The 288,358-nt window shown below is 38.2% G+C and overlaps 1 protein-coding gene, 1 non-coding gene and 1 pseudogene across 3 annotated transcripts; all 3 read right to left on the minus strand.

The window, feature by feature from the left end:
• Nucleotides 1-44,838: 44,838 nt before the first annotated feature.
• On the minus strand, nucleotides 44,839-188,601 carry PIK3C3 (phosphatidylinositol 3-kinase catalytic subunit type 3). Of its 2 annotated transcripts, none has more exons than XM_064577720.1 (25): nucleotides 188,398-188,601; nucleotides 184,807-184,995; nucleotides 180,394-180,537; nucleotides 172,308-172,437; nucleotides 146,959-147,045; nucleotides 145,074-145,169; nucleotides 142,488-142,559; nucleotides 139,852-139,956; nucleotides 139,068-139,160; nucleotides 131,395-131,580; nucleotides 124,265-124,419; nucleotides 122,516-122,606; nucleotides 116,369-116,436; nucleotides 109,747-109,852; nucleotides 107,716-107,832; nucleotides 102,534-102,665; nucleotides 100,260-100,388; nucleotides 99,530-99,599; nucleotides 97,193-97,257; nucleotides 91,271-91,355; nucleotides 83,184-83,258; nucleotides 68,955-69,123; nucleotides 62,332-62,422; nucleotides 54,525-54,650; nucleotides 44,839-45,192 (listed from the first exon to the last, which is right to left on the minus strand). In XM_064577720.1, the coding sequence occupies exons 1-25, from the start codon at nucleotides 188,463-188,465 to the stop codon at nucleotides 45,178-45,180; spliced, it is 2,664 nt and encodes an 887-aa protein (XP_064433790.1). In that variant the 5' UTR covers nucleotides 188,466-188,601; the 3' UTR covers nucleotides 44,839-45,177. The 2 variants fall into 2 exon arrangements, 1 of the variants encoding a protein (XP_064433790.1); XR_010407221.1 differs by lacking the exon at nucleotides 44,839-45,192 and adding an exon at nucleotides 54,789-54,927 and having other exon boundaries at nucleotides 54,526-54,650.
• LOC123853350 (U1 spliceosomal RNA) lies at nucleotides 64,103-64,260 on the minus strand. The gene has a single exon (XR_006793122.1). It is a non-coding gene; the product is annotated as a U1 spliceosomal RNA (small nuclear RNA).
• Nucleotides 188,602-286,995: 98,394 nt separating the features above from the next.
• On the minus strand, nucleotides 286,996-287,660 carry LOC123853241 (cleavage and polyadenylation specificity factor subunit 5-like; annotated as a pseudogene).
• Between the last annotated feature and the right edge of the window lie 698 nt (nucleotides 287,661-288,358).

Below are 288,358 nucleotides of genomic sequence, written 5' to 3' on the forward strand. Positions count from 1 at the left end.
CCGAACCCCACTGAGAAGCAGCCCTGATGCCAGGTACTGGAAATGCAAAGACAAGCACATCCCAGGCCTGTGACATGTCTACAAGGAGTCCTTACGAAGGTGAGCAGCACTTTGCTGACTCCAATGGCTGGTAGAATCTGGAATTCCCTCCGCACTGTTAAGTCTGGAATGCTATTCACAGCATCAGGGCCTACCCCATGCGTTCACTAGGGTTGAAACATAGATGTGAACCTCAGTCTCCCTTGGATGATACCCCTTCAAGCCTGCCTCATCAATTCCTCTCACTGGGACCTAGGCTATGTCCCAGACTGGGATCTGGCTTGCAAGCAAACAGGCAGCCTGCCATGGGTCTGACTTCGAGCATCCGTACTGCACAAAGACACTCACTGCTATTTCACCTGTATCGTAATCTCTTGGATTCTACGTGAATTAAATCTCAATTTGCCATGCATGTGTATCCCCACATTTTCACTACAGATGCCTCCTTGGGGGTCAACTTAGCCAATTCTGTCAGTCCTCATACTGCCTGACCCAAGGTACCCAAGCTACTCCTCTTTACATGCTCCCTACTGCAATCCCCGAAATGCCTCAGAGCAGAACCATCTGGGACAGGACAAAAGCAACAGGTAGGGAAGACAACATTTCCCAGAAAACCCAGAATAAAATGTGGCTTTCCCTAAACACTGGCAGCAAAGTACCAAGAAGTAGAAGAAAAGAAAGGGCAGGCACTCTACAACGTGTTGAGCCCCTGAGGCTAGAGAAACCCAGATATATGGTTGTTTGGAACACGGCTTCATTTTAATCTGGGCTCAGCTGTCCCAATTAAGCTGTTTGGGTTATTTACAGTGGAGTGTTGAGCTGTTGTAGGGATTCTTCACCTACAGCTCCCAGGTTTATTTGTGTTCCAACCGATCACTATGGTTCTCCGAACACAATGAAAAGTAAAACAGAAATAAACCACCCAGAACCATGAAAGGGGGGCTCCTCCCTCTGCTAATGAGCCACCGCAACCAAACCAACGATGCTCTCTGATAATGCACATATATTGCCGTAGCCATGGAAACATACTTAGCAACAAAGAAACCTTGACCTTTCCCCATCTGTTTAGAATCTTCACAATGACACATTAATTTCAACTATGAAAACAAAGAAAGAAGGGCACAAATGTTACATTTTCTGTAATTCCCAGGCAGCACCTAGCCTGTATGGATACATCTTGTAGATGAGGAAGGGATGTCGCTGTTAGTTCTAGCCCAACACTCCCAGGTGGGACCCAGGTGACATTTTACTGGCATTAAGCAAAATGACTCAAAAATGCTCTGCAGCTTACCAAGAGATTCCTGGAAAGGCTCCAAAATTGGGCCAGAGATGGACAGCTATGACAGCAAACACTAGCCAGTGTGAATATTCCCAAGAGACAATAATGGAGATCTCCAGAAACTAATATTCTGTGAAAACTACAGCTCTCTTTCCACGCAAGCTGTTGTTAGCAGCCTAAGGCTGAAGACAACTGAGACAGATTCAGTTCAATTCTATCCAATCCAATAAACATTTCAGGAGGCTGTCTCTATTTTCATTGACAGATAAGAATTGGATATAGAAGTATACAACACAGGTTCTGCCTCTAAAATGGTACACTTTTTGTAAATAAAGAGATTTTAACTCACTCACTTGAATCAGTTACAAAAACTCTATGAAAGGCAAGATGGATGTTGCAGAAAGAATAAGCGAAGGTCCCTGTATGAAGTGTCGCGTGAGCTACACTTGAAGATATCCGAACATTTTTCCATAAGGTAACTGTCATATGCATAGAGAGATGAGTCAAAGATGTATTTAACTCTTTAATAAAGGAACCAGCAGGACGGCAAACTGATACATGTCAGTGGAAAAAAAGAAGATTGCAAACTTAGACTGCAAACCAGTTAATGTCCTATAGGACAATAAAACCATAGCCTCTGGAGGGATCTTTTCCCCCTAATAAAAATCATTTGCAACACATAAATCTTCCACAATTTAGCATCCAATTTTAGAGAATCTAAGCCTTAATCAAATAATAAATAATACACCAAACAAAGTTACCTTCCTCCAGTGTGTGAGATGACCCTTGGGTGAATTTGTTACAAAACGCTCTAGGATGACATTGAAAGGGGCATGCCAGATTCCTTCTGCCTTATTTCCAAGTTTTGGATAATCCTCCTTAACAAAGAATATAAGTAGAGAGCAACAGTGGAAAGGAACATCTTTAAAACTGAAGGAAGAATTGGAATAACAGGGTCATTACTCAACCCTCCACTCAAATGCATTGTTACAAGAAAAACATCACTCTCAGCTATGGACGAAATAAGAACAAACAGAATTCTGAGAAATACAGAACTGAACAGATAATCTTTACAGGATTAGAAAAATGTTGAAAACCTTTTTTTCCCATTTTCTAAAAATCCTTAAGGGTAGGTTTCAAACAGACTAGTAATGGGGTAGGAAATAACTTCTGAGAATTACTGACCCCCTTGAAAAAAAAAAAAAACAAACAAATCGAGAGCTACATACAAAAAGCGTTTTGATTTGGTGCTGTTTCTCTTAGAAAAATACGAAATACTCAACACTTGATATTTTTTTTAAGATTTTATTTATTTAATTGAGAGAGAGTAGGGGGAGGGGCAGAGGGAGAGAAACTCAAGCAGACTCCCTGTTGAGCATGGAGCCTTGACCTTACAACCCTGAGATCTGACCTGAGCTGAAATCAAGATTCGGACACTCAACCGACTGAGCCACCCAGGAGCCCCAACACTTGCTATTTTTTAATTATGAACTAATACTAATGCATTCAATACAAACAATATGTGCTGAAAATACATATCACCCTTCAACTTCATGTTTATGCAATTTGGACAGGAAGAAAGCAGGGGATAGGTAGGAAAAGGCAGAGAAAAGGAAAAGCAGAAAAGAGAACCACGAGCAAACTGTCAGACTGGAATAGAACAGACAAAGATGGAGGCTGGTTGGAACAGGGGATGGGGAAGTGGAGAGAGGGGATATCAGGAAAAGTCACAAATAAGGAGGAACAGATAAAGAAGAAGACATTTAAAAAGAAATGAGATTAAAAGAGCAAAGTGAGAAGGGGCAGGCAGAGAGAGGGCGGTTCAGTAGAGCTGTAAGCAAAGGCAAGTTAAAATGTCCACTTGCCCTCTGATGACTTTGTCATGCTGTTAGAAGCAGGGATCCCTTGACTGACCATTACTGAAGGTTCTCCAGTCACTCTCTTCCTTAACCCCAGAGGGGGGAAACTGTACTCTACTCCACAAGAGAATTTCACACTGCCTGAATGAACTCAAGCTGGAGTCTGAATCCCTGAGGTAAAAGGTTTCTGCTCCCAGTGAAACTGAGCAGCTGAGAAGAGGTGACCCACATCTGTGGCCCCACAGGGCTGTCACCTGACTCTGTGACCTAAGCAAGTCCCCGGGCCCTGGCCATCTTCTTGTGTGGCAATAGGAACAGGGCCCGTATACGGCAAGGATGTAATCAGGTTCAAGTGAAACAACAGAAGACAACACGCTGCCGGGGGGGGGCTTCCAGTCCCCAGGCATGACAGCCCGTCTGGACGGAGCAGGCCGGGGACCACGCTCTCAGGGGACAGGACACACACGATGATTCCATAGCCCCTCTGCGGTCCTGCTTCTCTGACTAAACCTTCTTCCACTTTACCCTTGGGCTCCAGACACAACCGACCCTGCCTTTAAGGGGTTAATACAAGTTAGAGACAGGCTACTTGGAAGTTTTCTGTTTTTGATTTCTGTTTAATGACGTACTGGTCAGGGCGCTACCACATCGTCTTATTTAACAGCCTTTCCTGGACAATAAACTGTGCTTGGCACCACCTCGGCCCACAAACCCTACAATTAAGTGATCATTTGTCCTCGCAAGCCTGACAGAAACAGGAGTCTGAGGCGGGCTGGGAGGAACCCAGATTTATTAAAGTAATAAATAACCTGGAAGCCCCCACCCAGCCGCTGCTTCCCCCCCACTTATTTACTTCCTTTTTGTGGCTTCTGAGATGGGGAGATGGGGGCACTTAATTGCTTGAAAAGAAAGTTGCCTAAAAGCTGCCTAGCACTCTCATCCCAGAAACAATAAAATAAAACTGGGAGGCTTCAGGGCTACAGCTTAATAACGGCTCTGCTGCTGGCTGGGCTGGGATTCTGGGCAAGCACTCACTCATTCTATGTTTCTAGAAGAGCAACACTCACTCCTGCACATAAACGCACTCAGTGAGGCGGACAGCCATGGTGCCGGCCAGAGGGAGGCCCTCCAAGATGAGGTCCTTATTCACCTTGTCATTGTCCCATCCCCTTTATTTTGTTCCTAATGATAAGGCGTTTTTTGGGTTTGGGAGGGTTTTGTTTGTTTGTTTGTTTTCAAAAAATCATTTGGCAAATACTATCTCAGATGTAGAAATTCCTGGCTATTATCTTGTACTTAATATTTTTAAATGTCTTTTTTTTCCTCAGATGTTCTATCTCGTTGAATCACAAATTGTAAAATTATTATCACAAAATGTAAGTGCATGGCCAGAACTCATCTTTCTAGAATATTCTTGTATCCAAAACTTTGTAACATTATATATTTCTCTTTTTTAAATTCAATTTAGTTAACAGGTAGTGTATTATTAGTTTCATGGGTAGAATTTAGTGATTCATCATTTTCATATAATACCTAGTGCTCATTACATATAACATTATATAAAAGCATTAAGTAAACAAAGCAGTTTTCTAGAAAGTCAAAATAGATGTCATATATATAGTTATCTATCTATATATCTACATACACACACACACACACCACTCACTTTTACATAAAATTCTCACAAATATATTTGTATATTTTCTGAGTCCCCAATCTAGAAAGTAATAATCCTTCCTACAGGCTCATTTTTAGAGACACTCCTCTTCCTACCTCCCTTGTCCAAATTGTGAAATTTACATAATGTAAAATTAACCACTTTAAAGTGAACAATTCAGTGGCATCTAGCACATTCACAATGTTGTATAACCACCACCTCTGTCTAGTTCCAAAACATTTTCATTACCCCAATTGTGACAGGAAGAACCTCAACTCAGTGACGTGTGTATCACCCACAAACACGGCCTGAGCCTCTAGTATGTCAATAACACTGAATCAGGCATACAGGGAGTCAATGATTAAATTTCGTGGCCAATGTAAAGCTAGTAAAGAACTCTAAGAAGCGATTCTCAGGAATGTTTTTCTTTGGGATAATACCAAAGGAAGTATCAAACTTTTGAATCCTTGAGCCAAAAACCAGAAATTGACACTAAGATCACTTCATTATTCAGAATTTTTCTTTGCTGTTCTCTCTTTTCCAAACCATTTGCTCGGACGGCATTACACCTGACCTGACCTGGGTAAAATGTTGAGTGTGGTAGCTGCTGTGGAAATTAGGAAACTTCTCAAACACCAGGGATCTGGAAACAAAGCCGGTTTAATTAGTAGTTTTTCTATTTTTTTTTAATCTATTAAACAGAGATATCTAATTATAACCTGCAATTCTTTTCTTTTGGGATGTTTTACTTTCATCTTTGGCCCTCTAATACAGTTGATATAAATTATAAGGTATCATGCCTTTCAATATCTGCCAAGTCTATAGATGCTGCACATGACAAGGAGGCCCCAAGTGCCTATAATTGTACAGAAAGTCTGGAAAGGCCCCACTCCACAATTGTGTTTACGAGGAACCAACCAGTGCAACTATCTGAGTTAAGGTCACACAGTAGAGGTGGTTGTGGTGTATTGAGGGGTTAAAACTGGAAGGGGATGTGAAGAGGTTTTCCTCTTATTGTATAAGCCTTGTTCATAATTTGTATTTCAGAGATAGGATGGAGATGTCCACATCTGGCTTCTGCATCATCATAACATGAATATATGAATCAGAAAGTTCTTTGACTTCTTATAAGTTACTCCAGGGCTACTGCAAAAGGAGTCCTGATTTAAGGATCAAAAAATAGCAGCTCATTTTTAAGGAAGGACTAGAAGTATGGAAACACACACACACACTTTATGCCCAAACAACCAACTTACCACCTTATAAAACACTGATAATTTTTTTTTAAAGATTTTATTTATTTATTTGAGAGAGAATGAGATAGAGAGAGAGAGCATGAGAGGGGGAGGGTCAGAGGGAGAAGCAGACTCCCCGCTGAGCAGGGAGCCCGATGGGGGACTCGATCCCGGGACTCTAGAATCATGACCTGAGCCGAAGGCAGTCGCTTAACCAACTGAGCCACCCAGGCGCCCAAAACACTGATAATTCATCTGGTCTTTATAAATCTGGCTTTCCCAATCTGTGATACATGAAGAGTAATTCCTTCCTTGACTATTTCACTATATTGTATTTAATACTGTCACTTGCACTGAGAAGTTCTCTGTACCTCACTTTCCTTTCTTCACATGTAAAATGAGAGATTTTTTTACTCTTTAAACATCCTTCCAATTGTAACATTCTCTGCATCTATGAAAGTAAAATTAATCATTCTGAGTGTTGGATACACGAGGAGGAAGTTAGTTTAGTTCCAGAGAAATTCGAGGAGCAACTGAATTTGTCCTTGGAAAAGAGGTGGGATTTAGCGGAAATGAGGGAAAGGAGCTGTTTATTTCCATTGGCCCTGGGAGAAAGCGAAGACCAGACATCGGACAGTTATTCTAGTTACATCTTTCAGCACTGTTGGCATTAAGTATTAATTGTAGGATGGAACTAGGTTGCTTGGTAATAAGTATTTCTTGAAGATTACCATGAATACCTCTAACTTCATCTGAACCTAGGCTTTTCCTGACATTTATATTCTAAACTTCATTTTCTTATTTTTCATGATTTTTCCCCCTTTTAAGGATGCCCATTGGGACTTCTGCTTCTAGCCAAGATGGAGTAACAGGAACCAGATTTACCTTCCCCTGAAACCAATTTTAAAAAGGTAATGTATAATTTTCAAGAGATTAGACATCAAGCAATGAGGAAGAGTGATCTCCAAAGGACAGGAAACATATGACTGTCTCAGATTACTCCAAGAGTGTGCCCAGACAAATGGTATTCTGGTCCCACCTAACAAATTTTAAAAATTATGCCCAAAAGGATCAAACTATTTCCAGGTAATTTAACTGTGTATTAAAACAGAGTTTAAAAATATTTATAAGGATACACAAATATTCAGCACCCCAAAAAATAAAATTCACCATGTTTGGCATCTAATTATAGAAGCCAGAGAATACAGCCCCTAATATGGAAAAAAATCAAATAATTTAACTAACCTATAACTAGCACAAATGTTATAATTAGCAAACAAGAATGTAAAATAGTTATTATAGGGGCACTTGGGTGGCACAGTCTGTTAAGCATCTGACTCTTAATTTCAGGTCAGATCATGATCTCAGGGTCATGAGATCAAGTCCCACATCGGGCTCTGTGCTCAGTGTAGAGTCTGCCTGTGATTTTTCTTTCCCTCTCCCTCTGTCCCTCCTGCTTGTGTGCTCTCTCTCTCTAAAATAAATACATAAATTTTTAAAAAATAAAATAGTGATTATAATAAATAGAAAATCCTGACATAATATAAAAAGCAACAACAGGAAGAGTCTGAAAGGTAGCAAGAATACAAGGACTTGAGATACAACATGGCAGTGAGTTCCCTGGGTTTTCTTTTTGTCTTCCATATATCCCAGAGAGGGTGCTAGAGAAGCCTGAAATCTAGAACTCCAAACTGGCACAAAGCTCCAGGAAAAGCTTAACCTCTCTAGCTAAAGAAATGGGAAAAGATCAGCCTCACAAAACAGAAAATATTTTTGACAATACCCTACTCCAGCCAAACACTGATGGAAAACGATGGAAAAATGCACTGTGGTACCTGTGGGGCCAAGCAGGTAGTTAATCATCCAGCCCCCACTCGTAAAAGACAGTGGTACTCCAATTCCCCCACCAGGGTGCTGATGGCATGACCAACTGGGGACCTGGGCTTCCACGCCCATGCATCAGCAACAAGGAGGTACAAGGTCATGCTTCACTTTCTCCAAGGAGACATCAACAGGGCCCAACCAGAAGCTTAACACAGAGCACACTCCTGTGCGGTGAGGCAGTGTGAAGTCAGTACTTCTCTTTTGTCAGGGTTGTGTCAGCAAGGCCTTGCAGGAAACTGAACATTCACTCCCCAACCTGGACCTACCTTCTGTACCTAAACAGGATGAGTGCCAGTTAAAAAAACAGAAGAGGATTAAATAGGATACAAAGCCTCACAATGTAATACCAAAAATGTCTAGGATACAATTGAAACCACTCCTCATGCCAAGACCTAGGACAATCACAAACCAATTGAGAAAAGACAATCCATAGATACCAATACTGAGATGACTCAGATGCTGGAATCATCTGACAGGAATTTTAAAGCTGTCATCATAAAAATTCTTCAATTAGCAATGATGAACACACTTAAAACAAATGAAAAACAGAAAAATCTCAGCAAAGAAATAGAAGATATTAAAAAAAAAAAAAAGGAAAAAAAAATGTAGAGATGAAAAATACGATAACCAAAATAAAAAACTCTTACTGAACAGGCTCAAAAGTAGACTGGAAACAACAGAGAAAAGAATGAGTGAACTTGAAGACAGACTAATAGAAATTCCCCAATAGGAACAACAGAAAGAAAGGAGACTGAAAAAAAAAAAAAAATGAAGAAAGCCTTAGTGATATCTGGGACAATAACAAAAGATCTAACATCTACATCACTGTCTATACAGAAAGAGAAGAAAGAGCTGGAGATGAAAAAAATTCACAGATATAATGGCTGGAAAATTTCCAAGTTTAGTGAAAGGCATAACCCACTAATTCACGAAGATAAGTGAGCCCTAAACAGAATGAAGCCAAAGAAATTCACATCAAGACATATCATAATCAAGCTTCTTATTACCAAAGACAAAGAAAAACTCTTGAAAGAAGTTAGTCTTATCTACAGGGGACAAAAACTTTTCCAAATGACAGCAGATTTCTCACTGAAACCCTGGAAGCCAGGAAAATGGCATAAGAGGCACAACATTTTTCAAACTCTGCAAGAAAGGAACTGTCAACACCGAATTCTGTATCCCGTGAAAATATCCTGCAGCAATGAAGGGAAAAATAGTCATTCTCAGAATAAATAAAACTAAGAGACTTTTTTTGCCAACAAACCTACTCTTAAAGAACGATCAAAGGGGGGGCGCCTCGGTGGCTCAGTTGGTTAAGCGACTGCTTTCGGCTCAGGTCATGGTCCCAGAGTCCTGGGATCGAGTCCCGCATCGGGCTCCCGGCTCAGCAGGGAGCCTGCTTCTCCCTCTGACCCTATCCCCTCTCATGCTGTTTCTCTCTCTCTCTCTCTCTCAAATAAATAAATAAATAAAATCTTTAAAAAAAAAAAAAGAATGATCAAAGGGACTTCTGCAAAGAGAAGGGAAGCGTTAACAGAATAGAAGGAGACATGAACGTTAAAAAAAACAAGAGAATGGGTAAAAATAGGCATAAATAGAGTAGACTCTCCTTTCTTTCCATCATGAGTTTTTTGTATTGTATGTGATGGAGGAAGCAAAAATTGTACCATCCTCTGCTGTGGTACTCAGTGTACACAGAGGAGATACTAAGCAACATTTATGTCTTAAAAGTGGAAAATATAAAGGACCTAAATAAATGGAAGTAAGGTTTTTACATTTAACTCGAAGTAATAAAATGTTGATACAAGTAGACTGTGCTATGCTACCTGTGTATATGTAAGAAAATATACAATGTTATATTTAATAACACTAGAGGGAAGTGGAAATGGAATTCTAAAAATGTTCAAGTAAGTTATAAGAGAGTAAGAAAAGGTAAACAGAGGAACAAGAAAAAGAATGAACAAAAAGATATAATAAAACTGATCTCATTGATATGAGGAATTCTTAATCTCAGGAAACAAACTGAGGGTTGATGGAGTGGTGGGGGGTGGGAGGGATGGGGTGGCTGGGTGATAGATATTGGGGAGGATAGGTGCTATGGTGAGCGCTGTGAATTGTGTAAGACTGTTGAATCAAAGACCTGTACCCCTGGGCGCCTGGGTGGCTCAGTTGGTTAAGCGACTGCCTTCGGCTCAGGTCATGATCCTGGAGTCCCGGGATCGAGTCCTGCAAGGGGCTCCCTGCTGGGCAGGGAGTCTGCTTCTCCCTCTGACCCTCCCCCCTCTCATGTGCTCTCTCTCATTCTCTCTCTCTCAAATAAATAAATAAAATCTTAAAAAAAAAAAAAAAAAAAAGACCTGTACCTCTGAAACAAATAACATGTTAAAAAAAAAAAAAAGAAGAAGAAGATAGCAGGAAGGGAAAAATGAAGGGGGCGGGAATCGGAGGGGGAGACAAACCATGAGAGACTATGGACTCTGAAAAACAAACTGAGGATTCTAGAGGTGAGGAGGGTGGGGGGATGGGTTAGGCTGGTGATGGGTATTAAAGAGGGCACGTACTGAATGGAGCACTGGGTGTTATATGCAAACAATGAATCATGGAACACTACATCAAAAACTAGTGATGTAATGTATGGTGATTAACATAATAAAATAAAAATTAAAAAAAAAAAACAGCAGACACATGAATTAACATTTTAAAAAGTTAAAAAGTTAAAAGTTATAAAGTTAAAAAAAACAAGACCTGTATTCTAGATGTTCAAAAAAGAAAAATAAGTAGCATTCAGGATGATCTGAATGAATAAAGGTCCAACAAACATCTAAAGTTGAAAGTTAATTTTTAAAGATTTTATTTATTTATTTGACACAGAGAGAGAGAGAGAAAGAGACAGAGAGAGAGTGCACAAGCAGGGAGAATGGCAGGCAGGGGAGAAGCAGGCTCCACGCTGAGCAAGGAACCCAACATGGGGCTCAATCCCAGGACCCTGGGATCATGACCTGGGCCAAAGGCAGATGCTTAACAACTGAGCCATCCAGGCGCCCTGAAAATTAAAATGTTTGAGGAGAAAAAAAATACACAATATGTACCTAGTGATAGATTAGACATTGCAGATAGGAGATTAGTGAACTTGAAGACATGGAAATAAAAACTATCCAAAAGGAAACACAGCAAGAAAAAATAAAATAAAATAAAAACTTAAAAAGGGCATCAGTGAGCTGTGGGACAAGCACTCTAATAAATGTGTAATTGGAGTCCTCAGGGAGAGGGGCAAAAAAAATATTTAAAGAAATATGACCAAAACTTTCCAAAACCTGATAAAAACTATACACTAACAGATCCAAGAATCTGAACAAATCCTAAGCACAAGAACATAAAGAAAATTCAACCAAAGATAACATAATCAATTTTCTCAAAAGCAGTGATAAAAAGAAAAATACTTCCCCTGACCTCAGTGGAATTAAATTAGAAGTAAAAGGAGGATATCTAGAAACTCCTCCAATATTTGTGAAATAAATAATACCCTTCTACATAACCCATGAATTAAAGGAGAAATCAAGGAAGAAATTAGAAAATATTTTGACCTGAATGAAAATGAGAAAGTAACATATCAAATTCTGTTTGATATAACTAGGTCAGTACATAAAAATTTATAACAATCACCAATATGGGAAAGAGGGGGGAAAAAACAAATAAGGCCTCAAATTAATGACCTTAGCTTCCATCTTAAAACACTATTAAAAAAAGAAGAATAAATAAAACACAATGTAAGCAGAAGAAGAGAAATATTAAATATTGGAATGAAAATCAATGAAAATTACTAATTTTGATATTTGAGAAGTGCAATGGGTCCCAAGCAAGACAAAATAAAGAAATAAATCCATACTAGCCATCTCCTAGTGAAATTATAAATTACAAAATGTAACCGAGAAAGAGAGATCCCAACTGCTACCAGAAAAAAGTGACTGCTTCTCTAAAAAGGAATGACAGACTAATAATAAAGATTTTTATAAGCAATAACAGATGCCATAAAACCAAAGATTAATATCTTCAAAGTAGTGTGGAAATTAATGTCAGCCTAGATTTTGACAGGGAACTAAAAAATCACTCAAGGGCAAAGTGCAAAATAAAAATATTTTCATAAATAAAAACACTGCAAGTGCTAACTATTTACAAATCCTGAATGAAGTAACTATACAAGAGATACCTGCCCAAGAGAAAAACTGAACTGAGAAGAGAAGTAGAATGCAAGAAGCAAGAAAGAAGATGGCAAACAATGAGAAGCAGAAATGTGTATTGAGGATTAAAAAAGGAAAGGCAAAGATAAGGAGGAAACTTCAGAGGATGTTTGAGAAGAGAAAAGACACTAATTTTAACCTTTTCAGGGTAAGTATACATGTTTAAAATGTAAGGGAAACCACCAGAAGAAAACAAATTATATTGATAACTTGTAAAGCAGTAGAAGTAAAAGGAGAAATTTTAAATCTCGATCATTCTAACAAAAGTCAGAAATGGAGGAGGGGAAGAAGAAAAAAAAGAATAAAGCTGTCTACTTTGGATTGAGGAGTCAGAGAAAGCTTCTCTCCGGGAAGTGATATTTGGTTGAGATCTGAATGACAAGTTAGCAGGCCTGCAAAAATCCGGGAGAGAACAAACCTCGTAGGCTGAATTCAGAGCTATGGTAAAAGCCCTAAGACAAGAGTGAGCTTGATTATCTCTGGGACAAGAGCCTAGTCCATGGCAGGAAAGTGCAGGAAAATATGTCAAAAAAGGCAGGGACACATAAAGTGCATTTAGGATCTTGAGGAAATTAAAACTTTTTTTTTTTCTCCCTAAGATGGAATCAGTAAGGTTTGGTGGAGGAGACGACGCTAGGACCTGATGATGATGCATGGGCTGGGGCTGGGTGCCACCCAGGCAAAGGGAAGAAATGCAAACAAGCTCCGAAGATAAGCTAAGTCTAATTCTGGAGCACAGTCAGTGCCAACTGAGATCAAATACCCTGTCTACACTCTGGTAGGCATCCTTTCTATGACTTGGACTCTCCATTTATTCCGTGTGTTCTTATGAGCAGTACCCATCCCAAGGAAGAATGAGTTCTCCATTTCTGACCTCAGCATATGTGAAGACTCACAGAAGTCCCCAGTAATAACATCCATGTAGAGTAAGTAAGCTTCAGAAAACTCCCTGCCTGCGTGCAATCTGTAGTCATCAAACAGACTCACAGAACATTCAAGCTATGTGCAAACTTAGAAACAATCCAATTCAACTTCTTTGTATTTACATCTGAGAAAATTGATGCTTAGAGAGGGAACTGTCTTTCCTATGTAGAAGCAGAGCCTGCCTTGAAATCCACACGCTTCTTTACATGCAGATGCCCTAAGAAGGAAGAGAAGAAAGAACCTTCCATGTTAGCACATGATAGTTTTAAAATAAGTCCCAAACAGCAAGTCCTTTAAAGAGAATTTAAGACAAAAAACAGACTGGGGGGAAATATTTGCAGAAAGACATATTTGATAAAGGACATATATCTAAAATATACAAACAACTCTTAAAACTCAACAGTAAGAAAACAATCCAATTTAAAAAGTGGGCAAACAATCTGTACAGACAACTCACCAAAGAAAATAACACATGGCAAATAAATACAAAAGATGCCCAGCTGCGGATTAAAACAATGAGATACTACTACACACCCGTGAGAATGGCTAAAAGCCGAAACCCTGACAAAACCAACACCGACCAGGATAGGGAAACATCAGGAGCTCTCATTCATGCCGGTGGGAGTGCCAAGTGGTACAGCCACTCCAGAAGACAGTCTGGCAATTTCTTACCAAAGCTGAACATACATCTTTGTGATCCAGCAATCATGCTCCTAGGTATTTACCAAATGACTGGAAAACATAGGTCCACACAAAAACTTGCACACAAGTGATTATCGTAGCTATATTCATGGTTGCCAAGATTGGAAGCAATCAAGATACCATTCAATAGGTGAATGGGTAAACAAACTGGTACATCGATGTAATGCAATACTATTTGGTAATGGAAAAACAACAACAACAACAACAACAACAACAACAACAAAGAGCTACCGGCCATGAAAAGACATGGAGGAATCATACGTGCATAGTCTAACTGAAAAAAGTCAGTCTGAAAAGGCTAAGTACAATGATTCCAATTACGTGACATTCTGGGAAAGGCAAAATTATAACAACAGTAAAAAAAAAAAAAATTAAAAACCCACCACATATAGATAAAATCAGGGGGGAATCCAGGGTTGGGGGCTGGAGGAAAGAGGAATGAATAGGTGGGGCACAAAGTTGTTCTACAGGGTGGTAAAATTACTTGCATGATGCTATAATGGTGGAAACATGACACTGCACATTTGTGAAAGCCTGTAGAATTGTACAACACAAAGGGCAAACCCTAATTACACTATGGCCTTTAGTTAAGAAAATAACGTGTATCAATAGTTTCCTCAGTTGTAACAAATACATCACCCGAATGCAAGATGTTAATAATAAGGAAAATTGGCAGGAAGAGAGGAATCTGGAAACTCTCTGCATTTTCTGAGCAAGTTTTCTGTAAGCCTAAAGATACTTTAAAAAATAAGTCTATTAATAGAAAAAAAATAAGGTTACTTTTTAAAAAGCAAATCTCAACAGTAACTAGGACAGAAATATTTATCGTGCAAAATATCAACAGAGATTGCACTACAGCAACTAAGACTAAACCCAAGCCCATGGTCACTGTTTTCTTATATTTATAAAGTTAATATTTTTAAAAGAATATTTAGAATAGAGTGTATTAATCAAACAAAAGAAGCTGGAATTCCAACACTATGATGATATATCCCTTGGATATCTGTAATTCAAAGAGAATGAAGTTTCAAGATAGCATTTCTCCTTGTAACTTTTATTCTGTTATTATTACCAAAATCTTATCCAAACGGTATGATTTTCTTTTGGAAGTTCTCTTTTAATTGCTTATCTTTGTTTCTCTCCAGTCCATATTTTGTCTGGGATGTCATATTTATTTTTTCGATACCTATCTCGATTTTAGTCATGTAAACTGAAGTTTGAAAAAGTGATCCAATCTTCAAAAATCTACTTTATAAATGCTGCCTCCCAAACGGACAGCTCTTTCAGGAATACTGTGTTCAGGTCTGCACCTCGATACTAACCACATTAAATGACAGTGGAGCTGAGAGGAGTTAAGAAAGACCCTAGAACATACAAAGAGGCTTTCTTCTTTTAGTTATGTAAGGAGAAAAAGTGCACCAACCCTCTGGTGAGCAGCGCCATCTAGTGGGAAGACTTTGTATCTAGTCTCGGTTTTACCAGCAAAGAGGGGCGGCGTCGGGAAGTCCTTCATTGGCATCGGCTGTCTCCTGCATAAAACTGGAAATGGCAGGGCCTGCTCTGTCCACCTTCTCAGCTACTGGGGTGATAAGTACAAAGGAATGCAAAGCCTCGGGGTCTCTATCATAAGTTCATAGCTTCACTTCAAAGATGAAAGTTAATTTTTGCCCTAATTCTAACAGAAAGCAGGACCCTCAAGGTCTTGTGAATTTATGTAAGCGTGGCTGAAAACCATTTGTTTTCTCTCCTTCCAGGACTGTAGCACACATCAACCCAAGTAGTGCATCTGAAAATTATTGAAGTGACTGTGTAGAGCCCAATAACCTTTACATCGCATGTGGCCCACACAAGCCAATTACGCGGGGAAATCAGGGGCCCAGTTCTGAAGCAATGCCTGGTAAATCTCACAGGAGGCCACGAAGGGGACCTGACAATCATTGAGAAAACAGATGAAACCAGATGTGGACTTCTACCCAGCTTGGCCACAAGGTCATGCCTGGGATCCCAGTAATTTAGGTGCTCAGTCTGAGGCCCTCTAATTGGCTTGGCTTGCCCCTGGGCCTCCTTTGTCACCTCCTCTCTCATTTATATTCAAGACCATGGGCAGAAACCTTGAACAGACATGCAAAGTGTTTCCTAAATGTAGACAACTGAAATATAAATGTTCCTCCCATGCGCTATTAATTATTTTACAGCTTTCCCCAAGCACCCTTTGTAGAGATAGTGACTTCAGTGCTGACCATACAATGTGAGGAGAATTTTTCTCCAGTTTTTCTGCCCGTTTCTCAGAGGCTTGGTCTGTCTACACCCATCCCTCCCCTCTCCCCTCTTCGATCTCAAGGGGGAAGAAATGCATCAAAAACACACTAAGCTTCTCTCTCTCTCTCTTTTAGTGAGACTGTGAAGAGCCAGAAGATCTTGCAGTACAATCCCTGCTACCAATCACCCCTTGTGACCCGAGTTAAGCTGCCGCTCACTTATCTTCATCTGTGGCATGAAAAGAACCGTAGCTAGTTCGTGAAAAGCATCAGCCCTGCCTGGCACATAGTAAGTGCTCATGAACAAATATTTTAAATAGCTGGGGAAGGAAGAATTTTAGAAATATAAAATGTGGCCAGTTTACTGGTAAGGGAGAATGAGTTCAATCTAGAAGATCTATCAGTGCTCTTTAAGGAGAGAAACTCTGGAGGATGCTATGGAAGAACCTTCTACTCTAAGCAATTTACTGACTTTTGTCACTGACCCCAGGGCCAAACATATAGTAAGTTCTTAGTGGATATTATCACATCAATGATGAATGGGCATGCCATTTATGGGGAGACAATCCTCCATGGTTCTTTGTTGTATCTTGTAGAGCAGAGGCACTGACTCTATTCTGAACCATCTTTATAAGGATGTTTGTAAAGCAAATACTCTTAGAAGATCTTTCTCCAAAGCCAAGGGCAGGTCTGTTACCTATACAGTATGATAAATTTGATTTCTGAGGCAAAAGTTGGAGAGTCCATTATAAAATATTAGGGTTTCCTAAATTTGGGGGTTCTCGGGTGTGATACAAGCCACCATGTACACAGCATCTACTTGAGCTGCCCATGTCTTTTCACACTTTAGAGCCAAAGGAAACTGATCTGAGGCTACAGCTCATGCTGTTTACTGTGCCATGAACAACGAAGTCCTTTGTTTCTGACTTGGGAGATGCATGCCTTCCTTCAGTGCCTATGGAACTGGCCAACTGGTTAGCATGTATGTGGGGGAAAAGATCAGACCCTTCAGAGTGCTGACATCATTGCTTCAAGTGTGTTGTCTAGTCCCCAAAATGAGTCCTCCAAATGGGCATCTTAGCCAGGCAAGTGTGAGAACTCAATAAAATGAGACTCCAACTCCACTTAAAAATCAGCTTGGAAATCCCTAACGTGACTGAATCAACTAGTCACTTCATAACAGAAAAGCCATTCCTCATCTAAATTAAACCTGTTTTCTGTGTGTGTAAACACTTGACTTGCATGCGTACCTTGAACTATCCTCGTTTGAGTTTTCCTCATTCCCCAAAAAGGAGAAAGTGACTGTGAGGTATTAATAATCCGAAATATCAAGTCTTGCTTATTCGCTCTAAGCCAGGAACATTATAGGCACGCCTCAAATTCTCATAACACTGTTCAGTGTTTTTCCATTTTATAGAATGTCAAACTGGGTTCAGAGATGTTCAGTACTTTGTAAAGAGCACACAGCTAACAAGCTGCAGAGCTGGATTAAGAACTGTATTCTGTCTGATTCCACATAGGTTTTGCTCTACCATATTATTCATTGGGATGAGGCAGAACAGAGGGCCATCCTCAAGGGTATGAGTAATCTTCTCTATACAAAAAAAATCTCACTTCCTCTTCTATCCTACCACCTGAAACTCCATTATTAGAGAAGACAGGGAGCTGGATGCCTGGGTGGTTCAGTCGGTTAAGTGTCTGTCTTTGGTTCAGGTCATGATCCCATGGTCCTAGGACTGAGTCCTGCATCAGGCTCCCTGCTCAGTGGGGAGCCTGATTCTCCCTCTCCCTCTCCCCCTGCCACTCCCCCGCTAGTATTCTCTCCCTGACAAATAAATTTAAAAATCTTAAAAAAAAGAGAGAGAGAGAGAGAAGACAGGCAGTGCTCTGTCATAGGAGGAAAAAATACTTGTGAGATTCAACGAATTCTCATATCTTTGGGCTGAGGCTTACTGTGGCTTTAAATCCTTTACCTCTCTAAATATCAGTTTTAGCATCTGTGAAATATACATAATAAAATCTGTCCTTTCTATAGAATAGGTCTTCTGTAATTTAGAAAGAAAAGCCAGAACAAGATATATGCAAAAACACTCTTTCAACTAGGTTTGCTTTCATTGTTGAAATTCTTTTTTTTTTTTTTTAAATTTTTATTTATTTGACAGAGAGAGATACAGCGAGAGAGGGAACACAAGCAGGGGGAGTGGGAGAGGGAGATGCAGGCTTCCCACTGAGCAGGGAGCCCGATGAGGGGGTCGATCCCAGGACCCTGGGATCATGACCTGAGCCGAAGGCAGACGCTTAACGACTGAGCCACCCAGGCGCCCCTCATTATTGAAATTCTTAAAGGATTGTTTTTTTAATCTTAGATACTTTAGGTCTTCAAGAATGCCCATTTAAAACTCAATAGAAGTAAAGTGTGTTTTAAATGATAACCAGTGAACATCAGAGCTCAGAAGAAACCTTTCAGGATTAAGACATGCTGTAGGCCTGCAGGTGGGTGGTAACAGAAGACAAGGCTGTGGGAGAGGTCCTAATTTACTCATTTACCCTACACTCAGCCTTAACCCCAAAAAGTCAAACATCCCAAGTGCACGAAGCACCTAAGACTGACAGTGAGTTGGATCCCCTGAGCTTTTCATCTTCATTTCAAATATTAATTCACTTTCCAAATAGAAACTGGAACACTAAATCAACTAAGAGCATCCATCTGATAAAAGATATGCAAATATCTTCATAAATATACAGTATCATCTATAATGTTGACAGGTCAGATAAAGGCACCAACTTTCCCTTAAAACTTTAAATTCCAAACACAGAATGGAAATACAGTTTTTATACATACACACACACAGTCTATTTCACGTTCAGCTCCACAGATGGTTACAAATCTCATATATTATTCATAAACCTCCCAATCCCAACCCACCTTCACATACAACCCAGATTCAAATGTTGGAGGAAACCCCAACACCAAGACTTGAATTTTAAAAACCCATAGATTATCAGAATTGTCAAGAAATGTTCTGGAAATGCAATTAGGGCACATATCATCTCTGGATGCATTCAACAACAACAAAAAACATCCAAACAAAATAAACCTGGTTGAACATTCGCCAAGCGAAGCCCATCCTTACAGCCACAGGCCATGTACTACTCTCCAGTCATGGGTACCAGCAACCATTTCCTTTTTGTCTGCTTAGTAAGTAACTGGGATGTGAAGCTCCCAAAGGCAGTGGGAGGGCCCTCGTGGGGAAGGCAGGGTGACTGCACAGAGGTGGCCCTAGGAAGCGTCTGACAGGTGACTGCCTAACAGCTCTCACTTGGTCCAAGCCAGCCCTGAGCCAGGAGTCTTGGAAGATGATGGATGGTTCCTCACTGACTTTCCTAACGAAGATGGCTGTGAAGAGAGGTCCCAATTTGCAGTTCTTTTGTTCTTGTGTTTTTCTGAGTACTGACCTCCTACTCCCTCTTCCTCCTTGATTTCTTCCTTCCCTCCTCCCCCTGGCTCCCCTTGGCCACATACTTCTATAACGCAAAGAGAGATTCAGAACAAGAAGAAAGAATAATCAGGGTCAAAAGACCAGAGGGCCCATCTCTGATCTGTCCTGTGTGGCTGACAAGGCCAAAGGCTCTTGAGTATCTGACAAGACATCGATGCAATCAATGTGGCTAGATTAAAACACGCAGAACATCCCGTGTTTTACATGCAGCGATTGGGAGAGAAGAGACCCAGGCAGCAGGAGCTGAGGGATGTGTGAAGACTGAATTGGTCAACAAGGCTCCTGAAACTGGCAGACGGGGAGGCCTGGGGGGCTGATGAGAACCGAAGCATGCAGAGACGCAGAAAGAACAATCAAAGCAGGTGGACGTTGATCACAGTGCAGGTTGGAGGGATCTTTGACTGTAAAGAATGTGTCGATTTTATAAAATTTGGAAAGCCCCTAAAGGACCCCTAAAACAAGGTTTTAGGAAGCATGCTGAATGAATGAAGGTCCCTGGGTAGGCCAGTGAATGAGCTCTCACTACCAGGCATTACCTGTCTTCGGTATGTATGTTATACACCTTTCAGTAGCCTAAGAACAGAGAAGACACTAGCAACTCAACATTGAAAATGGACAATAACTCAGCTGCTGACAGGAAGAGAGTGACTGCCCATGGGTGGATGAGTTGGCATCTTAATTCTTATTGGGCTTCACAGTCCCTCTGAAATCTTAGCCAAATCATTCAGACACTGTTTGAGGAATAAACTGGGGTTTTAACATTAACCTAGTTCACGGAGGCACAAATTAATCATTGTATATATTTAACAAGGTAGTATATGTCCCATTAATTGTTTCTTTCAATCCAGCCAAATGCAAAATTTTAATATTTCACTGTCTGGTTATTCAACACTTCCCCTTCTTGAAGCTGAGCTCAAAGAAATTTCAATAATACTGTTTTTTTTTTTTTTTAAGATTTTATTTATTTATTTGACAGAGACAGTGAGAGAGAGAACACAAGCAGGGAGAGTGGGAGAGGGAGAAGCAGGCTTCCCACTGAGCAGGGAGCCCAATGCGGGGCTCGATCCCAGGACCCTGGGACCATGACCTGAGCCGAAGGCAGACGCTTAACGACTGAGCCACCCAGGCGCCCCTCAATAATACTGTTTTTAATTAGCTACTTCTTATTCAGTGAATAAACCTCATGGACCTCAGGTCCCCCACTCCCAGTCCCACATCTCCCGTTCAAGACTAATCCTCTCGCTTCTCCCACCTCTATCTCTACCCCTCTGCCGCAAGCCCACAGAAGGAGAGGGAAGGACTAGATGGTTCATCCACATGGCATTGTAATTATGATAATAGCTGATACTTACATGGCAATTACTATGTGCCAGGATCTGGTGTAAGTGCTTTATACACATTAACTCATTTAACCTTCACACACCCTATGATGTAGGAACTATTATTACCCTCATTTTACACGTCTAGAGGGTCTCTGGAGTGGCCCTGCTCGCCGAGGGAACTGTAGTCTAAGGAAAAGAGGAGAGAAGAAACTTTCAGTTCAAGGACATTTACTCAGGACTGAAAGGAAGAAGAGATTCAGAGCCTAGCCGTATTTCTCACTCAGCTTCCCCTGGGGTCCAGCCCTGTAATGAAGTGTTAAGGAGGGGACTACAAGTAAAAGCTCTGTGGGTCCCCAGCGGTAAGGACAGTACTCAGTGGACTGGGAGCCGACTCCAGTGGAAGAAACTCAGAGAACAAGAGAATGGCTGGTGCACAGCTTTGGAGGGAAAGTAAGAGAGTCGCTTTCTTGGGCCAGAATTGCATAAGTTTCTCCTGGACCAGATGTGGTCCAAACAGGAGACAGAGCTGGCCAGGAGCCATGATCAATCCCACACAAGAGGTGTGCCAGGAAGGATGACAGAAGGATGGATGCCAGGAAGGATGATGGGTTCCAGCAGACAGTGTCTCTGAAGCAAACTGCCAAAAAAGAAGGGCTGAGAGCAAAGCCGCCTGTGGAGGAAGTCACGGGCAGTGCAGTCCCTAAAGGAGCCTCTGAGAAGCCCACTGAAGCCTACGCCTGAGAAAGAGACAGCTGTCAACACTGACTGGCCCGGAACCCCGCACAGCTAGCTCAGGGCAGGGCCAATCAGGCAATGACTTTCCAGGCCCCCTTGCTCCCCTCCTTCCCTATCTCCCTACCTTCAGAGTCAGAAACCTACCTGAGCTAGACGGGATAGCAGAGGTGCAGAGAGAAGATGGATGATGATGCCCCTCACAGCCCCCTTCACTGGCTACGGGGCTCTTGCCCTCATCAGACTACCAGAGGATGACCATCACAGCTGGCTAACAGAGCTGCAGACCACCTGCATTAGAGAGAAAGGGAAGGAAGGATGGAGAGGGATGGGGCGAGAAAGAGTAGGAGGGGGAGAAAGAAATAGGCTACACCCACCACCACAGCCAGCACTCTGCAAACACAGTGGAAGGAGCAAAACCCTCCCAGAGATGAACCGAGAGAATCAGCGCTTAAGCACCGATGTTAGCAAGGGTACGAGTCCCTAAAGCAGCATCTAGTACAACAAAAGTATCCTGGGCTGCAAAGCAAAATCATCCAAGCACAACAAAAACTGCTCCTTCAGCTACACTGGTTAAGGGTTTTCACCCTTTCCACGAAGCTCTCTTTATAATTTCTTATCTATCAACGAGGCACACACAGTAAGGTGTAGACAGACTGCTCTCCAGAGCACGAGCTAAGTTATTCCCAACACATCTCCTGGCTGAACTGGAGAGTTTCTCTAGGTATTGTTATTATACAGGGAGGGCAGCTGTTTGGGCCACACCTCACCTCCAGATCGAAGGTTCTATGCAAAATCCTTACGGAGCATCACGATGGGGCCGCCCTGCCTGAGGGCGCCCCAGACCGGTTACAGGAGGGACGAAGAAGCAGGTGCGAGGTGGGAACCAGGCACCACGGGGAGCGGGCAGATGAAGCCTCAACTGCACAATTTTGTCTCTGGGACGTGACAGGCAGAGGAGAGCTGGAGAAAGGAGTAAGTGCTTCTGTATCCCAGCGAGGACTCGGTAAGGTGATCTGAAACACCACACAGGAGCAACTCCTGATCTACTTTAGAGAAAAGAGAAACAGGAACCGCTGCTACCTGAGCCCTGATGGCCCCTGACAGCCGGCAGACAACAGCGGTTTGACCCGGACTCGGAGCCTGACAGTGGATGTGACAGCAAGAGCGTTCTTGTCAGCAGCGGGCAGGTCTTTTGTCGGAGAGGAAGAGCGAGGACCCAAGTCTCTGGGCAGCCAGCCGAGAACATGGGCTGCTCGCTGGGCTGCACCGAGGGGGCCCTGACGCGCAAACAAGATCTCCCATCACAGGGGCTCCTGGGTGGCTCAGTCGTTAATCGTCTGCCTTCAGCTCAGGTCATGATCCCAGGGTCCTGGGATCGAGTCCCGCGTCAGGCTCCCTGCTCGGCGGGAAGCCTGCTTCTCCCTCTCCCACTCCCCCTGCTTGTGTTCCTGCTCTCGCTGTCTCTCTCCGTCAAATAAATAAATAAAATCTTAAAAAAAAAAAAAAAGATCTCCCATCACAACGTCTGAAAAGGGCAAAGAGTAGGGCATACGGCGTCTCCCAACCAGAGGAACAAAGATGAGGGCCTGGACTCAAATTGGAGTCACGGAAAATGAAGGGGTGGGGAAGCACCCAGGGGAAGAGGGGGGTCCTGGGGTCCCATCAGAGAGCGGCATCGATTCCAACCTTGTGAACTCACTGACTTAGCTTTGTCATGACCGTGTTACTACAAAGAAATATTATATCTTCTCATGTAGTCATCTGATGTCAAGACTCTTCACTAAAAATGGCTGAATCTCAAATTTTGTCTTCTCTTCAACTAAGCACTCCTATGTTACCCTTAACCCAGGATTAGAGAGACATGACCCCAAAGGAAACCCTCTCTGAAACTTTGCCATTTGAATTATTTGCAGATTTTAGAACAAGGTTCACATACTCACCAGTTCTAAAGGAAATTCATCCAAAGCCTGTTCCAACGTTTTAAGCTTTTCGCTTCCTTGGTGTTTTTTTGTTTGGGTTTTTTTTTTTTTAAATCTTCCACAGAGAACTTTATTGCCAAGACTTCAATTCTCCCCATCACTGTTAACTTGTTCTGATTCAGTCTATAGAAAGTTGTCACAGCTAATTTGTCTTTTTTGTGTATTTGAACATTCTAAGAAGCAAGCTCAAAATATCTATCTACGTTTTTCTTCTGTATTCAGCAACATTAAGCAGCTTATTTAGATTCACAAACCTCTGCTAACTCTTGCTTTTTGATTCTTTCCATCAGTCATATTCAAAGAGAAATGCTTCTTCTCCAGTAACCCAACCAATTTTTCAAGTTCCTGGAGACACGCGATTGATCTCTGTTGTCCTAATGAATCCCTGGCCGCTCCTCCTAGCCTTTCATTGCTGCTTCTGGTGTTCACACGCTTTCATTCCAAATGATTTGTTTCACATTGCCACTGTTTTGTATGTCTCTCAAAGTCAACAGCAAAGGGACATAGGCAGTGGCCTCCATCCAAGAGGTAACATCCCCCTCAGCTTATGACCTCTTCTTGCAAACTTATGAAGTCATCATATCTTCCCTGCCACATGCGTGCTAACCCATCATCAACCCATTCGAGGTCCCAAACCACTATACATGTTGAAATAGACTTACAAGTCATACATATTTATGATATATATCTGATATATATATATATATATTTTTTTTTTTTAATTGGGCTCTCCGATATTCTTCCTTTCTAAGCCCAAGGCAGGGCCTTTTTACTGACATCTCCTTATTTAAAATTTCCTCTCAAAACAAATTCACCTTGCTATTTAAAACAATGATGACACAGGGCACCTGGGTGGCTCAGTCGGTTAAGTGTCTGCCTTTGGTTCAGGTCGTGATCTTGGGGTCCTGGGCTAGAGTCCCGCATTAGACTTCCTGCTCAGGGGGGAACCTGCTTCTCCCTCTCCCTCTGCTCCTCCCCCCTGCTCGTGGTCTCTCCTTCACTCCCTCTCTCTCTAATAAATAATCCTTTAAAAAATAAAAATTAAAAAAAAAACTAAAATACTGATGACACAAAGCAGGGACAACAGAAAAAGCCCCCCTCATTCCATTCCCTTTCTCCTAAACCCCCAGTACAAGAGGCCATCCCCCCAGATCTCTGCTTCTGCCACTTCCTGTCAAGATGTCCATTTACCTTCCATTCACCCAGCCCTTCCTACTTGCCGTGTGTTGGCTATGTTCAGGCTTCTTGTATTTTTATATTTTTAATGCTCAAGCTTCTCTTATTATTTTCTTATTACAAAAATTATGCACGCTTACTACAAAAATATTGGAAAATATAGAGAAGCAAAATAATATAAAGAATATTCATGATATTCTCCTACCCAAAGTAACCTGCTGATAATACACTGCTATATATCCCTTCATAAATCTTTCAGGAGGCACATGTGTTATTTTATTCAAAAGTAGGCATATGCCATCTATTATGTTTCCTAACCTACTTTATTTAACAAACCCATCAGTGGTTGGGCAATTAGTATACCAGGTTACTCCATTACAAATAGCACCAAGTAAGAAAGACTTATTTAAAAGCAAAAACAAAGAAAAAAGCTATACAAATTCCAAGCAGAAAGAAAATGCTTGAAAAGTTATTAAATACTCCATGGTACACCACATTTACCAATACTAGAAAATCCTTACTAACGAGATATTTTTTTTTCCCCCACCGAGTCTTCATTTCAGCCAAGTTCTTTTCAGCCCAAATCATTTGGAACCTCAGTGTCCCAGGGGGTCCTGACCTTGTCTCAGGGACCTTCCCCAGATTCTTCAGCCGATCTTGACTCCCTGCTTCCACAAACCATGGGGCTTAAGGCTGGTACGCTGGCTTTCTCATGTTCTGACCTGCTCCCTGGCTTCATTTTTTGCCCTGTCCTCAGTTTCCCTCCCCCTAAGTTAGGGTGCTTTGCATATGGAAAGTGCTCAGTAAATTAATGAGTAAATGAAAATAACTAAAGATCATGTCCAATATCACCCACTATCCTTGGGATTTATTTTGAAACTTTTTCCTGACCCAGTTTCAATTCCCCTATTGGGCATAGGTAATTGCATTCCATCAAGAGTCTTTCAGATAAAGGTGATAGAAAACCAATTCAAATTAGCTTAAGCAAAAAAGGAGTAATTTCCTGCTTCACGTAATTGGGAAGAGCAGGAAGACACTTTGGGCATAGATAAGGCCAGGATTCAAATGACTACCCTTGCCCTTGCCCCTTCCCTGTGCTCACTAGCCCCTTCTCTCTCCTGTCTTACTTCCTTTATAGCAGGAGGCTGGGAGCTATGGTTGGGGTTGGAAGGTTGGGACTACAGACCCACAGAGAGCTCCAGGCTTACATCGTCCCAGCTGCTGACCCCACAGCAAAGACTTCTTCACTGTCTTTCCCAGTGACAGCACATAAAATCCCATTTGTATATAACAAGACACATGGGTACTATGATTAGGGCAGGTGTGAGTCACACAGCCACCTCTGTTGCTGGGGATGCTATGAACCATAACTGGAAGGCCCCCTAGAACTACACAGAATGATACAAAAGTGTAAAGAATTTCTGTATTATTATTTTGAAGAGAAAAACATGACTGAAATTTGGGATGGTGTCAAAAGCCCCACTGAGTATATTCTTCTCCTGCCACTCGCATTCCTTCTCATCTTAATTCAGAGACTACAATCATCTTGTTTTCTAGCCAGGCAGAATCCTAAAGTTTTAATTAAACTCCCTCATTTGATAGATAAGAAAGTGGGATCTCATCCATCTTCAGTGAACCAACTAGCGTAGGGAAGATCATGCAGGTACCTCACCACAGGAAGGAGGAGCTAGTTTGGGAACTGGGAAATCAACCCATGGTCTTAGCCCCACACATATTCACCTATGACTCAGAGCACTCCCTTGACTTTTCTGGGCCTCAGTTTCTTCCATAAAATGAAGAGTTTAAACTCTGTGATTTCTAAGCATTTTACGTTTTTAGGCATTGCAATTATGAGTTATAAAAATTCATTTTTTGCAGTTTTATTATCATTGCCATCTTATAAAATCTCATAAAAAGAAGAGTGCTTTTTAAATATTTCTCATAACAATGAACATTCTACCCTGCATTCAACGGAAAATGGTGGAAACTTCCATTCACGTGTAAAGTTGATTCATAATTATAAGCAACATGAACAAAACTGTTTGCCCTGGTATTTGCATTATTCTCAAGATCTAAGGTACTTGTGAATTTTAAAAATGTAAAATCCCACAAATGCTATATATAAAAATCTGTATGGAAGTGCTTTCATAACATGATATATTTCAACAGCAACATTCATTTTTAGTTCAGCACTAAGTATTCTCAACTAAACAGAAACACGTAGAAGTGGGAATTCCGTGTCAGTTAACTTTAGGAAGACTGAGAATGGGGAGGGTGAGCAGGCTGTCCTTTCTATCATAAGATCCCCACAAAGCACCATATGAACTTTTATTTTGAAGTCCAAAGGGAAATTAAGATGTGGGAACAGGAGCACCATGTGTGCAAACCACATTTACAACTTCTTTCCTTTTTACGAGAATGGGTAGGAATGGGGTTGAAAAATGAGGTCATTAGAGAAGCTGGATAAAGAACAAGTTGGTATTTCCTCCTAAGCTCAATTCTATATGTGCCAAGATGCCCTGGCTGGGCCCGTGAGCAGAACTGCTATCTGACTGACTGAAATGCTGAAGAGGGTCGGCTACCCTGGTTAACATTTGAACAACAGGAGGGCTGAAGTAAGATTAAATAATGTTTGAAAAAGAAGAAGGAATGTTTGATCATCAGAGGCAGCTTTCAGACCATCCCCCATGCCAAGCGGAAAGAACCCATGTCTCCTTTCCTCAGCAAGCCGCATATCCCCAAGAGGAGAGTTTGGGAATTTGCTTAACGGCTCTGATTTGGAATCAGGGAAGGTAGCTTCCAGCAATAAGTTCCTGACACCAGATTTCAGAAATCCTTCAATCCTGAAGACTTCAGTGACACATATCCTAAAACAAGACTACCAAGTGTTTTCACTCCAAGACATTCTTGGTTCATTGTATTCCAGTAAAATGTTAAAGTCTGGAAGGCAAAGAAATCAAACAAATCAAACCAAACAATGATAAGAAAATAACTACAAAAGTAATACGTATAATGAATCTGGGCAGGTCTGGTGGTGTCAACATGACAAAAACATGTGACCTACCTTCAGCTCCTAATGGTGGGTCATAAAGCATTTATAGATGTACACACCACAAATTTAACCAGCACAAGAGAATTATGCATATCATATAAAATAAGTGATCACACAGTACACACTACTCTATAGTCTGTCACACCAGGAGCTCTGGGAGGACCAGCTCTATAGATTATGCACCAGAACTTGCAGTCCCAGCACATTCCTGATACAAAGTATGCAAGGACTAAGAATTTGTCAAACGACTAAATGAACGAATTGGAAAAATACAGAATTAGAGAGGACCACAGAACAATAAAGTGTCCTTTCTTAGGTATGGATTACTGTCCCACAAAGAAAACCTTCAAGATTTTTCTAAGTTTTAAATGAGAGTGCATAACCATCCTTGGTACACACTTAGATATGACCACCAAAAATGATTTCCAACATGCAAATGGGTGACACTGATTCTCTTTCAACAGATGTTCCAAGTTGTTCTCTATTCAAGTCACATTGAGGTATCACCATAAAGCAGATTTTGAGAGCACCCCACCACCACCATGAGTTTAGGAGGCCATCATTTTCACTCTCTTCTATATGCACATAGACAGTCCATCCAATGCCCCAGCCTCTCAACCGAATACATTTTACCTTTCTTTCCCTCATCTCTTTCTTAACCCCATTCTGCATAGACTATGTCAACATGAGAAATTCCATTATCCACAAAATCTCGGCTTCGAATGTCCCACTTGGTGACTATCACTACCTACCTTTCTATCTTACTTGCTCACCCACGCCCACTACATTTTCAGTCTCCTGGAGACCTCCAATGCACTACCTCTACCACTTTCACAATCTACTCCCTCTGCCATCTTCACATCCCTCTGTGTGGAGCATGGATGACATGCCTCATCAGTTCAAGCATTACCTGAAAAAGTCCTGAATTCTCTTACTCTGCTTTATCTTCTTCATATTTGTAGGGCCAAACCCAAGCACTGGATACCTCCAATGATCTGGCTTTTCCACACTTGCAACTGAAGATTGTTAGGCAAAAGAAATTATCCAACTCTCTTCACTTCATTTCATTATCACAATCTTGAAATGGGCCAGAAACACTGTCAATAATTTACTGGGGTAATCATCCTAGCCACAGTGATCAAGCAAGAAAAAGAAATTAAAGGGATCTGAAATAGAAAGGAAGAAGTAAAATTGTCTGTTTATAGATGACATGATCTTATTAACAAAAAATCCTAAAGATGTCACCAAAAAGCCATTAGAGCTAATAAGCAAATTCAGGGAAGCTGCAGGATACAAACTCAACATACAGAAATCAATTGTGTTTCTATATACTAACAACAAATTATCTGAAAAAGAAATAAAGCAATCTAATTTACAATAGCATCCAAAAAAGAAAAAAAACATAAAATGCTTAAAAATAAATTTAACCAAAGAGGTAAAAGATCTGTACACTGAGAACTATAAGACATTCATAAGAAAAATTGAAGAAGACACAAATGGAAAGACATCTGTTTTCAAGAATTGGAAGAGTTAATATTGTTAAACTATCCATACTCTTCCAAAGCCATCTACAGATTCAATGTAATTACTATCAAAAGTCGAATGGCATTTTTCTCAGAAATAGAAAAAAAATCCCAAAATTCATATGGAGGTCACAAAAGACCCTGAATAGCTAAAGCAATCTTGAGAAAGAACAAAGCTGGAGCCGTCACACTTCCTGATTTCAAACTACCGTACAAAACTATGATAATCAAAATAGTATGGTACTTGCATAAGAACACATAAACCAATGAAACAGAATCAGGAGCCCAGAAATAAACCCATGCATATACGCTCAACAAATATTTGCTAAGTGAGTCAAGAATACTCAACGGAGAAAAGGCAGTCTGTTCAATAAATGGTTCTGGGGAAACTGGACATTCACATGCAAAAGAATGAAACTGGATCCCTATCTATACCACTCATAAAAATTAACTTGGAATGGATTAAAGAATTAAACATAAAACCTGAAGCCATAAAACTCCTAGAAGAAAACACAGGGAAAAAGCTCCTTGACATTGGTCTTGGCACTGATTTTTTTTTTGGATATGACCAAAAGTGCAAGCAACACAAGGAAAAATAAACAAGTGGGACTAAAACAAACTGAAAACCTGCATAGAAAAAAAAATGATCAAAAAAATAAAAAGGCAATCTACAGAGTGGGAGGAAATATTGCAAATCAGATATCTGATTAGTCAGATCAATTAATAAAATACTTAATGTATAAATTTATTAATGATTATATTAGGTAAATAATAAGACTAGAAAATAATCTGTTGATTAAGGGATTAATATGCAAAATATATTAAGAGCTCATACAATAGCAAAATAACAAATAATCTGATTTTAAAAAGGACAAAAGACCTGAGCAGACATTTTCCCAAAGACATCCAGATGGCCAACAGACACCTGAAAAGATGCTCAACATCACTCATCATCAGGGAAATGCAAATCAAAGCTACAATGAGATATCGCCTCACACCTGTTACAAAGGTTATTATCCAGAAGATAGTGCTGGCAATGATGTGGAGAAAAGGAAACTCTTGTGCACATGGAAACCCTTATGTTGAGAATGTAAATTGGTGCAGCCACTATGGAAAACAGTATGGAGGTTCCTCAAAAAATTAAAGATAGAACTAATAATATGATCCAGCAATTCCACTTTTGGGTATATATCCAAACCAAATGAGATCACTATCTTGTAGAGATATCTTCACCTCCATGTTCACTGCAGCATAATGTACAACAGCCAAGACATGGAACAACTTACATGACCATGGATGGATAAATGTATAAAGAAAATCTCTCTCCCCCCCCCACACACACACTGGAATAGTATTCAGCCATAAAAAGAAGGAAATATTACCATTTGCAACAACATGGATGGACCTTAAAGGGCATTATGCTAAGTGAAATAAGTCAGAAAAAGACAACTACTGTATGATCTCACTTATATGTGGAATAAAAAAAAAAAAAAATGAACTCCTAGAAATAGGGAGTAGATTTGTGGTTGCCAGAGGTGAGGGAGCCCATGAAGTTAGTCAAAAGATACAAATTTCCAGTTACAAGATGACGAAGTTCTAGCAATGCAGCATGATGACTATAGTTAACAGTATTGTATATTTGAAAGTTGCTGAAAGTAGATGTTAAAAGTTCTCAACACACACACATACAAAACTGTAATTATGTGAGTTGCTGAATATGTTAAGTAACCTTATTGTAGTATTCGTTTCTCAATATAATCTCTCCCATCAAACCTCCTACACTTTCCTCTTCTATCACTCTCAACTAATAACCTTTCCTACTATTGCACTGTACAGTTGAAAATCCAAATTAAAACTCCCTCCTATGTATAAAACTTCTTATATCTCCCCGGCCCCCACCACAGCCTCCCACCCCTTCAGTGGGAAAATCACTCTTGCCATCTAAAATGAATCTCCCCACTTGCTGTGGGATTACATGCATCCTCACTCTCCTGGGAACTACACTCTTTTACTTACAGCCCCCTTTCCAGACTTCCTTCCTCTGATTCATCACCATCTTCTTATGGCTCTATTATCTAGTTCTGTGCTTTATTATTATTATTTTATTATTATTTTTTAATCATCCCTTTGCCAATATCCTCTTCCACCCGTCCCCTCACCTACCTGCTCCGTCAATAGTCCGAAAAGAATTGTCTACAATTTTTGCTTCCGGTCCTTCACCTGCCTTCACTCTACGTCGCACTCCATCTAGCTCAACTCTGCTGTCCCACAGAAATTGATGGTCTCACCAACCTGCCTTCAAGGGACTTACGGTCCAACAGGAGATAAAGATAATGCTACTTGGCCAAATACAGTGGCCATTTCCTCATATTCAACTTGCTAGCCTCTCAGTAACATTTCAGTCCACCGCTGCTTTGTTTCTAAGACACTCTTCTCATTGGCCTGGGTCACTGCATACACGTATTTCTCCTGCTTCTTGGGCCATCCCATCTTGGTCTCCTTGGCCCGTTCCTCCGCCCCTCCCCAATCTCTGAACATGGAAGTTCCTCACAAGTCAGGCTGTGTACTTTGTTACCTTTTTTTTTTTTCCCAACACTTTCTCCCCTAGGTAATCTCACCAATTTTATAGCAGTTTTATTGAAATGTAACTCATATACCATAATACAGAGCTGTACAATCATGACTACCACCTACCTTTGGAGAAGTTTCATCATCCACAAAAGAAATCCCACACTTGCTAGCACTCAATCCCCATTCCCTCCTCTGCCCATCCCTTGGCAACCAGTAATCCATTTTCTGTTTCTATAGATTTGCCTGCATTGAATATTTCATATAAATGGAACCATGCAATATGTGGTGTTCGTGGCTGGCTTCTTTCATCTAGCATGTTCTCAAGGTTTATCCATGTTGTAGCATGTATCAGAATTTCATTCTTTTTGATTTATAGATAATTTCCGCTGTACTATATACCACAATGATTTATCCATTCTTCAGTTCACAGGTTTTGGGGGTGTTCCTACTTTTTGGCTATAATCAATAATGCTGTTATGAACACGTGTTACCAGTGTTTGTGTGGACGTATGTTTTCATTTATCTTGGCTATATCTAGAACTGCTAGGTCTTATTATAACTCTGTGCAACATTTTGAGGAACTGCTAAACTGTTTTCCAAAGCTGCCTGAACTATCTTACAATCCCACCACCAGTGTATGAGGGTTCTGGTCTTTCTGCATCCTCATCCACAATTGTTACTTTCTATCTTTATTATTACAGCTATCCTAGTGGGTTTGAAGTGGCATCTCCTCAGTGACTAATAATGGTGAGCATCTTTTCATGTGCTTACTGGCCATTTGTATATATTCTTTGGAGAAATGTCTATTTGGATCCTTTCCCATTTTTCAATTGAGTTATCTGTCTTTTTATTGCTGAATTTTAAGTGTTCTTTATATTTATATTTATTTATATTCTAGATACAAGGCCATCATCAAATACATGATTTGCAAATATTTTCTGCCAGTAAGTGGGTTACCTTTTCACTTTTTCAATGGTATTTTTATGAGCACAAAAGTTTTTCATTTTTATTTAGTCCAATGTATTTTTTCTTTTGTTGCTTATGGTTTTGGTGTCAGCTAAAAAGCCATGGCCTAACCCAAGGTCACAAAGATTTCCTCCTCTGTTTTTTCCTAAGCATTTTAAGTAGGTTTGGCTCTTACATTAAGGTCTATGATCCATTTTGAGTTGGTTTTTGTGTATAATGTGAGAGACAGCTACAACTTCATCCTTTTGCGCAAGATACCCAATTGTCACAGCAACATCTGTTGAAAAGACTATTCTCTGCAGTCCCCACCATCAACTGGATTTTCTTGTCAAAAATCAATTGACCATAAATTAATGATTAATTTCTGTATTCTCAATTATATTCCATTGATCTGTATGTCTATCCTTATGCCAATACTATATTCTTGATTACTATAGCTTTGTGGTAAGTTTTGAAACCAGGAAGCTTGAGTCCTCTAAATTTGTTCTTTTTCAAGATTGTTCTGGGCATTTTTGGTCACTTGCACTTCATCAATTCTTATCCTTTAAGTACCATTTACTAACAGAAAACTCATGAGATTATATCCCCCAAATCCATTTCTGCAGCTGTGATTCATAAAGAAGCTGTGCCTTTAATGGGAAGCCCTAGCTGACTATCTCACACCTATCTCCAAGTGTCCAAACTAAATTGAAAATTCACCCTCACAACTCCCCCAATATCCCATTTCTTCTTCTGTCCCTTATACTTAATCACTGTAGATGTCCCCATAATTCATCCATTGCTCAGGCCAGAAACCTGGGGCCAGTCTTCATCCCCACTCCCTCTTCCTTCCCAGGCACTCTATCAGTAAGTCCCTCCATTCCTCCTCCAAACCAAACTTCAAATTCATTCACTTGTCTCTATATTCAATTTCAAAACCTTAATCCAAACCACAAGAATTATCTCCTAGATGACCAACTGCTCTCCCTGATTTTTCCCCAAGGTCCATTTTTTATACCAGAAGCAAAGTAATAATTTAATAACTTAAAGCAGATCATTTTGGCCCCCTCACCAAAAGTTTTAAATGATGGACTTTGCGCTTAAAATGAAATTTCGGGACGCCTGGGTGGCTCAGTTGGTTAAGCGTCTGCCTTCAGCTCGGGTCAGGATCCCAGGGTCCTGGGATCAAGTCCCGCATGCGGGGAGCCTGCTTCTCCCTCTGCCTCTGCCTCTGCCTCTCTCTCTCTCATGAATAAATAAATAAAATCTTTAAAAAAAAAAAGGCATCTCAAATCTTCCCCGTGGCTTATAAGGCACTGCAGGATTGGATTCCTCCTGCCCCATCTTTTGATGTCTCCCCTTGCTCACAGGTCCTAGACATACTAGCTTTTAGGGTCTTGCACAAAGCAACCTTTTCTCCTGGTTTGAGCTCTTTGCACATGCTGTTGCCTCTGACTATTATGCTCCTCTTGCCACACTGACCCCATACTCTTCCGTGGACAGTTCCTTTGATCCATCTTTTCTTAGTTTAAGTATCATCTCCTCAGAGAACTCTTCTTTGGTGACTATATCTAAATTAGGTCTCTCTCCCGTATCCTCTTTCACTGCACACAGTTGTTTTTTTTCAAAATATTTATTCAATTTTTAGTTATTCATTTAATTGCTTATATGCTTGCTTATGGTCTGTCTCTAAGATCCATGCAGGTAGGAACCATTATCTGTTCTGTCTAGTACTTTATCTTCAGTGCTAAGCACACAGTAAGTACTGGTGAAATCATCACTTGGATAAATATCTCCTTTTTAGCCATTTTGCAAAAATTAAGAATAGAGAACAGTTTCATAATCCTTAGTATAAGCCAGGCACTATTACACAAACTTCACTTAGGATAATTTATTTAAATCTCGCAACAATTTTATGAGGTAATTCTATTCTTACCCCATTTTCTTTTTTTATTTTAGAAAAGGCAATTGTGGCACAGAGAAGATGAGCAACTTCCTCAGTGTCACCCAGGAAGATATAAGCAACCGTGGAATTAGAACCCGGCTCTGGCACCTATGTTCGTAACCACCACGCTACACTGATGAACGTCAAGAAGGCACGAGTCCTACAGAAAAGGAGAGAGTGGGCTTTTGGTTCGACTTAGGGAAGTTAGCATCTTCTCCCTAGCCCTCACTGTGTGCAGACTTTGGGAGACAGGATGGAACAACTTGCATGACAATCCCAAAGGACTGTGAGGTAGAAAAAAAAGCACCTTGTTGCAACTCTGAAATTCCAAGATTAAGGGAGTATTATGGGATGGAAGTAGGTGGCTCCTAAAAGCCCCATGACAGGGAGAGTAGCAAGGACTTCAGAGTAAAATAGGCTTGAGGGAACCAGAAGTCTAGGCTGGTGACCTAGGATCAGTACACAATACAGGATGGGTGGCTGAAACAGTGAGCTCTTTCAGGCGAAGCTGTTGGGTCTTAGGAGAAAATGAGCCCAGGAGTATGTGAAATTAAGAGCTGCAGGTGAGGGGTGCCTGGGTGGCTCAGTTGTTAAGTGTCTGCCTTAGGCTCAGGTCATGATCCCAGGGTCCTGGGATTGAGCCCCGCATTGGGCTCCCTGCTTGGCGGGAAGCCTGCTTCTCCCTCTCCCACTCCCCCTGCTTGTGTTCCCTCTCTGGCTGTCTCTCTCTGTCAAATAAATAAAATCTTCAAAAAAAAAAAAAGAGCTGCAGGTGATTCGAAACCACAATTTACTTGCCGGATGGCTTTCATCAAAAAGACACAAGATAACAAATGTTGGTGAGGATATGGAGAAACGGGAAACATGGGAATGTAAGTGGGAATGTAAATTGGTGCAGCCGTTACGGAAAACTGTACAACAGTTCCTCAAACAATTATAAACTGAACTACCATATGATTCAATAATCCCATTTCTGGTTAAATGTCCAAAGGAACTGAAATGAGTATCATGAAGGGATACCTGCACATCCATGTTCATCACAGCCAAGATTTTGACAAGATCTAGAAATACGTTATTCACAATAGCCCAGATAGGGAAATAATTTAAGTGTTCGTCAACTGATGAACAGATAAAGAAAACATGGTGTGTATATACACTTACATACAATGGAACACTATTCAGCCTTAAAAAGAAGGAAATCCTGTCATTTGCAACAAGATGGACCAACCTGGAGGGTATTAAGTAAGATAAGTCAAACAAAGAAGGATAAATATTATATCACTTTTTTGTGGAATCTAAAAAAAAAAAAAGAATTTATAAAAAACAGAGTAAAATGGTGATTAGCAGAGGCTTGGGGATGGGGGAATTGGGAAGATGGTGTTTATGGGACAAACCCATAACTGACAGACCAATAAGATCTGGAGAGCTAATGCACAACAGAGTGATTAGAGTCAACAATACTATATTATAAATTTCAAAGTTACTAAGAAACTAAATCTTAACTGTTCTCAACACAAAAAGATTGACGGAGACATGAAAGAAGTGTTAGCTAATGTTACTGTAGGAATCACATTGCAAATATATAAATGTACCAAACTAACACATTGTACACCTTAAACTTACACAGTGTTGTATGTCACTTATATCTCAATTTAAAAATATTTTTTTAAAAAGTTGCAAATGGGGGTGCCTAGGTGGCTCAGTCAGTTAAGCCTCTGACTTGATTTTGACACAGGTGATCTCAGGGTTCTGAGATCAAGCCCCACATTGGGCTGTAGAGCTGCTTAAGGTTCTCTCTCCCTCTACCCCTCTGCCCAACCCCCTTGCATGCGCACTCCGTCTCTCTCTCCAAAAAAAAAAAAAAAAAAAGAGTTATAGATGGAAGCCTTGTAACAGGCACTGCTGTGCAGGGCCTTAACCTTCAAACTATGGTCCTCACCCCAACAGTACACACACACACAAAGTTCCCTGATGTTTCAGGATGTGCCTAGGGTTTCTTGGCTATTTGTGTTCTTAGAACACCACTGTTTTCTTTCTGTTTTCAAAGTAGGTTCTGGTTCAAATGAAAAGCATGGCCTCTTAAAGCTGTCAGTGTCCCCACTTTTGGTCACAGATGTGAACACAATTATCTTGTTCTCTCTTTGAGTTTCCCTGGATCCCCTCTCCCCGTGTCCTGTGGGCCTCCCTGAGTTCTGTGCTCACCCCGCACTGTAAATGCTAATGGAGTAGCAAGGGCAAGGGACAGCAAGAGATACACATATAACCGTATCTCCTCTGCTCCCGTACCAACAGACTTCAGTTAAAAAACACCAGCTCATACTAAGAGTGTTTCTTTGATATTAAAAAAAACAAAAACAAAAACAAAACACCAGCTCAAAGATGAAATTACTAAGGCTCTTAACATGGCAACAGCAGAGCATTAACCTAGCTCGGGGCCCTTCTGAACGTGGAGTTTTGCGCAGCTGCGGAGCTGGCCCACCCACCAAGCTGGCCCCCGGGCATCAGCTCGTCACTGGCATCTAACTCCACGGGACTGGATGGGATGACTTGTGGAAGTGCAGACAGAAAGCCCAAAGGGTCCCAGCCACAAGCACTGTGGTCCTTTCGTATCTAGAGGTTGATCAGAGGAGAAAGAGCCCACAAAAGAGGCTGAGAAAGAGCATCCAGGGGGGTGAGGACATGATAGGAGGAAATATCTGCACTTGATGCTGATAATTGCATTTTCTGGGCCTTTCATCCTGGGACAGACTAAACAGGACGGCACTGATGTCTGAGGGGCTCACTACTGAGTTTCTGGTATAAGGACCAGTACTGTGGGTGGGTGTGGCAGAAGTGAGTCATTCCCTTGCAGTGGGCTGGCATACAAATGCTCTCGTAGGAACGTGTAGTAACATTTGAGAACAAGTTCCAAGCAGTTTTTGGATTCAGAGAGAGGCTCTTAAGGAAATGTGAGTGGTGGTTCATTCTGCAGCTTCAGTGGCAGCAAGGTATATGTGGGGTTTTTTCCTAAGGAAAGACAAGCCAAAACCTCTGGCAGTGGATGTAGCTACTGCAGCAGTAACTCTACCAAATGGATTAGAATCACTGGAAATTCCCAGGATATATTTTGGGGAGGGACAGAAATTCCCTCACCTGAACGGAGAAAAGAGTTACAACAGTCCCAGAATACCAATTTGGATTTCTCCTCTCATTACTTAAGCATCAATTTGCAGGGGCACCTGAGTGGCTCAGTCTGTTAAGTGTCTGACTCTCGGTTTTGGCTCAGGTCATGATCTCAGGGTCGTGAGACTGAGCTCATGACCAGGCTGTCCACTCAGCGAGGAGTCTGCTTGAGATTATCTCCCACTCCCTCTGCCCCTCCTCTCTCCCTCTCAAATAAATCAATCTATTAAAAAAGAAGCAGCAATTTACAGAACTGGTATTATCCACTCACTACCAATTCACCACCCACACTTGTTGTCTATAAAAGGACTAACGGGGTTACCTTTTTGAAGGGAGTGCAGTGCTCAAAGAGAGGTTATCCTCCTCCTTATGGCAAAAGAGGTGGTGCTTCCTCGCTCCAGACCAAGGGAGAAAGGCCCCCAGAGAGCTGCTCAGAAGTTCGGAGGTGTCTGCTTATATCCTGCACTTTGCCTCTTGCTTGATTTCTGCCTCCTAGTCCATTCTCCAGTCTCAAGCATTTTCTTAATTGAAGACTCTACATCTCAAATAACGTATAGACTTAAAGCACCATACTGTCTTTCAAGATCTAAGTCTCCTTAGCAAGCCGAACGTGTTATCTTGCACGGAGTTGGGCCAAATGGTCAGGACATGGCGTCTGTGGGCGTCGTCGACCTTGCACCGAGGCCGCGGGCTCCTCCACCGCTTCGCGGGCTCCTCCACCGCTTCGCGGGCTCCTCCACCGCTTCGCGGGCTCCTCCACCGCTTCGCGGGCTCCTCCACCGCTTCGCGGGCTCCTTCGGCTTCCCCGAGGCGGCCTGGGCTGCTCCACCCTTCCCTCCGGCCATGCTGGAAAGCTGGAAATATGCAACCCTTCCGTTTCTGGGACTCGAAAGCAGAGCTGGAAGAGGCGGCGTCTGCCAGGGTCTTGGAGGCTCAGGACCCGCGACGTCAGCCTGGGCGAAACTGGAGACCCGGGCGAGGCCCGGGCAGACACGTGGTGGGAGCGGCGGCCTGGGGAGTCGCTGCCGAGCCGCCTTTTGCGGCTGCGGGGCCAAGGCGGAGGCGGAGAGCCGGCTGGAGCCTGTCTGTGTCCCCCACCCTCAATCTGGCCCCTCCTGTTAACTAGAAAGCCAGTGTTCCCTTGCCTTAGAACTTGAGTTGCTTCGGATCTCTTTTCTTAACACAGGCTTTACTGAGGTACAATTTACATAGCGCAATTCTGTGGTTTTTAGTAAACAGAGTCGTGCAACCATCGCCGAAATCGTTTTAGAACATTATTATTGCAGGAAGTTTCCCTCAGTCTCCCTTTGTAATCCATTCCCGTTTTTACCCCCAGTGCCTGGAAACCCCTGATCTGCTTTCTGCCTCTGAAGATAGTTTCTGGAAATGGAAGCTTATACTATGTGGTATTTCGTGTCTGGCTTCTTTCACTCAGTGTAACACTTCTGAGGTTCGTCCATATTGTTGCCGTGTAAGCAGGGTTTTTGTTTGTTGCTTAATGGTATCCCCCTCCTTGTATGAATGTATCATGTTCTGTTTAGACATTCACCAGTTGATGGACCTTTGAGCACTTTGGGAGTTCTTATGAATCATACTAGGAACAAATATTTATGTACGAGTCTTTGGGTGGACATGTTTTCAATTCTCTTGTAGATGTCTAAGAGTGGGATTGCAGTTTTGTAAGCTAAGTTTATGTCCAGCTTTTTTTTTTAAATGCCAAAGTCAGTTCTCTTTGTATTAGGTTTAAATGAGAATGTTAGATCAAGAATCCAACTTAGTGAAATTAAAGTTGGTGATGGAAGTTCTATTATCTTAACTGAGAATTAACCATTATTTTGCTCACCTTTGAAACACTGAGCTAGACACTGTACTAACCATCCAGTATTCAGTATAGTTAACCATGATTCTTTTCTTTGATGACTTGTAACTTATAAAAGATCATGATTATGAACATAACAGTCATTGTTCAGTGCTGTGTAAAGAGAATGTGGCTGAAGGTATAGAGACATTAGGATATGCTCTGAGATTTTTTTTACTTTTTACTGAATTCCTGAAACTTGGTTTACATTTTTTTCTTCTAAAAAAAGAAAAAATATATATACATCAGTATCTAGTTATACAGCACAGCCGGTAAACTTTGATGCTCATCGATTCATTCTGTTGATGAGGGCCCATGGAAGTCCAGAGGTTTGGGAGATGGGGGTTGGTTGTATAAAGCTGTATAGACTCGGGTATAAGGAATGACTTTAGGGAGGTCTGAGTCTCTTGTGGTGACTAACATCAACAGAGATAAAGAGCATAATCATAAGACTAGTTCTCATGGTCTCAAGGCAGATGGTGGTGGTGATGATCTAAAGCTGAGAAATGAAGACACAGCTAAATTCAAGTTAAATTCTATGGTTCATTCAGATATGGATTACTCTATTTTCAGCTTATTTATATCCATATTGCCCTATTCAGACTCCAGAGTTTTAGAATGGCAATACTAGGCTGCTAAATTAACTTCTATTTTAGAAAAATCAGATACTTTATTTGGGGAGTTATCTGCTAAGATCAGACCAGGAAAGAACCAGGGCTCCTTGAAGAAGTGGCTGACTTCAGGGCTGAGGCAGAGCAACTAGACGATAAACCTGGAACATCTTGTGCAAAAAGTAAAAAGGGGCTCAAAGAATATTGGTACTATGTCAGAAGACACAGGCACCAGCTTGAAGACAAGTCAGTTCTGGGGGATCAAAATAAACGATACAGGAATGCTCTGTATAATAGGATAAAAATCCATATTAATATAAGCAAATGAATGTGTAACTAAAGGAGAAAGTAGAGTTCTATCTTACAGTAGAACACTAACAATAGTGTAGCAGGATAAGGGAGTTTAAAAAAAAACAAAAACTATTTGGCTTTCACCATAATAAATTCAGGCAAGGATCATCAATCCATGCTGAACTTGGTGGGTAAAAGTGTGGTAAAGAACAGGATATTTACATAGTTTCAAAATGTCTCCTCATAAAACTTATCAATTGCTTATTATTTTATGTGTCAAATACAAATTAACTTCAGAATGGAGAAAGCTGGAAACCATTTTAACCGAGGAATAAAAGTTACCACCACCAGGAATAGGACAAAATTGACATCTTGTGCCTGCTGGTAAGATGCCTTGAGAACACAGTATTATTTAAGAATCCTTACCAAAAATGAATCAACCTTGAGGAAAATTAATACACATCCAAAGTATCTGCTTTGTACTTTTAAAAATGTGAAGGTCAGAAAAGATGAGAGGGTTAAGGAATAATTTCAGGTGGGAGATCGCCTTCTGATGCAGTTCAGTTTAAGTGGTCATCCAGGTGGGACATTCATGACCCTCTGAGGCTACTCATTCCTTTTTTTTTTTTTAACTACTACTTTATTTAGATTCCTTTAGTTGTTAGCTAATGTCCTTTCTCTTTTCCAGGATCCCATCCAGGTAGTATGTCTTCTTTATGGTGAAATGTTAATGTATCAAATTATTTATTTTAGCAAACCAATATATTTTCTGTATTTAATTATAGATAGTCCATTCTGTTTCTGCAATTTATTTTTTTTTAAATCTTTCTAAGTCTCAATCTGGCTTTTTTTCTTTTTAAATTGCAATATTAGGTCTATGTGCAAACGTACAGAGTACATCATGATTGTAGGTTAACAGCTGCGTGGTTAAGATTTATATAATCTATATGTTTTTCCTGAATGATATATGCCAAGGGAAGTATGAATATGTGGTACAATGATACAACTCCATTTCTTATAAATTTTAAATTCACTTCAATTTACTTTCTCAGGAATTTTTAATTTCTTTTATTGATTACTGCCTCTCTTTGGTAATCCTTTTCATGACAGTCAATAAATCAATAAATGAATGAACAAACAAATGTCATTTTGTTTTGGGGGTATCCAAGTCTAATGGACTACATACACACACGTGCACATACTAGAAGGCAGGGCTGTCACCACTGACTCAGTGAGAAATGAAGGCCAGGAGAATCTGATGGTCAAAACTGTGGTCACTGGAATCTGAGTAACTCAACTTTGGATCCCAACTCTGCTCTCACTTGCAACCTAACTTTGGGCAGATGGTTCAATTGTCTTAAAATTCTGGAAAACGGGGACAAAATTCTATCTCATAGGACCGTTATACAGAATAATGAGAAAGCATATGAAGCGATTAGCAGAGTCCTAATATGTAACAGTAAGGCCTTATAAATAATATTGACTGCTATTAGTACAATACATGCTCAACTGAAAACTCTGTAATACAAATGAGCTGGTAACATTTAACCCTAGTGTATAGAGAACAGCAGAAATCAGGTTGTATCAACCCTTTATTTAGGAATGTGAATCACACTTTACTTCTTTCCTCACTTTTGCAGCCCTACTCCCAGCGGCTGCAATCAACATCTTCTCCCCGCTATTCAGAAATCTCACTCTGAATACTTACAGTACATGACCATGGTACCTACACTTTTGAATTAAAGTGCCTTGTCCTCACAAACACATTTCTCAAAGTCAAAACAAACACTGACAGAATGTGAAAGACAATGACAATAAAGAGACATACAGACTACACTGTAAAGAAAGATCTCTGAACAGTTTGGGGAAAACAGCAGAAGCAAAGAGGCTGCTTTGAGCAATAGAAATTGAGACTGATAAATCACTTTTCTTTCTGATGTAGGCTCACCACCCATAGCCAAAATGCTCTCAGCAAAACCATGGCCACTGTCTTCAAAGATGCTCTTTCCTCACCCAATACCCGTCTTCCTTCTTAGAAAGCTTTGTTTTCCGGGCGCCTGGGTGGCTCAGTTGGTTAAGCGACTGCCTTCGGCTCAGGTCATGATCCTGGAGTCCCCGGATCGAGTCCCGCATCAGGCTCCCTGCTCAGCAGGGAGTCTGCTTCTCCCTCTGACCCTCCCCCCGCTCATGCTCTCTCTCTCATTCTCTCTCAAATAAATAAATAAAATCTTTAAAAAAAAAAAAAAAGAAATAATTCCCTTATAATTCTTACCAAGTTTGCACTAAATACAAGGTTATTCATGATCAACTCTCCTTAACAGTTGTCGGTGTTGGCCCTTATAGAATTTTATGTTAGTCCAAAATAATTCATAGAGACCTACTATAAACATACTACTATCTATGCAAAGTGCAGTGGAGTTTATAAAGATGAGTAAGGTGATAGTTTCTGTCTTACACTTAGTTCAAATGGGTCAACAGATTAAGGCCCGAGGGTCAAATCTGGCCAAGCCCATTTGCTTACGTGTTGTCTCTGGCTACTTTTTATCCTCTAAAAGCAGAGTTGAATCGTTGCTGTAATGAAGATTATATGCTTTTCAAAGGTTAACATATTTACTATCTTGTCCCTTTACAGAAAAAGTTTGCCAAACCTCTGAAATGGAAGATGCAAGTATAACAAAAATACCTACCTTTATTAAATGCCAATTAAAAAAACTATAAAGAATTATAAGAGGGGCACCTGGATAGCACAGTTGGTTGGGCATTGGAGTCTTGATTTCAGCTCAGGTTGTGATCTCAGGGTACTGAAATTGAGCCCGAGTCGGGCTCCACGCTCAGCATGAAGTCCGCTTGGAACTCTCTCTCCCTCTGCACCTCCTTCCTCACACGCATGCATGTGTTGTTTCTCTCTCTCAAATAAAAATAAATAAATCTTAAAAAAAAAAAAAAAAGAATTGTAAGAGTTCAGGAGTTTGGCCACTTTCAACAGGGCCATTTCGAGAAAATTTTTCGGAGCCAACAGAAATAGGACTCAAAGAATGAGAATACAGACAGATTCAAAACTTCTCGGCAACAGAAAGTGATATAAACACATCAAGCACAGAAAAAGCAAGATAGAGGATGGAGCTTCCAGCTCATGGGCATCAACTCTCTTACAATGATTTGAAGAGATCTTTTCATCTTTTCTGGTTTTCAAATCAGCATTATGTTTTACACAAACCCACTCCATGTGCCTCTAGGTCGTCTCCTAATTATGTGCTTGCTATCCAGCTGGTAACCCCATTCTAAAGGGGCAAACTCCCAGATACAAGAATGTGGTGACAAACACTGTAATTAATAGCATTCTCTGAAATTGGATATTTAATATTTATTCAGCACTGAAAGAATGAGATACTGTTTTTCTTCCAAAAAAAGTCACATGACTATGCCACACATTAATTTGTAAAGATTATTATTATGTTGCTCTTCTGTTTTCATATGTGCTCTTTTCCCAAAGTTCCATGAGGCAAAAAGGCTAGATGGACTAGCAGGACTAAAAGTCTTAAAAGACAAGAAATCATTTTGCTTAAATCAGAAAGGATATATTACATTAGCAGGTCTAGTAAAGGTATTTCAAAAACCTTTTGAAAAGTAAGTTTGCATCAAAAATGTATTTATTGCAGAAAGACAATTTATGCTTACATGTATATGTAAAAAAATCTTGGGCTCAACACTGAAAGCTGCTGTCATTATGACCTTTTGGCCAGTAATTCAGATGGCTACATATGCATATCCTGCTTTATGTACTTACAAGGTAGGAGAACTGTAAACTAACCATAGTTTTCAAATAAGATATATAATTAAAAGTGAGAGAAAATGACTGTCATATTTGAAGTATATGTAGTAATTGCTGAAGTGTAAAAGAATGAGCCACAATATCTAAAACTTTAAGTATTGCAGCTTAGGCAAAAACAAACATGAATGTGAGGAAAAAGAGAGGGAAAGGGGGGAGGGAGAGACAAACCAAAAAAGCCTTGACTGAGACAATCCAAGTTCATAACTACTGTCCTGATGTGAAGAGATGATTTAAAAAAAAAAAAAAAAGGACATTTCAAACTCAAAGACTAAAATGTTTTACTATTTCAACATAAAATTCTTCCAGAGCTCTCATAATATGTACATGATCCTGGAATAAATTTCTCACTTCTTAGCTTATTAACAATGTGTACATTTGAAAATAAATGTATACAGTATTTCAAAACAAACCCTTCAAGACCGTATTTAAGCAATGACATCCAAAGAAACTGAATTCAGGCACCATGTAACATTTAGGATATATGGTATCTTGAAGATCAAATGTTCTCTTCCTTGTTACTCTGAAGTCTTCCTTATACAGAGGTTGCTTCTAAAGTAGTTTTCTTACAGAGCCAAACATCCTGATGTGCCGAGTCCAGTTTCATTTTCTCCAGTACTACAAAAATCAAAAACAGATAAACAAGTAGAAAGCAATTAACTTCAATTTCACAAAGAAAAATAAACAACAGAGTTTACAGTTTTAAGAAATGGCTTAGTTCTTGGCATGATATTTTTAGTGACTAAAAAGCTGTAGCTTATTCCACAGAGTGCACCCACTTCATTCCAGAACTGATCTGGAATCAAATCAAAGACAGTACTCCTGAAAGAACAAGGAAGCCCAGTCAGGAGTTGTGTGGGGGCCAACACATTAACAGTGTTTGATATTAAAATATCAAGGGGAAAGAAACCCATGTTTTTAGTACCTATTTTGTGCTAGGCACCCTCACAGTTACCTCAGATATTGCTTATAAAGAGATGTGTGACACTGCACCTCTCTTCATTATCTCTCAAAATTTGCATTCAGTGAAATTCAGAGAATGCTACCCATTACTTCTGAGAGCTAGATAATACAAAAATAATCTGCAATTAATGGTTGTCTTTAACATGTACAGATGATGTCAGTCACCACTTTCTCAATACAGACAACTCTTTTTTTTTAAGATTTTATTTATTTATTTGACAGAGAGAGAGAGGAAGAGAGAGTGTGCACAAGCAGGGAGAGTGGCAGGCAGAGGGAGAGGGAGAAGCAGGTGCCCCACAGAGCAGGGGGAGCCCAATGTGGGGCTCGATCCCAGGACCCTGGGATCATGACCTGAGCCAAAGGCAGTCGCTTAACTGACTGAGCCACCCAGGCGCCCAGGATGGACAACTCTTGATTGTTTGGGTGAACATAACTGAGTCATCCATAACTCATGAGCTATATATATATATATATATATATATATATATATATATATATATATATATATAGGCAGTATCTTGGAGGAAATAAAAATGCTGGACATGGGCAACATAATTTTGTTTCCGTGAACTTCACCTCATTATCACTCTAAGAAAAAAACATGAAGGGAAAAAAAAAAAAAAACCTCACTGACAAATACTTGTGGGTGTGTGTGTACATTCACGAATATGTATAAAAATGTGAAAGATGTTGACTGATTTTAATCTGATAAAATTTAAAGTGATGATTCTAGCAAGAATATGGTAAGATTCAGCCTTAATGCTTTTTAGAGGAATGTAATTTCTGATTTAAGAAGCTGTTTAAATATCTTCTAGGTGACAACATCAGAGGAAATAAAAATAAACTTCTCAAATGGTCCCTGGCACTTATATAAAATCAATACGTTTATTTGGCGCCTACTATGTGCCAGAACAGCTCAGGTTCTGTGAGAGTCCCCAGGATACTCGAGATAAAAAAAGCCTGAAGACAAAAACAGGGTCACCACTCATATACACACAAGCACATTCAAAAGTTGGGCAATGGGTAGGGAACTCATTCCAGAAAACAAGCAAAGGTGGACTGTTTGTGGGGGCTTGAGGGAAAATATTCGGTATGAGAAACTGCCATGGGGGTAAATCAGCAGAGCTACAAAGAAGGCTCTTTTTGTAGGCTGGTGGAAGATGATTAAAGTTGAAAATGCGGGTTAGTGCCAAATTGTGGAGGGTCCTCACAGACATGCTAGGAAGTCTAAATATCCTGGAAACGAGGAAAACCACACACGTGGATAAGTATGTTTGTATGTGTGGGAGAAACACTGCTATGGAACAGACGGTCTCTAATAGATCGCCTGAATACTTCTGAGCGTCTGTCTGCGGGGGAAAAAATCAGTAATACTACGTAGCAGAGTCAGTCTCAAAATGTTCAACTCCCTGTACATCTGATGAATTTATATAAAAGGGTCTGATACAACAGAGGGGCAGGAAAACAACAGTATGACAACTAACCTTCCTAAAAGCAGTTAATGAAGCAAACGGACAAATCTTATGGTGGATTATACTTGTGACTGAAAACTTGCCCCACAGAAGACAAGGAAATTAAATTTCTACAGATAAAAAATAAACTGCAGGACATTTTAGCTGAAAATTATGGGGCATTCTGCTGACTGCTGCTATTACAGTAATTACTCTGTAGACTTTAAAACATTTGTAATGTCCCAAGTGCCTGTATGATGTTTTTAAACGTGGCTGGTTCTACCGGCTACTCGCACGGCAGTGTTGGCGGACTGCAGAGGGACCTGAGAGCACGCGGCCGTCAATAAAATTCAAGACTGGCTTGTGGCCAATGTGCAAAATAAATGTTATCCCACATTTATCATATTTATCTGGAATTAACTGTTCCCAATGACTCCTTTTTAGATCACACTCTCTTGGTTGTTTGCACAACTGATTTTTTTTTTTCTTTTTTCTTTTGGGGGTGGATGAAACATTAAGGAGAGAAAAGCTAAAAGATCATTTTTTTCAATTTACAAGTATACTTTTTAAAACTCGCTACTCACACCAAAATCCACTCATCTCTAATAAATTAAAGCTTAAATATATATATCAAGAAAAACATGATTTAGAAACTACTGTCTATTTCTACAACCTAGGATCTGGGTCTGAATCTGGACTTTTGTCCTCTATTAGCTCTGAGACCATGAGTTATTTAATCTCAGCCTTGGTTTGCTCTTCTGTAAAACAGGCCTGGTGATCTACCCACTTCACAGGGGTGAGGATTAAACAAGGTGATGCAGAGAAAGCTCTTTACATAATTTCTGGCACATATAAGTGTTCAATAGGCTGCACTTATTACTATTATTATTGGTTTTTTGTTGTTCTTAATTTTTATTCCTCCTAGGATAATTCAGATAAATTAGGAATAGATCTGGGACACAAAATGATACAAAATACTTTTGTATGATATACTGGTATTGTAATAGTTATTTATTCAAGCCACTGGTCTGGGAATCATCTACATCTTTAGAGAATTATTTACTAAATTAAAAAAAAAAAAACTTGGTTTTTGAGAAAAATTTCTCTTTGGCTAAAGAATCCAATACTTTTTTGTTTTGTTCAATTAAATATTTTACACTGTTTTTTATTCCTAATGGTAAAATAAGATCCATATAACATAAACTCAGAAATGACACTCTATTCTCTTCTCCTAGGGCATCTTTTGCATCTATGAGCTCTCAAAGTAGATCAGAGAGTAGAATAGTTACAGTGCAAACATACTACATGGGGTTGAGGTGTTAGGGTCAGCACATAAAGGTAAAACAGGAACATAAACAAAATTACTCGAAAAAAGGCGTCAGAAGGCAACACATTCTATATAGTCATCTCTCCAAAAGTTCAGAACAGGAAGCTTTTCCCTTAATACTGATGCAAAAAAACTTGGTTTTTTGAGCAGCAGATGGGGCAGATGGATGGCCTGCACTTAGAAGCCTTGTTGTACAAAACAACAAGAATCCTCAATAACTGGAATCACATTCAGCATGGCAAGATGTCATGTCATGGGAGACACCTGGGATCTGAAACATCCCTGAAGGAGCTCCTCTCACATTTATTAGGACATATGCTGTTCAGGAAAAACATCAGGCAGAATAACCACATTGTTTGTCTCCTTTCATTGTTTTTGTTTCTGTTTTTATCTTTTTTAAATCACCACAAGTATATATAGTTGAATTCTCTTCAGTTAAAGGCACATAATATATGACTGCACATTCATGTGCCCCTCTGCTTGGACCTGTGCTTTTCCCCCTTGAACACCACGGGGGCTAATTAAGGATTCTTGCCAAATGTAAAGCAGTAACGTGTTCTCAGTATCTTGAGCTGGAACTTGGGTAAACTTTCTGAACACCATCTGTTCTTATGTTTTAACTCTCAGTCTACAAAAAATATATCTCTAACCCTGGTTAATCTACCAAGATTAGTTAATTAGATTAATATGTACTAAGATGAATGGAAACCACACCTCACTCTCCAGCCCTTTATCATCAATCAGTAGAGAGAGAGAAAGACAGGACAAAGCAGAAACAGGGAAGAAGCGGGCTGTTGCATGAGAGATTACCATCCAAAGGCTAGTTTTAGAGCAGTAAGTGACCCAAACTAAGTGACCTCTACCTTTCTGTGCCTAGAAAGCCCTTTAAAGATCATTTCAGTGGGGACAAGAGTTCTGATGATGCAATCTCAAAGACAATGACCTAAATAAAAGTGTTTTTCTGTGGAAAATTTGTATCACTAATAGGTGGGTGTTGCTAGGCAACGAATATTGCAGTGTTTAATCTCTACCCTTCCTAAGGAATGGTATGATCGAAGAAAATAAGTCTTTTCAGCATTGCAACGTAACAGTTGTATGTGGCAGTTCTGTAGTCTTCTTTTAGACTATACTTTCTTTTTTGCTGAAACAAAACTATAATTTTTGTTAACATGTATCAATCAGTTTACCTCCATTTTTAGAAAACTGTCCTACAATCCACAGTGATTAATAGGAATGCACTAAAATTAGCCTAAATCAATTAGCAGTATACATCCTTATTGTAAATGTTATGAGTGACCAAAAAAACCAGATGTTGGTCATCTGGATTTGCACGTGCATGTCATTTATTCTAAGTATTACTTAGAAAATAAATAGTCACTACTTAGAAAATACACAGCATTTAGAAGTGTGAGTTTCAAAGAGAAAATAAACTTCAGAGATTAGTTAAGAAATAGCTATGCTTCAGGGTGTCTGGATGGCTCAGTCAGTTAATTGTCCAATTCTTGATTTTGACTCAGGTCATGATCTCAGGGTCCTGGGATTGAGCCCCGCATGGGGCTCTGTGCTCAGCACGGAGTCTGCTTGTCCCTCTCCCTCTGTCCCTCCTCCCATGCTCACTTGCTTGCTTGCTATCTCTAAAATAAAATAATAAAATCTTTAAAAAGAAAAATAGCTATGCTGCTATAATTTCATAATTTGAAAAGACTTAGATGAAGTTAAAACTGTACTTAGTATCTTTTGTAACCTTCAATGCCTAAACAAATTCCAATGACATTAAACATCCTTGGGTAACTCTGATTTTGATATTGTTTCAGTTGCACAAGAGTATAGTAACAGGTAAAGAGTATAGGCAGAGGTGACATATTTAAGGAAACCTAAGATAGCATGAGCATTTTCAAGTTCATTTCTTAGGATGTAGAATATCATGGGATGTTCTGGTAAAGACTTGAATTTGATAAGCTAGGAAACAACTTTTTATGTGGCTCAGCCCTCTCATCTCTAAGAGGGGAGAATGTTAAAACTCATTTTTGTGGTTATAGTAAAGATTATATAACGTTAAAAAACAGTGAAGCACTGTATGAAATACAAAGTTCAAATAAATAAGGTTATTGTTGTCCCAGACACGATTATCTCTCATTGTAAAATGGAGCGCTGAGATATGATCTATAAAATTTTGTCTACATAAATATCCATGCTGTATTAAGTCTCTACTATTACCTGTCTAGGATGACGCTGGTGGTCTTTACATTGCTGGAGTCATCCAGATATTTGCTCTTAATTCATATTCATGCTGCTATGGCCTTGATTTTATTTTTTTTTTTAAGATTTTATTTATTTATTTGACAGAGAGAGAGAGAGAGGGCACAAGCAGGAGGAGTGGCAGGCAGAGGGAGAGGCCCAATGTGGGACTCAATCCCAGGACCCTGGGATCATGGCCTGAGCCGAAGGCAGATGATTAACCAACTGAGCCACCCAGGCACCCCTTTATGGCCTTGATTTTAGATAATAATACTATTTTGTTATCAAGAATCTATCCTAGTCCAAAAGAGTTTGTAACAATGAAGCAAAGTAATTTACAGTAACTATTTATCCAGGATTTCTTATCTACCATTTTACTAAAGAACTAAAAAACAGAAACCCAAGAAAGACTTAATATTTCTTTCCAAGAAATATAATCCTCTGTTAGTTCATGCTTATAAAATTATCTTTCCCAAGTCTAAGAGTACATCCACCGCTATTACCAGTTTATTGGCCATATTCATATTTTCTCTGTGAATAGAAAAGGTACATGCATTAACTCTTGGTTCTAAACAACCTTTGTAATTTAACCATCGGTGCTGGGGGTTTCATTTATTTTCAGTCTTTGCAATAGTCAATATAAGCTTTATATATGGAAAGCAATTAACCTTTGTGTATCTCTGACAATAGATTAAATTTATATTAGTTTTTATCTCAATACCAATCACTTTACAGATGTGGAAACTGAGGCCCAGAGGCATTGGTAAAGAAAGGTCCCTCTGTTACTACCTCCCCCAAATAAGAATGTGGTCCCTTTTTTATTTAGCTTTTTCTCTCCTCTATTTTTCATACAGGGAATTAAGAAAAATAGTCCTTCTGGGGCACCAGGGTAGCTCAGTAAGTTAAGCCTCCAACTCTTGATTCCAGCTCAGGTCATGGTCTCGAGGTCATGAGATCCAGCCCCACATCAGGCTCCCTTCTCAGCAGGGAGTCTGCTTAAATTATCTCTCTCTCCCTCTCCCTCTGCCCCTCCCCTCCCAGCCCCAGGCACTCTCTCTCTCTTGCAAATTGACAACACAATTTCAAAACTAAAGTATACTACTAGTTCAGGGGTGCCTGGGTGCCTCAGGCAGTTAAGCATCTGCCTTCAGCTCAGGTCATGACCTCAGGGTCCTGGGATCAAGGTCCACATGGGGATCCCTACTCAGTGGTGAGTCTGTTTCTCCCTCTCCTCCTCCCCCTGCTCCTGCTCTCTCTCTCTCTGGCTCACTCATTTCTCTCTCTCAAATAAGTTAATAAAATCTTTTAAAAAAATAATAATAATAAATAAAGTATACCACAAGTACATTTACAGAACTTGCTTGAAAGCTCAAACTTTAAGCTAGAGTGTATCAGATGTGTGGCAGTTAAGTCTTCAAAGATGCCACACTTAATCCCTCTCCTCCAGAGTACACACTTCTCTTGTCCCTGAGAGTCAGGGCTGGCCTTCTGACCTGCTCTAAGAGGCCTGCTGCCCCCACTTTCACATTCCTTGGGGGGCAGCTGTCGCCATGCAGGAGAACGGCAGCCCTGGGTAGAGTCGGAATAGCAAGAGAAGCAGACACAGGCCGTCTGGAGCAGCACCAAAGTGTAGATGTGTGAAACCTTTTGGACCCTTCAGACAAACCCAATCCCCAGCTGAACACAGCTGAATGAGTGAACCCACCTGACATAACAGGAAACAAAAGAGCCATGTGGCTGGGCTCTGGCTGAAATCCTGACTGGAGAATCAATCATAAGAAGTAATAACTCATTATTGTTTTTTAAGCTAGTGAGTTCAGGTTTGTCAAACAGCTACAGATAATCTGAAATGAGGTGTCAGGCAGCAGCATTGATTTTAAGTGTGGAGTTTTGGCTCTATTATACGGTAAATGCCCAGGAAACTAAAGGAGAAAACTGAGAAACTTGAAGTATGCAGGAAGGAAAACTCCTGAAGGAGAGAAATTTGTTCAGCTATAGATAAGGATAGAGCAAAATGAAATATAAATAGCCAACTCTGAAGGAAATGCAAAGACAGAGAAGTTAAAAGTTTCTAACCTCAAGCATGTTACAACTATTTGAGTTTTTAAAGAAAAAAAGGTGTACATACGAAAGGGAGAGAAAGTCAATCTGATTGCATGCAGGGCAGCTTTCAGCACCTAATTCAAACCATAAATATACGGTATGCAAGACCATGATCAGAAGAACGATATGGAGTCAAAAGATTCTTGGAGTTCAAGTCTGGTTCCGTCCCTTGTAGTCACAATCCCGACCTTAAGCACACTCATTCATACCCAATTTGCTCCAATTTCACCTACAAGCAAAATACTCTACTGAGCTCATGAAACGCTGATCAAACCATTAGCTAGACACATTCATAGCCACACATCCCATCAGTTTATTCTCTTCATAATGACGTGCAAGATTAATAACCTGAAGCAGACCCTCAATGTCCCTAGCAATAAAATGACCAACTGGCAGTACTGGAGAAATACTTTGTTAACCAGAAAACAGACCCAGCTTACCCATATACACAATAAACTCCTTTATCCTGATAAACTTCCATTTAAGCCAAATACGGCACGTGCTAACTTCGGGACTAACCACCATGCACATAAGCCTCGTCTTCAAGTTATTAGGAGTTATAAGACAAGTTATCCATTACATCTATAATAGCAACAATATAAGTGCCAACTCATAATAAATGTAAACTAATACAATAAAATATCCAAGAGATCAATCAATCTAGGCAATAGATCATATCTGAGGACCAGCTTGGATTTGGTAAGCAGAAGTTTACGAAAGATTCATTGTTAAGAAGATGGATGTTCTATGCTGAAGAAATGGCAGCTGCAAAGTAATCACAGAGACAGAAAAGAACAAAATATGCAGAGAGAGTATTAGGGAAACACCTTGGAAAGTAGGTTGGAATACAATATTCTGGAAGGCCTTGGGCTACCAGAGATTGGACTTCACTGTTAGGCAATGGGGAAACATTGTGCACACTGAAATTTAAAAAAATAAAAAGGACAAGGTGAAACATTATTTTGTGAAAATATAACTGACTGGGATATTTAGAAGGATAAAAACTGCTTAGAGGAAAAAAAAAACTAAAACAGAAGAATTATAAAGGGTTTTAGTTATCCAAGATATATTAAAGAACAAAAAATGGATTAAAATATTAGTAGTCAGAAAATGATTGAAAAGGATAATTAAAGAAATGGTTAAACTAAAAAGACTGACAAGGCTTGGTGACAGTGGTATTGGGTGAAGGAGAAGGCAAAGCAGACAGGCTCTGAGCTTGGGTGATTAGTAAAATTATTAACAGGATATGCAAAATCAGGAAGGTGTGTGCAAGGAGAAGAGTGTGAGTGTGTGGGAGGGAAAGAGGTCTAATTTTTCTGTTTGCTCACCATTTTCATAATCATCCTCATTATGAAATTCATAATTAAACCAGGTTTTAAACCTGAGGTTTACCACCATAGGCTAGTGTGAAAAGGTCTCCCTCAGACATTTGCATGCAAGATTCTACTAACAGTAAGTCTACAGATAGACCTTTTCAGTGTGTGGTATGCACAGCTTTTTTCAGCTTCTAAACTCCTTTCCTAGCATTTCACCATTTGTCAAAACCCAGAAAGTGTTCAACTCTCACTCGCCAAGGCCTCCATTAGACCCAAGACCATTCTCAGGAAAGACTTACAATCACCACTAACAACAAAGGACAGATATACCTATGCTGACACTCCACCATTTAGTTTACAACTGAAAATTTAAGTGGGATGTTTTAGAGTTAATAATGTATGCAACACATTCACATCAGCTGGCTGATGTCAAAAAGGCTTGATAAAACGCAGAGAAGACATCATTAGCAGGAGAAAAGCATGGCTCTCTGAGGACTCTGGGGTAGGACATGGAAAAGCTGTGATCAATTGCACTGCCTTCAGAGAACTTACCTGGGCAAACTTGTGAATCTGTTCTACCACTGCAGCAAAGAGAGCATGGACACTTTCATCGATCAGACTCTGCATGTAATGTACTGCCTCTTCATCAGACAGGTCTAGTCGGAATTTATCCTGAACCTACAAGGTCATAGTAGGTTAGTCTTTTGAATGAAAAAAAAAAGGACTCAATTTGAAGAGACAGCATCAGATTGATATAGATGTTGTTACAATATATTATGACCTATTTCTATGACAAAGAAGTAATTCATAACTTACAAGAAGTTCTGAATATTATCATTCTTTTGAGCGAAGTTTATTGTTTTTGCTATATGCTCTTTATCACCCTTTCCTTGTTGCTTGTTAAGTTTCTTTTTTTTTAAGAAAAAATAAACAGTAAAGATGATTCTGCGAGGTGCTGCAAATATAAAAAAGTGTGCTTTATTTTTTTGCGTTTCTTTTTTCTTAAAGTTTTATTTACATAATCTCTACACCCCATATGGGGCTTGAACCCACAACCGAGATCAAGAGTCTCATGCTCTTCGGAGCCAGCTAGGCACCCCTATTTTCTTTTGCATTTCAAAGCTAGAACTACTGTATAAAATTTAAAATGAGGCATACTTATTAATAATCTCCTTCACTTTATCCCTGTTACTTATTATTAAATGGATATTCCAAGGTGAGATTATAGTATCATTCTTCCACACCATTTCAATGCCTATACAAGAACAGGAAACATGTTAATCACTGGCAAAATACAGATCTTCCAAAATGTCTCCTTTCCTATAGCAATTCCTTATACTTCTGCCAAGTACTACTTCAGTTGGTCTGCAATTTCCAAAGAGAGAGGAATTTCCCTTTATTTCATATTTAAAGTTACAGCTGATTCCCGATAAGAATAACTGGAATTTTTATTATAACAACTAGAAAAAGTCTAGTTATGATATGAGAATGATTCCTAAAAAATAAAAGCCAGTGTTATTGAATGAATACTCTGTGCAAAACACTTTACATGCAGTATTTCATCTGACTCTGAGGTAGACAGTATCTCCACCTCTAGGATGCAGAAACGGAAGCAAAGAGAATCTATGAAGCCAACCTACCCAGACACCCTTAACTGATGGCAAGGGTCTCATGCTTCCAGACAATCTCATGCCATTGCACATAACCATTATAATTCTACTCCTTTCTCCTCTTGTAAGTGACCCAAATATATTTTTGAAAAAGCAGGCAAGGAGAAAATGTTTCTAAGCAAATAAAAAGTGGTCACATTTAGTATTTCCTTTTAAGTATAGAATTTAACTACTAGGAAACTAAGAAGGACACAGTAGGACAACCCACAGCCCTGGATTCGCACTTATCTCGTCACTAGATTGGAGATATGCCAAATGATCCAACAGCTCTGCAGCTTCAGGATGGGAAAGTAAAAGAGGTAGATATAAAAAGTGAAGGACAGTTCGATGGAGTTTCTAAAGGAATACCTTGAATGAACTAGTTCTCCCATTTCTGAATCCCAATTAATTGCGTATCTGTTCCTTGAGTTTAATCCTTTATTTTCTTTGACTTAAAAAGATGTCTGACAGGTCTGGAACTATTTTTTTTTTTTTAAATCTCAATTTTTTTTATTTTATTTAATTAATTTATTTATTTATTTGAGAGAGAGAGAACACCTGAGAGGGGATAGGGTCAGAGGACGAAGCCGACTCCCTGCCGAGCAGGAAGCCCGATGCGGGACTCGATCCCGGGACTCCAGCATCATGACCTGAGCCGAAGGCAGTCGCTTAACCAACTGAGCCACCCAGGCGCCCTGGAACTATTTTTAAGGACACCAAAAAACTATAGGGCAGTAGAATCAAAATTTTAGCCTAATTTATCAAAACTTACATGCTTCTATTAAGTTGCAACACAAACAGACTATATGTATTTGACATAGAAAGTAGACATTATTGGGGCGTCTGGGTGGCTCAGTCGTTAAACGTCTGCCTTCGGCTCAGGCCATGATCCCGGGGTTCTGGGATCAAGCCCCACATTGGGCTCCCTGCTCATCGGGGAGCCTGCTTCTCCCTCTCCTACTCCCCCCTGCTTGTGTTCCCTCTCTCACTGTGTCTCTCTCTGTCAAATAAATAAAACCTTTAAAAAAAAAAAAAAAGAAAGTAGACATTATTTACCAAATATGAAAAAATCATCCTCAACTGCACATAAATGGCTGATTTGGCCTCATATATACTGACCAGGCTACCTGTTATTGTCCCATAGGTCCTTAAGGTTCTAATCCTTTTCTTCAAGCTACATTCTCTCTGCTCTTCAGGTTACAGGTTTAAGCTCTATTCATGTATGTGCACGTGTGCACACACACACACACACAGTCTCTAACATTCCAATTAGTACTAAATATTAAATTTTGTCTTTAATAGCATTTTGATGTACACTCTTCTTGCATCCATGTTCTCAGGTGTGTACAGCTATTCCCCACACAAAACCCTGCAATACATTTCTAGACTAAACTATACTGTCCTTCCTAAGGAGTACAGGGAGATTTCATTTATACCTAATCTTTACCCTTCGTCTTTCAAAGTTCAAAATACATCATTACAAGACTAATTTAACATTCATTAATAAAGAAGACTTTTGCTTAAAATAATTTAGTGTTTAGCATCTCTGAAATAAGAGTAACTTTCATTAAAATAATAAAAGCAGACATTCCCTATTAAATATTTTTAATTCAAATTAATTAGAATTTTAAAAAGTTTTTCCTTGTATTCATTTCCTAATAATTTAATCACAGAAGTGATTACAACAAAGGAAAAATTTTCACTCATCAGAGTAAAAGAAGAGTTTTAATGTAAACATTATTTCCTTGCTGAGTTCATTTGATTATCTGAGCTGCATTAGAATAAAAAAATTCCCTTACTTGAAAAAAACCAGAATTTTTTAAAATATTTTATTTATTTATTTGACAGAGAGAGACACAGTGAGAGAGGGAACACAAGCAGGGGGAGTGGGAGAGGGAGAAGCAGGCTTCCCGCGGAGCAGGGAGCCCAATGCGGGGCTCGATCCCAGGACCCTGGGATCATGACCTGAGCCGAAGCAGTCACTTAACAACTGAGCCACTCAGGCGCCCCTAAAAACCAGAATTTAAAATAAAGAATTAAAAAGAAAAATTATAAAAAATGAACCCCCATCCAACTACTGCTAAAAGAGAATCAATGCTATAATTGTATTAAGACACAGGACTAGTAGAGAAAAATAAAATCTACATTACCAAAATTCAATGTGAATGGATGTTACAGCTTGTATGTTTTGTTTTGTTTTTTAATTTTTAATTTAATTTAATTTTATTTTATTTTTAGATTTTTTTTAAATTAACATATATTATTTGTTTCAGGGGTAGAGGTCTGTGATTCATCAGTCTTACACAACACATACCCTCCCCAATGTCCATCACCCAGCCACCCCTTCCCTCCCATGGCTTGTATGTTTTAATAAACAAACCTTGTAGGCACCAAGGGTAATTTAATTTTACAGGTCATTTGAAATAGATCTTCAGACAATTTGTAGCTGCTTGTAATATATAAAATTTGTCTTAAAGTTTAGTCAAAAATCAATTTAGAGAGGGGTGCCTGGGTGGCACAGTCAGTTAAGCCTCTGCCTTTGGGTCGGGTCATGGTCCCAGGGCCTTGGGATCAAGCCCAGCATCTGCAGGAAGTCTGCTTCTCTTCTCCCTCTCCCTCTGCCTCTCCCCTGGCTTGTGCTCTCTCACTCTCAAATAAAGAAATAAAATTTTTAAAAAATCAATTTAGAGAAAGAACACATCCATTTATTCTTCAACACAAAATAGTATTATCTCATTAAATTACTCTGAAAAACTTATTACCACAGTTTAAAAGATTTCCTTATTACTGATTTAAAGAAAAACACAAATGAAAAAGCAGTGACTGTCAAGTGGTCATGTTTATCCATTAAACTATTCTATTTCTCTCCCTCCCCCCATTTTTTTTAAATAGAGACTCACCTGTATCAAAAGCTAAGAAAATTTAAAACTCCCTGAAGATAGGCAATTGTCTTTTATCAATACACATTTCCTAGTAACAAAGTTAATAATATGCTAGGAAACACAAGTTTTCTTTTTTTTTAATTGAAGTATAGTCAACACATAATGTTACATTAGTTTCTGAATACATAGATTTTTTATCTCAAATATTTTAACTTCCCTTTATTCACCAGGACAATCTATAGGAGTTGATGAAGAAGTCTTACTTCCATATCACATGTTCATAAGATATCTCCTTTTAATTTATTCAGAAAGAGCTGACATATCTTACTTTGTGAGCCTTTCCTGGCCACAAATTTTAAAATTTCCAGAATCAATGCCAACTCAACTTTTCATTTTCCTCTCTCGTTTATTTTTTTTCTCTAAACACTAACCACGATTAGTATGTTATATATTTTACTTTATCCTGTTTCTTTTCTGTTTCCCTTATTAGAAGGTAAGCTCCATGAGGGTGGAAAATTTTGTTTTGTTTCTTATTACTATAACTCAAGCACTAAGACAGTGCTTGACACATAGTAAATAGCTCAATAAATACCACTGAGTATTTATCCAAATTAAAAAATAAATCTTTAAAAAAAAATTAGCATGATCCCTTTGCTCATTTTTGGAAATTTGTCTATCCACTGTGCTTTAGTTATACTAGCACATAACACTTTGCTTTATATCAATATGCATTATTTTTATTAGACTACTTGGATAACTTTGTTCTAAATTATTAAAAGGATTAAAGCAACTTTTGTGCAAGCTTCCCATGGCACAAAGCAAAGACTAACCTACTACTACCAGATACTTAATGTTTGTGACTGATGATCATATGTTTTAAATTGTGATTCCATCTCACATTTTTGGGCAATTTTGTTTTCTAAGAAATAAACATGATTAACAAAAATATCATGTATTCCATATATAAGTATTCAATTTCCAAAAAATTAAAGCAAAACTGATATATACTAAATTAAGTTATGGAGACAAGAAAACATTGTTGTGCTTCATTATGATTACTCAAATAATTTAAATAATCTGTACTTCTCTCAGCCTCAAATGTGCTACTCTATTTCCCTAGTTGGTTTCCATTCATAAGGTCAACACAAAGATTTTCCAAGTGGTAAGAGTTTGAAGTAATGTTAGCAACTGTTATTTCAACAAGGTATAAAAATCTATACTTCTTAAAAAATGAAATATATGACACAAATTTTAGCCTTTTCCAGAATAACTTTCCAATATTATTATGGCTTTAATGTCAAATTTATGTTGCAAATAATTACTTCATATTCTTAATAAAACAGCAGAAAGCAAAGAAACCTTTTATGAAAAATCCTTTTGGGGAGATATATGGTGAAATGCCTTTTTTTTCAAGGTTCATGTAATTGAAATTAGAATAAACAGCTAAGGAGTACGAGTCTAAAGAAAAATAACTAATACACATGCTTTTTTTTTCTTCCCAAAATAAACTGCTTTGTGTGCTAAAAGATAGTTCCACTAACATAGCTGTAACAAAAGGGCACTGACCATTTTAAACAATAACATCAATGATTTTCTAAAAGAGAAACAAATAACACAAAAGACCTAGTAAGAACAAGAACAACAGGGAGCCTGGGTGGCTCAGTTGGTTAAGCGACTGCCTTCGGCTCAGGTCATGATCCTGGAGTCCCGGGATCGAGTCCCGCATCGGGCTCCCTGCTCAGCAGGGAGTCTGCTTTGTCCTCTGACCCTATCCCCTCTCATGTGTTCTCTCTCATTCTCTCTCTCTCAAAATAAATAAATAAAATCTTTAAAAAAAAAAAAAAAAAGAACAAGAACAACACAACTTAACTAGCAGAAGAAATTGGAAGACTCAGTTTAACAAATATTGTTAGAGAACTTTCATAATCGACTTCTGAACACGAAGGAAATCAAGGAAGAGTGACTATATGACCAGAGATAAATGGATTTAAAATACACAACAAAACAAGGCCTGAATATATCAATGCAAAAAAAAAGGGAGGGGGCAACAATATTTGAATCTAGTGTACCCATCAATTACAGCCAAGGAAATTTTCAGCAAGCAACTATATTTCTTGATGAATGAGCTTTAGTCAATAAATAAAAAATAAATGACAAAAGGAAGTCATGTCAAAAACCAAGGTGATGAATAGTCTATTTCCTATGGGGAGAAGGGAGTTTACTGGAACAGTGCTTGCTGGATAAAATAATAAATGAAGTCTTAATAAGAGCGTAATTTTCTTAAATGGCTCAACAATAAAGTATTTCCATTAAAACCCCCTCTTAATACTTGTGATAGACTTACAAAACTAGGTAAAAGAGATTCTTCTTTATGTTTGCAATGGTCTGAATATTTGTGCCTCCTTCCCCCCAGATCCATGTTGAAATACTAATGCCCAATGTGAACGATATTAGGGTAGAGCCTTGGGAGGTGCTTAGTCATGAGAGTGGAATCCTTATAGAAGAGATCCCAGGGAGCCCCCTAGCACTGCTGCCACATGAAGGTCAAGAAGACTTCAACCCAAAGAGGGCTCTCACCTGACCATACTGGCACCCTGATCTTGGACTTCTAGATTCCAAAACTATGAGAAATAAATTTCTGTGGTTTATAAGCCATCCATTCTCTGGTACTTTGTTATAGCAGCCCAAATGGACTAAGACAATGTTCAATCCAGAGGAATCTTTCTTTTTTTCTTTTTTTTTTTTTTAAAGATTTTATTTATTTATTTGACAGACAGAGACACAGCGAGAGAGGAAACACAAGCAGGGGGAGTGGGAGAGGGAGAAGCAGGCTTCCTGTGGAGCAGGGAGCCCGATGTGGGGCTCGATCCCAGGACCCCAGGACCATGACCTGAGCCGAAGGCAGACGCTTAACGACAGAGCCACCCAGGCGCCCCAGAGGAATCTTTCTAATAATGTTCAGAGTCCATAATGTCAGAAGTTACAAGCTTTTTGGTCCCAATTATTATTTTCATCCCCCATAGAGACTCCATCTCTGAGACTGCTACTGTCCTTTAGTAATTGTATACTTCTGCAAGGCAAAAAACTATATTATCTTTCAAGTACAATATTGGTTATCACACTGATATTGAAGATCATCTTATGTTATCTTTGGATATGAAAAAGGGCTTTCTACATACTATCTCCAACTGCCCCCTGCCCTCTTCCCGCCAAATCAGAGAATCAGAAGCTAATTCAGACAAATATCTTCAAATCTGCTGTCCTTTCTCCCATTCCTTGCTAGAATTCATGGTACGACAACTCTGAATCACTGTTCACCTACACAAAGACTATCCTTTTTTCCTTTCCTTGTAGGCCTAGTTAAAAGGCAGGTCTCTACTCTGCTCTAAGAAACCCCTGTAACCAAGGATATGGATGGGAAGAATAAAGAATGGCTCTTTTCTCCCAGTTAGGATCATTAATAGTTTGTCTCTGATCTTTAGCATGCATAGCCCAGGAGTGCCAGGAATCAGATAACCGATCAAGATTATTAAAGAAGTGCTAAACTTTCTAGAAAAAAGAGCAAGGGTCATAGATACAATGGAGATTTTCTTTGTAGATACAATGACCTAGTCATGTGACTGTGGGTATGAACAGAACTGGCTGCAGGAACCGGAGAGGCTAATGGATTCTGGAAGGTAAAAAAAATTAAACAAAGGGTCTCTTTCTTAATTTATGTTACTTAAGAGTCTAGAGTCAGAGACATCAAGGGGAAATGGGTTATTAAAACCTTAATATCCTTTATATATGAAAAGTAGACTAATATACCTGACAATGTATAAAAATTACCTTTTTCACAGTTTTATCTGGTTCAAGAGCAATATCTGGAATGTTTGCATCCACCATCAAGGAAAACAAGTTCAAAATCAGGTTAGAATACCTAAAGGAAAGTGAAAAAAGAAAAAGCAATGTGTTAGACTTCTGCAGTTCTTTCTCCTGTAAAGAATACTCCTAGAAGTAGTAGCTGTACTTGGATCTTTACTATTACTCCTACAGAATATAGAATGTGCCATTATCAGCTGTCTCAATGAAAAGTATCTTATTCTGGGGTCTCGATATAATGCCCTTTCTAGGTCCCACACTATGGGATAAACTTTTGGAGTAGCCATCTAATGGCATTCTTTTCGTTCTTATAGTAAGAATATTCTTTTTAGGAGAAATCTAAGGAGAATCCACTTTATACCTAATTAGCATTTAGTGAACACTGAAGATCTGTCTTTGCTAGATGATGTCAAGAATCTGCTACCTTAAGACTACCTCAGTGTGTCATGGCTAAAGGAATGAAAGAGATACACTATCATCCCTCTAAACATTCAAGAATATCCCCCAGGGATATTAATCACCATTTTAGGAACCACAGAGGCTTGTATGGATATACGCAATCCTAAATGAAGGAGAAAATAGCTAGTACTCTATTATATTAAGGATAGGCTAGATATATAAATAATATCATCTTTGGACTATGCTGGCCCTATAGGAACTAAAGGTTTATCCTCACCAATCCTCAAATTCTTCCACTTCCTCTCCCTCTAGAAAGAACGGTACTATTCCAAATGTTCATTTCCAGAAGTGGAGCCTTGTGGGGAAAGGTGTAAGTGCATCCTGGGCACAATCCACCTCCTGCTCCAGAATACTCTCCCCTTAGACAGTTATAATTTTTCTGGATGGCTCCTAGTAACAAAGGAGATTCAGGTTTGACTTTGGGGATGGATGTGAGTAAACGAAGCTTTGTTTTTAGGCAATAAAGGCTTTTAGCTGATCTCAGTAAAATTATCAACAAGTACCTTGCATGTCTTCTCTAGGGATGGAGGTCAGGCATTAGGTGATACTAGCCATCTACTCATCCATTATATAAAAAGGCACAACTTGTTACCTAAAAACTGGCTATTGTTGAACTATAATGATAATGCAACTTGCAGACAAAAATAACTATTCATATAAACTTCAAATTACCTTTTTATCATTTCTGAATTTTATATTGTCCATGAAAATCTAGAGGGACTATAGAAGGAAAAAAAAAAGAGGGACTATAATGAAAACTAATACCTTGAAGTCATCTTCTAATCAAATTATGCCCTAACTCACTTATATTCATATAGTAATAGCTAAACAGCTTTAACCTAGCTTTAAGTTACTAATTTCCTTGAGGGAATTGATCTAAAAAAAAAAAAATTAACACAGATGTTATTCCATTTCTACTCATATAATAATTGTATTTATTCACCCAACAAATATTTACTGAGTATTCACTCTATACATTGTTCTAGGCACAAGGAATACAGTGGCAAACTGAACCAATAAGATCCCTACATTCATGAAGTTTACATTCTGGAAGAGAATGGGGGACTCACAAAATAAAATGATAACATAATTTCATACCTGGCTGACTGATAAAAAAATTTAAAATAAAAGAAAAATCAGGGAAATGGGTTAGAGATTGATGGGTTAGGAGAAACCATCTTAAGCAGTGATGATTTTATTCTAAATGCGCTGGGAGGGAGCAACTGAGTGTAAAGTGTGGAGTAATGCACTCAGATACGCATTTTTATTTTATCTTTTTCAGGGGCAGTGTGAACACAGTCCCCCACTACCACAAATTATGCAGCTGAGTTTCCCACATTTGGGGGAATTGCAGGGGTGAGCACATCCAGAGTGCAATGAATAAGGCTCACCCTAAGAAAACCACCTTCATGATCATGGCATCTCCCCTGCAAGTAGGAGATACGCATTGTTAAAAGCTCGCTGTCTAGGGAGAAAAGAAACAATAGAGAGATTCTCAGGCTGTACGTTGGAGATGAAGTGGAAGACAGTTGCTGATGGTTTCAACGGAGCAAGGGAGAGAGGGCAGAGGAACTGAATGTCACCAAGGATTCAGCCTAAGCAATGGGAAACTACCGTTGTTCACAAAATAAGAAAGAGAATGAACAAAGAGCAGGATTGGGGACAGGGAATCAGTAATAATCTGTTTTAGACATACTGAGTTTGAAGTGCCTATCAGATTCTTAGTCAAGATGTCAAGTAGACAGAGAACTCAGAGGGGATATCAGGGCTGATGCTATCAGTTCAAAACATCAGCATTTGGATCCTAATGAAAGTCACAAGTCTGGATGAAAATGCTGAAAGAGAGTTTAGGGGGAAAAATGATACAGAACTAAAAGGTTAATACTGACAATGGAACTTCTAGACAGTTGAATATGTAAAGATCAGACAGAAGACGGAAGAAATCGGCAAAGCAGCAGAAGTAGCCAGCAAGGCAAAAAGAAAACAGAGGAGTGGGTTACACCAAATCTAAGAAAGGTTTTCAGGGACAAAGAAGTGCTCAACTGTGTCAAAGATGCTAGGATGAAAAGTAGGCACTAGATTTGGTATAGGTAACTGTTTATCTTGATAAAATTAGTTTTAATAGTGGGGTAGGGCTGGAAGTCTTACTGGAGAGGGCTGAAGGAAGAAAAGGAGGCAAGTTAGTGGAGACAGTGAGAACAGACCTTTTTAAAGCAGATGGGCTGTGAAAGAGAGTAAAGAACTAAGGCAAACTAAGGTTTGGAAGTTGCAATAGGAAGCAAGGAGGGCACCAAGCTTGGAGATATGTAGGATGTGGAAATCAAGAAGATCCACTTGAGAGGGCTGCAAGGACCATGGGAGCAGCAGAGTACAGCCAGCTGCTAGTATTATGTCATGAAAAAAATACGCTCTTTCAATGAACCCTCAATTATTCGCACTCTGCTCTGCTGACTATACAGTTTTTCCCAATCCTGCCATAAGGGAATCTCAGGAATATATCACAGGGTAGATTCACAGAGTAACACAGGGAGGGGAAAACAAAGCTCAATTTTGAAAGGGATATTTCAGAGGTTCTCAAAACTGGAAGTCCATTAGATTTACCTGGGAGCTTCTTAAAACTATTAATGCCTGAGCCCAATCCCAGACCAAGTAAATCTGACGGGCCTCAAAACTATTTTTCCTCCTGGGGCACCTGGGTGGCTCAGTTGTTAGGCATCTGCCTTCGGCTCAGGTCATGATCCCAGGGTCCTGGGATCGAACCCCGCATCGGGCTCCCTGCTCCGCGGGAAGCCTGCTTCTCCCTCCCCCACTCCCCCTGCTTGTGTTCTCTCTTGCTATGTCTCTCTGTGTCAAATAAATAAAATCTTAAAAAAAAAAAAACAAAAGAAAACTATTTTTCCCCCTAAAGTTCCCCCAGGTAATTCTAATGGACAGCCAGGATATATGTTAAAATGTTTGCCTTCATGGAAGCATATGTGTGTTTCTTTTTTAAAAGGCAAACATTAATGTTTTCTGGAGTATCTGTTGGTTTTAATTTAGCCACCCATGCTGCTATTATTGTAGCAAAGGAAAACAAAATGTAAATAAATATAAAATGGAATATTCTATAAGAAGCTTAAACATCCAATTACTTTGTAGAAAATCTGTCACTGCCTTAACTGTATTAATCCTTTACATCTGTTGCTATGAACCTGCATTTTCCAATTAAGATAGGGCACATGACCCCCCCAAAGGAAATTATATATTAAATAGCATAGTCATTCAATATTCTACCCAGAAAAAAAGATTTAAAGGTTACTAGACATCTTTCAAACCATTATCAAAAGAAAATATAAGGTCATCCAAAGATGGTCTAAATTGTTCATTGAAAACCTTCAATACTAAAAATAGAAATGCATTTAACTATATCAAGTGAGGTTTCCTATAGTGTTCCCAGAGGTCTATTACCCTTACAATATATCCACTTGGCATGCAACAAACATTGAAGAAAAATCCTACAAAAAAAAAAATTAATAAGTGTACTACTCCAAGGAGGGAGAACAATGAAGCTAATGATGAAAGGAAGTATGATCAATAAAGTCACGGCTGTTTGGTAACTATGCAAACATTCTCAGACAATGTAAGAACTTTATTTGATATAGTCAAATGCATTCTTAATTTCAGTATTTTTACTGGAAAATTTAGGCTGTCTTTGTATCCTAAGTGTCTATTAATGTTTGGCATATACGTGGGTTAAGAGAAGGAGTTATGCTTTCCTTGGACACTTAAAATATTTTAGCATTACTCTTGCCATGAGACAGTATTCAAAAACCAAATTTACCAATTACTGGTGTATTAGGTATTGATTAATAAAAGAGATGATAATATATTTTGTTACATGAAAATCAGAACACCACAAAATGTGTTCTGATATCTATACAATTGTAACCATTCATAAGTTAGTTCGAAAGGAACTGCTCTGTTTACATGGCCCAATGTTAGTGAGTGGTTTCTTGCTGCAGAAAATGATCAGCCATCAATAAAAAACCATGAAAAGGAAGTAGTTTGTCATACCTATAAACCGTAATTTTAAAAAGTTCCAAATAACCTTAGCTCTAAACACACTTTTAAGTATCAGGTTAATTCTTATGGCATAAAGGCAATTTTTTACTAGCAGAACAATGTTCTAAAATACATTAAAAAACAAATGTTGGGGGCACCTGGGTGGCTCCGTTGGTTAAGCGTCCAACTCCTGGTTTATGCTCAGGTAGTTATCTCATCAGGGTCGTGAGATCAAGCCCCAGGTCAGGCTCTGTGCTCAGCATGGAGTCTGCTTGAGACTCTTTCTCCCTCTCCTTCTGCCCCTCCCCACTGCACTTTTTCCCCCTAAATTCAATAAATAAATAAAATCTTTAAAAAAATTAAAAATAAGAAATATAAATGTTGATTAAAATATTAGGGTCTAGCTGATCTTACCCAAAGTACAGTGAAATTTTAAAAAATAAAGCAGTTTTCATGAAGACTTAACATAAAATTATTTAGATTAATCTGATTTTTCTTAGTAGTGATGAAAGTTAACTTTGGCTCCACATTAATAACCTGCCTGTTTTCTCATTCTACTGAAATGCTACTAATCCATTATCAATGACAGTTTATAAAGCACACTGTTTTCCTTCTGCTTTCAGTAAGATAGAGCACCTTTGACATTTCTCTAGTTATCATTTTATATCATTCTGTCTGCCTCGTCACTGAGAAGGCCATGGTTCCATCTAATTTTCGGTAGGCTTTGACTATTTTAAATTAAAAATCCCAGATATTAAAGTGGAACTCTCATCTCATCTCTCTGAAAGTGCTTCTGCATCAACAGACAAATCAAAGAGCATTGATCTCATTATTATTTCAGCATTTCTGGTAAGTAAAACTGAGTCACTCTGCCACCTAAAGGATAAATAGTGTGGCTGTTTATAACATGCACGTCAGAGTTTGTGACACATGGTACAGACTGAGTTAACAATGGTGGCCTAATGAGTCACTGTGGAGATGAAATCTGATTAATAGAGTAGAGCCATTCTCCTAGGACCAGGAGCATCAACATCATCCAGGAACATGACCTCACCCCAGATATGTAACAGAAGTTCTGGGGGTTCTCATATAAATACTGAAGATTCTCACTTAATAAACATACAGAGTGTCTATGTTCTAACCACTGCATAAGTAACTGAGGTTACAAAGACAAATAAGACAGAGCCCACGTGCATAGGCAACTTACTGTCTACCGGTCATATATTTTCACTGGGAAGAGATGTAAGAAGGTATGTCTCCTGGGCTGGGAGTTTCTGCATAGTTAAGTTGGGTCAAATGATCCTGTCATTTTTGACTAATCACCGGAGCCATGTCCTAAATTTAACAAGCATGACTTTTTTTTTTTTTCCTGATGTTAAGTCCTAAGTAAACTAGGATGAAGAAAGCAGAGATAGAGTGGCATTGGAGAAAGAAGAAGGGATAGAGAAAAATCAATTTTTTTCCTTTAGCAGGATGACTGATGAGGTGCTAAAGAGACAAAATCATATGTAACATTTATTCTTCCATCATTTAACAAACTTCTAAATGCTCCTGAAGAACCGAAACTAAGGCTGATAAAGTTGCTACAGAATAAAAATGAATGGATTAGTATCACTTTAAATAAGCTAAATACTTCATTCTTTGATAAAGAAACAGGAAGTGAGTTTGGGAGAAGGAAAAGAACTCAACATCGTGATTATAACCCTTCAAGACTGGCTTCAGGGAGATGTGAATGGTTATGAAGCTTCTTAATCTCTTCTCCATCCCAGCACTGTAAAAGCGCACATAGTATATTTTACTGAAATGATTATAACCCACTGATTTTGAAGCCTCCATGTTTGCCTAATCTTATGGAATGTCAGCTTCCTATTTGGTGGCATTTAGCAATCAAATAATTAGTGGGAAAGCAAGAAATTCTTTTTTCTTTTGCTATCAGACTGTTCATCAAAATAGATATTAAATGTGCATTAAGAAATACTTTTGCCTGTGTCATTCTGGAAAAGAGTGATGTTAAAGAATGTATACATTTGAACAACTCCTTTTCTCGCTCTATGAAATGAATTTATCAAAATTCTCTACGATCAACTTACCTTCGAAGGTGGAGAAAAGCCGTGTAACACTGTTTACGGAACTCTTGGTACTGCTCACTCTGGGTGCCCCCCATTCCTTCTACCATTTCTTTATTCAGCTTCATTGGAGGAGGAAGAGGCTTTGGATCCCGACCCAAAATATATCCGAAGTCTATGTGGAAGAGTTTGCCTGGATATTGATAAGAAACTCATTTATTTCCAGAATTATCTTTAAAAACTGAGAAAGGGATATGTCATATAATTGGTCTAAGCAGTGTCTCTTCATAAAGAATATTAATTCATGATGAAGTCTATTAAATTGTTTAATCCTCTAAACCCAGGCTTGGGAGTGGTCTTCAGAGCATTCTGCAGTTCATTTTAACTTACATTTATTCAGATGAAGCTATAGTTAAAATAATCTCAGAGTAATATTAATTTATATTCCACTTTTAGATCTTCAGAATCAAAGACAGCCAAGGCTAGATAACTTTTTAACGGATTAGCAGAAATTAGTATCTTGTAGCAAATTTCTCATGCTAAAGTTTACACAAACTCCATTCATAAGCAGAAGACCTTTTAAGTATTGCTGAGATGAACCCTTTAACTTATCACTATTCCCCTTACCAAAACCAAACCAAATCCCCCAAATTTCAAATTACATTCTTAGCTTCAGCTGAACCATTTTCAACTAATCCATGTCACTTGGTAGCTGCAGACTAGGAAGCCACAGTATTTATGTCCTCCGAGAGCTGAAGACAGCTGCAGTGCCCATGATGATAAACCCTAGGACAGTTACCTAAACCCACAGACAAGATATGTAAGAACATGACCGATCATTCACTTTAGAGAATGATTCACCATTGAATTCATAAAGCATCCTGTGACTTATAAGTAGGTATAAAAGAGGCATACATTTTAACAGAAAAAGTAGCCCCCTGGATCCTACAACCCAAGCTTCATCAAGGCAGGGATTGATGCCCATTTTGTGTATGGCTGTATCCCCAGCCTCAGAATAGTTTCTGGCACACAGTAGGCACTCACTGTTGAATGAAGGAATGAATTCATTTAAAAAGCCAACCAAAAATCTCCCTCGTGCAATCTGCCCACTCGTTTGTCTTGTGATACATTATATGACCTGTTTTATGTGAAAACCTATCCTCCATCATGTACTTGGGAAGCTCAGGTACCCCTGCCCCATCAAGAGCTGCAGCCAAAAACTTTGCTCCTTCAAGTACATGTATTGAGTTTGGGCATACTTTTGCCATCTTGCAAAATACTTTTATACATCAATTCTACCATTACCATGTTAGCTAAACCCTCTACCTTTTTCTCTGAGCATCATTACTGTTACTTGTGAATATTATACCCCATCATTAGGTCACTGTTGGAAACAGAAAACAATGTGACTCTAGGTGTGGCCATGAAGTCCCAGGTGAACGGTGATACACCGGCAGGCCCTCTGAGTCAGCCACGTAACTGCTCTTTAGTACAACTAACACCTTCATGTTTCACTCGATCAGGTATGTGACCCTGACGAAGCCACTTAATGTTTCTAAGCCTCACTTTCTAAACTGCAAAATAGGTTATTACTATTAATTACCTCATAAGACAGAATTAAAAGAGATAATATATTTAATACTTAACACAGTACCAGGTACACAGTAAATGGTCTAAATGTCATTGTAATTATTTCCAACTAAGCTGTAGATGAGTGTGTCAAGCAAATAACAAAAAAAAAAAAACCTCATTTAAGTCAAGGATGGTTATATCTATAGCCTCGTCCCATTTTAGAAGCTATGTCCCTAAGAGGAAAAAATTATTTTAGTCTGAACGCAAAACCAAATCAAGCTATTTAATACCTAATGACCAGGTCTTTTAAAGGTGCTTACAAATGATTATCTTAAGTATTTCAAATATCACCTTTTAAAAAAATTTAAAATACTGAACTCTGTTCAAAAATAAATATTAATAACTACTGACTTAAAGATGTTTAAAATATATTGAACTGGTATTTATGTCCCTTAGACTTGAGACCACAACTGCCAGGAATTAGTAAAATTAAATATTAAAGGGATAAGCAATCTTATTATTTGCAACTCTTCCCAGGCACTGTTCTTACAATGAAAAACTAAATAATACATTAAGTTGGAAATCCTATACAACTTTGAAAATGAGAAAGAACTTCAGATTTGCCAAGGCCAGGTAATAAAAAAAGGTCCAAATTTAAGTCAATAATGATATTAAATTTAAGTAAAATTCATAGACACTGGTGCTATTTTCACACAACAAGTAAAGAAAACTATCCTGAAAATGATCTGGAGTACAGAGCAGACATTGTACTACATCTAGGACATGGAGTTCATATATAAAGAGAAACAACAGTTTACACATGAATATGCATAACAACAAGTATCCAAAGGTTTAAACACTATCATCACCTGGCTAGAGAATAAGTGGCCATTATCAATGCAACCACTGCACTGAAAAAAACAGTTTTCCATTTATCCACATCATCTCCCTGTCTTTTTTTTTTAAGCTTACACCAGGCTTAAAATGTTCTGTTCAAATTGGGGAGCTGATGGAAGTCTCATAAGAACTTTTTAAACAAATGTGTCTATCTATTATAGTAAAGGACAGATAGGAGGTGAGGGGAGAAGGAATTATAGTTAGATAGAGAGAGCAAGGAACCTGTAGAGAATTAAAAAAGGGTGTTGCCCCCCCCCCAAAATAACAAAGTTTAACAGCTTAGCAAAATGGTTCCTCTAGTGCACACCAGGGCTACTACCTACAAGGCACACATCTGGCACACATCTGGTAAGGAGTTACTAGTGAGGCTCCTACCCCACCTATTCATATCAAAACACTTCAGCAAAGTGTGTAATGAAAGTATTTGTTCCCTTAGCTTTCTCCCCCAAGCTAAACTCTTCCTGAACCATTAAGAGTCTTACAATCAAGAATCTTGCTTTATTTATTTTTGTACAGTACTGAAACCTAGGATAATGCCTAGCATGCAGAAGCACTCAGTGTGACTATTTTGCATGAATTTAACTAATGATATCTAAATTTCACATTTATAGCTTAGACACGTTTTAAAAACATTGTTAATACAAGAAATTTCCTTCTAGAAACCACAGAGTTCTCACACATTGTCTTGTTTTAAAATTTTTGTAGCCTTGTTTCCATGAAGACCTATAATAAAATTAATAGAGGCTGAGTCTGGATCACCTAGATCCTTACTACTTAGTACTATCCTGTGATTTCACTGTTTTTGATTGGGTTGGTACTAAACAACAAGGCTACTTCAATTGTTTCCGGCTAACACTAACAGAAGCAGAAGTGGTTATACCTTGAAATTACATGACAACATCCTGAACAAACAAAGGTTATAAAGTAGTTCAAGGAGAGAAAAGCAGTTTAAGAATATTCATTCACATGGGATATGATATTAACAGCACTCTGAACTCAAACTCACACTATACTATCTGTACCATATTCACCCAACAAGTGACAATTTAATTTCAACATTACTTCATGTCACATTAATGTTGTTGGATTACATTTTGCTAGTCTGTAACATGATTTAATTTATAAATCTGTTTTTACTTTATAGTTATAGAAGAGTACATGCATAAGAAGTTAATACCAGGTTCTATGTCATACATATTTAAGATTATAAAATATAATATCAACACAATGGGTTTTACTTCTATTTAAAACAGTTCTGTGTGTTACTCATGATTGAAAAACACCATTTCAGAATTCTAAAATGGGTTTCAGAGGTCCCAAACCACAATAAGTTTGATTTCTGGGAAAATCCATAGACTTCACCAAATTCCCAAGGGAAGTCCATGATTCCAAAAAGATGAGAAACTACTTTTAGAATAAGGTCTTTGATAACTGTAGTGCTTACTGGGAAAGCATCTTCTCCTAATCCTTTAAGGTCCAAGGGAATATGCAATCATTGAATTTTCCACGATTTGGTAAAAAGTCCCTGGTCAACTTCTGTTAAGGATTTCACTGCCTTCAGCTAAACATGTATCCTCTGTTCAGCTAAACTAACCTCTTCATCTTGTGCTTTACTCTCACTCTGAGTTCCCATTTGTCTTCTACAAATTTTTTAGACAAATACCATTCTACCCTTCAAGAGTTAAAGAGACGAGAATTTTACAATATTATAGGTACAGATAAACTTTCCTTGGTTTTAATTATTTAAATAATGTTTTGTTTTGGGGTGCTGGGTGGCTCAGTCGGTTAAGAGGCTGACTCTTGGTTTGGGTTCAGGTTATGATCTCAGGGTTGTGGCATCCCGCCCCGTGCTGGGCTCCATCCTCAGTGGGGAGTCTGCTTGAGGGATTTCTCTCTCTCGCCCTCTGCCCTTCCCTCCAACTTGCACAAGCTCTCTCTGAAACAGATGAATCTTCAAAAAAATATGTTTTGTTACCAATATAATTTCTAATGATACTCAGCACTTAAGCAGATAACCTAACTGACCAATCTTTGATTCAAAGCTGATTTTTAAAAATAAATCATGCCATCCTAACATCAAACTGTATCAGCCATCACACAAGGCTTATTTAATGGGATCCATCTTTTAATAGGAAACCTAGCTCCACTTTTCTCCATTTCACTACAGGCATTACTGGAATTCCAATGTCAGCTCTGTATCACTGCTTGAAAATGAAGAGTATATTTCTATCCTTCTTGTAAGAAAACTCTCAAAGAATAGGAGTACTGCTTAATTATAAGGCATAAAAGATTCAGTATCTAACAATGAAACCATTATTATGCTTTGCAAGTTCAAAGAGTCATGTATTCTGAAAAGAGGCTATTAATGTTTTAAGAAAATTCATCCTTGTTGATACCAAAGGGAATGGCTCTTTTAAAGTAAATGTCTAAAGTGAAACTTGTAAAGTGTAATTTTAAAAATGCACTTCATGAAATTAAAAAAAAAATGTTTAATTAAGAAATTCAGAAAGTATGGGCTTATTCAAATCTATTAACAAATCTATTAATCTTAAACAGTCAAGAGATAAAGTGTATATAAAACAAACTGAATGTTGATTGTAATTACCTCCTTTTGTCCCTGACTTGCAATACAAAGGGAATAAGAAGTGTTAATTAAACTTCCCTGTTATTTGAATAAGTGACATTAACTTATTTCTAAAATTGTGGTTCAAAGCATTTGTAATTCTTGGATTAAAGAGAACAGATACTGCTGAAATGAACAGCATTTCATAGCAGAGGTTGTTTTTTTTTTAATTTCCCTTTTGTCTATCCAATAATTACATATGACCAATCTCAAGACTGTATTTATTCCATTTTTTCACACCTCTGCTTAATCCTTCTACTTGACTCTCTTCTTCTGTTCCCCATAATCCAAACTCTATTTTTGAAAATCCCACACAATCCCCAAATTCAAATATTCTTCCCTGCCATTCTACTCTACAGTAAGTTTCCCACTCTTCAGCTTCTTTGCATATGACACATTTTACTATTTTTCCATAAAATGCCTTTATTTCTTACATGAATGTTGTATTTTTCTTATGTTTTCTTATGTGAATGTTGAAGCTGTCCTACCATGAAACCTAGAAAAAAAGAAGGTGGTGAACAACCACTTATTGATACAATGGAACCTATATTTTTGGAATTAAAAATACTCCTTAAGCTACACTCCCAATACTACCAATGCTTAATAGTTAGTTAAGCCCTTACAATATACTTGGTTAGAGCTATTTTCACTTATAGTTAAAAGCACAGTGGTGATGAAATATTTTTTAGTTATAGTTTTTGAGTAATGAAGAACAATAAGACATTAAGTACAGATCAGTATAGACATTCCAATTATCTGCTAAATATTTCATTTAATTTTTTTCACATTCAACTGTTAAGACCTTAGGTTTCTTATGAATAGGGACAAAATTAAGCTAACTAATGAAAAGGGGGCAAACTATTCAAGAAAAACAAATTTTTAAATGTTATATATTTTCATTTTTTCTGTAGTCATTAAAGCCAATGAAGGTTTTATTCCCTGAAGTATTCTTTTCTTCTGGAGAACTACTTTAATGTCTAAAGCGGAACAGAAACCCTTTGAAGATTAAAACAACAACAGCAATAAAACCCCCCAAAAATGGTCTTTGATGATCAATTCTAAAACTTTTTGTGTCTCAGGGCCCTTTTATGCTCTTAAAAATTATGGAGGACCCCAAATAAGCTTTAGTTGGGCTATCTCTATTGTATTCACTGCATTTAAAATTAAAACTGAGACCTTTTAAAGATATTAATCTAAAAATAATAAATCAACAAGATTTTAGCATTTTTTTCTGATAACTATTTTCTAATACAAAAAAAAATTTGGTGAGGTGAGTGGCATTCACTACATTTTGCAAATCTCTTTAATGTCTGGCTTAATAGGAGACAGCTGGATTCTCATATTTGCTTCTATCTATTATGATACATTGTTTTGATTTAAGTAAGAGAAGAGAATCCAGCCTCTAAACAGATACGGACTTTTAGAAGGAAGGACAATTTTAATAACCTTTTCAGATAATTATGGGTAGTATTCTTTGCTACTGAAACCAATTCTCAGACCCTACCATATGTACTGAATCAGAAACTCAGCCTGAGGCCCAGCAATCTGTAATTTAACTTGCTTTCCAGGTAATACTGACACAAGCCAAAGCTTGAGGACTTCTGATCTACTTTATACTAATACAACTCTCAACCGCAGTTAGGTCACTGTGGAGGAGACAGTGGCAAGGTGAATCACCCCACTGAATTAAAACACATATTCAGTACTAATGGTTACAGTTTCCCTGTGTTGTACAACCCCATTACTTTAAAATTTGACACATTTTTTGTTCAAGGGGTCACTATAAAAATGTACTAACTTTTTATTAATCTAATTTATGGTTGCTAGTCTATGATGGAACTTGAATGCTCTAAAGTACATTAAAATTTAACCCTCTCCAAAATAATTTATTGCAAAAGAAAACAAATACCCAGCTTTAAGAAATATATCACCTATAATAAGAAAACTTTTTTAAAAAAGTAATATCCTAATCTACAGTTTTACTTCCACTGAATTAAGCTTTGCCATGTAAAAGGTGATACAGAAGGAGGTAGATTGATTTGTCTCCACAATGTGACCTTAAACCTATCTAACCAACCTATATATTACCTGCAAAGACACTGCTTATTTCAGCTTCTGGGTATTTTTACTGGAATGTGTGCTTTTTTTCCACTTGTATCCCATAGAAACCCAACACATTCTTCATGACTCAGTCTAAGTTACTTTGTCCATGAAGTAATTTCCAGTTCCTTAGGCACAAAGAACATAGCACTTTATCATTTTTTATTACTTCTAATGAGAAGAAACGATGTCCTTGTAAAACAAACTTAAAAAAAAAAAAAAGCACCCTTTACAGCAACCATTAACATTTTCTTTATGATAGGTTTCAGTAAACATAAGAAGGCTGACTTCCTGATACTGAATATTCAAGAAACTTTCAAAAACTCAGATTTTAAACAGTGTCTAAAAAGAAAACTATTCACATGAAGGTAAGTCCTTCTCATTATCTAAGCATCTAAAGTAATGATTAATAAAGACTAAAAAAGTATTTATGGATTAAAAAGGGGTGGTCTTATGTGCTTGGTTCTCTTTTGCATACGTGAACTGAGAAAAAACAATCAAACTGGCAAATAATACTATGTCCATAGTCTATAGTAAAAATAGTGTAAGCAGGAAACAGATTATTCTAGAAAACCTAAGGATGGATAAAAATGACATGAAAAAACTTAGTTCATTTATTCCTTTTAAAAGCATTTACTAGGGCGCCTGGGTGGCTCAGTTGGTTAAGCAACTGCCTTTGGCTCAGGTCATGATCCCGGAGTCCTGGTCTTGAGTCCCACATTGGGCTCCCTGCTCAGCGAGGAGTCCTGCTTCTCTCTGTGACCCTCTCCCCCTCATGTCTCTCTCACTCTCTTTCTCTCAAATAAATAAAATCTTAAAATAAATAAATAAATAAAAATAAAAGCATGTACTGGGTGCCTACTAAATGCATAAAATTTTTTGCCCCCTTCTTTCAAGTCCCAGAGAATAATCACATTAAGAAAGTAAGTCTATAGATTTAGATTTTACAGTATATTGTACATACCAAACTAATTAACTTAAATACAAATAGCTTAGGAAGCACCACCATTTGAATAGTTAACTAAATTCTTTCTAGGTAAGATTTTTAACTACTCTGTTATGCCCCAAGAAAAAAAAAAAACACATAATCAAGCATGTTTCTTTTCAAAATCTCAAGGTTTACCTTAAAAGACAGAAAGAATAAGATGAAATCAATGATCACATTGACTATTTCTCTTTTATAAACCTTCCTATACTGGGGCACCTGGGTGGTTCAGTCAGTTAAGTGTCCAACTCTTGATTTCGACTTAGGTCATAATCTCAGGGTCCTGAAATCAAGCCCCACATCAAGCTCCACGCTGGGCATGGAGCCTACTTAAGATTCTCTGCCTCCCTCCCCCAACCCACCCCCTCTCTCTCAATAAATAAATAAACAAACAAAACTTCCTATACTACTAAGATAAAGAGCCACTCAAAACAGAATTTAAAATGAAGCGGGGGAAATAGGAGGGGTACACGAACCATGAGAGACGATAGACTCTGAAAAACAAACAAGGTTCTAGAGGGGAGGGGGGTGGGAGGATGGGTTAGCCTGGTGGTGGGTATTGAGGAGGGCACATTCTGCATGGAGCACTGGGTGTTGTGCACAAACAATGAATCATGGAACACTTCATCTAAAACTAATGATGTAATGTATGGGGATTAACATAAGAATAATAAAAAAAAAATGTTCAACCTAGGGGAGCCTGGGTGGCTCAGTCGTTAAGCGTCTGCCTTCGGCTCAGGTCATGATCCTAGGGTAATGGGATCAAGCCCCACCATCGGGCTTCCTGCTCAGCGGGAAGCCTGCTTCTCCCTCTCCCGCTCCCCCTGCTTGTGTTCCCTCTCTCGCTGTGTCTCTCTCTGTCAAATAAATAAATAAAATCTTTTTAAAAAAATAAAAATAAATGTTCATCCTATTGTAAAGTCCCTTTATCATAAACAACAAAGTTTTTCAGGTATACTAGTCCTGTTTTTTTCCCCCTCAAATTTTAAAAAATGAAAAAACAAAAAACAAAAACACAAAAAACTTTCCTGAGAGTTGAAATAAACTCAGTCATGTTCTATTTGAGCCCTACCACAATCAAATTACCCTGGATAAACTTCTAAAAGCTTCCTCAAAGGACACCAACTCTGAAAAAAAATCACCTTTTCCAATCCCATTGTAGAGCTTAAATTTTTAATTTCTTGCCCAGAAAATACTATATCACTGCATTAATAAGTGAAACACCACTCACTCCAAATTTGCTTCAGGAAAACAATGTTGTAAGTGACCACATGGCAATAATTGACAAAGGAATTTCCAGACTTTCACATTTATGGTGGACACACATCGCCCTCTGCTGGACAAGTTGAGGATACTTCAACCAAGCAAAAGTATCCACAACCCAATAAATACAGGCAAAAAATTTTCTGGGAAATCTGGAATCAAGACTCACATTTCGCATTTTTGCACACTATTGTTGTATATATTTTACAATTCTTTCTATGCAGTGAAACATTTTCCTCCACACGCTCCTAAAGTTATCAGTCTGACCCTTTTGTGTCTCATCTAAATTTACAGGTACAACAGCGTGTTGGGGGCAAATCCCCAAGAGATACCCAGTAAAATGAAATTTAGGTGTCTTCTTCCTCTCTGATCCATCTCTCTTACCAGGGAACTGGACAAAGATGAACCAGTGGAACTGTGATTACCATTCTAAAAAACCACATTCATCCCAAAGCAGAGTCATAGACACTAAATCTATTCAGGCTGGCAAATCAGAAGACAAAAGGTATTTTATTTTGAAGAATGGGAGAAATGTTATTTATCATTAAAAAAAAACTGCTCCACCAAGACTGAGATTGGAGAGTTACAGAAGAGAATCTAAAATTTTAACATGTCGCAGTCTGTGTTGAAGGCATAATGGATCTAAAAATACACAACGGAAGGGCTTCATGTTATTCGAGGCATTTTTAATTACAAGTACTGAAGTGTATTTCCTGCAATGAACCACATTCAAAATTCACTTTAAATATATAATAGTTGTCTAAACTATACAAAGTCTAATTACAACATATATGTAATTAATGTAACTTAAAACCTCTTTGAAATATGGACTTTCAGCAAAAAATGACTAAACACAAAAAAATTAAAAATAAATCATTACAAATTTTTAGAAGTTGAGGAATGCATTATACTTCCATTTGTCTTGACATAATTGGTGTTTCCTTACATAATCTAATCTCATTCAAACTGAACTTGAAAATTAAAAACAATAATTTATCCTAGTAAGACTTAACATTGTAACTGTATGATATAAATTGATGAAATAACTAAAGACAAGTTAAGAAAAAATAACTGAAAGAAATCCTGTTTCAAAAGAAAGAGAATGTATCTCTCATTTAGCACATGGTAAGTTTTTTATTTTTTTTATTTTTTTTATTATCATGTTATGTTAATCCCCATACGTTACATCATTAGTTCTAGATGAAGTGTTCCATGATTCATTGTTTGTGCACAACACCCAGTGCTCCATGCAGGACGTGCCCTCCTCAATACCCATCACCGAAGCTTTTGATTTTTAAAGCCAAATTTGGAGCACCCTCTAGTGGAAAACTGGTGGCAAGAGGCTTAAAACCTCTGCTTCCGAAATTTTATACTTCTAATTCCATCAAGACAAGTAACTGTGACCTGGACCACCAAAGTATATTAAATAGGCTCCGCTTTCCAAATCTTATTCTTAAAATATGCCTATACACACACACACACACACACACACAGACACGTGACAGAGGAGTTCTCCAAGTCCAAAAGAAAAAGGTCTATTATTTATCAATTTCAAAAAGAAGAGACAAGATATGTGAAAATAACATTACAGACATAATGCCACTCTATACAGCAGATAATTCCATTGTAATTATAAAATGATTACAACACAAAACCAAATGGAATCACTTTGGTACTTTGATTCTTGTGGTTAAAAGATTTAACTGAAAAAGGGAGTTAAGGGATAACACAGGAAAACCTTTTCCAACTTACAATTCTCTCCACCAAACACACTGTAATGTTTTATAAATATCCTGTGCTAAACTGGCAAATCTGGCAAGAACCTCTATCACATTCCTTGGTCCTGGTTACCAAAGGGACTGCCTGGCCTTGACACAGACGTGGTTCCCACATGCAATTTCTACCACAGATAATTTGTCACACTAATTAAAACTAAATATATGAAATTCCAGGTGATGTGAATTAAGAGGGTTAATTATGTATTAATAGAGTACATTTGCTGTATTAAGTTACATTTGATGTGTTAAATTCTTGGTGTCACATTTTGAAGAAATTCTAACAAAACAGAAAATGTTCTTACCTGAGAGACCATTTTAAGAGTAACTTAAAATCTATTCTCTGTGGAAGGCTGATGAAACTTGAATTATTTAGCCCAGGGAAGAAAAGACTACACAGAAGAGCAGCAATATTTACTCATTCATTAAGTCAACAGTGATTTATCGATCACTGTAGCTAGGTGCTGTTCAAGGCTCTGGAGGCGCGGTAGCAAACCAGATGGACAAGGTCCCAGGGCTCATGGAACCTGCGTCCTGAATGGGAGATGATGATAAGAAGTCAACAAGCTCCACAGGAACCTGGATTTGTGTCTGTTCTGTTCTTTTTGGTATACCCTGTACCTAGAACAATACCTGACACAGAGGAGGTGCTCAATAAACATTTGTTGAATTATACAAAAAAGAGAGCTTCGGCTAGTGGCTACGTGCTTTAAAGAAAGCAAAACAACGGGGCGCCTGGGTGGCTCAGTCGGTTAAGCGACTGCCTTCGGCTCAGGTCATGATCCTGGAGTCCCGGGATCGAGTCCCACATCGGGCTCCCTGCTCGGCAGGGAGTCTGCTTCTCCCTCTGACCCTCCTCCCTCTCATGCTCTCTCTTTCTCTCATTCTCTCTCTCTCTCTTAAATAAATAAATAAATAAATAAATAAATAAATAAATAAATAAATAAATAAATAAATAAAAAGAAAGCCAAACAACAACAGAGTAATGGAGACGGGCGGTGGGCAAGTATGCACCATTTCAGATCAGAGAGTTAGAAAAGGCTATTCTAAGGAAATGCCACCTGAACTCAGCCTTAATAACCAAAGTCAGGCAGGAAATGATTTGAGAGAAGGGCTTTCCAGAGAGAAAAGCAACAGGGGCATTTGCCTGAGGCAGGAGTGATTTGACATCCACACACTCAAACTGGCCACTGTGGGCAAGCCACAATTTTACCACAGTACGGAGTTCACTTGTTATTCAGACAGTTTGGGCAAAAGATGTTGGTGGTTTCAAATGGGGTCAAGGAAGTGGAAATGGAGAGAGGGGGTAACTGCACGGTCCATTTGGGAGAAGAGCAGACGAGATCTGTTAAATGGAGAGAGCGGGTAACTGCACGGTCCATTTGGGAGAAGAGCAGACGAGATCTGTTAAATGGAGAGAGCGGGTAACTGCACGGTCCATTTGGGAGAAGAGCAGACGAGATCTGTTAAATGGAGAGAGCGGGTAACTGCACGGTCCATTTGGGAGAAGAGCAGACGAGATCTGTTAAATGGAGAGAGCGGGTAACTGCACGGTCCATTTGGGAGAAGAGCAGACGAGATCTGTTAAATGGAGAGAGCGGGTAACTGCACGGTCCATTTGGGAGAAGAGCAGACGAGATCTGTTAAATGGAGAGAGCGGGTAACTGCACGGTCCATTTGGGAGAAGAGCAGACGAGATCTGTTAAATGGAGAGAGCGGGTAACTGCACGGTCCATTTGGGAGAAGAGCAGACGAGATCTGTTAAATGGAGAGAGCGGGTAACTGCACGATCCATTTGGGAGAAGAGCAGACGAGATCTGTTAAATGGAGAGAGCGGGTAACTGCACGATCCATTTGGGAGAAGAGCAGACGAGATCTGTTAAATGGAGAGAGCGGGTAACTGCACGATCCATATGGGAGAAGAGCAGACAAGATCTGTTAAATGGAGAGAGCGGGTAACTGCACGATCCGTTTGGGAGAAGAGCAGACAAGATCTATTAAATGGAGAGAGCGGGTAACTGCACGATCCGTTTGGGAGAAGAGCAGACAAGATCTATTAAATGGAGAGAGTGGGTAACTGCATGATCCGTTTGGGAGAAGAGCAGACAAGATCTATTAAATAGTTTTGATATGTGAGATGACACCCACAGGAGAATTAAAAATGACTCCTAAGCCTGGGGCTTAAACAACTGGGTAGATGATGCTGCAGTTTACTGAGATGGAAAAAATGAAGTGAGGAGCAGGTTATTACACAGGTAATGGAGGAAGCAAACAACTTTTACAACTGGCCACATAATTGGGATGTCAAATAAGTGGTTGGATATTTCAGTCTGAAGCTTCATGAAGTGGACTGAAGTACAGAGCTGTACATTTGGAAGTTGTTTGCTTAGAGATGGGGTTAAAGCCAAGGGGCTCAAGAGTTAAAAGGAGGAGGGGGATGAGAACGATTATTCCATGGAACTCCAAGGGGAAAAGCAAAGAATTAAAGACAGGGATTAATGTGAGTTAAGTACAGTTTGGTAAGAGAAAGAATATTCTAACACTCTAACTACAGCTGTACAGTAAGAGACTCAACTGCTTGCATACATTATGGGCTTTCCACCAAAGGAGGCATTTTCAGAAGTAAGGGTTAGATGACCACCTGCGGGGTTACTACTAAAGTGATTCTTGGGGGCACCTGGGTGGCTCAGTCGGTTAAGCATCTGCCTTCGGCTCAGGTCATGATCCAGTGTCCTGGGATCAAGCCCAGCAGCGCACTCCCTGCTTAGCAGGGAGCCTGCTTCTCCCTCTCCCTCTGCCTCTCCCGCTGCTTGTGCTCTCTCGCTCTGTCAAGTAAATAAATAAAATCTTTAAAAAAAAAAAAAAAGTGATTCTTGTAAAGGATGGGAGATTCCTTCAAAGGCACCATAAAAAGGGATTTTTAAGACATATATGATTTACTTTCACTTATGTAACTTGTTTTGTTACTAAGCAGATTCCACAGTAAAAATCACTGGCATATAAAATGTATACATCTGCTAGTAGCCATTAGTTATTACCTGTTTTTGTTAGCAAAAGGTTATCCAGGTGTCTATCTCCAACTCCAAGGATGTACGTAATCACACAATATCCAGCTGCAAATAACAGTTCAAAAAAAAAATAGTGAAAAACACACGCAAACCAAGTTAAACATACAAATGAATATAAAAGCAGTCTGTATTACTTTAATTTCAATTTGATTACTACTTTTTGATTTCTCACCTAAATTCTCATGTGTAATCTTCTTTGATTCTATGAAGAGTTTATCACTTGAAACTCAATATAAATTGCTATTTGCATGAGAAACAATATCTTGTAGAGTTTTGTCAAATTATGAAAGTCACTTATATCAAAAGTTAATTCAGGCTTCAGGAACCTTAATTATAACATGATTCTCCCACTTCTCGTTTCAAATTGGACACATATTACAGATGACAGAGAAAAAGAAGTGTCTACAGAAATACACATAATGAAGTCAACCATCCCACAACCCCATTATCTTTAAGATAAAATAAGTAAATGCAGGGTTTAAAAGAAAAATCTTTAGAGAAACAATTGTGAGGTGTCAGCAGATAGAAAAACAACCAAATTCATGTGAGTGGTAACAGCACTTAAGTTCACAGCATAATCTTCTCAAGTATTAAGAAAAACTACATGAGCAGGGCTAAGGGCAAAGTCACTGGCTCTAGCTTTATTCTTTTATCTTTCTCTTCAAAAAAAATCTGGAAACTAGTCATGTGTTGAAAATACTCAAACAAAATTAAGCAAATAACACCTTTTTGAAGATTATCCATTCTACTGCTCCCATTAGTAACCTGATAAGAAATACAACTGGCAAACATACACATGACTACACCAGTATTTATAAAAACAGGTTTATTTCAGTTAGTATGTAGAAAAAAGACTGGACCACCTGTTAATGACCAAATTAATTTCACTGGGTTAATCTTTAATTATTAATTAATCACAGTTACAACTTACTGAAGGTTACTTAGCTAGGCACATTATATTCATCATCTCTAACCCTTATAATGATGCCAGTTAAGTATTACAACTACCATCCAAATGAAAACACCTCAGACTCTAGAAGCTAACAAGATTGTCCAAGGTCACTGGGCTAGGATTTGAACCTAACTCTGATTCTAAAGTCCTTGCTCAGGCGACTTCTGCACTGTAGAGCCCCTGTTCCCCAAAGTGGCTGTTTAGGTACATGCAATACTCAACAAGATATTTAAGCTCAAGTATATTTGTTTAGAATAACTAACCATATTCTAATTATAGATAAAATTTTATATGTATTTCAAAATACATCCATATGTACAGAATGTAGGAAAGCATACTCTCATTCCAAAAATGCTTCTACTAGGGGCGCCTGGGTGGTTCAGTCGTTAAGCGTCTGCCTTCGGCTCAGGTCATGATCCCAGGGTGCTGGGATCGAGCCCCACATCAGGCTCCCTGCTCCGTGGGGAGCCTGCTTCTCCCTCCCCCACTCCCCCTGCTTGTGTTCCCTCTCTCACTGTGTCTCTGTCAAATAAATAAATAAAAATCTTCAAAAAAAAATGTTTCTACTAACAATTTTCACCTAACTGTAACATATCAGTTACTCTCAAAATAGCCTGTGGTGTGACAGGAATTAGTCGTTTGCCTGTGCACTGTCCTCTTTATGCTTCTTCCTTAAAACAAAACCAGGATGTGGGGGGTGAGACTGTGGCTAGGTAAGAGAATGTGTTTCCCAGACTCGCCTGCACTTAGGCACGCCCAGGGAACTGTAAGCAAATGTCGTTTTGTGATGATGAGCATTTTGAAAGATGGAGTAGACCGAGCTGAGGAGTGAGCCTTTTAGGGTTTTCATCCAGGCTGGTGAGACTGCAAACATGATGACTGTGTTGGCAAAAGTCATTCAGGACCACAGGGAAAAGGCCAAGAGAATCACAAAGACCTTGGCTGGCCCTAATATCTGTAAGCAGCTAAAACAAATACAGTGGTTAACATCTGGGCTTCCTACAAAAAAGACAATGACCTGTGTGTGTAAACCACTAGAGATTACGTGAACTTCAGCTGAATGCAACCGTTGACACATTAAGTGATCCACTGAGGAACTTGAGGGTCACTGACATAAAGGATGAGCAAATACAGCTTGCTGGCCAAAGCTGGACCCCCTCTGTTTTCATAGTTTATAAATAAAGTTTACTGGAACTCAGCCACAACCATTCATTTACATATTTCTTGAGCAACTGGTTGAATGACTGCACCAGAGACCATGTGGCCTGAATAAGCCTATAATATTTCATATGTGGAAGGCTTGAGGGAAAAAGTGATCTGACTCCTGATCTGGGGAACTGCTCTTCAAAATGTGAGGCACAGGGGCGCCTGGGTGGCTCAGTCGTTAAGCATCTGCCTTCGGCTCAGGTCATGATCCCAGGGTCCTGGGATCAGGCCCCGCATCGGGCTCCCTGTTCCACGGGAAGCCTGCTTCTCCCTCTCCCGCTCCCCCTGCTTGTGTTCGCTCTCTCGCTGTGTATCTGTCAAATAAATAAATAAAATCTTAAAAAAAAAAAAAAATGTGAGGCACAGACTGGCAGCATCACTCTCACGTAGAAGCCTGTTAAAAATGCAGATGCTTAGGGCCTGCTTCAGTCTTGCTGCATCAGAATTTCTAGGGGCAGTGGCCAGAAAGTGATTGTTATACACACCAGAGAAGGTTGGAAAGCCCTCTCTAGTGCTTTAATGTACATAATTATCCCCTGGGAATCCTCTTAAAATGAAGATTCTGATCAAAACATCAGAGGCTACCTAGAGCAATCTATACATTTAATGCAATCCCTATCAAAATACCATTACTTTTTTCAAAGAAATGGAACTAATAATCCTAAAATTTGTATGGAACTAGAAAAGACCCCGAATAGCCAGAGGAATGTTGAAAAAGAAAAGCAAAGCTGGTGGCATCACAATTCTGGATTTAAGCTCTATTACAAAGCTGTCATCATCAAGACAGTGTGGTACTGGCACAAAAACAGACCCATAGATCAGTGGAACAGAATAGAGAGCCCAGAAATGGACCCTCAACTCTGTGGTCAACTAATCTTCGACAAAGCAGGAAAGAATGTCCAATGGAAAAAAGACAGTCTCTTCAACAAATGGTGTTGGGAAAATTGGACAGCCACATGCAGAATGAAACTGGACCATTTCCCTACACCACACACAAAAATAGACTCAAAATGGATGAAAGACCTAAATGTGAGACAGGAGTCCATCAAAATCCTTGAGGAGAACACAGGCAGCAACCTTCTCAACCTCAGCCACAGCAACTTCTTCCTAGAAACATCGCCAAAGGCAAGGGAAGCAAGGGCAAAAATGAACTACTGCGACTTCATCAAGATAAAAAGCTTTTGCACAGCAAAGGAAACAGTCAGCAAAACCAGAAGACAACTGACAGAATGGGAGAAGATATTTGCTAATGACATATCAGATAAAGGGCTAGTATCCAAAATCTATGAAGAACTTATTGAACTCAACACCCAAAGAACAAATAACCCAATCAAGAAATGGGCAGAAGACATGAACAGACATTTTTCCAAAGAAGACATCCAAATGGCCAACAGATACATGAAAAAGTGCTCAACATCACCTGGCATCAGGGAAATCCAAATCAAAACCTCAGTGAGATACCACCTCACACCAGTCAGAATGGCTAAAATTAACAAGTCAGGAAATGACAGATGTTGGCGGGGATACGGAGAAAGGGGAACCCTCCTACACTGTTGGTGGGAATGCAAGCTGGTGCAGCCACTTTGGAAAATAGTATGGAGGTTCCTCAGAAAGTTGAAAATAGAGCTACCCTATGACCCAGCAATTGCACTACGGGGTATTTACTCCAAAGATACAAATGTAGTGATCTGAAGGGGCACCTGCACCCCAATGTTTATAGGAGCAATGTCCACTATAGCCAAACTATGGAAAGGGCCTAGATGTCCATCGACAGATGAATGGATAAAGAAGATGTGGTATATATATACTATGGAATATTACACAGCCATCAAAAAATGAAATCTTGCCATTTGCAACGACGTGGATGGAACTGGAGGGTGTTATGCTGAGCGAAATAAGTCAATCAGAGAAAGACATGTATTATATGACCTCACTGGTATGAGGGATTCCTAATCTCAGGAAACAAACTGAGGGTTGCTGGAGTGGGGGGTGGGGTGGGAGGGATGGGGTGACTGGGTGATAGACACTGGGGAGGGTATTCGCTCTGGTAAGCACTGTGAATTATGTAAGACTGCTGAATCACAGACCTGTACCCCTGAAAAAAATAATACATTATATGTTAATAAAAAAACAAAAACAAAACAAAAACATCAGGGACAAAGCATTGGGACTCACTAATAGAAACAAGTTCCCAGATGAAGCCAGTGCTGCTGGTCCATGGCTTACCCATGCAGTAGCAGCACTGCTCTAAAATTGCTGCAAAATACGCAAATCCACAAATGACAAATGGCCCTCCACGAAAAAACCAGTGAGTGACTTACCAAAGGGTATTACGTCTGGTATTCATAAAGAGAACACTGAGCTCTCTAAGAGGTGAGTCACTTAAAAATCTGGTTTGTCGCTCAAAACTTGAAGGATACAAAACTCCTACTGATAATATGCTTATGAAGATAGTTGAACTACAATTTTCAAAAAGAGCACCACTGTGTATCAATGCACTTGAGTTGTTGTATGCTACAACTTACTCTTTGTTAATTATAAATTAGTTTTATCACTACTTTGTTTCAAGTTGTTTGGCTATCCCTCTAGAGTAATAATGATTCAATGTGTAGCAACAGTACTTTTGACCTAAAATTTTTATGTAACTAGACATGCCATAAATATTGCCTGTCTCTACTGATAAGGCAAGATGTTTTGATAAACTACTCTCTTATCACATTTGCTTTTACAATAATATTTCCTTGTTATTACTGGATTATTTTCCAATGGAAAATAATGCCTCAGTGGGTTGGGGTCATAAATATATTTGATGGTCACTTCAATTTATGTTTTTTTTAAGTCAAGTGAGATAGCATATGATCTTCTCTCTTTCACATTTATATAAATGGTGGGGGTGTGAATTCAGAATGTTCCAATAATTCTTTTAAGTGTCAATGCTTAAGAGGAGTACATCCTGAAAAAGACATCTGAATTAAGAGTGGGATGATCCCCAGAAATTTTTAGGACACAGATAATAGATTCAGAACAATCTGAGATGACACAAAGTAGATCAGGGGATTTTTAGAGGAACTGAAGCTATTCTTTAACTTCAGTGGAAATACTATACCTGTCCAAGAGAACCTTGTCCAAGGGATGCTGCCCATTAGTATTATGACCTCATATGAAATGTCTTCAAATTGGCTTTATAATACAACTTTGATTTAAAGTAAAATACAGAGAAATATTAGACATCTAAACAATTATTTCCCTTTACTTAGTAATGATATGTGTGTAAGAATAATTAGTGTTCTCAAATTTACTTGCATGATACAGACTTGAAACTTTGCATAATCCAGAAATGTCACCGTAACTATTATCACTTTCTTCTTACACTCTGCCCAAAACTCCAAACTTTACTTTCTAAAACGAAAGTTACACATACATCTATATGATAATGCCTGACAATCACATTCCAGTACAAAGTAGCTAGCAACTTATTAATCACTAAATCCTCTAATGAAAAATTCAAATAATGGCTTTCAACCTCCAATATAACCTGGAATGCTACCAAACTCACCGAAACACAAATGATTATTTTGTAACACAACAAGATATATAGGAAACAGAAGGCTATTCAAAATAAGATGAAGAGAAGGCCTGCCATCAAATCAATTATCAGCGAAGGAATAAATGTGTAATACTTGGAGAAAAAGAGAGGTACAAGATCCAATTTCAATTTAAGTGTCCAAGAGGTGTAATTTAAATGGCTACTTTTTTTTAAATGAAAAAGCCAGTCATATTTTCATTGGGTCGTGGGAAAAAATGGGACATTATATAAAAGGTACAACACTATGACATGTATCCATAATATACTGTTCTAGTAATTTTACTAAAATTTTCAAATTTTAGCCAATATTTATAGATGATATGTGTGTATATATTTCAAGTAGAAAAAGCATTCTTTATTAAATAGATTTATAATGTAAAAAAGTTTATAATAACTAAAAGTTCAGTAAGAAGACACAAGATAATTGTTGGAAGGCATGTGAAATATCTCATGTAACAGGATACTGAGAACTAGGATAAAGATAAAAAAAAGATAGCCACACTTTTCATTCAAGGTGGATCCAAGCAGGCTCTGTGACTTTCCAGATCCAAGCAGGCTCTGTGACTTTCCAGTCCAGGCCTTCAGACACCAACAATTTCCTGTCTCTGAGAGTACTTCCTCTTGGAACTCAGTTTGAGAAGTCCAAGCCACAGAGAGGCCATGTACAGGAGACTTGATTGACAAGCCTTGTTATAAAAGACAGTATGAACTGTCATGTGAGTAATCCTAGATGTCTAGCCTAGTCTTTACATGATATGTAATTTTTTTAGAACACAGAAAGCAGAGTTGAAGTTCTAAAAAAACAGGAAAGAAGAGAAAGGGGAAAGAAAAGAATGAAAGCAGGGATGGTAGGAGAGAAAGAAGAAAAATACAGAGTAGGAGAGGAAGGGTAAGTAAAAAGAAAGAATACATTTTTCTCTGGAATGTCTCAATCAATTTTTTTTAGTTCTTAAATCTACACTGTATGTGGTCATTTTTATGGGTAAACACAGTTACATGTAACACATGTTATATTCTTTCAGTAAAAATAAGATCAAAACCATAAAGGATTTTAATATACATACATATTTTATTTCGGTGCTTTTAAAGTTCCCAGAAATATTACATTTTCTCTATACTTCTAAGCCAAAACTGCATCATCAAGTATAAATTTGGGAAGAAATTATGTTGTCTAAAATAATCTGCAATACTACTTCACAGGAACATTGTGAAAAATAAAAAAATGTCATGTATAAGAAGCAGTTTACAAGCCATAAAATGATATGAAAGTTTAAATACAACTGTTATAGGTCTATGAAGCCCCTTACTTGCTTCCCCCTAACTTAAGGATAGGTATAAATAGGAACATAAACATAAAATTTTAAACAAAATAAGAATAACTTACCACATACCACATCCCATCCAGGGCTCAACTCTAGTGTCAACTCCTTTATTAACCCTCCCTTAAACAATCTAGTTCTTAAAAACAAACGAACAAAACAAACAAAAAAAAAAAACCTCTTAAGAAAATCTTTTAAAAATCCTCTAGATTATAAACTTCATGAGGATAGGTAGGCATAAATGGTCGAAACATTGAATTAATCCCTATGGCATTCTACCACTTACTTATTTCCAGGAAGGGACCATAAAATAAAATATCATGAGAGACATCCTTCTAACACAGATCTTGAGATCTATCTAAACCATAATTATTACTGAGATTTTTCCCACAGTCTACTAATTGCAGTTAACTCAAACACAGGGAAAATCTAGGGGAAAATTAACAGCTTCCAGGAAGAGATAACTTGTAGTGATAATACAGTTAAGTGATTGCAAAGATACACCCATTAAAGACTAAACAGAATTTACACCTTGTTACTACTATAATGTCAAAACATTAATGACTTCTTTTATCAGGATTTTATCTTTTAATCATCTTCTTATAGAGCATTTTAATCTGCCATGACTGGAATGTCTATGTCCTCCCAAAATTCATGTTGAAATCCTACTGCCCATTGTGATGGTATTAGGAGGTGCTTACCATCCTAAAAACTCAAAAATGAGAGCCCACAGAGCTCCCTAGCCCATTCTGCCAGGTGAAAATACAACAAAAAGTCTTCCACCCCAAAAGGGCCCTCACCTGACCATGTTGGTACCTTATCTTGGACTTTCAGCCTATAAGCCACCCTCTGGTATTTTGTTACAGCAGCCCAAAAGGTCTAAGATAAAATCCTACAATGTGCTAAATGTAAATGTGTATGAATATGGCAACATTGGGATAGCCTATTTCCTTGACTCCAATGTATCAATGGAAGTAGAGCTTGAAAAACTTACCACAGCTTTTAACATATGTGTCCATAACTTCAGCACTGATCCCATTTGGCCCATTCTCACTTGGTGCATACTTTCTAAAGAAGTTCTGAAAAGATATAATTTACATGTTTACAAATTCAATACAATCCTTAAACAAATCAGACATTTTGAAATTATAAGAAATGACCAAGTGTCTAGTCTAAAGCTTAGTCAGTAATTGCAAAATGTGGACTTTAAAAAGCATATTCCAAGAATCAGTCTTATTACTATGCTTACAGACAGTTAAGATAAAAAAAAAAAAAGGGCTCCTGGGTGGCTCAGTCGTTAAGCGTCTGCCTTCAGCTCAGGTCATGATCCCAGGGTCCTGGGATCGAGTCCCACATCGGGCTCCCTGCTCTGCGGGAAGCCTGCTTCTCCCTCTCCCACTCCCCCTGCTTGTGTTCCTACTCTCGCTATGTCTCTCTCTGTCAAATAAATAAATAAAAAATCTTAAAAAAAAAAAAAAAAAAGATAAAAAAAAAAGTACATGCTGCTACTTTTATACCTTAGGGAAAACATTACATAAAATAAATTTACTGCTATTTCTCTATACTCAATTTATCTCTTTTATCTTTCTTCTGAATGTAAACAATGAGGGGTTTTTTTGTATCATACATTCTCCTTAAAGTGAACATGAGTTATTAAAATTATCTTTTAAGTATAGTTACTGTTACCATTAAAAAACCTCCAGTTATAAAACAAATAAGGGGATGTAAAGTAGAGCACAAGGAATATAGTCAATAATATTGTTAATAACTTTGGTGACAGACAGTAACTAGACTTATGGTGATCCTTTCATAATGTATATAATTGTCGAATCACTGCTGTACACCTCAAAGCAAGATAATATTGTATGTCAACTATACGCCAATTAAAAAAGCTCAATAAAATTACACCCAAATTTGTAAATTAATTAGAATGCAAGTGCTAATAATTCTTAGAGGAAATTAATGGAAAGATAAATATAAAAGAGATGTGAACTGAACAAAAGAATTACAGGGGGACAATAAATGCACTAGAGTGTCCAAAGAGTCTGGAAACAATGTGGAAAATAGTGTTTTGTTTTGTTTCTGACTACTAACTGGAACTATTCCCTTACATATTAGATGTTAAAGAAAAAGAGTATATATTATTTGAAAATACAAGTAACATGCTGTTAAAAAAAAAGTTTATCCTATGTTTCAGCTTTTCTGAAAGTCCTTTGACAAAGGACTATGCCTTGAATATATAAAGAATTCCTATAAATCAATAAAAACACAAACAACCCAACAGGAAAATGAACAAAAGATGTAAATAAGCATGTCACAGAAGAAATAAATGGCCTATACATATATTTTTAAATGCTCAATCTTGTGGCTAATTAGGGAAATGCAAACTAAAACCACAATAAAATACCAAAATTTAAAAGTCTGACAATATAAAAAAAATTTTTTTTAATTAAAAAAATAAAAGTCTAACAATACCAAGATTAGGCAAAGATGTATAGCAATAAGAAACAGAACAGTTTTTCCAAAAACAACTATTTTGGAAAATAGCTTTTAATTATCTACTGAAGTTGAACATGAGAATAGCCTATGACTTAGTGAAACTATTTACAGAGATCAGATATGAAAACCAAGAATCAATATACATACTGCCACTGTCTTTATTTTACTAAATCATAATTTCACAGAGCAACATAATAATTGACAACTTTATTAAACAATTACTTCAGTTAGAAACTACGTTAAAGCTCTACCTACACTTCACATCATCTTCAGAACAATTCCAGAGGTAGGTACTATTAATTATTACCCAAATTTTACAGATGCAGAAACTGAGACCTGAAGGGTATGTTAGGGGGTCAAGGCCTCCTACAAGTTTGATCTGTTACATGGAGTCACAGACTCAACATACGGTTGTAGCACAAGTGACACTTATTAAAGCAAAAGTACACACAGGAGGTTCAGCATAGGAAAAATACGCAGGCACAGTCTAGAGAAACCCATACGTAAGCCTCCTGGTTCTCTTCTGTGAGGGAATAAACTGAGCATATTTATTACTTTTCTTCAACAATTAAAAAAAAAAAAAGGCAGTAATATGGGTGCAGTGTTTCTGTCCAGGGAAACCTATTGAAGACATCACTCAAGGTTTTTATTGGGAGCTGGTCATGTAGGCACCCTCTGTCTAGCAACTGCCAAAATTCTAGAAGGAAAGCAAGTTGTTTGCTATAAATCACGTATCACAAACAGTCTAGGCACACTGAACCACCCTTATCAGTTAGGGAACAGAGGAACGACACACTGAAGGCCAAGTTCCCAGATATCAGTCAGAGGTTAACCTAGCAAGTGGGCCTTTCTAAAGATAAGAACCTCAAGTCGGCTATGTTAACTCTTCTTTGCACAAAGGGTTAAGAAGCCACTCAAGGTTTACACTGAAAAGCTGCATGGCCAAACTTCAACCCCAGGCAGTTAGATGTTTTGAGCACAAGTTCTTTTTTTTTTTCCTTCCATTTCCCTCCCACCCCACCTCCCCTCTGGTAACCATCTGTTTGTTCTCTATAGTTAAGAGTGTTTATTTGTCTCTGTTTTTCCTTTATTCATTTGTTTTGTCTCTTAAATTCTATATATGAATGATATCACATGGTATTTGTCTTTCTCTGACTGGCTTATTTTACCTATCATTGTACTTTTCTAGATCCATCTATGTTGTTGCAAATGGCAAGATGTCATTCTTTTTTACAGTGGAATAATATTCCATATGTATGGTATCTGTGTGTGTGTGTGTGTGTGTATCCCACCTCTTTTTTATCCATTCATTTATTGATAGACACTTGGGCTGCTTCCATAATTTAGCTATTGTAAATAATGCTACAATAAATAAAAGGGTGCATATATCCCTTCCCTTCGATTTAGTGTTTTCATATTCTTGAGTTAAATACCCAGTAGTGGGATTACTGGATCATAGGATAGTTCTATTTATAAATTTTTTGAGAAACTTCCATACTGCCTGCCACAGTAGCTGTACCACTTCTCATTCTCACCAACAGTGTACCAGGGTTCCATTTTCTCCGGTTCCTCACCAAGACTTGTTGTTACTTGAGTCTTTGATTTTAGCCATTCTGACAGGTATGAAGTGGTATCTCATTGTGGTTTTGGTTTGTATTTCCCTGGTGATGACTAATGTTGATCATCTTTTCATGTGTCTGTTGGCCATCTGGATATCTTCTTTGGAGAAATGTCTGTTCATGTCTTCTGCCCATGTTTTAATTGGATTGTTTGGTTTTGGGGTATTGAGTTGTGTAAGTTCTTTATATATTTTGGATACTAACCCTTTATCAGATATGTCATTTGCAAACATCTTCTCCCATTCAGCATGTTGTCTTTTTTTATTTTTTATTTTTAAAGATTTTATTTATTCATTCGAGACACAGAGATACAGAGAGAGAGAGAGCACGAGCCCGGGGAGAGGCAGAGGGAGAAGCAGGCTCCCCGCTGAGCCAGGAGCCGGACGTGGGGCTCAATCCCAGGGTCCTGGGATTGTGACCCGAGCCGAAGGCAGACGCTTAACCATCTGAGCCACCCACGCAACCCCAGCATGTTGTCTTTTAATTTTATTGGCTGTTTCCTTTGCTATGAAGACGCTTTTTATTTTGATATAGTCCCAACAGTTTATTTTTGCTTTTGTTTCCCCTGCCTCAGGAGACAGATCTAAAAGGATCCTTTTAGCTGATGTCAGAGAAATTACTGCCTATGCTCTCTTGTAGGATTTTTATGTTTTCAGTTCTCACATTTAGGTCCTTAATCCACTTTAAGTTTATTTTTGTGTATGGTGTAAGAAAGTGGTCCATTTTTCATTCTTTTGCATGTAGCTGTCCAGTTTTCCCAACGCCATCTGTTGAAGAGACTTTCACCCATTGCATATTCTTGCCTCTTTTGTCAAAGATTAATTGACCATGTAATTGTGGGTTTATTTCTGGGCTTTCTATTCTGTTCTGTTGATCTATGTGTCTATTTTTGTGCCAGTACCATACTGTTTTGATTACTACAGCTTTGTAATATAAAAGATCTGAAATTATGATACCTCTAGTTCTGTTTTTCTTCTTCAAGATTGCTTTGGCTATTTGAGGTCTGTTGTGGTGCCATACAAATCTTAGAATTGTTTTTTCTTGTTCTGTGAAAAATGCTGTTGGTATTTTGATAGGGATTGCATTAAATGCACACATTGCTTCAGGTAGTACATTTTAACAATATTTGTTCTTTCAATCCATGAGCATGGAGTGTCTTTCCATTTCTTTGTGTCATCTTCAATTTCTTTCATCAGTGTTTTACAGCTTCCAGAGTACAGGTCTTTTATCTCTTTTATTCCTAGGTATTTTATTTTATATTTTATATTTACTGTTTATGTCACTTGTAAGTGGGATTATTTTCCTAATTTGCTGTTTCATTATTAGTGTATAGGAATGCAGCAGATTTTTGTATATTGATTTTGTCTCCTGTAACTTTACTGAATTCACTTATCAGTTCTAGGAGGCCAATATCTCTCATGAACATAGATGCAAAAATCCTCAAAAAATATTAGCAAAACTGAATCCAAGAATACTTTAGAAAAATCATGCACCACAATCAAGTGTGATTTATTCCTGGGATGCAAGGGTGGTTCAATATTCACAAATCAATCAATGTGATATGTCACATCAATAAGAGAAAGGATGAGAATCATATGATCATTTCAATAGATGCCCAAAAAGCATTTGACCAAGTACAACATTCATTCATGATAAAAACCCTCAACAATGTAGTTTTAGAAGGAACATACCTCAACATAATAAAGACCATATGCAAAAAGCCCACAGCTCACATACTCAGTGGGGAAAAACTGAGAGCCTTTTCCCTAAGGTCAGGAGTAAGACAAGGATGTCCACTCTCACCACCCTCATTCAACATAATATTGGAAGTCCTAGCCACGGCAGTTATACAACAAAAGGAAATAAAATAGGCATCTGAATTGGTAAGGAGGAAGTAAAACTTTCACTGTTTGCAGATGACATGATACTATATATTTAAAACCCTAAGGACTCTAGTAAGCCTGAGCTTTTAACCACTGCATGTGACTGTTCCCTAAACGAAAGAACAGAATAACCACTTGCTTCGTGAAGGAAGCAGAGTAATACTTTTCTGCAAATCTAAACTCCATACTGAATTACTGTGACATGTTAAACTGGGAAAGACAAAAACACACTGTAGCAAATATCCTCTGTCAAGCCCTTCTCTGTGTTAGCTCTCATGTCAGGTATACCAGGTTTTCTGTGTAAATTACATACTTTTTTTACACAGGAAAAAAGAAAAATCATATTTAAAAAACAACCAAAATAAACTATTAAGATGTGATAAGAACTAATCCGTGTATTTAAAGTGTAAAAAATTTCAAAGACACACATGGCATGGTCCTAGAAACTGTTTGCCTTTTCTTATATTAAAGGACAGCAACGAGATTGGAGAGCAAGATGGGTCTTAAAAACAAATGTTCAAACCATGTATGAGGAAGAATATGCAGCACTGCTCTGAATAACAAAAAAAACTGGAAATAATCAAGTGTTCATTTATGGTTAAATAAATTCTAGAATTTCCATAACCTGGAATATAATATAACCATAAACTAACAAATTTTTAATTTAATTAATTCCTGCTTCCCTATTATATGCCAGGCACTGGTTAAGGAATTGAGCATCTGTATGTACTAACATGGAGGAATTCCCACCTGATAGCACTGTTTACTTCCAAGGAAAGGAAAACAATGTGAGGGAAGAAGGGTGATAAAAGGAGACATTCATTTTTTACTGCATATACTTTTTATAAAGATTGAAATTTTTAGAACAGTAATATATTCATGAATTGTAGAACTCATTTAAAATTGGTTCTGTACCTGAATGCTTCCCTCTGTATCAAGAACTTCAGCAACAGGAACTGACTGGATAAACTGCATGAAGCCTACACAGAAATATATGCATTGCATTAAGCACAATTACTGGTTAAGCAATAAAAATAACGGTTCTAAGAATAACCTTCATTTCAAATGCATATACTACATACCTGAACAACTTAAATAGGTCTGTAAACAATATATTTAGCCTGGCATTTAATTCACAGGAACTGTAAGAAAACTTTTCTTTCTTTTTTTTTTTTTTTAAAGATTTTATTTATTTATTTGACAGAGACAGAGACAGCGAGAGCAGGAACACAAGCAGGGGGAGTGGGAGAGGGAGAAGCAGGCCTCCCGCCGAGCAGGGAGCCCGATGTGGGACTCGATCCCAGGACCCTGGGATCATGACCTGAGCCAAAGGCAGTCGCTTAACCAACTGAGCCACCCAGGTGCCCAAAAACTTTTCTTTCAATTAAGCTGATTTATCTGTATGCTTCTCCAGGCCAGTTTCTATTACTGTATACAAGGAAGAGAAAGTAATAGCTAAGCTTTCTAAACTGGGCACAAAAATTTCTTCTTTCTGTATTTTTATAACGTATACCAATTAAAAATGTTCCAAATTTCAAATCACTTTAAGAAATCTGAAATTATGTATTATCAATCACCTAAGCCTAAAACTGTATTATGTTCATTGGCTTTTTTTGTCTAATACTCCATCTTCTGACATTTCCTGGAAATGATAGGAGAAGAAAGTATAAATCCCTTAAACTACCAAAAAGAAGGGGAAGAGGACATCATTATATGGGAGGACAAGAAGGAGAAAAGATAAGTCTAATTAAGTCTAGAGACCACAACAGTAGTATAAAACAACAAATCTATGAAAATATCAGAGTTGAATGAAGGAAACTACTGCATCCTCCTTTAGAGTAAGAAATGTCTCATTCATTGCTGGATCACAAACAGGGAATAGTTTGCATTCATTCACTTAAGATATATTTATTGTCTCTCTCCCATGTAGTAAGAACTTTTCCATGTAAAAAATAGAGCTTTGACCCTGTCTTTAAAGACTGTATAAGCCTGCAAGTCTTACTGGGATAAATACTACGAAGAAAAGGGTAACATGAAAGAGAAAAGTGTAGGGAGACCTAAATCACCACAGAGGTCAGAGGGCATCGGACATTTGAGCCGTGTTTTGAAGGATAATAAAAGTTAATAGGTAAAGCTGTGGAGGAATGGATGCTAAAGATAAGGACCAAAGCATACATGAAGGCCGTAAGGCTGAAAAAAGCATGTGCGTTTGAGAAAATGGAAGGTGGCCCATGTGGCTAACTCCTGGGAAGCAAGCGGGAGACTGGCAAAAGAGAGGCTTGAGAAACAGGCCCAGGAGTGTGTCACAACATGCCAGAACTTGTACACCAAGCTAAGGCTTCTGTCTTTGTCTGAGGAGCAAACAGAAGTGAGTAAATCAATTTATGCAGGAGAGTCAAAGAGCACAAGTACACTTTTAACAAGATCATTCTGAGAGAAAAATGAGAAGAGGAATTATACCACCAAAAGGTTTTGAGGGTAGCCAGGGGAAGAGCAGGAAACCTAAAACAGATACTTTTTTTGTTCCCAGGTATCTACGAGTGAGAAGCTCCGAGAGTAACAAGACTAGGGAATTTACAATAGGTTTTAGGCAAGCATTCCTAGGGAATCATCTATCAAATTTCCAGAGGTTATTCCATCTTAGAAAGACTTAGATGCCATAAATCTATATTAAAAAAATTAGTTAGGGGCGCCTGGGTGGCTCAGTAGGTTAAGCGGCTGCCTTAGGCTCAGGTCATGATCTCAGGGTCCTGGGATAGAGGCCCACATCCGGCTCCCTGCTCAGCGGGGAGCCTGCTTCTCCCTCTCCCTCTGCCTCCCTCTCTGCCTACGTGTGCTCTCTCTCTCTATCTCTCTGTGAAATAAATAAATAAAATCTTTAAAAAAAGATCAGTTAATAAGGCAACATCATTTGCTGAGTGGCTTTTTTCAGCAGAGCACAATACAAAGCCACTCTGCGTCATAGTAACTCTCAAATGATGATTCAGGACACAAATTACTATGTAAGAAACTACTGTGAACTGTAACCAGCTTTGAATGCAAATAAATACAGTATAAAGGTGTTAATTTTTCCTTACAGATACACTGTTTAATGTTTTCAAGAGAAAGCTGAGAGAGAAAAGGAGAGAGACACAATCAGTCTTCAGTGCTACAAATGAGTTCAATCTCTAATGTTCTTAACTTTCAATTAAAAGAGGAAAAGTAGACTCATTGGACACTGAAATAAACAACTACAGTGTAACATAAACTTACCATGTTTTGTACTGGTGGCTAATACCTTGTAGGGTGTCAACTTCAAATCCAGATTTTCTTTCCGTAGCAGCTTTTGATCAAAAGATAAAATATGTTAAACAAATATAAAGATTATTCTGAAAAAGTTTTGTAGGCAAGTATTATAATAGCTTAATGTAAGAGATTTAGGCGATAAATCTAAATTAAAGGTTTAACTAAATTAATCAATTAATTTCACTTTGATCATCAAATTTATTAAGCACTTACTTGATGGTATGCCAATTTTTTTTTTTTATCTTATTCTAAATCACTGTCAATAGTTTTCAATGAACAGTAGGGTTCCTCCAACTCATTTATGCCGTTCTCTCTAGTCACGAAGTGTTTTAGAACTCAGAAAAAGGGAAATAAGGGCAAATATGTTCCTTTTAAAGCCAGGGGCAGTGATGCAATTTAAAGAAAAAGATCTAGCTGACTAAGAGGAAGGGAATTATTAAACCTGACATCGAGAGAACTTAACTGAGAAAAAAGTTTTAATAAAAAGAAATGCATGCAATTTCATTTTATACTCATCACAAGAGTCACTCTGCAATGTACAAAAATAACTACACTTGTTCAAGGTCAAGTAGAGACTGCTGAGCTTCCTTTGTACCTGAATGTTAAAAATACTTCTGTGTCTATACACAGCATACACACTAAACTGTAGTTTTCCAAAATTAATAAATGTTCCCTGCCAACATAAGGTTATAGTCACCTTGTCCATGAGTGAAATGATTTGAAGAATAAGTTGATCTTGCCGTAAATCATCCCCATGCTTAAATATAACTGGGTATTTGCCCCCATCTTCTGTCTTAAAGAATAACTGTGCAGGCATAAGAGCGCTCTGGAAATAAAAATATTGTTTTCAAATTTGGATGTAAATTAATGCACGGAGATTTACTATACACAGGAGGAAACACTGACCTGTAAGGTAAACAAGGAAGTTATCAGAAACTAAAGAAACAAGATGGGCTGGCAGCAAGATGTAATTAGATACCTTGGAGAAAACAAGCTAGCTAATAGTCAGAAGATTACATGGCATAAAGAACAAGAGCTCCAGAGTCAGTGACAGGAATCTAGGCTCCACCAGGTACTAGCTAGGGGATCTCACACATGTTCTTTAACCTGTCTCCTCACTTGTAAAATAAAGATAACTTTTCCTCTGCAGAGTTGCTAAAACATATGACAGAGCAAATACAGTAAAATGTTAAGAAGAGTCAAACAGTAGGTATCTAGTTGTTCACTGTATAATTCTTTAATCTTTGCTGTATGCTTGAAAACTTTCCTGTAAAATGATGGGGTAAAAGGCATCAAAAATGCTTCAGTGAATATATGTTTAGAACTTATAACCTCTTCTGGATTAAAACTCTGAATTTTAAATTATCTTAAATTTGGAGTATCTTTTTATCACCCCAAGCAAAAACATATTTTGTAAATTACCTCAACGGCATTTGTGACCCCAAAACGATTAAGAATTACTATGACAGAGTTATGTAGTAAAGGCCCTAGAACCATTAATCCTAAACTCCAACCCCAAATTTTTAAGAATGCTCACATACTTTAAGGGTTGTAAGAAAAACAAACAAAAAGACTGGATATCAGGATCAAAAACATGTCTCATAATATTTTATTGACCATCTACTTTGTGCATTTAAGACATAATTAAAATATTGCACACTTAAGGAGAAAATAGGTCAGAATTCACCTAACAATAGTGGCAGATATACACTCCTCTACCCCACTCTTACAACTCCTGCTCTGTCTTAAATATTTTTTCCCATCCTGTTTCAAAAAAATGGTAAAACTACCTTTTTGATTTACTGCTCTCGATTAGTCCTCAGGGAATGAGAATATTAGAAGCTGGTCTTGTTTGAGAGTTCCAGCCCAAAGGAACATCACTTGTACACATGTACACCAGTTGTTACATGTCTGTGTGTAGCTTTTAACATCTCAGCTTCCAGTGGGTTGTAAACACAAGCTAAGCAATAGTTGCATTTTATCTCCTGTTCCAGTATTTTTCAAATTGCAGGTTACAATCCATTAATGAGTTTTAAAACGAATTAAACAAATTGCATGTTACATTTAAAATGTAATGCAACAGAATAATTCTTAATAGAAACTATCAGAGTCCATAACGTGCAAAAAGGTTCAGTACTACTTTAAAAACTTACGTTTCAATTGTGTGAGCTGGGCTGCCATAAGTTGCCTTTAAACACACCCTTGAAAAAAAATCCAAACTACTTACTATAATCACACCCTTTTTATATTCATAAGTAGTTGTCCTATGAGCCCTTTCTTTTCTGGATACAAAGTAGTTTTCCAGTACAACTTACGCCCTTCCACTCCTAGAATCACAAAATGTAAAACACCATGTCTCACAGAGACCTTTCTTTATGATGCCCAACAGGTCATGATGCTTCACAGGTAATGATGCCCAGTCCTTTGGCCCAACTGGAGAAAGTGGCTACCATCAGCTCTAACTATCCAAGTTGTGGCCAGCCAAAAGAAGCCTGGTATGCTATCAAGGACTAAAGAGAATTACTACTTGAAAACACAAGAAAAAAATTCAAGTCACAGAAACAAATAACAGAGCAAGAAATGTTAAAAAGGTTAACTGAGACTATAACCACATGAACTTATGAACTGAATGGGTAATATAAGTGTTGCAAAATTTAAAGGTTTTTTTAAAAAAGCCTACATGGAAAAAAGTAGGTGTGGCTCTAATTAATAAAAAGTTCAAAGAATTAAAGATTAAAAGCAACCCAGATATTTAAAAAAAATATTTGACATGACACATTTCATATAAAAATACCTACTGGTAAATCAAGACACAATGATAAACAAAAGGTAATTTTTTATCTAGCATTTACTAAATCAAACAAAATTATAGATATTATCTGCATTGTAATCATTTTTGAAGGGAGTGTCTCTGTTTTTGTTTTATAGAATCAGGTTCCAATCATATACATTAGAGATCTATCACAATTACCTTAAATAGTGTAGCTGTCTCTGGGATTATTCCTCTAATTTTCACCTGGGGTTCTAAAGGCAATGGGATAAGTTCCACATCTGACAAGTTCATCTTTTCATTGTCTCCAAGCAATGCCTGTAGTCTCTCGTTCTAAGAGAACAAATCAGAAAGAACTGATTGCGTTAAAATGGAAAAGCAGTTTATAAAACATATGGTAAAGACATAAAGAGCAATCTTACTAACTTTGAAACGTCTCCAAAGCACCATGAAGTAACACGAACTAGACGGTGCACCCATAAGAGACAAGCACTCCACACTTGGAACCTGCCTGACAAGAGCACTTTAAGAGGAGCGATCCCTTGACTGTGAAGAGCTGGACTTACACAAGGTTAGGAAATACACTTCTCTTGCTGCAGCTGAGAGTGAGGAATACACTCATGCTGGATTTAAAGACTCCATTTCTGTTTTCGAAGGATGTGTGAAGCCACAAAGAGAAACTCATTTCACTTGAAGCTTAATTTTGTATGACCAAGTATTAAGCAAGAATTTCAGCACTCTGCTCCAGGGCATGTTTTGGGTTTAAAAAGTAAACAATTCACTTGGAGGAACTTGAACCCCACCTTTTACTGTTCACTGGCTTGGTCTGATCAAACTTTTCCTGAGATATTATCATTTATTTTCTTCAGCTCACATGTGTACTGCCATTGAGCCAAGAATTCAGAAACTGAAAAATTCAAGTCACTGCGAAACCCCTTTGTCATGTAGCAGCATCTGCACTGTTTAGATCAAGTCCTTCCATTCAATGTCAAAAGAGCAATCCTCTTGAAAGCTTCGAGAGAGTCTTGCATTCTTTTAACAGGTGTGCTTGTTCTTTAAAGGGGAAAACCTGCCCTGCCACTCCCAGCAGCATGAAGCACCTGCACTGTAACGCTACTGAGAGGATGCAGCGTCGCAGGAGAGAACCCTGCAATCAGTAAGGTGGAAGTTCAGAAAAATAATGTTTCCAGGACCACTAAGACAGAAAGTCATATTCTTCCCCTCCAGTAATATTCCAGTTCTCCCTCCGAATTGTAGAAAGTGCAAGTTAAGGTCAACTGAAAACTGGTACGAACTACTACATAACCCTTATAAAAATTACTAAATCTACTCCCTTACCAAATGTATGATCAGATATATAAGTATGAGGTAATGTCTATTAACCTGAATTTCAAGTTATCCATTCATGACCAATTTCTAATTGATGTGCTAATAAACAATAAAATAACCAGAAAACAGATCAAAGGAGGGTGAGAAATCCAGCCACTTCTCACCACGTCCAGTGCTATAAGCCCTGGGCTCCTGCCATCACTTCTCAGCTTGATTACTGCAGTAGCCTCCTGACAACTCTTCTTCACCTTTGCCTCTTACAGTCTCTTATCAAAAACAACTTGAGTACTGCTGCTAAAACCAAAGTCAGGCCATGTCACTCTCCTGTTCAAAACCCCCAACAGCTTCTATGCTAATTCCGTGTTTAAGTCAAAATCCTTGTAATGGCTTACAAGGATATACTCTGTTTCTTTCTTATCTCTGTCCTCTTTCCTCCTCTCCTACTACTCCCCCACCAGACTCTCCCTCTGCTCCAAATACACTGGGCTTCCTCCTATTTCACAAATATGTCACGCACACACACATACATGCTCTCACATCAGGTTTCTGTCCTTGCTGTTCCTCTGGCTGGAACAGTCGATTCTCTAAATACGCCCATGGCTTACTCCCTCACCTGCTTCAGGTCTTTGTCCAAATGTCAACTTCCTAGTGAGGCCTTCCTGACCATGCTATCGAGAGGTGAAACACTGCCTTACTACTCAAACCCAGCACTACCTGTTTCCTTTTCCTGCTTTATTTTTCTCCATAGCATACAACAGTATCTACTCTATATTTCACTCACTTATTCTATTTACTTCCTCCTTCAAAGCTCCATAAGAATACAATTTTTATATTCACTGCTATATCCCAGAACCTAAAAAAAGTATTTGGAATGCAGTAGACATGCAATACATTTTTATAGAACAAATAAATGAATATTGATCACCTAAAGGATCAAAAAGTGAAAAGACAACATTTAACAACATTCCCAAAATGAAAGCTTTAATTAAAATTTTTTAAAACATTTTATTTATTTGTTTATTTGAGAGAGAGCACGCACGGGGGGGGTGGGGACAGAGGGAAAGGGACAAGCTGACTCAATTCCAAGACCCTAAGATCAATCATAACCTGAGCCAAAGGCAGACCCTTAACTCACTGAGCCACCCAGGCAGCCTAATAAAATTTTTAAAAAGTATTGATGGAAATGCCTTTTTATTGAATTCAAATATCCAGACTCAGAGACCTCTTTCAACAGAATTCTTCCTAAACTAGAGGTCAACACAGGAAAACACTACTGCAAAAACTTTATCATTTGTTTTACCCATTTTACTAATAACTCACAGATAACGTTCCTACATACCTAACACTGCTACATTCACCACGACATATTTCTCCCAAACTCATTATGGAAATGGGGGGATGGAAAAGTGCTACATATGATTTTAAATTATTAGCAGTAGTGAATTCATTGTTACTAATAATAACACAAATAATGGTAGTAGACAGCCATCTTGGCATTTCTCCATGGTGCCAGGGCTTGTTTCTAGTAAATCTACATTAACAAAATTGCTTGTCTTTTAACACACCATAAAAAAATGTCTAAAAAGACTTTTAGCCAATATTGAGACTATATTTAGGATTGTCTGATTTAAAATATAGGCTATGTGGCAAAAACAAAATTTATTTTGGGAAGCTTTAAGTGATACCTCAAATGGGTATGCAGTTGTCCTCCAAAATAGCTAAAACTGATGTGTAGCCAGACTCATGTGTGTGACAAATAGAAGAGCATGTTACACAAACACAAACTGGTTTAAACATATGCCCACACTGACAGTCGCAGGGACCGCATTCCGGCAGGTGGGTATGTGGGATTATACTGCTTCCTCACACAGGCACCTCTGTGGAGAGGGGCTCCACAAAGGAATAGCAGTATGGATTTAGTTATTTAAACCATGGTATGTGATTTTTTCACAGCAATGACAAAAAAAAGTCATCTCAATAAAAATGTGTTTCTCTTCAGCCCATTTTCTCCTTCTTAACCTTGTGAACATTATTCCTTGCACATATATCTACTAGCATTTCTCCTTAGACCTGATCCCCTACCTCTGAACTCCCGACTCCATTTTTCACCTTTTTTCCTCTCCACCTTCCTCTCACAAGTCTGGAGAAAAACATTAAATGTGTTGTGTGCTTTTACAAAGGTCACCAAGAAAGATTTGCCTATGGTGGGATTAGGTAAAGAGAAGATATCAAGTGAATCCTTCATACCATTTGGGCTAATGATGAGGGAAAAATGACATATGAAGGGCGCCTGGGTGGCTCAGTTGGTTAAGCGACTGCCTTCGGCTCAGGTCATGATCCTGGAGTCCCGGGATCGAGTCCCGCATCGGGCTCCCTGCTCGGCGGGGAGTCTGCTTCTCCCTCTGACCCTCCCCCCTCTCATGTGCTCTCTCTCATTCTCTCTCTCTCAAATAAATAAATAAATAAAATCTTTAAAAAAAAATGACATATGAAGAACAGATACTCATCTACTGTCATCCCGTAGAAGCCTTACTTGAGAGAAAGATCCACGTACTAGCCATTAGAACAGATGCAAAGCCAGCGCTATTACTAACAACTAATTCTGCCACCCTGGGCAAGTCACATTGGACTTTCATTTTCTCAGAGTAATTCCAGTCTCCACAATCTGTAGAGGTCCTTTATACATCAAACACATTATATGCAAGGATGCTAAAATTCTAAAATGAGACCCAATAAAGCATTGTAGATTAAAAATATGGACTGAGGGGGCGCCTGGGTGGCTCAGTCGTTAAGCGTCTGCCATAGGTTCAGGTCATGATCCCAGGGTCCTGGGATCGAGCCCCGCATCAGGCTCCCTGCTCCGCGGGGAGCCTGCTTCTCCCTCTCCCACTCCCCCTGCTTGTGTTCCCCCTCTTGCTGTGTCTCTCTTTGTCAAATAAATAAATAAAATCTTTAAAAAAAATAAAAATATGGACTGAGAATGCCTGGGAATAAACCCCAACTGTAATACTAGCTAAGGATGCTGGACAAATTACTTAACCCCTCAAACCCTCATACACTGTTGGTGGGAATGCAAGCTGGTGCAGCCACTCTGGAAAACAGTATGGAGATTCCTCAAAAAGTTGAAAATAGAGCTACCCTACAATCCAGCAATTGCACTACTAGGTATTTATCCAAAGGATACAAATATAGTGATTCAAAGAGGCATATGCCTCCCAATGTTTATAGCAGCAATGTCCGCAATAGCCAAACTATGGAAAGAGCCCAGATGTCCATCAACAGATAAATGGATAAAGAAGATGTAGTATATATATATATATATATATATATATATATATATATATATATATACACATGGAATATTACTCAGCCATTGAAAAGAATGAAATGTTGCCATTTGCAACAACGTGGATGGAACTAGAGGGTATTAGGCTAAGCAAAATAAGTCAGAGAAAGACAAATACCATATGATTTCACTCATATGTGAAATTTTAAGAAACAAAACAGATAAACACAGGGAAGGGAAGGAAAAATGAGATAGAAATAGAGAGGGAGGCAAACCATAAGAGAAGCTGAACTCCAGGAAACAAACTGAGGGTTGCTGAAGGGGAGGGGGGTCAGGGGATCGGGTAACTGGGTGATGGGCATTAAGGAGGGCACTTGATGTAATGAGCACTGGGTGTTATATGCAACTGATGAATCACTAAATTCTACCCCTGAAACTAATAATACAGTATATGTTAACTAAATTGAATTTAAATAAAGAATTTTTAAAAAATTATTTAACCTCTCTACCCCCACTTTTTCTTATAATTGAGATAATAATAGCATCTAACATAGAGTTGTTGTGAGAATTAAATCAATATATATGTATATGTATAAATTCATAAGACAGGATCCTGTACATAATCAGTGCTTGTAAATCTTCCTATTGCTATAATTACATAAGAATTTCATAAAATACATCAACCCAGAGAGACAGTACCAAAACTCAGTATTTTATGATACTGCAACATCATTAGTCAAAAACAAAAAGCAAAGCCCACAGGTTTACCTTTTTCTTACGATTTCCACTTTCACGCTGCACTGCCTTCATTAGATGCACCAGCCGATCTACAAACGTCTGCTGTGCAGCCAGCAAAGAACGCATAACTCTGACAGACTTATCACCCTGAAGGGATTCAAAGGAAAGGAAAATTAGTTCTGTGTAGCATAATGATCAGGGTTTCTTTAATAGCATGGGTGATCTTTATTTATTCTTCTAATAGCTACAAACTTCAATACAAAGTGAAATTGAAAAAGATTAATTATCTTGATTCAGAGATAATGAGAAAGCTTCTAGCTTATTTAAACACTGCCAACTCTTCCACAGTTGAAAATTATCTGAGTCTTCAGCGAATACTAATCTATCAAAAATAGCACTTTTTTTTTTCACATACAACCATGTGATCAGAGAGAATCCGTTCACCAAAATGCATTCACACTTGACTCAATAAATAACTGGAAGCCTATGATGTCTTCAGAAATGCACAGGCATATGGCAGAAACAATATCATCTTCAAGGAACTAAAAATCTACTGAAAAAAAAAGAAAAGCACTCAAATAGCAACATAATGCATGCTTGCTTAGTAAAATATAAGTCATAAAAATTAAATGCCATAAAGTCTTATGTAGTGAATTCCCAGTTCATAAAATATTATAAAATACATTTTTTCGGGGCACCTGGGTGGCTCAGTTGGTTAAGCGACTGCCTTCGGCTCAGGTCATGATCCCAGGGTCCTGGGATCGAGCCCCGCATTGGGCTCCCTGCTTGGCGGGAAGCCTGCTTCTCCCTCTCCCACTCCCCCTGCTTGTGTTACCTCTCTCACTATCTCTCTCTGTCAATTAAATAAATAAAATCTTTAAAAAAAAAAAAATACATCTTCTCATTTAATCTTCCCAGTTACACTGATAAGGGTGGCTAGGCAACTGTTATAATTCTCATTTTAAAGGTGAGGAAATTTAAGCTCAGAGAACGTGAAATTTCTTCACAGGATGACAAAAGCTGTAAGTGACAGAACTGAGGTTAGAAGAGAAGACCAACTACTTTATCTGCCAATAGGTGAATGAAGAGAATGAGCTCTGAGAACTATAGAAAAGTTTAGTCTCCAAGATCTCAGTAAGACGGGACTTAAATTTGTAAGAACATGAAACATGTTCATCTGCAGCTGCAGAAAAAAGATGCTATGAAGTCAACTATTTCTGTAGCAAATCACAGATCAGTGCTGTGAGGGTGCCCGTGCACCCTCTGCTGGCTGAACCGTGCCACAGCACTTTAAGAATTACAACACCTAAGAGGAGAAAATGGTTTTACATAGATTCTAAAAACTGTTTAAGAAGCAAAAATACAAGTTATGTAATAAGTACCTGCAATATGAGCATTGTCAGATTTCTGAAAATGTACCTAGTCTTGATAAACAAAATAGAAGAGAGGGAAATAAAAAAAGCAAAGTTTTGGAATTTGTTCCATATATAGGTTTATTTCATTAAATCAGAGGTCAACAAACTTCTGGGGCGCCTGGGTGGCTCAGATGGTTAAACGTCTGCCTTCGGTTCAGGTCATGATCCCAGGGTCCTGGGATCGAGTCCCACATCAGGCTCCCTGCTCCTTGGGAGCCTGCTTCTCCCTCTGCCTCTCTCTCTCTCTCTCTGTCTCTCATGAATAAATAAATAAAATCTTTAAAAAAAAAAAAAAAGAGGTCAACAAACTTCCTATAAAGGGCCAAAGAATAAATACTTTAGGTCTTGTTGGCCATACGGTTTCCATTTCAACTATTCAACTACTACTGCAGTGCATACATGGCCATAAACATATAAAAACAAATGAACATGACCATGTTCCAATAAAATTTTACGTAGGAACATTGAAATTTGACTTTCACATAATTTTCCTATGTCACAAGATATTCTTCTTCTTTTTATTTTTTTTTTTAACCATTTAAAAACATAAAAACCACTCTTAGCTCGTGGGACATACCAAAACAGGCAACAGGCCAGATCTGGCCCATGCCTGGTGTTTTTGCCAACCCCCACATGAAATGGTTACCTTCAACAATGCTTGGCTGAATCGTCTCATTACATTCAAGTACATCTCATGGGTCTTTGGGTCTCTTTGCTGAGTGTCTTGATCTTCACATTCCACTATCACATACCTTAAAAATATGTTAAGTCACTCATAAGAGGTGAAATGAGAGATTCATTTTGTAAATATTTCTACTTCTCCACTCAACCAGGTTAGTTCACATTTGCAAAACTAAATTAATGGAAGCAATGAAACACATTTTTCAATGTGTTTAAAAGTGGAAAATTAGGGCACATACACAATCATTTATAAAAAGGTAAATTTATAATAATAATGCCTTAATTTGTATAATATCCTAGATACACTAAAAAGTTTGGCATCAAAAGAAGCATTTTCTCCTAATACTTTATGAGGTACATATAGCATTACCATCTTCAGAAATCATCTAAGCTCACATACCTACCAAGTAACTCACAAACAATATTTTCAAAATCTATGTAATCCTCTTCTAAGACTCTCTTACTCTGAAAACTTCTCTGAAGCTACTTCTCATTAATATACCTCTGCAAAATGAATACAATTTTAAATTTATTTTTCCCATCCAATCTCCCCATTTCTCAAAAATCCATATATAATCTTCCATTTATGTATCATAAAATTGTGGTTTTAAAGGGTTAAAGAGATTTTAAATATATTCTTAAACCTGAACTGCTTATACAATTACCAACTCTTACAGCCAATGATTTGAATTAGATTCTAGAGGCCAATGTTCTCTAACTGTTCTGATAGGAACAAGCCATACTAACGAACACATTTTATATCACAACTCAGGACATACAGCCACATGTGTGCACACAGATGCCCCAAAGTAAAAAAGCTTCACAAAACAATAGTCTATTATATGTTAATATTTGCTACTCTGTTCTTTCTTCACACAACAAATACTAGATTGTGAACCTGTAAATGGATTTCAGTGGATCATGACATGTAGTTTGAAAAACACAGATCTATCTAGACCAACTTGCTTGTTTCATCAATAGTGAAACTTAAGAGGGGTTGTGTCTTGCCCACAGTACAATCATTAGTTGATTGTAGACCTGAAATCAGAGCCGAGGACGTTGGGCTCCTGGGTCAGGACCCTTTCTGCCTGCTAAGCCTACCCTCACACTATTTTATCTTTAAAAATCACATGAAACTTTCCAACTCCCTAATCTGATAGTGTTTTTCAAATCTCAAGTCACAGCCACTTATTTTCTTTTATATTATTTCCAGGAAAAAGTACAGTCTGCCAGGAGAAGGTGAAGGTCATGAGAGCAGAAAGCTTACCTGTCTTGTTTACACTATACCCTCAGGACTTCCAGGCCTGGCTCATAATACTCAGCAGGTTATTGCTGAATGAATGAATGACTCAAATCTCATAGATCTAGCCATTATCTCAATGCTAATTCTCAAATATGAATACATATATCCTTTTTATCACACCAAAAGTCTGATTTTGCACTTCTTTGCATGTCCTTTTACATTCATCCACCCTAATTTTCAAGCAGCACGCCCCCTTTCCAAGACACTGTCATTTTTAAGGGAACATGTATAAAACTGAACTTATCACATTAAATGAGTTATCTTCTATCTCTATTGAATCTACCAATATTCCAGTCATTTGGGCTGGGAATTCTCTTGTAGCGGGGTTTGCAAACTCAAGTATTCTCAAAAGTCAGTCAGGAAACAAATGTTTGAATCACCTGAATACAAAAAAAGAGAAGTGAGGCAGTAGCCAGATCAGAGAACATAAGCTCTACCTAAAATCATCACTGGCACTTTGTGTTTACTTTGCAGTCCATGTGAGTTCCCATTCCACTTCTTCAAACATTGGTACTCAATCCGTCACCAGACTCTTGATTTTTTTGTCCTACAAAATGCCTCTTACCATGGTTCTATACTACTAACTAGCCAGCAGATACCTCTCCCCTGGCCTCTCCAACTCTAAAAAGAAACCCATTATTGCTCAATATAATCATCCTAATTTTTTTTTCCTTTAAACTAGCTTCATAATGTCCCACCTCTATTAACAAAAACACCAATGGTTCTCTCTTATCTACCAGTTTAACACAGATTTTGTGGCCACAGCATCAGGTTCAAACTTCCACTATCCTCAATTTACACACGCACACTGCAGTCAGGTCAGACCCCTAACCACTCCTAGTATGTGCATCCACTTGGTACTTCTGCTCAGGTTGCAGTAATGTCCAGAAATACCTTCCCATCTCCATCTTTCCATATTCTACTCACCCTTCAAGTACAGGACACATTTTCTCTCTTCCAGGAAGTCTTCAAAGACCCTGACAAGTCCCTCCTCCTCTGACTTCCTAGAATAGGCCTAGCCTCTCAGACAACTTGTGCTCATATCACCAAACTGTTTCATGTGTTTAACTCTTAGTTCCCTTCATAGGTTACAGAGAAACCGATGCCACAGGCCACAACTTAAAACTTTTCAGTAGCCCCTGACATACCCATAATAGTCTTATACACAGAAATATTTTAAGGGCTCATAAAAGTAAAAGCCTTCCTCTCCTGACTTCCAGTACAATGGTTTACTATGATACTAGCAGCTGTTTAAAGTCCTAGGATTGTATAGCCTAGAATTCTCTGTAAAGTGGAATTAAGAACTGAACCATGACACTATTTCCACCGTATCATGTTCCCAACAGGAGTTCTAAGCCAAAATTTCAAGAAGGCCCTCCTGAATCTTGAATCAAGAAAGCCTTCTAGAGTGGCGCCTGGGTGGCTCAACTGGTTAAGCATCCAGCTCTTGATTTCGGCTCAGGTCATGATCTCAGGGTTGTGAGATCAAGCCCTGCATCGGGCTCTGCACTGGGCATGGAACCAGCTTAAGATTCTCTCTCTTCCTCTCCCTCTCTAAAAAAAAAAAAAAAAAAGGAAGAAAGAAAGCAAGCAAGCCAGCCTTCTAGAGCTACAGGATACATATGACTATTTAAAATAGGATTAATTAAAATTAAATAAAAATTAAAAATTCAGTTTTTCACTCACACATTCTACATTTCAGGTGCTCAGTAGCCATATGTGCAACATTATGGATAATTTCCATCACTGCAGAAAGTTTCACTGGACAACTCTATTCTAGATAAATAAGCTAAGAACAGTTAAGAGAAACTCTTATTTCCTATTTGCAGTATTCCAGAATGTTTGGTCATTTCAGGATACCACCCAGGAATGTTAAATAGACAGTGATTCTAAACTATAAAACTGTCAATATACAGTCCTTTTCAAATCCTATTCAGACCTTTCCATCCTTTAAAGTTCTTGACTATCTCCATTACCTTAGTATATTGTCTTTTTCTGTGTGTTTACATAGAAATTCATTTCTAAATGAGTAATACAGATGACCAGAACATGTAGGATCCCCTGCTTTTGTTCAGATCTCCCTGACCACCAAGTAAACACAATGGTCACAGCTATTTCCTATGACTGAGGGTCTACACTGATGATCATGATAAAGGTAAAAAAATCTTCCAAACCGAAGTTCTGCTACAAAAAGAAAAGTCCATCTAAAATACAAATGACAACGTCATCTCCAAATATGAAGGCCAAATTTAGATCAAGATTAAATGACCTAGATTTGAATCATTTCTGAATTCTCAGTTCACAGCAGTAAGTAGATTCTACAAAGCACTCTAAGGTATTCCCTTGAAAGCTATCATCTTCAAGTAGAAATGCAGACAAAACTGTCCAGGTACCCATTGTAAGATGACATCAGTGGGCTACCTGCTTCCCAGCAATTTTGTTTTGTGGGGTAAATAACCTTTATTACCTTGAAAGGTCTTAAAAGTTATAGAAAAACATGTCAAAGCATCCAAAGTTTACTTTCAATTTCAACATACTGGAATAGCTATAAAATAAAAAACTGGAACGATTTATAGGTCCTGATACCCAACACTTTACAGACTGGAGACTATAACTCCCCTCTGCGGCTTAAAACGTTGACACTATTCATTTTAAAAGGATTGTCTGCACAACTATAGGCCCCTAAGGATTCAGCCATAGCAGGAATCCCATTTAAATCACTGGAAAGGGAACAAATAAAAAAGGAAATTCAAAAGGTTCGGAAGGAAATAGCACAATCAATTAAAATTTTTATTTTAATACATTTGTTAAAATAAGAGTACGCTTAGAGCGAGAGGCCTTTAAATTGTTACATTTGATTAATATTTTTATACTACTCTGTCCATGTTCAAAGGAAGTAAATGATCATTTTAAACCAACTACTGAAATTATTTTCCATATTTTCACCCGACAATCACAAAAGCAGTGTCTACCAACGTCAGAAGCCCACATCAATAGCTTTTTTCTCCCCATGAATATTTCTGAAAATGTAATATGCAGACTGTAAATACAGGAAAAACAATTATTCCTCAGAGAAGGAGCAGACATAGCACATGCTATTGCTTCAATGAATCAGAGATATAGCGGGAAAACACAAATCAAATCTAAGTTTGACGGAATGCTTTTAAGACTGGGAGTTGGAGCTGCACTTTATTGTCTGTGGAGAAAACAAAGCACTCTTTCTGAATGGAAAACTGTTGCCTTGGTGGAAATTGCTCATCTAATAGGTTTCCTACTGTTTAGCTGCTTTTACAATGGTGTGAAAACTCTTCCTACTTGAAATAAGAAATCAAGGGTTCTATCACAACTAATTTCAGATTTTACAATGAAATCTGGTCTATAGTCAAATCTGAAGAATACATAATTTCAAAACACCACAAAATCAGTATATGCACACATAGCTCTTACAACAGTGACTACTCTAGACTATAAATTCTGAGCCAGAGAAAACTTTTCATGAATACTGCAAGAAAATAAAAATACCTATAAAGGAATTCTCAGTAAATGATTTAAAAAATATATAAAATCTTAATTTTAAAATACCTAAGAAGCTTACATGCTGAGTGCTATATTTTTTTTTATTTCCTCTTAAATATTTACTTAGATGTTCATGAGGAAATTTTCCATAACACCAGTGAATAGATATACACTTAAGAATTCAGACTGGAATATGGAGAACATTAAGAAGCAAGAGATTACATTAAAAGGAAATAGTAGCTATTTGGTATTATGAGAATTACCAAGTAAACTTTTCAAAGGAAAAGAGCGATTAACAACTAGCCAAAACATTCTGTGGGTATTTTTCAAGGACATACTAACATTTACTATGAGAGAAATGTAGTTTTATGAATATTATATTAAACTGCTAAAATAAAAATAAAGAGGTATTTTTCTTTCTATTACTAGGACCAACAGGAAAAAAAAATTACAGGTTCCAAAGCGGTGGGGGGAAAAATGACAGATTTAGTTAAGATTGTTGATAGCAGTTTTTCTTCACTGTAAAGGGAACCATAAAGGTTGAAACTAAACAATTATTTACCGCATATGTACATTAACAGACAGCTGTGTTTGTTAAAGAACTTCTCTGGTTTAGTTGCATATTTCTTGGCTACAAGGGCAGTGTCCAGAAAACTGTTATGTTTGGAGAGTGGGAGAATGAAATTAACGACTGATTTGACCTACAGGACAGTTTTCCAAACTCAGTCTAAAACAAGACAGTACTTTGTTTAATTTCTTCATGGAAAGCAAAATGCCTCATTGTACTTCAAAAATAATGAGCTTTCAGAATGGATATCAATTCATTTCTACTGTTTAAGTAAACCCAATAAATGAGGCAGTATTTTAGATCAGAAACAATTTCCACGGCTAAATACTATCAAGTATGTCAATAAGTTTAAAAATGTTTCTGAACGTACAGAGGCTTCAGGTAGGGTTTGCCCAGCTGGCTCGGCCCTTTGTTTGCTCTACAAAACTGGAGAAGGCTCTCTTGTCTAGTGTTTAATCCTAGTGCTTTCTTTTATTGAACCAAAATATTGCTCACTGTGGCTTAAGCTACTTGTCCTTTACACCTAAATATTCTGTGACGGATACAGGGAGCCAGGCTTCATACTCCTTGTGTCTCAGGAAGTCAGTCAGCCTTTCTATGGCCTTAGCTGCTCTTCCCTTCACCTCACTCAGGAAACCTGTCTCATGTAAAACAGAGATACTTCTACTTGCCCATTTAACTTCATGGGGACAAGGGAGAAAAGGTCACTGAAAGTATTCTGTAAATAGCAAAGTGCTAAATAAACGATCTAATTCTAACTGAGGTGCCACCAAGTTTGCCTCTGCCTCAGTTTCCTCATCCATGAGGGAAGTATCTTCAAATTCCAGCTTCCTGTTTTTGCATGATTCCAATGCTGTGGTAAATAATGTGAAAATACACACTCTTGAAGGATTGTGAGGAATCATACTAACACTACTTAAATAGCATAAGAGGCAAATAGATATCAAACTGCAAAACCTATTACCTTACCCAGTTTTATCTTAGATCCTGGAAAGTCAGTGAAGGGAAGAGAAACAGTAGTGCTAACAAGCATTTCCATGAACACAGTTGTAAAGAAATACAGCCAGGTAGATGCAAATACTACATTTAGGCTTTTGATGACTTCTCATCCCTTATTTTAAATTGCCTTTACGTTTATAGTATGGGAAAAAATAGTCCTAACCAGTAATCAGAAAATAAAAAGAAAGCTATTTCACATACCAGTATAAATAATTAGCCAGTGTTGAGTTTTTGCAGGCTCTTGATATCAAGAAGGTGCAGAGATCTTGCTGAAAGAATTAAAAGAAATGTATATTTATTACCATCTACTTTAACAAGGGGGAAAAGAAGAGAGTCTACATTTGTCTATCAGTTTTCATCTATATATCTCTTGTCACAGATCATATTTTTACACATCCATGTATCCCTCCATCCTTCCGTCCAATACTTATTCTAAATTAGGCAATATATGAGAGGCTAATGACACCATGGTTCACAGAGTTACTTGTCCTACTGAAGTTTAACATTTAGTGGAGAAGAGAGACATCAAAGAAATTCATAGAAATAATTTAGATCAGGAAGTCACAAAAGGCAGCAATGGGGATATGATATCAGGCAAGACCAAAATGACACTATGGACAGAGGCCCTAAACTTGACTGTTCAAGAAATTTTAAAAAGGCTGAGCATAGCTAAAATTCGGTGAACATGAAAGTAAAAGAGGCTAAAAAGGTAGGCAAAGCCCAATTGTGCAAGACCTTTAAGGTCACACTATTGCGTATGGATTTTGTTTGCAAAGCAATGGATACTGCATAAAAGATCTTAAGCAGGGGAGTGAGATGATCTGATTTCCATTTTATGAAAACGACTCCAGCTGCTCTGAGAAGTAGAGGCCTGAGATCAGTTAGAAGCTGATCAGTTATACAGGAGTATAAGAGTGAACCGTAGGAGCAGAGACAGAGAGAAATAGACAGATTTTTAAAACATTTAGGAAGTATAATAAGACTTGCTGATGGAAAGGAGGGAAGAAGGAAAGATTGGAATTGCCAGTAACTCCCAAATTTATGGATTTAGCAAATGGGTTGATTTGCTACGTCACAGATGGAAATTCCAGCTGAGGAACAGGCTGGAGTGTGGGGAGAGAATTGTATTTTGAAATATTAACTTTGAAATGCCTGTCAGATATACAATGGAGATCAATAGGGTTTTGGATATATGAATTTAGAACTCAGATGAGAGAAATGTACGAGACATATAAATTTGAGTTTATCAGTACAGCCTGGGGCAAGAATATAAATTGAGAACAGAAGAGGACCTTGAGGAACATTAAGCTGTCAGGCTGCAGAGAAAGTGCTGACAAAGGAAACTGAGAAGGCATAGCCAGAGAGCGGGAGAGGAAAACACAGGTCGTACGGTAACATCTAGACCATGAGAAGAGTCCTTCAAGAAGGGAGCCATTTACTTTGCTGAATACTGCAAACAGGAACTTAGAAGTATACATAATCATAAACATTAAAGTTATTTTCTACTTTAGCAAAGTAAGTTTTGAGTTAACAATGGGAAGCAAAGGCCAGAATGATGTGGATTAAAGATTGGGGAAAAAAAAAAAAGGAAGAAGAGTCCGTATGTACAAACAACTCCTTTTAGAAGCCTGATCTTATTTAAAGGGAAGCAAGAAGATAAGCTGCTGTTTCAAAGGATGTGGTGTCAAGGGAGAATTTTTGTTTTGTTCTGTTTCGTTTCTGAATTTTTCAGATGGGAGATACTGACATACTCGAGTATTTCTACCAGGAAAAGAAGAGAACATATCTTTGAAGGGAGTTATATTTCTTCTGTATAAGAAAACAGAAGGCCAGAATGAAAAAGGATTCACCTCTGTAAATCTGGTGATGGGAAACTGAGACCATTCTTACCTAGTGACTTCTATTTGTTTCCACTAAGTATGAAGCAGGGCATGAAGAACAGAAGAGAAAAAGTATGAAAGAGCCACTGCAGAGCAGGGAGAGCAGCCCACCCAGAGAAATATAAGATGGCAGACAGTGTTGTGTCCGCCTGGTGTCGGTGCTCATGAATTCACAGTGATGCCAACATGACAGGCTACGTGCTTTTCTTCAGCAATATTCAGGCACAGAGCAATTAGGTAATTAATTAGGCTTATCAAGGGTAGAGATTTTACCAGGGGAACTGAAAGTACTAATAAAAGAATGATTATAATGCTAAGCCATGGGATTAAAGCTATATTCAGAGGAAAGCAAATACTGAAGGGGGTTGATGAACAAAGAAAGGGGTAGAGATCAATGGATTAGAAGATTCTATGTGGTGGGGGTAGCTCAGAAAGTAAGCTAAAGTAATAAAAGGTTGTTATCACAAAGCAGATATACCAGTGCTTTCAGAAGTGGCAAGAATCTTATCTCTAATTTTAGAGCTAAAGATTTTAAATGTGCAACATTTAAAAACCCAGCCGGGAAATGCCTCAATCAGAAAGCCATAATAATGAATCCATGAATTTAACAGGTAGAATCTAAGCCTAAAGTTTATCTTTAACTTTATGAGAAGGATATTATGCTTTTATATAATTTTATATATATTATATATATTTAAATAGAAAACACAGATTGCATTTGATTCTTTTTTTTTTTTTTTCACTAAAGAACTATTTACAGAGCATAGGCAGGGAAGAATTAAATTTAAAAACATTTGTGAGGGGAGCCTGGGTGGTTCAGTCAGTTGAGCATCTGACTTTACCTCAGGTCATGATCTCAGGGTCCTGGGACTGAACCCCACATCGGGCTACCCACACAGCAGGGAATCTGTTTCTCCGTCTCCCTTTGCCTCTCCCCCTACTCATGCTCTCTCTTGCACTCTAATAAATAAATAAAATCTTTTAAAAAATAAAAATATATGTGAAACAAGAAACCTGTACTATAAATTTTTAAACACAATTTGGGTGAGCAATTTATAAAATTTTAAAACAACTAGAAGAAAAAAATGTGCTTTAGGAAAAAAGAAAATGATCTCATATTGAAGGTCAGAGATATAAAAAGAAATGGTAAATACCTCTAAATAGTTACTGATTGTATACAATAATAATATTATCTAATTAGGGAGTTAAATTAAGTCACTGGGTAAAAGTGACATACAAGTAAAGAGGTATACTGTTTTGGAGAAGGATAATACTTCTTATGCCAAACTTAAAGGATGGATGTTAAAATATCTAGCATAGCCAGTAAAAGAATTGATAGAGACAATATAACCTCCAAGCTGAGGAGGGAGACAAAGGATAGGGAGGGGACCCAGCCAAATACAGGCAAAGGAAAAATGTATAAGAATAGAAAGTACCACCACTTATGACGATGAAATCAATCCAAGTATAGCTCTAATCACAATAAAAATGGGGGAAAAGTTCCAGTTAAAAGACAATAGTGTTAAGCTGTATTAAAAAACGTAATCTAGCTATATGATGTTTTCCAGAGATAAACCTAAATATAAGGCCCCAGGACTTAATGAAAGGACTAAATGAAAGCACTAAAAAGTATACCAGTGAATACTAACCAAGACAAAATTCTATTACTATCAGACAAAACAGACTTTAAAGCAAAAAATATGACTCGACATAATGAAGGTTACTAATAAACAGTGATAAAAGATTCAATTTACTTGAATGCACCTAATAAAATAGTTTCAAAATATTTAAAGCAAACATCAACAGAAAAAGGAGAAACTGACAATTCCACCATCATACAGGGGGAATTTTACCCTAATTCTTAAGAGATCAAGCGCAGAAAAACATCAGGAAAGGGTTCATTTACACAGTGAATGAGCTTGCCCTAGTGACATACATACAATGGTGTACCCAACAATTGGGGAATATATCTTTTTTTCAAATATCCAGGGAATTTATGGAAAATGACCATATTTGAGCAATGAGACTCGAGTGTCTATCTTCTTTCTAATGTTTGGCCATACATGCATAGTGGTTTCCTAAAACTCCAAGAACAAGGAAAGGAAAGGGGAAGAAAGTGAGACAATCCTCAGGTGTCAGAGAGGAGACAAGAATATTGGTATCTGCAGTGATAAGCGGGGGAATTTCAGCTTGGTCGAATGCCACCTGACATGTCCAAACACTGAATTGTTTACAGGTCTCTTAAAGGTGATGACTGCTGGTACAGTATTATTATTACTCTGCTGGGGGCAGTGAGGAAGGGGGAGGCGGAAAAAAATACTCAAAATGAGTCCCAGTGCTTTCTGAGATAGCTTGAATTACCTAAACTCTTTATAGAACTATTCAGCTGAGGGGTGCCTGGGTGGCTCAGTCGTTAAACGTCTGCCTTCGGCTCAGGTCATGATCCCAGGGTCCTGGGATCGAGCCCCGCATCGGGCTCCCTGCTCAGCGGGAAGCCTGCTTCTCCCTCTCCCACTCCCCCTGCTTGTGTTCCCTCTCTCGCTGTGTCTCTCTTTGTCAAATAAATAAATAAAATCTTTAAAAAAAAAAAGAACTATTCAGCTGAGAAAAGACAAAATGGCTTAATCATTGAGTAATAATAACAGGTTCAACAGTCACAAGAGAAATATCAGAAATACATAAAAACTATTTTTATTCTTAGTCTAAAAGTTCTGAGTCATAGTGTGTAAAACTGTATTCTGAATGTAACATTCAGAATCCAATCACTTCAAACAATCTTCAGTGTAAACTACCCTAGTAGAAGCCACCAACAAGTCTCACGTGGATTATTTCAACAGCTTCCAAGTAAAAGTCATTTGATAACATGGCCTCCAAGACCCTGCTTGACTCCTGCTCTTTCTCTGACTCATTCTTTAACCATGCTCCCTTCCGCTCACTCCCCAGAGCCAGGCATCCTCTGCTGTTCCTCATACTTAAGCTCTGGTCCTCAAGCCTCTATATTTGCTGTTCCCTCTGCCTGATACACTCCTCTCCCCAGACCACTCACATGGTTATTCCCTCGCCTATATCACCTTTACAAAAGATGTCACTTTTCCAGGGAGGCCTTCCCTGACCACTTTTCAAAATTGCAACTGTCTAACCCTATCCAACACCCCCTCTATCACCCTTCTCTGATTTATTTTTCTCCCCTTAGAAAGTAGATATCATTATCTCTTCTACTATATATAAATATTATTGACTACCATCGGCACAAACACTAGGATGTAAGCTCCGTGAAGACAAAGATTTTGACCATTTTGTTCTCTACCTCCAGCATCTTGAATATTTCTGGCACATAATAAGAGCTCAAAACATAAGTGTGAAAGAATGAATTACTGAATCAGTATATCTGTACCTTAGATTTGACAAGGCAAAACAATTACACTGGAGCTGAATGGTTTCTTAAAGGGCTCCCTTAAGGATTCTATGATCCTGTAATTTAAAATTCTTTTTTCAGTATTTTCTCTTATATCAAAAGATAGGCAGATATCAAACTCTGGTTAACAGTTAATGATAAAAGCAAGAGTCATTCAGTCATCAATATTAACTTCTAAAATTTGACTAAAAGCAATATATGTGTGTGTGTATACACATTTTTAAAAATCTACTTTCTAGTATCAAAGTATGTATTATTTGTTTTCAACATCAGAGGTGTGAAAGGTTCTCAAATTAGAAGTCTTAGGGAGAAATTCAAGAACATACTACATCAGTTTCTGCATATGTACTTCCCAAATGTACCTCTCAGAGTAGCAGTAGCCTATTTGGCCTGTTTTAAATAAAAAATCAGTCTAATTATTTAGAAAGATTTCACTTAATTTTTCTGTATGAGTTAAAAACAGCTACTTAGTATATAATCCCTAGTATCAAAGTCATACATTTCTAGAATGTAATCACAAACACCAACAATTACAGTAATGTTCCTAAATATGTTAACAATAAATAGTCTGAGTTTCCTTAATAAAATATTTAAGCCCAGTTTATTTTCATATTGCGTATCCATTTATATGCCCAAAGCACCAATAAAATGCCTTGAATTGAAGATTATCTGGCACTTTTTGCTGAGAAGAAAAGTCATAAACATGCATCATATAACAAGTTATTTAATAAAGTTGTAATATTTTGTTTATTAATCAAAATCAATGTTTTAAAGACCAACATAAAATGTTTATCTGGTAAGATAGCTCCTGTAGAGGGGCGCCTGGGTGGCTCAGTCGTTAAGCGTCTGCCTTCGGCTCAGGTCATGATCCCAGGGTCCTGGGATCGAGCCCCGCATCGGGCTCTCTGTTCGGCGGGAAGTCTGCTTCTCCCTCTCCCCCTCCCTCTGCTTGTGTTCCCTCTCTCGCTGTGTTCCTCTCTGTCAAATAAATAAAATCTTTAAAAAAAAAAAAAAAGATAGCTCCTGTAGAAACTTGAAAAGCTTTGTACTCACCTCTAGATTTTCACCATCTGAACTGTCCTTTGTTTTAGCTGCAGGAGGAGGGGAAGACACTGGAGGAAGAGGGCTGGTTATAATTTGGGAGCTGAAAAAATAAAGGAGATATCACTGATATGTAAAATATTCTGTCTGTAAGAGAAGATATACATTTTTTTAGCACAGTTCACCTCAGTTTTGTCTGGTTAAAGCATCACTTCTAAAGCGTATTCTGTGCAACACTAGAGTCACATTATGTCCTAGAAAAAGCCTACAATTGAAAAATATGGGTAACAGCCTCTTGGAAGATTTTTGTGCAAGCTGGTATATTACAGGTTTTTGACAAGTACTGCAGTGTTTTTTTAAAGTCCATTTTAATTTAAGCCAGCATTTCTCAAACATATCTGGCCACAAGACCATCCCATCTCTTTTTTATCTTTTAAAAAACATATAAACTAGTGACCGACAGACCATAATTTGGGAAATACTGGGTTACATTTTACATCTTGTCATAAAATCTTAATAGACTTCTAGTAAAATATTCTAGGTGGCATAAGGGAGGAAGAAGGTAAATAAGCAAGCATGACTGGAGAGTGAAGGCCTCTAACGTATGGTGGGAGACAAAGTAAGGGGGGGGGGTCTCTTCTCTTAAAAACAGAAAAATATAAAGCAGCCTACAGAAGAAAAAATGATTTTTCCCATTTTTCAGTTCTTCTTCAAATGAAACACAGAAGATAAAAAAACAACAGTATCACAATCATAATGAAAAATTCAGAAATACAATCTTGAGCTCATGCGGTAATTGTAATAATTGGACTAATTCAGCAAATCTGAATTCTAGACCTCATCTATCATTAATAAATCTCATGACCTTCACAATATAAACTTATTACGGAGCCTCAGGTTTCTCACCTAAAGGTTCCATTTATCTCAAATTTTAAGACTTTATGAAAAGCAAAATGGCAAAGTATAAACAACATGGGCTTTGGAGTCAACTCTACCATTTGCAGGATAGAAGACTCTGGACAATTATCTTCTTGTTCAGTCCTTCATCTCTGAATTAGGGATATGAACACCTACTTCAGAGGATTATTAAAATGAGTTAATGTATGTGGACCACCTCACAGTGTCTGCTACAGAGGTATGAGTTCTTAATTGTTGTTATTATTGTTAACAGCTTTTAATTCAAGTACCATGCTATTTTTTTATTTTAACTACTAAAAAGGTGAAAAGCGGCCAATAAAACATACAATAAAGTATTTGAGCCCACTAACATGCCCCATCCTTCATTTTATTTTTGCTTGAACAGTAATAGTATCTAGCCCTTACTGAGCAGTATCCTAAAAGCTTTAGTATATTAACTCATTTAATTTTCCAAGAGCCCTCAAAGATCAGTTACTATTATTATATCCCCATTTTTAAGATGAGAAACTGGGGCCACACAGAGAATATGCACCTTCCACAAGTTTACACAGCTAGTAAGTGGCAGAGTGAAGATTTTCACTCAGGTATTCTGACTCCACAGCTTGCAAAACATTGCTCTGCAATACAGTAATTTGTGCTCTGTGAGTATACATACCACATTCATTGGTAAAACTTTAAACTTAGTACCAACTAGGGTTTGGTACATCTGGGGAAAAAGGAAAGAAGTCTGAAAAGGAGGGAGACTACTAGATTTGAAAATAAGTCCTCCCCCCAGTCTACGGCCATACCACCCTGAACGTGCCCGATCTTGTCTGAAAGTAAGTCCTCCCTGGATATCCATACCTATCTATTTCTGCAGAATTTATTCCAGAATTTGACACAGTCTCTGACACTGAACCCTGACTATCCTTCTTGGTAGGTTCTAATCCATTCTTTATGTCATCAAAATTTTCATATTTGAGAGCTTGGACCAGTTGTAATAGGTACATCAACAAATCCTGGAAAACAAACACACACACACACATAAAAATAAGCTAGTATTAGAAAAACAAATGCAATAGGATTATAGACATCATTTATTCCTAAATATCAAGAGAACAGCTTTGTTTCGTCTACCACTTATCAGCTGTGTTACCTTTGGCAAGTTACTAGGCTATTTAAGCTCTTGGTGCCTCACTGGGTCCTCATATGTAAAATGGACATAATCATATATACCTTAGAGATGAGTTGTGAGGATTAAATCAATTAATAGAAGAAAGTCATAAAACAGTGCCTGGCACAGAGTAAATGGCCAATAAATGCCTTGTTTATTTTTTTTAAAGATTTTATTTATTTGACAGAGAGAGAAAGAAAGCAAGAGAGCACAAGCAGGGGGAGCAGCAGAGGGAGAGGGAGAAGTAGGCTCCCTGCTCCAGAGCCTGACTCAGGGCTTGATCCCAGGACCCTGAGGTCATGACCTGAGCCGAAGGCAGACACTTAAGAGACTGAGCTACCCAGGCGCCCCTAAATGACAAAAAGTAGAGCAAAAAACAAAAACAAGGATTAAGATGGTTCATGTAAAACTAAGAAATTAAAGAAGGATCCTTTTCTCAGCAATAGGTCAGATAATAGCATTTTATGTCTATGATTTCATAAGAAACTCCAAATTTTCAAGTTCTAAAAGAACTTCTGTTTCGTAAGCTTTTCTGGTTAGGATTTTTTTTGAATCTTGAGTTCTTTTTTTTTTTCCTTGAGAGCTCAGGTTTTAGAGAATTTGCGCTGCTTCTTAAATGAAAAATCCTATAAAACAGGCATTTTAATTTTAACACTCTTGGTTAAAGGAAAAGCTTACTTTCCTGCCAACTAGCAACAATGGCTTAAAGAAAACAAATACCTAAGCCTAAATTTCCCATACTGCTATTGACAATCAACGGGATAATTAGGACTCAAAGTGTCAACAAAGTAGTTTTTACTTTTCTGAGTTTTCCTTCAACATAAAAAGACTCTTTAGGTTTAATATTTAGGATGGAAATGTTTCCTGTCATACTCTCTATAAATATCATACTTTCTTGGCCTTTCCCAATGAATATTAAGAAAACTCCAAAAATCTCATTTTTAAAAATAATTACAAACTGAAGAAATTCACAAAACTCAAACACTTCTTAAAAGTATCATTACCGTCGAGTTCCCGTTGCCACTCACCCAGTTGGCCCCTCAAAACTCATAATTAGGTAATTGTTGAGACTTGGTAACCACCACCTCAATCTCAAGTCTCCTCTTTAAGCCCACAAACCAAATAAAATCCCCTGTCAAAACTTCAGGGCTCACACTTTCCTTCCCTATTTGTAACAACTATAGAATTTGTACTTATTTGCTAAATTATTTACCCTTGGTCTTCTCCAGTTTATTACATACATCATGAAGACAAAGACCACTTCCAACAACCTATTTTCCTTCACTTAATACTATACTATATTTCTTTTTTTCATAATTTTTTCTTACATTAACAGTCAACATTTTTATCATTATCTAAATACTGACAAAGAATAATACACAAGATTTCACCATTAAATACGATTTTATCACAAAAAAATTAAATGAAAGGTTAACAGGCTTATTCACTCATATTTAAATATATTAATGTCAGTGGCCAGAGAAAACAAATGACTCTATATCAAAGCACCTCTTAGTGTTCTCTTTTTAATTGGAGCAATAACCATCTCTTCTTTTGAGACTTATGACATCTAATAGCAATAGGCATGCTTTTTCTAAGAAAAAAAGTGAATTAAATAACAGAAAGTTGATTAATACATTTAATGACAAGTATCCTTCTCAGGAGGTGTAAGTAACTAAGTTTCACTGCTAGCTTTCCTTACCAAGGCATGCTTCAAAAATGCTGCTGAATATACCACCTGTTATGATTTCCCTATTATAGAAGACTTACCACATGAAATTAAAAAGGCTGTATCGAATTCAGAAGAAAACCTTCCTCTTTTTATGTCACTCATTACTATCTGATTTGTTGGCATGATATTCTATAGTCAAACTGTACTTTCCTTCATTTGTACAAAGTCTGTTTCCTCATTATATAGTCACATCTTGAAAAACTTAAAATTCTTCCGAGCATGAAGGACATAAGCATCCGAGTAAAACAAAAGAAAAAAAAATCAGGTTTCCGACTGAGGCAATTCAGTAAAAATTTCCCAAGAGCTACGGAATATTATCTAGATAGTGATCACCATTCCTCTTGATGACAAGTTAGTTCGAATGCTTCAGAGTGCACAGGCAGAGTTCCATGTCAAAAATCACTCACTTCCCATTTTTTACTGAATTAAGAGTAATTCTTCACATAGGCATTTACAGTTAAAAAGACATGGTTTGGGGTGCCTGGGTGGCTCAGTCGTTAAGCGGCTGCCTTCGGCTCAGGTCATGATCCCAGAGTCCTGGGATCGAGCCCCACATCAGGCTCCCCGCTCGGCGGGAGGCCTGCTTCTCCCTCTCCCACTCCCCCTGCTTGTGTTCCTGCTCTCGCTGTCTCTGTCTCTGTCAAATAAATAAATAAAATCTTTAAAAAAAAAAAATTAAAAAAAAAAAAAAAGACATGGTTTCTGGTTTCTGATCTTACTTCCTGAACAGCTAGCTACATATATCCTACGTTCCTGTTAAAGTGAAATACCTTCTATTTTTCTTCTACTTTTCATTCTCCTTGCCTTTGCTCATACAGGTCTCTCCACTTAAAATGTAAATTCATGTCTAACTGTGAAAATCCACTCTTCCTTCAAAATCTATCTCAAATACTGCTTCCTCCTCAAGTTCTATGGGGCATCTCTCCTTTTGAGCCACATAGCAATAAGAAATATGGCTTTTAAAAAAATTCCTAAATAGAATATTAGCAAATTAAATTCAGAAAAGTATTCAAAGATTGGGTAAAATTTATTTTACAAATGTGTGGCTGGTACATTAGGAAATTCACCAGCACAGATTCCATATAGAGCATATATTGTATGCTGTTGTTCTCCAGACAGCACAATGCTATACCCACAAAATATAGCAAACCACCTAACATTTATTAAAACTAACAAGAAAAATCACTAAAGTGATTAGATAAAACATAAATATTAAAACATAATTTTCATTTAACTAACTAAAAGAAGTAAGAGATAAAGGGGTGAGGTAGTTCATAACAGTTAACAATAACTGTCAGGGAATAAATCTATTTTTAAAATGTATAAAATTTTTCTAACATCAAGACTTGTATGAATACAAAAATCATGTCTCCAGGAGGGAAGATTTAATATCATAAAGTTGTCAATTTTTTGTAACATAATATATAAATTTAATGTAATTCCACTTAAGATTCTTGTGGAGTTTTAAGAAAATGAAAAAAAATTATTCTAAAATTCTTGGAAAGAATAAAAGTATAAAAATTACAAAGAAAATTATAAAAAAGAAAAACAGGGAAAGGATCTGTCCAATCATGTTTAATGTTATAGTGAAGCAACTGCAATTTTTTTTGAAGTATGATACAAGTCCCAAAATAAAAGATTTGTAGAGGATTATCAGCAAAATGTAAAAGGAATATATCTCTTGGCCTAATAATTCCAATATAAGCTACTTATTCAACAATACAGAGAAGTATATACATAGGTCTGTTCACTAAAATATAGTATAGCAAAAGATTACAAATAAATCAAAAGAAGCTGGTTAAATAAATTATAAATTAAACTTGCAATAAGATACTATGCTGCTGTTTAAAAAGAATAAGGTAGAGCTACAGGTGTCCATAAAATCTAGAAACACAGTGTTTTTTTACAGACTAAACATGTCCTTGACATCATTTGCCTTGATATTTATTTGTCTGTGTTTCCAGACTTCATGGAACCAAATATATGTGTTGATAATGAGAAAATGTCCAAGATTACACTGTTCAGTAAAGAAGGCAAGTTGTTAACAATATAAATGATTTTAGTATAAAGTTTACATAATATACCTGTGCAATCTTCCTGTATATGCGCATGAATACAGTTTTCAAAACTATGCCCCCACATAATCTTTCCTCATAGCTATCAAGTGACATAAGCAGCAATTATCACTATTTTTTTTGAGAGGAAACAGAATACTATATGGTGTTCCCAAAGACATATACATAGGTACACTGAGTCAGAGAAAAGACAAAATTCATCTCAATATACATCCAAAGAATCAGTAGTAACAGAATTAAAAGATCTTTTTTTAGCCGACTATATACAATTTATTACTGAACTAAGTTCAGAGAAAGGAAAATCAAGAGATAACTTAACCATCATACTATTTATGCTATCTAGATCTCTTTAAAACCTCAAGGGGCACCTGGGTGGCGCAGTCAGTTAAGCATCTGACTCTTGATTTTGGCTCAGGTCATGATCTCAGGGTCGTGAGGCCAAGGCCCACAAAGAGCCCCTCAACCTGCTCCACTCAGTGAGGAGTCTGCTTCTCTCCTTCTGCTCCCTCTGCCCCTTCCACCACCCACGTGCTCTTGCGCTCTCTCTCTAATAAACAAATCTTAAAAAAATAAAATAAAACCTCAAGAAACTATCATATTTTGCAGTTTAAAGTGTACACAATGTTTCTATCATTATTCTCTACATCATAACAAAAATCATACATAAAATGGTCTAGAAACAGTCCAGTACCTGCACGAACACGGCTATCACCACAATCAAATACTTAGTTTATAAGCCTATGAGGGAACTGAAGTAAGACAATAAAAAATGAGGACTTACAAATTTTTCTATTTAAATTCTGAACCCACATCAAGAGGCTGTCTTGACTACTGCCCAGAGGTCTTTAGCTGAACTCTATGACTCATGTCAAACATAGAGAATCAATGATTTAGGTTAAATTTCTAATGAATTTCAAAATAAATATTTCAGTATTTCCACATTTCAACTTTTACTTGTGATACAATAAAGACAACAAGGAAGAAAGATAATATGCTAAATCACAATGCTTAGGATTGCTTTTTATCTTTTTTATTTTTTTAAAGATTTTATTTATTTATTTGAGAGAGAGTGAGACAGAGAGAGCACAAGTGGGGTGAGGGACAGAGAGAGAAGCACACTCCCCACTGAGTAGGGAGCCCAACATGGGGCTCGATCCCAGGACTCTGGGATCATGACCTGAGCCGAAGGCAGATGCTTACCCAACTGAGCTACCCAGGTGCCCCTTAGGATTGCTTTTTAACAGGAAAGTGAAAAACACCCTATTCCAGTAAAATTATACAATATCTGAGATTTGCCTCCAAATAATCCAGTGGAGGGTAGGGAATGGAGAAGAGGAAATAAGTGGTGTTACAGATGAAACAAGACCAGCTGTGAGCTGGCAACTGCTGAATATGGGTAAATTATATGTGAGCATTCACCACACTGTTTATTGTTTACATTTTACAATAATTAAATACAAATATACATCAACCTTATTGACCTTAGTAAATGCTGTGTTTTGCCACTATGAATTCAAAATGATTTTTTTTTAAAGATCTTCGATAGGGCGCCTGAGTGGCTCAATCGTTAAGCGTCTGCCTTCGGCTCAGGTCATGATCCCAGGGTCTTGGGACTGAGTCCCACATCAGGCTCCCTCCTCAAGGGGAAGCCTGCTTCTCCCTCTCCCACTCCCGCTGCTTGTGTTCCTACTCTTGCTATCTCTGTCTCTGTCAAATAAATAAATAAAATATTTAAAAAAAAAAAGATTTCGATATTAGTTGTTCTATGGGATCAACATTCCTATATATATCGAGGCTTGAGAAGAATTATCCCATATCCCATAAGCCCTGCAGGCTAGCATAAACTATTAGGTTATGTTTAGAAAAGACATCCACCCTATAAAAATTAGTAAGTAAAAAAAAAATTGTTGGATTACTCTATCTTATTAGCAATTACTAAAATTCAAACTCCAGCAATGCCTTGTGTCGACATAAAGTGTTCCTCCTTCCCTGGTGGCTTTATATGTATATAAATAGCCAGCCTAAAGTTTGCAGTCTTTGCTTTCCAGAGGATTCAAAACCACCTTCAGAAAATCTACATATACATATAATTGTCAGCAGCTAAAAGCTTAAAGGAGAAGTTTGAAGGAGAGTAAGATGACCATGCATCTCTATGCTTTAAAGGCCCCAAGGGCTTTTCAAGGCTGCAATTAAATGTGGCTTGTTGTATACTGACTGATAGAGGGGATCTGAATTACTCCCTAGCTGGTACTGCATTAAACCATTTTTCATTAGAATTCTTTTTTCCAGACAGAGAAATACAAGCTCTGCTGCCAGGTAAATGTCCTGGGAGAGACTGTCCTATCATGTAACAGATCAGGAAGTAAATTTTCATTTTACAGAAGAGTCCTTGGAGGAATATTTTAATTTTACTTCTGAAAACACACCTAGTATATCCTCTTCCCTTCTAAAAATCTCTCTCTCCCTTCCTCCCCACACCGCCCTCTCTCTCTCTCTCTCTCTCTCTCTCTCTCTCTCACACACACACACACACACACACACACACACACACACACACACACGGGGGCAGGGGAGGGATATGCTATAGAGCCTATAATCAGGCTCTAGTTTAAATGTACCCAGTCTGGGCGCCTGGGTGGCTCAGTTGGTTAAGCGACTGCCTTCAGCTCAGGTCATGATCCTGGAGTCCCTGGATCGAGTCCCGCATCGGGCTCCCTGCTCGGCAGGGAGTCTGCTTCTCCCTCTGACCCTCCTCCCTCTCATGTGCTCTCTCTCATTCTCTCTCTCTCTCAAATAAATAAATAAAATCTTTAAAAAAAAAAAAAATGTACCCAGTCTGGGCCACCTGGGTGGCTTAGTCGGTTGAGTGTCTGACTCTTGATCTCGGCTCAGGTCTTGATCTCAGGGGTCATGAGTTCAAAGCCCTGCACTGGACTCCACGCTGGGCATGGAGCCTACTTTAAAAAAGAAAAAAAAGTACCCAGTCAAAGAGGAGTAATGAATAATAATGTACCTCATCATCTGCCTGTCGCAACCGGGCAACAGCATATCGCCTCACTGTTGGATTGGTATAATGGGAGGATAACAGCTCCAAGGAGTCCTCTACATCCATTGGCTTCCATTTTCCTAGAAGTTCCAATGCCTGTTTGGCCTCCTGAGGTAGATCCCAATTAACACATTTCAAGAATTTAGTCAAAGCCTAAAATCAGAAAAGATGTTAAAATTAGAAACAACAGCCTATTACCTGGGGTAATGAAGGGTCAAGGGTGACTAGGCAGTTTCACTTGGTGCTGATGGCAGAGTCACAGAGTCGATGACAGACTGACTCCTTGTGTAGTCACTAAACATAGTTATACATATGATCCTAGAAAAATACTACAGGACAGAGGAAAAAAAAGAAACATGTTCCCTGTAACTTTACATTTTTCAGGTTAAACCACTTACATAAATTCAAGCACTACGAATTTTTTAATTTTCTTTGGCTTTTCATTTTCCTTTTTTTATTTTAAAATAGTGCAGGCCTCAAGACATGGAAATAAAGAGATGAGGCATATTCTCATGAGATGCCTTAAAGACAACCTTCATTTTATACCATCAACATGTGACATAAAATACTGCAGCCAATGAATGAAGAGTCCAAAGTCAAGCAAGGGTAGAATCCCCACCACTAACCTCACTCTCAAACACCTCCCCAGATCATTGGGTTTCCTAGATACTCACACATGAGGGCTTAAACTAATTAAATATGTACAGCTCTTACACAGAGAAGTAGCTTTTTAAAAATTCCACAGCTGCCTGTTCGTAGTGCTCTTCTGGAACCTCACCTCTTTAGACAGGCAGCATACCTATCTAAAGTTTTCACAAGATCATCCAGGTAAGTAAATGACCTTGGAGCATAACATGTATGGTTGCATACATAATAAATGCTCTTTTAAAACAGTTGTATACTTGTTTTCCGTTAAAAAAAAAAAAAAAGATCTCTACTGTCACATCTTACTACAGAGAACACTTTCCAGGCTGATCCCATTTTCTTCTTTCTGCATGATTTCATCTTTTGAACAAAGATAACTTTAAAATTTTAAACTCCTACTCTGCCCAACTAAAATCTTTTCATTAGTAAACTAACCAAGTTCTCAAGAAAATGTCCTTTTGGACAATAAAACACAATTACTGGTTAGTATGACATAAAATGAACCTTGATGCCCATCCCCTAACTTATTCTTGATTTAACTAAATTAAGCAAAAAAGCACAATGGAGATTATCTAGTCCACTGCTCAAATTGTATATAATCTCAGTGAAGTTAAGTGGCTTACCCATCATCTCAAAATGGTGGACAATCTACACCCAAAATCAGGGTCCACTAACTCAGCCCATGCATCTTTCACCAGATGGTTCCCCCCAACATTAAGATACTGCTGTCTCCTAATTAGCTAAACCCATGCCCCTTAGAGACATTATTCCACCAACACTGATCTCCTAAATCCATTCCTATTGGATTCCTATCCATTATTTCCTAGCAATATTTCCTGCATTTTCCCCTCAAGTTGATGCTCACTACACCACACATGTGGAGTTTGGCGTAGCCTTCTAGCTAAGAGCCTTAATACCAGTTTCACTTCTAATCATTTCATACAGACTCTCACAAGTTCAAGTTGGAAGTGATGTTAGAATGACTCTCCAACTGTCAGCAGAAATTCATCTTCTAACATCCCTGCCAAAAAGAGACCTGATATTTATTTAAGTAATTCCAGTGACTAATTTCCAAAGCACCCACTGTTTTTATAGACAGTGAAGCCATTTTTATTTTTTGACTGTAATGTACCAAAAGACAAATGTGTTTTCATGTAACTTCTTCCCACCGATCAGTTTTAATGGGGAGAATGAGAGTAAATTTAACCCCACCACATGGGCAGCTTTTCCAAGAGTTGATGATGACTACCATATGGTTATACTGTGGTTTCCCATTAGATAATAGGATCTAATTTATAAACAAACAAAACCAATATACAAACGTAACAACAAAACCTCGGCTTCTTTCCCAAAACACTTCAATGATACTTCTCACCACAATCCTCTAACTCTCATTAAGTGACCTCTTATTCTCCTTCTATGTTTCAACCAAGCTAACCTATTTTTTACATCACTTTGTCTAACTCCTATCTACAAAGCTCTTAACCCAAATAGTAGCGTCATATTCAAGGCCAGCTTGTCAAAGACTCAACTTTTCCAGTAAGTTTTCAGCAGCTCTGAGCTCTTCCTTTAGTAGTTGCCTCAGTTTTATTCTCTTCATTCAAATGATGCTCTTCTAACTGCCAAATGCTTTGGTGGGCATTCTTATCTCTACAATTGGGAGTCTGCGTTCCGCAACATTAGCTATCCATTTCTTCTGTACCTCCCATGTGCCACTTAGCAGAGTGCTACCTTCTCCATGTAAGAACACAGACTACCTTTCTAACTTATTCCATGCATTTATTTTTCACTTCTAAGATGTATTTCTATGTTGAATGTCGAAACAAAGCAACACTTCTTAAATAACTACAGTGAAAACTTTTCCATTTCACAGCACATCAGCAGTCTTAACAGAAATATGTGGATATGTACTTAAAAACAAATCTCGCAGCATCCTGATGTACTCAGTTCAATAACTGAAACAATCTAACCCCCAGATTCTCAGATTTACCAGTAAAATTTATAGATCATGCTGCTGCCAAGGAACTTAAGGCACTGTAAAAAAAATTCACAACTTTATAATGCTGAATGTCACAAATGTAAACAAAGAGGTAGTAGAATAAAGAAAGAAACAAGGAGAAATGAGAAAGGCAGAAAGTGTAGGAATTTGAGGCAATAATAATGATGATACTTAATCTCTGGCCCTTTAAAGATGCTGCATTGATGTATGTAAAGGTACAAGATTCAAATGATGTAATTTTATCCTTAGAATTTCCACAGATAACTGGAGAGTGTTTGGGGTCAAATCCTAATTCCCAACTCCATCAATTATTAACTGAGTCATTAGGAGCACACTATTTAACTTTAAATGACTTACCTTACAAGGTTGTGGTGATGATTAAAGTTATTGAATGTAAATGTTTAGAACAGTACTTTATAACAAATATTTGATGTTAATTATTTTATCATCTGATATCACTGTTATTCTATTTCTGATGTTGAGTCAATGTCAAATGTTAACATTAACACATTTATTGCCATGTTTTATATTAATAGCAATATTTTATTAACCTCCCTTCTGATCTTAGAACCTCCCCAGTATTATCTCCTACTCTTAGAATCATGTTCACAATCACTTCAGAGCTGAAAAAACTATGTTCACCATATATATTTCAATTTTTAACGTCTACCAAGTAAATTATTGGAAATTTCTAATTTGTTGCTAAAGAGAAACCCATTCCTCTACTCGGGACACTTCTGACAACACATGTATGGTTTTCCACACCAAACAATTCCTTAATTCTCTGAGGACACGAACCAGGTGTCCCACAATCTAACTCAATTTGAAACTACCTTGAGTTACTAACAATTCCATAGGTTAAAGGGTCAGTCTCACAAAACTGCTTCCCATTTCAGATGCTGATTGCAAACTTGGGGTCCCCAGGTTGCCCACACTTCTGTCTGACATGGCTACAAATCAAAAGTTACCAACAACACATTCCTCAGGTTCAGTAATTTGCTATAACAGTTCACAAAACTCAGAGAAATATTTTACTCATTATTGCCAGTTTATTATGAAGGATACAAAATGAATAACCAGATGAAAAGGTACACTGGGCAAGGTGTGGAAGGGTCCCAAGCAAAGGAGCTTCTGTCCCTATAAAAGTCTGGGTGTGCCACTCTGAAGTCACTTGGATGCATTCACCAACCCAGAAGCTCTACAAACCCCGCCATTATAGGTTTTTATGAAGTTTCCATTACGTATGATTTATTAAATTTCTGGCCAGTAATGATTAATGCAATTCCTAGTCCCTCTTCCAGAGGTTAGGGGGTGGGGCTGAAAATTCCAACTCTCTAATCATTTGGTTGGTTCCTCTAGCAACCAGCCCCCTCAAGCAAGAGTCATCTTACTAGGATAAATTCTGGTACGGTTGAAAGGGGCTTATTATGAATAACAAAAGACACTCCTCTCATCCCTACCACTAAGGAAATTCTCAGGGCTTTAGAAACTCTGCCAGAGACAAAAACCAAATATATATTTCTTACTAGATCACAATATCACACTGGTGCTTCTAATACTTTAGACTCAAAATTGAAAATATCTCCTCACCATGCTCCTTCCATTTGCCCTATTTCCTTATTTCAGGCACTCAAGCCTAACTCCTGGGAGGTGTCACCAAGTTATTTTATACATTCTCCTCTCCTTCCCTTGTCTTCCAATATCACTCTTAAAAATCATACCATGAGCCTCCTAATTAGGTCTCTTTTTTCATTCCCAGATCTGCTCCAATCCACCCTGGCGTGACTTGCTTAAAACATTACTTCTTTTTTTTTTTAAGATTTTATTTATTTATTTATTTGACAGAGAGAGACATAGCGAGAAAGGGAACACAAGCAGGGGGAGGGGGAGAGGGAGAAACAGGCTTCCTGCTGAGCAGGGAGCCCGACACGGGGCTCGATCCCAGGATCCTGGGATCATGACCCGAGCTGAAGGCAGACTCCCAACGACCGAGCCACCCAGGCGCCCCTAAAACATTACTTCTTAAGACACATTTTTTTTTTCACATTCTGTCGCTTTAGTGGTTTCCTACTGCCAGTGAAATCCAACTCCCAAGCGTTGAATTCAAGACTCAAACTTTGTTTCATAACCATTCACATAATTTTTTGTCTCTGAACCTAACACACTGCCTTACTCATGCTTTTCCTCCCCATGAAAAATGATCATCAATAAAAATATCATCAAAGCTTATTCAAACTTTAAGACCTATTTTTGCTCTGTGAAACTTCCTTCATATCACAGCACATTGAGCTTTTTGTACTCTACATTTGTATTATAGTAATTACCTAAATGTTTATTGAGAGTAACCTTTAATCAATTATATGCTTATGCTTCTCCATTTTGATTGTGTAGAAATATCCTTTCCTTAAAACAGTTTTAATTTATATGAAGACAGAGAAACGGTATTTTGAAGCCCAGGGTCTTGAATAATACTAGGCCAAGAGTGGTAACAAAAGCTTGCTGAACTGAATTCATTTCTGTTACGGTTTGTCATCAACTTTTTGACAGGCAGCACAAATATGATTATTGTCCTGATGTCACTGTCTCAGTAGCTACTTCAGAAACAGCCTCACAGGAACATTCAGGGCATCACTATTATCTTCACCACATGTGACTCTTCCTACTGCTTTTTTCTCCCAAAGATAATAAAAAGGCATTAAGAAAGTTATTTTCAATTAACATTTTTATAAGAAGAAGCCATTTACCATTTACTGGTTTGGAAAGTTACAACATTCACATTTTGGATTTCATAAAAATAAGTCACTTCCTACATAGTATGAACCACAAATTTAAAAATTCTTCCTAAATTTCATTGGTTTTGCTAGACAAAGTGGTTACTGTTAACTTTTTAGGTGCAACATCAAATCCAGACTAGAGGGTTTTCATCCAAAGTACTTAAGACAGGTCATTTAGAAAAAAATAGGTGGGAAGACCAAATTTAATTAAAAAGTAAATAAGAAGTATAACTTTGCAAGAACTAATTTCTACCAATTTGTTTTCTGAGTACTGTTTTCTCTCCAGGAAATCTTTTCAGCCTTGGGGCCCAAATGCCAAATAACTTAAATTAGTATCTGAGAAACTGACACTGAAAGAATTTCTTTGTGTAAATAAATTAAAGGACAGGGATACCAGAGTATTTGTTTTCTACAAAACCCGTTTTAAATTATTACAAAGATACAAATGTGGCTGTGTGAATAATTCTTTTGGTCACTTCAAGGCCAATATATATATTTGGTTTACTGAAAAGTGCTTCCCAAACATTAAAAAATATTGTTTGCTCTACTCTAGTGATCATAAGAATCCTATAATATGTCCTGAGAATTGAAGTTTCATCACCCACCTTTCGAAAAGTTGAGGCCAACTAGTTAAATGAAACTTGTCACACACTTTATATCACTTGAGCATTTTATTTCTTTTGCACATATCTAGAAGTAATTGAATTTCAGTGGGAAGTGACTACTTGTTTAAACAAACAATTTTTCTTGCAAGCCTTTCTATCTAAGACAGTTCTGCTCTGTAAATCTTCTCTATGCTTCTTGAACCCATACATTCTAACAGGTTTAATTCAATATCTCGCTGTATATTTTAGAAAACACTGTGCTACATTCAAGATGCAATTGCTGGGACCAAGGTTATTCTTCATTTAACTGAGTCTCATGTACTAACTCAATCTTTTTATAAAACACAGAATCACAACCTCAGTTTCTACTGATGAATATTTCCTTTTTTGCAGTGATGAAGAGAGTAACACTCAAAGCTACAGTAAATTTAAAATTCTTCTCTCACTCTTGTTAAGGATGTAAAGAAGAGTTAATATGATTCATCTACAAAGAATTTCCCCAGGCATCAATAAAAGATAAAGAAGAAAAGCTGGAGAGTTAAGATGAGCTGCAAATGAATTTTTATCTTTACTTCAGAAACTAAAAGAAATGCAATTGTTTCAGAAAAACAAGTTCAACAAAGCAGCTAAAGACTGTCTCATGAGATTGTAAATCATATTCATTCATTCTTATATAATTATATAATAGCTTTCTGACAGATACTAGTTTTCCTGACACTTCTATGTTTTGTCCCCAACACATTGCAGAACGGCTGAGGCACATGCATAATGTTGCCAATATTTTCTCTACAGTCCACTTTTCTATGGCTTCCCTGACTGAGTTTGCTTCTAACTCAGAGATGTGAGCACATTAAGAGGTAGCATCTGTAAGCTCTGTGCTGCTGCATGGGTCTCCTCATCTGTAGAACACCAACATTAACACTGATACTGTGGGGTTGTTGTGGGACTGAAAAGATCCCTGGCACACCATGGCTGGTGAACAGATACCGGTTATTATTACTCTATCTTAAGAGTTAATCCTTGAACCTATGTTCTAAGAAATTACAGGCTACTTTAAGTACTAAAAGAGACTTAGAAGTTCACAATTATTTAATCCACTCATATTATATATGAAAAACTAAAATTCAGACAGGTGAAGTGATAGGCCAGTAGTCAAAAAGCTTCTTAGAGGCAGTAGTAAGACTCAGAACCAAGTCTCCAGACCCAAATCTACTGCTGACTAATTTATCATAATTCTCTCTCCAGAAACATCATCAATTCCTTGGTTTCATTAAGAAAAGCAAATGTCTAGGGGTGTCAACCAAGCTTCCAAAGCAATTCTCCTAACCTTACATAGTAAGAATACGTACAAGTGCCAGAAACTGAACTCAAGTCTGACTTAACCCATTCACACTATGCATCTATGCATAATCTGGCACCAACAAACTGGTACCTGTGTCTTTGTGTATATACCCTTTGTAATATTTAAAAAAATAAGGTATCATACATATTGCCCTATAACATTTGTTTTTAATTTGACAGTAACACTCTATTTCCATGGCAGTTTAACTTCATCTTATTCATTAGCAACAAAGTTTACAGATAAATCTGATATATAAAAATATTCAAGATACTCACTTTTTCTTGATTAGTAAGATAATATCTAAACTTCCAAACAAGATCTTGTTCTTCATATGTAAGTTGCTTGGTTGGTGGATAACTCACAATAATCTACAACAAAGAAAAAAAAAACTACTTTTGTCAAATATATTCTTCCTATTTCCATTTCATTAAAAATTTTTCACTTATTTAAATATTTCTATAATAGAACTTTTATAGAAGTAGGGACAATGTACATGCAGCAGAATAAAACTAAATTTGCTGTACTTAATAGTCTAAAAAGGATATTATTGGAGTGCAGGGGGAGAAAAAGACAAAACTTAAAAAGTCACACTCCATATAAAAATCTGTAACTACAGAGCTCATTTCATTCAACCAAAAATAAACCAAATCAAAATAACAAAAGTCCCCTTTTAGATAACTGAGTTAGTTACAGATATTGTTATAAACAATAAACATTTTCCCTATCAAGTCAACACACACAACGCACGTGTGCACACCAAGACTTCTCTCAGACAATACCTTAGGGCCAGTTTCTAAGACAGCTATATCAAGAGAGTATATACTATTTGTAGCTCTGCCTCCAGTGTTAATACATTTTCTTAGTCCCAAAATGATTTAAAAAAAAAAAAACAGAACAAAAACTACAGAAAAAGCAAATTTGTTGAAATTATTATACAGATTCATTACCCTGGAAAAAAACATGCACCTGAATCACTTCCAAATGAAGTGGTTATCAGATCAGTTGTAACCAAATTACATGTTTCATTTTTTTATATTAATAGTTTATAAATTCTCTTACATTTAGTTGATCTCTTGTGGCAGCATTAGGTTTGAGATCATGGTCAGAAGGTCCACTTCTTAAACTCCGGGCAAGCTTGTGGTGTTTGCTCTCAACTAAATTCTCCTATAAATTATTTATAAATATTAATCAATTATGTAAATGTCATCAAAAGTTTCAACAGCCAATTAGAAATGCAAAAATAAATAGTTGCTTACTTAAGACCATTTTATAATACTTAACATTTTATTCTAGTTACAACTTTTGTCCCTATGTATTTCTTTAAAAATATCACCATTTTTTCGTCTCAGGTCATGATTTCATAGGTCCTGAGATTGAGCCCCGCATTGGGCTCCACCCGCAGAGGGGAGTCTGCTTGAAGATTCTTTCCCTCTGTCCCTCCCTCCATTCTCTCTCTAAAATAAATAAATCAATCTTAAAAAAAAAAAAAATGAAAATTAAATTGGAAAAAAAAATCACCATTTTGTGATAGGGAAACTAAACACGCCTTATGCTTCACTAGTGCCATAATAAGCATTTACCATTCCAGCTTCTTAAAACATCTCATAATACCCCTCATTCTCCATATATTCAAGGTTTTCACATCCTCTACCCACTCAGATAAAACCTTCACTCTAAAATCTTCCCTGACAACCCAGACTAAAGCATTCCCTCTTCCTATGAGCTACTAGTGACCTTGGGATATCACTGTACTATCATCTTAACAGTTCAACTGCCAGTAGTGACTGACGGCAGGGACAATGACCATAATGGTTGAATATACACATATTTGGTGTGAACTATTTTACCTATGGCCAAAATCATTAGTTTTGAACATACACTCTTTGCTTAAAGAGATTTATTTTACTTATTTTTGCATGTGTGAACTGTCTTCTCATGTCTTTCTCCCTTCAATTAGTTTTTTGCTGCTTTGTCACTTTTTTGTTTGTTTGTTTGTTTTTAAAGGGCATTATCCATGTACTACTTTTTTTTTTTAAGATTTTATTTATTTATTTGAGAGAGAGAATGAAACAGAGAGAGCACAAGACAGGGGAGGGTCAGAGGGAGAAGCAGACTCCCTGCTGAGCAGGGACCCTGTTGCAGGACTCAATCCTAGGACTCCAGGATCATGACCTGAGCCGAAAGCAGTCACTTAACCAACTGAGCCACCCAGGCGCCCCTGTCACTTGTTTTTAAGAATTCTCCATATATTAGCTATTTATCCCTTTGTGATGTATGGCAAGATGAGTTTCTTCCAGGGGCACCTAGGTGGCTCAGTTGTTAAGCGTCTGCCTTCGGCTCAGGTCATGATTCCAGGTCCTGGGATCGAGCCCCACATTGGGCTCCCTGCTCCGCGGGAAGCCTGCTTCTCCCTCTCCCACTCCCCCTGCTTGTGTTCCCTCTCTCGCTGTGTCTCTCTTCAAATAAATAAATAAAATCTTTAAAAAAAAAAAAAAAAAAGAGTTTCTTCCAGTTTGTCTATTGTCTTTTGACTTTATTACAGTGTTTTGCCATGCAATTTTTTTAATGTAGTCAAATTTATTAATCACTTCTTTTACTGCCTCTGGATTTTGAGTCATTGTTAGAAGTGTTTCCCTATACTAAAGTACTAGTAAGGCTTCGTTTTTTTTTTTTAATACTTAAATCCAATCCCTGATCTATTTGGAATTTTTCTTTATGGGTATGATGTGAGGTATGGGTCTGATTTAATTTTATCTTTTTCCAAATGGCTAATCAGTTCCCCAGCACTATGTTCCAATGATGAAATGTCACCTTTATCATATTTAGGATGTTTGTTTCCAAAAAATTCCCAAGTTGCGTTTTTTTCTAATTTTTTATATTCTTTTTCCCCTGTCTGTTCCTTTGAGGTTGGGCCATCGGTCATTACTTCCTGTTTTAATGACCTGTATTTACCTCCCTCATCATGCTTTTGTCTTCCAATATGCTACTTTAAATTCACTTTGGTCTGATTAGGAAGGTAACTAATCCAATTATAAACATAAAAAATAAGAATAAAATGGTTCAGGGTGATGTCACAAGTTGTGTGAATATCATGGTATCTATTGTGCTACAAAAATGATCTTTTGCCTGAAACTTTCTAAATTTAAAGTCATCTCATTAAACCCCTGTTGCAAAGTTAAGAATTCTTCCTGTTTAATATCCCCGAACTATCATCTCAAAAATTCCATAGATGGCTATCTCAAAATCATCCAAGTCACCATGATCCAAATTAAACAGTTCTAGTAGCTACAACGATCTTCCAGATTTTTTTCAACAAAATCACTCTCCCTAACATTCCCATCCATTGAACCCAGTGTTACATCCTGGTATAAACAAACTCCCCTCCCATATGATGACAATCTTTCAAGTACCTGTTCCCCAAGTTCTCACTTCAAGACTACATCCCCTAACTCTTCCAATAATTCAAATAAATGGTTCCCCAACACTATACTATCCTGACCATATTTTTAGATGTTGATATTATAAAAGTTCCACCTGAACCTGATTCCAGATGGCTAAAAATGGACTTACAAATCACTTTTAGATAACTGAGTTCGTTTCAGATATACTTTCTTAAAAGAAAGTGTATGCTGTGAATCCAAGTCCTAATCACTCTGGAGAAAAGCACTTTCATAAGAAATCTGGCAATAACTCACCATAGACATCTGAGGGTCAGGAACCTTTACTATCTCAAAGCTTGTTAAAATTGGAGATGACTCATCACCATCCTGGATTATGGTGTAGTAAGTTAAAAAAAAATTAACAAAATTTAATCAAATGGTAAGAAATAATACATGCTAATGTACACTCCAATGTATTTTAGTTCTATTTAATGAACATCATTCCTCCCTTTTAAAAAAGCATTTTCTTTCAACTGTATTTTAAATATATATATCCATTTTTTAACTGTTGCTGCTGATGAAATATTTGGGAAAAATAAAATCTAACAATAAAAACTTGTTACAGTTTTTGGATACACGAGGTCTAGAAATCAGTAGATTGTTTTTGTCAGTTATTTTTAACTTTGTTTATAATGCTAGCAGGTCAAAAATAGTATGTCCTAATTTTCAAACTTAGAACAAGAAACCACAAAGTATAAATTATGGCACAAGGGATGTGTTGCATCATTTGCAAAAACTACTAAGTAGATGTTGGTAACTTTTCAAATTATCACAACTGAGTTCCATTCAAAGAAGTTGGATTTTAAGCATGGAGTTAATGTTACTGAAATTTATACACAGCTAGAGACTCAGCAGCATTGCTTCTACTCAATACAATGCAAACTTGAATAAGAAGAATTAATCCATCAATTCTTAAGAAACAAAGCTGCCTTATTTTGTTGGTATTACCATTTTTGGTAATTCAGTATAATAAATGTCACTGCATACATACTGGAAAATGCTAAACTAATCAAGGTCAAAATTCATTTCCTCACAACTGTACACTTCGCATCAAGCTTTTCTGTCAATTTCCAAATGCTAGTATTTCCAATGTTAGATGCGCGCAACCAAATCAGGAGAGACTGAAAGAAGGAAGTATTGGGACTTGACTTTAGTTCAGTAATTGAGTCTTACAGAAAACCACAAATTCCCACAGCCGTTGTTTGACAGGCTGGTTCTCAGTCACAACACCAGAAAACACATTTATCAGCCCAACTGTGACAAGTAATCTTCACTAAGGCTATCTGTCACAAAAGACAGGTGACAAGAAAGTCTATTTCCATTAGATTCAATACACTGGCCCAGCAATCTTTACACTAAGTGGAAACATGACAGGGTAGGTAGACAGGCATTAATTTACGAGCAATTTTCAAGAAGCAGTAGAAAGGGGTCAAGAACCTTTTCAAAAATACTTGAAATTCTTCTAATTTTTATTCTGTTATTATTTCATCTATTATCAAAGCTGTCTTTCAAACGATTCTTCACATCTCTTATGTTTGAAAGTACCATTTCCACTAGCATGTTTTTGCAATATAAACCGCATAGGGACAAGAAATAATGCATTTAATTACATATAGTATAAAATGTAAAATGTGATTTTATTAAAGTGACAAAACAATTTCACTCACCTATATTTCCCCTTCTTTTTAATGTAGTTTTTCTAATGAATTAATAAGCAATGTTAAATAGTCTATCTTCCTAACTTCTTTTTACCAAAGACTATCATTTACAAAATAAAAAACTGAAACAAGTTAACTTTTCCTAACCTTTTACTAAAGGGAAGTGATAGAAGCTAAAGAGAAAAAAATATGTGTTAACTTGAAAAGTACCAGAAAAATGATCATAAATTAACTACACAAACCCTAAAACTCCATTATGAAAACTTCTTTCAAGTAGTAACTTACAGTTATGAAAAAATGTGTATTTTAAAAAATCACTATGACAGCTTTAATAAATAACACTACAGCATAAATATAATTTAAAAGAGTTGCTTCTAATAAACAAATATACTGCATATAAGCTTAGCTATATACTAGAAGAAATATTATTCCATTATGCCATGTATCAAAAGTCTGTCCTCACTCACACTGATTTAAGCACCTAAGTATTTCCACAATAATACCTGATTTATGTAGTTCTGAACTACGCATGCAATTCTTTCTATAGTCCTTAAATTAAGACCCTTCAACAAGCATTTAAGGCACAGATATTTTTCAAGTAGCTACATATCAAACACACAACTACTTTCTTTTGGATATGAGCAGACCAGAGCCAATCCATTAAGTACATACTTGTTATCACCCAGCCTACTGAAAACATGTTTTTTTTAATTCTGCATTTATTATATAAATATACATTTAGGACGTCTTTCATAAGCATACTTACGTTAGGGTCACCCATTATATGTACAAATTCAAATAGTAAGCATACCCTTAACTTTCAACAGCTTATCACTTAAAAACAGATTCCCTTTTTATTTTTCAAATGAATACTAATTGCTAATAACGCTATTGCTTTAATGCCCTACTTGCCAATTTGCAGAGCAATTAATCAAAAAGTTTTTAATCTGTTGCATATTTATTGACTTCTGGAACCCAGAACTGCATTACATGAATGATCGGCTTTCGTAATCTTGTTGTAGCTCCATGATCTGACTTGTGTATATACAAACAGCGGCTGCTGACAGCTGTCTGCTGCTATCCTGCAACCAAAGAATTCATCTCAGCAGGTACAACAGGAACTCTTTTTAATGTTTCCCCTCCCCTCTACTTTAGAGACCATAAACAGTTCCAAGGCAAATACCTTTTCATAATAAACAATACCGTATTCCTTATCATCACACTTGACACATCGAAACTCAACCATCAAGTACATGAAATTAGAACTTCGTTTCTCACTCTAAAAAAAAAAAACAAAAAAAAGAGAGTTTTTTATGAAAAATCATGATCTTTGACATTCCCTTAAAGGAGCGGTATGCATCATTATTTCCAATTCACTAATACATGATCTATCAAGTACAACTTCAAACCATAACAAATTTTTCTTTCATTATCAAAAACAACCTTCACAAGTTTTTCACAATTTATAAGTGGTCTTAAGATAACTGGCAATCATTTGTAAATTTTTATCAATATACTTTAAACATAGTGGGGAATAGTTACTTTTTCTCCAACATAACAACATGTCCCCTTAAAAAAAAGGAAACACTCGGACAATAATAAAGTGAAAATAAAAGAAGTCTAAAAGGGTGATAAATCTTAAACCAGTTTTAAAAATGGCTTTAAATCTTTATATATAAAATCATAAAGGTCTAAAGAAATCACTTAAATTATAGAGCTTTATGACACATATTATAGTCGAATTATGGTAATGGCAATGCTCTCCTATCTTTCAAAGAGCAGGGGTGGAAAAGGTGAGTAGGGCTCGACAAAGTGCCTTTTCTATACCAAAGACTATCTAAGTTGAAGAGCAGAAAAATATAAGTAAACATTTTTATTTAACTATTTTAGGAATGTGACTATTATAAACATTCAAAAAAGTAAATTTTTCTTTCAGTTTCGGTATATGAGAGTGTATTATGAATAAATTTAGAAAAGAAGCCCAGTTTATTCATACTGAATATAAACACTGTTAAACACAACTAATTTTTTTTAAAAAAATGCACAATAGTAGAATTTAACTTTTATAAGTGTTCGTTATAAAATTAAAATTTCTCTCTCTTTCAACCCACTAAAAATCATTCAGAGAATATAAAATAAGTCAGTTATGCCCTGTGGTGATCACAATAAATTAGGCATATCACAAAAACTGATATTCCTCTCTGCTAATGTGATTCAAATAATTGTTCTTTACTCTCCAGACACAGAATGTTAAGCCACACATCTAGTATTTCAGTATAAATATATAAAAAAGAAAAAATTTTGTTCTAACTTTTGGAAACTTTCATGGAAGCCATCTTTTAATTAAACATATTCTAGACCAATAAACAAGATCAAGAAACAAATAAATGACTTTGAACCATGTAACTTTACTAAGGGTGCAGAGTCTTATATGTAGTATAGCACATAAAACACATAGTATCTTAACTGGGGACAGGGATTACTAACAGTGACTTAAGGTAACTGAAGTAAAGGGGCAGCACTGTGTTGAAAGAATCCAATACTGAACTGAACCTAAACGTAAGCTGCCAAATGGAGAGAGAACACACAAGTGAAGCATCAAGCTTAATACCAGCTTCACTTGTATAATACTTAGTACACTTACGATGGCCACTGCCTACTTCATGGTTCAATATAACATTAAAAGATAAGAAAAACAGGGCACCTGGGTGCCTCAGTTGGTTAAGCGACTGCCTTCGGCTCAGGTCATGATCCCAGGGTCCTGGGATCGAATCCCACATCGGGCTCCTGGCTCAGTGGGGTGCTTCTCCCTCTGACCCTCTCCCCTCTCGTGTTGTTTCTCTCTCTCTCTCAAATAAATAAATAAATAAATGAAATCTTTAAAAAAAAATAAGAAAAACAGATATCCCAAGTTTTCCAATTATTAACACAAAACTCACAACTACAGGTTATTCTCAATGTTCTCACATTTGTGAGATAACCTGGCAATAAACAATGCTTCTTAAAAAATCCTGACTTAGACATCTGGGAAAACTATTTGGGGGGGGAAAAAAAGGGATACAACCCACCTCATTTATCATTTCTATTTCTCTAAATGTCAATCTGTCCAGCCAATCTACTTTCACCATGTGCCCTTGTCGATGTGCTTTGGTGAGCTGCAGAACAAATACAATGAAGAAAATTTTAACACAGATTTCACAGAAAGGAGGATAAAAATGGCAATGACCATCAACATGATACTGGAAGTACTAACTAATACAATAAGACAATAAAAAGGAAATAAATGGTATATAAATGGTGAAGAAAGAAATAAAACTGTATTTATTTGCAGATGACACGATCATCTATGTAGATATAAACAAAGAAAGGTCAAAAACTCCAGGAACTAATAAGCAATTATGGCAAAGTTGTAGGATACAAGGTTAACAAAAGAAAGTCAATCTTTTTCCTATATACCAACAATAAACAAGTCAAATTTGAAATTAAACACACAATACCATTTTACATTAGCACCCCAAAAATGAAACTGGTATGAATCTAACAAAACATGATCTATATGAAGAAAACTATAAAAATCTATGGAACAAAATCAAAGAACTAAATAAATGGAGAGAGATTCTGTTCATGGATAGAAAGACTCAAAACAGTCAAGATGTCAGTACTTCCCAACTTGATCTATAGATTCAGTACAATCTCAGTCAGAATCCCAGCAAGACATTTTATAGATATCAACAAACTGATTCTAAAGTTAATATGGAGAGGCAAAAGACCAAAACTGCCAACACAGTACTGAAGAACAAAAAAATTCAAGGACTGACACTACCCAACTTCAAGACTTAATATAGAGTTACAATAATCAAGACAGTTTGGTTTTCGCAAAAGAATAAATAAACAAATCAATGGAGCAGAAGAGAAAACCCAGAAATAGATGCCATAAAAGGAGTCATATGATCTTTGGCAAAGGAGCAGGGGCAATATAATGGAGCAAAGACTTTTCAACAAATGGTTTTGGAACAAATGAGAGTTCCACATAAAAAAAAAAAAAAGGAACTAGACAAGGAACTTACACACAAAAATTACATCAAATGGATCACCTAAACGTAAAATGCAAAATTATAAAACTCCTAGAAGATAACATAGGATAAAATCTAGATGAACTTGGGTATAGAGATGACTTTTTAAATGCAACACAAAGGCACAATCCATGAAAGAAATCATTGACAAGCTGGACTTCATTAGAATTAAAAACTTCTGCTCTGTGAAAGACACTATCAAGACACTACGCCAGAGATCAGAAGACAATATTTGCATAAGACACACTTGATAAAGGACTGTTATCCAAAATATACAAAGAACACTTAAAATTCAATTAGAAATTAAGCAACCTGGCTAAGAAAAATGTGCCAAAGAACCTTAATGGACAGCTCATCAAAGAAGACACATAGATGGAAAATGAGCAATATGTCAAGGAAATGCAAATTAAAACAAGACACCACTAAATACCTATTAAAATGGCCAAAATCTGTAAACACCTACAACACCAAATACAGATGAGAATGTGGAGCAACAGGAAGTCTCATTCACTGCTGGGAATTCACTGCTACATTGGTAATGTAAAATAGAACAGCCACTTTGAAAGACAGTGTGGCATCTCCTTACAAATTAAATATACTCTTACCATACGATCCAAGAATTGCATTCCTTGGTATTCACCCAAATGAGCTGAAAACATGTCCACACAAAAGCCTGAACATGGATATTTATAGCAGATTTATTCAGAACCACCAGTACTTGCAAGAATTAAGATGTCCTTCATAGGTGAATAGACAAATGTGGTACATTCAGATGATGGAATATTATTCAGTGCTGAAAAGAAAGGAGCTATCAAACCATAAAAAGATATGGAGGAACGTAAAGTATATATTACTAAGTGAGAGAAGCCAACCTGGAAAAACCACATACTGTAGGATTCCAACTATATGACATTCTGGAAAAGGTAAAAGTATGGAGACAATAAAAATATAATCAGTTGCCTGGGGTTAGCGGGGGGAAGAAGAATAAATAGGTGGCAGAGAACTTTTAGGGCAGTGAAGCTACCCTGTATAATACTATAATGATGGATAGGGGCACCTGGGTGGCTCAGTCAGTTAAGTGTCTGCCTTCAGCTCAGGTCATGATCCCAGGGTCCTGGGATCGAGCCCCGCATCCAGCTCCCTGCTCAGCGGGGAGCCTGCTTCTCCCTCTCCTCCCCCCTCGTGCTCACTCTTCTCGCTCATGCTCTCTGTTGCTATCTTTGTCTCTCTCTCTCTCAAATAAATAAATAATCTAAAAAAAAAAAATACTATAATGATGGATAAGTGTCACTATATGTTTGTCCAAACCCAAAGAATGCACAACACCAAGAGTGAACCCTGGGGAAAACTATGAACTTTGGGTGACTATGATGTGTCAATGCAGATTCATCAGTTATAACAAATGTACCACTCTAGTGGGGGATGCTGATAATGGGGGACACTATGCAGGTATGGGGACAGACAGCATAAGAGAACTCTCTGTACCTTCCTTTTAATATTGCTGTGAACATAAAACGGCTCTATAAAAATAAAATCTTTACAAGTCAAAAAAAAAAAAAAGGATAGTAACATCACCTTTGCATTTGATACATTTTTGTATGTAACAGAAACTATATACAACTATCAGGATAAGAAATGGACTTGGCTAGAGACTAATCATTGTATTTTTTAGGAAAAAAAAAACCTTAAAAATTGTTTAAAGGCCCACAATCTGCCATTTAAACATGTTAAAAAATAATGAAGCCTTTCCTAAAAGTATCTCCATGTTCTACATTTCTTATATTTTGATTATGAAGAGAGAGATTTATAATAAGAACAGTTTCTCAAATGGGAAATAAACTATTTTGTCTATTTCCTTCCCATCTCTCAATCTAAAAAAAATTATAAAATATAAGTTACATACAGTAAGGCATTTCTCTGAGGCCTATAACTTGATACTCCAAGATTTAAGAGTATAGGTGTGCAAGCATGTTTTAATTTTAAGAAGCAGTGATTAAAGCATTAACAATAAAGAAGAATTAGTAGTAAGAAAATAATTTCTGGAGGTTCAGTTGGTAGAGCCCTCTGAAGATCTTACCTACCAATCTACCGCCTTTGGTTTCAGAAATTAAATAATACACTGACGCTTCAAATCCACAGAGAATTCAAGACAATTTCCAAGGTTCTCAAATTGGAAGAAGATTTTGTCTTGAAAGTGTAATTTAAATACATCATTATTCATGTTTCAAAACCTCTCTTTCTTTTTAAACAAGCTCATAGCATAAAGCAAAACTGAGCAGCAAAGCCTTACACAATAGTTTGTATTTATCGGTCGTCTTCCTTTCCATTATATATGTTATGATGGTATTCCTACAAGAATGCCAAACACTGCCATCAATTATCTCTCAAAGAACTAAAAATCTTCACCATCAATATTCTTTATCTTCTTCAACTAAGAAACTCTCATCACAACTATGTGGTCATACTATTTCAGAAGTAAAAACAGTAACTTCATATAAAAACATTTGAAGATCATTGTAATATAAAAATATCAGCTTAGCTTTCTTCCAAATAACAAATTCCTTTTCACCTGAGGTAATCTCTAAATGAGAAAGAATAAGGCAACCTAAGCGCTTAGCATTAATTCCTCATACAAAACAGGGACTAAGCATTTTGCTGGCTCTGGTTTAAGTTTAAACTGCAGAATTGGAAAGTTGTCACTCAAAATGTCCACTTAGCCACCTGCACTATTTATTTATTACTATGTAACAAAGCACCCCAAAACTGAGTGCCTTAAAACAATAATCAGCTTATTATTTCTCATGATTCCTGGAGAAGTCAAGAAGCCATCTTCTCGTGGGACATCTAGATTTTTTTTCTCCTACTGGCCAACAGTCTCTCATGAGACTACGTCATTTTGGTGGCTGGAGCTTGAATGTCCAAGATAGCTTCACTCACATTTTTTTTTTTTTTAAGGATTTTATTTATTTATTTGACAGAGAGAGACACAGCGATAGAAGGAACACAAGCAGAGGGAGTGGAGAGGGAGAAGCAGGCTTCCTGCCGAGCAGGGAGCCCAATGCAGGGCTCAATCCCAGGACCCCGGGATCATGACCTGAGCCGAAGGCAGATGCTTAACAATTGAGCCACCCAGGTGCCCCTACACTCACATTTCTAATACCTTTGTGGGAAAATGTGGGCTCACCTGGGAAACCAGGGTGGTTGGGCCCCTCTCTTTCTGCATGTACACTCAGTGCTGCTCCCTCTCCAGGTGGTCTTTCAGTACAAGCAGTCCAACAGGATACCCAAACTTCTTACATATGGCTCACTGTTCCCAACAGTGCAAAAACAGAGAAGCTATCAAACTGTCTTAACATTCAGGCCTGGAACAGGCATAGCATCACTTCAGATGGACTGTATTAGTTTAAAAAAAGTCACAGAGCCCCTACAACCCAGCAATCGCACTACTAGGTATTTACCCCAAAGATACAAATGTAGTGATCCAAAGGTACACCTGCACCCCCATGTTTATAGCAGGAATGTTCACAATAGGCAAACTATGGAAAGAGCCCAGATGTCCATTGACAGATGAATGGATAAAGAAGATGTGGTATATATATACAGTGGAATACTACTCGACCATCAAAAAATGAAATCTTGCCATTTGCAACAACGTGGATGGAACCAGAGGGTATTAGGCTAAGCCAAATAAGCCAATCAGAGAAACACAATTACCGTATGATTCCACTCAATGTATAGAATTTAACAAACAAAACAGAGGAGCATAGGGGAAGGGAGGGAAAAATAAAACAAGACGAAATCAAGAGAGGGAGATAAACCATAAGAGACTCTTTTTTTTTTTTTAAGATTTTATTTATTTATTTGAGAGAGAGAGAATGAGAGAGAGAGCACATGAGAGGGGGTAGGGTCAGAGGGAGAAGCAGACGCCCTGCCGAGCAGGGAGCCCGATGCGGGACTCGATCCCGGGACTCCAGGATCATGACCTGAGCCGAAGGCAGTCACTTAACCAACTGAGCCACCCAGGCGCCCAACCATAAGAGACTCTTAATCATAGGAAACAAACTGAGGGATGCTGGAGGGGAGGAGAGTGGGGGGATGGAGCAACTGGGTCATAGATATTAAGAAGGCATGTGATGAGCACTGGTTATTATATGCAACTGATGAATCACTGAACTCTACCTCTAAAACTAGTAATATGCTATATGTTAATTAACAGAATTTAAATTTTTTAAAGTGTAAAAAAATAAAAATAAAAAGTCACAGAGCTAGTGCATATCCCAATGTGGAATGGAAGTATGAGTACTGAGAGGCATGTTTCACTGAGGGTCATCTTTGGAGACTAGCTAGTACAGCATTTACTTATTGGAAAGTCCAAACATACAATACAGTTGACTGCTCAATTGCAAAAGAGCTGTGGGAAAGAATCTGGAGATGGCAGTCAGCTCTTGGCTGGACTTCAGGCAATAGGGAAAGCCTAGAATTAGCTATCACAATTCCTAAATTATTAGCCCTGCCTTCCTCTCCAAAATAATCTCCCACAACTCCAACTGACATGCTATACTCCAGCCACCCTTTCCAGTTCTTCAAACCATAAGGCATTTTACTTTGAAGACTCACTCAATACAGATGAAATGATTAAATACTAGATGGAAAATTTCTCTAAAAATTTTTATAAAATTATAAAGCACTTATGCATCGTATAAGCAGCTGCCATAATTAGACCATCATCTATGTCACTTCATTTCCTATAGGTGCTGATAACAATGGAGACAGACTTGGGTGGTTTTCACCAGTCCAAAGCAGCTGCTAGCTGTCTCCAGTCTGGGTACTTCCACAGAAACTAAAAAACAAAAATGAACTTTAACAATGTATATTTCATTTTAGGTCTGAAATGTCAGTGACCTAGATCTTTCAAAAGAAGAAATCTGCATTCTGTTAAACAGCAGGATAAAACTAGTACAATCTGCTTCAAATTGCTTGTCAAGAAATAATCCTCATCAGGGGGCCCATCCTAGGAAGGAGAGATAGGTTAAGAAAACAATAAAAGTGCCATTCTCACTTTCTAACACAGGTTTCCACAAAATTCATAAGACACACAGAACTCAGAAGAGAAGCCCACTGTCACAGAAATAATACCATAATTACTGAGCTCTAACTTCTCCAAAAATTACAGCAATGAGTTTTAAAGGCCATTTATATAGAAGAATCTTTAAGACCCAAATAACAGCATGTCCAGGAAACTGCCTGGAGTACCAACCATGCACTGTCAGACTAAATGCGAAGACGGAAACAATGTCTCAGATTCCCGGGTGTTCAATAAAAGTGCTGCACTGTATATCAACTAAGCATAGCTGGGAAAACAAATGTCAAACCTGACAGTTATCCCTGGGAATATAGACTCCCATGATCACAACTCACAGTTCATCTCTCCTTATGTCTTACTAGATAGATTCATATCTGCCCTATTAGACTATAAGCTTCTTGAGCACTAGAGCTATGATGGTTGATAGAACCCAGCACTTATCCACTCAATGAATATATTTTGAAAGGCCTTCTAGTGTAAAAGGGTGACAGATGGAAAACAAATGTTTGTATACTTCAGAATTCTGCTTAAGAGCTTTGGAGAGTGGATGGGAAACATGGTATCAGAGGAGAGGGGGTTAACACTCAAAAGGAAGCTGGAGAAAATGATTCATGCCATTGGGTCACTTTTCCCTATTATTTATATACTCTCAATATAATTATATATTACTTGATTGCTATTGTAAGCTGCAAACTTCCATTAGGTCCTCTGCACTGAAAGTAAACACAGAATGTTGAACAAGAGAAGCAAGTTCCCTGCCCTCACAGAACTTAAAAGGTAGGAAGGGATGAGTCACTTACGTGGTAAATGACCATATGTGTATCTATAAATTGAAGCAGTAATATGAAAGTACTGAAAAGGATGCTGTGACAGAAAATAATGGGGGATCTTGAGAAGGGCTCTCAAGAAAGTAATATTCAAGCAGAGACTAGAAGGATAAAGGAATCAGCCAAACAAACAGAATGATACCTCCCGGACTAGAAGGATAAAGCAATCAGCCAAACAACAGAATGATACCTCCCAGGTTGTCTATCGGCACAACAGTGATGTTCATGTGCCCAGGGATTAAAGGAAGACCAGATGGTAGTCCTCAATAAATATTTAATTAAATAAATCAAGTTCTCTTGAAGGTGGAGGATAGGAAGATCTATATATACATAAGATGCTTACTGGGAATCAGCTTTCTTGAGGTTCATCATCATCTAGATTTTTCCTTATAGTAGACACTATACTTACAGCCTGAAGAAGGAAAGGGAAGAGTAAGAAGGACTGAAAAACAGTGTTTATTTATTACAAGTCTGCCCAGAAATCTGTAGTGAGGTAAATGGGAAGAGGAGAGGAGGGGGAGGAAGAGACTCACTGACTCAAAAGGAAACTGGAAAGAAATGATTTCTGCTTTACAAATATTCCTTGGCCGATTTCTCCCATATTCATACACCTACTCTATCTTTATGAAAGACGTCAATCAACATGTATTTTTCAAACAATACCAGACACATGGCCCAAGTTCACAGATGCTTTGAAAAGGGGTTATTCTTGTTTATTAAGAGATGATATGATTGCATAAGAAGTTTAGTGTCTAGCTATAAACAAGATAAACACATAAGACAGAATATAACTAATAAAAGAACTCAAAAATGTATACCAAACTTTAATCCTGATTTTAAGCACCCACATATACCTTATGACTACATCTGATAACCTGGAAATACAGTATATGAGCAAATCAAATAAGCCATCTAAAAACAACTCAAAAGAACAATCCTCCTCTTTGATTTTCAAGCCAATAGAAAATTTAAAGTGAATAATGGCTTTACAACAGCACAGAATTGCAAACATTTTGAATATTCAACCATAGAGGACTGTTGAAATTCATTATGGCACACCCATCCACACCATGCAAATTCTTGGAGTCTTTACAAATCATGTTGTAGAAGTATCTTAAATGACCTGGAACAATTTTGAAACACCATTAAGTGTAAAACCAGGATTCAATTAAACACACACACAATATGATTCCAATTTAAGAGTAAATACATATATGTTTATATACCACATATATTTATTTGATTACTGAAAACATATCAACTAAAATATTAATGATGGCTATTTCTGAGCAGAGGGTTAGAAGAGATTTTTATAGTCTTTGTGCTTTACCAATCTTCTTCTAAAAATCTTCTACTTCAAAAAAATAATGTTATTTAAAAACTAAAGTTATTTTAAAAACAATTAATTGTGAGGAAATCTCTGTTGAGAAAACCACTAAAGATTAGCATTAATCAAGATGATGCTAGGGGTGCCTGGGTGGCTCAGTCCTTAAACGTCTGCCTTCAGCTCAGGTCATGATCCCAGGTCAGGCTCCCTGCTCAGCTGGAAGCCTGCTTCTCCCTCTCCCACTCCCCCTGCTTGTGTTCCCTCTCTCTCGCTGTGTCTTTCTCCGTCAAATACATAAATAAAAACTTAAAAAAAAAAAAAAGATGATGCTATATGAAGTTATTTCACCTCATAATAAAAACTCAAAAAAAAAGACCTATCTGATTAATTTGAGCATCTAAAATGGAAACCAGGAATCAATATAATTGTTCTCTCTCAAATTATTGCTTCCAAAAGCCTTTCAACTAGGTCCAGCTAAAAAACTGTATAGATTAAAAACCACAATTTTTCAATATGTGGTTACTAAAAAACTCCCATATGGAGAAATTTATAAGCTTTATGTATCAAACCTTACTCATGTCAAGAAACTTTATGAGGAGAGTTACAAGATAAATGGATTTTCCTTCCAAAAATGTAGCTCTATAATAGATGATGCTTGGGCCAGATACACATATGCTTTCTTAGGGAATCTAAGGGGGGAAAAAATGACAAAGTTGTATTTTTTTTCCCCTGCCACTGGAATATTAAATGAAAAAAACTCAGTCCGCTCTGTCACCAAAAAGAGAACTTTCAGATTCACAGAGCCTATGTGAAAGTTCAAAATTTCTCTCTTGAAACATTTATGAGAATATTGACCAATAAAAGTGCTGGCTACTACCATATACAAGACTACTTTTCTCCAGCATGATTATATAAGTGGTATTTAATTCAACTACCTCATTATCTTCTTCCTCTAAATTCCCTCAAGTTAAAGGCCAAAACATAACTCTTTCAACTGTAACACTTCCCTGAGCCTAAACTGGAACTGAGCTAAATTAATAAATATTCGTTGAACAGAATACCATTATAGGTCAGCTAATGCATTCACATGAAGCACTATGGCTCATAAATTTCTATTGTTAAAATGTACAATTCTTCAATAAACATAAGACAATGAGTCCTATTTGTATCAAATTAAATACAAGCTATACAGTAATTTATAATTCAAGATCAAATATAGTTGTATATAAGAATTCATTTGAACTGCTAAGATTAAAAAAGGAGCTGTGTGTGTGTGTTTGAGACTTTGTACATACACTTATGTATTTAATTCTTAGGAAGCATAGGAGTTTCTATCTTCCTGATTAATGAAGTCTTAGCTACAAATCTTCAATTTTACTTTGAAACTTTACATGTAAATCTTATTCAGGAAGAGTGGGTTTTGCATCATAAAAGTTTCATTCAGTTAAACTTCTCAGAGATTAATCTAGTCTTAAAAGCATGTTACTTCCTTTTTTTCTGGCAGAAACTATAGCTGTAAAGACAGACAACAGATTTATAGAACATCAATCAATATTCTTTTAGGGCTCAATCTTAACACTGACAAAAACTAATTTAGTCTACTTGCTACCAATGCTTTCAAGACAAATCTAAAAGCTTTGACAGTATTAGACAACAGTAAGCAAACCAAAGTGACTCATAAAGAAGATTCTACCATGTATCATTAGGAATAAATTTATAACAGATTCCCAAATCTTTCTTTTATGACAAAAAAGAATTGCAACACAGAATCAAATCAAATAAGCTATGTTTATAAAAGTTACACCTATTATTCATATAAAAACCTATAGCTAAGAAGTATTTTTGATGATGTCAGTGGTGCCACTGAACAAGTTTCATAGCCTCGAATAATTTCAGCAGCTGTCATCATAATTCTGTCGTTTATTGTTGTCATTTACAAAAGATGTGAGGAAGGAAATAAACCAAATGGATGCTTCTGCCTAACTCAAATTTTATAGCAAGATTCTGCTCTTTCGTTTTTAAAGTAACAAATCTCTTCATTAACACTTTTGACCACTGCTTTCCTTTCCCCAAAATGTAGACATTTAAAAAACAGGAGTTTTTGTTGTTGTTGCTGCTGGTTTCTTCTCAGGAAAGTACATTATTAATGACAGACAAAAAACATAAATGGGGTTCTCATTTTTCTGAGAGCTTGACATCATTTCTACTATACTCATTACTGTTTTTCATTGTGTTGATGATAATAACAATAATGTCATTTTTATGATTCCTATATAACAGACAGATGGAGTCCAACTGATCACTTTTATCAATGAAAAATATCCACAAATACAGAAATAGCTGGTTATGCAATGAGCCACTGTGAGAGATAAAGGAGGGGTTTTGACTGCCAGTCTTTCTACCCAGTTATAATGTATCTCATTACTATTTAAATCTTCCATCAGTTTTGGGCGCCTGGGTGGCTCAGTCGTTAAGCGTCTGCCTTCGGCTCAGGTCATGATCCCAGGGTCCTGGGATCGAGCCCCGCATTGGGCTCCCTGCTCCGCGGGAAGCCTGCTTCTCCCTCTCCCACTCCCCCTGCTTGTGTTCCTGCTCTCGCTATGTCTCTCTCTGTCAAAAAAATAAATAAAATCTTTAAAATCAATCAATCAATCAATCAATCAATCTTCCAACAGTTTTAATAGTTCTATTACTTTTAAAAGTATAAAATAAAAGATAATGTCTTCATTTTTCAAAATACCTCTTAGAATAATTCCATGTTTTTCATATGTCTAAAACCTAACCAGAAAATACCATTATGCAAAGTACACGTTTAAGTCACCAATTTGACAATCTATCCTAGAATTTGTAACCAGAAATGATGTCCAGCTTATAACAAAACTCATTTCTTAAATCATATTTCTAAAAACCAAAACATTTGCTAATCTTAGTTTTCCAATATAGGTTCTCTAGATTCCTCTAACATCAAGAGCAGATAAGCAAATAACACTGGGTTTGAGCTCCAATTTCAATAATGTGGAAGACCAAAATAAAGTGAAAATCCTCACACAACAAACAGCTAAAACATATGAATAACAGTAAAATAGGTATAACAACTTAGGTAAGTCTCACAAAAGATGAGTTTGCAGTCTACAGTTACAACCCAATAAAAGGTAAAGTCAATAGTCATAACAAACAACTGGAATACACCCACCAGAAATTCAGATAATACAATATTAGAAATAAAATTACTATTTCAAAATAAAACAATAACATAAAAAATAAAACATAAATGAAGGAATCAAACACAAAAAAAAGAACAAGACATGATGACTATATATATATGTACACCTTAATATTGAATAGAGTAATTCTTCCCACTGTATTCCCCTTTTTCAAACTCAAGTGGTTTTACAATGATGTATCAACAAAATCACTGAGATCAATATGACCATGATTATAAAAATTAGAGACGGAAAGTCAAAGAAAGGAAAGTTACAAGCAATTCTTACTTACATAGATGTAAAATTTCAGCAGAAAATTAGCAAATTGAATCAAGCAATTAAAAAAAACAAACAAACACATTGGGATGCCTGGGTGGCTCAGTCAGTTAAGCATCTGCCTTCAGCCTCAGGTCATGATCCCAGAGTCCTGGGATTGAGTCTCACATCGGGCTCCTTGCTCAGTGAGGAGCCTGCTTCTCCCTCTGCCTGCCGATCCCCCTAATTGTGCTCTCTCCCTCTCTGACAAAAAAGTAAATAAAATCTTGAACCAATAAATAAATAAATAAATAAATAAATAAATAAATAAATAAATAAATAACATATCAGGGTGCCTAGGTTAAGCATCTGACTCTTGATTTCGGCTCAGGTCATGATCTCAGGGTTGTGAGATCAAGCCCCGCATCAGGCTCCGCTCAGCATGGAGTCTGCTTGTCCCTCTCCCTCTACTCCTCCCCCTGTGCACGTGCACTCTCTCAAATAAATAAATTAAATATTTAAACAAAACATATCATGATTCCAAGAATATAAGAACAGTTTAACACAGAATACCAATTAGTGTAATCCTTTACATTATTAAGTGTATCAGGGGTCCCCAAAATCAGTAGACAAACTCACAGGACTCAGGGGCAGCTGCAATCACAGCTAACATTTATTACAGCAACACAGTAAGAATATACAGCCAGATGGTTCAGTAAGAAAAAAAGACAAGGCAGGGTCTGGGAAAAGTCCATACATAGGCTTCCTATAGTTTCCCCTCCTTGCCCAAAAAGAAACATACTTGACTATGCTTCTTTCTCAAGAAAGAAATATGCAGCCTAAGAAAGCCCATTTGAGGCTGTCTCTAGTTAGAGGTTTTCATCAGGGGCTGGTCACACAGGTGTTCTCTGCTCTCAACTACTTAAGTTCCAAATTCCCAGGAAGAAAGCAGGTATTCACCATCAATCACAATGTACAGAGAGCCTAGGCACAGTCAAACATCCATACCAGCTAGGGAATGTTTCAGAAGCTAAGTTCACAAACATCAGCTGAGAGCCATCCCTGCAAGCAGGACCTCCTAAAGATGGCAGCCTCAGGCCTACTACATTAACTGTTTTGAAAAAAGCATATGGTAAGAGGATCCCAAAATTTTTTTGGTAAGTTTCAACACTCATGCATCATATAAAGTTTTGGTACTATAAAATAGGACTTTCTTAACCTGATTTTTTTTAAAGATTTTATTTATTTGACAGAGAGAGAGCACAAGTAGGTAGAGAGGAAGGCAGAGAGAGAGAGAGGGAGAAGCAGGCTCTCTGCTGAGAAGGGAGCCTGATGCGGGACTCGATCCCAGGACCCTGGGATCATGACCTGAGCTGAAGGCAGCCGCTTAACCGACTGAGCCACCCAGTTGCCCCTTTTCTTAACCTGATTTAAAAAATATATATATACCAAGAAGTAATAGCCAACATCTTATCAAATGGTTAAATGTAAGAAGCATTTTCATTAAAGTCAGGAACAAAACAAGGATGCCTCCACTCCTGTTTCTGTTAGACACTATACCAGAGTTTTGTGTACCAGCCATAGAAGAAAAACACAAATGAAAGAAATAAAAATTATTTACAGGTCATTGTCACATAGAAAAGTCAAAAGAACCATTAGACAAACTATTAGAAACAATGAGTTCAGAAATGCCACTGAATATAAGATTAATAAATAGAAATCAGTATTATTCCACAATTCCTACTATTCCCTCTTTACCAATCTAAAAATACAATTTTTAGAAGACACATACAATAGCAACAAAAACTACCTGAAAATTGGAAACAGAAAATGTATAGATGTTAATCTTTGAAATCCAACAATTTCACTCCTAAATTTCTACACTAAAGAAATCACTTGTGGGCATAAGATGAAATATGAAATAGCATTCACTTCAGCCCTGTAAATATACAAAAAGCTGAAATTGTTGGGAGAACAAATAAACTAATTTACTCATCCAAAGGAATACTATATAGCAGTTTAAATGAAAGCACTCAAGCTCTATATATTGACATGGATAAATCTCAAGGACATTAAGTTTAAAAAAGTAAATTATAAAACAAAAAAAAATGAGGAAAGTTTTAACAAATATCTGTGTTTTTTTAGATCTTTTTTTTTTAAAGATTTTACTTATTTGAGAGAGAGAGAGTGAGCAAGAGAGAAAACACAAGCTGGAGGTGGGGGGTAGAGGCAGAGGGAGAAGCAGACTCCCCACCAAGCAGGGAGCCCGATGCAAGGCTCGACCCCAGGACCCTGGCATCATGACCTGAGCTGAAAGCAGATGCTTAACCAACTGGAAGACCCAGGTACCCCTTAAATCTTTTTTAAAACAATGTGAAACAAGGCAAAATGTTAAATGTTCAATCATGACAATGAAAAATGACAATCATCCAATGACATGGATGTCTATTACATTATTTTATGCATTTTTTATTTGAATTTATAATAAAAATTAAAAACTTAACTGTACACATAATTTTAAAACCCAGGCATTCAACTTGCAAGGACTGGAAAAACTGAATGAATAGTCTGTGAGTGCCTTCTTACTACCTCTTCTCATCAATCTTGGGATTCAATTATCACTTAACTTATTTAGTTAACTCCCTTAGGCTGAAGGACACTTTGACGAGGAAGATAAAACTCAACTAATTCAATTGGGTTATCTCACATAGACCTACTTCTTCAATGTGCTTTTAATGCCTTCAAAACAAAATATAAATATTCTGGGGCACCTGAGTGGCTCATTCGGTTGAGCTGCTGCCTTCGGCTGAGGTCATGATCCCAGGGTCCTCAGATGGAGCCCCTCATCAGGCTCCCTGCTCAGTGGGGAGTCTGCTTCTCCCTCTCCCTCTGTCTCCCAGCTAGTGCTCTCACTCTCTCTCTGTCTCAAATAAATAAATAAAATCTTTAAAAAAACATAAATAAATTAAATTAAATTAAATATAAGTATTCTGTTATCCTTAGGTACTTTTTTTCTTCCAAATATTAGACAATTCCTGTCATAAATACTTCTTATGTCCATCCCAAATCACCTGAGAATCACTGTTTCTCTTGGGCTGTCTTTCTTTTTAGATTCTCAAATCAATGGAATGTCTTGCCTTTCTCCACTCTTGTTGAAACTGTTTTCTTAGAGTCCAAGACTAACCCCAAACTTGATCCATTATTCCATTCCTTGGCTATAACTGCAATCCCAATGTACAATGCGACATCCTTAGTTTTTTTCCAAAGTTCCTATTATCCCCCTTTCATCAACTGAGGTTCCTTCACATTGGCTATAATTTAGAGCTAGAGTAGCCACACTTTGTTTCCTTAACCTTCTAAAAAATTACCCTGTGATCAAGCAATAATTTGACAAAAGCTTGGGCTCAACAAATGAGACTTCATCGCCACTAATTTTCTAGCTGCATCATTTTTTGTGATCACACAAAGAAACTATCAGCACCTTCCCCTCCACAGCTCTAAAATGTTTCTACAATTTTATCAGTATCTGTTTCCCTCCTTTATCTTTAGCAAAGGATTCTCACATGCAGCTGTACCCTGAAGTTCCTACCACAGTGTTTCTTTGGACAACATATACTCTCTTCACTGTCATGTTTCCTTTCCTCCTAAACCTTAGTTGTTTGAGGTCTGTGGGTGAAAGAAATCTTAAGAGTGACTGTAAAAAAAAAAAAAAAAAAAAAAAAAAAGTGACTGTTATTTATTGCTTTTAACTTATGCATTGGTAACAACTGAAGCCACAAGTATTGTTTTTAACTCAGGGGCACCTGGGTGGATCAGTCGGTTAAGCGCTAGACTCTTGATTTTGGCTCAGGTCATGATCTTGGGGTCGTGGGATCAAGCCCCACCTGGGGCTCTGCACTCAGTGCAGAGTCTGTCCCTCTCCCTCTGCTCCTCTCCCCACTTGCTCTCTCTAACTCTAAAATAAATAAATTTGTTTATAACTCTAGTTCATTCATAGCATGTTTGCAATGGGTACTCACTGACTATAGGCAAATCCTTGTTTACTAAGTTCCCAGGCACCATTTTTTTATGCCCTACATGCCATTTGACACTCCCTCTGACCCTTCTCCTATATTCAATTTTTATCTTCCTGATAAGAAAAACGTATTTTCCATACAAAGAAATCCTTCACAAGCCTTAAATCTTAAAAAAAAGTCAGATGCTTATCTTTGGAAAGACATTTACATGAAGAATTTAAAGACCTGAATTTAGATCCTGGTTCAATTTACTAAACATAACACCTTAAATAAATCACTTAACTTCTCTAAGCTTCCATCTTCTCAGGAGTTTAAAAACAATGTATGTTATAAGTCCAATCATTATATTCATTAGAATCAAATGAAAACACGTAAGATAAAGTAATAACAACAGCTAACATTTGTTAGTGCTCAGTGATGCCTAGCAATATGAAATCCTTTAAATAGTTTATCTCATTTATATTTAGTCTTCACAATAACTCAAAAAAGTAGACGTTAACTACTATTACTATTGTACAGATGAGGATTTCATGGCTTAGAAAAAGTTAAGTAGCTAATCTAAGATCACAACTAAACAAGAGACAACTGAAATCAAAATGAAAAACCGTGTTCAAAGTCATGATTTTAACCATTTCTCCATTTTAGTTCTCAATCTATACTAAAAGGCTTTATAGATATTAAAACACTTTATACATGCAAGGTGATTATCATTATTACTTATTATTATTACTCATAATGCACTAATATTAACAACAGCATCAACCTTGTAATACCCTTTTTTTTGTCTCCAACATACAGAAGTATGCCTTCAAGAGAGGTGATGGTGGTGGAGACAAAGAGGGATGATACTGTAATAACTGTATGGTGACAGATGATAACTACACTTATCATGGTGAGCATTTCATAAAGTATATAAATGTCGAATCACCATGTTGTGTACCTGAAACCAATATTGCATGTCAACTACAATTTTTACTTATAAAAGTGTTCCCAAAATTTATTTTGCCAAGTAAAGTCATTTTTTAAGTGCTACTATCAAATGAGACATTTTAATACTCAAAAGCACCAAAAGAATACAATCTTAGAATAAAGTCCCTTACATTGAATGAATTTTTATGAAAACAGTTTTTAAAAAAAGAAGAGTTTTCCACATATTTATAATAAAAGTCTCCTCTAATTAATGCCTCTAGACTAGTACCCATTCAATGTAATGCATTCAATGTAAAATATTTTCTTTCAAGGGCAAATGTTTCAGCAGGTTAAAGAGTACTAAAAAATAATTTAAAATTAATAGCCTCGGGGCGCTCAGTCGGTTAAGCAACTGCCTTCAGCTCAGGTCCTAATCCCAGGGTCCTGGGATCAAGCCCCGCATCGGGCTCCCTGCTCAGCGGGGAGCCTGCTTCTCCCTCTCCCTCTGCCTGCCTCTCTGCCTACTTGTTCTCTCTCTCTATCGCTCTGTCAAATAAATAAAATCTTAAAAAAAATAAAATAGCCTCAATCCCACTCCACAAAATTATGTCACCAGAAAATTTCTTGTTACCTTAATCTCAATTTTAAAGGATTATTTTGTAACCATGATAATTTGTCGATGTTTATTCAAAAGATGCAGTGTAGACAGCATATTCAAGTAATGCTATAACCAAAATGATAATGTCAAGAGAAAAGGTCCTTTTAAGATTTCCCCAAACTGAAATATCTCACAGCAGTTTCTAGTTCCTTCAGGCTAGCTCCTTCGTGGCTCACTAAGAAATCAACAATCTCCTGAAGACTAATTTAATTTCCAAGGTGCTTTAAAGAAAAGGTGTCCTGGGTAGCAGACACAAGTAATATAGTTACCAGAAAGATAATAATATGGTCACTAACCCATTACAGATTAGTAAATTGGCACTCTAGACCACTGCTGTCCAATAGACCATTTAGCAATAATGGAAATATTCCATATCTGCACTGTCCAATAGCTGCTGGCCACATGTGGCAATTGAGCATTTGAAATGTGATTATGGTAACAGAGCAACTGAATTTCTAATCTTATTTAATTTTAATTAACTTAAAATTGCCACATGTGAATTATGGCTATTATTTTAGATAGTACAGCTCCAGATTATAAATAACCCTTCCAACTGATTGGCATGAGCCTATCCTCAAGATACTAATTATTCCTGGATGAACTAAAAACATCCAGTTTCTATTGCTATAAACCTGAAGTCTGGACCCTGGACCCAGAATGATCCCATGCAGACAATATGAGGGTCAGCCTGAAACATCACCTCATCTTACCACAACTTCACTGTTGCAGTGCTCACCTACACACTCAACTTTCCCCAACCTATGTATGTCACACAGACCACAAAGTATTTTTCATCTAGTCATTACTTTCTCTTTGCCTCCTCTTAATCAAATTGACAGAAACTAAAGCACATTCCAAAGCTATCAAGCAGAGCTGCTAAAATGAAAAGGAGACAGTGGAGAAGCATGCTTTTGCACTAACCTTACATGTCTAAAGACATGGATTCAAATATATATCAAACACTGAAGCTTGGTAGTCACGTCCAAAAGCCCAGGTGGATATGCATCCTAGTCATAAAACTCTTACGATATGACAAGCTGAAAAACGGAGCAGATGGGAACAATGGGCAAATCTGCTCAAGTAAGGCCCACAATCATTAAAAGGCTGGGTCATGGACAATGAAAGTAAATGCTCCAGAGGTCTGGCCTTTGATTATTTTCACGAATCAATTCAAACAGAAAGATACTATATTTGTAAATATTAATTAGGAAAATTTAGAGCTGGGTAAAAAAAAGATAATGAGGAAGAATTGGGGAGGGGTGAGTATATTTTAATGCATTCATTTCTTCCTATTTCCTACGAAGTCTAAGAAATCCAACTTATAAAAAACAAGAACCAAACCGAAGACTGTCCCATTTTGTTTTCTTTTCCTCAAAGGAAAACTAGGCAAGTTCACAAAATGATGTAAAATCATCAGAGAGGTTAATTCCACTAAAAGCCCTCTGAAAGCATTTGACTTTTAAAATTATTCAACCTAGAAATCAGGCTTTTAAACTTCAGTTACTCATACTGCAGTTATAATTCAACTTTCATAGCTGAACAAGCAATAAGTCGAATAAGAATGGTTAGTCCAGCTTGTGTGAGGTTCTCTGCTTGATAATTATCTAATGCCATCTTTCACAAGCCATTTAAATAGTTCATCTTGGGCACCTGGGTGGCTCAGTTGGTTAAGCCACTGCCTTCGGCTCAGGTCATGATCCTGGAGTCCCGGGATCGAGTCCCGCATCGGGCTCCCTGCTCGGCAGGGAGTCTGCTTTGCCCTCTGACCCTATCCCCTCTCATGTGTTCTCTCTCATTCTCTCTCTCTCAAAATAAATAAATAAAATCTTTAAAAAATAAATAAATAAATAAATAAATAAATAAATAAATAAATAGTTCATCTTCATTTCACAGTCCTCTGTCCCATTATCCCTAGGCAGCCAAGACTAAAGCACTTCTGTAACCGATTAAACTTTCCTACACGGCAGTTTGAAAATTGTCACTATGCTATTTATTTTGGCTCATGGGTATGATGCGTGGTAACCATGCTTTGCTATTATTAAGATTTATCTACACCTTTCTACTCTGAGTCCAACTGCTTTCTCAACAATTAGAAACAATCATAGTAAATTCACTGACTGGAAAATCAAAGTACAAGAAATAAACTATTCAGTTCTAACCATGTCAGCCTCTTCTCATTTACTTCCTTAAAATGGTAGTATGAGAAATAAGAATATTATACCTAAAATCTGTTCCTCCTGTATAAAAATGGAAACACAAGCATACACATTCTTTCCCAGTTTTTAAAAATGTATTGTACCAGAGACAATTTTAAAGTGTTCTGAGGAAGATAATGACAACCTAACTGAACAAACTTTTTAATGTGGAACCAGAAAAATGAGAGGGGAAGGAAAATGAGAGGAAAAGAGAGCTACTGTGGCACAATTTTAAGAACAAAACAAATATGGAAATATAATTTTAAGTTCAGAAATAACAAGTATCAAAATATACTTTCTCTGGTATAAGGCAAGGGAAACAGACTCAGGAAGCTAAACTGAAAACCTGAACTAAAGAAGCAGTTACTAATCAAACAACAACAACAAAAATCGAATCTAAGAGCAGAGCCACATCATTCACATTAGGCAGGTCCTGAATAATACTTTACTCTAAGCATAGAGATCGCAGAAAAAAAAAGGAATGACATGAACAAGCACTTTCACAACTGCAAATAGATGATTACATATTTATGCTCTACTAAGGCGATAACTATAATATCCAGGTAGATAAATAATCCTGATTATCTGCTATTTCAGTAACTTTTTTTTAAGATTTATTTATTCACTTGAGAGAGAGAAAAAGAGAGGGCGCATATATGAGCAGGGGGAGGAACAGAGGGAGAAAGAGAATCCTCAAGCAGACTCCCCACTGAGTGCAGAGCCTGGTGCAGGGCTCAATCCCTGGACCCCTAGATCATGACCTGAGTGGAAATCAAGAGCCAGAGGCCTAACCAACTGAGCCACCCCAATGCCGCACTATTTCAGTACTTTAAAATAACAGAATATGAATAGCTACACAGGACCTCAGAAATCATCCATTCTAAACTTCTGACTTTACAGGCTCAGAATTTATTTTCTGTGATTCAGTGGGATGGCCAAGTCTCTGACTCATACTACAGTGCTCTTCCCACTGAAAAGTTCTTCCAAGTGCCCAAGCTTCCAATTTCACCAAACCTAAGACATCATCTTTTGAAAACACATTCTTCCTCTACAGCAGCAGGGATAGAACAGGTTTTGAAACCTCACACAGCATGACCAACTGCCATACAGAAAAGAATGAAGCACATAACCCAAGTGCCAAGAAAAAGAAAGAGCTGACTTCAGAGGGGGAGCAGTTCCTTCAACAATGCTACAAACATGATGTATTTTTCCATATGAGGAAAGTAATTACTGGTTTTAATGGTTTCTCTTTAGTCTGTGGGGAGCATGAGGTAACACTAAAGCAGGGTGTCACAGTATAGCAAGCTCTGAAGTCTCCACTCAGAAGTAAAAAGTACAATTCTATTAGGAGCAAAGAACTTTGAAAAGAGTTCATCTCCAATTAGCCTCAAAAAGGCTGTTAGATACTCATTTTCATTAATTTTTATTCCCATTTTAAAGATTTATAAACTAATGAATAAAGACTTATTTGAAAACTGTTAACTACTCTAGGAAATACAGACAACATATAAATTTTAATATCTCTTAAAAATTTAGGACCTGGGGTGCCTGGGTGGCTTAGTTGTTAAGCGTCTGCCTTCGGCTCAGGTCATGATCACTGGGCTCTGGGATCGAGCCCCGCGTCGGGCTCCCCGCTCAGCGGGAAGCCTTCTTCTCCCTCTCCCGCTACCCCTGCTTGTGTTCCCTCTCTTGCTGCGTCTCTCTCTGTCAAATAAATAAATAAAATCTTTAAAAAAAAAAATTAGGACCCAACTTGCCATATTCTTCAATATAAAGAATTGAGACTACAGACAAGTCCTACCAATTGACAAACATGTTAAGAAAGCGTCTTCCCAACACCTCATTTAGCTCTGCATATGCATAGACATCATTTCTAAAGCTGCAAATGTGCACTAATAACCAAAAGAATAAATATAAACCCATAAAACTCTAACGGGTTATTGTTTCAATCATAAAAAAGTTGATCATTATCAAGTCACATCTCTTTTGCTACCATAAAATTCAAAAGATAAAAACGAGAAATGCGTAACATCATGCGACCTTAAAAATCCAAAAGTCCAGTTCAAATAAATTTCATTGCTGCATATACTGATGTTTGAAAAATGGCATAGTCAGTTGTTATAAAAATTATGTTTGAATATTGCATCAAAAATAATTGGGGAAAAAAATTAGAAACATATGGACAGAAGCATAAATAATTTGTTTAAAAGAGAACCAAAGTAGATGAACTGTGCAACCATATAGCTTTGTATTTCTTGACTCTGCCTATTATCCCTCAAATTTGGAATTTCATCCATAATATGAATCATATTGCTATTTGCAAAAAAAATATATTTAAGAGCTTTACTTCAACACATGCTACATTCCTCCTGCATTTGAAATTTAACCTTTTGTGACCCATGGCTATTAATGAGCTGCTTTTGATAAAATTTCTATAACTATTCAGGGTTTATAAAAGTCACAAAGGGGGCGCCTCGGTGGCTCAGTTGGTTAAGCGTCTGCTTTCAGCTCAGGTCATGATCCTGGAGTCCTAGGATCGAGCCCCACATCAGGCTCCCTGCTCAGCAGAGACTGTGCTTCTCCTTCTGTCCCTCCCCCGCTCCCCCACCACTTATGCTCTCTCTCACTCTCAATCTCAAATAAATAAATAAAATTAAAAAAAAAAAAGTCACAAAGAGTAGCATAAAGTTCATCACTAAGATAAACCCTTAGAGAGAAGGTAGGCACATGAAAAGCTTGAGAACTTTCTTACATCCCATATAAGAATGTAAACAAAATCTTAGAATGAGTAGCTGTACTGGAAATTAAAACGTATTTATTTAATTATGGAGGGGAAGATGACAACAGTAATTTGGTTAGAAAGCTTATGAGGTAAAATACTCATGAAAGAAATTGAGGAAGACACAAAGAAATGGAAAAACGTTCCATGCTCATGGATTGGAAGAACAAATATTGTGAAGATGTCAATGCTACCTAGAGCAATCTACACATTCAATGTAATCCCCATCAAAATACCATCCACTTTTTTCAAAGAAATGTAACAAATAATCCTAACATTTGTATGGAACCAGGAAAGACCCCGAATAGCCAGAGGAATGTTGAAAAGGCAAAGCAAAGCTGGCGGCATCACAATTCTGGACTTCCAGCTCTATTACAAAGCTGTCATCATCAAAACAGCATGGTAGTGGCACAAAAACAGACACATAGATCAATGGAACAGAATAGAGAGCCCAGAAATGGACCCTCAACTCTATGGTCAGCTAATCTTTGACAAAGCAGGAAAGAATGTCCAATGGAAAAAACACAGTCTCTTCAACAAATGGTGTTGGGAAAATTGGACAGTCACATGCAGAAGAATGAAACTGGACCATTTCCTTACACCACACACAAAAATAGACTCAAAATGGTTGAAAGACCTAAATGTGAGACAGGAGTCCATCAAAATCCTTGAGGAGAACACAGGCAGCAACCTTCTCAACCTCAGCCACAGCAACTTCTTCCTAGAAACATCACCAAAGGCAAGGGAAGCAAGGGCAAAAATGAACTACTGGAACCTCATCAAGATAAAAAGCTTTTGCACAGCAAAAGAAATAGTCAACAAAACCAAAAGACAACTGACAGAATGGGAGAAGATATTTGCAAATGACATATCAGATAAAGGGCTAGTATCCAAAATCTATAAAGAACTTACCAAACTCAACACCCAAAGAACAAAGAATCCAATCAAGAAATGGGCAGAAGACATGAACAGACATTTTTCCAAAGAAGACATCCAAATGGCCAACAGACACATGAAAAAGTGTTCAACATCGCTCGGCATCAGGGAAATCCAAATCAAAACCTCAATGAGATACCCCCTCATACCAGTCAGAATGGCTAAAATTAGCAAGTCAGGAAATGAAAGATGTTGGCAGGGATGCGGAGAAAGGGGAACCCTCCTACACTGTTGGTGGGAATGCAAGCTGGTGCAGTCACTCCGGAAAGCAGTATGGAGGAGGTTCCTCAAAAAGTTGAAAATAGAGCTACCATACGATCCAGCAATTGCACTACTGGGTATTTACCCCAAAGATACAAATGTAGGGATCCGAAGGGGTACGTGTACCCCAATGTTTATAGCAGCAATGTCCACAATAGCCAAACTGTGGAAAGAGCCCAGATGTCCATTGACAGATGAATGGATAAAGAAGATGTGGTACATATATACAATGGAATATTATGCAGCCATCAAAAGGAATGAGATCTTGCCATTTGCAACGACGTGGATGGAACTGGAGGGTATTATGCTGAGCAAAATAAGTCAATCAGAGAAAGACATGTATCATAGGACCTCAATGATAATGAGGAATTCTTAATCTCTGGCAACAAACTGAGGGTTGCTGGAGTGGGGGGTAGGGTGGGAGGGATGGGGTGACTGGGTGATAGACACTGGGGAGGGTATGTGCTCTGGTAAGCGCAGTGAACTGTGCAAGACTGTTGAATCTCAGATCTGTACCTCTGAAACAAACAATGCAATATATGTTAAGAAAAAAAAAAAAGAAGAAGAAAATAGCAGGAGGGGAAGAATGAAGGGGGGGAATCGGAGGGGGCAATGAACCATGAGAGACGATGGACTCTGAAAAACAAACTGAGGGTTCTAGAGGAGAGGGGTGTGGGAGGATGGGTTAGCCTAGTGATGGGTATTAAAGAGGGCACGTTCCGCATGGAGCACTGGGTGTTATGCACAAACAATGAATCATGGAACACTACATCTAAAACTAATGATGTAATGTATGGTGATTAACATAACAATAAAAAATTAAAAAAAATAAAAAGAAAGAAAGCTTATGAGGAAACTATGATATCATTTTTCCATAAAAGAGCAACACTAAAAGACAAAGAATGAACTCGACAACAAAAATTTTATGTTGATGAACAAAGCCAAGCAATGCAAGTATTTATTCTTTATAGTTAAGATTTCTTCCATATATAGGTTGAGGCAACAAGCTATAAAATGCCTGGCATCAAAACTTTCTCCAGACATTAAAGAGTCATCCATACAAGTAAGACTGAAAAGGAAATTTACATATAAGAATTAAAAGAGTCTCTCAGAAGAACTGTAAAAGGATCTTTACACAGTATCTGGCATAGTGCTTTGTGAACAAAAAAAAGTTATACTGTTGTGATTTAAGCACAGAATTGATCCGAGTTTTTCTTTTTTCCTAAATGAAAACACTACATTAAAACAATTTTTAAATAAAAGGTAACAATTCAGCGCCTGATTACAAAAAAAGAAGTGGGGGAAGTGTGAGAGCAATTGAGACCAGGTAATAATTTAAGCTGGTTTTATATTGTTACTTCCAAGCAACATAAGAATGTCTAGCATGTAATACCTGCATCTTTAAGACTATGTCACCAAAAAAGGTAGACAGTCATCTTGAAAGTATCACCAAAAGCTCTACATTCTCAAATCTGACAGAATTATAAACACAAAAGACCACATACTGTATAATTCCATTTGTACAAAATGTCCAGAATAGGAACATCCACAGAGATAGAAAGTAGATTAATAGTTGCCAGGGGCTGGAGAGCAGAGGGAAAGGGGACTGACCACTAATAGGTACAGTGTATGGCGACATTTTTGATGAAAATGTTCTAAAATTAAATAGTGGCATGACTACACAATTCAACTTTTAGTGAATTTACTAAAAAACCACCGAACTATACACTTTCCAAGAGTGAGTTTTACGGTATGTGAATTATCATTCCAGTAAAATTATTATTAAAAAATTAAATTTAAATTAAAAAATGATCTGACAGAATTCATAATGCCAATTTCTTCTATAGCAGGCATCACTCAGAGCTTTCCACCTGTTCTGATAGTTTCTTTTTTACCTTGGCAAGGCGGCTCATCTGATCTTCTGAAAGAGTACTGCTTGTTCTGCCAGGAGTTTTTGTGGGTTCTGATCCATCTGCTTCTACATTGGGCCAGACTTTCAAGTCATGCATCCCTTGGCGAAACATGCTAGGTGAAAAGAGAATGTTCAGGGTAGAAGTAAATTAATGCAGTTCATTATAGGACATTTCGGTTCCCAAACAGAGAATTCCACACAGGAAAATGCATGTCTCTCTTGCCAAGCTTGAAGCCTCCAGTGGGTTGTAAAGCAATTAACCAAGCAACTAAAATCCATGTAACACTTTTTTACATGCCATTCTTTGCTCCTCCACATAGAACTGTTACAGAAATTTTAAAGGTAGAGTAGAAACAGAGAAAGTTCAATGATGGACCACACACTTCATTACTTCAGTGGAGACCTTAGAAAAAATAGAGACCAAATTCCTACCCAATGAAAGAATGTCATATTTAAAATGACTACAACCAAAATTTAAATAATTACACTACTCTCCACTTTAAATGGCAGTTCAGCAGAGCTGACTGTAAGTCAAAATGTTGAGATCTGAATCCCAGCTATGCCATCATCTATTACCTACATGACCTTGGGTAAATTACCTGTGTGTCTCAGTTTTCTCATCTATAAACTAAGATTATAAAGAGTACCTGTATCTTGTTAGAAAAATTAAACAGATGGGCAGAAGTAAAAAGTACCTGAAATAGCACTGGCACTAAATGTTAGGTAAATGTCAAATATTTAGTGTGTGCAGGTGAGGAGGCAAGTCCATTTTGCACACTCTCACATTTAATAATTTTTCAAATAAGGTACATGGTAGACATATTGATATGGTATTTTTAACTGTAAAAGGTTTACATAAAATTTTTAAACCATTACTATCATGTTCTAATGGAAAATCTCTTCACAGATTTTCCAAAGGTAATAAAGAGGATTTTCATTGATTATGTAATGTATATAAGCAATGATGCCATAAACAATTAGAATGGGAATGATAAGTGATTGCTACAAGCTCATGAGCACACTAAAGCTAAGGTATAATCGTACTTGCTATAAGGTCTCTAAGGTTGGCAATAAACAGGTACTATCCAGCAACCATATGGAGGCCCAATAAAAAAATGCACTGACTTGGGGCGCCTGGGTGGCTCAGGCGTTAAGCGTCTGCCTTTGGCTCAGGTCATGATCCCAGGGTCCTGGGATGGAGCCCCGTATTGGGCTCCCTGCTCGGCGGGAAGCCTGCTTCTCCCTCTCCCACTCCCCGCTTGTGTTCCCTCTCTCGCTGTGTCTCTCTCTGTCAAATAAATAAGTAAAAAAAATCTTGAAAAAAAAAAAGAAGGCACTGACTGGTTGTGAAGAATCAAAATTCTCAATATTTATTTATTATATTAAAGATCAAAAAAAAGTTAGATTACAAAAAAGCTCATATGCAAGCCTTTTATAAAGATGACTTTCTTTCAACTCAGGTATAGATTCAACATCAAGTAGACCTGCTTAGTCTCTAGGAAACTGGGTACGGTGAAGCAATAATGCCACTTTAGATGAATATCCTTAAATACACCTGGAGAAGCAGAAGGCCTGCCTTTCTTCTCTCTACCTCTGTGTCCCCCAGTGAATACTATGACTGGCTAAATGTAACTAAATCAAAAATAAGTACATTTGGCGTGAAGTCAGTTTAATAAATGATTTAGGTGCCCTGGGATGGGTCTGGAAAGAAGATTTAAGGATACGGGATGTGGAGGGGTAGGGGTGATGCCAAGTGACTCAAATGATCAAGTGAACATATTACTTTCTTTTGACACTAATGGAACCTCTGCAGAGTTACACAGCCTCCAGGTGGCAAGCCAGAAGATGCTCAGAGCATCGTGTCCACTTGGGAAATTAAGCCAAACAGGCAAGACAAAAGAAACAGCACAGCAGGATCTCCTTCAGACTCCAGCAGGGGCCCCAGCAGCAGCTGCTGCTCCCACTCCCAGGGCCAAGCCACTGCAGCAGTCACCGCCCTGACTTCTGAATTCGCATCTGGAAAAACATCTGCAAGACAAATCTGCAGCTTGCCCATGGTTCTTTGCCAATTCAACCTGCTGATCGATCCATTCTTTAGCTACTTAGAAATCCCACAAGCTAAACTTTCAAAATGAAGACAATTAGTTATTCTAGCTGTATCTTAGGAGATCAGTCTTTCAATTATTAATTACACTACACTCCAAAAAGCACTGCTTCACACAAACTCAAGTATACCAAAGAGACATTAGCAAATACAAGAGTTGGTAGTCACAAGGTTCCCAATACTATATGACAACTACTACACACTCTGAAGACCACTTTTTAAAAGCTACTAAGTCCAGGGGTGCCTGGGTGGCTCAGTCGTTAGGCATCTGCCTTGGGCTCAGGTCATGATCCCAGGGTCCTGGGATCGAGCCCCGTGTCAGGCTCCCTGCTCGGCGGGAAGCTTGCTTCTCCCTCTCCCACTCCCCCTGCTTGTGTTCCCTCTCTCTATGTCAAATAAGTAAGTAAAATCTTTTAAATAAATAAATAAATAAATAAATAGCTACTAAGTCCATACCAGGACTATTTAGGGGAAAAGGTGAAGAACAACTGGTGTGACATCACTGTTCAAGAAACATCTGGGGGCACCTGGGTGGCTCAGATGGTTGAGCGTCTGCCTTCGGCTCAGGTCACAATCCCGGGGTCCTGTGATAGAGTCCCGCATCAGGCTCCTGGCTCAGCGGGGAGCCTGCTTCTCCCTCTCCCTCTGCCTCTGCTCCTGCTCGTGCTCTCTCTCTCTCTGTATCTCTGTGTCTCAAATGAATAAATAAAAAATCTTTAAAAAAAAAAAAATGTGAAGAAACTACAGTCTAAAGCACTATTTCCCTAAGTCACGAAATCTGTGGTGGCACATGACATGATTTTTAATGGTCGGTGGAAGACAATCTGCACAGGCTTCCTTCTGAGGACACCCGGAAGACTGAGGTTTTCTCTCCCTGAACATCAGCAGCAGCCTGTACAGCAGCAGCTGTGACCCAGCAGTCCAAGTGGACATGTGCACCCTGCCACAGTGTCAGGAACATCCTGACCAGTTGCACAGAGCACCAGGACCAGAAGCTGCACACAAAGTCCAGTCCTGTGCTAGGGGATGCCTGAGCTTGTAGCCACTGCAACCCACTTCGTGCCCTCAAGAAAAGGCCCCAGGACACACAGAGAAAAGATGAGTTATTTTAATTTCATAAAATTTCTTATGCTTCTTTTTTCTGAGGTGAAGGTCAGTATAAACACCGGCCTAGAGGGAACAGAAGTAGGTGATCCAGCTTTTCTGCATTCCTTCCCCACTGTTCAAAGTATCCAGAAACCTCTACTAAAATCTGATGTTATCATTCGGCTAACTGATGACGAACAACCATGTAAGAGTTGGACTAATTAACAAAGAAAATATTGATGTAAAACCTTACCTTTTACCTTCAATTAAGTGACAGTGAGCTAAATATCTGACTAGGCACAAAAAGAACCATTCTAATTAAAGAAGGACTTTCTCTGTAGGTATTGTTTATGTGTTTTGCAAATCAAATACATTTACTATTATTTATATTCCACTGCAGTTTTTTTCCTTCAGTTTCCAAAACCTAATAACATAGTTATTCTCATTGTGTTTATTTTATCGTTACCCATCAATGTCAAATAATACTTGCTTTCCATGTATATTAGGGATATTAAGCTTTTGCTTCAAACTAAATTAAAGGTAAAAAAAGAAGTGAGCTGGTTCAAATAAAAAATCAAGTACATGAGAGACTATGGACTCTGAGAAACAAACTGAGGGTTCTATAGGGGAGGGGGTGGGGGGATGGGTTAACCTGGTGATGGGTATTAAAGAGGGCACTGAATGGAGCACTGGGTGTTATATGCAAACAAGGAATCATGGAACACTGTATCAAAAACTAATGATGTAATGTAGGGTGATTAACATAACATAATAAAAAAAAATCAAGTACGTAAGAGTATACTTAGTAGAGAGATAAGGCAGGAATTCTGAAAGTAGTAAGTCAACAACTCCTATTTGAGAAACCCTGTTCTAAGGGAGGGAATGTCACAGAATCAGTACTGCTCTCCAACATGTTTCACATGCATCTGACATCTCAGGTGTTCAGGCCATGGAGGGACACCATAACCTATTGTCCAGTTAAGAGAAAACAGATGACTTTCCAAGATTGAAAGTCTTAATTTACTTAATATCGGAAGCGAATTTAAGTCCCACTTAATTGCTACTATTACCTTCATGGAAATATCTGGGGTTTAATTACTTCACAAATTAGAACAAATACTACTGATTTATCTTTAGGCCCATTTCCAGCATGGTTTGGATAGGAAGTAAAGGAAGTTGTCTTTTACTGGGATTCATACAGAAATACAAATAAAGTGAGCAATGGGATGAAGTCAAGGAAGGAATTCTGAAAACTGCAAGCCTATGTCTGACAAGTCCACCTCTAGGAAAGGTTAATGCAGTGTTTTGCAAGCTGTGATCCACAGGTCTGCAGAATCACTCAGGATGCTTACTAAAAATGCTGATTCTTGGGCCCCATCACATTCTTACCAAATTTAATGAGAACACAGGAAGACGCTTGTCTAGTAAGTCTACCAGGTGCTTCTTATTCATAGGTTGATTACTACTGACTTCATGTACTTTTCAAAACCTTGCCAAAAGTCAAGTCAAACCGCGTCACAAATGTTAACCTGAGAAAGAGTTTGTTTGGCTTTAAGCAGTTCATTTCACTCCACTTCTGTGGAAATTTCGTCTGTCTCACACTTACTGTCTAGTCAGTGTCTCCTGAAACTATATCCTAAGGTCATCTAAAATGCACAGGTGTACTAAAAGAGGTGCTTTTATGAGGGAACCTCCAGCTGATTATTCCAGAAGGCAAACCACTTATAAAGAGACCAAGAGGAAAAACCAAGAGGTCTATCTGGTAACTGTTTTCAAGAACATTTAACCACTAACTATATAGTAAGAGTAATAAACTGTTGCCCATGTTTCTTCTGTGTGGCAAGCAAACCCCACTCTAGTAAAGGAAAAAGGAACAAGCATTCTAGAAAAGGAACAATACTGATTTAATAATATGTCCATTCTACTGTAACATGCTATTCTACCCAAATTATATCTAATGTGTCAGACTACGTCTAAATTTGTTCTTGCATGTATTTCAATAATAAATATCTAATAGTTACATTAAACTAAAATACCTTCATATTATTAAGCAACCAAGCTATTCAAAATGAAATTACATCTAGGTTTTATTCATGAATTGAAACCTTTCTAACACACCCTATTCCTGGATGGAAAAATTCAATATTACAAAGGTGTCAATTCTCTCCTTAATTAACATACATATTTCAATATGATTTCCTACAAAATAACAATGAGCTTTCTTATTTGAGGTATTAAATAATAAAATTTATCTAACAAAACAGAATATCCAGAGAAATTATAAAAAGAAAGCTAATAAGGAAGATCATCACCATCTAGTATTAAAACATTTTATAATAGTATTCAAAACTAACAGAGTACCTCAGACATAATGATAGCTAATACTTAATAAACACTCATTAACTATGTGTCTTCAGTAATTTATCATCATAAACTATTCTGTAAAGTAAATACTATTGTTATATCATTTTACAGATGAGGAAACTGAGGCAGAAGGAGATTAAATAACTTGCCTAAGGGTACACAGATATTAAAGGAGTCAGGATGTGAACCTAGATAAACTAGTTCTACACCATGCGTCCCTAACCACCACCATATGATGTACAACACTGCTTCTCTTAGACTTCAATACATGATGAATTGAATATATGAGGGTACCACTTCAAAATATTTGAGAACAATGGCTAATTTAATAGTGTTAAGACAAATAACTAGCCATTTGTTGGGGTTTTTTTTAAGTTGATTCCCAATATATCACTCCTTTCACAAAAGTAATTTTAAAGATTTACTTATTTATTTGAGAGAGAGAGTGCAAGCAAGAACACAAGTGGGAGGGGCAGAGGGAGAGAGAATCTCAAGCAGACTCTGCACTGAGTGTGGAGCCCGACTCAGGGCTCTATCTTAGGACCCCGAGATCATGACCTGAGCCGAAACCAAGAGTTGGATGCTTAACTGACTGTGCCACCCAGGTGCACCTCACAAAAGTGATTTTAGATGAATCAAATACTTAAATGTAAAGGACTGAAATCATAAGAAGAAATATTTTTTAAAAACACAAAAGGACTGGGGCCCCTGGGTGGCTCAGCCGGTTAAGTGTCTGCCTTCAGCTCAGGTCATGATCCCAGGTTGCTGGGATTGAGCCCCACATCGGGCTCCCTGCTCGGCGGGAAGCCTGCTTCTCCCTCTCCTGCTCCCCCTGCTTGTGTTCCCTCTCTCGCTGTGTCTCTCTCTGTCAAATAAATAAATAAATCTTTAAAAAAAAAAAATAGAAAAGGACTTTCTAAAACATTAAATTCACAGGCCATAAAAATAAAAGCTGATCAATTCAACATGATAATTTAAGATGCATGAATGGCAAGCAAATACACACTAACTCAAAAAAAGTCAAATAGGAAAAACAGTACTTGTAACATGTAACATGCAAAAGGCTAATTTCATTAATCTACAAAGACCCCCATACATTAATAAGAAAAATGACAACTCAAAAAAAAAAAAAAACAATTTCATGGCACATGAATTATATTTCAATTTTTGAAAAAAACTGGCAAAGGACATCAAAAAGCAATTCACAGAAACATATACACAAGTAGTAAATGAACATATCAAAATATGATCATCTTCATTTACATTTAATGATGTGAAAATTAATTCAGGAGATAAAATTTTCCAACTTTAAAATGGACAAAAACTAGTAAGTTTAATAATACCTAGATTTTGCACCGAAAAGAATTAGGGCTTCTTTCAGAGATTCCAGTTCCGGGGTGGAAAATTGCCAACTGAGCCTGAAATAGCTTGTCCACCAGAAAGCAAAGAAGCTACCAATGACTACTGGAGTACTGTCAAAAAAACATGGGATCAGCTTGAAGGGACTCTTATGACCAAAAATGGGGAGTTTTTGAGGATTATTAAGACTAAAGACAGCAATTAATCAAAACATTCCAGAAATGTTTAAGACTAAAAGTTCATGACAAGACTTAAAAACAGAAAGAAAAATAAAATCGATCATCAAATACATAAGTTACCAGGACACCAACGCATTCTTAAAATTGGTAAAGGGGAAAAAAATTGAACATTCACCTGTCTTTCCTACATGAACTGTATACCAAGGTAACTCAATACTTGAGAAAAGACCATGTTCTTTAGTGGAAAATTCCAATTAATAAACACAGAAAAGAATAATAGAATATCACCAATTCTTGGGGCGCCTGGGCGGCTCAGTCAGTTAGGTGTCTGCCTTGGGCTCAGGTCATATCGGGCTCCCTGCTCAGCGGGGTGTCTGCTCCTCCCTCTCCCACTACCCCTGCCTGTGCTCTTGCTCTCTCTCAAATAAATAAATAAAATTAAAAAATATATATATATCACCAATTCTCTAAAAGTAGTGATTCTTCTGGGAAAGAGAAAAAATACCCTTCAGGATTATGCTTTTGGCTTTTTTACAGTTAGCTTCTATTATCTGTAAATTTTTAAAAACTGAGTTGACAACTTTCTATTATAATCATTATTAGCAAATTTGTGCTTTCAAACCCCACTTATTGTCCTGTCACTATTTTGAGAAAGCAAAAAAAATTCTATTAACAATGAAGTTACAGTATACATCAAAGGGCCATCTTGCTTTTTCTAGCAAGATTCTAGTTTCTAATGACTATTTTTAAATAGAAATCACATTACCAATCACTAACAGTAAGTTTCTTAATTAATCTATCTGCATATCCCATAGGAAATATGTGTCAAATTCAGTCTCAAGAATGAAGGAATCATATGTACCACATAGGTTTTCACTTCCTACGACAGACAGAATCAGACTGGGTATAAACTATACAAGCTCTCCCAAAAAGAAAAGCTCTCCCAACACTCCTATAGAGAAGACAAAAATGCTTACCCATATTTTCCAAAGAGTGAAACTGTTGTTCCTCCCACAGGCACTGCCTTCCCTGGTCCATACACATCCCATACTGTGAGGGCCACCTGGGCATTCCTGGGCAGGTCAGGGTACTTTACCGGAAGTTTCAGCCATTCATTCCAGCTATGGGAACAAAGTCAACAAAAACATAACACTAAGGAAATAAAATGTGTGTGTGTGTGTATATAAACTTCCTTTTAAATTAACAAACCATATAAGACCTGCCCAGAGAAAATGTCCCAAAAGATTAGGTTAATACTACAAAAAATGTGGCACTTACCTTAATTTTGATGTAGGCAACCTCAAGTTTAAATACAGAACACATGAAAAAAATTTTTGAAAAACCAAGCTTACAGAAATTAACATTGGTAAATTGTTAAATCAAGAAATTCAGGAGGCGCCTGGGTGGCGCAGTGGGTTAAGTGTCTGCCTTCAGCTCAGGTCATGATCCCAGGGTCCTGAGATCGAGCCCCACGTCGGGCTCCCTGCTCAGCAGGGAGCCTGCTTCTCCTGCTCCCTCTGCCTCTCCCTCCCTGCCCCGCTCGTGCTCTCGCTCTCTCTTTTTCTCACTCAAATAAATAAATAAAATCTTTAAAAGAAAAAAAGAAAGAAAAGAAATTCAGACAGTATCACTAAGACACAAGGAAAAAATAATGGCTAATAAAAATCTGGGAAAACACAAACCTATCAGAACCAAACTTGTTTTGAACCAAACTGTGATTATCTATAAGCTTTCTCCAGAACACAGTTTTATATTATAAAGAGAAAAAAACTCAGAATTATTCAAAAAGCTGCAATGGATAATATTGTCCTATAATATACAACAGTACCTCAACAAAGCAGAAAACAACAACCAAAACCTTAGAGGTCAAAGTAGACTATCCACTACCTTCATAACATGAAGAAGTTATCAGACTGCTTTGGACAGATGTGACAATTTTTAATGTGAGATTTTTCTGTTCTTCGAGTTATTTCATTAATATTGATAAGGCTTAGCTATCAGTTTTTTTATGCTTCTAAAGCATATTTGTATATATCACTTCACTAAGGAATCTTTGTTCTTAATAATTTAGTCATGACAGCACAGCTCTTCTTTTAAATTCTCTATTCATCTCTGCAAATTTTCTTCTGCATTCAAACTTCGCACTGAATCTATTTGATAATTTCAACTCCCTTAAACAACAGATGGCTTTTAAAATCCCAAAAGAAAACTATGCAAACAATACACAAAGTAATACCCAGCAGACACAGAGAACTGTTTCTCTGTTTCCTCAAAATTATTGTTTACTCAAAATTATTATCCAAGGGTCATATCCCAGTCTAGGTCAAATACATCTGCATTGTAAGAAATTGAACAGAATTTTCAAAAACTTAAAGGACAAATCATTTATATCCATCATATAAATTCAAGGACCTATAGGAAAATTAGACATGACTACCAATTTAAAGGAGAATCAAAGTCATTAAATCCTTTTCATCTATCAAGTTCTTAAAAAAAATAAATTGTATGCTCAAAAAAGACATTCTCCACTACAGATAAGCTTGAGGAAATAAGTAAACTTATTTAATTATTATCCACACAGTGGGCCAAATTGAAAAGGTAAATACTAAGCAGTTTCATCTTGTGACAAGGAAAAAAAACAGAGATCAATTAACACAAGCTAAAGTTAGAAAAATCTGTAACAATATCTAAAATGAACTATGAAAATTCTTACCTCTATATTCTGTCCTTTGCCTAGAAGACAATGCTTATGATCAAGCAATCATCTGCCTCAAACCTTCTGCCATCCAAAACCATGGCCCCCACACCTTTTTAAAATCAAAGTAACTATACTTTAACTTGCTTTATACCAGACTTTTGCAGAAGAGTTCTTTCGAAGAAAATGAATCTGCAGCTATAAAATAGTTTCAAAACTACCTTAGATATTCTAGAAATTATGGAAAGATCTGATCAGACATCAAAAAGCTGTGAATTCTGAACATCATTTTGTTCTCTCCCCCCCCCCATGCATCATCCCTTCCCCACACCCGCAACTCTCACTGAGCTAAATCCACCTGGCACCTGGGTGGCTCAGTCAGTTAAGTGTCTACCTTGGGCTCAGGTCATGATCCCAGAGTCCTGGGATGGAGCCCCTAGTTGGGCTCCCTACTCGCAGGGAATCTGCTTCTCTTTTTCCCTCTGCACCCCCTGCCCCCTGTAACTGGGAATTTGCTTTTTCTCTAATTTTCTTTATTGCCAAGGCATGGAACAAAACCACTATACATACAATTTCCCTTACAAGAAAGGTGGAATTCACCATAAATGTTGACAGTCTAGATCTAAATTTATAGTTTTAAGTCTTTTTTGAAGTCACAAACCACCTCAAAAAATCTAACAAAAGCTTTGAGTTCTGTAAAACTGTACAAGATACAAAATTCTGCAGACAATTTCAGGTCTGTACAGATTTCCTGATTCCAGTTTTAAAAACCCAATACAGGGATGCCTGGGTGGCTCAGGTAGTTAAGCGTCTGCCTTCAGCTCAGGTCAGGATCCCAGGGTCCTGGGATTGAGTCCCGCATCAGGTTCCCCGCTCAGCAGGCAGTCTGCTTCTTCTCCCTCTGCCTGCCACTCCCCCTGCTTGTGCACACTCACTCTTCCCCCATCCCGACAAATAAATAAAATCTTAAAAACAAAAAAAAACTTCTAAGAAAAACCCCAATACAATTAAGGAATCCTGGTCCACTGTTTTAGCTGTTATTATGGTACTACAGTTTTCTTTAAAAAATATACAGAAATACAGTTAAAAATGATATCATATTTGGAATCTGCTTCAAAATAACTATGGGGATAGATGAAACACAATTGGCTTTGAGTTAGTAATTACCGAAGCTAGGTGACAGGGCCTTGGAAGTTCATTATATTATTCTCTCTGTATTTACAGGTTTGAAATTTTCCAAAATAACAAGTGTGTGTGTGTGTGTGTATATATATGTATATATATACGTACATACATACTTGGGTGTGTTTGTATGTGTTTATAGCTATCCACAAAAAGACTACTAAAGAAATTACACCATTAAAATAGTTGGTTTCAATGTAGCCAGATTACTAGGGCTCAGGATTCTGCTCTCTGAAAAATCCTTTCCAGCCTACTAGACCACACCTGGTAAACACAGGGTTGTACGCTCAACAACACAACCTGGTAATCCATCGGTCACACCTTGTCTTCATTAACACTGTGGGCGTAAGTTCTTCCCTTTAGAGGCACACAACCTATGTATCCTGCATTGAGCCTCCCAGGGTGCTGAGTAACAGTCACTGAAGGAACAACAAAACTGTGCCACATAATCTATCAAATAAGAAGGGACAAGACTGGGCGCCTGGGTGGCTCAGTTGTTAAGAGTCTGCCTTTGGCTCAAGTCATGATCCGGGCTCCTGGGATCAAGTCCCACATCGGGCTCCCTGCTCAGAGGGAGGCCTGCTTCTCCCTCTCCCACTCTCCCTGCTTGCGTTCCCTCTCTCGCTGTCTCTCTCTCTCTGTCAAATAACTAAATAAAATCTAAAAAAAAAAAAGAGACAAGACTTTAAATTCAGGACCCACAAAAGTGTTCTGGAAAAACAGGAACTTCATGTTCATTATATTTACCTTGCATCCCAACAAGAGTTTGCTAATGTACCATGCTCAATAAACCATGAACTTTAAGGAAAAAAGTTAGTTTCATATTTAAAATAATAATAAAAATCTGATCAGAACAGATGACAACAGATATTTCTGTTGTCTGAGAGATTTCATCAAATCTGAGCACCAAATATCAAGCTGGACAACGTTTCAGATTATCCAGAAATGTTCACGTGTTCAGGGCATAGAGTGGTAGAAAATGTAAAGATGTTACACGTGTATTTTTGGTTTGGGTCATTTTGTGAATCAGTCAAGTTCTTATAAAAATATGTCAATATACTGAATACAAACATAAATTCACTTCTACCTAAATAGTACTTACAATACTACTATATATAATACTTTATCCCATCTGGGTAGGTCGCTGCTTTAAACTACTGGATCGGGGCGCCTGGGTGGCTGTCGTAAAGCATCTGCCTTTGGCTCAGGTCATGATCCCAGGGTCCTGAGATCGAGCCCCACATTGGACTCCCTGCTCTGCAGGGAGCCTGCTTCTCCCTCTCCCACTCCCCCTGCTTATGTTCCCTCTCTAGATGTGTCTCTGTCAAATAAATAAATAAAACCTTAAATAAATAAATAAATAAACAAACAAACTACTGGATCAATGCTTATAGGTATTAAATACAATTTTTTAAAAAATTTCCTCTGTAATGCCTACCAAATCATACTTATAACACCTATAAAGAAATGGGAGAATAGTCTGAAACCCACCATATGCAAGACAACAACTTACTTCCATCTTGTACTAAATGCTTTGTAGGATGTTCTCACTGGCAAGGCCAGAGGCTTCCCTTCTGCAAAAACTTGACAAGTAACATAAAGGTCAGAGCATGTCTCTTGGTACAGTCCTGAAAACTTCAACATTGGGTCTTCTAGAACAGCTTTATAACTCTTCTGTTCTCTCTTCCCTTCCAAACTTCCTCTGGAGGCATAAGAACAATAATGTTTAGCATATTTTTTTAAGCATATACACAAAAAATACTAAGAACAGTTTATGGTTGTATCACAGTAACCTTCTGCTACCTCAACATTTTCTTGTATATAAAATTAAAGTCACTTTTACATCTAATAAAGGTCTCTTAAAGTCCCAACATACCTAAGATCCTTCCAATCTTCACCAACATATTTCTCTATTTTAGGCTTTTACTTAATTTTAAATCCTGTCACCAACTCTTAATCTACCTTCTAGACATCACCAGCTTTCCAGGCCTCAGTTTCCCTTTATTAATTTCAAGCTGAGCACTTATTCATGTATTCATTCAACATACATTCACTGTACCAGGCACAGAGGACCAAAAATGAAAGATAAGATAAACAATACAGCATTACAAGAAAATGTTGTCTTTGTTTCCACTTATTTTTTAATCTTCCACTTACTTTTAACTGAATGTTTTCTATTACTCTTTCAATTTTGTTACTATGTAGATATATTATCTGATCAGTTCTTTAAATTAAAAAATACAATGTTATAAGTCATAAAAGATATGTACAAGACATTAAAAAAGAGGTAAGAACATTGCTTGGACATCAAGATTATGTCAAATATTGTGCCAGGGATTTTATGTACTCTTTCTTACTTTTCACCCTTTTCTCATTTTATAAATAATAAAGCAGACACTCAGTGATCAAGGTCATTATTCAAGATAACAAAATAAGTAACAGAGCTGGCAAAAGAGGCCAAAGTGGGGCGCCTGGGTGGCTCGGTTAGAAGTCTGCCTTCGGCTCAGGTCATGATCTCAGGGTCCTGGGATCAAGCCCCACGTCAAGCTCCCTGCTCAGTGGGGAGCCTGCTTCTTCCTCTGCCCCTTCCCCTGCTTGTGCTCTCTCTCTCTAAAATAAATAAATAAAATCAAAAAAATAATAATAATAATAAAGAAGCCAAAGCTAATGTCCGTCCTTCCTACTACAGAAAGACATACCAAAATGTCTCAGGAGCATGTAAACTTGCTTGGGAGCCAAGAGCTTAGTATCCCAGATAGATGCCTGAAATGAGCCCAAACAATATATGGGTGATGAGAGCCAAAACAGTAGGGAGTCGTCCCAGACGAAAAGAATACTATATGCAGATGCAAAGAAGCAAGAAGGTATGTGTTGGGAAACTACAAGTTGTTTGGTATAGCTAAAGCATAAAGCTCATGTGGTAAAGAAGCTAAAGATGAGAATGAAAAGTAGGTAGAAAATGAAGCTAGTAGCCACCATATTCAGTACAGTGCCTGACACAAAGTGAACATTCAAAAATCTGTTAAATTATTTTAAGTGAGAGTAATGTAATCAGATTTGTACTTTTGGCAGGAGTATAAAACATAATGGAGAGGAAGGACTGAAAGCAGAAAACTTTCAGTCCACATTAAAAAGGAAAAAGGTAGACTAAGGCCAGGGTTGTGGGGTAAAAAAGGGGGCATGGATCAAAGATATGATGGTAGATTCAAGAAAATTTGTAAATGATTAAACAAAGAAGGTAAGAGAGGGGTGTGTGCAGAACTCAAAGTTTCCTGTCTTAACCAACTCGATGAATGATGCCAACAATCACCAAAATAAGTGACACAATACAGGAAGATCAGAATCAGAGGGGTAGGCTAATGATGTACCAGTCTCAGACAAGTTGCTTCAGCACATCTAAAGTGACCATGTCTTGCAGGAAGTTTGATATCTGGTTACGGTGTAAGAAAAGAGACATCAAAGTGCAACTTGTTATTAAAACTGTCACAATAAACTAAAAGCCTGGGGAGAATAAATTGAATTAAAGAATTCATTATTCTCTCATTATATGATTCTTTTCTTTCTTTAAAGATTTTATTTATTCATTTCAGAGAGAGAGACAGAGAGAGCACAAGCAGGGGGAGAGGCAGAGGCAGAGGGAGAGGCAGACTCCCAGCTGAGTTGGGAGCCCGACATGGGGCTCGATCCCAGGACCTGGAGCTCATGACCTGAGCTGAAGGCAGATGCTTAACCATCTGAGCCACCCAGGCACCCCTCTCATTATACGATTCTAAGTTGATACTTCCTGCCCCCAGTGATCAACAATGGCAGTCTCAGAAGCTAAAAGATGGTTAAGTACTGAATTTTGCCAAACTTCTAATTTACGCTTTAACTTTGCCTCAAAATACCCAATGTGTGTGTGTGTGTGTGTGTGTGTTAATGACAGACCAGTGTTTTTTACTTTTCTTCTTTCCTTCTAAGGTTCAAAAGTTTCAAAAAAAAAAAAAATCATTCATATGTCCAAGAAATACTGAGAGGAATGAAACTGAAGGAGAGCCCTTTACCAAACGACAGTAATACAGTCCTATATAAGCATTTAGTGCCACATGCTGTAGAAATTTTCTGAAATGGGTGTGTAAACTATTTTACAAAAGTATAGTTTAGTTGTTGAAACACTATTTTTACTATCACCACAAAATAGATAGTAAAAGATTTGTCAGAGTCTGAAGTAAGTAACTTCTGAAAATAAAAACAATCCTCTAAAGATGCATCTGACAACTGAGAAAATGTATTCACTGCATGTATGCAGCCCTCTGCCAGAGGCACATTAGATGAATATTGACTAAACATATTACGAACGATGATATGATTCATAATCTGTGATAGCTTTCACATATGAAAACACTTCTATAAGACTGCCTTAAAATGGACATAATTTCCAACTCAGTCCTACCCATCCCCAATCTCCAGTCCATTATCTCATCTCAAGATGTCATGCTCTTGGCCTTTACTTCAACTGCGATGCTCCAAGATCTTCCTGCAAGGCCTTTCCTCTTATCTTCTGGTCCCTTTCCAATTGGCACCCTCATCTTTGACTGACTCCCAACTTCCCTGGGTAAACAAAGCCACACTGTCCCAAGATTCAACCTAAGCTTCCATCACCTCCCGTGATTCTAATACTGTATCCATGTACTCATCTTATTCTCAACTACCAGATCAGCTCTCCATAATGTCTGTAGGCTCATTCCACCTGCCAGCCTGTTCTAAAGTAAAGATCTTCCAACTATTAATGGCGGGAGGGCAACTTTACTGAGACTTGACTTCTTAATCTGTAAAATGTAAAAACCTTCAAAAGGTTGCTGTCAGCAGCAAAATGCTTTGAAGAAAGTAAAACCCCGTGGGACTTAAGGGCATATTCCTACTGCTATCCTTCTCCCAGAGACCTAGTCCTCAACCCTTTCACAAGGCCCCCCCTCTCTATGCTCCGGTTCTCCTCCGCTTCGCTGGCTACAGCCCTCCCAGCCGCCCCCAGGACCGCCTTCAGGCTAATTAATAACATCTTCTCCCCCCCCGTCTCAGCGTCCCTAAGTCCCAGCAATCCCAATCACTGTCCCGATTCTCTTACATCTTAAGCTGCACGTTGATGTCCAGGTCACAACTGTAGATGTAGTGAAACTTCTCCGCTTCCCCCATGGCACCCTCTGCAAAACCGGCACCAACTGCTAGAAGCAAAGCGCTGGAAAGTCACCGGGAGCGAACAGGCTGAGCCCCACAACACAGGCGCTTCCGGTTCCGCCTCTCACGCTTGGTGCCACCAATCCCTGCCCGGAGCGCGACCCGACGCAGCGGAACTCCCCGCCCAACTTTTCCTTCTGCGCATGTGCAAAAGGAGCCCAACATATTGCTTAAGGGTAGGATTCCGGAAATACAGCCTATCTGGTTACATTCCAGGCTTCCTGTGTTTTTCCTGTGTTTTTCCTGTCTTAAGAGAGCTTTTTTTTTTTTTTTTTTTTTTTTTTAAGTAAAGCTGTCGTTTGAGCCTGAGCTGTTCCTAAAAATCAAAAGAAAATTCGACTCAGCCTTCACTGGTTGCAAGCTAAACAGCAAATGTCACAAGAATTAGAATTTTGCCAAGTTTTATTTCCAGTGGCCTTCCGGAAAATTGCAGATTTAATCACTAATTCGCTATCTCGAGGAAAGATTTACTCTGTGCTGTAAAGAGTGGAGAAAGGACTAGACAAGGAACCAAGAAACCTGGGTTCCATTTTGGCTCTACCGATATTTATGCTACTTTGGGCAAAGCATTTGGTACTTGTTTACACTGGTAATATTCAGACCCAATGCAGTTATCAAGACAACCCTAGTTAGAACATAGAAACATCCAGTAAAGATCTAGAACTCAGTTTTCTGAATCATCTGAACTCCTACAATGCTTATTTTTATAATTTAATATTATCTAAACTCATGATCTTTATTTTCAACTAGATTCAAAACTCTTGGAAGGCAAGAATAGTGTGCCATTTACTTCTGTACCTGCCTCCATTAGTGCTTAATACATTGTTGAGTTTAATAATTCCTATCTTTATTATTGGTGAAATTGAATAAAATTCTCCATTTTGTATATGTTTATTTTTCGGTGCCACATTGTGCCAAGGACATGGCTAGAGTTTGTATAAATTACAGTAATTAGGGGGAAAATATGTTTCAAGGAAAGGTTAGAAGGAGTGTAGCTGTTTAAGCTGGAAAGGCAAAACATGGCTTATGCTCACAATGTTTTGGCCAAAGTAAGTTCTCAAAAATATTTGTGAAAGCAAGACTCTGGAAAAAACATGATAGTTATCCTCCTATAACTTAAAGTTCCCACAAAAGAGAGAACAGAATTGATATGTTCTTAAATGTAACTACTACCAATGATTGGAACTTAAAGGAAATGTAATATCAGCAAACAATAAAAATTAAACTTTCTAGTCATCAGAGCTGTCCAATAGTAAAACAAATAGTTACAAGTGCCATGTCTATGGGATAATTCCAGCAATGGGTGTGAGGTTTGATGTAAAACAGGTTTATCAAAATTGAATAAAATAGTGACAGTTTATGAAAGACAAATTCTCTGATCCCAGTGCTGACTTAAATTACTTTTATTATAATGTTATTTAATGTACAGACCTAAGTAAAACTCCATATGTATATATACATATATGTAATTTAAAATTGTTATAAATTGTTTTTTAATTTTACAAATTAAATATAAAAAACTTCAAATTAACAACCTTAGTATAATAGTCTTTTTGCTGAAACTATTGCCTACAACATGCATTGACTCCTGTTACAGGACTGATACTTTGAAATTCACCATGTCTGTACTGCTTTATACCACATAGTAATACAATTTTCTTGCCTCCTTTTTTATTCAAATTACTATGAAATCTTCATGAGTACAAGTAACATATGGCATTTGGCTTTTACTTGGCCCCCCAAAGCACTTTTTTTTTTGCCTTAAGTCTATCCCTGTCCATTTCTCCTTAGCTCACGACAGTTAAAAATAATACAAATTGAACCCAACACAGTTACAAACACAACACTGATAAAGGCATAAAAATGAAGTGTCAGTACTTAGTTCTAAGATCTTCATTCATAGAACCCAGGATAGACCTATATTAACTTTTTAAAGATAACCATCAAGAAAAAATACATTAAAAATTGATTATAGCAAAATCTTAGAGGACTGGACTGTAATTGTTAAAGACATTAATGCAACAATAACAACAACAACAACAACAAAAACTAATGCACCAGTTAAGGAAGAGGATTTTGGTAGGTCATGGAAGCATGGTATAAGTCACAGAAGCCAAAACTGGCAGTGCCTTTCCTAGACCCACCTTGAGTCGGGAAGGTGTTGGTTAGTAGATCTGCATATCACAGTCCAGTTCACAAGGCCATGTTCAAGGAGGAAATGGAAGCCTTAGGCATCACATTCTGAAAGGAAAAGAGTGATATTTTTTCCCATGTGATCTTCCACAACTCATAAATATAACACTTAATAACTATGGAACACAATTTTTGTTTCAAGAATCCACAGTTCTATAGAGCATTGCCAACTGCCTGTCTGTAGGGAAATATTTTTTATGCATAGGTGTTTTCTTTGTATGGTGCCACTTCACGGCTACTTGGGCCTCTATTTAATTCACCTCTGCAGTTATAGTTTGGATTTTGTGTTTCTTTTGCCATCTTTTTCAATCTCATGTTTAATTATTCAAATAACAGATTTTAATGATACTTGTTCATTCCGTCAAGTTGCCCAAGACTCGGGTGTGTTTTCATCAGTTCCTGTCATCCAATTTCTTCTTTTTGGCTTGTGATAAAAAATTGCACTTATAGCTTAAAAAAACAAGCATTTGTTATTAAGCTTCTATCAAGAGAGAAATAACTATGGGATGCCTGGGTGGCTCTGTTGGTTAAGCATCTGCCTTTGGCTCGGGTCATGATCTTGGGGTCCTGGGATTGAGCCCCATGTTGGGCTCCCTGCCCAGCAGAGAGTCTGCTTCTCCCTTCTTCCCTTCCCCACTGTTCCTGCTCTCTCTTGTTCTCTCACTCTCAAATAGATAAATAAAATCTTTTAAAAATTAAAAAAAATAAAACTTTCATTTTAAAAAAGAAATGATTATGATATCGTGAGATTAAAATGACATAATTAATCCCTTTTCTTCAGTTTAAAAAAATGCCTTTAACAAGTTTTCCATTTACTCCAAGTGTTTTAGAACCTAATTACATGATAGAACAAATAGTGTCAAGAAACTTGAAAACTCCTACCTCATAAGCCAAGACTCTTGGCCTGTTACCACGTTACAATGTGGAAAATGATGGACTTCGAGAAAGTCTGCTAGTGATCCTGAGCAGAAACCCACAAGGCCTGAAAAGTTCCATTCAAGAAGGTAATTTCTATCTGCTACAAAAGGGGAAAAAAATCAAAAGCATGAGGTATTCTGGGAAATAATAAACATATATCTTGCATGTGTGTGCCTTTGTAATATTTCTGTTATGTAATAGAAGAAGCTCCTCTTTCTGTATTACAATTGAGAAAAGAAAACTTGTAGCTGAATGATATCCCTATCAAGAATCGCAGTTATAAATGAGGAATAGAGTCCTGTCTCCTCTAGGAAGTATGATTAGGTCATGCCCATGGAACATTGTTGTAGGGGGAGCTCTGTGTCACTTCACCTTTCTCACTAATATGAGAGTGATCTCTTATACAGACCTTGGAAAGGAGAACTAAAAAACAGTGTGAGAAATATCTGATTGTTATTTATAATCTTTTTTTTAAAAGATTTTATTTATTTATTTGACAGAGAGAGACACAGCGAGAGAGGGAACACAAGCAGGGGGAGTGGGAGAGGGAGAAGCAGGACCCCTGCCGAGCAGGGAGCCCGATGCGGGGCTCAATTCCAGGACCCTGGGATCATGACTTGAGTCAAAGGCAGACGCTTAACGACTGAGCCACCCAGGCGCCCCTGTTATTTATAATCTTTTGAGTCAAGATTTTAAAAAATTTTGGGGGCACCTGGGTAGCGCAGTTGGTTGAGTGCCTGACTCTTGGTTTTGGCTCAGGTCATGATCTTGGGGTCATGGAGTCGAGCCCCTGCTCGATGTTGGGCTCTGCACTGGATGAGGAGTCTGCTTGAGATTCTTGCTCCCTTTCCCTCTGCCCCTCCCCCCACTCATGCTTGCTCTTGGGGTCTCTCTCTCTCTCAAATAAATAAAATCTAAGCCCCATCAACTCTGGGCTTTTACAAAATCATACTAGATCCTGGAAGAGTCTCCTCCCTCTTCTCCAACTTCTGCCAAAGGAACTTCTGTTAGATCTTTGCACTGCAAGCCTAAGCTGGTTTCCTCAGAGAGAAACCTCCTCTGGCCTCATCTTCCTTCCAAACACTGAGTAAGTCATCTCACTCAAAAATCTATCCCTCTTTGCATTCTTCTTTCACAGCATTTTCAAGAGTTTCTATCATAATAATTTGGTTAATGGTTGTCTCCCCGACTAGGCTACAAGCTCTGCAAGGGAAGAGTTGTGTATATTTTATTCAGCACTACATTCTACGTCAGTTCCTGACACAGGGCAGATGTTGTATAAGCCAAGTAGGGAAGAAACTAGCATTTGAAAAATGACTATATGTCAAGTAACAGGTTAGGCAATTTCATGTGTATTATTTTATTTATGTAGTTCAACAAATTAAATAAGTAGGTGCTATTACCCTATTTTACAGAAAAGTAACAATAAGGTAGATGAAGTGATTTGTATATAATGAATGATTTAATACATTGCAGAGCTAAGTGGGTCTGACTCCAAAAGGCATGATATGTTTACCAAACTATAAAGAAATATTCCATAACAATTCCTGAACTTACTTTTTGCAACAGAAACTAAATTATTAACGGAAGTATCTTTAGCATCCTCAGTGTTAGTTATGTGGCGCCACCGTTGATCCCTCTGGCTCTCTGTAGATTATCTGCTCAGGTAAACATCTTGATTTATTACAGATTAACTCCATGGAGGGAGGAGATTTTGGTCCACTTAGCATCTTTGCGGGTCATCCATCTATGTAATAAATATTTCCTGAGTGCTTAAAACATGTCACGAACCACACCACGCTTTATATTAGACATTGGCCCCTCCAGTCTCACCAGGGAGAAAATGGTATTCCCCATCTGCATGCAATGCCAACACGGGCATCCCTCGGTGTGTGTTCCCTTTGTCATCATGCAGCCTGTCCTGTAAGATCTGGGGCACAAAGAGCTTTATTTCATTTGTTCTGTGGATATTGTGGGATGACAATGACTTTAGATATTCCTGAGAATTCACTGTTGTTAGGAAACCCATTGCAGTGAGTGCATTCTCAGCTCACATTATGTTTGATCTGCAATTCTGATCTGTGTTCATTCTTGTGCTTCAGCAAGCTCCACAGGACAGAGATGCTGCTGTTATTTTTGGCACCTCTTATTGCCTTGCCTGTGTGCATTTGTGTTTGTGCATGAATATTTAATCACAGAAAGGTTGCTGACCCAACACTCAGACTTGCTTCTCTGAGACAGAAGGAAGAGGAGCAATCAGGGTCTGAGTCCATAGACAATAATTAGTGACACAAGTAATTCCTCGTGAGCTCTTGAGTCATTTTAAGCCACTTTGCCACCTACCCAGATGCTGTAAACGCACAGGGAAAGAGTAACAGAGACTCTAAAAAAGGAAACACCCTCACTGTGTTGTAGGAATTTATCTTTTAATAAGAAACAAAACAAAAAGCTTATGTAAACACTAAAAGAAACCCTGGAATGAAAAAAAAAGGGGGAAAGAAGGAGAATTGTTAGCTTGAGAGTCTGCTTGGATTTAAGCCATGCATTAGTGTAAGAGCTCCAAAAGCTAATACTCTTTCCAGAATGAGAGGGATACTTGTCAGGCTGGAGGGGGGATTTAATAAGGGAACAGACTTAAGCCTCAAAGGAGAGAATGTGAGAAATAAAACACTGGGACTTCCATCTTCTCAGAGAAACCAAGTCTAACTAAGGTGCAGGGGCCAAATGTTGTCTCTTTTGCTATCTTAAAAACTGTAGGAGGAGGTCATGGAGAGGACGTGACCGCTGGTTGACCCTGGAGCTGGCTCCCGGCAGTCACAGGCTCCTCACCCCTTCCCCTGTGCCGTATTATACGTTGCGCCCACCATTCCCATAGTGGGAACCGTTTGGAAGAATTCAGCCTTGTTGAGCAATGCCCTCTGAACAGTACAAGTGACTGAGCCCTGTTATTCTAACAAGCGGGTATAGGGATCCTCTCATCTTGAGGCACCCAATTACCAATTAGTAAGTCCTTTGCTTATGAAACCACAACTTCGCCATCTGGAGGGACCAGCCACTTTCTTCCCATCTCTCCTGGCTCTCTGTTTTGGGGGGGAGGGAAGTTTCAAATTTCCCCTGGGAACCCCCCAGCTGGGGAACGAACAAAGACAAAACAACACAAAAGTGCTGTTGGATAGTGGGGCTCTTCATGGCAGTTAAGAGGAAACAGAGGATTTCCAGACCTCATAGACTATTTAGAATTGGAGCTAAGTTTTAGGTTTTTTTGTGAAATGGTAATTTTCTATTTGTCTCTTAATGTTTGCTGAAAGACATCAGTTTTAAATAATATCTTTTCTGGGTGCCTGGGTGGCTCAGTTGGTTAAGCGACTGCCTTCAGCTCAGGTCATGATCCTGGAGTCCCGGGATCGAGTCCCACATCAGGCTCCCTGCTCGGCAGGGAGTCTGCTTCTCCCTCTGACCCTCCCCCCTTTCATGTGCTCTCTCTCTCATTCTCTCTCTCTCAAATAAATAAATGGAATCTTTAAAAAAATAAATAAATAAAATAAAAAATAATAATAATAATGTCTTTTCTATTATCCTGTATTCAGATTGTACCTTTCCCTTCACCAGTTGGGATATACCGATTCTTGTTATTCACAGTAGTTATGTTCTATAAGGTCACAGGGCAGGGAATTAGTGAATATTGAAATATTGCTCTTAGGGGAAATAAAGGGTTATGTTCCTGCAAGCCTCCGACCATAACATTTTCATCAAACAATGAATATATAACCTTGTTTGATGTATGCTTCTGCTTAAACACACCTTATTTTATATATATATATAGTTGATTTGTTAACATTGAACTCATGGCGGGCGCCTGGGTGGCTCAGATGGTTAAGCGTCTGCCTTCGGCTCAGGTCATGATCCTGGAGTCCTAGGATCGAGTCCCGCATCAGGCTCCCCACTCTGTGGGAAGTCTGCTTCTCCCTCTGCCTCTCTCTCTCTCTCTCATAAATAAATAAATAAAAAATCTTTAAAAAAAAAAATTGGGCACCTGGGTGGCTCAGTTGGTTAAGCAACTGCCTTCGGCTCAGATCATGATCCTGGAGTCCCTGGATCAAGTCCTGCATCGGGCTCCCTGCTCAGCAGGGAATCTGCTTCTCCCTCTGACCCTGCCCCCTCTCATGTGCTCTCTCTCTCTCATTCTCTCTCTATCAAATAAATAAAATCTTAAAAAATAAATAAATAAATAGATAAAAATAAATAAATAAATAAAATTGAACTCATGGCCAAAGCACTATAATTCATGCCAGACTGAAGCTTACCTACCACATGTATTTTCTCTAGGAGGCATATTACATTCTTTTTTTTTTTTTTTAAGATTTTATTTATTTGCGAGAGAGAGAATGAGAGACAGAGAGCATGAGAGGGAGGAGGGTCAGAGGGAGAAGCAGACTCCCCACTGAGCAGGGAGCCCGATGTGGGACTCCAGGATCATGACCTGAGCCGAAGGCAGTCGCTTAACCGACTGAGCCACCCAGGTGCCCCATATTACATTCTTCTTGTGTTAGAAACACCAGAGGGCACTTCAGCACTGCACTTGGGGGCCATTTTAAACAGGGACATCACCACTGCAAAACACAAAAACAAACAAACCAACCACAGCCTGGCACTAAAAGACGGCAAAAAAGACCATTTGTTTACATTATGAGGAGCAAAACAAGAAGACCCAGCATCGCCTTGTTTGATCTCAGCTGGGAATGTGTACATCGGGTTATTCGGACTTTTCACGGCTCTGTGCCTATCTGTAATGGCTGCGAATATTGATGTGGGGGTTACAGGCAAATCTTAGTGGACAAGCAAATGCATAAATATGGAATCCATGAATAATGAGAATTGGCTATATTTGTTCCCCAAAGAGAAGGAAAAGCCTCTCTAGACCAGTGTGCATATGGTGCACCAGGGAATCTTACTAAAATGAGGATTCTGATTCAGTGATTGTGGGCTGAGGGGCCTGAAAGTCTTCATTTCTAATGAGGGACGCTAAAACTGTCTTCAGTAGTACTAATTTGCACCATCCATTTCTCTTCATTTAGAGACACAGAAATTGAGTCCTGTAGGGATTGAAGCAAATTGCGGAGGTCAAGATTATTATAGATTTGGAACTGGAGTACAGTGTGCCAGAAGACTCCACAGAGGAGATGGACCTCTGGTGATGCTAACAGGCACAGAATTAAATTTATGGTTAGGGCTTCCTCTGGCTGGTCCCTGCTTCTCCTCTTCTCCATTCCTTTCCCAAATCTTTTTTGCATTTCTTGAAGGCCAACTCTATCCTATGGAGCTTCTTGATACTTCTTAGGAAGAACAAAAGTTTTGGGGCGCCTGGGTGGCTCAGTCACTTAAGCATCTGCCTTCGGCTCAGGTATTGATCCCAAGACCCTGGGATGGAGCCCCAGGCTCCCCAATGAGCAGAGAGTCTGCTTCTCCCTCTCCCTCTGCCCCTCCCACCACTCATGCTCTCTCTCTTGCTCTCTCTGGCTCTCAAACAAATAAATAAATAATATCTTAAAAAAAAAAAGAACAAAAGCTTTCTAACAGGATTTCCATAAGCCCAGCTAAGGACCCATTCCATGCTTACTTTTTATTATATATCAGTTTGTCCCTCCCCAGCTCAAAACCCTTCAGTGGCTCATCACATCTAATGAAATAAAAATCAAATCTACCTGGGCCTGCTTTATCTTCCATATTCTTACTTCAGCCTCCTTTTTGTATGTTTTCTTCCACAGCTTCTCAAGGTGGAGTCTCTCTTAGGCTCTACCCACCTGCAGGCTTCTGCACAACCTATGTTTGCCCACGTATCTTTTGCGTATACTATGTATTCTCCCTAAAGAGATTCCTTCTTTCCTCATTGTCCCACTTACTTCAAGAACTAGCCTCATTACATTTAACCTCCTTGAGGCACAACTTTTCCAAACTCCTAGACATCTTTGAAACCCCCACAGTTATTGGTAAGCACAGGTATGTACACTTGTTATCTTGTGTAAGTATCCTGAAACCAAAATTAATTTGTCATTGTATTTTCCACAGTACAATAGCATGAAAATTTATTAATACACTTGTTATTCATTCATTCTTTCAACAGATATCTATTGAGCATCTACCATGAGCCAGGCATAGCAATTGGAGAGAAAATAGACATAAGGAGGCATAGCCTCTGCTCTCTCTGAGTTACAGTGTCATGGGGAAAGCAAAAACTAAATAACTACAGTCATCTTCATTATTCATGGATTCCCTATTTACAAATTTACCTACTGTCACTAAAATTTATCTTTAGTAGTTACAGGGCTTTTGTGGTCATTTACAGACATGTGCAGAGCAGCAGAAAAATTAAGTTGTCCAATATGTACATTCCCAATTGAGCTAGAACAAGGCAGTGCTCTGCATTCTTGTTTTAGCTCTTAGGTTGTAAAATACAGTCCCTTCTCAGTTTATTTAGTGCCATGTTGTTTCACACGTTTGTACTTTTTATCAGGGACTTCATCATTTAAAATGGCCCTCAGGCGTAGCACTGAAGTCCTGTCTAGTGTTCTTAAATATAAGAGGGTTGGGATGTAACTTACATAGAAAATACATGCGTTAGGGTAAGCTTCGTTCAGGCATGAGTTACAGTGCTGCTGAATTCCATGTTAATGAATCAATAATATGTATTAAACAAGGTGTCTTCAAACAGAAACACACAGAAAACAAAATTATGTATTGATTGATGACAATGTTGTGACCAGAGACACACAGGAACTTAACCCTGCATTTCTCCTGGGACAGTTCAGGATCCACTAATTCAGTGTTCATAGCTACCTTACAGAACATAGCTACTGAAAATAATCGTAATTAGTTATGATTGACCGTCATTAGTTATGATGAGTATGACAAATGATATAATGTTCCATGGGAGCACATCAGAATGGTTCTTTATATTTTGGGTGTGCAAGTGAGACAAGAAGGGTTTTGCAGAGGAAGAAAGGATGAAGCAGAGATCTGAAGGATGAGTAGGAGTTGGCCAGGTGACTGAGGAGAAGCATAGACAGGAAGGAAGGAAGAAAAGTATTCCAGACAGAGGAAATAGCCTGGGTCTTCTCAGAGGAGGATGAATTGAAAAGAACACAGAACACAGCGGGAAGGGAGTATAATACTTTGCCAGGGTAGCCATAACAAAGTACTGTACACTGAATGACAAAAATAATAGAAATTTATTATCTCATAGTTCTGGGGGCTAGAAGTCTAAGATCAAGGTGTCAGCAAGGTTGGTCTTTTCGGGGGGCAATGAGGGAGAATCTGGTCCATGTCTCTCTTCTGGCTTCTAGTGGTTTGCTGGCAATCTTTTGTGTTCCTTCATTTATAGAAGCCTCTCTGCCTTCATCTTCACATGGCCTTCTTCCTATCTGCATTTATGTGTCCAAATTGTCCTTTTTTATAGGGACACCACTCATATTAAATACCTACTTTGGTATGAGCTCATCTTAACTAATTCACATCTGCAATGACCCTATTTCCAAATAAGGTCACATTCTTTAACAGAGAAATTTTGAGGGGACATAATTCAACTCATAACAGAAAGGAAAGGCAATGAAAGAGGGTAAGAGGTAGGAGGAACCAGGGCCTGGAAAAAAAACACTAAAAAGTTCAGACTTCATTGTAAAGGCAATGCAGGAAAAAAACTGCACTTCAAAGAAGAATCAGGCATTTTCCAGCGACATTCCTCCAGGTTATATGATTCTAGTTGAAAAACTAGAATGTCTTTGAGCTATTTTATCACTTTGTAAATTGTAAGCAACCAATAGCAAAATAAGGCCTACTGACAAATCCAAACCGCCTTCAACCACTTTTGGAAAAACCCATTTTGCCTTGATTTGCATATTCATGTCAATATTCCTGATCTAAAACTATCAGGAATAGTCTTGGAATTCTCCTTCAAACAGGTTATGACATCTGCCTGGTTCTGTCATTGATTAATGAGTAGAACAAAATGGTTAACATGTGTCCATTTGAACATCTGTATGACAGTCACCATTTTACCTTTTACTGAAAATTAACTTTTACAGGAATATGAAGCCCTCAATGGATGATACATCAATAAATGAACTACTACATGAATAAGTTTGCCTAGTAGGTGAACTTTCAAGGGGCACGACAGTTTCATTCTAGTTAGTAACAAGATTGAGAATGGCAGTAGTGAACTTTATTTGAGCTCTGTGTTCTTGGAAAATAGGGATGGTTAAAAAAAACAAAACCCAAAAAGACCTACTCTTTGTGATCAAGGAAAATGGCTTACTACATAGAACCACCCTTCTCCCTACGACTTAGAAAAAATTTGCTAATGAATCTTTTTATTTATTACAAGACCAGACACAGACACTCCAAATTTCCATTCTTTGTCTCATAAATAATCAACTGAAGTATCTGTTGTCCAAAAATTAGTTACACACACAGAGAAATATTATTTCCTGTTTAAGTGACCAACTGAGAATCCCTCTGATTATAGACACAATCCCTACTATAAAATCATCCCACCTATATCTTGTCTCCTTCTTCCCATGAAAGTCAGAGATGAAACTATCCTGCTAAGAAACTCTGATCTACCCATCTTGGGTGTTCTCCTTATGGTAATAGCCTGAATAAAAGTAATATCCCTCCTTGTTTGGTTTTTGTCTTTGACAAGGACCAATCTCAGATTCCAAGTGCCTCCAAGCAGCCCTGAAATTGGAATGAAATCCAGAATTTAATAGACAACTTGTAGGTTCATTAAATTATTATTTCCTCTTGAACCTGAGTTCCAATGTCAAGTCTGCTTGTCTTCCCTTTTCCCATTCCACAGCTGGAGTCTCCTCCTGCAGTTTTTGCATCTATTGTTTGAACATATTGCTGTTGAGACCCTCTATGAGAGGGCTGACTTTTCTCTAAACAATAACCCCTTAATAAAAATTTAAGAAACTTCTTATTAGATTTAATTACTTATAATTAAATTAAAACAATTAAAATTTATATGAAGAAAGAGAAAGAAAAATTCTGAAGGTAAAATTATACAACATGCTGTTTTGTCTTTCCTGAATCTTAAAGCATTAAGTTATTTAGTACCATGCAAACATTTGATGATATGCTTTCTAGTGTTCACATTCCCAGCTGACTTGAGGATTATTGAAAGTGTTTTTCAGTGTAACACACAGAAGCTATGGACTCCCCTTTTCTGTAGAAGGCACCCTGTTAAAACAGAAGTTTTTCTTATACTGATTTTAAAAGTTCTGCCATGGGGCGCCGGGGTGGCTGAGTCGGTTGAGTGTCTGCCTTCGACTCAGGTCATGATCTCAGGGTCCTGGGATTGAGCCCAGCGTTGGGCTCCCTGCTCAGTGTCTGCTTCTTCCCCTCTCTCTGCCCCTCCCCCTGCTCCTGCTCTCTCTCTTTCTCTCTCTCTCTCAAATAAATAAATAAAATCTTTAAAAAAATAAAATTAAAATGAAATAAAAGTTCTGCCGTGACTTAGAATCTGTCAGGGGTTTGTGATTTTTTATTGTTGCGATTTGCCTCACAAATGATCTCTGCTATAAAGGAAAAAGACCTCACCTTTTAAAATTTCATTTGAACCAGATGATTTGCATATTATATGGATGAGGTGACCAGCATTATGAAATAGCATAAGGTATTTACAGGTCAGTATTACTATACAGAAAATGTGAGCTTTATTTCTACCTGTGTAGAAAACCTAGAATGCGTAAGGTATATGCTACTGCCTGTTGGTACTTTTTTAGTTAGTATGCTTTTTTTTTTTTGCTATTTTTTCAAGTGTTTGCTTTTTCACCCCACACTGACCAACATGGAATATGACCTTTATTATCTTATACTTACAAAAGGCCCCAGAACAGAGCCAGTCAGATATTGGCACTCAAAAAACAAAGTATTGATGTTAAATTGATTATCTTTTGAGTAATTGCTTCTAGGTGAGTGACGGTGAGCATTTGCAAATCCCTGTTCTATTAATACGCTAAGCTTTTAAATACTGAGACAAATAGTAGACAAAATAACCTTGGGGCATCCCACTGGAAGTAACTTAAATAAAACTTTCTTTAAAAGTGAACCAGTATGTTCAGTTTTGCTAAAGTCCCCAGAGAAGACTAGTGATTAAAACAAAGCAAGACTTTCCATGTCTGTTTTGCTTTATGGAAGAAGGAAGGAGTGGTAAGGCTCCATTGCCTAAGTTCACTAGGTTGTTAAGTGAGTAAATTCAGGTGTAGAGAAAAGGGGGAGCAGGCAAAACATCAACACACGTTGCTGATCTCTGCCTTGCTTGGTTTTATCCCCAAGGAGACTGGCAGGGCCTCTGACGTGATTTGAATCTGAGAGTGAATTCATAAACTCTCTTTGGTCTTTTTCCTTCCCTCCCCACACCCCATCAATCAGAGATTATATCTGCACAGAGGCAGTGCCCATCATTAGGAAACTGGGCTATTTCCTGATGTAAATCTGTATTTTAACAAAGAGAGAAAAAGGGAAGGAGAGAAAGATGCCCTGGGCAGGGTCATTCTGTGACCCCAGGCAATCGCCCTTCCCAACACAGCAGTCCCAGGACACAGCCCAGGCTAAAACAAACACATCTGCCCCATCAACTGCTACCTTGCCTCCTGCCTTTTGAAGAAGAGGCTTTGTCCCACACCTACCTAATGAGAGCTGCCTGCCGCTCTCAGGCTGGCTTTTATAGCGTGAAGAGCCTCTGCACACACATTGAGCCCTTCTCTCTACTTTGCACTTGAAGAACTTAGCAACCTTCAGGTGAAATAAGGATTCAGGATTTTTTTCTCCCTCCATTGTGATGAGCATTTGCTCTCCCTACAGGATGCACTGAAGCACCTTGAAAACTCAGCAGGGCTTTCAGGACAGGGGCACTCAGAGGCTAATGCATGCGGCCTGCAGACTGAGAACTGCAGCAGCGCGAGGAGATCCTTCACAGTGCTGGGCCATGAGCATCCCCACCTGGCATCCCACCCTTGGCTCACCCAGCCCTGCTACGCAAATGAGAGTGGCTGAGGCTACAAAGAGGGAGAGAATAATGACTGAGAGACCCCAAATGGTTGTACTGTCCTCAGCCTCAGTTGCTATTCCTCCCTCTGCCTTCCCCAGCTCTTTTCACCAAAACTACCAAGGCCATCTGCTTGCAGATTCAATCCCTCCCCAATGTTTGAAATGGTCTGGGCCAAATAGGAAATATGTACAATGTTCCAGCCCTTAGCCCTGTTCCTTTCCTTAGTCTTCACCCCCAGGTAGCTACCAAAATACACACATACTTTCTCCAGTCCAGTGGGGAGGCTGATCTAGAAGAGTGACCTCTTGCATTAAGGCCTCAGTATATACTTAGGCCAACCCTGGATATTAGAGTTTGGATGGAGAGGAAAGTGGTCGACTGGAGCTCAGATCCTCAGTATATAAGGACAGAACCCTGATCCTTAGATGGATTAGCAGGGGAGTAGAGGTGACGGACCTTGACAGCCGGAGCTTGGAAGGAGCTAGGGGTTTAAAGCAGGGCCATGTTATGACTTATCTGGGCCCTAAGCATACTGGTCTCTTCCTTCATAAAAAAATCCTAAAAAGTATATTTTACAACTGCTTGAATAAAAAATGAACACAATTCAGGTTGGATTATATTAATTTTCTTCTTCTAATTTTAAAAGAAATTGAAATATTTTCCTAGTCCCCTAAAAGCAAGAGAGGGACTGTGTCTACTGTGCCCAGTATCCCCAATGGATAAGTTAACCTTAGTGTGAAGGAGGGCGAAGGAAAAATGGCTGGAAGCAGCAGTGGGAATGAGGTGAGTATCTAACCTACTTCTTGGCCCTAAGGGGGTGGTACAGAAGAGGGAAAAGAAACAACAGCCTCTATTTGAAAGGGGGTATGGGGTCCTCAGTAGACAGACACATTTTGCCTAGGCATAGAGGTGAAGGAATTTTTCAGAAATGGAGCTGAAGCTCATTGCAAAAAATTGTTCCAGAAGGTACAGGGAAAGGATTCAGAGAGAAGAGATGGAATTGAGTCAGATTAGGGGTGGTGTGGCCAAGTAGGAGTGAGAATTCAGGTGATGATGCATGGCCTGGACTGCTGGTAGAGAGGGGCAACAAGGATGCAAGGCTTGATGTGCTCAGAGTGGTCCTGAGACGTTCAGAAGTGGGTAGACTGTCAGTCTGTGAGAGTTCTGCTCAGGGGATTCAGCTGACTGGCATGTTAACTTTAACCTGAGAGGGATAGTTCCCTCTGCTGTGATCATCTACGAAATGACTGACAGGCTGCAGACTGCATTCAAAGCACTTTTTATGCTTTATCCCATTTAATACTTACACCAACCCATTTTACAGAAGAGAGAACAGAGAAATAGAGAGGTAGATTCTTACTTAGGACACTCCTCAATAATGACTCTGTGTGCCATGTGTGTGTGTGTGTGCTTTATACATATACATGTATGTGTACATGCTTATGTGTATATATGTATATCAGAAGTATATATATAATTATAGAAGTATATATGTACAGAAGTATGTGTATATATATGCAAAAGTATACATGTACACACACACACACATATATACTGATGTATACATCACATGTTCCTGCTGTAGTTTTAAATGTAAATTGAAAAGTGAGGCCCCCTAAGTAGTATTTTATGGTCCATTAATGTATAGGGTAATGCTTTTATTCTGTAGGCTGTATGTCTTTTATGTATCTGTGCCTCCCATAATGTGATTGCCCTAGATTCTAGCTTCCTAGAAGGCAGGAACTATTTCTAAGGCAATCTCAGTATACAAAAGTGCAAATAGTGTTTTGATGATAGTGAAAAGATAGATTTTTCAGTTTCTTATATTAAAATATTGACTATAGTCATAGTTAGTTATCACAATGGGGTGAGAGAAAGAGAGCTTCCCATATTTATTTAACAAATGAGTGAGGCATTACTGCTTGTCAGAAGCCTAACTCCTGGGGCTAGACTTGCCCCCCCACCTGGTTACCCTGGACAATTTCCTTAATTCCTTTAAACTTCTGTTTATTACCATGTATAATTACTTAGCGTAATTCCTGAGAATCGTACTTGCTCAATAAATAATAATTATTACTGTCAAATGCCTACTACATGCCAGGTATTTTGTAAGGTTTTAGGGATTCAAGGGTACTCTCTGGGAATTAATAATCAAGTGGTGAGAATTTAACATTAAAACACTACCCCTTGCCTAACACACACACACACACACACACACACAAGTTGTGCATACTGTAGCAGAGATAGGCAAATTGGATTTTGAAATTAGAGTGAAAGTAAGTAAATACCAAAAGGAACCAGAGAACTCAGGATGAGATGGTAGCATTTGGTTTAATTTGTGTGTTGGGTGGGGGGCAGTCATAGTTATTCTGAGGACATCTGCTTTTTTAACTTGAGCTGCTTAAGATTCCCTACTTAGTCCCACACCGACCGGAAGACTTAGTGGAGTAAAACTGGTGTCTACCATGGGGCACCTGGGTGGCCCAGTCAGTTAAGCAATCTGCCTTCAGCTCAGGTCCTGATCTCAGGGTCCTGGGATCAGCCCAGGATAGGGCTCCCTGCTCAGTGAGGAGTCTGCTTCTCCCTCTGCCCCTCCCCCTAACTCGTGCACCGTCTCGCTCATTCTCTTTCAAATAAATGAAAAAATCTTAAAAAAATAAAAAATAAAACTGGTGTCTGCCATTTATATTCTTCTCTGGATGAGCAAAGCAGCATGGAGGAGAAAACAACACCCCAGAAGCTTGAAGCTCCTGTCTGGTCCTTGCTCACCACACCCCTCCCTTCTGTCAGTGCTCATCCTTTGAGTTGAGTGTATTACAGGCTCCTTGGTCATGAGATACCCAGGTGAACACAAAGTTTTCTCTCTGTGGCTCCTTTTTTTCTTTTTTCTTTCTTCTTTTTTTGGTCATTTTATTTTTGCTAAATGAGCGGCAAGAATCCCAAACTTACTGTTACTCAGAATCAACAGTCAAGAGCCCTGCACTGCTGATAATGTTTGGAGTTTTCCTCTCTCTGGGATTATAGGCCTTTTCACAATGCTGATGCACAGTTTTTAGCTATGTTAGCTCTGTAATGTTAGTTCTGAATGTTTTCATAATATTCCCCTGGTAGTTAGAAGCAGGGAAAGATTTATTTTAAAGGGAAAAAAAGAGATCATTATTTCAGCCCCAGAGTCACAAGTTAGGAAAGGAAACTTGGAATGTATAAATGCAATACTCCCAGCTCAGACTCCAAACCACCTCGGGTTTTGCCCAGCTCCATTTATTTATCATGTCAATTATAGAAGAGATCTGTTGCTACTAAGAGCCGGATTGTGTCTATTTTCTAAAGGAAGAAAAAGCAATTTAAGGCAATTTAATCTTTAAACTCTTTTATGTGAATATTTTTTCTCCTGTTGAGCATTTTAGGAAATGAAGAACTTTACCTATAACCAGTTTCCTTTCATCCTCAAATCATCTGAACTCAATTTGGTTTTCGTCTTTGGTGATATTCCTTGTATCCCTTTCTACTGAAGGTTAATTATGTGCTTTACGATGATAAACAGATTTCACTTTTTTAAAAAATCATGATTCTTATAAGCCAAAGGTCTTTAAAAATTCCACTAATTTACATGATACCTACAGTGATTCTCAAACTGTGTGTTCAGCAATGTTTTTCCTAAACAATTTCCAAGAAAAATTAATACAATAGGTTTTTCTCATGATACCATAAAGACCTAAAAAGTCTATTGTGTTCAGGTATATTTTAAATATATATTAAAATATATGTTTACTATTTCGTAAAGGGCAATCTTCACACTTCAGTGGGAAAATCAATGTCACGTAAGAACCACCCATTACTAACTCAGTGTAATTAAGAAGACCACTGAAGGGCGCCTGGGTGGCTCAGTCGTTGAGCGTCTGCCTTCGGCTCGAGTCATGATCCCGGAGTCCCGGGATCGAGTCCCACATTGGGCTCCCTGCTCGGCGGGAAGCCTGCTTCTCCCTCTCCCACTCCCCCTGCTTGTGTTCCTGCTCTCGCTATCTCTCTCTGTCATATAAATAAAATCTTAAAAAAAAAAAAAAAGACCACTGAAAATATCACAAACTCTATTAAAGTATCTAATAACAAAGATGTAAATATGTGCTAGAAACATAGGGCTCTCATTTTCCATAGACATGTACATGTACTGTGTACATTTTAAAAAATTAAGTACAGTTGACATACAATGTTACTTTAGTTCCAAATGTATAGCATAGTGATTGAAAGGCTTTATACATTTTGCTGTGCTCACCGCAAGTATAGCTACCATCTATCACTATACAACCCTATTGCAATACCATAGACTATATTCTCTATGCTGTAACTATCATCCCTGCATCTTGTTCATTCCATATCTAGAAGCCTATACCTCCTACTATTCTTCACCCATTTGCCCATCTCCCCACTCCCCAGCCCTCTGGCAAACACCAGTTTGTTCTCTGTATTTAAGGGTCTGTTTCTGCTTTTTTTGTTTGTTTGTTCACTTGTTGTTGTTGTTGTTTTTTAGGTACCACATATAAGTAAAATCATATGGTATCTGTCTTTTCTCTGTCTGACTTATTTCTCTTAACAGAATACCCTCTAGGCCCATCCGTGTTGTCAAAATGTCAAGCTCTCATCCCTTTTTAAGGCTGAGTAATATTCCATCTTCCTTATCCATTAATCTATTGGTGGACACTTAGATTGCTTCCACATTTTGGCCATTGTAAATGATACTGCAATAAACATAGGGGTGCATATGTCCTTTTGAATTACTGCTTTCATATTCTTTGGATAAATACCCAGTAATGGAATTACTGGATCATATGGTATTTCTATTTTTAATGTTTTGAGGAAACTCCATAGTGTTTTTCACAGTGGCTGCACCACTTTGCATTCCCACCAACAGTGTACAAGAGTTCCTTTTTCTCTGTGTCCTAGCCACTTGTTATGACATTTGTTATTTCTTGTCTTTTTGATACTAGCCATTCTGACTGGTGTAAGGTGATATCTTCTTAGTTTTTGATTTGCATTTCCCTGATGATTAGTGATGTTGAGCATCTTTTATTTTTAAGATTTTATTTGTTTATTTGAGAGAGAGAGAGCACAAGCAGGGAGGGGCAGAGGGAGAAGGAGAAGCAGACTCCCCACTGAGCAGGGAGCCCTATTGGGGGCTCCACCCTGGAACCCTGGGATCATGACTAGAGCCGAAGGCAGACGCTTAACTGACTGAGCCACCCAGGTGACCTTGTTGAGCATCTTTTTATGTATCTTTTTGCCATCTGTTTGTCTTCTTTGGAAAAATGTCTATTCAGATCCTCTACCCATTTTTTAAAATCAGATCTTTTTTTTGGTGTTGAATATTATGTATATTTTTATAGCATATCAAAAAGTCTAAAACTGGGATCTTAACTATTTCTCCACCTTTATTGAAAAGACCAAAATACCATTATTAAACTTAAGCTCTTCAAAATAAAGATTGAAGGCAACAAATCTATCCTAAGGAAATAATCACAATTATATAAAGATGAACATTTATTTAAAAAATTATACTGTGCAGGGGTGCCTGGGTGGCTCAGTAGTTGAGCGTCTGCCTTCGGCTCAGGTCATGATCCCAGGATTCTGGGATCGAGTCCCACATCGGGCTCCCTGCTCGGCGGGAAGCCTGCTTCTCCCTCTCCCACTCCCCCTGCTTATGTTCCCTCTCTCGCTGTGTCTCTCGCTGTCAAATAAATAAATAAAGTCTTTTAAAAAAATTATACTGTGCAGCACAATTTATAGTAGCAAAAAATAAACAATCTAAATATTCAACAAAAGGGGATTATCCAAATAAATTCAGATTTATCTCTAAGATGGTAAACTCTGTTGCCATAAAAATAACCTTTCCCAATATTTTTAGTCTCATAAGAAAATGGTCAAGGGGCGCCTGGATGGCTCAGCTGTTAAGTGTCTGCCTTCGGCTCAGGTCATGATCCTAGGGTCCTGGGATCAAGCCCCACATCGGGCTCCCTACTCGGCGGGAAGCCTGCTTCTCCCTCTCCTACTCCCCCTGCTTGTGTTCCTGCTCTCACTAACTCTCTCTGTCAAATAAATAAACAAAATCTTTTTTTAAAAAAAGGAAAAGAAAAGAAAATGGTCAAGACAGTGTTAGATGAAAAAAAGGAGGATTTAAAATTATATGTACCATATTAATTGGTTAATGCATCTAAATAGACACACAAAAAGACTGGAAAGAAATATTCCAAAGTATTAAAAGTTAGTAAGATTAAAGGTATTTTTAGCTTCTTCTTTAAACTTTTCTATACTTTGAGGTTTTCCATAATAAGCATGTACTACTTTTCTAATAAAAATAAAAATGAGCTTTTCAAAGGTTAAAATAGAAAGATTTAAAAATCAGATTTGGAGACAAGCTCAGCATTAGATTAAAAATGAAGTATTTAGGGCGCCTGGGTGGCTCAGTTGGTTAAGCGACTGCCTTCGGCTCAGGTCATGATCCTGGCGTCCCGGGATCGAGTCCCGCATCGGGCTCCCTGCTCGGCGGGGAGTCTGTTTCTCCCTCTGACCCTCCTCCCTCTCATGCTCTCTGTCTCTCATTGTCTCTCTCGCAAATAAATAAAATCTTAAAAAAAAATTTAATAAAAAAATAAAATAAAACAAAATAAAAAAAATAAAAATGAAGTATTTATTCTTTAAAATCTTGAAATATAAACATCATAATTAGAGTGTTTTTATGTTAATACGTCTAATTGTTTTAGTAAGATGTCTTCTTTGTGTGTTAGAGTGAAAATAAAGGGTGATTATATTAAATCACATGAAAATGGATGACAGCCGGACCTTCTCTTGAAACCATTTGGCAGTGACTAAAATTTTAGAATATATGATATTCATTCATTCATTCATTCATTCATTCATTTCTCCAAAGTATTTTTGCCTAGGAAGATTTCTGGTTGGGCTGGCTCCTGCCGGAGATTCTAGGGAATGTCTCAATTATCTGAACTAAAGTATCATACCCCAAACTTTTGGTTCTAACCAAATTAGAGGTCAACTAAAACCCCTGGACATAAGAAAACAAATAAACATAAGAAGACTCTGAAAGGTGGAAAGAAATGGACTGCTTAGGGACCTCAGGGCTTGAGCAGTTAAAGGGCAGTGGGTCCCATAGGTTTCCTTATTGCCTTTCATATATCCCCAGATTGGATCCAGCTGGTAGAAGCTTCCAACCTGGAACTACCGATAGGTACAGACCAAAAAGCTCCAAGAAAGTCTGTTCTCCTAGCCAAAGAATACGGGAAAAGGTGACCCAACAGAAAAACTAGCACACACTCCCAATGTGGTTTCAGCAGCGCTGAATGGGGAACTGCTCTTCCATCCCTTCCTCCCCCAGTGCAGTAAGCTCCCCTGACAGGGCAGTGGCAGCAGGGCCCTATATGGAGCTGAGCCTCCACCCTCAGCAGGCAGCAACAAGACTTAAAGAGATGGTGCAAGGTAGGCGGGTGTGTTGGACTTCTGGGGGTTAGGGCATTTCAGTGCCAGTATATTTCAGTCCTCTCCAGTCCAACCCATGTCAGTGAGGTTTAGTGGGGAGCCGAACCACCACACCCGGCTGGCTGCAATGAAACTGAATGAGGCAGTGCAAAGCAGGGCTAGTCCACCCTCCAGCTCTAGTCCCCCTTCTCTCCTTCACCTCCCCTCCACATCCCACACTGTCTCTCCTCTCAAAAGCAAGACCAGGCAGGGAGCCAGTCTCCACCCACACCTGCCATCTAACAAGGCAGAGTGAGTTGCTAGGAGGCAGTGCTAGTTAGTACCAGTATGTTCTCTCCTCCCCTCTTCTGGTATCAGTGGAAAGCCCAGCTTGGAGCTGAGTTAATACTCTCACTTTCCTGGGAAGGTGTCAGCCAGGCCAAAGCGGGAGATGAACTTCTGCTCCGTACGTCTGCAAAGAGGCAATAGGAATCAGGCTCCGCTTTTGCAGGGTGGTGTGGGAAGTAGAGCCTGGGGAAGCAGAACTTACACACCCACCTGGCCCTCTCACTACACTTTAACAGGTGTACTGCCTGCTAAAAAAGGTTAAACAGGATCCAGAGTGTCCTCGTATAATATCCATAATATCCAAGATACATTAAAAAATCACTCATTATACCAAAAACCAGGAAAATCATAACCCGAATGAGAAAAGACAACACATGCCAACACCAAGATGAATGATGTATTGCAATTATCTGACAAAGATTTTAAAGCAGCCATCACCGAATGTTTCAACAAAAAATTATAAATTCTCTTGAAACAAATGAAAAAGCAGAAAATCTTGTGAAAAAAAATAGAAGTATTAAAAAAAAACAACAACAACAACACCTGATAGAGATTAGTAGAACTGGAAAAAACTTGCTTGATGGGCTCAGCAGTAGAGCAGAAATGACTTGAATGAGGTGAACTTGAATTAAGATCAATAGAATTTACCTTATCTGAACAATAAAGACAAAATGGACAGAAAAAAAAATAAATGGTGTCTCAGGGACCTCAACTAACATTTGTGTCATTAAAATGCCCCAAACAGGGAAGAGAATGGAACTTGAAACTTATTCAAAGAAATAATAGCTGAAATATTCCCAAATGTGGTGAAAGACATAAGCCTGTAGATTAAAGAGCTGTGTGATTATCACAAATACAATAAATTCACAGTATCACAACCCCTCTGATCATAGGTATTAGCTAAGAAGGGCAAAAACATTTGGGCTGCAGAGAAAGGGCACATCATATTGCTTAACGATTCCTACTGTTCTTTTTTAAAACAAACAAACAAACAAACAAAAAACAAAACAAAAAACCCCTCCAAACCCACTCCCTAGGGTTGACATACATGGGAAGTTGATCTTTTCATAAAGCCAACCCTTAATTATTTACTGATCTAAGTTTCCTCTTCCCAGTAGTGTATGGAATTCCACTTGGAACTTTATTAATGTCTCATTACTCGTTTGCATCTTACTTTTCAAATTTTTGCTTTTCTTCCTACATTCCTTTCTTTTGGATGTTCATTTTATAAGGAAACATTTTATGTTTTCTTTGTCCAAAATATTTATTGAACGTCTACTGCATTCTGTTCTGTTCTGATTCTAGACACTGTTAAAGGTCCAGGTAACATGAAAGAGAAAAAGGCAAATTATCTTCATCTTAGGGTTTAAGAGTTTGATGTGGGACACTAACATTGCTATGACCATGTGATAAGAGAGGCCAGTAGAAGTGCCAATTGGAGTCATGCTTACACTAATGTAGGTTTGGTTTTTATAGAATAACATATATTTATTTGAAAACATGCAGGCTAAACCTATCATCAAGTGATGGCAGCAAAGACTACTTAGATCATGTGTGCCTTTCTATTTGCTGGCAGGTGGTAACATACACTACTGGGAAGAGGAAACTTAGATCAGTAAATAATTAAGGGTTGGCTTTATGAAAAGATCAACTTCCCACAAGGTGGCCTTGTGCAGAGCTGCTAGTATTCAGCATCCCAGAACAGCTCTACCCAAGTTCAGAGTCTGGTGTCTATGCTCAGACTGTGTACCCATCCTCCACAATGCAAAGCACCACAGGAAGTGAGTAGCCGCAGAAGGCAAGATCCTTTTCTTGGAGCCCAGACTCATGGTGGGATCAGTGCTACTCAGACGATTACATTGCTCCACAGGATGGCATGAGAGCCGGTAAGACATACACGTGCAAACCTCTTGCCTTTGGTGTCCAGCCTGAACAAAACGATGCTTTCTAGTGTTGCTCAAAATGTTATTTGTTAAATATGTCTAAAAATCAATACCTGTATGAGGAAACAAAGATTGCCTCAGTTCTTGTTCAAGGACTCCAATCCAAGAGAGGTGGAATTACGATTTCAGAGCAGGTATTCTAACAATCAGGCCCTTTCTACCTCATCAAACTATCATTTCTTGTAGGATTGAATCAAAGGAGGGCATAAATTCTGAATGAAAAAATATATGAGAAAATATATTATTCATAGCTTGAAAAGTTAAACAGAAAACTCTTCTGACTTAAATGTTTAAAGATAGGGGAAATTCCCATTATTGACCAGATAGATAGAAGGCATCAATGTTTCATTTACTAATGTTATGAAGTCTATGTGCATGTATCTTCAAAATTTGAGGAACTGATTTGATTGGCTCCATTAAAAAACTTTATTTTCATGCTACATATGCCTCTAACTAAATAAGAAATAGATTGTCCACACAGTATTCAAGTCCTGTAATTTCAAACAAGAAGCAATCATTATTGTTGATATGATAGAATTGAATTTTCCTGCATATTTTCTTTTATTTTAAAATAATTAATTTTACTAGGATACATGTTTACCTGCATGTTTCTCGATGTATTCTGTCTCTGATTTACGTTGATCTTGATCTAGTCTGCTCAATATTACCAAGGTAATTTTTCTAAAATGGCTTTTGTCATATTATTTACTTTTTTGTTTTTGCATAATGTATCATATGTTAATTCATCTACATTCTGTAGCAAGCAAGTAGGGGGGGCGAGTGCAGCTCACAAGGCCATGACCCTTCTGGAGACTCTTGATTCACAGACTGAGCTCCCAACATCCCTGTACGTATGACGCGATCCTCCTTTCTGGCTACAGCTGATTGGGTCAGTGGGGGACATCTGACTTGTACAGCACCCAAAGGTCATCTTTCCTGGGATGTGATATTGCAATCTCGAAATGACCAGACTGTGTCTGAAATTATAACATGTAAATAGAAGCTGACAAAGCCAGTCTTCAGAGTGAGTAAGAGGAGAATGAAGAAGACATGCCAAAAGAAGTACAGGTGAGATGGTCCAAGAAAGGATTTCTATCAGCTTTCCCAGATCTGGTTCACAACCTTTTCTGAGGCTTGGAAGCATTTGTCCATTTGGGTTCCTTTAAACTCCTCCATATCATTCTAGTAAGTTCCTCTATTTGACTTAGGCTAGCTCAAATCAGTTTGTTTCTTGCAGTTAAAATAGCTTACATAATGCTTTGTGTTCAAGGACTGTGAGATCTGGTCCTATACTATAAGCTAACCATATTGTCTGATGTTTTCTGATGTTTTCTATACATTTGTCATTCTCCTCTTTTACTCAGTTGGACCTCACACCTCTCCTTCTGCTCAAATGGCATATCCTAGCCTAGAATGTTTCTTTTTTCTTTCCAAATAACAACAATTCTTAACAAAGCTCAAGCTGAACACCCTTTTCACACAGATTTGCTCCATCAAAGCCTATATTACTCAGGATTGGTAGGTTATATTGTGGCAATGAATATTAGATTTGAAATATCAATCATTTAAGAAATCTTCATTTCTTTTTTTTTTTACTAAAGATTTTATTTATTTATTTGTGAGAGAGAATGAGAGACAGAGAGCACGAGAGGGAGGAGGGTCAGAGGGAGAAGCAGACTCCCCGCTGAGCAGGGAGCCCCATGCGGGACTCGATCCCAGGACTCCAGGATCATGACCTGAGCCGAAGGCAGTCGCTTAACCGACTGAGCCACCCAGGCGCCCAAGAAATCTTCATTTCTTGTTCATGCTACATTTCTAATAAAGGTTATCAGGGATTTTTCTTCCACACAATCAGTTAGAGACTAATACCTGCAAAAAATAGCTGTACCATCTGGAACACACAGTAACCTTAATTACTGAAATTAGATTTGTTCCTTCCAAATAATTTCTGGAATATAATATCCCATTTATTTAGAAATAAGACTTCAGATATACTCAACCTTGTAACATATCTGTGGACTAATAAGTAAGTGAACAGGGACCCTGAGATTCCAAAATATCTCTAGTAATATTTTAGCATTCAACAATCTGACTATTTTCTACCCATGCACATGTAGACTATTAAGGTTTTGTTTGTAATTATGTAACACTGAAGTGTTGGGAAGACAAAAGACGGAAAACAGGTGGCAGCCAGTTTGGGAGAAAATTTTTTCTGCAGATATTTTTTTCCTTCCTCTAGGGAAAAAAAAAAATAGAAGCCAAGACTATGTAAATACTCAGGGTTCAATGATGGAAAATGGTACATAATAAAAAATAATCCTGTTTGGTCAACTTCATGCAGCCAGAGAAATGTGTTAATTTATTTAAGTTGTATCTTTAAGTAAGATTAAGAAGCTAATACTATGATAATTAATTCCTATTCTTCTGCTTATGTCTTAGAAGGAAATAAATCAACGTAAGAACTGTGCTCTTGCTTCCTTTGTTCCCCTTCATCTTCTAAAATCCCCCCACATTCTCCTACCTTACCATCTTTAGGGAGAGGATGTTAATGAGAAGGGAAAGGAGATGGGAGTAGGGATCCTCGTGACAAAATGGGGCTGCTGGGAGTAACATTATATCTATTTTATGGGGATGAAGCCCTGGTACCCATCCCAACTCTTCTGGCTCTCCTTGAAACTGTAAAGATGGGGATCCATCCTTTCTTTAACAGAGTCTAGCATAAGCCGTCAGTGCTTAAAGGAAGAAAGGCTGGACTCAAGAGCCTTCAAATCTATCAGTCAATCTGGGATGCAACTGAGTTATGGGAGTGCAGGCCAATTGTCCTTCATTTTCATTTTCTCTTTATGAAAAAGTCTCTTTTTTTCCCTCTAAAGGTGACTGATGTCAAAGACTTTGTTCAGTTGAAACATGAGGGAGGGCTTGGGAGAAATGAAATAATCCCCCTGTAAACCTATAAAAAGCCTTCATGGAAGGCATTCTGCGATGACAACAGAAGTGACTGTTGACAGTCTGGGAGGATAGGATACTCAAAACCAATGCAGAGCCAGACGGTGCATAATGGTGTATTACAGGGAACGGACATTCATAATGCTGACCCCATTTCATGAAGGAAAGGTGGGTATAGTCACTATTCTCTGCTTCAGAAGTCAGGGAAACAAAGCATTTTTGAGATACTTTTATCAAGTGTGATTAAGGAAAACACAACATGGGACTTGGCTGTGGATAAATTTCATTTATTTTGTAATATTTTCCTATATGGGACAATTTTTTCCTTAATGATGAGAGGTGAATATAGTATCACTGAATTTTGATTTCCACAAAGGGTTTTCCTCAAATCTGATGAGAAAAAGAATACATTTTATATTTAAAATAAAACCTAAGAGAGAAGCAGGAGAAAAATCAATATTTGGTAACAGGAGTCTTAGGTTCATTATTGAATAAAACTGAAAGAAATCTCATAAAATTCTGTGAACCAACCTCATGTCTTCAGATTAAAAAATGTCTAAAAGCATCAAGATAGTTTATAACACGTTATCTTCTGGGACCCCTCAACAACAATGCCCACATATTTTCTGAGAGCTTTCTAAACAATTCTAATAATTTTAATAATTATGATAAGATATTCTTTGAAAACTTAACCCCAAAATTTCCCCCTTAAACTTTTTAATTTTTATTTCTCTCCTTAAACTTTTTAATAACAGCTTTATTGAGATATAAATCACATGCTATGACATTTATCCTTTTAGAATGTATAATTCAGTGGGTTTCAGCATATTCTGAGCTGTGCATCCCTCACCACTAATTGTAATACATTTTCATCACCTCACAAAGAAACCCTGTACCCATCAGCAGTCACTCCCCATTTCCCCTTCCCTTATCCTTTGGCAATCACTAATCTACTCTGTTTCTATGAGTTTGCCTATTCTGGGCATTTCACATAAATAGAATCATACAATATGCGACCTTTTAAGTTTGGCTCCTTTCACTCAACTTAATGTTTTCAAGGTTTATCTATGTTGTAGCATGTATCATTACTTTATTCCTTTTTAGGGCCAAATAATATTCCACTGTATGGCTATACCACATTTGTTTATCCATTCATTAGTTGATAGACATGCGGATTATTTCTACCCTTGGGCTATTATGGCTAATACTGCTATGAACATTTGTGTACAAGTTTTTGTATGAACATATCCTTTCAATTCTTTTGGGTATAAATCTAGGAGTGGAGTTGCTAGATAATATGGGTTATTCTATCTTTAACTCTTTCTTTTAAAAAATAGTTATTCATTTATTTGAGAGAGAGAGCATGCGTCTGTGCGAGTGAGGAGAGGGGCAGAGGGAGAGAATCTTCAAGCAGACCTCCTGCTGAGTGTGGAGCCTGAAACGGGCCTTGATCCCATGACCCATGAGATCATGATCTGAGCTGAAACCAAGAGTCAGATGCTCAACTGACTGAGCCACCCAGGCGCCCCCCTATCTTTAACTCTTTGGGGAACTTCCAAACTGTTTTCCAAAGTGGTTGCACCAATTTACATCCCCACTAGCACTGCATGAGGGTTCCAATTTCTCCACATTCTGCCAACACTTGATATTATCTCTCTTTTTGATCACAGATATGCTAGTGGGTGTGAAGGGGTATCTCATTGTGGTTTTATTTGAATTTCTCTAATGGTGTTGGACATCTTTTCATGTGTTTATTGCTCCTTTGAATATCATTTGTATATTTGTCTGTCTATTCAAATCCTTTGCTTATTTAAAAAATAGGATCTGTCTTTTTATTGTTGATTTGTAAGAATTCTTTATATATTCTTGATATAAATCTCTTACTATATATATAATTTGAAGATATTTTTTCTCGTTCCATGAGTTGTCTTTTCACCTTCTTGACGGTATCCTTTGAAACACAAGAAAGTTATTAATTTTGATGAAATCCAATTTAACTATATTTCTTTCATCTCTTGTGCTTTTACAGTCATATCTAGGAAAACATTGCCTAATCCAAAGTCACACAGATTCCTATTTTTTTCTCAGCATTTTATAGTTTGTAGTGTCAATGAAATATTTTGATTTAATTTTTGTGTATGGTGTGATGGTCCACATCATTCTTTTGCATGCAAATTTCTAATTGTCTTAGTACTACTTGTGAAAAGGCTATTCTTGCCTCATTGAACGGTCTTGGTACCCTTGTTGAAAACTGATGGACTATGAATATAAGGGTTTACTTCTGTCCTCACAATTCTATTCCATTGATTTATATGGTTAGCCTTTTGCCAGGACCACAGTGTTTTGATTACTGTAGTTTTCTAGTATTTTTTCTTACATTTAACGCAATTTTTTCTTCCTATGCCAGAGAGAACAACTTGACTGGCCCACCCCATCATTATAGGTTCTTCTTTTCACAGTTATGAAATATCTCAGCTGGAAAGGAACTTGATGATTAGCTGGCCCAGTCACTTCATTTTATAGATGATGACTCTAAGCCCCAAAGGTTTGTCTATGGGATGTGATTATGTGGGCCTTTCTGCATACATAGTACCAAGTTTAAGAAATCTCATCTATTTGTCTATTTGCTTCAGACTTTGTTTTTTCAAAGATTTTATTTATTTATTTGAGAGAGAGAGAGAGAGAGAGAGAGAGAGAGCACATGTGCATGAGCGGGAGGAGCAGAGGGAGGGGGAAAAGCAGACTCCAAGCTGAGTATGGAGACCCTTGCAGGGCTCCATCTCACAACTTTGAGATCATGACCTGAGTGGAAATCAAGTGTTGGACGCTTAACCAACTGTACCAACCAGGCACCCTTTGCTTCAGACTCTTTAAAAAAAGAAATCAAACATCACAGTCTCTGCTTCTGCCTGATTCTATTCTTCCCACTCTCATCCCTGGAAAAACCTCCACCCTGAATCTAATGTGTATCATTTCATGATTTTATACTTTTCTAGGACCAATACAAGGTAGTATAATATTTTTTAATCATTCAACAGCATTCTTTTCTCATTTTAGCATTGTTTTGTTAGGTTTATCCAGGTTGATAGATGCAACTTTGACTCAGTCATCTTAAAGGGTCTATCATATTCCATTTAACAAATATCTTTCATATATCCATTGTTCTGTTGAGAGACATTTATATTTTCTCCCTTTTTTCCCCCATTGTAAGCAGTATTTGTGCATTCGGCTTCATGTTCAGATACGAGTGTCTCCAGTGGAGAAATGCCACTGGAGAACAGCAAAGGACCTGCAGATTTTTAACTAGATATTGCAAATTGCTTTCCCAAGTGCTTCTCATAGCTCCTGTTTCTCACATCCTCACTTGTATTTGATATTGTCACACTTTTTAATTTTTGCCAGTCTGATGTGTGTGTAATAGTATCACATTATTTAATTTGCATTTCCCTGATCACTAGTAAAACTGAACTTTTTTTCGTATGTTTATTGGCCGTTTGTTTCTTCCCCTTCCATTACATGCTTAAAAAACACATTTCAGAACACTGTTTTTTTCCCCCTCCAGTATGAAATTGCTGCTTTGTATTTAGCCTGTAGTTACACATGACTCCCCAAAGCCTAGTCTACTGCTCCTGCTACTTCTGTCTTACTTCTGCTGTTGCCGCCACCAACACCTCACCACTGCTCTTCACTGAGTGGCTACGCTGAGCCTGGAGTATTTATTATTCTAATTTTCACACGACACTTGCAGACACTTATTGTAATTTCCATTTTGAAGATAAGAAAACTGAGGTTTAGAGAGGCTAAGTGGTGTCTATAAAGTTATATAGCTAAGAAGGGATGGAGTTTTATTCACATTCGAATTCTTTTTCTTGAAAAGTCCCTTTTCTCCTCCAAAGATGTTTCTTCCAATCTAGTTCTTTCTTTTTATTTTCTCTAAATATGTCTCCTTGTCCCATTGATTTTTGTCCTATTTAAAGGCGATTTGCCCAATTTATCAGGAATGCTTCACGTTTTCTTTCTGTCTTCCAACACTTACTTGGTGATACATTGAAATTTCTTAACTACAGTGTTGATTTTTGAAAAGGATTAGTCATTGTTTTGTTTTCCACAAATAGATTGAATAGAATGGATGCTAAAGATGTGTCATTTGGGCCACCGTTTGAAATTGCCAGGTGAAGAGTGAGTCATTTCTAACTAATTCCATGAAACATGTATCTTTTATCTGTGTGATCTATGCTTTATCATAGAAGGAAACGAAACTCGTCTAAAATGTTATGTTCTTCCTGAGAACATGTTGATGCTTGCATATTTTATGCACAAAATAATTGCTACTTGATTGATGACTTGTTCTGATATTTCAGGTGCAGATGGCAATCTGGCCTAATCTGTCTTTATTCATTCATTCCATTCAACAAACATGTATCTAGTTCCAATTATGTGGCAGGTACTGTGCTTGGCTGTGGGGATAATAATCTTCTAGCTAATACTATTGAGTGTCTCCTTTGGGCGAGGAACTGGCATAGGTGCTTTATATGCAGCTCATCTCATTTAATTTTCCCCAGACCCTTATAGGGTTATTGACTCAGCTTCACAAATGAGAAAACTGAGGCTTAAGAAATTAAACGACATGCCCAATGCCACCAAATTTGTACGTGGTGAACCCTCAATCAATCACACGTATTACTTAGTTGACTTATACATTAGGCAATTGCCCGTCAGGCCAAATCTTTGTGTTTGCTGACCTATGTCAGGGTCTTGAGGGAACGGAATGAGAAAATTAAGTACTGACAGGTGAGGGAGATGCAAATGCTAAGGTATGACTTGAAGCACCTGAGTGTGGGCTCCTGGGAAGGTACCAAACATCATGAGGATGCTGGGACTTGGCAGTCAGAGAAGTAAAAGGTAAGCGTATTTAAAATTTTGCTTGTGACAAGAGCTGTTGTTACGTTTAGTTTTTGGAGGTGGATGAAGTAGAGAACAAAGGCCTGTCTCCTGAAATGAAAATGAGTAACGTATATCTCTCTCTTTAGTTATTTGTTTATTTTTGCTATTAATTAACCAGAGACTTCATTTACAATAACTGATTTTTCACAAAGAGCAGCATAGTGGTCCATAAACAATTATTTTCAGACTCACTTGTTGGAAGCCATCCTCTGACCTACATTGCTTTGCAATGTGTTCTGAATGTGGTACAAATGGATTTAATCATTATTAGCATCACTATTTTTATTAAAGGTGAAATATGACAAAGAAGATTCATGCTTGTCAACAAGGCTACTTAGCACTTCATGGTTTTCTTTTTCAAATGTGCTTTTGCAAATATTAAACAGGCAAATGATTTTACTGTGATGTGAATAGAAGCCACACAGCTGTAACTCCACGGACTCTGTGAATATGTTCCCTGCAATGTCAATTAATTTTGCTTCCTGAAGCATATTCTTTCATGTATAGTTTCATCCATGCTGTGTGTTCTGCCTGGAATGATTAGAGGCCTGCTAAAGTGGATAAAAATAACAAATTAAAAAGAGAAAAAAACAACAAAACATAATAGCTTTTCAGGAGTGAGGCCAGAACTCAGAGTCTGTTTTCTTTCCATTTTCTATGTTTTAATTTATAGTGTAAATTAACCGCCTTTCTCCCACCCCTTGATAAGAATGGTCTTTTGCACTCTATTAACCCCAGGTTCTAGAGAGAGGCAATTTCCTAACAGGTGAATTAACACTAGATAACATTACCTCAAATGCCAAGTCATTTAATGTGTAATTGAAAAAAAAAATTTTAGGAGGAAGTAAAGCAGTGTCTTAACTTAACAAAAAAAAAAAAAACAAAAAAAACATTATAGTCTTTACAAACTAACTATAGACTCCCTACCTCCCGCGAGTGATTTGCCTGTTAACAAAGCACAAGAACAACTCCCACTACCAGTACACGAAGAAATACCCCCAATTTCCAATTACTTTTGCGGCTCACAGTTCACTGGACTGTTAAGACGCATTCGGCACCATTGTGTGGTTGTGGTGAAGCCAGGCAGCCGTGTGCGCCTCTCTTTTTGATTATGCAGTAATTAGACTGTTCCACTAATGGAAGGAGGGAAAAAAGTTTCGAGAGAAAATGACATCTAGTGAAGCTTGCTTTGAAAAAATCACCGGCACAAAAGAATACAGAGTAACCTTTTTGTCATGAACACTGTGAAAGGTTTTATGCGTTAACCAAGCTGCATTAAAAATGAAAAGTTGGAATCGCAAATTAGCTCAGGCATAATTGTATGTTTGCTTGCAAATAATAAAGCAAATAGGTGATTCAGACAAGCTCATTAGTCAATAATAAGGCCTTTCAGAGTTATACACAAGAGACTTTCTGGACGCAGACAAGCATCTCTAAGAATTCCGGATTCTGTGTCTCTGCTCAGTGAATTCATTGAAGATCCCTTGACAGTGTTCGGAGAGTGGGAGCTTGCCCTTTTGTCCTTGAACTAGCTTCACCTGAGAGCTCAGCTCTTCCTGTAGGTTATTAATGTATTAGTCACCCTATAAAAGTTCCCTTGATTTATTTTTCTAGTGGAGAATTTAATTCCTTCTCCTCTTAAAATTAAAAACTCAATTCAGTCCCTGCTCTTTCAGTCTGGCCCCAACACCCACAGCCTTCTTTTCCCCTTTTCTCCTTTCTTCCCACTTTTTTTTTTTCCTCACTCAACTTTGTATTTTTAGTATTTTGTGTGAATGTGACATTTTCCTTTTTACCTATAGAATTTCCCCATTCTCTCTCCCCAGTGTGAATTGAAAACGGCAATTCTTTATTCAGTGCACTGCAAATGACTGGCAATCTCTTGCAGGTACGAATATAACCAAATGTCTCCCTTTTTGGTCTTATAAATTCTTAGAAGCTTGGATGCCCTTTGCAGTTTCTTCTCTCTCTCTCTCTCTCTCTCTCTCTCTCTCTCTCTTTGCTAACACACATAGTAAAAAGAGTTTGGAGATGGAAAATGTTGAAATTATCAGTTAAATGCATTGCTCTGATGGAAGAGAATTTTTATTTATATGGGTTTTCATGTATTACTGGTTTATACCTGATTGAATGTCTGTTTAACGGTTCTCTGGTTCTGTTTCCCATTTATATGGCAATTAACAAATATTATATTTTTAGCAGATTGCCATGGTGACCATATTTTTTAGACAAAAATTCAGGATTCAGAATTTGACAAAAGATTTTTGTGCCAATTCTGCCATCGAGAAACACGTTGTTAGATTTTTAGATTGTGAGATTGTGACAGACTTGAATGCTGGGATCTTTCCTTGTTTATGGGATGACAGGGCATTTAAAATGAGGATCCGTGAAGGTTTTCAGCATGGGACTTGGTATGGACAAAATAGAAGGGCTTTATGTACAATTTTTAACACACTCATTATATCACCATTTTTTCCTTTCTCAGGAGAGCATATTTGAAAGAAAATGTGTGAAAGTGACATTGTTCATGGTAGAACCTCAAAGATACTCTGTTTGGTTAAAAATCACATTTTAAAGTATTTTCCCTATTAATATCTCATTACTTACATCATACACTAAGATTGATTTTTGAAGTACTCCACCGCTGCTATGAACAAATGAGTGTGTTATGACACCTTGGTTGAGAACTAGTGATTTAAATTATGGTTCCCTGTGTCAAAGAACATAATGTAGTTTGAAATTATTTGTGATTCTCTACCTATTATTGCCAATGGAGAATGGGGGAAAAAATAAAAGGAAGAAATGACAATTTAAAAGGGCCCATTTCCAGGATGAGATTTTTCATTTTGGCAGTCTTGACTACCTCTCCCATCAACATTATTACTGTCATTAACCTCATTACTGTGATTACCACCATCATCAGACCCAGCAGATCTGGGAATAACAAAAAAGGACACAATGTGTCTCTGCTCTTGAGGGCTTTGTTGTTGCCCAGCATTAAAAAAAAAATACCCCCAAATTAAAAAAAAAAAAAAAAACTCTTTCAACTAGTACTTGGAAAATGTATTTTTAAATTAGTTAAATTACCCTTGAAATAAATGTTCTCAGACTTCCCTAGTATGTATTTTATACTGCATACTTCATTCGTTATTAAGACATATAACTTATAAACTTGTCAGAAAAGCAGAGTTTCAACAACAACAAAAAATAGAGCTGCTTCTCTTTATTAAATATTGGTGTGAGTAAAATTTTTATAAGTAGAAGAACATTTTAATTGAAACATGCTTTTACATGAACTGGACTGCTCATTTTTAAATTAACCTTGCAGCAAGTTATCTATTAAATAGGACACATTTTTTTGGCAATAGAAATAATTGCTTCCCCATCCTTTTAATATATGTTTTAGAATTTTTTATCCATATTTCCTTATATTAGATTTTCTTAAAGTTTGATACCCACTTGATGTGAAATCTTTTTGCTTCATTGTATAAACAGAGTATATGTAAGAAAATATATAGGTGGGTAGGGTTATGATATTAATTCTCAAAACTGTTGAGGGATCTGTAATACTTGTGACCCAGAATATAAGTATATATTTATGAATTTATTTAAGACCCCAGATGAGGAAGGTTGACTTTTTAAAATCTTCTTTAGTTTACACCATACCATCCTCATTACTTCATGCAAAGCCTTTTCCATCACTATACCCTACTCCTATAATTATGCCCTTCTTCCACAGCCACTTTATTCTGTTTAATATATACCTTTTTGTTTATATAGATTTTTATAAGATGCATGTTTATTTGTCTGTGAGTATGTTTAATGTCTACAAATGGTGTTGGCATAACATTGTGTTTTTTTTTTTACTTTTCCACTAAGCACTATCTATTAAAGACCCATTCATTTTGCTGTGAACGTGGATTGGATTTAAAAGTTAGGAAGGAGCTGGCCAGCAAGCAGCCTTCACTCTGCTGTAGAGTAAGAGAAATGTGGGGACTGGAATATGGAAGCAGGTGTGGCTTAGAAACCCAGATTGATAAGTAAAACATACAAAAGGATCATTATAGAATATCATTAAGTACCCAAATATGAAGTACATGGTAATATTTGGTAAAATTTCAGAGCGGGAAATCAGTAAGGGATGGAGAAGTAAAAGAAATCTAGAAACGGAAGGACCCAAGATTTGAAAATGCAGCAGGAAAAGAGATCCAGGTGTTGCAAGTGGGGCAAGGGGAGAGGAGTGACAAAAGAGCAATGCAAGTTAAGGCATGAACTTGGAGGCTGCGGGATATAGGAGAGTGAGAAATAATTAAAATGATGCACTACAGATTTATAGTAAGATTGGAAAATTGGTGTTTCTATGGACTTGCTGTGCCTTTGTTGTGCATATCTGCTTCTTTCTACTGGTTGCCTTCTGTCTCTGCTGTTATAGACAGCTTCCCTTATATGGTTGGGGAAGATGGTGGCAATTGCCCCAGCCCACATCCTCCATAAGAGTGGTGATCCAAGAAGAGGATGTTTTCTTTTTTTTTTTTTATTTTATGGGTTTTTTTAAATTTATTTATTCATGAGAGTCAGAGAGAGAGAGAGAGAGAGAGGCAGAGGCAGAGGGAGAAGCAGGCTCCCCGCCTAGCAGGGAGCCCAATGCGGGACTCGATCCCAGGACCCCGGGATCATGACCTGAGCGGAAGGCAGACGCTTAACCATCTGAGCCACCCAGGTGCCCAGAAGAGGATGTTTTCTTACCAAGAGTCTGTTTATATCTAAATTCATGGATAGACTACTACTCCTAGTTCTCGGATGTCTATTCCTTGGATCCTTTGCTGAAAGGCATGAGAATGGAATACCACAATTGATCAGGCCTCTACCACATGCCCAGGTCTGAGATAAGAAGCAAGCAGGTCCCTATGATGGACAGCCCCACAGGAGACATGCAGATGGAGAAAGGGCACAGTTCCTCCAAGGGAAGAAGGAATCAGGCAGACAAGAGCAGCAGATATAAAGTTTCCCATGCGATCCTCACAACAGTTCCAAGAGGCAGGTAGGAATTCCCATTATCATTAATAGATGAAGACACAATGGCTGACCCAAAGTCAAATAATTTGTAAGTGGTTGAGCAAGAACTTGATCAAAATCCACTGAAGATTCTAAAGCAGGGAAGTGAAATGATCAAAGTGATATTTAAGAAAGATGAACAATATAGAGAAAAGCCCTAACAGTTACATTTTATTTTTGAACAAAATTTCTTTCCATTCTTTAAGTTTGCTTTTTTCCTATACCCTACGACCTATGAATCCTATAATAGTTCTTTGAAGATAAAATTCAGAAAATCAATGCCAAAACCTTTTCATTATTTAGAAAAAATATATCTAGGTCTTGAGCATGCACACATACACACACTCACACACTCTATTTCACACAGACTTAGTCCTGCTATGTTTATTGAGACTCTGTTGTGTACCGGGCACCTCTCACGTGACTTACCCATATTATCTCACTTAACCCTTACACAGTGACCTTATGATACAGGCTGTACTGTAATTCATGTTTTATAGAGTCATAGAGAGGTTAAATAATTTGCCCAAGTTCATGTAGATAGGTGGTAAAGCCAAAATTCATACATAGTCTGGTTGCCAAAATAGATGTTCTTACCCACTAACCCATATAGCTAAATAATGTATGCATATGCAGAAAATACTGTGTATATATTTTACTCTATAGGTATATTTTACATAATTGATGATTGTTAATGCCAAGTAATCTGTGTAATTAATGTAAACCACATGTTTATTCCTTTGGAACTCAAAAAATTCCTTGATTTAGTTTTCCACCGTTCATTAGAATAAGTGGACACATAAGTCTGGACCATTGTAAGTTTAATTGCCAATAGATGACCAATTTTGATTCTTCCTATATACATAAAGCCCAAATTAGGTGTGGATTTGAAATTTTCAGATGTAAAATAGTCTGATATTCACAAGTACATTGCCCTATATACCATTCTGTGACTTTATCTGTTGCACAAACACCTCTGCCAAGACCAAAATCTTACTAAATGTATTTTTCATGTTTCATCCTGAATATACTATTCTTGAGTTATAATATAAAAGACCAGCACTTAGCAGCTGGAAAATAACATTTTGATGGTAGCTGAGACTTGGGGAAAAAAAACTCTACTACAAATCCTGTCAATATTCAGCTGACAGAGGCTACTCCTGCGTGTTTCAGTAGAAGATTTTCAATCTGTCTGCAACTAGCTGCCAAAACTTTTGGATGAATAGGGAGGAATACAGTCAATCACCCAGATGTTTCACCTGCAGGAGGCCATGCACCCAGCTATTTAGAAACAATCAGGTGCCTGGAACATGAAGACAACACATCTGGAGGGTGTGTGTGTGTGTGTGTGTGTGTGCACGCATGTGCAGTTGTATGAACTTTTTGAGGAGATATATTGATGTCATGTAGAAACAATTATTAACTCCTCTTGCAGCCAACTTTGAGATAGAGCGTGTAAGATATAGTTTAGGTGAATGTTTAAGGATATTCCATATTATATGTTGGTCTTATTGAGAAGATGTGGATAATTCTATCTCAACATATGTCTGAATGCTGATTATCTAATACCTAACCTTATTTTTTTTAAAGATTTTATTTATTTATTCATGAGAGACAGAGAGAGAGAGAGAAGCAGGCTCCCAAGGAGCAGGGAGCCCGATGCGGGACTCGATCCCAGGACCCTGGGATCATGACCTGAGCCGAAGGCAGATGCTTAACCGTCTGAGCCACCCAGGTGCCCAACCTAACCTTATTTTGATATTGCATATAGAATACTTCATCTAAGTAATGGTTAATTAAGTGATATAACCACCTCTAGTTTTTCTTGGCTTCCCCCATCTCCATCTAACTTCTAACACTTTATAAAGGTCATCTAGTTCTAAATAAATCAAATGACTAATAAATATAAGAAAACATGCCCAACGTCCTCATTAACTTAGGAAACATGAATTTAAATAGCAAGATACATTGTAGGGTTTTTAAACAGGGGGAGGATATGTTCAGAATGCTTTTTAAAGGTTTAGCTCAAGATATAAATCATACAGATCTGAGATTTTGAAAAACACAAACAAAATGTAGTAATTTTGCACATGGAAATATCACAATATTCTGGAATAGTGAAATACTGAAAACTGGTGTTGTAGCTCCAATCTTACATGCATTGGGGTATCAGAGTCCCAGTCTTAGATGGATACAGATAATTAATGGGCAGGTGGTGAAGACAGGAATGTAGGATCAGGGAACAAGGAAGGTGTACTATTACCAAAGTTGGGCATGAAGGGAGGAGGTTGGAGGGGTGTTGACTGGGCTTAGGGTCTAGGCTGAAAAATACTCCATACTGCAGAGGCCAGTGATATGGCTTGTGGTGAGGCGTCAACTGGGAGCTGAGGGTCCCAGAGGTAGGGCCATATTCTGCAGTGGATGTACTGTAGACCCTTGGACAAGTCTCTATACAAAATGACTGAGGTCCAAATATCAACAATCTCTCCCCCTCACTCAGAATGAATTTGTAATGGCCTTAGAATTTTGTTTTACAGTTGGACACAGAATTCCACTTAGAAAAATAATGCCATTTTTAGGAAAGAGCCTTAATAAGATTCAGAGAGAAAGTTGAGATCCTTACTGGGTCTTCAGGAACCCAAAACACAAATGAAATAACTATACAGCTCAGAATTAGAAAGAAATAGAAATTGTGATGGGAGAGAGAAGAAATAGAAGAGGCAGAAGAAGGAGAGAAGAATCAGTGAGAACACACAGGGCTGAGGCATCATAGGTGAAGTAGCCAGTTGAAAAAAAATCCCTGATGTGGGTTAAAAGAAATTGAGAGAGCAAGGCTAACATTCATTTTTAAGTTGTTTGCAATTCTATAACATGAGCTTCCCTTCCCCCCAAACCATTGACAACATTTGATGGAATTTTTAGTGGGAACTGAGGAAGGGGCTTAGCTTCATACCTGGGTTGATGTGTGTAGAATGCAGTGTGTACCTGACAAGGTGAGAAGTAAGACCTCCAAGCAGGAGGTCATCATTAAGACACATCCCATCCACTCCCATAATCCCAAGAATTTGGAGAAAATCTGGTAATGGCTTTGGATTTTCACAGGACATTGAATGGAGTTTGAGCCAATCAAATAAGTTCTGATAAAGATTCTAAGGAACAGGGAGCCATAAGCTGACATCTAGGCTACTTTGTAGGTCTGGAGCCCTATTCTCTTCTTGTTAAAATAATACATGATTTTTCTCCTTTAAGAAATAGATTTAATGCAACAGCTGAGCACTGTGATAAATTGTCTGAAACTAGTGTGGACCATCTGGCTGTCATGAATCGTCTTAAATAAATCGAACCCAAAGTAAGAAATCTAAGGAGACAGTAGATTCCATCTTAAGAGAATGTGCAAGATTTGAAAAACACGCTCTGGTTTTCAGAGGCTTGTTCATGGCAATGTGGAACATTGGCTAGTCATAGATGACAATGACACCATGACTAGTTCTAGATAGTTGAAGCAGAAATAGGATTATCAAAGGACTCACAGATCTCAGAATACCAGAGAGACTCTCCAGATGACTAATTACTCTGTCCCTATAAATTTGTACTCAGAGACTCAGTGTTTATTTGGCATTAATGAAAACTTAGTGATGCTAGAACCACTGTCTCCTGATGATTTCTTTTTCTTATAGGCCCAAATTTAAAAGCATCCACTAATTTATTTATTCATCCATTCTCAAGCATTTACGGAGTATTCCCTTTGTGTCAAACACTGTAACACAGTACTGAGAATATACAGATCCATAAAACGTGGTCCCTATTCTTGGGAGCACAGATTCTAACGAAAGGATAGCAGGTAAACAATTTTAATGGAATTACAAGTCATGAAGCCTAGACAAGGTTTCAATGGGAGCACAGTAGAGAGAGTTACTGACTGGCTGGGGAAGATGGAAATGACTTCAAAGAGATTACACAATAAAGCACAATATGACCAGAATCAGGGACTTTAGGAATCAATTTGGATGAAGACACAAACCTTAAAATCATATCTACCATCAATATGTTGCAATTATATTAGTTAATGTAGGCTAAGCTGTTGTAATAGACCGCACATTCACTGGCTTAAGGAATATTTTATTTCTTGCTCATGTAATTCCAAGACAGGTATTCTAAGATCAGAAGGCAACTCTTCTCTGCACAGAGATTCAGGGAACCAGGTTTCTTCTGCTTATGGCTCTGTCATATCCAAAGATCTTTTGTCAACAGTATAGTTAAGTATGGTCAATAGTTAATGTGAGTCCTGATGTTCAAGTTCAAGAGTAGGAGGGAAAGAGAATGCAGTAGTCATGCTGCTGCCTTAAAGTCCCCTAAAGTAGTATAAACTATTTACTCACGTTGAGTTGGCTGGAAATCTGTCTCAGAGATGCATCTAACTACACAGGGGCCTGGGAAATGTAATCTAGTCGTGTTCTCAGGAAGAAGAGACTAGGTTTTGGTGACCTGCAAGTGTTCTCTGCCAGAGATGTAAAATAAAAGGTGATAAAAATTTAAATAGCTTGGATCATTCTAAAGTGGCATAAACCAATAAGTTTTTTTTCAGTATAGTATGTAAATTCCTTCATTTAGCCTAAAAAAATTAATTGCACAAGAACAGAATAGGAAAGCCAAAGTAACAATATTCATATAGGAAAAAGTTGGAGATGTTTCTTGAAGACTAATTCAATATAAACCTGCAGTTTGATGTGGTTCCTGAAAAACAAGCAAACAAATTGCAAACAAAAAAGAGAATACAATTGTAGGCTGCATTAAAACAAAACAAGTGTACAGGAAAGAAATGAATTCTGATCCAGAAAGATTTAATTCAGAATCTTTTAATAGCATTCTGGTGCTATTTTTAAGAGACACAGATAGAGTGAACAGAAAGAGTCTAGGATAATAAGGTGACATGGATCTAAAAACTATGTTATTTGAGGATGAGTAGTGAAAATGTCAGGTTCTGTCCTAGAGAAGAAATAGCATGATGAGGGAAGGGCGTGTGCGTGTGTGTGTGCATGTGCGTGTGTGTGTGTGTGTGTGTGTAAGTAGGGAAGGGTATGGCTTAAAGTGGTCTTTTAAACTCAACAAATTTAATGATTTTGAAGATTTGATACTTGGAGGTTAGCCATATGGAAGAGAAAGTCGATTCTTTCTCTTTTGCATCATGAAACCAAGGAAGAAACATTATGACTTAATATGATAAACATCTGAGTAATAACTGAAGCTACCTAAAAATGGTAGAATGGGCTGCTTCGAGAACTATTGAGATTCATGTCACTGGAAGGACTTGATCAGAAGCCTGCTGTAAAGAAAATTTTCTCGTAGAGTGGACTTCATGATGTCTAAAATATTTTCTAGTTCTATGATTCCCTAAATTTGGCATTATTACTATGGCTCTTCTGGATGATTCAAGCCAAAATAAAATTCCTGTTGAGACACATGAGTGAAGGCTACCACTGTTAACTTGGCCAAGAAGTACAGACAATGTGGCCAACATTAACGACACCTTCTTTCCCATTTGAAAAACACTTTTGAAATCATATAACTAGCAGCTTTCTTCATGAGACACCATTTTGCTTGAAATCAAACACTAACAGACAAATTATGGTTATTCAGACTTGAGAATTTGGCAGACATTTTTTGAAAATGAACAATGTGAATCTGTCACTTCAAGAAAACAATGAAAAATATTGATTGCTAATGAAAACATTTGAGCTTTTAAGCAAAAATTGGCAGTATAGACCTCTTGTATTTGCCACATGACCATGATAGATTTCCAATACTCAAGGAATTTTCTGATGAAGTCAGTGGTGATATTACTAATAAATGTGGGGTTTTATATAATGAAATTGTTTTCATGTAATTTTATTGTATAATGAAATATGTCAGCATTTGGATGATCCATATAACTCAGTGAGCCAGTATTTTCCAAATAATGAATACATAATGTTAAAAAATCATGCATGGATAAAAGATCTACTCAAAGTATACATTAGATCAATAGATTTTTATGTAACAGAGTATGAATATCATTGATATGGTTTCAGATTTCATGTTGTAACTCACTTTAAAGAATTACCACTTGCTGAGTTTTGGTGTAGTATTAAAGAAGAGTAACCACAATGATCTGAAATTATTAATAAAATACTCCTCCCCTTTTCAACTACGTATCTATTTGAGGCCAGATTTTCTTCATGTACTATAACCAAGATCACTGATTGCAGTATTGAATGCAGAAGCAGATATAAGAATCTAGCTGTCTTCTATTAGGGCAGACATTAAAAAGATTTGTAAAAAATGAAAAACAATGCCACCTATCTCCCTGAATTATTTTGCTTTGGAAAATATAGTTATGTTTCATGCAAATATATTACTTAAGTAAACATGTAATGGGTTTATTATTGTTAAGTGAATTAATAAATGTTTTAAAAATATTTTTTTTAAAACAATAAATATTAAAATTGTTTTCATTTGCAGTATCTCATCTAATACTTTCAATAACCACGGACCTACATATTATCATCATATTTTGCTTTCAGTGAAAGGAATAAAATAGATGGCCAGAGAGCTTATGGGACATGCTCAATGTCATATAGTAAATTATAATTCCAATTCAGATTCTGTAGCTCTAGGTAGACTTCATGATTTCTTTTAAGAAAAGCCCTAATCAATCCAGAGAAGGAAAAGAGGACAGTGGCTGAAGAGGCACCTGGGACAGCTGCTCTAAGCAGAAAATTTGAGGAAATCATTACACTGAACTTGCAACACTCAAGAGGTATAATTAGAAAACAACTTGATTTATTTCTCCACCACCCATTCAAACATGTGCTGTAGGACTAGTATTTGCCTTACCTTTTGAGTGAAAACTGAGGCATGGTCCAAGACTCTTGGTAAATCTGAGGTTATAAAAGTGGTTCCAACCCAGGAATTAGTAAGTCTAGTGTAACAATAAAAAAGTAGAACTTCTCTTGAAATTATAGCTTCTCTGCCTCCCTAACTCAAGATTAGGTCTTGTTAAGAAAGAAGGAGCTATGGATCTTTCTCCTTCACATAGTACTCCTGCTCTTTATCTTTCTTAACATGAATTATCTTGGTGGGTTGAGGGTTGGGGAAGAGACAAAGAAGAGTCAGTGGTGGCAGGAAAGTTCTTACTTGACTGGTGGTATCTCTGTGATCTGGGCTTCCTATACCAAAGACTGATTCTTTGTTTCATCAGGGGTATATCTGTGACTCTTTAGAACCCTGCCTCCTCCCCTCTCCCAATCTGAGCAACTTTGATCATCAGGTCCCTCAAAAATGGGTAATTGTACTTCTTTTCCAACTGGTCACTTGACTTCCAGGCATCCCATGGTACACATTCTGCTTCCTTTTGCTTGAGTCCTTCTCATGGCCCTCTAGATGGTGATCCAAGACAACCTTGTATCATCTCTTTAAAACTCTTGGTTCACATCTATTCCACAGGAAGCCTTGCACTTATGACCCATCATTGGTGGGAGTTCAGGGATTTCACAAACTACAGTGCTTTATCCAGCTGTCCTTATTTTATATTTATCTGGATTGAGTCAGACAGTAGTTCACAGCATCCTCCAGATTTTAGGAGATACATTTCAAGCTCTTTAAGAAGTCTCACTGAATTACCTCTTTGTAGACTTAGGTTAGGGCAGGCACTTGTTACCCTTTATCTTGATGTGTGTGTAGGAGGGAGTGTTATATTCAAAGCACAGTACCCTATGTATCTGATTCCTAATTCTTGATGAGAGCGAGGATTTAGGAAGTGCAAACCCAGTTTCAGACAGTCCCTTTTAAGTTCTACAGAGGGGCTCTCATGTCACTGTGAAATATAGATCTATGGAGGCCTTGAGTAGGCTGATTGCTAAAATGGCCATTTTTCTTAACTTCTCTGGTATTTATATCCTGTGCAAAATGACGTTGTAATTCATCCTATTAGGAGGCGGAGTCTATTTCCCTTTTTTTTTTTTTTTAAGATTTATTTATTTTAGAGAGAGAGAGAGAGACAGAGCACGTGAGGCTGGGGAGCAGCAGAGAGGGATGGAGAGAATCTCAAGCAGGCTCCCAGCTGAGCATGGCAGGGGACCTGAGGTGGGGCTCAACCCCATGACTGAGATCATGATCTGAGTTGAAATCAAGAGTCAAATGCTCAACTGACTGAGCCACCCAGGTGCCCCAAGAGGTAGAGTCCATTTCTTTGTAATTTGAACTGATCTTGTGATTTTCCTTGGCCAACTGATTGTAATGGAACTGATAAAGCACTAGTTCCAAGCCTGGAACTCAAGAAGTCGTGAGTGGTTCTGCTCTCTCTGGGTACTTTTTTCCACCATGTGAGCAAACCCAAGCTAGCCTACTGTATGGGAGAGCACCTGGAGAACAGTCTAGTTGTCACAGCTATGATTGTCTTAACTAATTGAACAGGACACTATTTTCCTATACTCTTCTCACAACATTTCTGAGATCAGATGTATGGGATTTTTTTTTTCTCCAATCAATCAATTCTCTAAATCTCTGGATACCAACTGGTTGTCCTACAATTTAATTATGACATTAAGAACCTACAATTAGTGCAGACCCCACAGGTTAGAGTTTGGTCCCACAAGACTGCTCTCCACTTCAGACATCAATTGCAAGTCCCATGTTGTCCTCTATACTTCTGACTAACTGGCTATAAATTGGTGGTTCCCACAATCCTCTTCTCAGGTTTGATAATTTACTTTAAGGGCTCATAGAATACAGGGAAACACTTACTTACATTTACTGGTTTATCATAAAGGACACAGATGAACAGCCTCATGAAGAGATACATAGGGCAAGGTCTCAGAAGGTCCTGAGCACAGAAGCTTCTGCCCCTATGGAGTTGAGGTGTGCCACTCTCCCAGCACATGGATGTGTTCACCACCCCAAAAGCTCTCCAAACCTGGTAGTTCAGGGATTTTTATGGAGGCTTCATCATGTAGGCATGACTGATTATTACTTCAATCTCCAGGCTGAAAGTTCCAGGCATCTACATGGCTTGGTCTTTCCGGTGACTAGTCCTCATCCTGAAGCTATCAGGAGCCCACCAAGAATTGTTTCCTGAAACTAAAAGACTCTCCTATACCCAGGAAATTCCAATGGGTTTAGGAATTTTGTATCAAGAACAAAGACCAAAGACCAAATATCAGAATAAGTGATGCTCCTAAGATTCTTATCACTCACTTAATTTCAAGGGTTTTAGGAGCTCTGTGTCAGGAACCAGGAACAATAACCAAATATATATTTCTTATTATGTCACACCAACATACATGTAAAAGAGCTGGACAAAGAATAGTAGAGCTGCCCACATGGCCAACCACTGAGCACAGATGCATGAATAAGCCTAGTGGAGGGTGCAACACCCAGCTAACTCATAGGGTTGTGAACAATAATTCATGTTCTAGTTTATTTTTTTTAAAGGTTTTATTTATTTATTTGAGAGAGAGAATGAGAGAGAGCAGGGTCAGAGGGAAAAGCAGACTCCCTGCAGAGCAGGGAGCCCGATGCGGGACTCAATCCAGGGACTCCAGGATCATGACTTGAGCTGAAGGCAGTCGCCCAACCAACTGAGCCACCCAGGTGCCCTCATGTTCTAGTTTAAAGCCACTAAAGTTTGGGGTTATTTGTTATGCAGCAATAACTAATTGATACAGATTTCAATGGGAAACAAGACTAAAAAATAGTTCCATTTTGATATCCTATTACAGTAATATATAACTTGAAGGATGAATAGGATTGAATGAGCAGGGGGAGGAGGGGAAGAATATCCACAGACTAGGGAGAAGGGACAGTAGTAAGAAAATGAAGAAAGGCTAAAATATATATTTATTCAGGAGTCAATGGATAGGCTAAAGTGGAGATCAAACTCTATACAGGGCACAGAGGAGAAAGAGGCTAGAAAAGTGGTTTGAGTCAGACTTTAGAGATTTTGATTTGGGTCTGTTGTTAACCTATATGCAATGGGGAGCCACTGAAGGTGATGACTGTCATTGGCTCCATCCCCATGGAGCTTTTTCTCTTTCATTCTAGCCACCATTCATTCCTAACGTGTTTGCTAAAGTTGAATACAGTGTCAATATAGAAGCACCTCAATTTTACTCCACAGAGTAGTGACTGGTGATAAAGGAGACATTCTCAATGTATTTCCTTGTGAATAAACCCCAGCCTACATTTTATGGCTCGAAGCACATTTTGACAGAAAATGAGCCAAGATACTTCTATCACAACCAAAGAGAAACAGATGGAAGAAATAACTCCTTTAAGAAAGAAGGCAAATACAGAAAACTCATCCTGTTTAAGTAAAAAAGATAAAAAAAAAAAACAAAACACTTTTGGTTATTCATGAAAGGCTGTCTTTCTGGTCTAAAGAGCCATGTTAATTTACTGATGGCCACTAGATGGCACTTGTGTACAGCATTTGAAATTGATTCCAGTCAAAACAAGAGTACCTGTGGGGCTGTCAGAATAGAATCTGAGGTTTTGCTCTCAGGCAGCCTGCTTCCTCCCCCTCCCCCCAACAACCCTGAGTCAAGAGGGGTGTAGGAGAGCCTAAATCTCTTCTGTGCTTTTTTGACTTATAAAGAAAAATGAACATGGCAGAAGTGTTCCTGATTAGATTGGGAGAAAAAGGATGATGCATTCTTGCTGGAAGAATCAGGAGAGATGATGCTCTGTCATTCTTTAGATATAGACCCGAAATACTAACTTTAAATTTATGGCTGCTGGTAGGAGCCGGTTCTCTGTTTATCCAGTCAGTGCATTTGGGTGAAGCATGAATAGTGTGTCTTCCAATTGGTTACTTTATCACATTGACAATTTCAGAAGATATAATAACTGTTACCCTTTTGGGTGAAAAACATGGATCTCACAAGTCTTCTTATCAGATCACCATGGTTTGATTCATCTTTATGAGAGCTGGCTGCCTACTTGTTCACTGCTGCCTCCAACTCATCTGGACATTTTCAGATGATGCAAAGGGTGATGGCTACTGTGAACGTCATCCACAACTGTATCGAGACCAGTGTAGGATACATCTTTAAGGAAAAAAAGGCAAGCATTCACACAGGCAAGCAAAACCCCAATAATGCAAGACATCCCAGTGAAGGGCCAGAGGAATTGACAGTCTAACCTAACCTGCGCCCCTCATTTCTCTGGACCTGGAGCTATTATCAACATTTAGAACCACCTAGCAAACAGGAATCCTTTTCTGGAAGGTAAGATGCTGGCGATCTGTGAGTTAGAGCTCTGCAGGCCACATTAACTTGTCACCACTATGCTGATGCTGATCTCTTCTGGGTCTCGTCTAGTCTGGCCTTTCAGTAGCCTCAGCTTTCTACTCTTGAGCCTACACTGCTGTCAGTGCATGTTTTGAAGCATCCCCATGTTCGATATAAAAGAGACATCTGTCCTAAGGAAGATTAGGGTGGGGTCAGGGTGTCCCAATAAGGCAAGAAGAAAACAGCAGATTGGGTCATATGAGTAAAGAGAAATCAGAAACAGAAATGCATGTGCTAGGGAAGTACAACACTAGAGATAGGAGCCCTCTTTAATGTCTGCAGTCCTGTGCTTTTGACCTCCAGGATGGCATCTCTTGGTCCTCATTTTGGTTACTTGTAGCTTTTATGCTCTTTTATTCTCTTGGGAAGAGGATTGATAAGCCAATTCCAACTGAGGATTGCCATTGTAACAGGAGACAAGAATTTGATAAAGCAATAGAATCAGATTCTAATGGTAGAAATGCAAGTTTTGGCAAGCGATGTCAGAGATACCTCCTTGTTTGTGAAGCCACCATTAAGGCTGATTACGTCAGGTGTTTTTTACAAACTATCCTTGGCCACATACATGAATGCATGACTGGGAGCTTAGTTAGCTTCCTGGTTTTGACAGCACCAAATATGTTCAATTTGATTAGGAAATAAATAGGGGCTGAATTATTGGTGAAGTGCCAGAATTGTAATTTGGGGAGGGGCACATATAGGAACATGAAAAAGCAAATACAAAGAAAATTATGCATGAGAAGCTCAAGGATCATGTGGAGGTAGAGACAGCAAAGGCCCTTGGAGGCTGGCTGAGTTGGGGGAATGGGAAAGGTGCCAAAACTCCATGAAGGAAAGAGATAGAGCTCATGGAGGGTTAAGGCAAAAAGTCACAGGTCCAAAAGGCATTCAGGTTCCAGAGCTGACAAAGTTCCGAGTAAGACAGCCCCAGTGATGGCAGGCACTGTCAGGCATGATGAACTGGCCCAAGAACAGAGGCTTGTTTGCTTGCTGCTCTGTTACTCATTCTTGTTTTCATGGTGCCCTGAATCTGTAGGCATTAATCACTGTCAGAAGAAAGTTTGAGGATTTGGGTGATGCCTGCTACTATTGTCAGGGCCAAACAAAGAGATGACCAGAAAGTCCCTAAGTAGAGTGAAGTGGGTTTTTATCATCCAAAGGAAGTGGTCATATGCAGGGCTAATGTCTTCTTGTGCTGGACTTTTTTTTTTTTTTTTTTTTAATCTGCTCAACATACCTTTCCCCTTTCTTCTAGTGTAAATATGTCCCTTCCTTTGCGCAACTCACCATGTGGTACTTTTGAATCTGCCAAACACAGTATCTCAATCTTCTGGTTAAGCATGTTATCAGGCCTCATTAATCATAGTATCTGATATATACCTGGCTTGTGATCCAAAACCGGCCAAGCAGACTTCTTCCTTGGGATTTTGTATATACAAAAAATGCTGTCTCTGTGTCTTGAATAGGAAAGCTGAGATGATGCAACTGGAACTTTTGGTGGCCTTATTTCCTCCTTTCCTCAATACATGGAGCAAGACTGTCTGAAGTCACAGAGAATGAGGCTGATGTGCAGAGAAAAGCAGAAGTGTGAGCCGAGCAAAGGGAGAGATGATAAAATAGCTGTATCTAAGATCCTCCCAGTTAATGGCCCAATGCAGTCCCTTTTTAGCTTAAACTATTTGAGATGGGTGTCTGTCCTGGTTACCATGAGAATCTTTTTTTTTTTTTTAAAGATTTTATTTATTGATTTGACAGAGAGAGACAAAGTGAGAGAAGGAACACAAGCAGGGGGAGTGGGAGAGGGAGAAGCAGGCTTCCTGCTGAGCAGGGAGACCTATGTGGGGCTTGATCCCAGGACCCTGGGATCATGACCTGAGCCAAAGGCAGCCGCTTAACGACTGAGCCACCCAGGTGCCCCTACCATGAGAATCTTGACTAATATATTCCCCCAACCAGTCCAACTAAGTCTTCTAGTATAGCATATATGTTGCTACTAGGAATTTCATTAATTAAATTATTATTATTATTATTATTATTATTTTATATTTTATTTATTTATTTGACAGAGAGACACAGCGAGAGAGGGAACACAAGCAGGGGGAGTGGGAGAGGGAGAGGCAGGCTTCCCACTGAGCAGGGAGCCCGATGCGGGGCTCGATCCCAGGACCCTGGGATCATGACCTGAGCCAAAGGCAGACGCTTAACGACTGAGCCACCCAGATGCCCCTAATTAAATTATTTTATATCTCTAGCTCAGTTTGCCTTCTGATTCTAAGAGAGACAACAAGCAATATCTTTAGAAGAAAGTATAACTGTAGAAGAAAATATAACTGTAATTCAAATTTTGGTCATCTTGACTCATGATCATTTTATGACCTAAAGCCCAAGTATTTAGCTATCCCCGCAAGGGGTATTATTTAGGACAGAACAAATAATATTTGTAACAATTTACCACATTTTTACAGGTGAACTTAGAATGAATGTATTTTTCATCAACTCTTGGGCTTAAAAAAAATACTGTGATGACTGGCAGTGTGCTCAGCTGACCAACATTTTTCTTTTATGTTTTCTCCTAACAAGGGCCAAAAGTAGAATGCAAGAAAGATTTGTTGAGGTTCTGAGGCAGTTTAAGCCTAATAGCAATAAGATTAGAGGAGGGAAATGCACACATCAGCAGGAACTAGAATGCAACCTATTGCTTTGATCCCATAGGCTATTCCCTTTACCCCACCCCTCCACAGTAGAAACGCAGGGACCTCAGTCCAATTCCCTTATTTTGTAGAAGGGAAGAACTAAGAGATTAATGGAGTCATCTAGCCAATGTCACAAAGCATGTTCATGAAGAACCAGGACTCTCCATTCTCTTGATATACTAAACTGCATGTAAATACTTGCTTTAAAATAAATAATTTTGTTATCATTTATGGTGGTTATTTCCCCCAATTAATGAGCCCCACAGAGTAGATAAAGAAAGGAGTTAGGTGACCTCTTATGTAAACATAAAAACAAAAAATGGTGCATTCATAGCCTGTCTTTTTTGCAAAGTACCATCACACCATCTTTTTTCCCCCTGTACCTTGGACATGCCTTAGTTTTCGGAATCTGTGCCACTATTTTTGCTGTTTGCATGTCTTGGAATAGCTTTCCTATCTCTTGGTCTGGTTCAACCCACAGGTGGTGAGCACCTTCTTTATGCCAGACATTCTCAACACTGGTGCTGTCTGACAGAAACAGAGTGCAAGCCACATATGAGATTTTAAATTTTCTAGGAGCCACCTTAAAAAGATGGAACAGTAGAAATTAGTTTAATAATATATCCTATTTAACCCAATGTATCCAAAATATCATTTCAATATGTAACTGGTATAAAAATTGTTAATGGGATATTTTAAATTATTTTCTTTGTATTAAGTCATCTAAATCTGGTACACATTTTACACTTATGGTACATCTCAGTTTTGGCTAGCCACATCTTAAGTGCTTCATTGCCACTGGCCATCATATTGGACAGTGTAGATGAAGAGTTTTGGAATAGACTCATAGTACAGCTAAATCTTACCAGTTTCTCAAGATCAAAATCAAGCTTCATTTTCCCACTGTAATTTTTCCTTTCTTTTGCAGGGCAAAAGAATTTCCTACTCTTTTTTTTTAAAAAAGATTTTATTTATTTATTTGACAGAGAGAGACAGCAAGAGAGGGAACACAAGCAGGGGGAGTGGGAGAGGGAGAAGCAGGCTTCCCGCTGAGCAGGGAGCCTGATGCGGGGCTCGATCCCAGGACCCTGGGATCATGACCTGAGCTGAAGGCTGATGCTTAATGACTGAGCCACCCAGGCACCCCAAGAATTTCCTACTCTTAACTAGTATTTCTATAATTGTGAAACTTCCCTTTTGCTATGAGTACCAACAAAGAGCCAGGCATCATGTTAGATCTTAGGAAGGTCTCTCATTATTCCTTGAGTCCATGGAACATTTTGCCTGTATCTGTTGGGGCACTAATATACTGTTATACTTTATCCTGTGTATTTTCTTCACTAACGCACTTTACTAGAGTGGAGGCAATCTGCCTGTAGGAGCTATCTCTTACTTATACCTCTATATTCAATCCTGTCTCACCTGTGGTAGACCATTAATAAAAGGGTGTTGAATTGTAGGGGCGCCTAGCTGGCTCAGTTGGAAGAGCATGGGATTCTTGATCTCAGGGTTGTGAGTTCAAGCCCCACACTGAGTGTAGATATTACTAAAAAACGGCAGGTGTTGAATCGTATAGATAGGTTGGAATCAAATCCTGTGTATTATATCTTCCCATTCTTGAGGAAAGAGTCCATATCTTACTTTTCTCTGTGTGTACTCAGAAACTCATAAGAAAAATATTTACCTAAAAATATACTTGCAAAGTATTTACTGATTGGTTTTGTTTTAAAAGTTTATTTATTTATTTGAGCGAGAGAAGGGGAGAGGGGCAAAGGGAGAGGGAAAGAGTGTCCCAAGCAGACTGCACGCCGAGTGTGAGCCTGACACGTAGCTCGATCTCATGACCTGGAGATCAGGACCTGAGCTGAAACAAAGAGTCGGATGCTCAACTGACTGTGCCACCCAGGTGCCCCTATTGATTGGTTTTGATTTCCACCTAAGGTAAAGGCAGGTGTTTTCCTATCCTGAAGCATGGTATAGGTGAAAGGAGATGAAGGCCCAATTTTCACTAGATGTTTGCCAAATAGGATTATTACCAACCACTCCATGTATCTGTGTAAGATGATTAATTTCCCAGAAAACATTTTTAAAGCCAGAATTTCTTTCTTTTTTAAATTATTTATTTATTTATTTATTTATTTATTTATTTATTTATTTATTTATTTATTCTTATGTTAATCCCCATACATTACATCATTAGTTTTAGATGTAGTGTTCCATGATTCATTGTTTGTGCATAACACCCAGTGCTCCATACAGAATATGCCCTCCTCAATACCCATCACCAGGCTAACCCATCCTCCCAACCCCCTCCCCTCTAGAACCCTCAGTTTGTTTTTCAGAGTCCATTGTCTCTCATGGTTCGTCTACCGCTCCGATTTCCCCCCCTTCATTCTTCCCCTCCTGCTAACTTCTTCTTCTTCTTCTTTTTTTTTTTTTCTTAACATATATTGCATTATTTGTTTCAGAGGTACAGATCTGAGATTCAACAGTCTTGCACAATTCACCACGCTTACCAGAGCACATACCCTCCCCAGTGTCTATCACCCAGTCACCCCATCCCTCCCACCCCACCCCCCCACTCCAGCAACCCTCAGTTTGTTTCCTGAGATTAAGAATTCCTCATATCAGTGAGATCATATGATACATGTCTTTCTCTGACTTATTTCACTCAACATAATACCCTCCAGTTCCATCCATGTCGTTGCAAATGGCAAGATCTCATTCCTTTTGATGGCTGCATAATATTCCATTGTATATATATACCACCTCTTCTTTATCCATTCATCTGTCGATGGACATCTTGGCTCTTTCCACAGTTTGGCTATTGTGGACATTGCTGCTATAAACATCGGGGTGCACGTACCCCTTCGGATCCCTACTTTTGTATCTTTGGGGTAAATACCCTGTAGTGCAATTGCTGGATCATAGGGTAGCTCTATTTTCAACTTTTTGAGGAACCTCCATACTGTTTTCCAGAGTGGCTGCACCAGCTTGCATTCCCACCAACAGTGTAGGAGGGTTCCCCTTTCTCCGCATCCCCGCCAACATCTGTCGTTTCCTGACTTGTTAATTTTAGCCATTCTGACTGGTGTGAGGTGGTATCTCATTGAGGTTTTGATTTGGATTTCCCTGATGCCGAGCGATATTGAGCACTTTTTCATGTGTCTGTTGGCCATTTGGATGTCTTCTTTGGAAAAATGTCTGTTCATGTCTTCTGCCCATTTCTTGATTGGATTCTTTGTTCTTTGGGTGTTGAGTTTGATGAGTTCTTTATAGATTTTGGATACTAGCCCTTTATCTGATCAGAATTTATTTCTATTTAAAATGTTCAAGAGGCTGCAAAAAGGCCCAAAGGCCTAAAGATGTCTGGATATAATAGAAGATTATACTGAGGTGGTGTCTGTTGGTTCCTCTGTTGCCAAGTTTTAAAAAATTTTGTCTTATAAAATTAGATTTGTATGGAATACAGATTTAGTGAAAAGAAAATGGGCTTCAAATTGAGAAAAACCTAGATTCTAATGTTGGCTTTGCTATCTTCAACTTACGTAGTTTGGTTCAGTTAATTTTTTTAAACCTTCATTTTCACATCTGTAAAATGGGATTCATGATATTTATGTTAGTTATTCTAATGATGACATGAACAAATGATAAGCTGGAGGTCCAAGCTCTGATGGTATATTATTTCTCTTTCTTGTGACTTCCCATGTGGCCTCAGGCAATAGTGCAGCTATGAGATAAATGACCATTAAGCTGGAGGTGAATCTTTTGGAACGAGTCTCAGGGCTCTGTCCAGGACTTTGTCCAGTGACTTATTGAAGACCTGGGTGAGGATAGTGAGAGAATGCTGATAAAATTTTTAAGTGGCACAAAGCTAGGCTGAATATCTAATATGTCAGAGGTCAGAATCAAGGCTCAAAGAGGTCTTAAATGCTGGTGTAATGGCCTAAATCCAGTAAGACAAAATTTACAGGGAATAATGTGAGGTCTTGCACTTCAATCTGAAAACTCAGTTGGGGGAGATGTAGCTTAACAATAGATATGTGAAAAAAATCTCAGGGTGGTCCTAGCTGAGTATAAACTTGATATGAATGAATAGTAACAGGATTGTTCAAAAAAAAGAAGTCAGTCTTAGGTTGCATTCCTGGATGTTTAGCATCCAGGATGGGAGTGTGATCACTCTAGTTTTCTGTTCTTGCACGACAATCCCCGGAGTTTTACACTCTATTTTGGGTGCCACAATTGAAGAAGAAAGGAGATAAATGAGGGTATGCCCCTCATAACGCAAGTGTTTGGAACGATTTGTTCATTCACATACTCATCCAGTACATCGTTACTGAGTGCCTACTGTGTTCTAGGCACTTCCCTTGGCTTTGGGATACAAGAGGAATTACAAGAGGAATTAAAGACAAGTAATTCCCGAGGGAACTCTGGAAATTTAGTCTCTGTAAAAGGGAAACCTTAGCAAATATGTGCCACTTATTTTCTAATATTTGATGGGCATAGCATCCTTCTGGATGATCACAGAGCTAGTACTAATGTATGTATGCTAAAAGAGAGTAGTGTCTGGGCCATAACTTTCCACCGATTAAAAGCATCTGCGGATGGCATTGGTTGCTTTGCAACTGAGGTATACACCTTTAAGTTGATTGATCTCTTATAGGCCATAAGAGGGAGTCAAATATTGTAAAATCCTGTGACAATGAACCCTATGCTAACAGGGATTCTAATATAATGTACTTAACAATTGGCCTCTTTGTCCATTCTCTTCTTCTAGAGAAGCTGGCTAAATTTTTTATCCTCTTAAGGGTGAAGGGAATGGGGAAACTCATTGGGATGTGAACAGGGAAGGGAGTTTAAGTAGGGAAATAGCAGGCAACCCCATCTAGGGAAGCAGGCCTCTGTTCTCCTAACCCAGTCTCTTCTAACCAGGCCTACAGAACAGGCGTCGTTTCATTAAATGATTCCTGTAATTGCTACAGGAATCTTAGAAGTCCCAGCCAGCCCCAAAGCCCTGAATGATCCTCATCAATACTAATTTGGAATAGATAACTACCATCAGGTGGCACTAAACCATAACTGGGATCTGGATAGATCCAGATTATACCACCAAATGAAATGCCACACTTGTCATTTTATTAACTTCATAATAATCAACCTAGACATTTTATGTGATTAAAATTTTTGAGTCCACTTTTCAAACGATGGAGGGATTTTACAGTATCAAATGCACTGCTGGACCACATCACCAATAAACTTCCATCCAGCCCTCTGTTTATCTAACTGTCCTAATTTTGTAGTGACCCACTCATCATTCGGGGCCCAGTTTGAATGTTATGTTGTAATGTCTAGTGTGATTCCTCCAGTCAGAAATGACTTTTCTTTATTTGTATTTCTCTTGAATTCTTTCATGTTTACACTCAAACAGTTATTAAATTGCATTACAATTCTCCAGCCCCAATACATTCATCAGTAAATATTTGCCAAGCATCTGCTCTTGCCTAAGCACAAGGAGAAGAAATTGCTCCTGATTTAAAGGGCTTTCAGGACTTTTGGGCAGATCAGATCAGAACAGCATGGACCCTCAGACAGCATTGCTGTGCCAGACTCCATGATATGGCACTGAGATTGTGCATTGCTCAGAGATGGGAGAGGTTTGTGGGGACAAAGGAGATGAGAGGGCCCCCAAGGGAGCCAAGCAGGATTCATCACTGCTCAGATTACTGTGCTTGGGGATGCCTGGCTCTTTCACAGCATTATCTACTACGTGACCTGATTTCTCCCAGGTTAACAGTGGACTAAAGTGGTGTTAGATGAGAATACATGTATTTCAACATTTCAGGCTATGTGGTCAGGTTTTCAGGGCAATGCCACAAAACTATCATATGTTATATCTTAGCAACTATAGTTCCATTCCAAAACAAAACTCACCAGCAGTCTACAAATATTATTATCTTGATAGTTAGAGAAAAGTGCCAGAAAATCATTGTCAACATAGATGCCTTTAAACACAGATATTTGAGGGAAGCCTGGGTGGCTCAGTCGGTTAAGGGTCTGCCTTTGGCTCAGGTCATAATCCCAGGGTCCTGGGATTGAGTCCTGCATCGGGCTCCCTGCTCAATGGGGAGCCTGCTTCTCCCTCTGCCTGCCGCTCCCCCTGCTTGTGCCCTTTCTCTCTCTCTCCGACAATTAAATAAATAAAATCTTTAAAAAAAATAAACACAATATTTGAAACAGGATCATTTCCCCCACACATTTTGCCCTTTAAAAAAATATTCAAGGCTTTGGCTTTATCTTTTTATATTAATATATTAACTGTGTACCTCTAAGCCATTTTCTCTCTTTGAGTCTCAGAGTTATCATATATAAAAATATTACCCTACCTTTCAGGGCTATCTAGAGCATCAAATGTGATGCTTAATGTAAAATTACAGAATAAATGCTCTTCCATGGGTATTTTCTATACCAGGTAATTGCTGCCTCAGTTCCCCATTTTCTTAGTGCTTATTTCCTTGCTTTTGGCCTGCCATTGACTTTGCTTGATGAAGTTTAATTGCTGTTTTTCACGATCAATTGCTGTTGGCAAATCTCTCCAAATACCTCATTTTTTTTCCATCAATAAATAAGGGATTAAAATTATTTCATTGAGTGCAGAGCAGTGTATTGGTCTTTGGGAGGGTTTTAGATGATCTAAGGAAGACTCAGTCCTTGCCCTCCAGAAGTCAATAGTCTTAAGGATGTATTAACCAAGACACAAATTTTTCTATAAATACATACATTAAGCTCTGTGTTCCATCCACCTAAAATTTATTCTAGCAAGCATAAAAGAAGAGGTTGTGGGAGCCTCCGGCTCTTCTTGGAGTTAAGGAGTTAGGAACATTTTCCAAATACTCTGATTCTTTTCAAGAACACCTTTAGATCTATTATCTATGAATTCATATCAACCACTTTTGAGCTATTTTTAAATTTCTAGCTGGTGTTACAACTTGTGAGATACCAATGACAATTGTGAAAATGTATTATTTATTATGTTTTCCTATTCTATGTGCTTCACAGACATTGTCTTGTTTTATTCTTATAGCAACCTTGAGAGGGATGATACTCTGATAACCCCCATTTTACAGACAATCACATTGAGACTTTTTGGAAGGTTATTTGCCTTAGAACACAGAGTAAAAGTAAAAGAGCTGGAATTCTAATTCAGGTATTCTGATTGCAGAATTCGTCTGTATGATGGGTTTGCTAAACAGCCTTAATAACCACTTCATTCATCTTAAAATTGCTTCTTTCAATTTTTAAATGTCTCTCCACTCTGCCTTACCCAATTCTGTTACTCTGCAATGCCATAAACCCTCTCTTTTCCACCCTTCCAAACCTTTCATGAGAAAGGAGTTGCAGTGCAATGGAAGCACATTGGGTTAAGGATTAGAAAGCCCTCTAATTTTGGCTCCACTAACATTTATCTGGATAAATATGAGAAACGCACAGCTCCTCTGACTTCACTTCCTCCTCTGAGAAATAGAGATGAATAATGTCTTTAGTATAGGTTGTGAAAAGCAATAACTTAACACACATGAAACTATAGGTAAGCTGTAATAGATAAAACTAATATAACATGTAATTAAAACCACAACTGATTTCAACTCTATCTTGTCAGTTTTTTTTTTTTTTTTTTTTTTTTTGAGAGAGAGAGAATGAGAGGGGGGAGCGTCAGAGGGAGAAGTTCCTGAGTAGGGAGCCCCTGGGAGTCCGATGTAGGGCTCGATCCTGGGACTCTAGGATCATGACCTGAGCCAAAGGCAGACACTTAAATCGACTGAGCCACCCAGGCACTCTCTATGTCAGTTCTTACACTTCCTTTGGATCTTTGTAATTTGATATTACAGACGAACTCTCCATTTTCTTAAATATCTTCAATGTTTTTTCTGGATCTTTCAGAACAACATGAAGCACTTCAGAAGTACATGTACTTAGGGAAAGATACTGTCTTATTTTTTCATTTCCTGTCTTATAAATGTGCTTCTTTTTCATTCCTCCAGAAGATTCTGAGATGGGCTGATAAGTGCTAAAACACAGAAGGGTCATTTTGCATAGTAGTGAAAGATGGGAGTCATTTGGGTTGCCTTTTAAATGGCTGTTGAGTGATTCATAGGTGTGCTGGAAGCAAGAATCAGTTGGCTCTTTGTGAGATGCAGGTCAGTGATGACCAAATAAAACCATCTCTTCCTTTCATGTGTACAATTATTGTGCCATCCAGAGAGAATTCCAAAGGGTATTACAGTTTAACAATATGGACTCCTGTTGCTGCCTACACCTTCATTGTATGAGGAATAAATGGATCTTCCAGGAACAGTGGCACTCATAGTCTAGACCTAGTGCTGAAATTCTTAAGCAAGCAGTGTGTAAATGGCCATTCCTATACAGGGAGATGGGGGTTCACTGATTTTGTCTGGGCCAGGATGTTGATTCAGTTAGGTGACTAAGAATGGTTTTTAACATTGTATCATTTTAGACTTGTGTATTTTGCTGTCTCCCTAAGAATCTTAGTCCTGCAGCCATTGTTTGCTAGCTATGCATAGGACCTGTGAAATAACCAGTGAAGAGAGAGGGAAGGTTGTGGGAGTGAGAGGTAGGAGGGGTTTTACAGTCTTTTTTTTTGACAGGGGTTCTAAATCAGAGATTTTATGATGGCATTTTCCATGGGTTTATGACATCCAGAAACCAGGAAACTTTGACTTAACATTCTTGAGTTCTCTGTTTGGTGGGAAAGACAGACCCAGATCATGGGATACTATGTTACTGTGTTACTGTTCTTACTTCATGCACCCCCACCACCATGGGTACATACTTTTTACTACCTACAGCATCATCTTGGATAGTACTGGAAACATTGTCTATGAGAATGAATTGCTGTGAGTGAAAATGATAAAGTAGGAGGTTATTTGTATTAGTCAGATCAATGTATCATAAAGCATAAGTTACCCTATTTACTGTAAGCTGCTGAAGATTATGACAGAGGAGGGCATTAGCAAAAATGTTAAGAGTAAGTTAAGGGCTGATGTGATAACCCAGAGAAAAATCATCCATAACATGAAGGAACCATTTACCAAGGCAGAGGGCCACCTTTCGAATATAGGTAGGGAGGGTGACTGATTAGGCGAAAACACCTCCACTCTCTGCTGCTTTCAGATGGGGGATACAACTTGACCCAAGGTTCCATGTTTCAGGTAATTACTTATTGTAATATACCCAATTGAAAGGACAGGAATATGAAAAAAGTTCTCAAAAATGGAGAAGCTTCCATGTCAAAATTCTGAGAGCATCTGCCAAAGGGCACAGTGGCCTTTCCTGTCACCTATGGCAGTGAGAGAGTGCCTTATTATATCAGCAGAACAGAGCCAAGAGCTGGTGGAGGAACCATATACATCAACATACCATTCTTCTCTTTGCAGTCTTGTCTTGTCTTTTTCTTTCTTTTCTTTTCTTTTCTTTTCTTGTTTTTCTGTCTTTCCTCTCTCTCTCTTTCTTTCTTTCATGTTAACTTATTTTTTTCTGGGTGGAAAACAAACCTTTATAAAGTTAGGGAATATTATTTAAAGCTTTGAAATTCAAACCCAAGATAAGGGGTCTGTTCCAAGTCCCGTGCTATGGAAATACACAGGAGGTAGCTTGGAAAGTTGGGATGGGGACAGGAGATTCTCTCAGAATAGATGATACTTGAGTAGGGTCCAGAAAGATGAGCTCTGTGTTTAATGACATCATATTAGCAGCTTAAAATTAACCATGGTGGGTGTATTTTCACCATGGAAATCAGTAGACACTACAAATCAGGGCTTGATTGATTGATTGATTGATTGATTGATTTTTGATTGTCTGGACTCCAAAAGTGATGGAGGAGATGCTAATAATGCAGATTAAACCTAAAAGTGTGTTGTCTCCATAGTTGTTACATTGTGAATATGATAAAATTTGAGGAAATGTTCTTCTAGTATTCAAAATTATTATTGAGCAAAAAAGTCTCTCATGTCATTGACCAATGAGTGAAGTTCCAACATCTTCATTGTTTTAGTTTCATCTTACTCATTGACATTTAATTAATTTTTTTCCCTAGAGAACCAGATGGTTAACCTTTATCAGAACTTCGCTGCTCGCAGGCTATCATTCACCAAGAAAGACACTATCAGAGGACACAGAGGTTGGGGGGATGAGGAATATTGACAAAGTAGTGTTATACATTCAGGCATAGAAAGTAGGCAGTAAGAAATGAACACATGACATGATAAGTTTAATAAGGGAGATAGAAAATGCTGGGGAGGTCAATGTAAAAAACAATCATTGTTAACTGAAGCAAGCAGGGAAAATTTTATGGACATTTTCATTGAGGCACACAAAAAAGGATGGCCTTTTGATGCAGATGATGGAAAAGCCACTTCAGATTGAAAGAGCAGTGATAGCAAAGACATTTGGTTAGGTGAATGTGGGATGATTTTAGGACACAGTTAAAGGTCAAATTGGCCTGGAAATTAAGGTAGATATAATAGGTAAATTTGGGAGATCTTATTAGAAAAGTAGACTAGGGTAATAATAGAGAGGACATTGATCACCAATATGAGAAGCCTCCTGAAGAAATATGAGATGAGATGAGGTAAATCACAAGTAAGGTATTTTTCTGTAAAATGGAACATGGATAGTTTCAGGGGATCTTGAATAGATTTCTAAATTTATAATTTTAGAGCTGGAAGAAACATTATTCATTCAGTCCTGTTCCCTAATTTTTTATATGAAAAATAAAAATATACAGAGATTTTTAAAGTCAAATTCAAATTCAGAACCTCAGCCCCCTGGTTTAGACTACCCCCAGCTGAGGCTTGCAGGTTTCTAAACTCTGTTTGCCTTTGTGTTGATTATTTGTTTACATGGAATGCCTATAATCTTACTGGCTTCTAGCACAGTGCCTGGCACATAGTAGCAGCTCCATAAATATATTAGCTGAATAAATGCATGAAAATCACAAAAATGAGTGAAGACATATTGTATATATTTCGGAGAGCCAGGGAAACCACCACAAAAACAAAATAAAACAAAAACAAAAACAAACTTTTGGCAAAATAATAAGAGTAAACCAAAAGGTTATTCTTCTAGCCTGATCACTAGTTAAAAGTGAAAGAAGCACAGAAAAAAAAAAAAATTAAGGAAGGAAGAAATGATCTTGCCAGCAATAAAAATGGTCGTTTGGATACCAGGAAGGAGCCATCAAAATAAATAATACATCTCTACATATGTACATACATACATACATACATGGCTTGATACAAATTTACTGTTGGCTAGGTAAGATTGTTCTGTTGGATAAGCCTGTGAGAAGTCAAGGAATGTTCAAGAAAGCCTTGAGGGGTGGGAGTTTATTCAGGACTGTCATGGTGGCATGTCCTGACTCCTCATAGTAAAGGCTGTCAAATAAACCCAGTATACTTTAGGCTCGGCAGCCTGACTCAAATGCCAACCAGAAGCCACTTCATGAATTTAGTTCAGGGTGAGCATAGACATGGTGATTTAGTGTCAAATACTCTATAAAAGGCTTTCCAAATTGAGATTAGAATTTGCCTGTAGATTACGAGAAAGGATTTGGTAGAATAATTTGGTTTGTAATTAGACGGTAATAGAAGCAGAGATGGGACCTCCCAGAGGATAAATATATGTATATATTATGTTAATATATAAATATATATATATATTTTGTCAATGGGATTTTTCCAGGTTGCTGCACAGGAATATAAATAGAGGGACAGAACTCCTCTTGAGAGATTTTTCCATGAGCCATAATTCTTGATATTCAGGAGGTATTTCAATAAATTTTGTTAAATTTCATTAAATAAACTATTTCTTTACCTATAACAAGCTGGCATTCCATGTTATGCTATTTCATTGCCCCTTTCTTAACACATTTTCAAGTATCTGCTTACTGTATGTTAAATGTTGTGTTTAGGTTCTGGGGAACTGAAGATGAATACTACTTTCTTTATGATATTGGCTGAAACTAATTTTTTTTTAATTTGCTGAGTTGAGTAGTGGAAGGCAAGGTTTTAGAATCAGGTACAGGGTTTTAGAATCAAGTATGGTATGGCCTTGGGAAAGTCATTTCATTTACCTGTCACTACTCTGCCTCCCTCCTCCCTTGCCTCTAAAATCTGGACTATTTACTGGTGGTAAAGATGCTCCATCTCCATGCCTTTGCTTATACTGTTTTTCTTCCTTCCACAGGCACAAGTGATGTCCTCCAAAACTAGGCTCCATGCCACTTGATTTCCTTATTTTCCTATAGGGAAGCAATTTCTTTCTTCTCCCTGAATTTCCACAACAAAGTACTTGAAAGTCTTTTAGGTCACTTATGTGTTTGTTTATGGAACTGGATTAGTTTGTTTACCTGTAAGCTGATCTTCCAGATAGCCATCAGCTGAGGGGTCTGATGTGGAGGGGTGGGGCTTGAGATATTTAATGAATTCCTCACGATAATATTATATTAACTTGTTCATTTTTTATCCCTATTCTATTTCTTCACATTTCTAGGCACTTATCTGGTTTTACATTTCAAGATAGGACAGACAAATAATAATGAAAGCAGTCAACAGTTTCTGAGCACTTAGCGTGTATAGTCAGGCACTGTCTGAATGCTCTTCTTTTATCTCATTTAATCCTCAAGACAACTTTGTGAGGTAGGTGCTATTATTGTCTTCATTTTACACTTGACATTACTGATTCAAGTAATAAGGATCCAAGTCTCCTTCTGCTTCTGCCACTTTTGACACATTGATTTTGAGAATAAAACAAACTTCTTACCATCCCCTCCTCCCCAATTTCTTATCCTTATAATTACATAGCACATGTGACCTGTCTCCCTAGTTGGTTCTCTGGTCAATAGTTCTTGCTTCAAGTGCTTTGTGAAATGTCTTGATCTTTTGTCTTTGTATGCATTTTATAATCCTAAATCCAGTGATTAGTATCATTGTTGCTTTCTCTGGTTAGTGAGTCAATCAATCATTAAGTGTTTATTGGATTAGTACATACCTTTTGACCTTGGTCCCTGCTGGAGATATCTTAGGTTTTGTTTTGTTTTTGTTTGTTTGAGGGAAGAAGTTACTTTTAATTTCCAAGTAGTCACAGGGAGTTGTGTTAGCCAGCATTCTATAGAGAAATAGAAGCAGTGGGATGTGTGTGTGTGTGTGTGTGTGTATACGTGAGTATGTATGAAGAGATTTAATATAAGGAATTGGCTCATGCAGTTATGGAGGTTGGCAAGCCCCAAGATTTGCAAGGTGGGCCAGCAAGTTGGAGACCCAGGAGAGACAGTGTTCCAGTTCGAGTCTGAAGGCCATCTGCTGTAGAACCAGGAAGAGCCAATGTTGCAGATGAAGTTCAAAGGCAGTCTGCTGGAGAATTCTTTCTTACTCAAGGGAGGCTGGTCTTTTTGTTCTATTCAGGCATTCAACTGATGGATGAAGCCCATTCATATCACGGATGGCAATCTGCTTTACTTGAAGTTCACTTATTTAAAAGTAAATCTCATCCAAAAACACCCTCATAGAAATAGAATAATGTTTGACCAAATGTCTGGGCATCCTGTGGCTCAGCCAAGTTGACACATTAAATTACCATTATGAGAGTGTTCTAAATAGTTTGAACTAAAGTTTGTAGAATGTTGGGGGCTCCTACCAGAAAGAAATGAAGGAGACTGGTCCAGTTTTGGAGGGCACGTTGACTATGGTAGCTGCATTGGCCCTATCTTTCTGGGGGGGATCCAGAAATAGAAAATAGTTCAATTCAAGCTGATGTCAGTACACAAACAAGATCATTTAATACTAGATGAAAAATGACATTACTTCTTTGTGTATTTATTACCTGCCTCCCCTATTGTGCATATTAAATTTTGTTTGTGTGAATATTACAGTATCATCAGTGACTGGTACACAGTAGTGCTCAGTAATTTTTATTGTTGAAAGATGGAGGTATGGTGGAAAGTAAGGGCTTCTTAGTGGCAGCAGATTGCAGTTTCTGGTTCAGGGCTGTAGTTCAAAGAGACTGTCCAAGTTAGGACAAGGGATACTAGACACAGGGGCTAGTCCTGGGAGAAAGGGCTAGGCAGAGTGGAGTAGAGACACTCAGGACCCCAGTTGGCCACTCGGGAGTCTATAGCAAGGCTTCATTCTTGGTATAGGTACAAGCAAGAAACCAGGCTAGAACCGGGCTAGAAGCCCAACGAGATGGATAAAGAATTGGTTGTATACAGTGACTGCTAACTAAAAGAAACTATAATGTGATGCACTAAGCATTGCTAGTTCCCTAACAACAGAACCCCAGACCAAGGGCAGCAATCTATGTCCTGACTTTTTTTTTTTTATGTCCTGACTTATTAATTGGACATGTTTGCCTATTGGGCACTATACAACTTCTCAAACTTTGGAATCAGATTGGACACCTCCACCCTTATTTCCTCTTCCACATTTATTTCCATGTAGTATTGCCTTTTTTATCACAGCAATCACTGAAAACAGCATCACAAAAATGTGATGTCATTGAAATAAATGTGTGATTTAATGTTGAAATTGCAGTGTCTGATGTGGAGTATTGCTGCTTCCCTCAAAAATTAACATAATGTTGTGTGCCTGGGTGGCTCAGTTGGTTAAGCGTCTGCCTTTGGCTCAGGTCATGATCCTGGGGTCCTAGGATGGGATGGAGCCCTGTTCTCCCTTTCTCTCTGCCCCTTGTGCAAGTTGGGATGCCCCCAACTTGTGCTCTCTTGCTCTCTCTTGCTCACTCTCTCTCTCAGAAAAATAAATAAGATCTTCTAAAAAAATTATAAAATGTACCAGAACATTCTTTTGTGTTTTTAATGGAGCACATTTTGAGAATTGTGAAAAAAAGGGTTTCAAGCAGGGCATTCACAGGACGAGCCTATGTTTTGAAGAAACCACTGGCCTGTTGACTTGTCAGAATCAAAAGTGCAATTGGGGGAGATGAGTTTAGAAGCTCTTGGGGTAGAGAAGGTAAAATGATGGAGGCTTAGTCTAGCATAGAGTTACTAGAATGAAGAGGTATGTGTGAATATTATTTAAAAGCCATCAAAAGCCAACAAGGTTTGGAACTAAAGTAAGGGCAGGGAATATAAAGGATTTGGATCCAGGATTATTTATTTGGGATATAAAGTTTTTAAAATATGCTCTGTTTTAATGACCTCTGCCTGACCAGGTATAGAGATACATTCTCTAGCTGTCTCATGTTTCAGACAAGTAATTTGCTAATCTTTTGTGTATAAAAATTGCTGTAATTTTTGGTTTCCCCAGGCCCCTGCAATGGGATAAGTCAGGATTCATGGGTTATGTCGAGAGACTTCTGGGTAGTGTCCAGCCCCATGGTGGCTACATGTGTGATACCCTGTGCTAGAGGAATTGGCTATATTTTCCACTTGCCTTTCTTCCTAGCATCATTAGGAACTCAATTAAGGTGGTAGAACAGGCCAGAGTCTCAAGGCTGCAGGGCCTTTCATCCTGACTACCTGGACTCAATTTTCTGAACCTCAAATTGGTATTGGTTTTCTCCTCTACTTCCTTGCTGAGCTGGAGCTCTTGCCAAAATATCTCAGCTTCAGCAAGAGGGCTGTAGATCATTCTCAGTGTGACAGTTCTTTCAGCCAGCAGTGGTCAATGAGGGCTCTAATTCCAGCTCTTCTGACCCCTGAAAGTTGGTTTTGATCTTCAGGGTTATTGCTTCCTCTCAAGGCATGTGGGAAGAAAGGAGTCCTCATTGGGAACCTCTCCTTGTGTCCTGGGGTAGCTAAGAGAGATGTCACTTTAAGAATTCTGACCATGACTGGGGCCCAGGCAGGGCCACGCTCTATAACATCTTCCCTTGGGCCATGTGGCTGCCTTCCTGGGCATTCATGCCTGTGGTGGGGGACCTTTATAGCCTTCCTTTTTGTGCAAATGTCTTAGTCCTGTGGTCCAGTGATCTAATTATAAGATCCCAAGTGTTCTTCATGGCTTTCTTGGAGGGTCTGAGGGTCTATCTCAGTGTTTCACAATCCCCAGTAGGAGGATAGGGATTACACTGCTCTACCATGATCCCTCCTGAGAGTTTAAGTACAAATTTATTTCGTCTCTCCCAGAGGACAGATTTTCCAAGCCCTGTGCCAAATACACTCCCTGGTGCTTCTATTTCTTTCTTTATTCATGCTTAGGGACTTATTTTCTTGGGATATTTGGGGCTAGAAGTTGGAACGTCACAAACACAGCTATCTTCTAAATGTAATGAAACATTTAGGGATGGATAGTAACTATCCCCAAACACCAAACCACCCTTAATGAGAAAAGCTCCTGAATCTATCCTAAATCCATAGTGCTCACATGAGCTGGACCTGTACCCCAATTTATGGGGTTATGTTTGTATGAGAAAGTTATACAACAGATACTTACACATGCATAGGACAATTTCCCTGCAAATGTGTGTCTATGTGCAACCTTTTAACTGTGATACCTTTTCTTTCTTCATTCAACAACAGAGTAGGGATGGCAATCTCGCTGTGTGGTGTGACTTTGCAAAAGTCTGCTTGTGGTCAAACACAGCTCTTTTGAGAGATCCTTGGCTCTGAAGCATAAGGAATCTGAAATGGTATTTGCAAGATGGAAGCAACCAACAGATCAGCATTTGTGAGGTGCAGGGAAGATGACTTCAAGCTGCAAAGCTGGGCCTTGACAGACGGATTTAGCACCATTAGCAGTGGCTTGTTGAAAAACAAAAATGACTTCAAAACTCTTTCTTCTGAACCAGAATGTTCCATTCATCTCTTCGTTAAAACATCCGTTATTTGCTGACTTGTTTTCTGTCGCCCCCCCCCACCCCCCAGCCTCTCACTCTTTTGTGTCGGAGCTAATGTTCCCAGCGTCTACACTGCGTAGGCCCTGATTATTTGTGAGACAGAGTGAGTTAATGCAGATTTGCAAGCTGTTCCCATTTGTTAAATGTCAGAAAAACACATGCAAGTCACTGGCTTTAGCACTTAGCTGCCAGCTGGCTCTTCTGGAGGCAGGGGACAAATGACAGTCTATCACACAGCATGCTTTCAAAGAAAGAGGGGACCTATTCCAGAACCGCAGCATCGGAGCGGCTTTTAACAACATAAGCAAAGTAAGAAGCCAACATCAGTTTTTTCCTCCCTTATTTCTCCCCCTGTTGTTGAATGAATGGCAGCACAACATTTGGGAGCTTTTTAAAGCCTTGGGAATATCGATTCCACTGCCCACCATCTGAGAGAGTGATGGGATAATGGGAGCTTGCCAGAAGTGCCGCACGCTCTCTGGTGAGTGACGGCAGAGATACCCTTCATGCCTTGAGGGAGAGGGTGCGCCCCTCCTCCCTCTGTCCTTCAGGTGGTGGTAGCTCCCACCTTCCCACTGCCAACCTCTCTGCAGGTGTCTGGATTAAAGTTGGATTTCTGTCCCCATCTTCTTTTTTTTTTTTTTTAAGATTTTATTTATTTATTTGACAGAGAGAGAGAGAGGAGAGAGGGAACACAAGTAGGGGGAGTGGGAGAGGGAGAAGCAGGCCTCCCGCCGAGCATGGAACCCGACGCGGGGCTCCATCCCAGGACCCTGGGATCATGACCTGAGCCGAAGGCAGCCGCTTAACCGACTGAGCCACCCAGGCACCCTGTCCCCATCTTCTTACTGGCATCATGCTGCAGTCCTTGTCTGGTCCTAGACTCTGTCACTCAGAGCCCCCCAACCCCACTCCCTAAGAAGGTAAAAGTTATAGGATGGGAGTAATGCAGGAATTTTTCTGTAATTCGTTCACTCATCTATCCATCAGGTATTCACTGAGTAGTTAGTATGTCAGGTATTGTAGGGGATGAAAAGAAGTAGGAGACATGAGGTGTTCTTGTATGCAAGGATCTAATAGGGTTATTGGTGATTTAAAGAAAAAAATCACTCCAGAAACTACAAATGGGTGCAAGTGATTACAGAGGAGGATGAAGTCATAATTCTCTGTTATCAAAGGAAGAATTCGTGAAATGAGCAGGTAATGGACTGGGCTGGGAAAGAGATGAAAGATTCTAACAGCCTGAAAGAAACAAAGGGTGCCTTAGCTGGGGACGATGCTGGAAGGAGGAATGAGCATGAGAAAGTGGGAATAAGTGTTGGCTGTGAACGTATCAGTCTGTTTAGGGTAGAAAGTTAGTTGGGGGCGGGGGGGTGTGGTGGGAGAAAATGAAAAACCAAATTGAAACCAGGCTAAGGAATATGGGCTTTCAGTGGAAGGTTTTGAATCTGAGAGTGTCATTTTGAGGTGAGGTTTCAGATGATTTTTACCCACTTTACCCATATGAGATCAAAGTCAGTGCTCTGATATACCTCATTGATTTATGCACCAAAACCAAACCAGGTTTTCTCCATGGTGAGCCCAAAGATGGCATGTTATAGAGGACAGTTCCATGGTTTGGTTAGAATGCTTTTTGGGGGGGATATCAATGTCCTTGATAGAAATCTGATTTCACCCTAAAGCCACCATCACCCTTCTTCTAGCTGGACTGCGTATCTTCTGATAGCTTGTCAGTGTTCTGTTCCTTCTTCAGTGCTGTTTCCAGATCATTACTCTTAAACTATCATGGAAAACAATCCCTCCCTTTTTAGGTTCATGCAAATGGGTGGCTACCCTTTACTACCTCTTTTCATTTAGGACTTTGATTCCTGCCTTAACTTATTTGCTCTTCTCTCTAAAGCCATAGGTGACTTTAACATCTATGTAGACAGCCTAGGCAAAAGGTGGCAAAAATTTGTCATAGGTTTCTACTTTTATTCCTTCAGGGCAGCTATTACTTATTGTCTATGGTACCCTTTTCTATTAAGCCTAGGTGAACCCCTAGAATCCTTATCAACATAGCACTTCATGAGACAAAACATTTTGACCTTCTTGCTTCAGCCTTAATACTTAAAACAATATTTATCCTTCTACCTCAGGCTCATAATTCCAAGATCAGACCTTGGGTTTTTATTTCTTTTAAGCAACTGAAATCTTAAGCTGGCTCAATGGTCTGTGACCCTTCTTCCATCCTTCCTAATGTGATGGATTTCCAACTCCCTCCTTTTCTTATTTCCAGGCTGCTACCTGGCATGATTTCACCTCCTTCCCTGGCCAGCCTACCCCTATGGTGAAGGTTGGCATCTCTACAAAGGTAAGACCTAGTCCTGGCATTCCCAAAGCTCTAGTGTCCTGAAGGGTCACTTCATCATGTCCCCAAAGTCCCCAGCTTCAAATCTGCCCCTATCATATCAGGTGACCTTGCCTTTTACTTTCTGAGAAATGTCTTTTACCCAGGCTCCCCGCCTTTCCTGAGGAACAGGTGAATCCCACCAAAGCTGCTCATGATGTATCCCACAATTCTCCCCTCAGACCTTGTTATTTTCTGCCTCTCTTTTCATTTCCAACCTTTCTCTCTTTATTGTTTTTTTTTCTTTATCCTATAAATATGCTCAAGCCTCTTCTGTCTTAAAAAAAATCCTCAAAACTTGGGCACCTGGGTGGCTCAGTTGGTTAAGCCACTGCCTTCGGCTCAGGTCATGATCCTGGAGTCCTGGGATCGAGTCCCGCATCGGGCTCCCCGCTCAGCAGGGAGTCTGCTTCTCCCTCTGACCCTCTCCCTTCTCATGCTCTCTCTCTCTCTCTCATTCTCTCTCTCAAATAAATAAATAAAATCTTAAAAAAAAAAAATCCTCAAAACAGTCTCTGTATTCCACTCCCCTCTAGAAACCATTTCCCTCTCTCCTCTGGATGAGAGTCAAGCGTCTTGACCTCACATTCAGGCTTCACCCTACTGCCTTCTGATTTCCATCCCTGCACTTCTCTTCAGCATTTCTGGCAGAGAGTGTAAAGGAATGTCTGAGACTCAGTCCATAAGACTTTTCTGGCCCCTCTTACGTGACCTCTCAGGAATGTTTAACCTTATTGAATATGCCTGAGGACAAATGACCAGATTTCATCAATTTCCTTGTAATGTTGATGATTATGGGCTTGGGCTGGTAGTAGGAGTGACTTGCAAAAGCCGCCTCAGTATGAAGCCTGGCTTAGTTGATATAACTTTTTGAAAAGCCTACTCTTCGGGCTGGGCTTGAGATGTGATCTTGTTTACTTCCTTGATGTTTGTGTACATCACATAGAAGGTGCTCAGTAAATATAGGCTCCATAAATGAATGAGGTCAGCAGAGAATCTACATAATGGATAAACTCGTCAGACTTGTTCTGCTTTCATGATCTTAACTCTAGTGGTTTCCAGAAGCTACAAATACTGAATGTGGGCTGGGGGGTATGGAGTCTGGCATGACTAGAAAAGAAGAGCATGGGACCCAGAATGGCGGTGTACCTGACACTGAAACTGAGCCTTGGAGGATAAGTAGAAGTAAGCCAGGCAAAAGGAGTTATGAGGGCATTCCACAGAAGAAAAATATGTGTAGAAGGCATGGTTTATGTGACATCATTGTTTCCTGATTCCCTTCTTACTTCATCCTTCTCAATCTCTGGAGGTTCTTCTACATGCTCTTTAAATGTTGTAATAATGAAAATAGTAACATTGATGGAACCCTTATTCTATAATTTGCATGCATTATATCATTTAATCATCAAACCATTAATCTTCTGAACAAATATTGACCATCCAGCACATATCTGACATTACCTTTGGTTCTACAATACAAAAATGGAAAGACATAGAGTAGACCATTCAGCAAGCTCATGGTCTAGAACTCAGGCACATATACATATATGCCATATGATGCAGCTAATCTGATGCCTAGAACATAGTAGGTACTCAATCAATGTTTGTTAACTAAATTATTAATACAATTCAATTATTTAGAAATTGTCAAACTGGCTTCTATTTTTCATCCCAATCCTTGCCCCCACTGCAGATTCATTTCTCTCTGGACATTAGACATGTATTAAGTATGAACTCTAAATGAATAAATGAAAATGAAACTTGAGGAAAGAGGTTTTGCCTAACCTCTTTTTTCTTAGTCAGACATAGTTGAACCTTTACTCGATCCAGCCAGCATTCTGATGGTGGTGCAAATCATTCTACCTTTTTACCAATTTTACCTCTTTACCAATTGCTGTCCAACATACAGAGAATATACCACCTCCTGGAGTAAGCTCAATCTAATGAAAGACACAGGTTATTTAATCACCCTTATAGAACTAAAAGGAGTGTATAGTTTGACCAGAAGTTACTGGGAAAGACAAGATCAGTATAAGACAGTATAAATGGTCTTGGTAATCTCAGACTGCAGACATTCTATCTCTATCTCTACTTCTCTACCTCTACCTACACCTACATCCACATCTACGTCTATTTATATATATCTAAATCCATATCCACATATATCTAACTATATATTCCTATTAATGTGGCTTACAAAATTTGTCTTCATAAATTACTCCAAATGCCTTACCTCGACTCCCAAAGAATCAGGATGGCTTGATAATTCTTTTGACATATGACGTATGTTTTCTATTCTCTATATAAGTACAAAAGAATTTTTCAGATGCAGCTGAAGAAAACATTAGAAGGTTTTCTCTTCTGTATCATGCATGCAAGAGCACACTAGGCCAAGACAAAGTCAGGGTATAGAATATAAGAAATGGACAAACAAAAGCTCAGGATGGTGTGAGGGAGAAGAAAGAGTATATAATTGAATTATTTTCCAGAGATAAGAGACCAGGAGAGGAGAAAAATTACAATCTATACATACAGTCGATACTATTGGTCTTTCTAAAAGGATTATGTCGTCATGACAAATGCTGGGTAGATGGCCGTGTACGCTCAAGTCTGGAGATGAGTCAGAGTACATGGGCAGTGCTGGTTGCCACTGGGCTGCTTTCTCTGTGCTTGGAACCAGTGTACTCTCCAGAGTACTCTGGAGCAGCATTGTGAGGGAAGCTAATTTGTGATGGTATTTAATAATGATGACAAGGATATTTGGCCAGCATTTTATTCTTTTCAAAGCTTATTTTAAAACATAGTCTTTTTTAAGATTATGAATTATATTCCATATTTATTAAGAATATTCCTATTTTTGTACTTTACCTCCTACTTCTTATCCTATAAATAGCTTCCATTTCACCCCAAATTATTCTTTTCTGACCCTTGAAACTGGCTTATACTCTTCAGCCTTTTTATATACCATCTTATGCGCAATGCCTCTTTTCTCCTTTCTATCTTCCCAAATTCTTATAAGCATGGCTCAAGCTCCATCTTCTCTGGAAAGTCTTATCTTGACCTTATACCCTGAGCTCCCATAACTCTCGTTATCTGTATATCTCACTTGGCAGGTGTCTCTACATATTAGTTAGCTCTCTTTCAGTTATAAGTGATAGAAACCCAACTCAAACTATCTTAACTAAAAGAAGGAGATCTTTTTTGAGAGGTCACAGAACAGATAAATTAAAAATGTGGATGTAGCTTTAGGAGCAGCTGAATTTAGAGGTTCAATGACATTGCCGGGACCCCTGCAGTTTCTACTTCTCTCATCCTGGCTTCTTTCTCAGACAGGCTCTCTCCATGTGTTGGGTAAATTGCCATTGGCAGCCCCTTGCCCTCATTCTCCAAGTTTAGGAAGTTTAGGACTTCCTGGTGATAAAGGGGGATTTTCTTAGGGAGATCTCTAGCATAAAATTCCTGGAAAGGACCCTCATTTGCAAACTTAGATCACAGATCATTTCAACATTAATTGCTGTGGCTGCTGGTATGAGTTATTGTGGGGTCAGTTCTATATGAACCACAGTAAGAATATTCCTTATCGGAACAGAAAAATAAAGGAAGGGAGGCAAAACCAAAGGACATCCCCAGCATCTAGTAGGATAATGTTTTCATTTATTTAATGGTTTTCCCTCTACCCAAGAATGTAAAACTTTAAGGCTTGAGACTGTGCCTCAAAGTCCTTTGTTTCCCTAACTATTCTTTACCCATACATAGTGTTCAAAAATATAGTAAAATGATTTTGAATTAATCATGTAATATGTCTGCAGCTGGTTATTTTAATTGGTTATAGCATGGTTTTAAAGAGACCAAACTGTGGAGTATTACCCACACAAAGGCTAGTTTCCTGTACATTTTTTCTGGGCCACAGAATATACTCCTAAGACCTCAGAAAGCTGTCTTACAAATACAGCCATTGGATTGGGGTGGGGGTGGGGTGCAGATGAGAGCCTGGAAATGGATCACTGCAAATCTAATCCCCTTGTTGGAAAAGCAATTCCGTGTGCACGTTCTGATGGTGTATTATCTTCACAAGAGAAAAACATGATTAATAGTAGAACATAATATATGATGCTAGGGTGGCTGGAAAAAAAAAGCCAATTTTCTGTTCAGCACTTGGACCCCCTTGGAAGTAAGTTGTATTGTAAATTCAAAAGAGTCTTGTATAAATCTGGTAAAATTTCTATTGGAATAGATGACCTATTTAGTCTATTACATCTCTAGTTTCTACAATTCTGAGATTCCTTGGGGCGTGTGCAGAATGGAGCAATCGAAGAACAGCAAATTTCACAGTATGGTCCACCATCTGTATAGGAACAGCAAGAAAACTGATGGGATTTCTCTCCCTGGCAGATATTTATTTCTCAAGTGCCTTTAAAACAGGAGGTCTGCAAAATTCTTCATGAGCGGTTAAAACATGAAGATTGATTTACAAATGTATATTTACTAGGAAGAAATATTTCACAATGTGCCTGAAATTTCCATGAAAAAATCTAACCAAATATTTCTAGCTTCTCCCCAGACTCCTTAGCTCCCCAAATTTTAATAAATCAAAGAACATTTGTAAGTGCTAAATGTTAAATGGTTATTCACAGTTAATTTTTAATCAACTAACAACAGTTATATGTTAATTGAATGTCATTAACAAACCATAACTTGATGCATTAGCTCTTTTGTTATGCAAAGAAATTTGTCCCTATAGCTTTTATATATTGTGTGACTTCCTTCTAAATAGAACATCAATATCTACAGACTGTGAATTTAACAAGTGTGTTTCTTGACAGTTAGGTGTGTGTTTAAGTGTATGTGTGTCCTTGTACCCATTTAAAACAAATCAGAATGTGCTAAAGGACTGAAAATGAAAGAGAAATCCAAATTTAGTCCCATGAAAGGAATTAGATAAGTAGCAGCCAAAGTCGAAATCAATTTGACATTTTGGAATTTTAATCTTAACTCATTGTTTTTACTTTTAATATCTGAGTAAGTTGCTTAATATTTCTTTGGCTGTTTTTTTTTTTTTTTTTTTGCTTCTATTTTTAAGAACTACTTTTGAAAACATAGATTGATTTCAATAGGGGATATTTCCTCATCGTAGATTGAAACAGAAAATTAACACATTCTTATAACCAAAAGGACTAAAACAGTATCCTCACTATCTTCATATATTTCTGAAAATGTAGTGTAGCTTTGTGATCAAAAGAAGGTATAGGCAAGGTCACAGAATGGCAAATTATCGTGGCTCCAGTGCATTTGAGGTCTTTGAAGTATATGTAAAGGAGAATAAAATGCACTGTGCATTTTATTTATGTTGTAATTGGGAAATACATTGGTTGTACTGACATATAAAGGAGTCCTAACCCATCAGAAGTATAGAAAAATATTCCTTGGTTGTTCATTCTGAAAGCATTTGCAATATTGTGTCCATCTAAACACTTCTTGAAGGGTCAGGGTGACCTCCCATCCCTACCTCACACTGTGCACTAACTTTCACACGGCTTGAGAGGTGTCCACAGTGAGCCAGAGGCCAGATGCTTCTCACAAATGTACTAGCTCTTGATTTCCAATTTTAGGTAAATATTTATTTTCCTGGACTATAAGGTCTTTTCAGGACAGATTAATTTAATTTTGTGTCCTGCCCTAGTGCTAGGTGGCTTCCACCAAGCATGCTGGGCACACTTCCATAATAATGATGATAACAAATATTGGTATAGCTCTGTCTAGGACTTTTGTAAAACTTATCTAATTTGGTTCTCATAACCCTTTCAATGCACTAGTAAAAGTTCCCCATTTTATAGTTGAGGAAACAGCTAAGGGAGGCTTTATGATTTGCTCAAGTCACTCACATGTTAAATAATGAAGTCAGTCCCTGGAGTTGGGTCTAATTCTCTCTATTTTTAGAGAACTAGGCTGAGGATTCGAGGGCCCTTCAAGGTTTTCTCTTATTTTTGATGCCTAAAAAGTGGAAAAAGGACAAAATCTCCAAGGCTATGTAAGACCCACCTCCTAAGCTCTCACTTGTTTTCTTCATCCCAGTTAACAAGCCTGCTCACAGTCCTGCAAACATACATTGTGTATCTGCTTCTGCTGCCACCTTTAATGCACCATCCCTCATCTGCAACTACTGAGGTCTACCTTTCCCTCAAGTTTAGGTTCAGATTTGGTGACACATTCACAATAAAGACTTTCTGCTGTAGAAGTCATGTCCCCTTCCCCACTCCAAACACATATTCAGGGCTTCGCTTCTGCTTAGACCTCCTTCCTGGACCTTATCTCCCATCCTATTAGGGCTATTTGTGTACCAAGGCCATGTTCTCTATTAAGCTAAGAGTGCAGCAAGACTTCCCTCACACCTAACTTGCTGCCTTGGGTTTATCAGGGTTCAATGAATGTTGGTTGGCCACACTTCTAAACCATAGCCATTGTGTTTCTTCTGTTAAAGTTTCTGTCAATCTTGTCTCTATTTATTTGCTGTCTCTTTAAGGAAAGAAACACATTGGGTGCCTGGGTGACTCAGTCAGTTAAGCATCAGACTCTTGATTTTGCCTCAGGTCATGTCTTAGGGCCATGAGATCGAGCCCTGCATTGGGCTCCACGCTTAGTAGGGAGTCTGCCTGAGATTCTCTTTCTCCCTCCCCCCAAATAAATAAATATATCTTAAAAAAAAAAAAGGAAAGAAACACATACATTAAGTTCCCTTCTGCATTTCATAGTAGAATTTAACACAGAATAGATGTACAATTAATACTTGCTGAATGAGTTATTAAGCTTATGTTAGCCTATGCTTTTCTTGGGGATAATCCAAAGTCAACTGTAGTTCAAATTAGGAAATAAAGCAGCTCATTTTTTGTTTCCTTTTTTATTTTTTCCCCTCAGTAATTCAGCTACTTGCTCTCCTCAAGTTGTAATCTGGCTTTATTAGGACTCACCCTTATGTTACCTTTATGTTTGCCTTCCCTAGGCAGCACCCATGGCTTCAGACTCTACTGTTCCAAGCATGGGCTGTATGTCCCATTTCTTCAGGGTCCTGCTATGCCCACGCATTAATGACTGCTATCTGATTCATGTGTAAGCCTTTCTTAGAAGTAGCATTAGTTTCCTGAAGACAAAATGCTTTACATTTTAATGGTTTTGGAACAATTTTCTAATGGTAAGAACTTTAGACACCGTGATAGGCAAATGATAGAGAGGTTTCAATGCACAAAAGCACTTTAGTTCTCATAAATTGCACATCCCAGGCATTTGCCAAAGTATGAATGTGGCACAGCCATCATGCCTGCCTTTTAAAGAAAAATAGGAGGATGTAGAAGGAGAGATTCCCTGTAGCCAAGTTTACCATGGGAAATGGGGTTTTTATATCCAGTTGAAATCCTTTAGGGAGACAGACTGCTTCTTTTTCTAAGTTGGCTGGAACATGGGAGAGTCTTTCCCAGGAGGAGGTAGGAGGGAGTAGGTGGAGAAAAACCTGGGAGACTGGGGTCTGGCTGTGTGACTCTGGATCATTATTTTGCCCAAGTTCTCTCAGTTGTAAAGTACACTGTCTGTTTAAGGCTTCTAACAGTCCCTGCCATTAACATTTTACCTAATCCATGCAAAAAATCTTGCCTTGGATTTGTCCCAGGAGGGGGTTGGATTGCTGATCTTTAAGACCTCCTCCAGCAATAAACATATTTATTTGAAGACAATTATTAATTGCCCGTTCACTTTCTCTGGCTTTAACATGTAGGGATTAATTCTAGGGATTAAAAAATTCTTTGTTTCTTTGTTTAAAATATTTATGAAAATATTTCTAATTGGGTACTTTTCAAGCTATTAATTACTAAACTAAGGATGAAATATTTAGGCCTCTCAAATTTGACAATGTCTCTTTAAATTGCTTTTTCCTCCTGCACAGCTAGATCCACATCTGTAAATGTCTGAGTCCTGCTGCCAGCCAATCTTGCCTACAGCTACTTGATTCTGGGAGAGCCTTCCATAAAACTGATTATAGCATTTCCCTGCCACACAGTGAAAAAACAATGTAGTGTGATATGATAAAGCAAGGATTGAATATGGAGAATATGAAACTGTTTGTCATCAGATCAGAAGGGGCAACAAGAATGGCTTTCTTCTTTCTCTGGGGTGAGGTTGGGAGGAGAATTGCATAGATATTCACTGAGATAAACTCCCTGGTCTTTCCTGAAAAATCACTTTATTATCAGAGCTTTGCCCCCTCTCAGCTGTCAATGAATATTGTCAGCTTCCTAGAAGTATGTGTGTGTGTGTGATATGATAGGGAAGACAAAAAATGAAAGAGGATTAGTATTTGCTAAATATTAATTTACTGATTATTTCTATAAATGTTAATTGAGAGCCTAGAGTCTTGATAAGTGTCTGGCATCTAGTAGGTGCTCGATTAAATTATTGAATGAATAAAAACATAGGTTTTTAATTCAGTGACACAAAATTTTTAAAAAATGAATATTTTATTTTGGGGTGAAATGACAATTCATTGACTGGGATTGAGGTTCTGTGAATGGAAGGAGCAGGGGCCTGGTCATTTTCCTCAGGGAGATTATAATCCCCCTTAAATAAAGGGGTTTGTATAAGATCTAATAACGGTTTGAGAAAGTAATTAAAATGACAATAAAAAAGCTGTTTTAAGACAATGAATTGTACATGTTGACTGGGTGGATATGGCAGTAAAGTGGGGATTCAGAGTAGAGAGCTGTTCCTGGAAGGGCGGGGCTGGGTGGATACAGGATGAGATTCAAAGGGGGATATATTTAAATAAAACATTTATTTAGTAGTTACCATAGGCCAAGCACTCTGTTAGGTGCTGGGCATACAACAATGAGATTTAGGTCGTGGAAAAACTCAGAGTTTAAATTAGTGGTTCTGAAACTTTCAGGGACTTGAAATTCATTGGGGATACCTAGGACAATGCAGGTTTCCACAACCCATCCAAAGAGAAGTCTATATAGTAAGTTCGGAGTGGGGCTTTGGAAGCTGCATTTTGATGATCCCTTAAGATGATTGGGTACAAATTGTTTGGGGCCTGTGTTTTGGGCAACACTGATATAGGGCAGTACTCAAGGCACGGTCTTCAGACCAGCAGCAACATCTGAGGATTTGTTAGAAATGAAAATTCTCAGGGTTCACCTTAGACCTATTGAATCAGAATCTATGAGATGGGCCCAGCAATTTGTGATCTGATGTTTATTGAAGTATGGGAAATAGGTCTAAGTGCTGTAGTAGGACTAGAGATAAATTCTGCCTCCTTCCTACGTCCTCTGGGCACATCGATGAATAATGTTTATTCCTTGAATACATGTTTGTATTATTCAGTTCAATCCAAAAGCACAGCGTGGTGTCAAAAATCCAAGTCTGCATGAGATTAAAATATAGAAAACTGGCCTAGATTAAAAAAAGATAAGCTTAACTGGAAAGAACTTCATAATACCAAGTACATGTTCATCTGTTGGTAAATGACGGATCAGATGTTGATTAAAGCACAGGAGAGCACAGCCAGCAAGGACAGTCATTTTTTTCTTCAACTGCCTTCCACGTTTGTACTTTTCCCTATGTTGGTTTATTTTTCCTCTCACCCCTACTGTCAGAGGGAAGCGCGATAGGGGGCGAGTATGCGACTTGAGAGAGAATGCCTGAAGTACGCGGCCTATGCTAGCTCTGTCTCCCTTTGCAACTAATCTAATTTTTCTCCACCCCAGTTTTCTCTTTAATGTATAAATAATGTGCGCCTTATCTACCTCACAGGGTGGCTGTAAAGATGATAATAGGAATAGCTAACATTTACTGAGGGTTTACTCTGTGCCAGACACTGTGCTAAGTGCTTTACAAGAATTATCTCTTTTAATCTTCCCAAGAACCCTATTATCATTGCTGTACAAATGAGGAAATTGAGGCTTGGCAAGATTAAGCAAATTGCCTGAGGTCGCACAGCTGGAAAGTGGTAGAGCCAGGATTTAAATTTAGACTGTGACTCAGAGCTCAAGCATATAAGAGCCATACTGGACTATAAAGTTCCAAATGAGATAACATATATAAACTGTAAAGTGTAGTTCACATGGAGGAAAAGGAAAGTGTCCATGTACTTTACTCCGTTTATTCACAATATCATCCAAAATATTGTGCACATAATAGGATCTCAATAAAAACCAGCTGATAGATGACAATTCTGTGTTCTTTAACTTTTTTTTTTTTTTTCCTAACCAGAAGGTCTTATCTGATTATGTTCTCAATGTTATGTAAGAGGCTATAACTGGGAATGAAACCGAGAAGCTTAGAACAGTAACATAAGCATGGAGGATGTTCTCTGAAGTTTCTGCCCAGCTATTGTGTTTTACCATCTTCAACACATGTCTGGGGCAGATTGGGACATATGTGGTATGGTTCTATCTCCTTAACATAATTAGAGCTCTGTGGGTTAATCTTTAACATCTAGGCTTTTATACCTATTGAATAATCGTCAGTAAATCTGTTAAGCAACACTGATTGTTTCCTTATACCCAGAACTGTGCTAAGCCCCATGGGATATGAAAGAAGTTTTTGTTTCGGAACTATGGAACTATCTTAGGACTTCATAATCTATTGGGCAGATGGGGTAGAGGATAAGGCATGCAAAATGGAACTATAATGAATAATGTAGTCTATAATGGTATCTTACAATGACAGAATAAACAGGGAAACACAGTTACCAGAGGCACTGAAAGTAATTCTAAAAAAGATTCTATTTAGTAGGAGCTTAATGAATGTTTGTTGAATGAATAAATAGATGGACAGCTGAGAATTAGACTTGAGCTCTAGTTATGGTCCTTATTGTTATTGGTATGATTTAGAAAAAGTTCATTCCTCCTTTGAAGCCTCAGTTTTCTCATTTGCAAAATGGTAAAATGATGCCAATCCTAGCACCTTACAAGGTATATGATGATAAATAATACACAACAGTACTTTGTAACTGAAGAATGAGATACAATTTTAAATTGTTGTTTGCAATTTTAAATGTTTACATAAACATTCAAAAATATTTTAGATCACTGTTTTAAAATGTGCTACATAGGGGTGCCTGGGTGGCTCAGTCGGTTAAGCATCTGCCTTCGGCTCAAATCATGATCTTAGCGTCCTGGGGTTGAGTCCCACATTGGGCTCCCTGCTCCGCGGGGAGCCTGCTTCTCCCTGTGCTTCTGCCTCTCTCTGTCTCTCATGAATAAATAAATAAAATCTTTAAAAAATGTGCTACATATGCAATAATGATAAACAAAACATATAAAAATAAAAGGAGGTAGAGCTCTGTGATAGATTCAAGCCAGTGGGTTTCCTGACTGAAGGTGGATTTAAAGAAGTAGCAATGGTTCCTCGCTGCCTGACTAAGGGAACCAAGCTCACACCTGTGTCTATATCAGAACTTAGGAAGCATTTCAATATAATTTCAGGAGTCCAGTATCTTTTGTCCAAGAACTATTCTTAAAAAGTCATCTTGCAATGCAAAGCAGACAGAAACAATAACCATCTGATGTCAACTCCTTGTTTTAACTTTAGGAATTAAAAAAATACATGGACAGCTACATTGATTTCTTTTTTTCTCTATAAATAATTATACAAGTGGTTTATGAATTTTAATTATTCTTTTCAAAGAGAAAAATTAGAATGGTAAGATAAAGCTTCTTTGCCCACCATTTTCAATTCTGGTCCTTTGTCCTCCTCACCACATGGAACCACTATTGTGAATCTGATGTGTGTATCCTCAGTTCATTTTAAAAAGAACTTGTTTGTATGTCTTTAACATCCACATAAATAGCAAACTATATATTGTTCTATAATTTTTTTCACTCATTGATTTGTTTTTGATTTCTAGTCAGTGGAAATAAAAATAGCTAATTTTCTTTAGCTAGATAATGACCTACTAAAAGTACATCTTAAAGCCGTGTCTGATTTCTGTTCCCCCACCCCCCCACCCCCCACCCCCCCAACAGGCTCACTGCATTTAAGAAAAGAACATTTTTAGCAGAACTCCAGGACATATTGCATCCTATTTCCAATAGGACAGGCAGAGCCTGACCAAAAAGGTGAAGAACTACTAAAGATGATTCGTAATCAATATCATGAAACAGAATTCAAACAATGGCCTACTTCTGAAAGCCACTGTTCCGCTGACCTGAAAATAATCTCTCTGCCACTCCAAGCCTGTGCTCTGTTCTCCACCCATTCGTCCCCTCCCCAGAGACTTTGTGTGCGGAATCCAAATGAGTAGAGTTTGAGCTCTAACTGCCCTCTCAAGAGTATTATTATTTTTCCCCTTTAAACTTAAGGGTGCTAATTAATGTTGGAAAAGTTATATGCCAAGTTTGCTTTGCCTGTGGTTTCCTTAGATTAAAGGCTGCTGGCAACTCCAGCTCTGTCAGAAGGGCCAGCGCTGTATTCTTATCCCCTGAAGGAGGCTTCAGCTCTGCTGACTCGAGAAGACTTCAGCTTTTGATTTGGAGTTATTGGATATTGACCCATCACTCACAGCAGAGTTATGGGCCTGCTGCCCTGGATCCAGGGAACTGGGCTCTGGCTTTGCCTACAGCATCCTCCACCCCTCCCTTTTCAGTTTCTGTTGAACCTAAGCCTGCAAATGTCAATTTCATTTTGTAAAGGCCAGGCAGTTGTCAGTTCTTCCAGGGGATTCAGGGAGAAGGAGCTCAGGACGATGCCCTCAGCAACATTTTACAGTATTTTACAGTGGCTTCCAACTGCTGTCTCTCTCTCCTTCCTTCCCTGCCATAGCCTCACCCAACCCACCACCACATTCCCTCACTTGGAGACCATCAGTGAACAAGTTTTTCATTTGACCTGACTGCAGATATAACCAGTTTCAAACTACTCTAATGTCTGGCAGATCTAGTGTCATACAATTTCAACACAAAGCAAGTTTTAATACAAAGAATGCTAAATTGTTTAGAGACAACTTCCTCCTTGTAAGAGACTGCTCTTGATTAAAAAAAAAAAAAAAAAAAAAAATCCTAGTTGACCAAACAATGAGATTCATCAAGGATGGTAATTCTGATCATCTCAAATGAAATAAAATCCTTTTAAGTTAAATTTTATCTTCACAATTAATTCACAGACATTTCTCTTTAATTCTGATCCTGCTAAGATCCCAGTTCAAGATGAGATTCCTACATGTCTATGCCTATTAAACAACTGGATGTGAAGAGACGCCAGCATGAATTTTGTGAAAGCTAAGCAGTCTCTTAGCAGAAAACTCATGTTAAGGGATGAAGAAACTGGCATTAAAATCTGACCCATTGGCAAAGCCTTGTGTTTGGAATGATGCTGAAGGTCACAAATAAAAGACAGAAAGAGTGGTTCCATCTAAATCTCTGTAACACAGATGGTATGAAACTCCACTAACAGACTATGACACGAGAATGAAATGGAAGTCTAGAAGCCTTCTTACTCCTTCTAGTCCCCTTCTCTCTATCACCCCCAAGTTTTTTGGCTCTCTAAATAATCCCTGTACCACTAAAGGTACCTGGTAGGAAGTGCAGGCAATAGAAGGGCAGCTGTAGAGACAATGGCCTCTGATCAACGGCCCAGCCTTGTGGAAGGTACTTCTTAGACTTGTCCACAATGTACAACAAAGGTGGGCACTATAGCAGGAGCAATGGAACCCAGCCAAAGCTGCCTCAGTGCCTACTGGATGTGGTGAGACCTTGCAGAAGGGCTACACCTTCTGGTGGGGATAGGGAGGCACAGCGGAAGTAGCAGTGTTGCCCAGTGCAGGCAGATACGAGTGAACCACGTATCAAACACCATGGGCAATTGTCTTCTATGGCATGCAAAGCCATGGGAAGGGGCCATGCCACTGGTATGGGCTGGTGGTGGTGTTTAGGCTACGGAGGGCTCGGTGGAATATATCACCTAACAGGGCTGGAATAGGAGTAGAGGCCATTGCTGAAGACCACCCTCCTATGTGAAGTGGACACTTCTGGAGTATCCAGCTCACAGTGTCCTGCTATTCCCCAAATTTTGGTCAACAATGACCCGCCCCTTTTTTATTGTTGTTTAAATCAGTGGTGAGCACATGACCTGGGTCAGACTAATTAGTCCTCATTATCTGTGAATTTGCAGTTGGGCTCTAGGAGTGATTTACTCTTTTCTGCTAGCTCAATCTGTACATTTCACTCCCCAAGGCTGTCAGTTCTCACAAGGACTGAGGAAACAGCCCACTGCAGAGAAACCAAGCAATGAGAAAGAGATATGAGTGGAGAGGAGCTCAGCATGATTCAAGCCTTGGGTTCTGTGGCACTTCTGTGTTCTCCTAGCAGATTCCTCTAATTTTTATTTCACAAGGTAGATTGAGATGGTTTTTGTTTTTTTGCAAGCAGAAGAGTCTTAAATTTTGGAAGATCTGAGGTCAAGTAGGGAGTAGTGAGGAGTCCTGAGGATGGAGAAGAAAGCTCCCTGTACATCAGTGAGACAGTGAGAAAGGGCTCAGGAACCAAGAACAAAGTAGAATCTCCTAGAACCTTAGCTAGGAGACTGGGAATTTATGCCCAGGGAAGACTAGCAGCAAGGATTAAGTGTGTAACTGGAAGTGCTTGGTTATTGCCTTTCTCAAGTCCAGATGGCCCTGGGAACTGGGGGGAGGAGAGGCAGAGTGTATGGGAAGGAGGGGTGGAGAGGGTCAGGAGGCCAGCAGTGGGAGTGAGGAGAAAGGCCAAGACTGACTGGCACACCATGAACAGCTAAAATGAATGTTTGTTATGTGCCTCACAGGTTTACATGCAAGGCTTTCACCTAATTATGATACAATAAAATGTCCCAGTCCTTATTCATTTTATGTAGAGACCAAGCCACCAGGAATCTTTTGTCTCAGCTCTGAGAGCAAACCTATTCTCAAGACACAAGATTATGTCAGCTTTTCCACCATCAGAGCACTGTGGCTTGTATCTACATGTGATTAAAGGGCATCATTCTATTTTTAGATGGGTCTAGTTAATTGTAGATAATACTTTAAAACATAGAATTTCTAGAACTTAAAGATAATAAGAGTAAGCATGAGCATAATAACACCTTATTTCTTGGCCACACTTCTTTTTACATTGTAGAAATTTCTGTTTTAATGAATATTTCATTTAATCCTTATAATAATCCTGTAGGGAAGGCAGGAGAGAGGTTTTTCTCTTCCTCATTTTGGAGATGAACTCACAGAGAATTTGAATGACTTGCCAGAAGTTACTTAGCAAGTTAGTGTTAGAGTTAGACTAGATTGCAGCCCCCTGAGAGAAGGGAGACACGATCCAACTTCTGTCCTTGCGGACCACACATCTACATGAGACTTTACTTGGTCCCTGCAACAGTGCTGCAAGGCAAGATTTACTATTCCTTTTTACAGGTGAGGAAACTGACTGTCAATGAGATAAAGCAATTTATGATTGCCCAACTACTTAAGAGTGCAAAAATGAGTTAAACCTGTATTGATCTTTCTAGCTTGAAAGCTGCCCTCTTTCCCCTGTCCTCTTGGTATTCAGCTGTCCCCAAAGCTGAGGGAGGAAACACGCATGTATTAACAGCTCTAATGCTGTAGAGGATTCCCTTAAAGGGCCTGGGATGCTGGTGAAGCAGAACTGGAATTCAGTGGGGCAGAACTGTCTATAAAAAATACCAATAGGTTTAAGTTTGTAGGGGAAGCTGGCAGGAGCAGGGATGTAAAGCATGGTTTGTGAACAAATTTAGGAGCTAAGAGGATGTGGGGGCACCCCTGAGATGCTGACCTCAGACCATGCCTGGATGGGGACAGAAGGGTTGTTAGCACAAAGCACTTACCCAGTTGTATAATTCGGAGCCTGGAAAAGTTCCCTACTGATCTAGGATCGGCTTAAGCCCCGAAGCATGAAATGTGAATACCTTTTGCTCAGCATCCATTAAATAAATGTTATTCTTCTTCCTGGCAGAAAACACAAATTTCTCTGTTCAGAGCCACAGTGTAGCAGAAGGAACAGAATTTACAATATCCCTCTTTACGATAATGGCTCTCACCTTCCAAGGAAATGAACTTGGAGGAAAGGAGCACCATTGAGTGCCCAGTGACAAGTTGGCTGGGCTCGCTGCTGCTGCTAATTATCTGGCAGGGAGGAAAGGCTGTGTCCCTGGAATACGGAGAAGGGTCTGTGAACTTTGGAGAATGGGCAAGGTACTTTGGTGTCTGTGTCATGCAAACTGGAGAATGGCCCCCACCGGGTCGTGTCTGACCTTTACCTCTGTTTCACTACTGAGCAGACATTTTTGCCAATTATGATCCCAAACACACTGAAAAGTACCCTTGGCCACTGACAGTTTGCAAGGGAGAAGCAATGCCTCTAGAATAATACCATGCCCAGGACAAAGAGGAAGGGTAAACAAAGCATTACTCTGTGTTGCAAATAGATGGCTTTGTTAAATACTGGAGAAATCCCCTCGGTGTCCACTTTATACGGCTCTGATAAAAATGCATTTGCAATACGCTCAGTGTCAAGAAATCACATCTTACTGGGCCAGGGAGGTTAAGAGCATCTCCCCATCTACAGAATAAAACTCATTAAAAGAGTCTTTCCAGCAGGAGAAAGCCCAGTTTGCTGCCTCCTCTACACCCTCCCCTTTTTTCTTTTGAACTAATGTATTGCAGAAATAGAGACATGATCAAAATAGCATAATCCACATTTGTATTAAAAATAATAAGCTTGATAACAATGGGAAAAAAATAATGGTAAACACCATCAGAAAACACAGCAGAGGCAGAAGTTAACTTAACAGAACATACTTGACCGGCAGGAAACACATTAAAATGCTATTTCGGCAGACAGAATTGATAGCAGACTTGCTGAAAGAAAATCCTCTCAGAAAAGTCGACAAATACAATCCTAATCCCCCTTTTTCCTGCCACATGCTGCAGATGAGTGAAACCCAGGGGGGAAATTCTTATTATAGCAAATAGGTGTGAGTCCAGAGGAAAAATTAAGTCAAGTTGACAATTTACAAATTTCCTTTCAAGCATGAAGGGGAACTGAAAAACAGGTTATTTATTTATTTATTTTTAAACCCCAAGCCTGGTGTTTGGTACCTGTTAATATGGCTGACTGAGAATAGGGGTATAGGAAAAGGGTCATTACCAACCCAGGAGTCATCTCCCAGAAACAAAGCCAGAGTGAAATAACCTTTGTTAGACAAGTGATATTAGAAAATCTAATATTGGGAAGAGACATTTTTCCTGCTGCCTGGTGGGTATTGACAAACTGGCTGCTTGGGTTCAGTTAAGGCACTGCTGATGGGAATCAGAGGGGCAAAGCACAGAGTCACTGGACAGTTAATACAGGACTGTAAGAATCATGCAACAGCCTCAAGAACATTTGTCTTCAGATGGGGATGTTTCTAAGGATCTGGGTAGAGTCCTGATATTCACATGGGTTTCTGCTGATCTTGTAGAGCAGGTATCTTTGCTTATCCAAAGGAAAGGCACCTTCAACTCAGTGAATTCTCTGAGTCAATGAAGTGTCACAGATGTGATGGAGCCCAAGCCCCCAAATAGGCCAACTAGAATATGGAGATAGGAAAGAAGTAGAAGAGAAAAGTATATACTCCTAGCTTGTTTCTGAGAAATAAGGGTGAACATGGTCCCAAAGTGAAATGAATTTGAATCACATAGGCTGTGATGTGGGTCAGTGAAGAAGTCTGGAGGCTGAAGTTCTAGTCCCATTCTTTGATATTTCTAGACTCCTTCTCTCAAATGTTAACTTTCTTTGTGATGTAGACAATTCCTTTTAACTAGAGAGAACATATATTCCTGTATGCCCTGATTTATGTCTAATGTGACTATCAACAATCCCCCTTTTACTCTCATTTTGGATGAAAATTATATGATCTCTCTACTTATAAGCTCTTTGGGGCTCAGTTACCATATTTGAAGATAAAGATATTATTCTAGAAAATTCTACCCTCACACATACACTGGCATTTCTTGTGTTCCACTATGTTAAGTATGCTCTTAGTTAGTATAGTTGACAAGGGTCAACAAATAAACTGCACTGGAATAGGATATTGCCCCTATGAAGGATATTTACCTTTTAATAGGGGACTTCTGAAAATAAAGTTTTTATAACTCAAAATACTGTATCTTTAATGGTGAAATTATAGGCAACTTTAGCTCACATCAGCTGTTTTGTCTTTTTTTTTTTTTTAAGATTTATTTATTTGAGAGAGAGACAGAGATAACAAGAAAGAGCATGAGTGTGGAGGAGAGGGAGAAGTAGGCTCCTTGCTGAGCAGAGAGCCCTATGCAGGGCTCTATCCCAGGACCCTGAGATAATGACCTGAGCTAAAGGCAGATGCTTAACCAACTGAGCCACCTAGGTGCCCCTGTTTTGTCTTCTTTGAGAATCACAAAGCACTGAACTGGTGACCTTCAGTGGGTAGTCCAGGAGGTCCAAAAACCAGTTCTGGGCAGGCTGCATTCAGATAACATGGTGAATTAAAACAAAAACATGTTCTTGGGCCCTAATGCTCAAGATTGTAATGAGGCCCCCAATTTAGATTTTTTAAAAGCTTCCTAGGTATTTCAGATACACAGCTGGCTTGAGGGACATAGTTCTATCTTCATTCTACAGACTGAGGGATTGAGACCCAGAAGGCAGAGCAAAAACAATGGCTATTGGTTTAGTTTCCTTTGTTTATCAAGTTAATCAGTGAATAATATTTCATTTAATCCTTACGGGGTTTGAAATATTAGCCCCATTTTCTAAGGACAAAATAAAACAATGTGCTCAAAGTCACACACCTAGTTAGTGGCAGAATCAGAATTAGTGTTCATGTCTCCCAATTCTGGATCTATTTCTGTTACCCCATAAAAACTCAGGTTGTTTGGGAAAAGCTTGCCTTTCCTTAAAGTGCTCAGCTCATTTTCTTTCCTTGTTTTCCAGAGAGATACACATTTAGGAGGTTGTTGTTTTCTTCCTGGTCTTTTTTTTTTTTTTTTTCCTTTTTTTTGGATGAACACTTAATTCTGCTCCCCTCTCCCTATGTGTGTACTGCACTGCCCGGTGGAGATGGCAGGAGATGTTTTCATGTGCAGTCGAGGGCGTAGATGCACTGGCTGCCAGCCTCAGGCAGGGACACAGACTTGTCTCCCACCAGCAGAGCGATGATGCGTTTCCCCAAAACGTTCCAAGAATGGCCTGGAATGTGACTAGACAAGGTCCATGCGGCCCCATGAATGGCTTCACACTGCACTGGCTAGAAAACAAACACAACAGTAATTCTTGGATTGGCATGAAAACACTTCCAAAGGGGGCTCAAAGACAGCCTTTTGTCCCTTTCATAAAAGAGAAGAGATGAGGTGTGACAAATGGCCTGTTGGATGGCTTTCTGTGCCAGGCAGAGGTCATCCTGGAAGGGCACCACAGACAAAATCAGTTTAATAGAGAAGAAACGGACACAAAGATAAAAGACAAAGAACATTTCAGAAGAGACAAGGTGGTGTGTGCAGGAGACAATTTAAATTAAAATAGGGAAAGGAGATAGCATGACTCATATTTTTTTTAAAAACCCACTGTCTTTTGCATTGAGACATGGTGCATATAGTGCTAAAAACGTGGGAGTTTGTAGTCAGGAGATGTAGGTATTCCAACCTTAGACTAGATAGCCAAGATAATCTGAAGTTCTGGGCTTTAGTTTTGCATCTACATAAAAAGGTTAATATTATCTACTTTGCCTGGTTGCTGTGAGGGTGAAATGAGATTAGAGGTAAGAAATCAGGAGGATGTGGATTGCTGATGAGAACAGTGCTGGGACTTGGATGACTTGGGCTGGGATCCTTGTTTTGCAGGGACTATGTAATATGGGCCAAATCATTTTGTCTGAATGGCTCTCAAATTTTTCAAAGCTTTTTCAGTGTGTCTTTGGAACCAGAGATTAGCATAATAATTCTTAAGCAAAATCCCAACATACAAAACATACACGGAGCTGGCCCATTTCAAGCACTTGTGGGTTGGGAGGAGATGTCTAGTCTTCTCCACAACCCAATCTCCTTCTTCTGTGTCTTCCCATGACAATGCCTGAAACAGCTCTTCCATTCCCCTGCTCTAGGAATTGGCTGCTGCTGGCCTCTGATGCCTTTCTGGATCTTTCCAGCATGAATTGGGAAGTAATTCAAAACCTTTCGCTAAGTCTTCTGAAACTTCAATGGAGTGGCCAAATTTCCTCATCATTAATGATTGTAAAAACAAATGGAAAAAGTAGATCCAGTAAAGGAATATCTGGATGACAGAGTTAAATGCTTCTGATCGACCTAGCGCTGCTTCTCAGAGAATGGGATTTAAAAAGCATCTCCAGATTCACAGACACAAGATCGTTGTTATTGTCCAAAATGCTTATTTATTTTTAGTAGAAAGAGAACTAAGAGTCAGTGTAAATATCAAGCTAAGGAATCACTTTGAATGTCAGCTGACCTAAGTGGCTATGTAAATGACGAATCCCAATCGAAAGTCAATAGTGCCATGTAAAAAATAAATGCAATTTTCAGTCTTTCATTTTCATAGCATGGTCTATCACATGTTGCCCTTTGTTATTTTACACGATGTGTGCATGCGCGTGCATGTGTTTGCATGCACACACATGCACATACACACACGTTGCCACAGCAAGCCCTCTAGCAGGGTCAGGAGCACCAAGCCAGAGTTTCACGAAATTCGAACGAACCTATCAGAAGTTCTCAACAACATCATGCTACTTCAAAATCATTTTCTTTGTGTCTGCTTTAGGATCTATCTATGTCTTTATGAAGATTAGATCAACTTTCAAAGCTTTGGAGACAGAGAAGGAGAATTATATATCTGGAGCCATTACAAGAAAAATAAAGGACCCCTACTCTTTGCATCATATTAAGTTAATGTGTCTTTTTCTTTTAGAGAATAATTTACTTTATTGAAAGCCTAGTAATTTAAATGTTAACTTAATCCTATGTCGTGAGTCCTGGTTCTACCATTCTTTTACTATTACTGGATAATCACTTTGAACCAGTGGCTCAGTTGTCCTCATCTATAAAGTGGGGATAAATAATGCCTCGTGAGGACCAAATGAGACTATATATAATAGGGTTTTTTTTTTTTTAATTGAAGTGTAGTTGGCATACAGTATTAGTTTTAGGTGTACAACATAGTGATTCAATGTTTATATACATTAGGAAGTGATCACCATGATAAATCTAGCTGCCATGTGCCACCATACAAATTTGTTACAATATTATTGACTATATTCCCCATGCTGTACATTGCATCCCTGTGTTTTATTTATTTTATAACTGGAAGTTTGTACCTTTTAATCTCTTTCCCTACTTTTACCCATTCCCTCATCCCCCACCCTTCTTGCAACCATCGTATTGTTTTCTGTTATCTAGGAGTCTATTTGTTTTGTATTTTTTGTTCATTTGTTTTGCTTTTCAGATTCTACATATAAATGAAATCATATGGTATTTGTCTTTTTTGGTTATGTTAGGTTTTGGAAAGTACAAACATGTTAGTCAAATATGATCTTTAGGTTAAAAAATATAAAATATAATTGTTGTTATTACTTGGGTAATATTTTTAAAAAATAAAGATATAAAGGGAGACCTCTTCCTCCTTCTGGTAATAACCCGAGCAGCATAAACTCATAAGTAGTAATAAATGGAGTCATTGATTTTCAGCATGTGTGGGATTTCATTTAAGATTAGAGTGTTTACCTGAAGTGGCTTGGAATGTAAGCACAATGTTCTGTTGTTTGGTAGAGTTGTCTGAGACCTCTCTTGCTAATTCCTGGTTGGATCCAGGGTACTTTGAGTTAGTTAACTGGAGTTATATTCCACAGCAATTGCCCTGTGATATCTGGTGGAAAGTCTTGGGCCTCTCTAGTTGTGAGCTCTCACAAGCCTCTTAGCATCAGCTTCAAACAAAAGAAAGGTGTATATTTGGGGCCCCCAGTTCCAATCCTACCCTCAGGTGCCTGCCTTCCCGATGTTCCTATTTCTCTTCACTGGGAGGAAAGCAATCTGATAAATTCATTTACTGTGCAGGGTTTGCAGCTAAATGTGAATCTAAAAGGAGGATGTATCGGGCTGACAGTGAGGCCATATCCACCCAAACCACCTGGCTGAGAAAAGGAGACACAGCAATGACTCAAAGAGAATTGGGGTGGTACTAAGGAAGCAGAATGGCTGTGCCAGGCAGTCTCATAAAACCAAACACTATCTTTGATTTGTTTGGTTATGGGAACTCCCAATTTTTCTTTTTTCCTTCTGGTGCCATTGTGAGCTGGGTTTTCTGTCACTGTTCCTGAGAAGCAGCATTAAAGTCAGAGCATTTCAGAGTCAGGAGACAGGGGCTCTGGTTCTCACAGGTCACTGATCAGCCGAATGACCCTGGGCAGTGTCATTTTACCTCTCTAGCTCTGGCTTTCCCTTTTTGTTAAATGAGTTTGGAAATAGAGATGTTTCAAGGTGCCTTCCCCCTCTAAATACTGTAATTACTTTATTTTTTATCTATTGAGTTGTATAGATGGTGTGCCGCTTAATTGTGATATGTAGGTTATTACCCAAAATAATGGGGAGAGGAAAAGCGCCGCAATGGAAGTTGACCACTGTTTGAGTGTCCTTCCTCTGGTTTCTTTTCACCCCCAACATGGGAGGGCAGGAGTGATATATTCTGTGTGCTGCACAGATGAGTATCTAGTATCTGATTCTTGATTGCTTTAAGTGATGTTCAGATCAGGAGCACTAAGGGGAGCACAGGATATCACTGGAAAAGCAATGTTATTGCTCTGGGATCTATCTTCACTCTTTTAATTGCGTGAAATGTGAAAATAACTCCACTCTGGAAATGTAAATTGAGAGAGTTGACTACTTTCCTTCTTAAATGGCTTAGGCAGCAGCCTCAACCAGAGGATGGAAGGGTTGACCTCTGGGAGTCCTGTCTTAGTCCCTCCATTCTCCAAAATGCTGGCCCTGAAGGAAAAGTGTCATACATCCTCTCTCATGTCCTGTCTCACACTGAGTTATGTTGCCCCTCTGCCCCCAGCGGAGCGTTTTAATGATAACGGCTGTCTTCAGGGACAGATTGTGACTTGTCTTTTAAAGGAAGATGAAATCTATTAAGACAGTGAAGACAGAAAGGAAAAGTGATGTCCCTGAGAGGAGAGCTCTAAAGGAGAGCACGGTTAGTTCCTTTCTTGCCCCCTCCCTCCATCTCTTTCTCTCTTTGTTAAGAGTGTACCCTTCAACTACTCTGTTTTGTGTCTGGATTATTGTGGTTGTTGGTGTATAAAATTGCTGCTGGTGTGTATAATTTATAAGCTCTAAAAAATGATAAATAGTCTCAAGTAAGAAGAGTGATTTGTGTTAAAGTCCTCAGGGTACTTTTGTAAAGGAATTTAATTTCTTGGGGGAAATTGTCTATAACTTCGTGTGGAATGTTAGTTAACTGGTTCATAGCTGGGATTTATTTTCTGTCATCCTTTTTCTTTTTTTTCCTTCTCATTATTGGTTTGGATAGGTTTACCTGGGCAAATGATATTATATAGCAAAGTCTTGATGAACTGGGAAGCTTAGGGAAATAAAGAGGCTAGTTCATTTATTTTCTTAGTTTTTTTTTTTTTTTTTTTTCGAACTTATTGTTAAGATCCTTCTGAGATTCTGCGCTGTGGTCCAGTGCTTCTCAACCAGGGGCAATTTTGCCATCCAGAGGATATTTGGCACTATCTGGAGACATTTTTGGGTTTCACAACTAGGGGGTTAATAGTGGCATCTAGTAGGTAGAGGCCATGGATGATGGTATACATCCTCTTATGCACAGAAAAGCCCTCCACTCCCACAAAGAATTATTAGGCCCACAATGCTAATAGTGTCAAGGCTGAGAAATTCTAACGTTGTCAGTAGGCTCTAGGGAACATAATTCAGTATTCTTTTTTTTTTTTTTTTTAAAGATTTATTTTATTTTTGAGGGAGCGAGAATGAGAGAGAGAGTACATGAGAGGAAGGAGGGTCAGAGGGAGAAGCAGACCCCCTGCCGAGCAGGGAGCCCGATGCAGGACTCAATCCCGGGACTCCAGGATCATGACCTGAGCCGAAGGCAGTCGCTCAACCAACTGAGCCACCCAGGCGCCCCCATAATTCAGTATTCTTTTTACCAAGGAATTTCTACAGAATCCCGCTATTCCTTTTCTCAACTGGAATTCTCATCACCAAGGATGGAGATAGGTAATAAGAAGATGCTGGATCTGAGCTAAATGTAATGAGTCCCACAGTATATAGAGTCTAGGTGCTTTTCCTTTTTTTTCTTTTGTTTATTTTTATTTTTTTTTTTTAAGTAGGCTCCATGCCCAGCATGGAGCCCAACATGGGGCTTGAACTCATGACCATGACATCAAGAACCGAACTGAGATCAAGAGTTGGATGCTTAACTGACTGAGCCACCTAGGCACCCCTCTTTTTCTTTTTTTAAAGACATATATGACCACATATAGTATACAATTACTGTTTTGCATTTCCTTAATATTTAAGTTCAATTGCTTGATGGCAATAAAAAAAATTATGGCTAATTGATGTTAACTAGTAAAATGGATGTCAGTTACTTCTTACCATGATAGACTTCTTGCAAATACTTCTCAACAAATGGTCAAGCATTGAGACTTATGGCCTTACCCTTGCACTGTATGTGTACCAATATGGTGATTCAGACCAAAGGTTGAGCAAGGGGTGTTTAGTAGTGGGGGCAGGACCTCAGGTGGAAAGATCACAAGGTCAAATACCTTTTGTACTTTGCCCAGCATTAAGCCTGGTGGTTATTGTTGAGATAAAATGGATTGACTTAAAAAGCAATATGTGCCATGTGTATGTAGTATTCAACCATGCAAATATGAATAATCTTAAACTACTTAGGCTGGTATTCAAGATTCTCTACCATCTGATCTCCGTTTACTTCTTACTAACTTCCTACTTAAGTCTCCTGCTCGAGTCATATTTTTGTACAAATGCCTCATAAACCCAACTTGCATATCCATAGATGGTCATATACCCACACTGTTGCTTATACCAATTCCTTCTCCTACTGGTCATTAACATTTCAGCTATCCTTCAAGACTGAGATAAAATTCTATCTCCTTTGTGAACCAACCAGCCAGAAATACTATTCCCTCCTTCTTCCCCTCCTTCCTTCTATGACAAAATGATAACATTTATTAAGTATTGGTGGTTGGCACAAGTTTTGTTTTGTTTTGCATTTTTCTGTATTGAAAAAAAAAAAGTGTACAGTGAGTTAGGGAACTCCCAGTTCCAAACTCACACTGACAAAACTTGTTGTCTAACCCAGAACAAGTCACTTAACCTCTATGACACTCAAGTTTTTAATTTATAAAATAGATAGATTAATATTTATTCTACTTCTCTTGCAAGGTAGTTTTGGATCAAATGAGGTAAAGAACACAAAAAGCCCTTTGAAAAATATAAAGAACTACATGAATGTAAGACATATTATTGTCATCAATATACAAAACCACAAGGAATCCCACAAAGTGCTAATGCTGTATATATTCTGCAAAGCACTTAGCTGTAGTCTTCACTTAATAAATGAGAGCTCACACAAGCAAATTGTTCCACAGTTAAGACAGACTGGCAGGAATAGCAGTTAGAGACAGGAGGCTGGCTAAGAGGTTACTGCCTGTATTGATAGAGAAGCTATTAAAAGCAGAATATGATTTTTAACATCTCCAGGACCATGATAGAAATGAATAAAATTTTTTGCGCTTTATCATTTGTGACCCAGAAAAGAGAACCCTGAAGGCATGAAAAGTCTTAAAATAAATTATTTGTGCGCAAAAGGAGGCAACGTATTCCACTGATTTAACAATTTCAGTTTCTCCATTAAGGGTACAAATAGGAGATGAGGTCACTTAAGCAAAATGCTCCCTGATTTGTTAAAGCCTTTCCTGACTAGAAATTAATAAGCCTGAATTCATTTTTGTGGCTCACAACTGGCTCAGTGTCTAAACTTTCCTTCTTGATTGGTGGAGGAAGGTAGAACTTACCTGGATGGCTCTGGGAGTGTGGTCTGCGAAGTGGCTGGAGCCGGCCTTTGGTTGCTCATCATGGAGCCAAGGGACCAGTTTCAGAGCCGGTGGAAGTTCCAAGTGGCAGGAGAGGGGGAACAAGAATAGGTGATGGCTCATGGCTCGTGGGTGGTAGTGAGCTACCTAAAGGTCTGGCAATTTAACTGGTAGATGTTCCCTGAGGCAAAAAGTAGGGAGTACTTTTATAAATCACCGGTATCTCACCCTTTCTCAATGGTTGGGAAAGAGCTTTTAAGGATTTCAGTTGTAAGGATATTGAATGAACAATAGAATAATCTATTGCCCTAGAACCAAATGTTATATTTTGGCTTAGTGAGTATAGTATGAAAGAGATAGGATAGTGAGTGTGAAGAGTTTAGACCCTAAACTAGACTGCTTGTGTTCAATTCCTGTCTCTGCCAGGAATAACTAGTTGATGTGACCTTGAACAAGTTATTCAGCCTCTCTAGGCCTCAGTTTTCTCATCTGCAAAACAGAAATAACAGGGACGCCTGGGTGGCTCAGTCGGTTAAGCGTCTGCCTTTGGCTCAGGTCATGATCCCGGGGTCCTGGGATCGAGTCCCGCATCGGGCTCCCTGCTCCGTGGGGAGCCTGCTTCTCCCTCTGCCTCTGTCTCTCTCTCTCTCTCTGTCTCTCATGAATAAATAAATAAAATCTTTAAAAAAAAAAAACAACAGAAATAACAATTCCAGGGTGCCTGGGTGGTTCAGTCAATTAAGCATCTGACTCTTGGTTTCAGCTCAGGTCATGATCTTGGGGTCCTGGGATGAAGCCCCTCATGGGGCTTCCTGCTCAGTGTGGAGTATAATTCTCCCTCTCCCTATGCCCTCCCCCTGCTCACATGCACACGCACTCTCTCTCTCCCTCTCTCTTCTCTAAAATAAATAAATAAATCTTTTAAAAAAAGAAGTAGTAATTCCTACTTCACAGGGTAAAGACTAAAGGAAATAATAAATGCAGTCACTGCGTGTTGCACAATGAATGGCAAAAAGAGAGTCCTCAGGAATTGTTAACCATTATTACTGGATGGTTAATAGATTATAATAATAGAATAACAGAAGCAGGCAAAGTCTCTTCTTGTATTTCCTGCCTCCCCAGCTATGTCTAGCCCTTTAAAGAAATGCTTATAATTGAAGTGTTGTAAGGGTTTCTTTTCTAGTTTTATTGAGCTAAAACTGACATGTAACATTGTTTAAGGTGTACAATGTAATGATTTGATACATGTATATATTGTGAAATGTTTACCAAAATAAGGTTTGTTAACAAACCCTTTACCTTGCATAATTACCACTTTGTTGTTACAGTGAGAACATTAAAACTCTACTCTCATAGCAACTTTCAACTATACAATTTAGTATTTTTAATTATAGTCACCATGCTGTAAGGGATATGGAGAACTAGTGCCTTGCTACTCAAAGTATGTCCACAGACCAGTAGCTTTGGCATCTCCTGGGAGCCTCATTAGAAATGCAGAATTTTAGCCTCACCCAGACCTACTGAAATCAGAATCTGCATTTTAACAAGGGCCCTGGTGATTCTTGTCTTGATTGAAACTTGTAAAGTACCACCTAGAGCAATGACACCAATGGGGCTTTTGGGAAGAAAGAGACAGAGAGAGGGGAAGAGAGGAAGGGAGGGAGAAAGGAAGAGAAGAAGAGGAAGGAAGGAAGGAAGAGAGGAGGGAGGGGGGAGGAAGGAAGGGGGAAAGGGAAAAGGAAAGGGAAAGAAAAGGAAAGGAAAGAGAAGTCATATGCTGATGAGCACTTTGAGACTGCTGATTGGTCCCAATACATTGAAACAAAACGCCAGAGTAAAAGCCTAGGATAAGGATGAGATGTAAACAAGCAGAGTCATGACTGCAGTGTAGTTATGATAAGATTCGGTTAAGGTTGATATGATGCATTGAGGCCTAAAGAGGATATGGGCTAGCTAGAAAATTTTTTTTGAAGTCTACTTTCTTTAATATATTAAAAAAATGTATGTAGAACAAAAAGTAAATTAAACATTTTCATATTTGGCTACACCACTGTCCAGTTTTTTGTATTAATTTTACTATTCAAACAATGGACAGTAGCTGACATTTTGGGGATTGGGAAAAAGATAAAACAAAAAATACCCCCAAACATTTCTTCTACCATATTTATTCTACACTGTGTATAGCTGTGCTCATAGAGACAGCTTCTTTTATTTCTCTACTGCTCAGGAATTTAGTTGTATATAAAACTGAACCTGCCCAAAAGCTGAGAGAGACTAGAAATGATGGGTCCTTACCCTGGGGCATCATCATACAAGTCAAACAACGGTGCAGCTACATGGATATTTAGGAGGTTCAAAATTTGGTCTCTGCCAGTTACCAATGCAATCATCAATGACCTTGACAGCCCGGTATCACTGTCATTAAGCATTTTAGTCCTTCAGCTTCTTCTCCTGGGTTAAGTTCACCACTTAACTTGGTGACCTAAAGTTGTTCCCAGCTGTAGCAGTATGGATGGGCCAGCCAGTACTCATGCACCATCAGAACCCCTTCTATGACCCTCCTCTTTCCAATTTTATCAAATTCCTCACTCATGCAATGAAATCTAGCTGCAACAGAGCTGTCCTTATAGAGGGATTTTTTTTTTATAACAAAAGTATAATCAGTAAGAGGGTCCAGGTTGATGGTGCACTCCAGGGTAAGGGGCTTGGTCATCTGGATACACTTGTTGCCAAACTGGTTGATACTCCCACCTCCTCTGCCCCTTCCTCTCCACTTGGGGCTGGCCAGTCTGCAATTCTGTAGCACCATGAACATGCTGGTAATTTCAGGCATTGGTGGTGAGCTGAAAGGGGGAGGCCCAGAAACTTTCCCTGTGCTGGCAGTGGTATTCTGCATTCTGCTCAGCAGTAGCCACCATTAATATGAGAACATCAGTAATGTTTGATTATCATAGATGCTCATCAAATATCTATTGATTTATTGATGGACCTTTGTCTGACCCAGTAACCGAGGTCAGAATGTTGAATTAAATAGCTACTAAGTAGGCATGAGCAATACATTTTTTCTGATAATCTGAAAGTATTTTTTTTCCTGATAATCCTTCATTTTTTTCAAAGAAACAATGAAATCTCCATACTGTGGTATATGCTGTTTACACCCTTTGGCACTTAATGACATTCGTTTGTATTTTTTTTTTTTTTTAATTATTTTATGTGGTTGTGTATATCTCGTGTCCCCAGGTGGATGACAAACTCTGAGAAGGTGGGAAAGTTATATTTTTGGTAGTTTCTCTAACATCTAACATAATATTATAAATATATATTAAATTCAAATATTTGTAGAAATGAATGAATATACATCTAAAAGAAAATAATTTTATGTTGGAGTGGCTTATGATAAGAATTCCTCTTGACAGGAATAAGGATTTCAGTTTATTGAATATTTACTGTTAGGTATTCTGCAATGTGCTTTACTTATGAGGTCTTATAATTCTGTTAATGACATTATGAAGTAGCTGCCTTCATCCCTTACTTTACAGAGTGGAGCTCAGAAGAGTCTAGTGACTTTCTCAGGGTCACACTGTTAGGCACGTC

This window comes from Mirounga angustirostris, unplaced genomic scaffold, assembly GCF_029215605.1.
Source record: "Mirounga angustirostris isolate CCGP_5_RB_7025 unplaced genomic scaffold, mMirAng1.0.hap1 SCAF_14, whole genome shotgun sequence".
Taxonomy (NCBI): domain Eukaryota; kingdom Metazoa; phylum Chordata; class Mammalia; order Carnivora; family Phocidae; genus Mirounga; species Mirounga angustirostris.

Bases quoted from the DNA above. Each gene is read 5' to 3' on its own strand.
- PIK3C3 (XM_064577720.1), bottom strand. From the start codon at position 188,465: ATGGGGGAAGCGGAGAAGTTTCACTACATCTACAGTTGTGACCTGGAC. The intron at 109,853-116,368 runs GTATGTGAAATA...CATATTTTTAAG, and splicing joins CTGGCTAATTATTTATACTG to GTATGTGATAGTGGAATGTG. The intron at 100,389-102,533 runs GTAATTGTGATA...TTTTATTTCCAG, and splicing joins AGACAGCTACACTATTTAAG to AGCGCTCTTATGCCTGCACA.